The 228,702-nt window shown below is 39.7% G+C and overlaps 17 protein-coding genes, 4 long non-coding RNA genes and 2 pseudogenes across 26 annotated transcripts; 10 read left to right on the forward strand and 13 right to left on the reverse strand.

Moving 5' to 3' along the window:
- Positions 1–32,892: 32,892 nt before the first annotated feature.
- Positions 32,893–35,082, reverse strand: LOC112167564. The gene is made up of 4 exons (XR_002923838.2): positions 34,712–35,082; positions 34,585–34,626; positions 33,740–33,802; positions 32,893–33,625 (listed from the first exon to the last, which is right to left on the reverse strand). It is a non-coding gene; the product is annotated as an uncharacterized LOC112167564 (long non-coding RNA).
- Positions 35,083–39,279: 4,197 nt separating this feature from the next.
- On the forward strand, positions 39,280–41,646 carry LOC112203342 (kinesin-related protein 4-like). The gene is made up of 4 exons (XM_024344325.2): positions 39,280–39,352; positions 39,965–41,281; positions 41,373–41,553; positions 41,640–41,646. The coding sequence occupies exons 1-4, from the start codon at positions 39,280–39,282 to the stop codon at positions 41,644–41,646; spliced, it is 1,578 nt and encodes a 525-aa protein (XP_024200093.1).
- Positions 41,647–41,695: 49 nt separating this feature from the next.
- Positions 41,696–43,692, forward strand: LOC112202188. Of its 2 annotated transcripts, none has more exons than XM_024343119.2 (4): positions 41,696–42,080; positions 42,168–42,961; positions 43,038–43,118; positions 43,211–43,692. In XM_024343119.2, exons 1-4 carry the CDS (start codon positions 41,756–41,758, stop codon positions 43,403–43,405), a joined length of 1,395 nt encoding a protein of 464 aa, XP_024198887.1. In that variant the 5' UTR covers positions 41,696–41,755; the 3' UTR covers positions 43,406–43,692. The 2 variants fall into 2 exon arrangements, with proteins under 2 accessions (XP_024198887.1, XP_024198888.1); XM_024343120.2 differs by having other exon boundaries at positions 43,041–43,118.
- Positions 43,693–44,597: 905 nt separating this feature from the next.
- On the reverse strand, positions 44,598–49,222 carry LOC112202189. Of its 2 annotated transcripts, XR_002937141.2 has the most exons (7): positions 49,188–49,203; positions 48,724–48,787; positions 46,668–46,701; positions 45,720–45,873; positions 45,393–45,512; positions 44,993–45,091; positions 44,598–44,693 (listed from the first exon to the last, which is right to left on the reverse strand). It is a non-coding gene; the product is annotated as an uncharacterized LOC112202189 (long non-coding RNA). The 2 variants fall into 2 exon arrangements; XR_002937140.2 differs by lacking the exon at positions 46,668–46,701 and having other exon boundaries at positions 49,188–49,222.
- Positions 49,223–51,974: 2,752 nt separating this feature from the next.
- LOC112203343 lies at positions 51,975–59,625 on the reverse strand (annotated as a pseudogene).
- Positions 59,626–71,897: 12,272 nt separating this feature from the next.
- LOC112166362 (thiosulfate/3-mercaptopyruvate sulfurtransferase 1, mitochondrial) lies at positions 71,898–84,643 on the reverse strand. The gene is given in 10 exon segments (XM_040506417.1): positions 71,898–72,520; positions 74,605–74,667; positions 81,087–81,146; positions 81,630–81,764; positions 81,766–81,793; positions 81,888–82,012; positions 82,694–82,756; positions 82,919–82,978; positions 83,336–83,521; positions 84,393–84,643. Coding segments are annotated over 10 exon segments (906 nt in total). The 5' UTR covers positions 84,498–84,643; the 3' UTR covers positions 71,898–72,439.
- Positions 84,644–88,780: 4,137 nt separating this feature from the next.
- LOC121049607 lies at positions 88,781–90,981 on the forward strand. 2 transcript variants are annotated; one of them, XM_040507416.1, is made up of 2 exons: positions 88,781–89,153; positions 89,819–90,981. In XM_040507416.1, the coding sequence occupies exon 2, from the start codon at positions 90,008–90,010 to the stop codon at positions 90,548–90,550; it is 543 nt and encodes a 180-aa protein (XP_040363350.1). In that variant the 5' UTR covers positions 88,781–89,153; positions 89,819–90,007; the 3' UTR covers positions 90,551–90,981. The 2 variants fall into 2 exon arrangements, with proteins under 2 accessions (XP_040363350.1, XP_040363351.1); XM_040507417.1 differs by having other exon boundaries at positions 89,868–90,981.
- An 18,010-nt stretch (positions 90,982–108,991) lies between these two features.
- On the forward strand, positions 108,992–114,396 carry LOC112168349. Its single transcript, XR_002924195.2, has 4 exons — positions 108,992–109,217; positions 110,855–110,926; positions 111,067–111,159; positions 113,919–114,396. It is a non-coding gene; the product is annotated as an uncharacterized LOC112168349 (long non-coding RNA).
- Positions 114,397–117,321: 2,925 nt separating this feature from the next.
- On the forward strand, positions 117,322–120,759 carry LOC112203346. The gene is made up of 5 exons (XM_024344329.1): positions 117,322–118,861; positions 118,981–119,054; positions 119,246–119,796; positions 119,899–120,004; positions 120,193–120,759. The coding sequence occupies exons 1-5, from the start codon at positions 117,322–117,324 to the stop codon at positions 120,757–120,759; spliced, it is 2,838 nt and encodes a 945-aa protein (XP_024200097.1).
- Positions 120,760–122,472: 1,713 nt separating this feature from the next.
- Positions 122,473–122,944, reverse strand: LOC121049160. The gene is made up of 2 exons (XM_040505749.1): positions 122,571–122,944; positions 122,473–122,499 (listed from the first exon to the last, which is right to left on the reverse strand). The coding sequence occupies exons 1-2, from the start codon at positions 122,942–122,944 to the stop codon at positions 122,484–122,486; spliced, it is 390 nt and encodes a 129-aa protein (XP_040361683.1). The 3' UTR covers positions 122,473–122,483.
- A 1,235-nt stretch (positions 122,945–124,179) lies between these two features.
- Positions 124,180–126,518, reverse strand: LOC121049103. Its single transcript, XR_005799324.1, has 3 exons — positions 125,934–126,518; positions 125,546–125,607; positions 124,180–124,395 (listed from the first exon to the last, which is right to left on the reverse strand). It is a non-coding gene; the product is annotated as an uncharacterized LOC121049103 (long non-coding RNA).
- A 572-nt stretch (positions 126,519–127,090) lies between these two features.
- LOC121049161 lies at positions 127,091–129,898 on the reverse strand. The gene is made up of 9 exons (XM_040505750.1): positions 129,741–129,898; positions 128,968–129,466; positions 128,566–128,843; positions 128,318–128,491; positions 128,085–128,192; positions 127,874–127,943; positions 127,683–127,781; positions 127,530–127,597; positions 127,091–127,185 (listed from the first exon to the last, which is right to left on the reverse strand). Exons 2-9 carry the CDS (start codon positions 129,127–129,129, stop codon positions 127,170–127,172), a joined length of 975 nt encoding a protein of 324 aa, XP_040361684.1. The 5' UTR covers positions 129,130–129,466; positions 129,741–129,898; the 3' UTR covers positions 127,091–127,169.
- A 2,652-nt stretch (positions 129,899–132,550) lies between these two features.
- On the reverse strand, positions 132,551–136,123 carry LOC112165857 (beta-amyrin 28-monooxygenase). Its single transcript, XM_024302556.2, has 3 exons — positions 135,028–136,123; positions 134,237–134,424; positions 132,551–133,138 (listed from the first exon to the last, which is right to left on the reverse strand). The coding sequence occupies exons 1-3, from the start codon at positions 136,079–136,081 to the stop codon at positions 132,830–132,832; spliced, it is 1,551 nt and encodes a 516-aa protein (XP_024158324.2). The 5' UTR covers positions 136,082–136,123; the 3' UTR covers positions 132,551–132,829.
- An 8,163-nt stretch (positions 136,124–144,286) lies between these two features.
- Positions 144,287–146,123, reverse strand: LOC112166443 (transcription termination factor MTERF9, chloroplastic). The gene has a single exon (XM_024303287.2). The coding sequence runs from the start codon at positions 145,587–145,589 to the stop codon at positions 144,447–144,449; it is 1,143 nt and encodes a 380-aa protein (XP_024159055.1). The 5' UTR covers positions 145,590–146,123; the 3' UTR covers positions 144,287–144,446.
- Positions 146,124–146,751: 628 nt separating this feature from the next.
- Positions 146,752–147,786, reverse strand: LOC112203347. The gene has a single exon (XM_024344330.1). It carries the CDS (start codon positions 147,784–147,786, stop codon positions 146,752–146,754), a length of 1,035 nt encoding a protein of 344 aa, XP_024200098.1.
- A 414-nt stretch (positions 147,787–148,200) lies between these two features.
- LOC112164853 (pentatricopeptide repeat-containing protein At3g20730) lies at positions 148,201–151,515 on the reverse strand. The gene is made up of 4 exons (XM_024301172.2): positions 150,684–151,515; positions 149,301–150,581; positions 148,966–149,165; positions 148,201–148,837 (listed from the first exon to the last, which is right to left on the reverse strand). The coding sequence occupies exons 1-2, from the start codon at positions 151,366–151,368 to the stop codon at positions 149,488–149,490; spliced, it is 1,779 nt and encodes a 592-aa protein (XP_024156940.2). The 5' UTR covers positions 151,369–151,515; the 3' UTR covers positions 148,201–148,837; positions 148,966–149,165; positions 149,301–149,487.
- A 4,505-nt stretch (positions 151,516–156,020) lies between these two features.
- Positions 156,021–161,719, forward strand: LOC112203348 (G-type lectin S-receptor-like serine/threonine-protein kinase CES101). The gene is made up of 7 exons (XM_024301177.2): positions 156,021–156,721; positions 160,001–160,105; positions 160,232–160,398; positions 160,508–160,718; positions 160,826–161,063; positions 161,162–161,312; positions 161,408–161,719. Exons 1-7 carry the CDS (start codon positions 156,064–156,066, stop codon positions 161,717–161,719), a joined length of 1,842 nt encoding a protein of 613 aa, XP_024156945.2. The 5' UTR covers positions 156,021–156,063.
- A 2,426-nt stretch (positions 161,720–164,145) lies between these two features.
- Positions 164,146–167,036, reverse strand: LOC112164855 (pentatricopeptide repeat-containing protein At3g20730). The gene is made up of 4 exons (XM_024301176.2): positions 166,214–167,036; positions 164,860–166,112; positions 164,528–164,693; positions 164,146–164,427 (listed from the first exon to the last, which is right to left on the reverse strand). Exons 1-2 carry the CDS (start codon positions 166,896–166,898, stop codon positions 164,920–164,922), a joined length of 1,878 nt encoding a protein of 625 aa, XP_024156944.1. The 5' UTR covers positions 166,899–167,036; the 3' UTR covers positions 164,146–164,427; positions 164,528–164,693; positions 164,860–164,919.
- Positions 167,037–167,047: 11 nt separating this feature from the next.
- On the forward strand, positions 167,048–171,332 carry LOC112164854 (G-type lectin S-receptor-like serine/threonine-protein kinase CES101). Of its 3 annotated transcripts, none has more exons than XM_024301174.2 (8): positions 167,048–167,181; positions 167,762–168,882; positions 169,242–169,340; positions 169,430–169,635; positions 169,743–169,953; positions 170,042–170,279; positions 170,393–170,543; positions 170,633–171,332. In XM_024301174.2, exons 2-8 carry the CDS (start codon positions 167,787–167,789, stop codon positions 170,939–170,941), a joined length of 2,310 nt encoding a protein of 769 aa, XP_024156942.1. In that variant the 5' UTR covers positions 167,048–167,181; positions 167,762–167,786; the 3' UTR covers positions 170,942–171,332. The 3 variants fall into 3 exon arrangements, with proteins under 3 accessions (XP_024156942.1, XP_024156943.1, XP_024156941.1); XM_024301175.2 differs by lacking the exon at positions 167,048–167,181 and having other exon boundaries at positions 167,633–168,192; positions 168,274–168,882; XM_024301173.2 differs by lacking the exon at positions 167,048–167,181 and having other exon boundaries at positions 167,633–168,882.
- A 25,492-nt stretch (positions 171,333–196,824) lies between these two features.
- Positions 196,825–197,532, reverse strand: LOC112203350. Its single transcript, XM_024344332.1, has one exon. The coding sequence runs from the start codon at positions 197,530–197,532 to the stop codon at positions 196,825–196,827; it is 708 nt and encodes a 235-aa protein (XP_024200100.1).
- Positions 197,533–199,642: 2,110 nt separating this feature from the next.
- Positions 199,643–199,755, forward strand: LOC112168516 (annotated as a pseudogene).
- A 16,136-nt stretch (positions 199,756–215,891) lies between these two features.
- Positions 215,892–219,715, forward strand: LOC112164763 (G-type lectin S-receptor-like serine/threonine-protein kinase CES101). The gene is made up of 7 exons (XM_024301060.2): positions 215,892–217,643; positions 217,803–217,907; positions 218,017–218,213; positions 218,323–218,533; positions 218,642–218,879; positions 218,979–219,129; positions 219,225–219,715. The coding sequence occupies exons 1-7, from the start codon at positions 216,476–216,478 to the stop codon at positions 219,534–219,536; spliced, it is 2,382 nt and encodes a 793-aa protein (XP_024156828.1). The 5' UTR covers positions 215,892–216,475; the 3' UTR covers positions 219,537–219,715.
- A 6,263-nt stretch (positions 219,716–225,978) lies between these two features.
- Positions 225,979–226,311, forward strand: LOC121049162 (peroxidase 72-like). The gene has a single exon (XM_040505751.1). The coding sequence runs from the start codon at positions 225,979–225,981 to the stop codon at positions 226,309–226,311; it is 333 nt and encodes a 110-aa protein (XP_040361685.1).
- Positions 226,312–228,702: the final 2,391 nt, after the last annotated feature.

Raw genomic sequence — 228,702 nt, forward strand, 5'->3', positions numbered from 1 at the left:
TGCAAACAACATCCAATGGTTCATTTTAAAAAAATCCATTTCGTCCCCCATTTTGCTCATGGAGGGTAACAAGCCTAATAAACTAGTTATACTACATTACAAGACATATAAGCATTATGTGCGATCCAAAAATTTTGAAATGAAAATCGATCAATCGGAAAATTCTTATATGTTTATACAATAGTGATAGGTATTGTGTAAAGAAATTAGGCCGATCTGCCGTGAATAAGCCACCTAACGGAGCGGTCAACGCTTTGCACAAGCAAACTTCCCTAAGGGGAGCGGCACCATGCGCGGACAAACGTTGCGGAATTTTGACATCCGTAAGTAGACCCCCTACCCATGAGAGTGTGGGAGCTGAAAGATCGAAAAAAAGTGAATTGCCAAGGACCGATTAAGAGCATATTTGTTTTATGTTCTATTTAGGGTGTTGAGTTGACCGGGTAGATCGAGGTCCAACCGAATGCAGAAATTGCTGAAATTTCTACCACTAACATATATTCATATGAAAACAACATCCAGCGGTTCATTTTAAAAAATTCCATTTCGTCCCCATTTTGCTCATGGAGGGTAACAAGTCTAATAAACTAGTTATACTACATTACAAGACATATAAGAATTATGTGCGATCCAAAAATTTTGAAATGAAAATCGATCAATCGGAAAATTCTTATATGTTTATACAATAGTGATAGGTATTGTGTAAAGAAATTAGGCCAATCCGCCGTGAATAAGCCACCTAACGGAGCGGTCAACACTTTGCACGAGCAAACTTCCCTAAGGGGAGCGGCACCATGCGCGGACAAACGTTGCGGAATTTTGACATCCGTAAGTAGACCCCCTACCCATGAGAGTGTGGGAGATGAAAGATCGAAAAAAGTGAATTGCCAAGGACCGGTTAAGAGCATATTTGTTTTATGTTCTATTTAGGGTATTGAGTTGACCGGGTAGATCAAGGTCCAAAAGAAGGAGGAAATTGCTGAAATTTCTACCACTAACATATATTCATATGCAAATAACATCCAGCGGTGTATTTTAAAAAATTTCATTTCGTCCTCCATTTTGCTCATTAAGAAGTTAACATTACATTGGTAAAAAGGTTTCAACTCGACCAATTGATTATTTTTAGTTATGTTGATTACTTGATTTATTTCAAAATTGGTATTACATGAATATATTGTCCAATTTGAAATAATAGCTTTGTAATTATTACAATTAATTAGTTAACAGTAATTATTGGTAAATATTAAAATACCCATAAGATTATATTAAAACGGCGCCATTTTTGCCGAATTAACGGTTAATTCTTTTAAAAAAATTATTTTTTCTTCTTCTCAAAATATGGCTCAATTTAAAAGACTCATTTCCTAATATGGCAGATTGAAATAATTTTCTACACTTCCATAGTTTTATACATATAACACATGTAATAGAAAATAACAAAAATAAAATATAAATTTTAGGGCCGGGCTTTAAGGGCCGGGCCGGGCCTAGCCCTTATGGGCTCAATCGGGCCGGGCCGTAGGGTAGGGCCGGGCTTTATTTGTGTCACCCATACCCTACCCTAAATAAAAAAGGGTCGGGCCGGCCCTACTGGCCAGGCGGGCTTAGGGCCCAAGGGCCATATGATGAGGCCTAGGGGAATCTAACTTCAGACAACAGCATTTAGGGTGCATTGTCTGATGATAATGTGACAACAGATGAATAAAAACAGTTGTGTGAAACCAAATCAGACAATATCTTTTTAGCAAGTATTGACTTAAAAGTTATTGCACAATAGACAATGAATAACAGTTGTGTGATTGACCAATCAGACAACATCAAAAATCAACCATTGTCTGAATAAACCTTGGACAACATTGAAATAATAACTATTGTCTGAATTGACCATTCAGACAACATCAAAAATCAACCATTGTGTGAATAAACCTTGGACAACATTGAAATAATAACTGTTGTCTGAATTGATCCATTCAGACAACATCAAAAATCAACCATTGTCTGAATAAACCTTGGACAACATTGAAATAATAACTGTTGTCTGAATTGATCCATTCAGACAACATCTATTATATCAACCATTGTCTGAAAAGTAATTGCACAAGAGCCAAGTAATGACTGTCGTTGGATTCGAAAATTCAGACGACATATATTTTTTTGCTGTTGTCTGATTATTTCAGACGACAGTTAAAATGTTTGCTGTCGTCTGATATGTGTTGTCTGATTGAAAAATTGGTGTAGTGCGCGGTCTCCGGTGACCGGAGTCCGGCGTCTAGTGACCGGAATCCGACAACCAGTCACCAGAATCCCGAATCCGACTGCTTGACTGGTAACCGGATTCTGGCGTCTGATTTTATTACCCCCTCCCCCCCCCCCCAAATAATCATATTAACCCCCCAATAAACCTAATTATTTTGGTTAATGAATCTAGCAGCATTTTGTTGAAATGACCTGTAATAAATGAACCATAGTTAAGACATTATTGCAGGGCAATAATCTGTCTATTGCCTCCCAATAGACCACCCCAAAAATCACCAGTTTCTATCATTGACAGATTATTGTACTTTAATAAACTCAAAACAACATAAGACTTATCAAAACTTTAATTTCAATGATTAATTAACCACAATTAAGAAATTATTGAGGGGCAATAATCTATCTATTGCCCCCAATAGACCACAGTTTTGACGTCGTCTGAGACCTGCAAACGAAGCCCAGACCCGATTCCGGCGTGGAGAGCTTCCCGGACATCTGACGAACAAAACCGGCGAAGCCCAGAGGGGTTGGGATCGTGGAGTTGGATGGCGTCATCCTCTGGTGGTCCGACGGTGGGACAGAGCGGCGGTAGTGGAGGCCATCATCGATGGTGGAGTGGTGGGCGTGGTGGCTTAGAGAGAGAGAGAAAGAGAAAGAGAGCCTGAGACAAGGTTAGAGAAAGAGAGAGAGAGTGAGAGAGAGAGAAATCGATGAGGGGGACAAGAGAGAGATATGAGTGTAATTTGTTAATTAAAATGAGGGCAATACTGTCAAACACTGTTAGATTGGGTAAATGGGGTTAAAAAACTCTTGGTGAAGTAAGTGAGCAATTTTTGGGCTAAAATTGGGTAAGTGGTCACGACCCCTACAATCAATGGTGCGACCGAACTCATTTGATCCGATATCAATCTTTTTCGTTATACTAGCATTTCTCTACACATGCTTTATATAAGTAAGTTATTTTTTTTTTTTCAGAAAATAAAAAAGAAAAGAGTTAGTTATTGCAAAGAAAAGAAAATGGGAGAGAGAAAAATGAGTTGTGGGTACTTTTTTTATAAAAAAAAAAATTATAATAAAAATATATTTTGTAAATGTCTTAATTATCTTTATGATTTAATTAATTCTCAAAGTTTATTAATCTTCTAGGGTCAATTCTGTCAAAATTTTAGATTTTGGCTAACAAACAAGGCCTCTAAGAGAATAATTTTAATATATATATATATATATATATATATATAGGATGCTGCTATTCACACACCTCTTTTCTCTATTCACACACCCCCTCTATTTTTCTATTACTTTAATTCAATTTTTTTCACAAATAACCCTAACTACCCTCCTTTGTAATTTTGTTTCTTTTTCTTTTTCTTTTTTATATCTGCCAAGTCAATCATGAATTATATGATAAATTAATTTTTTTACCTATAAATGAAGGAAAAATAATACATTCATTAAGTGGAAAAATAATATGTTCATTAAGTGGAATGAACTGTATTATTAGACAAGGAATATGCTTCCCATGTAATTACGTTCAACCAAATGAATCCAAATTGCAAAGATCTTCCAAGTAACACTAATTTTCTACAGTAAATATGGTTTTCCTCTCCACACTTTGATTGTTAAGTAGAAAGGTACCTAACTTAATTCAACATTGTGAAGAGAATGCCAATCCAATAGCTAGTTGGTTATTTAGAGTAGTAGTTACAGTTACTGAACTGAAATGTATAAATGGTTGGTTAGAGGGGTAGCAGTTACAAAACCATAATATATCAAATTGAATGGAATCTTGTGCAATATTTTATCCTTATCTTGTGAATGTCATTGTTGATTAAGAAGAAGAAGGAAAAAAAAAACTGATTGGTAAGACAAAATGCTATCTGTCAAAAGTCCAGCACTTAGTGTGGCAAAGTTTAGAGCTCAAATCCATGTGACTGAATTTTGGAATTCAGATATGTCATGACTGCTTTACAAAATTGAAGAAAGGTATAAGCATATCACCTAAACTAAAGGAGATCCAAAACCTCTCACATCTGCTTCAGCAACGTTGATTCAAGATACCATTCCCAGTGTTTTAGCTATTGTTCCATTGGTGGAATAAAGCATTCTATAGAGTGATGATATGACTAATTTGTTCAACCCTTAATTTAATCTATGTTTGGTGTAGCGAAAATAGAAAATTAAGAATGTATTATGCAAGGCTAGAATAATCAAAATATGATCGAACATACAATTGTCAACATTAAGATTTGAGAATAATTGACTTGCCAAATAGAAAAAAGAAAAAAAGAAAAAAAATTGCAATAGAGGGTAGTCAGGGTAATTTGTTAAAAAAAATTGAATTAAAGTAATAGATAAATAGAAGGGGTGTATGAATAACACCACCCTATATATATATAGGAATTTTCTCAGGTGCGGACGTCCGTACCGAAAATACAAGGAATTTTCTAAGGTGCGGACGTCCGTACAGAATTTTCGGTACGGATTTCCTGTTTTCGACCACTTTTCGGCCACATTTTTACATCTTAACCGTCCAGTTTTTAGGTCCTAGTGTATAGATCAGCTCTACAAAATTTCAGCCAATTTGGTGATCGTTAAGGCATCCAAAACTGCATTTTACACAAACGGACCGAATCTGTTGAACCGGAACCGTTCGTATTTATAATGGTAAATTGCAGTTTTGGATGCCTTAATGATCACCAAATTGGCTGAAATTTTGTAGAGGTGATCTATACACTAGGACCTAAAAACTGAACGGTTAAGATGTAAAAATGTGGCCAGAAAGTGGTCGAAAACAGGAAATCCGTATCGTCCGCTCGGTACGGACGTCCGTACCTGAGACGGACTGTGTGTATATATATATATCAAAAATCCTTGGTTTCATAACCAAAAAAACCCTAGAGAGCGAAAAGAAAAAAGGAGCGACCTCCGGCGGCACGCCCTTGTGGCGACGTCGTCAGACGGGATGAGAGTGGACCTAGTGTCCGATGTAGAGTGTTCTTGGAATAATCTTAGTCAGAGGGGTAGCCGCTTGGTGGTTTCGCTGTCCAAAAGGAGAGGAGGCTTTGCCGAGGCAGATCGGAGCAGATTCGGTGGTTGGTGGTGGGGTGGGGATCGATCTCTCAGCACGCGGTTAGCGGGCAGCCGGAGGTGACAGAGGGATCCAGATCAGATCGGGGTGACCCGAGTTGGTTGGGGGGTGGCGGCGATGCATGCCAGCATGTTGGGGAGTGCGGCGAGCTGGGGGGATGGCCGGAGGCTGCTCGGTGCGGTGGGTTGTCCGCTTTGTCTTGCAGATCGGTGGCGAGGTGACGGGGCCTAGGTTTTGCCGGTCGGTGTACCAAAAAAAAAGGATTAGTTGAGTTTGGCTTGGGTTTATTTGTGTTAGGTTTAGCTGTTGGGTCGGGCGCACTGCAGGTTGTGGCAGAGACACTATTCTCTTTGGCCGGCTAGAGGGTTGTACCTGTTCTGAAGTTGGGTCAGTAGTGATGGTGAAAAAGTCTGGCTGCACAGACAATCATCCTTGGCCTTCTTGTGGGTCGTTCTCGTCTGGATTCGGGTCGAAGGCGATTTGGAGCAGTAGTGGATTGACGGTGTTGACAGTAGGGTCGTGACGGTGTTGGGTTTACTTTAGTCCCAGGTCCATTCGGCCCAGCAATTCTCTGTGATCGGGTTCGAAGTCACAACAAGTGTAGGCTTGGTCGATCAAAGGCAAAGTCAAGTGGATTTTGGGTGGTGAGTTAGTGTTGACAAAGTTGAGTGTCAAGGAGTTACGTTGTTCCTGCGCAGTTTGTCTTTGCCATATAGTTGTTGTGCGAGTTTTTTAGTTTTTTAAGTCTGTAGTTGTCATTTTGTGAAACGTGATGGCGCTAAGTTTGCTCACTCTTTGGCAAAATGGTTTTTTTGGAGTCAGGGCCTTTTGGCTCCTTCAGTCAGTCTTTATTGAATATTAGAGTTCCAGTGTGAAGTCTAGTGGCCGTTTCTGTGTAAGAGATGTTGCCCAAAACTCGTTGTAACCAGTTCATTATTAATGAAGTTTTTCCTTGATAAAAAAAAAAAAAAAAATCCGTGGTTTGGATGGAAAGTGATTACAGTCGTAAGGTAAGAGAAGGTTGAAAACACACCTACTCATCTTCAATTTCTTAAGGTTTGTTGTTACATTTCTATAATGACAAGTGCCAATCTTTGGCATCGAAATTAATCAATATGTAAACTAATGGAGAATCATATTTGATTAATTTCACTTTTAAAGTATAATTTTATCAGTTTATACCTGCTTATATATAGTTGGTGAGATGTTGGACTATCATTTTTCTCTATTATTCTGACCGCGTTGATTGGTTATTTCCATGGAGATTGCATTATGTAAATTCTGGTTCCGTTTTTTTTTTTTTTTTTGAGAATAAAATTCTGGTTCCGTTCAGATGTCAACTTCAACAAGAAACCAAAATGTCCACTTGATTGCCACTTGGCACCCATACATGGATACTATTGAAAAATTCTTGGGCATATTTGACCCACCAAATAAGAATTATTCTCAACTGGCGTAATTAAACCAAATGGAGATTCTCGATCTGATGATTGCTAGCTTTAAGCTTTAATGGAATATTTCGAATTGATAGGTTTTTTTAAACTAGTAGTTTGCCAATTCGGATACGACCTAGCAGAGCTCTGCTAGGGTTTGTGAGAGGCCGCCCATGGGTTGGCGTTTCTATACCTTCCTCCATCTCTGATGGAGCAAATTTCCGGCCATAGTGTCGCAGTTGGCGTGTACGGTCGAGGCCATACCCTCCTTTTTTCCTTTTATCTCCAAGACATCGATATTCACCGTCCGGGTTGAGCTGGCGGCCTTCTCTCTTCCTCTGATTTCCACGTGCAGGGGATTGAGATTGTCCTCGACTCGATGCTCTATTAGATCAGTGGCTGTGGGTGACTGGGGGGTTTAGGATCCAGGGATTCTGCAGGCGTCATGGTGCCGGGCAAGGCTAAAATTGGATGTGCTAGATAGATCGGGTCTGGGGGCGGTGCAGCTAGGTAAGAGGCTTACGTCTGGCCGTTGCTTGATCATGATTACTGGTGGTGGGAGGATGGCAGATCGGCGGCCGGAATCTGGGGTTGGTTTTGGTGTTCGCTGCCCTGTAGATTTGATCAGAGGGGGTTGGGTCGGGCTAAGAATCCACCTTCCTCTGGTTCTTCGTGGGAACCGCCCCAAGTTTGGTGGGGTAGGCGGCGGCGCACTGAATCGAGTGGCTGGAACTGGGGACGGGTTTATCCTGCAAGGGATGGCGGAACAAGGGAGGTCAGGGCAGGTTCGGGTACCCATAGAGGTTTTGGGTACCCAACTGTGGATCTGGGCTTCTTTTTGTTTGGGCCATTCAAGATGGGCCTTTGTTTGGGCCTTGTCTTCTGTTTGGATCTGCATTTGGGATCCAGGAGACTTTTTCGGGACTCTGTTTTCTGCTACACTTTGGAAATGGAATTGCAGCAATTTAGGTAGAAGATTGCTCTCTACTCGACGTATTATTTTGCATGGGGTGGGAAGATCGGTCACACTACCGGCGGTTACCTGGATAGAAGGTTATCCTCTATTCGACTTATATCTTTGCATGGATGTATGGTCGACCATACTGTTGGTACCGTCTTACATAGCCCGGACTCTGTCTGGTGCTTCATCAAATGCTTAATTGCATCCCTTCGTATCCTTACTAGGTTTTATTTCCGATGCTTTGTTGCATCTAGTATTTCTCTTGTTATTTTATATTTTGATGTAGTTTTTACATCTATAAGTTGTAATTTTTCTTATGTTTATTATTAATAAAATGGTTAACTGTTACTATAAAAAAAAAAAAAAAAAACTAGTAGTTTGCCCGGAATCCGGGATAGTCTATAGTGCTCCCGGCGCCCTGTTGCTCCGTACCCCTAGTTAGGAGTCGACATTAACGAAATTGATTAACAGCCTAAATTTCTAGAGGAAACACAAGTGCACATCAAGGAACTTTCAGTATTTTGTTGCCGCGCCGGAACTCCTCCATGCATTCGTCACCATGGAAATAGAATCATGTCCAATTAATTCTCATCATTAGCAATGAGCCGATGACTGCCGGTGAACGCGTAAGGGGAAGCTGGCAGCTTCAATTTATTTAATACTTGCTTTGGATTAATGCATCAAAATACTAATGGAGTATGTAGTTGATTCTAATGATTAAGCTAAAAGTATCAACGGATTGAACTAGATATGAATCGGAAATTTGGATAAAACTATATATATATATATATATATATTTTTTGAATAGGGATAAAGTATTTCTTTTTCTTATAGAAATTTATAAGAAATTGTTTAATTTACGATAGCATTATTACAAAGTCAATTGCTTGCATGGAAGTCAAATATTGAACAAAATGTACAATAGTGATCGCGAAAAAACAAAGTAGGGATGATGAATATAGCCACGCAGGTAGTCATATATACCGGCCGAGATGATGATAGTAGATTTAGTGATGACAGAGGTATTAAATTATTGGATGGGGTGGTAGCGGTGTTGCTGGCGAAGACAATGACGGTGATCATATTGAGTGCGATGGCGGTTTTAGCAAAGGTAATTGATGCTGTGTTGTGTTAGTAATGGAGGCAATAGTCGCGGTGTTGAATCCGGGACCAAACTGGTTATCATAGCTTTTTTTTTTGAGTTGAAAAGGTTATCCATTATGCAATTTAGCAAGTAGTACAATAATGACTTGTCCGTTAGGACTGTCAGAAAAAGTCATTATATATAGAACACACTATATTAGCACACCCCTCACACAAAACATATTACTCAGCACACCCACCTTTTTTGGTTAAGCGCAAAAACAAGAAAACATAGCTACCCCAAGAACAAATAAAATTAAACAAGAAGCAGCCTATTTCTTGTCGATCTTCCCGACTCAGAAAAGGAAAACTGACCTAGGCTCCTTTTGTAAAAAACGAAGACAGGCTCAAAGCTAAAACAAAAAAATAAAAGACTAAAACCTAAAAAAGCCCAAAGCCACACCCAGAGGCCCAAACCCCAAACTGTGGCCCAGCATCCCCAACTCAGGAGCCTAGCAAGCATAACAGCCCCTGCAGAGTCGCCGCCATTGGCCATGCTTCAGCCGTCAATACCAGCATGGTGATCCAAGTCCTAGCCCACGTCGTCAAAAACAACGATGGCCGGATTACCAAGGCCATCACGAGGAGACGACCCCAGCCACCATACAACTTAATTTGGTACCGGCGCAAAGCATGCAGGTCCAACAGCACCTCCCTCGATAGCCAGTCCAGAGATCAACCCACCAACGTCTGCAACAAGTTTGCCACCGTCACCACCACAAAGCGATAGATCAATCGCAGAGCCGGCCACCATCAACACCACCAGTGGCATCAACAAATTCACAAACAAAGGATTCACCACCAAAAACATTCTTCACCACAAGAAAACTCACAGCAAAGGAAGAGGAGCCACGGGGAAACAATCCACCACCACTCAAAAGACGACCAGAAACGAGGGCAAGCCAGCCTGTCCGATAGTAGATATAACGCCGCCACTAGGTTTGCTTGCTACTGAGCGAGAAACCTCTCGTGAGAGAGTCAGAGAAGAAAACACATTTTAAAAAGGTTATCATAGTTAATTAGGTTAACCAACAGGATATACTAAAGAGAGAATTCCATAAATGGTCACTCAACTATGACCCATTCGACACTTTGGTCACTCAACTTTCAAATATATCACTTTGGTCACTCAATTATTACTATGTCAATCACTTTAGTCACTCAAGGGGCATTTTATCTCACTTTAATCACTTCTCCCAATCATTCTAATATAGATTTCTCAATTTTTCACAATTGGTTGGACGAAAATATTATTAATATTGTGACAAATATTTTTTTTTAATGAAAAAAAATTAACAAAGTAACTAAAGTGATTGACAGAGTAATAGTTGAGTGACCAAAGTGATATATTTAAAAGGTGAGTGACCAAAGTGTCGAATAGGTAAAAGTTGAGTGACCATTTATGATATTCTCCCTATACTAAATAATTTAGTACAGTATTGTCATATGAAAATTTCTTTATCAACTGTGTTAGTTCGATTAATTAATTAGTCAGTAGATCACAACTCATCGACAATTTTTTCATATGAAAATTCCTTTGATCAGGCCACTTAATATTATCAAACAAAGATGATGTTTATTCTAGAAAATAATATAATTAAATTTACCACACATGAAGCGGAAATACAACAATATTAAATGAACTCCCTAAAGTACGTATTAAATGACATTTATTAATCTTTGTTGAGAAATGAAACACACACAGAAGATACCACATCTCTGAAACACAACTTATTACAACACCCGGCCCGAACTGTGGCATTAATTCATTCACATAATGGTACACGCAGCAACCAAATTTCCAATACCAACTGCGGTTTCTAACGTACGAAATGCTCTACGCATCAATTTTCTCTGCAAGACATAATTGAACATTTTCTTTAAGGAAGGAATTAGAAGAGATGCCTGGATTATATATAAACTGACATGAATTTTCTTCGGAAAACAAATTATAGATAAAGACACTTTTGATGGTCTTGTTATTTTATATTAAGTCACTATATATTTTTATTCCTCATTAATAAATAGATAATAGAAGAAAAGGCAGAAAATACCCTTGTAGATACAGGAGCCTGAGCAGTTCGTTGTGCTGGAACTAATGCCTGCATAAATAAGGATTTGTTTGTATTAATAAAACTATACATATTAAACATAAGACATCAAGCTTTAATTATGCCAAAAGTCCGAGATAATTTTTTTTTGGTGGCATCGAAGCAAGATCCTAGTTTTAATCATGTTCCCCTTATCCCCTATACCCTCCGTCACCACTTGAGCTACTCTAAAGACTAGAGATAAAAAGAATTATGCACCCTAATTTTCTTCTACTGCTGTATTATATATCATCGATATTAGTTAAGCAAACAATGTTTATGGGGTTAAATTTTTAAACTTCCATATTGCGCTTTGTTAGACTCTTAAGAACAAGAACCATGAACATGGGTGGAAAACCCAAATCCATATCCATAACGTACCAAGACCAACCTGAAACCCGTATCCATGTATAAAAACAACTCGAATCAAGAACCGGGAACCGAACTTCACCTCACAAGGAGACTCTTGGCAGCGCTCCCGCTGCCCCCCACACCAAAAACCAATGGCATAAGCTCTAACCCTATCCTCCAATGAGAAGCCCAAGCAAAAGCAAAGCCTCACTGCCAGGCAACCTTTTGTCACCAAATCTAATCAAGAGTCATCTAGTAGCCACACCACCCAAAGCAAGCAGACAAACCAAAGAGCAGCTGCTGCCAACCAAGTATGGTTCGATATGCATACCGAGCTGCCAAAAGGACGCCTAACGTTAAACAACCAGATCCACCACACTGAACAAGAAGGGCGCCTCTTCAGCTGCCCTCTTGAAGGCCGCACCCTCCTACCAAAGCAGAGACCTGTTATTGGACTCATTCGATCAGATCTACGCTCTTTCTTCACTTGCAAACAGGGAAGTCCAAGGGTAAGGAAGGCCAGACAACATCCGATGAGACGCCACATAGAAGGCTAGCGCAACATGATTGGTCAAATTAAGTGAACAAGAAGGGTTGAGTAGTAGCCTAAGCCATGCTCATGGTGCTCGATGCCAAAGGAGGCGTTGCTAGGGTTTTCAAAGGTGAGAACCATACTTAGTTCATTGCATGTGGTGAATGCATGAATTGTTTGTATAATATATAACTTATGCTACAGTTTATTTCTGAGGCTAGAGAGGACATCTTCAATTTGAGGATCCTCAAAATTTCGAATTTGAAGATTTTTACAATTTCTCACTATCATACAACCTAGTTCAATAATTTCAATAGTTACTTCTTTGAATTCATATGCAATAATTGTATATAGAAAAGACAAGCCAAATACATGCATGATCATTTGTTTATTGAAAATGTGTCAACAAATGTAGTTCGTTAGATAAAATTGAAACGAATATGATATATGATGTTAATCAAATAGTTAAACATTTTTTATTAAACTAATTTATTGTATATGTAACTAGAGAATGAGTGGTTCAAATTATTAAACTTTATGCCAAAAATATGAGGGTCCTCAAATATCAAGTTTGAGGAGGACCTCTCTAAAACATTTATCTATGTTTAAGTCACTATTATTTAACACTATGAACACCAGTAATCCTCTATTTTGTTAAAGAAAATAATAAATCTACATTTACTTTAACATTTTCGTTAATGGCGGAATAAAAGAAGTCCATGGATTATTAAAAGTTGGCAACAAATAAATAGATAAGATCAAAGAAAAGGTAGAAACGTTACAAACGTATACACGTACCATACTTGTAGATGCTGGTGAAGGTGCTGGAGCTATTGCCTGTATAATGATTTGATTTCATTAAAAATTATACAAATTAGTCATAATATATGCCAAAAATCCGAGATGTAGAAAATTATAAACATGTCGATCCAATTTGTATACTATATTTCACATAAAAAGAAAAAGAAATTTATACTAATTATTCATCTATTGCAGATAATTAATGTAGTTTTTTTTTTTTTTGGGGGGGGGGGGAAGTAAATAGGGTGTCAATCCATAAAAAGATTGTGAAAAACAAAGTTGTATAGCCGGTTAGGGAAATTCTATAATGTGTTAACGTATAACATCCATACATTGCTTTAAAGTGGTAAAATGAGTAATCAAAATAGTAAAATTAGTCCTCAAACTGGTAACTTGAGTCCTTAAAGTGGTAACTAAGAAAGTGGTAAATTTTCTTAGTTACTACATGAGTCCTCAAGTAGGAAAATGAGTCCTTAAAGTAGTAAAATGAGTTCTTAAAGTTGTAAAAATAGTTGATGTATGAGAAATATTAACATACCATAGCCTTACCCAGTGAGTTAGTGATCCACCTGCTATGGTTATTCACAATTGAACAAATATAAATGTGGCCGATAATTAGTATAATTCTTGTATATAGAACGACCTTGTTTTATTGAACATAGAACGACCTTAAAATATATACTTGTATTATTTGAATAATGTATAGTATTATTAAGAGAAGAGACTTTGTTAGCTAAAATTGAAAAATTGTACCAAAATAGCCCTAAAATACTTTAATGCTAATAAAATATATAGGATAATATAGTCAAATTACAAAAGAAACAGAAAAATAAGAAAAGAAAAAAAAAGAAAAAGGAAAACTATGGAAAAACTACCGACTCCATGAATAACTACCCACTGAATCTATTTCTTCCGTAGACAACAACCCACTATCTGCAAATCAATTTCTACTTTTTTTTTTTTCACAATGAAAAATTTTCTTGTACATGCCAAGCATGTGGTTGCAGACTAGTTTTATTTAAATTATGCTAAAGATCAGAGTTAAGCTATTGTTTTCCTAAACTAATCAAACCGTAACTTTTTACCACTTTTCTTATTTCTAATTCCTAGCTAGCTTTCTCAATTTTTTTTTTCCTTTTTTTTGGTTTAACCGATAAGCGGTTTGGCTACTCATCCGTAGGCGTAGCTAGCTCCCTCATGTGCATGTACCATTTTAACCCAAAATAAAAGAAAAACATAGCACTGAAAAACCTAATAAAGTTTGGGAAATGAAATTTACACTCTTAATTTTATAATCTACACCCCATGTTTCCTTTTTTGTATCTTATATCACATGTTTTACAATTCATAATATAAAAAGACAAAACTTAAAATACTAAAAAATGAAACATGAAGTGCGGACTGTAAAATGGGGAGTGAAGGACTGTAAAATGGGGAAGTGTGGATTTCACTCCCCTAAAATTTTGTCTGACACATCATCTAAAAATGAAATGAATGTGCCTATATTGGCCAGAAATTTCAAACAAACTGTTCAGTTACCTAATTTATGGTGGGATTCTCTCCCCCTTCTCGATCATTGTTTCTTGTGTAATGAAGAAGACCCAAGCTCAATTTCGTTTTCATTAAGTTGTTTTATGATTTGGTTTCTTAGGGAGGTTTTGGTTGGGTCCTCATCCCTTGTACTCTTTTCTTCGATCTTTTATTCAATGGAGCGGTAGATAAGCCACTGCCCTGTTCCGTTAAAAAAAGAAAAAGAAAAAGAATAAGCAATACCTGATTCAGGTTATGACTACCACGAGCTTGTCTTCTTTTTGCTATGAGCAGCATATGATTATCCAAGAAGAGAGTGTGGCTGTGACGAAACTGCCTGGCCGAATAGCAGATGGAGCACAGATCATAGGTATCGCCGGCTCTGTCAAAGCACTCAACACACGTGAAATACAGCCCCAAGAGGCGTACTCCGCAGTCAGCACAATGATACAACCTGGTTTTGATGATGTAGTACAGTGTGAGAACTTCCCAAAAGTCCAGGTAACCGTCGCCGTTTCGATCGAGCGCGTTGAAGATGTAGGGGTTGATATTGTACCCGCTTTGCTGTAGAAATCGGACGAACTCCGACCGGCTTACTCGACGGTCACGGTTGGTGTCCATGCTCTTGAAGAAGTTGGATGCTAGTTCCCGGAGATTATTCGAACCATTGTTGTAGTATGCTACTGCTGCCTGGAGTAATTCCTCCATGAATAATTTCAGGTCCTCAGTACGTAGTCCTTGAGCAAATTTTTTGGGATTTTGTGTGTGGTTTTGTCGATGTGTATAGGAGACCGGTGTTTGTTTGCTACCTGCAGTATGTTCTTCTGCTACATATGCATATATATAGTAATATAGAGGTCGTCTTTTTCATACCGTTTGCTCAAGGGTGACTCTGGTGACGTCATTACATCGACCGTACTAGAGAAAACTCCCTAACAGAAATTCATTAATTAATTAATATTATTTGGATGACTTGGTTTAGTCCCATGAATTATTTCTGAAAAAAAAATTAAAAGAACTGAACATATTGATCGGTTGCTGCGTTTTATAGGTTGAAGTGAAAATCGATTAGCGAAGAACATGAAATACATGTTGCTTGGGCTGTATATGGTTTGGTTAATTAATGTCGGCCTTGCTGTTTGATGGATTGGCTTTTGCTGTGGGTTCTATGGTTAGGACATTGTTCGTCATAGTAGCGATTATGATATTCGACCCTGATTGCGGCGAACTACCTTATGGCCCTATGAGTTCCGACGATTAATTCTTCAGACTTACATGAAGGGTCAAGCTGACTATTCTGGGTCAAAGTCTTGGGGTCGGACTCTAATTATCTGTACAGCCATTAGGGTCACCGTTACTGGCAATTCTGCAGCGGCATGGCTCCCCTAGCAGTACAAGTTGTTTGAATCTAGATTCTAGTTGGGAGAATTTTAGCTCATCTTATGTTGAAAGCTAAAGTGGGGGCATGAGAATTTGTGTTATCCCTTGTTTTCTGTCTAGTTCCAGGATGTATGATTTTCTGTAAATATGTTATACTAAAAAATAATTGAAATTAGTTAAGTGATAACTCATTCTATCACATATAATCTTTGCCCTCTTATTATATTATTGTTTTCTTTTGAAAGAAAAAAAAAAAAAAAAAACTTTCGCATTTCCTTTTGAAAGCAATAATAATATTACTGATCGAACTCAAATCCTAATCAACTACTAGCTTGAACTCTTCAAATGCTTCTAGTTGTCCATATTGGATTAATTTTATTTTTAGTACTTCCACATTCATTGACAGCTAAATAATTCTGTTTCGATGTGGACTCTAGAGTTGGAATTTCTACATACCAAGAGAATCCATTTAGGGGGGTGTATTGTATATGGAATTACTGGCACTTTTAAAGAAATCCATGGAATTTAAAAGTCTGGGTGTATTCAATAGAGACTTTTAACAGTCCATAAAAGTCTGGGTGTATTCAATTAGGATTTTAAAAAATCTTTATGAATTCCACCAAAGTCTAGGGGTATTCAATTAGGACTTTTAAAAATGAATAGAAGTTTAGGGGTATTCAAAATATCATTCATACATACGGAATTAGAAAATCATGGAAAATCATGGACTTTGTAGTGTTAAGTATAAATACCAAATTCCAATATTTTTCCAGCCACCAGAGCAAAGATTTTGAGCGTGGAAAAGTCTGTCAAAGTTCTTCTCTCTGCGCGTTCAAGGTTGGTCCTCCATCATCTCTCTTTCATGATTTCTTTTTTCTTTTCTCTATTATTTTGTGATATCAACCTCTAATACCTAACATGTTCATTGTTGTTGTTGAATTTGATTTTTTTTTTTTTTTTCAATTGTGATGCTTGGAACCCTCATATTATCATCAACTCCTAAAACAAAGCCAAATAATGTATATGCCTAATGCTTTTACGGTTCGATCATAGTCCTGCATACTATTGCGGTTATTGCTATTGTCGTCGCTTGTTTGCTGCGTATGTTTCTTCTTCTTTGTTTTTCTCGCTAGGTTTTCTGTTTCTTTTGTATTTGTTGTTGTCCTATATGGCATGGTTCTCTTTTTTTTTTGCTACTGCTTTGCCCTTGTGGCTCTTAAGTTCGGGTAGATTAGCCAAACGGTGGGTGGTTTTTTTTTTTTTTTCCTTCATGCCAGAACTTCTTTTCTATACCTAATAGTGTGTGTGATTTTACCCTGCATTGAGATGGGACTTATGTTGACAATCTCATGTCAACTTTCTTAAAATGATAGTAATGTCAGAGGTGCGATTTGGTTCAAGCTTTGGGTGAATCTATACAGAGTTATTAATTTTCATTCAAATTTTGCTTTAACCCTTCAATTTGAAGCCAATGTTGGCCACCACTAAAGTCGGCAATGGCTGATAAAATTATGTCAGGTTATTTATTTTCTTTTTCTAAAATTTTAGTGTTCTTTTTTATGCTTTGAGAATATTATGTGTATGTTGAGCAGAGCTTTAATGTTAAAAATTTTACTTTGGGATTACAGAGTAGTAGGTTGAGTAAATAGGATCACTGAATCTTCAAAGAGTTAATTCAGCTAAGTTTGTAGTCAGCTGAGAGATAGGAATATTGTTCTGGAGTTTTGATTCATGTTGGTTGGGCAAATTGCCATGATGACAGTTGTCTGGTACCTTGATTCAGTTTTGTCATCTTTATGGACCTCAATTTCTTTAGGATTCAGATTCTTTTTATTTTCTCCTTCAAATTCCCATGGAAACAGATCATGATCAAGTTTTGGGGTTATGAGAGTCTGATTTGTGCAATTTATGAGTACAGTTTATAATCATATTGTATGGCATGCTATAAAAAACAAACAAGTGTGGATCAAAATGTAATTGAATGAATTATGAAACAAAGAAAAATTAATCAAAGAGAAGTTGGCTAGGTAATAATCAATATGAACAATGTATCAAAATTTGCTATTTTTGTCTCTGCACCCAATTGTCTGAGTTGGTTCCTTTTGTATGCTTAATGCATGTTTAAAGAAAAGAAGAAAAAAAAAAAAACCTTGCATACGTTTTGAAGTAATGCTTCTTACCAGAATGATTCCTTATCCCTAGTAGCCAAAATCATTGCTCTTAATATGAATAGATTCAAGCTGATGAAGGATACCAGCAACTCTTCTTTACTTTATTATTTTGTTGTGTCAGAAAGCAATTTAGGAGAGTATGAAAACAGGATAGTGGTGCATGTTTATATTGATATACACACCTGATAGTTGTGCGTCTTGATAACAGAAGGGTTGTCATTTGGGGTCTAATATCTTTCTTGTTTCTTTGTGGAGCCATGTACCTTGGACTTCTAATTTTTTTTTTCTTCCAGTCTATACTTCCCTTATGTTTATATTGTTCTGAATTATAATGTTTTGATTGATAAAAGTTGCATGTATGATTACTTTTACGCAATCGTATAGATGGGAGATTCACAAGGGAATGGGACTGCGGATTCCCAAATCGACGTCGGTTCCTAGCTCCATTTCGAGGTACTCGATATCACCTCAAAGATTTTGGTGGTGAAGGAAATCATCCTGTCAATGCAATTGAGTTATTCAATCTTCGCCATGCTTCCTTGAGGAACGTAATTGAGAGAATATTTGGAATATTTAAGTCGCGTTTCACAATCTTCAAATCAGCACCACCATTTTTATATAAGACACAAGCAGAACTAGTTTTGGCTTGTGCAGGACTGCACAATTTTCTTCGACAGGAATGTCGTTCAGATGAATTTCCTCCTGAACCAGAAGAAGATCCGATAGACAATCACGAAGATAATTTTGAATGAGAGGATTTTCAAACCCAAGATCAGCAAAGAGAGAATGCTAATGAATGGAGAATGAGTATTGCTACTCATATGTGGACAGATGCCCAACCAAATGCCAACAATGAAAACAATGACAATCAAGAAAGTGAAAATGAGGGAGAAGAATAAATCATATCATTATTTCAAAGACGTCTGCTTATTTGGCATGAAACTTCATCAATGTGTTTTTTTTTTTCCTTCTCTTTTTTGGATATCTTTTGGTTTGGTTGATTATATTTGGAGGCTTTTCCTTTATTTTCTTATATGTTTGTTTCATGACATTATTTGAGCTTCTCTGATTCCTACGCTAATGGTCATTAGTTAACATAGCTATGGCATCGTATTTTATTCTCTGACTAATAAACTAGCTTGGTTTTTCTTTTTTATAAGTATTGTGAAATCTACATAAGTCATTCATATAAAGTCTGTAGATTTTTACAAATCAGTAAAAATCTGTGCTAAAAATCAGTAAAAGTCAATGGTTTTTAAAAAATCAATAAAAGTCTATGAACTTTTTATAGAATCCATGGACTTTTGAAAAAGTCTATCATTTAAAAAAACTCCACACAAATCCAAATACAATACACCCCCCTTAGATGTCAACTTAAGAGTTGAAGAGTTCTACATGTCAAGGAGCATTATTGTCCGGTCTGAAACTCTGGCAACCTACCCAAAATGGATCAATCGTCCACTGCGCTTGAACCTCTTTGACCCAAAAAACCAAGTGGGAATTCCTAAATCTTTATCAACTTAATTAGATGTAAACAGTCCCAAGTAGGCAATTAATTACTTACCTAACCATTTCTTTAAACTATATAAGCGGTTGAATTAATTAAACTTTGTGATCTAGTCAAAGTAAGTAGAAGACTTTTAAGCCAGTAGGTAGCGACCTGTACTTGAATCCACGCACATCGTCATCTTTTGTAGACTACTAAATGGTGGCGTAGTAAGGTTTGTTTATCCCACAATATTGGGGAGGTTGAGAGTTGAAACGTCTGTGTAAGGTACATGTCTAGTTGGTGTTCCTTTAGCGGCTATGCCTCTTGTACGCCAACCTCACAGGATTTCTCTGCGTATCAGATTGTTTACATGTCTTACACCTTTTCCTGGTAATGGTAGAGTAAGACTACTCTATAAGTTCGAGTTGTGCTATGAAATATGATTCGAGGAAATGTTGTGGTTATTTCTTCCTTGATGCCAACAAGTTTGTTGGGGCAGGGTTTAAGGTGCGAGATCGGAGTTCGATTTCAAGCTTGGTTGTCTAAGACGAGCGACCATATATATATATATATATATACATATATATATATATATATATATATATATATATATATTTGGGCTGTCTTTGGATACTATAATTATTTCGGGGTCTAGATTGTTGGGGGAAACAGAACTTATGGTTATGGTGGTTCTGACTTTGAACCGAGTTTCGGGAAATGTGTTACATGACATGATCGCTCTTGTAAGCGGCATGTGGAACATTACTGAAAGTCGTTGGAGATTCTTTGGGAATCTTAGTGTTGGAAACCACTTGCAGAGAGTCCAAAATGGAATTTCTCCTACTGAACACTTTTTAGCGGCATCGTGTACGAATTTCCCTCCTGTAGATAACTCGTCCTTAATTTCGAATCGTTTGACTGTGAAGAGCGGAGAAAGATTGAAGCAAATGAAATCCTTATTTGTCACGGTTAGTTTCCGTGTTTTCCTGTGACTCCGGTCACCAATGGTAGTAGGTGAAAAGTGGAAGTGATAACGGTAAGTGAGAATTGTAAGTTGAATGAGTCATCTTGGGTCGTTAAACTGAATGAGTCATTTGGGCGTAGTTTCGTTCGGAATAAAAGGAAATGATTCTAGGTACATTGACTTATAAATTGTCTTCTTAAGTTCTGGATTGTAATGTGTAGGAAGACAGACAAAGAGTGGGCTTTTAAAGTTGATATGTGGTTGAAGTTCAGGGAATCGGATGGATGCTTAAAGTTTTACAGTGGAGTTAACGACCTTGGTTGGTAAATAATTGGGAGAATTGAAATTGACTCTTCGTACGTGATATTGTGCAAGTGTGTGTCTTTGGTTTTTCGTTTTCGGTAAAGTGGTTAAACGTAATTTCAGGGATTGTCGATTATGACATCGTTGGGTATCCACAGTAGTTTAAGAGGAATTACTTTGTGATACGGAGTATGATTTGAGTTCTGAATCGTGGAGTCTTGAAGATTGAATTGTGATAGGTTACTGGTGGAGCTTTTACTTGATGGTGCATACAATGGTGGCAATGGTATAAGCTAGGCAGCTTGGGTTTTTTTTATTAGAGATGAAACTGGATTGTTCTTAGGGGTAGTAGAGAGTTTTATTGTTTTTGTTCATTCAGCAGAACAAGCAGAGTTGGAGGCATGCAAGCAACAGTTGATTATGTCCTGGCTAATTCTCTACATCCCTATCTTCGAAACAGATTGTTTGGTATTGAAGCAGCAACTTGGTCATGGTAGGGTGTAGAACACTTCTAATATTCTGGGTAGAGACTATATGATGATATTAATACGGATTTGGAACTTCTTCCCAATTCTCGCTTGGTTCATACTAGGAGAGAGGCCAATAAGGCAACTCACCTATTGGCAGCCTATGTTTATGCTAATGAGTAGAACTTCTTTTGATCCAATATTCCTTTTCTTATACAAGATGTAATAGATGCTGAAAAGCTTGTACCTTAAAAGGTTCTCTTGATCATTAATAAAGTCTAACCTCATTCAACTCAAAAAAAAAAAAAAAGTTAATTTAAAGTTAAATTTAACTTAGTTATAGCTAGTCTGTTAGAGTTGAACTTTGCTTCAAAAAAAATAAAATAAAAATAAAAATAAAAATAAAAATAATATATATATATATATATATATATAAAAGTTTGCTTAGGTGCGGATATCCGCACTGAAGAAAAAGGTGCGGATTTCCAGTTTTGACCCACTTTCCGATCACATTTTTACATCTTAGCCGTTCAGTTTTTAGATCCTGATGTATAGATCATCTCTGCAAAATTTCAGCCAATTTGATGATCGTTAAGGCATCCAAAATTGCAATTTACACGAACGGACAGAATCTGTCGAACCGGAACCGTTCGTATTTATAATGGTAAATTGCAGTTTTGGATGCCTTAACGATCACCAAATTGGCTGAAATTTTGTAGAGGTGATCTATACATTATGACCTAAAAACTGAACGGCTAAGATGTGAAAATGTGATCGGAAAGTGGGTCAAAACCGGAAATCTGCACCTAAGCAAAAAGTGCGGACGTCCGCACCGGAGAAGCGCTGTGTATATATATATATATATATAGCTGAAAATCGAATTTAGCTCTTCTGTTGGAGATGCCCTAAGGTACATGTATCTTGCCTTAACATATGTACATGTATCCTAAGCAGCCAAGTACATGAAGTTCAGGGAATGACAATGGAAAAGAAGAAGAAGAAGAAGAGTTGTGTAGCAGAGACGATATTAAAGATGAAGGTACGTGGTCGATCTGCTTGTTGATGCATAGGCCTGTAGCTTCGGGGAGGAGTTGCTCAACAGCTCTACTATTAAGAAAATTAGAGCTATTAACTGAATTGTATGGGATTGGAATTTCACTGAATCACTGAAGACTGAAATGAAAATGTCGCAGATTAAATTGAGACACAGTTGCAATAATAGCTAGAGAGGCCAACATGCATGCATTCCTTTTGGTCTGTGATGGATCATGAGGATGATGATTGATGAGGAAAAAGGCGAATAGGCCGGAAGTCCTTTTGTAGGAACAAGAATCGGGTCCATGATCATTTTCTCGTCTGGAAAAACCATCTCCCATTTAAATCTAGTGACAACATTATGCATGAAAACCAATATCTTGAACCGAGCATATTCTTTTTCTGGACACATTCGAGGTCCTCCTCCAAAAGGAACATATGAATAAGGAGCTGGTCCTTGTCCGTGGAACCTTGACGGGTCAACCTTCTCTGGATCCTGGAAGTATTCCGGGTTTTTATATGTGGCATACATATTCCAGTGTATCTGCATGCACTGTATATATGTGCATCATTAATTTTTCATGACCGATCAAATTAACATGCAAAAGAAAAAACGTTATATATATGAGTTTTGCTTTAGTGATCGAACAAAATAAAAATAAAATAAATAGTTGCTATATATAAGACACAAATAACGTTAGGTGAATAACATTTTTGAATACTATCTCCATCAGACCTAGCCAACATTACTAGTGAGGCACTGATTGAGGAGGATGCGTAGTACGATCCTCAATTTCCTTCTTGATTTGCTTGGATGCTCTAATGGCTCGGTTGAATTTTGTGCCTGGCAAATCTATTGGCAGCGAAATGAAGCCCGAAGATATATGCTGAATTGGCTCCTCTAGTTTGGCAACTAGCGTTAGATCCTCAATGTTTAAGAAGAGTCTACATGCTAAAGTGAAGGTGTGCTTCTTGGCTAATGGGTGGACTTTGATGATCACTTTCTGATCCTATTCTTTTACATAATCAAGCGACGAGGACGAGGAGGATAACCAATACATGTCCAGATGCTTTTTGGTGACCTCGTCCATGACCCCTATGTAACTTTGGAGACCATCAGGCTTGAGAAACGGAGACAAGACTTTGCACATCCGAATTGCATGACTCTTGGGTGGGGTTTGTTTTCTCAGAGTTGGCAAAGATCTTGTCAAAGTTTGCAGGCTACCAAGTCTTGACCAGTCTGTTCTCGTTCGAAAACAGAAATTGGTTCCCCGTAGCAGTGCACAGCATGGCCATTGATTCGCGTAGCAAAGAGGTCTTGAAAACCTTGCATGATGATAGTGATGACAAGTGCTTGTTTCTCCTGTCTGCTATGAACTTTTCAGGGACACCCTGTGAAAGCTAGAGAAGCAAAGCAAAGATAGAGAGAAAATGTGAAACGAAGAAACTGATCTATTGCCTTGAATGAAGAAGTTAGGTACAGTATAGCTTTATATAGTTGCTGAGGGATCACAGATGAGAGACATGTGTACAATATCGATAGCTCACATTAGGACAGCTCATGCAAGCTAATAACAGAATTAGTAACTAATTAACCCTAATTAGCTAACAATTCAACTAACTAACATTTATAAACCTAACTAACTAATACATATAAACCTAACACCCCTCCTCAGCTTGATGGAAGGTTAAAAGCATCAAGCTGTAGCAAAGGTAAGAGTGTTGAGGTGAGCATAGTCCTTTAGTGAAGAAATTAGCCAACTGGTTTCTGGATGTGATCACAAATTGGAGCTTGAGGGAGCTAGCCTTGACTTGATTTCTAGTAAAATGCACGTCCACCTCAATGTGCTTAAGCTTAGAGTGATAGACAGGATTTGTGGCTAAGGCAAGGGCAGATATATTGTCACAATGAAGCACTGGAACATCAGCAAGTAGGACATGTAAATCATGAAGTAGATGCATTAACCACATGACTTCTGATGTAGTGTCTGCCATACTCCTGTACTCAGCTTCAGTAGAGGACCTAGAAACAGCAATTTGTTTCTTACTACACTAAGATATTGGTGAATTATGAAGTAAAATCACAAATCCTGTGGTAGATTTCCTGTCATTTGGGTCACTAGCCCAATCTGCATCACAGTATGCTTGAAGTTGAAGTGCAGTGTCTTTATGAATGTTGTGTCCCTTCTTGAACAAAATGCCTTGGTCCATAGTACCTTTGATGTATCTGAGAATCCTTTGTGCAGTAGACATGTGTTCATCTGTGGGATTGTGTAGGAATTGGCAAACTGAGTTGACTGCATAGGAGATATCTGGCCTTGTAAAAGTTAGATATTGAAGGCATCCTACCAGACTTTGAAATTGAATGATATCATGAGATTGTAAAGGAATGTCTGTATCCTTGAATAGCTTTAAACCAAATATGCAGGGTGTAGTGTGAGTGTGATAGTCATCCAAGCCAGATTTGTGCAACAAGTCTTTAGCATATTTCTTCTGTGAAACAAATAAGCCATTTGACATATACTGAATCTCAAGGCCAAGGAAATAATGAAGTTTTCCCAGATCTGTCATATCAAACTCTTGTTGTAAAGCAGTTTTAACAGAAGCAATTAAAGTCTCACAAGAACCAGTAATGATTATATCATCCACATAAAGAAGTAGAAAGACATAATCAGAATGGCTTTGTTTGATGAACAAATTAGGGTCTGCATAGGAGGAAGAGAAGCCAATATTTGGGAGAAAATTAGTGAACCTCTCATTCCAAGCTCTAAGGGCCTGGTTGAGGCCATAGAGTGACTTATTCAGTTTGCAGACATAGTGGGGAGTGTGAGGATCAACAAAGCCACCAGACTGTGTCATGTACACTTCCTCAATTAGAAGACCATGCAAAAAAGTATTTTTAACATCCAACTGATGGAGACCCCAGTTATGATAAACAACCAAGCAAAGAACTAATCTCACTGTTGTATGCCTGACCACAGGGGAAAAGGTTTCATCATAATCCACTCCATATTCCTGACTAAACCCTCTGGCAACAAGTCTTGCTTTATGACGAGCTATAGTGCCATTTGCATTTCTTTTGACTTTGAACAACCATTTGCAGGAGACAAGATTTTTGTTAGGAGGAAGAGGTACCAGAGTCCATGTATTTTGATGCATAAGAGCATTGTACTCCTCAAGCACTGTATTCTTCCATTCTGGTGTTTTGAGTGCAGCTTTGTAGTTTGGAGGTTCTGTGGCACTAGGATCAAGACAGTCATGAGATAATAAAGACGTACACAAAACATTTCTTCTTATGAATACCTCTTTTGGCCCTTGTAAGTATCAGATGATCATTGAATGGATTGAGAGCAATGCCTTCAACAGGATGAAGAATATTAGCTTATGAAATTTGACTGGAAGGAGCACGAGCAGTATCACAATTAAGAACAATAGAAATTGTCCCGGTTCCAGGTTGAGAAGACAAAGAGAGAGTGCCATCATTTTCAACAAATTGTATAACTGTGTCAGCTTGGGGAGCAAAAATATTACTTGAAGAGGGAGATATCAGAATCTCAGGATCATTATTCATAAAATTGCAATTATTGGTGACATGAAGAGGCTCTGAGTATATATCATCACCATCAGATGAAGCATGAGCATTGGATGTGGGACTATCACATATAGCAGTATCAGATACCTCAGTATTAGAAACAGGATGATCATCATGCAAGGGATTAGGAGATAACTGACCTGAAGAGATGAGTGATCATGAGGTGACAGCTGCAGCCAAGTGACTTTGTGTGTGGGACTGAGTTTGAGCAAAGCAAGGCACAGTGGTTTAAGCTTGAATAGATGACAGATAAGGAAGTCTTGTAGGAGATGTTGTCTTCACAGTGCTCACAGCATAAGGAAAAGTGGTTTCCTCAAAGAAAACATGCCTTGAAATGATATATTTCCTGTTAGAGGGACTGTAACAGATATAGCCTTTATAACCAGCAGCGAATCCAATAAAGACATACTTGGTAGTCTTAGGTTGTAATTTATTTGATCTATATGGTGTCAACAAAGGATAACAAGTACAACCAAACACCTTGAGCATATCCACCTTTGGAATAGACTGATATAGCATTTAATATGGAGATTTCATGAGCAGCACCTAAGTAGGCATTCTGTTAATCAAGAAAGCTGCAGTAGCATATGCATGATTCCATAACTGATTAGGAAGAGAGGCATTTTGTAGAAGAGTCACAGCTGTTTCTCTTATATGTCTGTTCTTTCTCTTTGAGATCCCATTCTGTTGGGGAGTGTAGGGGCAAGATACTTGATGAACAATTCCATTGTTATTAAAGAACTCTTTAAATTTTGCATTAATATATTCACCTCCTCCATCACTTCTAAAAGTTTTAATAGTAGTAGAGAATTGAGTAGAGATGTATGCACACAGTGATTTGAAGTAAGAAAGAACTTCACTTTTATTTTTCATTGGAAATATCCAAGTGAATCTTCTACAATCATCAATGAAGAGAACAAAGTATCTGTATCCATCTATGGAGAGAGAGGGGAAGGACCCCACACATCAGAATGTACAAGTTCAAATGGTGTAGCACATGCACATCCAGTGTTCTAAAACTCGGCAGCCCAGGCCGCCTAGGCGCTGGGCGGCGGCTCTCCGATTCTCTTAATGCCAAATCGGAGCTGTTGGGCGAACTGGGATTAGGCGGCCCCCTAGGCTGCCTAGGCGGGTGACTAAGTGCCTGGGCGGGGTTGGCTGGGCGCTAGGGGGGATGGTTGGGCGCTAGGCGGATTTACAACCTGCTTCATGGAGTTTGACGGCTTAAAGAGAGAGAAAAAGTGGAGGAGTCGACTCTGATCGGAGTAGTATAAAAACCACAAAGTTAAAATATCGATCGACATCGCGACCTTCGTTCTTGTTTCTGATTGTTTTGGGTGGTTATTGATTGAACGATAAATAAATTGAAGAAATATCAATGAAGAGAGATGCGAGAGAATGTGGAGGTGGTGGCTACTGGTTTTGTGAATGAGAGGACGAGGAAGAGAAAGGAATGAACTTTATTGTTTGAGAGAGAGAGAGAGAGAGTGTGTGTGTGTGTGTTTATTAGAATAAAAAAAACTTCGTGGCTGCTGTTAGCTGGGAGAGGGAGAAAAGATAGGATGCTAAGGCCAACAAGAAGCATAATTGAATGTTGCTTCTTCTCTTTTTGTTGGATAATTGAATACTTTTTATTTTTTTGAAAATGGTCTCAGACATATTAATGGATAATTGAATACTAGTTCAAAGCTATCTCTATTTAATTAAAAATAGTTAATTATATATATATATATATAGTTAATTGTTATAAAAATTAAAATATAAATTAAAAATATACAAAACCGCCTAGGCGTCTAGGCGATAGTCTCCTATCCACCGCCCGACTACCGCCTAGCGTTTTTTCGAACCTTGTGCACATCTAGACTGAGAACTAGGAAATGAAAGTTTGTGAAATTTTCCTAACAAACATGACTCACAGACACTTTTCTCACTATCAGTTGCTTGAACTAGCTTGTGTTTTCCCAGCATTACTCTAATCACCTCATTTGATGGATGTCCAAACCTCTGATGCCAAAGAGAATGCTGAACTTTTTGACCAAGAAAAGCTGAATTAATGTGGAGTAGATGTTGTTTTCTGAATACTTGAAGTGGAGTCTGTTGCAGATGCTTTATGGAACATAGGTAAATCAAATGGTATGGGGTAAAGGCATTGCTTACTCAGTCCCTGGTATAGTATCTTGCCCTACACCTTGTCCTGTATCACACATATATATGCATCAAACCAGATAAAGCAGTTATTTTGTTTGCACAGTTGGTAAATGGAGAGCAAGTGTGCTGCAAGATCTGGAATTAACAGAATATTATCCATTTTAAGCAATCCCAACATTGCATTACCAATGTGAGTGATTGTGAGTTGATTACCATTATCAATCTATACACCATCTGTGTTTGGATATGGAACAACATTGTTGAGTAGTTGCAAATTGTTGGTCATATGATTGGTGGCACCTATGTCAGCCAACCAAAATTGTGGAGCAAGATTTGTAGCAGCAGCAACCATGGCAGTAGCATTAGAATCCTCAGAGTCATTTTGTTGTCTAGGAAATCCAATGATGAAGTAGCATCTATCTGCAGTGTGTCCAGGTTTCCCACAATACTGGCAGCCACCTTGATTTGAGTTATTATTGCCTTGTTGAGTCAGAGGAAGAGACTTGCAAGTTTTGGCACTATGACCAACCTTATTACACCATTGACATGTAATAGGATTACCACCTCCAGCATTGTTATTGCCAGTATTCCTGAAGCCACCATCTGATTGCCAGCAATAGTAAAGTTCATTCCATTTCCTCTCCCACCAAAGTTGTTGCCTATTCCAGCATTGTTGTGGAATCTGCTAGTTCCTCTCCCATCATAAAAGCCTGTCATGCCATTGTTGGAGTTGAACAGAGGAAATGAAGGCATAGGTGTGAATCCAAAAGGCATGGCTGGAATATGAACATATGGAGTTTGAGCAAACACTGGAAAGGAAGGTATATAGTCCCTGAGGCATTACACCAGGAGATGCAAGACCTTGAGTTGTGAATCTAGGTGGTGTAGAAGCCTTGGAAGTTGAGGCTTGAGATGTAAAATGCATGGCTTGAGTTTGAGGTAATTGTGATTGCTGAGACACATGTGATGATGTGGAAGTGGCACAAGTGGTTGCAGATGGTGATGACTGAATTTGTGGAATGATTTTTGCAAGCATAGCAGTAAGCAAACTCTGGAGACCCTGTGCTTCATTCCCAGTATCCATTTTAGCAGCTTTAAGCAGGGTTTTGAGTTGACTGAGTGATGCACAAGTAAATTGAGCTCGTATAATAGTCTTTATTGCAGCAAACTCTGAAGGTAGACCATTGAGAATAGTAACCACATTATCTTCATCATCAATAGACACTCCTACAGTTTCAAGGGCATTCTTTGCAGCGTTGATTTTATCAAGATAAGTCTCAATGTCATCATTCCCTTTCTTCACATTTTGAAGATTTGATTTTAACTGCATAATGTTTTGCTTGTTAGCATTAGCAAATTTTAGCTTAAGTCTAGTCCATAAGTCTCGAGCATATTTGCTCCCAACAGCACATGTCATAGCCACAACACTTAGGGTTTGTCCTATCATGTTGACTATGCTTTGATCTTGAGTATTCCAGGAGATGTAATCAACAAATATTGTGTTGGTAGTGCCATCAGAGGCAAGTACAAATTGTGGAGGGCAAGGAGTTGAACCATCAACAAAGCCAAATAGGTTTTGGCCTCTAAGGAAAGACTCCATCTGGAACAACCAGGTAGGGTAATTTGTGTCATCAAGAAGGATATTAGGGAGGTAAACAGTAGTTTGAGTGGTGGTTTGATGTGTAGAGACAGTCACGTTTGCAGGTATGAGATACTGAAAGATGAGGCTAGGGTTTGAATAGAAAAATTGAAGGAACTGAGTGAGGATTAGAGCAAGTTCACTATATGAATCTAAGGAACAAGTCAGGTATATAACAACAAGAAACAGAGATGAGATTGCAAAAGCTAGGGTTTTGAGATTTCAGATCTAGATGATTTCAACAGATTTCTAAGTATGATTGTGATAACAGGAAGCAAAGAACACAAAATTGCACGTATCAAGTATCAATTTGCAATAGAATCACAATGATTTCTTCAAGAACAAGAACTAGAAATTTCTTCAAGATCGATGATTAAAGTCTTATCTGAGCTTCAATCTGAGCTAGTATGAACAAGAACACAAAGATTTGCAATTGATGTGCATGATTTTCAGTACTCCAAGGTCGCAGCCTGAGTTCCTGATACCATGAAAGCTAGAGAAGCAAAGCAAAGATAGAGAGAAAATGTGAAACGAAGAAACTGATCTATTGCTTTGAATGAAGAAGTTAGGTACAGTACAGCCTTATATAGTTGCTGAGGGATCACAGATGAGAGACACATGTACATTATCGATAGCTCACATTAGAACAGCTCATGCAAGCTAATAACGTAATTAGTAACTAATTATTAACCCTAATTAGCTAACAATTAAACTAACTAACATTTATAAACCTAACTAACTAATACTTATAAACCTAACACCCTATTTGGCTGTGCGTAGATACTCGAGGGTTTCGCCGATGATCGGCCAACCGGTGGTTCCTGGTGGCAGCTCAAGCCCTAGTTGTTCACTTTTGGTGCCACTGTCACGCTTAAGCCTGGGATTAATATTAATATTCAACAAACGAAAAAGATAGTAAAGAGAAAAAAAGACGAGCACAGCAAGGATTAAAGACTCCAACTCCATGCTCTCCCCCTCTTCTCTTGTTTTTCTTCGCTGTTGGCTGCGCGCACGCGCGCCCATATACGATTAATTTGACCCATTAAATAATAAATTCAGAGCGTGGATATTTTTTAATCAATGAAAGAGTTGACAAATCATTATACTACTAAAAAACAGTGCATCCCAGAAGGATCAGGACTTTCCACATATGTTAATGTAGATCTACATCAATTCCCTCATATACTTAATTTGTTGGATAACATGGCCACTCAATACACACACACACACACAAAGTAGGGGATTAAAAGCTTATTGTAGTTTAGGGGTGCGCAAGTTTGGTTTGGAACCTTGGACAGGGGGCTAGCGGGAGCAAAGCTGCCTTGCTCGTAGCTCCCTAAATGATAAGAAACGGGATGAGAGGGGTGAAAGAAAAAGATATAAAGTAGTATTAATCGTTGACGAGGTACGTGCACACATGTTCAATATTACATCTACTCAATTTCGTCGGAGAAAGAAAGGATAATGTTGCCCATGAAATTGCTCGTTTTGTTGCTCAGAAGTGAGATCGATCGTTTATTCAGTTGGGGCCTGATTGGCTCATCCGCTCATATATATAGTCATACATAGAATATCAAATAATTTTATTGTATCCTTTGATTCATGGGTAACGAACATGTTATCTTGTGAACAAGCAATAGTCCGGATGAGCAAGCAAAAAATAGTGAGTTACAGTAATCTTTTCAAGACAGAACAGAAGAAAGTAGAAACAAGAGCCAATACTTTTGAGATCCAGTAGAAGCAAACCTTGCTTCTAATCATGAATCATCGTAATCAATACCCTTAAGCAGAAGCAGATTCAAAAATTTTAGTCAGATTGGGAAAAATTAAGACAATTTTTTTTTTTTTCACATAAATTTATTGATGGTAATCAAAATCATACATAAGCCTCTTCTCCTTATTGAATATTATGAGTTTTAGGGGAAATATCTCTTTACCCCAATTCTAGGGACATTAACCCCTCTATACCTTGGCTAATTATTAGTTTTCTCCACCACCCTTAACATGCCTCATTTTGCTCTCATCCCTTTGTCACACAGAGAGCAAAACTGGAAGAGAGAGAAGTCAAAAGAAACTTCGCCGGAGGTCGGACTTTGTCGGAAACCTCATCGGAGGTTGTCGGACTTCATCGGAGTGGTTGTCGGAGGTCCCTAAAGAGGTCGTCAGTGATCTCATAGGTCACCGTAGAGATCACCAGAGTCTTCTATTCACCCCCTCCTCAAAATAAAAAGTTTATTTCCCCCAATAAAAGTTCATTGGGAGGCATAAAACCAATAAAATTTGGGCATCGGGAATGAGGACTAATCTCCTTAAAATTAAACCAATAAAACTTTGATTGAGGTAGAAGATGAGGATATTACATCAATTCAAAACCTTTTATTGAGGGGAAATAAAAATTTTATTTGTGGGAATGAGGACTAATCTCCCTAAATTTAGACAAATAAAAATTTTATTCTTTCTTATAAGTTTGTCAATGTCTGGTTGACATCCAAGTAAGAGTCGTAAGCGTAGACCAGTTTGTATACTCTCTACATCTCCTCCAAGTGGTCATTATCTTCATAACTCCAGCGGATATATTGGTGTCAAAGTGCTTCTAGTTAACTCATCACTTGGATTGCGTTATATCGAGGGTGTTCAACATGTTGTACCTCTATTGTTAGCTACAAAGGTGAACCCAGGAGGATAAATTTTACCAGCTTGATGTTATCCCGGGAAAGACTCTCGTTACCCTATTGATCTCATTGGTGGTGATTCGGAAATAAAGTCTCGTAATTCACATACCTACAAATTGAAACACCAGAAGCCGATTCATCTCGTCCAAACTCTACTATTATTATTATTGACTCATTTGATAAAGATTGAGAATGTATAAGTTGATGCCATCTAATAATAACTGCGCATTCTATTTTCTTTTAGTGCCTTATGGTAATTCTCTGAAAATTGGGTAGATTTGTACTACATTTTGCTTCCATGTATTGATGCCTTTAATTTATTGTCTTTACTTTAGGGCATGTTTTGTTTTTGGAAATTAGAGAGCCTATTCCACCCGAAGTTTCGTAAGACTTGTGATACCTCAACATGTTATATACAACTCTTCTTTTTTTTTTTTTTTCCTCAGAAGGTGAATGTGTGGTCTGAGCTAAATCCTATATTTTCCGATGACTTTCCAATGAGATAAAATCTTATCGAAAAATGACCAATTATTTTCCGAGATGTCAAACATAGTCATAGAAATAATTAGTGGGAACTTTAGCAGCCAAATTATAATTATTTCCAACCCCAATCTATACTTTTTCCGAGAGATTGTTTGCTGCCAGAAATAATGGTCACCCCAAAAATCTATTTCTGATGGGAAAATATTTTTGGTTTGAAATAATGTTACTTCCGACCAAAAATGGATTTAGTCAGAAAAAGTCAGAAAATGACTTTTTTTTAGTGATATATGGGTGTTGAAACAAAAAAAAAGCAATAAAAAAAATAAAAGAAGCAACCAGGAAAAAAAAAAAGACAGAAAGTCTGTGAAAGCCAAAGGCCCACGTCATATTTGCTCACAAGCTTATCAAATACTAGAGTTTGAGTGCAACCCGTACGGGGGAGCTTCCATGATAAAGATTACAGCTATCTTTTAGTGTTTCAATGCATATCAAATACAAGAGTCTCTCTAAAACTCAATTATACCATCAGTGCATTATATAAAAAGCCAAGAGGGCTGTGCCCAAAAAAAGGAAGAAAAACAGAAGCAGAAAGAGAAAGAAAGCAAAGGAGACAGAGGAGAAGCCGCAGCGTGTTCCACAGGAATCAAAGGTGGGGAGTACGTCTGCAACGCTTTATGGTTTTACCATTTTCAAAGCTCCGGTGGCGGTGCCTTACGGTGCCAATACTGTTTTCAGAACTTTGAAACGGCGTGCCTTAGGGTGCCTATATCATCCTCAAGTTTCGGCAATTTAATAAACCAGAACTGACAGAGGATACTTTGTGGATCACCATCCAGACCTTGCTTCCATATAGGGTCGTGATTCAACATAAAAATGATAACAAGAACTCTGTCAACTTCACTTAAACACCACATATAATTACCCCCTGCATTCTTTCAAAACACCATAGCCAAAAAGAGCGAGTCCCGATCTCCATTCTAAAACGCCTATTCTCAAAATAGCCAGTGGGTAAATAAAAGAAGGCCTCACCCTTGAGTTTAAATCCTGGAGTTCTGATACTTGGCTACAGTATAGTCGCTGTTCTTATCTCCGGCCACCTGTATAGCCAATGACAGAAGTTGTCAAAATGAATCCAATTCTGCAGCAGACTGTAAACTTAATGCCTACAAACAAGTTGATATCAAAACTAATACTTTAAAGAAGAAGCTTACCTTAGAGAAAAATAAGCTTCGAGAGACCTTTGAGGCTTTGATAATTGCCGCTTTTCTTTACACCTGCACGTTAAGCTATTTTGTCAGACCAAATACAAGTTATGCTCAGAAAGAAGCTATTCCTGTCCAAAGTTTAAAACCAAAGGTCGACAGCTGTGTACTTCTAGGAGCCACAGGTCAAGGTGCACAACATAGAAAAAGTTGAAAGCCTGGCGGTGGAATGGCAAAATAACAGCTTGTAACACTAATTAAGTGCACGAAACAGAGATGTGTTGAAATGCAAGGCATATGTTAGAGCCAATTTCAACTTATTCCAAGAGATTGCAGCAAGTGTTGATGCAAGAAATTGAAGCGATGCTGACATGAAAATTAAAGAAGAAAAGTCTCTGGCAATGGCATCCATGTGTAAAGGAGTTTTAACCCAAGTTTTGGTCAATGTCAACAAGGCAATCCCAGAAATCCATAAAAGCACAAAGCAATATATAAAACAAAGAATGAGTGCTATGGTGATGTGCAGGCCACGAGATTGATTAATTAAGTTATGCATAAGACAAAAGGGCTTAATTAACAAAGTTTCCAACACAATTGTAGAAGATGACAAAGTGCAAAGCAAAAGCAAAAGAAGAAGAAAAAAAATAAATGGTGGCGTTGCAGACCACCAATTCATGCACAAGACAAAAGCTTAAGCAACATATTCAAAGAAAAAGAGCTTGGCGGTGGTCTTCTAGTCAAGTTTGAAAATTCAATGAATGCTTGGCGGTGGTATGCTTTCCAATCAAATTTGTAAGTTCAATTAAGGTGAACAATACAAAAGAACAAGTTTGGTTAGAGTGCAGAAAGCTTACCTCAATAACAGCACCCACCCGGTGAGGTTTCCCCTGTAGTACCTGCAGTAAAGGAAAATGAGTTAATTACAGGGACTTAGCGGTGGAATCAAAGAATGCCCTCTTCAAAATAGGCTCATATACGCACCGGAAGACCCTTGCCTTGTTCGAACTCACAAAGCCAGAAAACAACATTCAAAGCCCAGAGTCGCCGATGAAGAAGACCAAGAAGAAGGTTTCATTTTTGTTGTACACAAATCAAACGAAGGAGTGAATTAAAGAGTGAAATCTCACCCAATTTGTGTACAGAAATCTCAATTGCAGGCCCGTGAAATCCTTTTGGGCAAGAATATGGTTGCGACTCCGTCCTCAATACCATCTCTAAATCGATTTCGGTCTCCAAACCCATCTATGATTCGACTTGGCAAAAATGATATGCCAAGCTCGTGTTCACCTTGGTTCTGGGGCAGTGGAAATTGAAAGAAGGCACGCGTGAGGAATGCAGCTGGGTGCCCTTTATCAGTTTTGGGCCTCCAAGAAAGTTTGGACCTCTGAGAAGCCTTTTTGATGCCTAAAATAAAACTTGATGCATGTACCCGAATTCTACGAGAAATTTGGGACTCAGAGTTCACTCGATACACCGAAGGTTCCTGTATTAAATTTGGGGGCCGTGAAAGCTTCATGGATTGAGAAATATGACTCGCGAGGATACAAAAGAAGCCCATGTCCAAATTTGGGCCCATTTGAAGAATTCGGCAAAGCATGACGCTACGGGTGTCCATTGCAAAACACCTGGGCTTTGGATTTCGTTAAAAAAATACTGCGAAACCTAAAAAATATCCTTTTGGTACAAAACCAAGAAAAATCCCATTTAAATCCCAAAATCTATGAACTACAATGGTTTGATCCCTTCACAGGGTATGTAGGCAATCTAGCAAGCCACTAGATACAACCACAAATTCAAATCGAATCCCTGACTCCACCAGTCAAATTCAACCAATCCGAATCTCTGACTCTACCAGTCAAATTCACCCAAACACCAGAAAAATCAAATCATTCCCAAATTGCCCAAAAGCAAATTCAAGGGCTCCAAACCTCACAAATATCTCAAACACAAATCCAAAAATAAATGGGTCATCTACCCATTTAAATCCCAAATGCTGGAACTACATGTGGTTTGATCCCGCAAGGGTATGTAGGCAATCTGGAATCAAATAATCTAGATGCAACCGCATCCTAAACACTATTCCTATTCCAAAAATCCAAGCCCTCCAATGGGTCATTCACTCATTGGAACTTTTGAACTACGAGTGGCTTGATCCCTTCCCGGGTACGTAGGCAACCCATTCCAAAATTTGGGTGCAGCTGCAAAAACAAACAAACACACATTGGTTTCTTTATAAATGGAATCAAAGTGTGTTCCCTTGTAACAAGGGATTGTAATTAAGAGACACATTTTGTCTTGAATGGGTCGAACCCGAAATAATTAAAACTCTATTCTATTAATGAATACGAGTGAAATTACGTTGGGTGACATTTTACACTTTGTGCACTTTTTTAACTCAACAATGGGAGAAGCTCTAATCTAATCAATGGTTGTGAGACCAAGTTTTTGATTATATTTTGGCAAATCAACCATTAGACATTTAGGTATGCATGAGTAGATTACTTCTCAAAATTTTCTTCCAAATTGCTAATCGTTAAGGTACCGAGCCAGATTAAATCAGTGGATGAATCAAATATGTCAAACCTGAATCTTTTATATTTATAAATGATGATTATGAATGTCTTAACAATTTTCAATTTGGTTGAAATTTTACAGAAATGATCTACTCACGAATATCTAAATATCTAGTGGTTGATTTACCAAAATGTGATCGAAAAGTGGGTCTCACAACTGTTGATTAAAAAGTTGGATTAAATTCAGTTTACTCCCCTGAACTTTAGACCTAAAATCAGATTGGTCTCTCTTTCTGAAAATAGATTATGATGGTCCCTATACTCTCAAATGATATCATCCGAGTCCAAAATATGAATTTAGCTCGAAACATGACGTCAGTTGCTGAGTTGGACCCGACATGGGGGCCCACTTTTCAGTTTTTCATCCCACAAGAAGGGCAAAATGGACATTTTCACAATAAAATGATTTAAAAAGAAGAAGAAGAAGAAGAAGAAGATGTCTTCGTTTTCTTCTGAACCTTCATTGCCCTTTCCTCCTCCTTCTCCTCCTTCTTCCAAACCCATCAAAAACCAACCATCGTCAAAGAAGTCCTATCAATTCCCATAACTGTATTACTCAATTTCCACATCTAAACACAACATTAATATCATATTACAAAGAAAAGCAAATGTCACAAAGTGATCACCTGCCTAGTAGCATTACAAACCCATAATCACAATCCATATAAGCTCCAATGCACATCTTCAAACACAAATTGAAGTTCGAAACCCATAATCACAATTCACAACATCTTCCACTGTACCCCAACCAGCAATTCGAGGATCATATGCTGCTTTCCTAAAATTCTCACAAATTTGAGGCAGCGATAATCCACTAGAGAATCGACTCTTTAACTGATCAGCTATCTGGAAAACGAAAAATCACAGCTCTTTCAAATTCAACACCAAACACTGTAAATACACAAAATCAAAAGCAAAATGTGAGAATGGATCAAAACCTCGCCGCGCAATGTCATGGTCAAGACACTTCCTTTCTTGACCCGCTCCCAAGGATAAGTAATGAGCATCCGAAGCTTGTCCACGAAGCTCTTCCAGAGGCTCACCTCTTGAAACTGAAACTCACTGCTCGGATAGTTTTTGTCTGTCGTAGCTTTGCACTTTCGGCATCAATTTTAGCCTCGAGGGCTGAAATGCTGCCATTTTCGATCAATTCGTCTGGTTTGGTCACAAACGATGCGTGTCAAAGGCGTGGACGGAGAGGCGGCGGCGGAGAAAGAGAGGAGGAGGAGAGTGAGAGAAGACAGAGGAATTGCTTAAGGGGTTCTTGGAAGACGGAGGTGTCGGTGAAGGGGGTGGCGGACATGGAGGTGTCGGGGGAGACGACGTCGTTGCCATCAGAAGAATAGATGGTCTGGATCTTTTCCGGTTTGACTCAGAGCTAGTGAGGAAGTTGTTGATGACCCGACATAAGCGGGTGCTCTGGAGCTGGATCTGGGATTGGCTGTTGGTGCGGATGCCTAGAGGTCGCTTGGAAGCTCTATTTGCTTCCATTGCCGCTTCACAGAGGGAGAAACAGAGAGAGAGCAGATCGGGGAGAGAGAAGGGAGAGAGAGAGAGAGAGAGAGAGAGAGAGAGAGAGAGAGAGAGAGAGAGAGAGAGAGAGAGAGAGGAAAAAATTTAAAAAAAGAGAGAAAAAATTAGAAAAATTTGAAATGTCCATTTTGCCCTCATTGTGGGCCCCCATGTCTGCTCCAACTCAGCAGCTGACGTCATGTTTCGAGCCAAATTCAAATTTTGGACTTGGGTGATGTCAATTAAGAGTATAGAGACCATCATAATCGATTTTCAGAAAGAGGGACCAATCTGATTTTAGGCCTAAAGTTCAGGGGAGTAAACTGAATTTAATCTTAAAAAGTTCTCATGAAATTCTTATTCTAGTGGTTCTCATTAGATCCCCACCTTATATATATTTTTGTGTGTGAACAAATCAATCACTTTTTTTTTCCTCCTACTTTTTATTTCAACCGCGTTAATTACTTTTTAGAGTCCATGTGTAAAATCCCTCTAGCAAGCAGCAACCCAAGGTTGATTGAAAATATACCCAATGCGGGTTGCTGGGGCCATGGATACATGTACGTTAAATACATGTACGTTAAGGCAAGATATATGTACGTAGAAATCTCTATCCAATAGTAGAAGTTACCTTTTAGTCTAATTTAGCTAAAGTTGTGAAATATAGCTATTAATTTAATAATGTTGGTCCAGCAATGGTAACTACTAGAAATTTTGCCCGCGCTTTGCTGCGGGATTCACCGTTATCAATAAGTAATGAATTAGAAGTATATATATGTAATGGGAAATAGAAATTATTACACATGATTGGAATAACTGAAGATTATTCATCTAGTAATTGTTTTTATACCGTTATCAATGAATTAGAAGTATGTAATGGGAAATAGAAATTATTACATCTGATTGGAATAACTGAAGTTTATTCATCTAGTAATTGTTTTTAGGAAAAAATTCTGTTTACTACCCTGTACTTTTAGGGGTTCGTCAGTTTAGTCCCTGCACTTCTAATTTAATCAGAAAAGTCCTCAAACTCTCCAATTTGATCAAATCGAGCCATTTCCTCACAATTCCGTCAATTTTCACTGTTTAGGTTGCTGACGTGGAACATTGCCGTCTGATATGTCAGATTTGTGGGACCTTCCCACGTGCAAAATTCCCAAAGTACCCCTCTCATATATCTCCCTTCCTTTCCCACTCGAGTAGCCTAATTCCTCAGAACGCCGTTTTCAATCGCTGAAGAACCCAAAATTAGAACCCTAATAGAAACCGTCATCCCAAATTAGGACACCGTAATAGGGGTTCTGTGAAGCGCAAATTTGATTCCCGTTTCCAATCTCGCAGCGAAGAACCCTAGAATCCTAAATCTCTCAAACTCAGAAGCACGAAACCGGGAAACCCAAAGCTGAATCCTCTTCCATTTGAGTCGAAGTTTCGAATCGAAGCTTCGATTGAAGACGTGGCCACATGGTAGGCAACGACCTTGACCTATGGATTCCAAGGGGAGCCGATATCGAAGCAGATGAGGTTCCCGATTATGGTGAGTTCTTTTTTAGGGTTTCAAAGCTTCACGGGTTTATGTGAACGGGGGGAAGGTATTTAAGCTTTCACGAGTTCGGGATCTACGGTTTCCATAAAAATTTGGGTTATGGGTAAGGTTTTTCGATTTTGGGTTTAGGGCTTTGAAAATATAGCTCAGGTGTTTCCTTGTTTATATGGTTTCATGCTTTTGAAATTGCTGAACTGTATGTGCTCTCAGTTGGGGACAGATAAATAAATAAGTTTGGCGCCATGTACAAGGTGGTAGTAAAGAAATAGGGTTGGTCTGCCATGTGCTTTCAAATTTGACATTACTTTCTGTGTTGTGGTCCTAATGGGACCTAATATGCAAAGGAGGATGACTGTTTTGGCTTTATTCTGTTAACTTTGGTTGTTGTAGAGTTTATGGCGATACAATGGTTGGTTAGCTTGTGTTTCTTTTTTTTTTTTTCTTTTTTTTTTTTTCTGTAAAGGGACCTTTGCAGAGGAAATTGGTTGTTGTAGACTTTATGGTGATTACGTTGTAGACTTTTATGGTGCTTACTAGTTGGTGTAATGCTTTTGTAAAGGGATGTTTGAAGCTAAATTGTTTTGCTCCTTGACTTTTTTGCAGGGCAGCCGGATTATTTTACAATAAAGGTGTTTCATGGGAGCTGTATAAGGGATAACAAGTATGTGGGAGGAAATGTGAATTTTTTTGACTATGTGGATAAGGACAAGATGTCCCTCGTAGAGATAGACAATATGGTGAGGCAATTGGATCCAACATATGAAGGGCAGAGAATAGATTATTGGTATAGGATTGGTTCCGAGGATGAAGCATTGACGAAGCTAAGTACTGATTTGGATGCCATAACAATGTGTTGCTGTGTACCTTCAATTAGGTTGGTGTTACTGTATTTAGATCATATAGAGCTACATGGTGTGTATGGGGACAGCTTGGATGAAGTGTATGAAATAGAGGACATCTTTTTTAGCCAAGCAAAATCTGGTGGGGTAGTTATAGAGGAACTGCCAGATAGCCCAAGAAAAATAGCAAAGAGAAACGCTGGGATAGTTATAAGAGAAGTCCAGGATATTGTGCCATTTCAACAGATGAAGGCTGCTAGTATTGGTCCAAATGACAAGGGTAAAGAAAAGGTTGATGAAAGGAGCAACCAAAACTCTAGCGGTATCGACTTTGATGATCTGCACGATATAGACATCCTAGATTTCATGCAAAGTTATGGTGGACAAGGGTTTGAAGATAATGAAGAGGATGAAGAAGATGATGGATCTGATGGGAATAATGATGATGATTACAACCCTGAGGTGGATGATGAAGATTATGACCCTTATGGTATAGATGATGATGATGATGATGATGATGATGATGTAGAGGGTATGGAAGGAAGTCAAGGAGCAGATGGTGGAAAGCAAACTGAAGATGGTGTAGGAACAAGCAGTCAAGGATCTGTATTGGGGAGCATAGATGCATATGCTGATTTGGAGGACAATGAGGACATGTTTGCTAATGTGGATTCGGATGAAGAGAGAATGGGACCTGCCGTAAACTCTGATGGGGAGCCTGAAGATGAATTCCCAGAATTTAACCCGAACACAGACATGAAGAAACCTGAGTTCTGCAAAGGGATGATATTTGCTAATGTAAGGATATTAAGAGCTGCATTGAGGGAGAAAGCAATTCAAGGTGGCTGGGAATACGTGTACCTCAAAAATGACAAGCAAAGATTAAGAGTGATATGCAAGGAGGATGACTGCCCCTTCGAGCTTTATGCATCAAAAATGCAACATGAGAACACACTAATGATCAAGACATATGAAAGTGAGCACAAGTGCACAAGAAAGTGGAACAACACAATGGTAAGGTCTAGATACTTGACTGCAAAATTCAAGGACAAGATTCAGCTTAATGAAAACTGGAACACAGGTGAATATATACTTGTTTTTGAATTTGAATTGTAATGGTTCAATTGTGTACCAAACTTACTTCAATTATGTTTGGTGTGTTTGATATGCAGGTTCTCTTGCCCAAACCATGTCTACGAAGATCAAGGCAAGGGTATCAAAGCAAATGGCCTATCGGGCTAAAAGGGCAGCTTTGTTGGAATTGGAGGGCTCTATTAGGGAACAATTTGCAAGGCTGGCAGACTATGGCAAAGAGCTGCAGCGGGTTGACCCAGCAACCACGATAGATATCAAGTGTGATTTCCCACACTCAAGCAGCCAGCCCATTTTCAAGAGAATGTACATATGTCTGGGGGCCCTTAAGAATGGATTCAAGGCAGGTTGTAGGGCTGTTATAGGATTAGATGGTGCTCATCTAAAGAGTGCTTTTGGAGGGCAACTCTTGACAACCGTTGGGATCGATGCCAACAACACCACATGGGTCATAGCATATGCAATGGTGGAGAATGAGACTAAAGATTCGTGGATTTGGTTTCTGCAGTTATTGGGAAAAGATTTGGATATCAATGATGGTGGAGCCGGGTGGACATTTATAAGTGACAAACAGAAGGGATTGATGCCTGCTTTTGATGACGTGGTCCCCTTAGCACATATCAGATTCTGTGCGAGACATATGTGGACTAACTTCACAAAGTTATTTCCGGGGAAACAGATGAAGGACCAGATGTGGAAGTGTGCTAAAGCAACCACAATTCCTTTCTATTTAAAAGAAATGGAAGATATGAAACAGTTGAATGAGAAGGCATATGATTGGATGAAAGGTATATGTAGTTTTGGCTTCTTATTTGTATTCAGCTTATGTATGCATGAATGTTTATTGACACAATGACTTGCTAACTGTTTTGCAGAACCTGAAAGGCCCCCAAAACATTGGTGCAGGGCTTTCTTTAACACTGCACAGCAGTGTGACATTCTAATCAATAACTTGTGCGAGAGTTTTAATGGATGGATAAGAGACGCTAGGGGTAAGCCACCTCTATCCATGTTTGAAGAAATCCGAGTGAAGCTAATGACAAGGATTCAGCTTAGAAGGGCAAAAATGCAAGCTTACCATGGTAACATTTGCCCCAAAGCAAGGAAAACACTTGAAAAGAATAAGTTGAAGGCCGCTACAAACTGTATTTCTACCTTCAATGGAGGTCACCAAGCTGAAGTTGAGAACTTTGGTGGCTCTAAGAATACTGTGGACCTGAATCTAAGGACATGCTCTTGTCGAAGGTGGGACTTGTCGGGAATTCCTTGCAAACATGCAGTCTCGGCTATTTTCCAGAAGAGGGAGGACCCGGATGATTACGTTGCTGAATGCTACCTCAAGAAGACCTATATGGCAATATACAGCAACCTCATAATGCCTGTTAATGGTATGGATCTTTGGTTAAGAGGTGAAGGACCAGCAATGTTACCTCCCCAATATACAAGACAGCCGGGACGACCAAAAACTGTGAGGATTAAAGACTCTTCAGAGAAAGCTAAGGGATCTGGTACTAAACTAGGAAGAGTACAGAAATCACTCAAGTGTGGCAATTGTGGGGTCCTAGGTCACAATATGAAGACATGCCATCGACATCTGCCACCAAAGGAGAAAAGTTCTGCCCTTAATAAAAGGAGGAAGCTAAACAACGGGGAGGGTTCTGAAACTCAGGTAATTGTATAACCTAAATGTTGTTTTCGATGATTTTTAAGTGTGAGATTGTGCAAACCCTTATTGTTACTTTCAGCAGATCAAGAAGGGGAAAAAAACAACCTTGACAAAGAATGAATTGAGGAAGAAAGCCAAAGAAACAGCCGAGTATCAAAGGGTATGATTAGCTCATTTTTTTCACTGTGTTTGTGTGTACTCGACTCATTTTAGCTTAACTCAATTTCTTGCAATGAATTACCACATGTGTAGAAGAAGATGGCTTCCATGAAGGCCTCAAGAGCAGCAAGAACCAAATCTGCTCCAATCGGCTCAAGGAGTGTACCACCACCAACTGCCAGTTCAAGGCCTGTACAAAGTTCTCAAGCATCCAGCACCAAGGCTGCAAACCCAACTAGAACCTCGCAAAGAATTAGACAAAACTCAGGTACAGGAGGTGGGAAATAGTTGAACTCCAATTTCACATTAGCAAGCCCTGCAATTCTATTTTGTAAACCCTTTTCGTGCAATCTGTTGGTATTTGCAAACTCATGACATTTTTTTTGTTAGATATGGTGTTTAATTGAACAGATTATTGGGATATATTGTTGTAAGGCTCTATGTTTTTTTGCTTTTGTCAAGTTAGAGCTGCATTGTAGTGTTGTGTTCATGGGTTTGCTATTAGATGAAATTGGATGGAGGACTTGGATGTATCTTTTGGTTATTATGAACATCAGTGGATGCATTTGAATCTATGAATCTATGAATTTATGTTTTTTTTTTTTTTTTTTCTTTTGGATGCCAAAATTTATGTTGTTATGACTTTATGTTATGAACCCGTGCTTTGGTCAGTTGGTTCTATTTGATGAAGGGGTGGAGATATATGAGAGGGGTACTTTGGGAATTTTGCACGTGGGAAGGTCCCACAAATCTGACATATCAGACGGCAATGTTCCACGTCAGCAACCTAAACAGTGAAAATTGACGGAATTGTGAGGAAATGGCTCGATTTGATCAAATTGGAGAGTTTGAGGACTTTTCTGATTAAATTAGAAGTGCAGGGACTAAACTGACGAACCCCTAAAAGTACAGGGTAGTAAACAGAATTTTTTCCTTGTTTTTATATCGTTGAAGACTAATTGTTTTCGTCAAAACGTATAGATGTGGTTTGATTTGAACTTTTTGACTCTGGTGGAGAAATTTGGCTTGGTGTGTGAGAAGTTTTTGATGGATGTTGGCTTGAATACAGTTCGCTGATGAAAAAGTAATTGTCCCTTCAGAAACAACTTTAACTCGATTGCTAGATGTGGCTTGAACACAGTCCAACTGTTTGTCCAGAAAAACAATTTCACTGTAATTTGACAGAAAATTAACTGAATCAATGAAACTGGAGAAGGCATTAGTACTGTTATCATTAGAGGTTCATGCAAAATGAGAATAAAGTTGAACATAATATGATTATAGATAGCAAATATGATAATGAATGTTGATACGCGAAATATGGTTCATTTTTCAAGTTCAGTGCTTGAATTCAAAGGAAAAAAAAAAAGTGTAGTGAATTGAGTATATACAGTGAGAAAAGAATGAAGCTTGAAAGGAATAAACTAAATTAACTAATTCAAGAATATGAGATTGTTTAGTAGAATGTAGCAGACAAATAGCACGCCTGCAGATTTTGGAGCTATGATGCTATGGTGTTCCAAGCTTGACAATTCTACATATTTTGGAGCTATATATGATGTTCCAAGGACCACACCTGCAGATCAAGATCAAAGGAAGGAATAAGAGATCAAGAGTAACTAAACTAAAACAGATTTAGTCATTATAGCAAGATTTTCTTTATGTCTCTTCTGATATGTTTTTACCTGAATGATATATATTAATTCTTGTTTGCTTTGTACTTCTCCATATGTAGATTATAATATTTATACAATCAAACTACGTAATAGAAATAACTGTATCAAACTAACGAACGATGCATTAAGATGTCAATGTCTAGTAATGAATGTGTTGAATGGAATCAGGAGGGGAATTAAGTCTATCCATATAACATACCTTTTCATACTGTCAAGCCAGTCACCATGATGCTATGGTGTTCCAAGCTTGACAATTCTACATATTTTGGAGCTATATATGATGTTCCAAGGACCACACCTGCAGATCAAGATCAAAGGAAGGAATAAGAGATCAAGAGTAACTAAACTAAAACAGATTTAGTCATTATAGCAAGATTTTCTTTATGTCTCTTCTGATATTGTTTGACGTGAATGATATATATATTAATTCTTGTTTGCTTTGTACTTCTCCATCTGTAGATTATAATATTCATACAATCAAACTACGTAATAGAAATAAATGTATCAAACTAACGAATGATGCATTAAGATGTCAATGTCTAGTAATGAATGTGTTGAATGGAATCAGGAGGGGAATTAAGTCTATCCATATAACATACCTTTTCATACTATCAAGCCAGTCCTGGGTGAATTATTATGACCTGAGAGGGAAATAATGTGTTGTTGTTTCAAAGGGGGACTTCGATTCAGCGTTTCCATTGGGCTGACTGTCATTTTTCCTGCGAATATGATAATTATAACAAATACATTAATTAGTAAGCTTCAGAACAGAAAATATCATACTTTTCAATATGTATAGAAAAGAATAAGAAAATTGTGTAAATAGAAAGAACTAAACTCTAACAAATGTTCAAGTTGAAGTAAGCAAGGCAAGGAAACATCGGACCAGAAGAAATGCATACTGATTGTGCGTTTGAAATGCATACCAAGCAAGCAAAGAGAGGCGAATGGATGCGGGTGGGCCTGTGCATAAAACTGGTAAGCTTAGACCGTGAGGGAATGAGGATAGAGTGTAAACAAAGACGAAGAGCAGTTAACCGACTTTCTTTATTTGGAGTGCATGGAGTCATGTGTGCAGTCCTGCAAAACATTTAAAGAATTAGAAAGAATTGCATTATTACATTAGAGGTTAACTTTTATTAATCATAGAAACATAATAGTTTGAGGAAACTCACTAAGGGAGACATGAATAGAATGACTGATGGGAAGTTTGGAAGTTCAGATTTTTTTGCTGTTTGGTTAATATCCTGATTATCTATTTTCACCATAATCCACTTTGTTGTCCCAGTCAAGGACTCAACCAAAGATAATACTGATGGTTAGCCTTTGACTCCAGAATCTGGTTTATATATTTTAGGAAATTTTTATTCTAATTAAGAACTCAGAAACCAATTAACTTAGAACTACATGAACTTAATGTTGGATGGTGATAGGTGGCTTACTCAAATCAACTTCTATGTGCTGACATTAATGGTTCATCTAATGAGTTCATGTATTATTAACTGCATAAATTAATGTTGGGTCCGTGCAAACCCACAGGTTTGACATAATGTTCCAAAATTATTCCCTTATCATTCTGACCATAAAGAAAACCCTTCAAGAGGTTTTAAGCACCTGCTTTTGTTTATTTTTTGTTCTCCTGCGGAATAAAACTGCCAGCAGATCAATTCTAAAGCAAGAGATATGGTATAGCCTAGTTGGATTTGTTAACTCATTCCAAGAGAAACAGAAATTTTGTTTGCTTTTGCAGTGCGAAATACAGACATTAACCTCTTTATTGTTAACAGGTATACAAAGAATCATAATGTGACTATAAGCTGTTCTATTATATCAGTGGAAGTATTGGAATAATACTGATAAATCAATTTCCAAACCTTACAGCTGAGTTTCCCAATTTCTTTATCGCAACTGATTGAAGAGAAAACAAATAGTAAACAAAGTAACAAAGTAGTATTTCCGGAATTCTGTTTCGTGATATAAGGATGCAGACTCTAGTAATATATATGTAATGTCATCAAACTGATTCAGTTATTATTCAATGGGGAAAAATTCACCAACGGTGTCTGCACACTTAGGGGACTTTCAGAATGATACCTGAACTTACAAAGTTATCAATGTGATACCTGGACTCATTTTTTCATATCAACGTCATACCTACGACCAATTTCCGTCACAGAGCCATTAAATTTTGCACGTGCAATGCACGCGAGTCACTTAATGAAGACAAAAAGACCGATTTACCCTCGAGAAAAATTCACCAACGGTGTCTGGACACTTAGGGGACATTCAGAATGATACCTGAACTTACAAAGTTATCAATGTGATACCTGGACTCATTTTTTCATATCAACGTTGTACCTACGACCAATTTCGGTCACGGAGCCATTAAATTTTGCACGTGCGATGCACATGAGTCACTTAATAAAGACAAAAAAACTGATTTACCCTCAAAAGTTTTTTTTTATCCTTTTCTTTTCTTTCTTTCTTTCTTTCTTTATTCTTCTTCTTCTTCTTTTTTGGTTTCTTTATTCTCTCCTTCTCTCCTTGCCAACACCACCGCTTTCGGAGAACCCACCATGGAATATGTAGGAAGAAAAATAGGGGAGAGCCACAACAACCTCCACCATCGCGCAATGACGTCGTCCTCCGCTGCTTCTCGATTGGGTATAAGGACTGCTTCTTCCTCCATCGCCAGCGAAATCGTGGAGGCTCGAGGCCACATTCTAAGGGCCACCGACCGGAAGGACAACCACAGCAAGGTCTACACCGCCAAAGGCCCCAGGGACCACGGCGTCCGGCTCGCCGCCCACACCGCTATTCAATTCTACGACGTGCAAGACCGGCTCAGATACGACCGGCCCAGCAAGGCTGTTGATTGGGTCATCAAGAAAGCCAAGGCCGCAATCGACGAGCTGCTGCCGTGGAACTCGAACTCAATTTATGTTCAGATAACATCTTCTCCGACGGTGCTGATATCCGCCGCGCAGGACACGCAGAACGCAAGCCTCCATTTCTCGATGGTGGAGGCTCCGAGTTCTTTGTCTGCTAATCGGCAAGGCACAATGGTGGGTAGCAGCGGAGTGGCGGAGCTGGTGAATCAGAACAGCTCGAATTTTCTGCAGGTAAGGATGGTGTGGAGGCCGAAGTTGTTAATCTTTGGCTGCCTACAATTGCTTAGAGACCGAAGTTGTCTGCTAGACCGATGAAGTTGCTGGTGAGGATGGTGTGGAGGTGGTGTTGCATGTCCGGAACGACGGAGAGGATGGCAGGGTGGCATTGGAGCTGTGATTTGAGAGTGGAGGGCTGGCAGGGTCTGAGTTTCTGATCAATGGTGTATAAAAGGGGGTCGGAGGAGAGAACGAGAATGGTGGTGGCTAAGTCGTCAACGGCGGCGGCGGGGATGAACTCGGAGTGAGCGGCGAAGCCTCAGTGCAATTTCAATTTGTTGTAGGATTTGAAGTGGGGGGAACCATAAACATTTGCGGTGCATGAAGGTGGATTGAGACACAGCGGCGGTGTTTGATCGGCAATCGGCGGTGGGAATCGGACGAGCAAGATGATTTAAATCTTGATTATTCAAATCAGGGGAAGAAGAAACCTAAAAAGAAGAAGAAGAGAGAAAGAAAGAAGAATAAAGAAAGAAAGAAAGAAAGAAAGAAAGAAAAGGAAAAAAAAAAAAACTTTTGAGGGTAAATCGATCCTTTTGTCTTCATTAAGTTACTCATGTGCAAAATTTAACGGCTCCGTGATGGAAATTGGTCGTAGGTACGACGTTGATACGAAAAAATGAGTTCAGGTATCACATTGATAGTTTTGTAAGTTCAGGTATCATTCTGAAAGTCCCCTAAGTGTCCAGACACCATTGGTGAATTTTTTGGCATATAAATTTAAGTACAAACCAAATGAAGTAATATTGAATGTTTTAATTACCTGGTTGAAGCTCAAGCTTCAATCCAATTTGAAACTGTGGTTGGCAAATTGATACACGACAATTCTGAACATGTGAAAAGAACTTATCAATTAAACCACAGACAATAACGAAATATGTGTAGATTTAGTGTATCTCAGAAAAACAAAGCAAAGATTCAAACGTGATTGAGAACAGATGTTACAAATGTAATACAAATAGAAATATGATATAAGAACCAAACAATGATTGGAAAGAGCCATAATCCGAAGAGTGGATAATGATTGTCAACAACTGTGAAACTACTTGCAGTTTTATAGGTTCAAATCTTTCCAATTAATCAGTCAGATTTCAAAGTGGAAAAGAAACAAAATTTGTGAAAGATAAAAACCCATATCAATTCGAAATCAACAACAACAAAAAACCCAATCAAAAGGCAAAGTAGATGAAAAGTAACAAAAACGATAGAAGAGAAAAAGTTTGAAACCTCGAATCTTCACCCATACGAAACAAACTAAAAGCACAGATTAGTGATGTGGTAACAATCCAGCAAAAAAAAGAGTTAAAAGACTTGAATCAAAGAATTTGAATCTAGTAAATGTAAAATCTTTCCAAGCTTTTAGCGATGTTGATGTTGATGGGCGATTTCGATGTCGGCCAAGAGGAAAGAATGATGTTGATGGAGGCTTCTGGAAATCAAAAGGCAGGAGAGACTTTGATCCTAAGCTAAAGTTAATCCCTTTTGAGCACATGACGTGCAGTCCTAGAAAGACGGTCAATAACTATTAGCTCTGCGAAGTAGTTGAAGAAGGTGGCATTTGAGGAAGAGCCGCAGATGAAGATGTAGTCGTCTGTGGGAGTGAAGGAGATTTCTAGATAGAGGCTTCCAGATTTGTAGATAGGTCGGTGACTCGGTGTATATAGAAATCGGCTCGGCTCCAGCCTACACACCAAAACAGCTCACAAACAGTAAACCCAGAAAAAGTAATGAGTAATTGTGAATAAAGATATTATTACACAGCATCCAAACCCAGAAGCTACGAACACCAAGGCTACCTCAACAAATGAAGAACAAATTCAACAAAAATTACATGCAACCAAAGACCAAAAAAGAAAAATTCACCGATTTCTATAAACTGTCCAAGGAAAAACTCACCTGATACTTTCGGCTAGTGAGTGGTTGTAATTCAATCCATGAGCATCCATTTATCATAGGACCAAGCACAGGATATTGAGTTAAAGCCGGTTGGGAAGCTTCTAATCCTGATTGATGAGCCAAGATGAGCCTTTCTGTCTTCCCATCATCAAGAAGCACCTGCAATCAATGATGAAATAAATACAATCACACTATTTCTTCACAACAGAAATCTGAAACTTGAATTTAGAGATAGCGACTATTTCTCCTCGTCCCTCTATTCTTCCTCCGTCTCAACCAAGCTTCTGATGAATATGTTTGTTTTTCAAGTTTCTAAGCAAGCAGATCGACAAGGAAACTTTAAGATCGGGATTACCTCTTAAAACCCAGAAGCCAAAAACTTAAAAAGATGAAAACTTTTAACATCGGGATTACCTTTTAAATGCTATAGTACGGATCGTCAGATTAGAGACCTCCATCGTCAAATCAAGAGAACAAATAGACTGCAGGTGAGTTTCACTTGAGCTATTGGAGTGTTGTGGTTAAAGAAAAATAGCCTCTTCGCTCTCAGAGTCTCTTTCGATCTCTATCACAGTCCCTTTCCTTCTTATCCGCAGCAAACTCTCTCCTCTCACCACTTACACTTATGGAAGTCAATCTTGGTTATACGGTCGTAGAAGAAAGAAGAAACCGATGGAAGCATCTAGTACCTAGGTCAATGGCAGCCGGAGATTGTGGGGGAAAAGCAAGGGCAAAACCGTCCTTTAGACACCCAATGAACAGGTGTGAATAGTAAACCGACGTTTCGTATATTAAGTAATTTGTATGTAACATACTATGTTTTATCGAATTGTAAACTGACATGTGGACAAAAGGAGAGAGAGAAATATAACTTTTTCTTTAGTTATGCATGATTCACTAGCTAAATATAGCTAGCCATTTTAGCTAAGGTCAATTTAGGAGAGTGAAATCCACACTCCCTCTTTTATTCTTTTGTTAAAATTCTCATAAGAAGACAAAATTTAAGTTACTAAAAAAGGAAACATGGAGTGTGGATTGTAAAATGTGAAGTGTGAATATCACTTCCCTTAATTTAACTTAGCTATATATAGCTAGTCAGTTGGAGTTGAATTATATATATATATATATATATATATATATATATAAGGCCGGATCAGAGGCGGACGTCCGCAAAGATGCAAAAGTGCTGAAGTCGCTCAGAACAGCTCCGGGCAGTGCGGATGGTGGCGCTGATCTTGCCGGTGCCTAACCAAGCCTCCATCTTGAGATTCTTCTTGCCATTGGACTCCTCCGTGACGAGTTTGAAGTCGAAATCAGTTTGCTCGGAGTTTCTGGTGAACTTCTGGCACAGACCTGCGACTTCGATCACGTTGGCCTTCAACTTGATGGCGACGCCGTCCAGGGTGTCCCTGGTCTTCGAGGACAGAACCAGAGCCGCCATCCGCGACCCCTCAAGCCTCCATGAGCCGCGTCTGCACTTTTGCATCAAGTGCGAACATCTGCTTCTGATCCATACACACACACACACAGATATATATATATATATATATATATATATATATATATATAGAGCTAAAAATTGAATTTAACTATTCTATTGGATTTGCCCTAAAGTACATGTATCTTGCCTTAACGTATATGTATCCATGGCTCCAGCTAGCTAGAGATTTCTTCTTCATTATGAGAAACAGTGGACAGAATTTCTTTATGAGAAAATATATATTACAAGCCTAGTACCACATGATAGTACGTGGCACGCGAAAAAGAGTACGTATTTGGTGAAACCCAAAAGGACATACCAGGACAATGCCTAAGCAGCTAATTAAATGAAGTTTAGGGAATTGAATGACAATACCAAAAAAAAAAAAAGAAGAGACAAGCAAACAGAAGTAGCTGCAGAGAAATTAAAGATGAACGTGGTCTGCTTGTTGATGCCTAGGCCTGTAGCTTCGGGGAGGAGCTGCTCAGCAGCTCCATTATTAATAAAACTAGAGCTATTAACTGAATTGTATGGGATCGGAATTTCACTTGACTGAACTGAAAATATCGCAGAGTATTGAGACACAGTTGCAGTAATAGCTAGAGAGGCCAACATGACTCCTTTTGGTCTGTGATGAATCATGAGGATGATGATTGATGAGGAAAAAGGCGAATATGAAGTCCTTTTGTAGCAATAAGAACGGGGTCCATGATCATTTTTTCGTCTGGAAAAACCATCTCCCATTTAAATCTAGTGACAACATTATGCATGAAAACCAATATCTTGAACCGAGCATATTCTTTTTCTGGACACATTCGAGGTCCTCCTCCAAAAGGAACGTATGAATAAGGAGCTGGTCCTTGTCCTTGGAACCTCGACTTATCGAACTTCTCTGGATCTGGGAAGTATTCCGGGTTTTTAATTTTTATGTGTGGCATACATATTCCAGTGTAACTGCATGCAGCGTACGTATATATATGCATCATTAAATTTTCATAATCGATCAACAAGTTACACATGTTCCATGGAAAAGAAAAAAAGAAAAAAAGAAAAAAGAAAAAACCAAAAAAAGAAAAAAAAAAAAAAAAAAAAAAAAATATATATATATATATATATATATATATATATATATAAACTTGCTAAGGGACAGGTCCGTTCCTTAGCTAAGGAACAGATTTCCATTTTTTCACCACTTTTTGATCACATATTCACATCTTATCCGTGCAGTTTTTAAGTCCTAATGTATAGATCACTTCTGCAAATTTTCAGCCAAATTGATGATCGTTAAAGCATCTAAAACTGCAATTTACACGAACGGACGGAATTTGTCGAACCGGAACCATTCGTGTTTATAATGGTAAATTCCAGGTTTGGATACCTTAACGATCATCAAATTGGCTGAAAATTTGCAGAAGTGATCTATACATTAGGACCTAAAAATAGAACGGTTAAGATGTGAAAATGTGATCGAAAAGTAGGTCAAATATGGAAATCTGTTCCTTAGCTAAGGAACGGACGTCCGTTCCTTAAACAGACTGTATATATATATAATTCTTTGAGTTTTGCTTTAGTGATGGATCAAAATAAAAATAAAATAATAGTTATTATATATGAGGCACAAATAATGGTAGGTGAACGATATTTATAGGCAATTTTTGTTCAATAACAAAAAAATAATGATAGGTGAATCACTTTTTTGGGTATCACATTTATCCCACTTTTTGTGACGGCTGATATAGGACAAAGTCCATTTAAATCAATAATAAAAAATTATTAAATGATGTGGTTGTATCACATCAGATGCCACCAAAGATGGAATCTAAAAATGTGGTTCACGTAGCATTAATTACTCGCGAGGCATTGATTGAGGAGGATGCATGGTACGTACCTTCATTCCTTTTGGAATCATGTATCCTTCGTACGCAAAGTTGGTAATGGCCTCTCTAAAAGTTCCGAGAATTGGTGGCAACAATCTTAACGCTTCACATGCCACGCTCCATGAATATTTCATCTTCTGCAAGTCATCCCAGCTTAGTAACTCCCATTCTGCTTTTGATTCTGCAATCTCCATTTGCTCTGTCCAGCCAATTCTTAATTCATCAATTACCAGTTCAGCACGCATCAAATTACTTAAATAAATGAGACGTTGAAGGCTAATTAATTATATACCTAGATACGTACCTTTAAGGACCGCATCATAAACATGTTAATGTCATAATTTGGTTCGACAAATACTTTTGACTTTTCAACCCATTCCACGTGGTACGCGTTGAAATGTCAAAGAGTCCACGTAGGACTCTGACCTTTCGACGCACTTAAACCTTTCATCGAGAAAGAAAAGATAACCCTAAGATGGAAATAATCATGACTAGTGAGATGCCTCACTAGTGAGATGCCTCACTTTGTTACTCTAAGTCTTCAATTTTGGATTTCCACCTCTTGAGTCTTGCATGGTCACCATGTGATTGACTCACCATCTTGGATGGCAAGCCAAAAGCATATCACGACCTCACTACTAGAATATCACAGTCCAAAGGAACAAAGAGTCTCAATCCCCAAGACCAAGAGTTCGACCCCCAAGCCTAGAAGCCTCAACCTCTAAGGATCATGACCAGGAGCTCCAAGGCTAAAGCCTCGACCTTCAAGCTCACGCACATGTAATCATCATGATGAGACATGGAGCACCAATCAAAGCAAAATCTCACCAACCATGCCACGTGTCAAGTTCCGACATAAGGCATGGCCTAAGAGTAATTCCAGGAAAAGGGAAGCTTGGATAGGCGACACCTGTCCCTGACCCTTCACCAACCATATCGGACCACATGGTGGTGACATCTGTCACGTACCAACTCTGTCAGCCCATCCCGGAGTGTCAGTAGGCAGAGAGTGGGAGGCTGACACCCTGATTTTATGGGATTGAGCCATGCCTTTCCCTTTCCACGTCAACTCTCTTCTCCTATAAATACCCAGACTTCACAAGGCTGAGGGGGGGACTTCAACTTTCTCTTCTCTCCGAAAGTTATGCCAAAATGCATAGTCCTTTCCATAGAGCTCCGCCAACTCGAGGTGGTGGAAGCCCAACATCAGGTGGAGGAAGCCCGACGTGAGGCCATCAGTTCCACCCAAGAAAGGAGCTTGGAAGCCCAACATTAGGTGAAGGAAGTCCGAGATGAGACTATCAGTTTCACCCAACAAGGAGCTTGGAAGCCCAACATCAGGTGGAGGAAGCCCGACGTGAGGCCATCAGTTCCACCCAAGAAAGGAGCTTGGAAGCCCAACATTAGGTGAAGGAAGTCCGAGACGAGACTATCAGTTTCACCCAACAAGGAGCTTGGAAGCCCAACATCAGGTGGAGGAAGCCCGACGTGAGGCCATCAGTTCCACCCAAGAAAGGAGCTTGGAAGCCCAACATTAGGTGGAGGAAGCCCAACATCAGGTGAAGGAAGTCCGAGACGAGACTATCAGTTTCACCAAACAAGGTAGCTTGGAGGCCCAGCATCAGGTGAAGGAAGCCCGAGGCCATACCTTCAGTCACAAGAGGTGAACGACCAAGGCTAGGCACAGGACCACCAGGGCATACCTTCAGTCACAAGTGGACGACCAGGGCTACTCACGTAGTCAAACTAATCGAAGGAAAAGATAGGCCCACTTGAAGAAAACAACCCCACCACTTTACACTTGGATTTCAACGGAACTTCCTTTGACTCGTTGATGCCGAAATTGGCACCAACAAATAGCCCCCAGTTCCCTGGCCAAGCAAGGCTTATGTTGGGTAGGGAACTCAATATGAGTGAGAATTTGGTGAATCTAGGCTTGAGTAGGTGGTTCTTAGTGAAAGACCAAGAGTGGATGTAAAAAGTTAACCTCATTGTGTGGGGTGAGTTTCTATGTGTGATAGGCCATCACTATGGTAGTTTGAAGGTCGAACTATGGAGGTCCTATGTGGATGAAAATGACATCCTCGACTAGGGATGATGACAACCTTGAATGTCGAAGGTCCACGGTAGGAGACAGAACTCATTGTGACTGATCTCCAATAGAGAGAAGGGTAACATCCTTGACACGGGTGAGGATAGGTTACATGACCTCCTTTTGTTTCCCTTTGAGCTTTAACTATTGGCTCTAATTTAGCACATAACTACATTGTCCCTACTTTTGCCATAACTAAACTATTAGCATAATTTATAAGGGAGTGTAAGACCTCTAACTATTGTTCGGTCTAAAAGTCTCACAACTGGTGGTCGCGGTGGTTGAGAGTCAACCAACCTCAAGTGTTCGTTGCTAGTTTCGGCCATTAAGACTCTCTCACCTGGCGACTCAAGTGAGTTGGACCTCGAGTGCACTATGTGTGTTAGTCTCAGTTGTTAAGACTTGCTCACCTGTGACTCAAGTGAGCTGGACCTTGAGGGCACTCTGTGAATTGGTCTCGGCTAGCGAGACTCTTTCATCGGTGGCTCAAGTGGGTTAGACCTCGAAGGCACTCTGTGAATTGGTCTCGTCTAGCGAGACTCTTTCATCACGTGGCTCAAATCCTTGGGGTGTTGGAATACCAAGGATGTCTATTATACAAACTACTACTATATTTATCTTAGATGGACTTCTATTGAGATAGCTATACCTTTGTGTTCCAATAAACTTCTAGGAGTTTATATATAGATAGATTTGTGGAACTGGTACCCCACTTGGTCCGCGTTTGGGCATTGACACAGGTCCATCAGTAATGAGCTGATGTAACTAGAGTTAATTAGTCATATGCTTAGCACGGGGGTCTTTGCCGAATTGTTGAATAGATGGATATATTTTCAAGCTAATTCATTTGTGCAAATTCCGATCTCAACATGATTTATAGCATGCAAATAGTATAGAGATACATATAGTAGATACATAGAACGCCATATAAGATGTAAAAATCAATACATAATAGAATTGAGCCCCCGGCTCTCTAGGGCTAACATATGATTCCTATTGATGTTCGAAGATTCATCACTCTTGGCATATCAAGGAAATCTTTAAAGAGGATATAATGGTGCATGTGATCATACTTTATGATAAGGCAAATAAGTAACTTAGAGTAGGGTGTACCGTTTGAGGTGTAGCTTGCTCCTTTGAATGTGACTTGTTCCGGACGGTGTCTCCATGTGGGCATTTTCTTGATGCAGGCCTTTGGCAACAAAAGGGTTGAGTAGTGGCACGTCGAGACCTTTTCGATAGGAGTACAGGTCTAAGGCAATAAGATGGTGGGTTGAAAGCTCTTCCTTCTTCTGGGGTTGGCTCTCCTAGCCAATTTTTCGCCATATTGGTGAATGGGTATTGTCGCCATGCATGCAAGACTCCTAAACCCGTCTATGAATTCGACTCATGCGGCGGTACTCCAGCAACTCCAAATTTCAAGATTATCCGAGCATTGAAACATGATCAGTCGGTGGATGATGAGTTGCCAATGAAGGTGGAGGGTAAGGCCAAATCACATCTGTTCTTAAGTGTCAATTGAATCTCCATGGCATGCGAGCATCATGGTTCATCCTTTAGCTACATGTTACAACTGTGAGCTAAAGTTTCTCCCACCTTCGTATGATGGTGGCGATTGGCGATGGAGCTCCAAGCTTGTTGAATACCAACGTCAATCAGAGTAGTGGATTGTGGATAGCGAGACGTCGCCTATCATGCATCTCGATACTTCTTATGACAGCAACGGTGAATGACTTCTAGCATGAGTCGATTTGAGTCCTTCGTCTTTGATGGACAAGTGGTCTTGTCGTCAGGCATTTGGCAGTAACTTTTTCGCTCTTCCTAACGACTCCAAAGCTTTTACAACTCTCTCCTATTACGCCAGTGTCCTGGGCTGCCAGGCGTTGGAGGTTCGAGGCCTCTAGTTCGATCCAAGGCTGCTACTTCATCGAGTGGTGGTCGCACAATGTCACGAGAATTGAAGTTGCTCGTCATTGACTATGCGTCGGAGGTTCCTACGCGTCCTTGTGAGCTATCATCTAATGACCTGGATGTTGAAGGTAGGGCCATTGCTGGATTTCTAGTAGAAAGATTCTCCGTGTCAGGTAGCGTGCGTGATCTTTTTGTGAATCTCCCGACTACACCATTCATCAAATCTACAGACTTTGTCTGATCATCAGTTCCCGACTTGAATTCTAGTGATGGCGCTCCAACGATGATAATCCGCTTGTCACCATCCAGTGATAATAATGATTAGCAGGGGTGATATGGGGATCAATTGTGTTCATCAGCCTTGCGTGGTGATGGTTGCCTCGTGTTCGCCAAACCATCAAAGTGTTTGTCTTTGCGACGTTGGTCACCCTTGGTCTCCTCATCAGTGGCATGTTGGGGGGGGGGGGGGTACACATACGACAACATCATGCTCAGGAGTGGGCTATCTTTCATGAAATGGAGACATGTGGACAAAGATTTATAGATATGAACATTGAGTGTCCAACCTCCGGTTGGTGTAGAAGGTGGAAGCCGAGGTTTTTAGTGGCGAGGGTTGGCGGACTTCTCCTCTATTCCTTGCAAGCATGGTATACTCGACCTTATGCTCCTCCTCGTAGGTGGATGTCCACCCTTACCCAATTTGTCATTGTTTCATCTTTCATTCGTAGTTGTAGGTAAGGCTCTGGACATTGAAGGTCTTTCCGGTATACTACGCGCTTCCTTCTTAACTAAACCAGTGAACATGCGCCAAGCGTTCAAGGTTCCCACAGACGGTGCCATTTGTTGGTGCCAATTTCGGCATCAACGAGTCAACGGAAGTTTCGTTCAAATCCAAGTGTAAAGTGGTGGGGTTGTTTTCTTCAAGTGGGCCTATCTTTTCCTTCGATTAGTTTGACTACGTGAGTAGCCCTGGTCGTCCACTTGTGACTGAAGGTATGCCCTGGTGGTCTTGTGCCTAGCCTTGGTTGTTCACCTCTTGTGACTGAAGGTATGGCCTCGGGCTTCCTTCACATGATGCTGGGCCTCCAAGCTACCTTGTTTGGTGAAACTAATAGTCTCGTCTCGGACTTCCTTCAATTGATTTTGGGCTTCCTCCACCTAATGTTGGGCTTCCAAGCTCCTTTCTTGGGTGGAACTGATGGCCTCACGTCGGGCTTCCTCCACCTGATGTTGGGCTTCCAAGCTCCTTGTTGGGTGAAACTGATAGTCTCGTCTCGGACTTCCTTCACCTGATGTTGGGCTTCCTACAACTGATGTTGGGCTTCCTCCACCTGATGTTGGGCTTCTAAGCTCCTTTCTTGGGTGGAACTGATGGCCTCACGTCGGGCTTCCTCTACCTAATGTTAGGCTTCCACCACCTCGAGTTAGGGGAGCTCTATGGAAAGGACTATGCATTTTGGCATAGCTTTCGGAGATAAGAGAAAGTTGAAGTCCCCCCCCCAGCCTTGTGAAGCCTGGGTATTTCTAGGAGAAGAGAGTTGATGTGGAAAGGGAAAGGCATGGCTCAATCCCAAAAAATCGGGGTGTCAGCCTTCCTCTCTCTGCCTACTGACACTTCGGGATGGGCTGACAGAGTTGGTACGTGACAGATGTCACCACCATGTGGTCCGATATGGTTGGTGAAGGGTCAGGGACAGGTGTCGCCTATCCAAGCTTCCCTTTTCCTGGAATTACTCTTAGGCCATGCCTTATGTCGGAACTTGACACGTGGCATGGTTGGTGAGATTTTGCTTTGATTGGTGCTCCATGTCTCATCATGATGATTACATGTGCGTGAGCTTGGAGGTCGAGGCTTTAGCCTTGGAGCTTGTGGTCATGATCCTTAGAGGTCGAGGCTTCTAGGCTTGGGGGTCGAACTCTTGGTCTTGGGGATTGAGACTCTTGGTTCCTTTGGACTGTGCTATTCTAGTAGTGAGGTCGTGATATGCTTTTGCCTTGCCATCCAAGATGGTGAGTCAATCACATGGTGACCGTCCAAGACTCAAGAGGTGGAGATCCAAGGTTGAAGACTTAGAGTTCCAAAGTAAGGCATCTCACTAGTCATGATTATTTCCATCTTAGGGTTATCTTTTCTTTCTGGATGAAAGGTTTAAGTGCGTCGAAAGGTCAGAGTCCTACGTGGACTCTTTGACAGTTCAACGCGTACCACGTGGAATGGGTTGAAAAGTCAAAAGTATTTGTCGAACCAAATTATGACATCAACAAAACATGAGGAAGCTGCGATAAAAACATGATAATCGAAACCAAGGTGGTACTTATATTGTCATAAGCACTGACTATTAGACCATACAACTTGTTGGCAATGTCTGATTCCTTCATCAGCTCTTTCCGATCGCTATATGTCTCCATGAGCAACCTAGACAATGGCAACTAGCTTTGGATCCTTAATGTTTAAGAAGAGTCTACATGCTAAAGTGAAGGTGTACTTCTTTGCTAATAGGTGGACTTTGATAATCACTTTCTGATCCTCTTCTTTTACATAATCAACTGATGAGGACGAGGAGGATGACCAATACATGTCCAGATGTTGTTTGGTGACCTCGTCCATGACCCTTATGTACCTGTGAAGAGCATCAGGCTTGAGAAACAGAGACAAGACTTTGCGCAACCTAATGGACTCTTGGGTGGTGTCTGTTTTCTCAGAGTTGGCAAAGATCTTCTCAAAGTTCGCAGGCCACCAAGATTTGACTAGTTTGTTCTCGTTCGAAAACAGAAATTTATTCCCCGCAGCAGTGTACAGCACGGCCATAGATTCGCGTAGCAAAGAGGTCTTGAAAACCTTGCATGATAATGATGACGAGTGCTTGTTTCTCTTGTCTGCTATGAACTTTTCAGGGACACCCTGTTTGGCTGTGCGTAGATACTCGAGGGTTTCGCCAATGATCGGCCAACCGGTGCTTCCTGGTGGTAGCTCAAGCCCTAGTTGCTCACTTTTGGTGCCACTGTCACGCTTAAGCCTGGGATTAATATTTACAAACAAAGACGAGCACAGCAAGGATTAACGACGACTCCATCTCCATGCTCTCCCCTCTTCTAGCTTGTTTTTCTTTGTTGTGGGCTGCACCCACATACGTACATATATTTAGATTCATCTCGGGGTCCATGAGATATTCACCCTTTATTAAGATTATTTATAATTTATTAATCTAATCATTCATGTTGCATAACATTATGCAAGGACTAGCTTTGTAAAAAATCAATCAAATTGAAGACCTTTTAGTTGTTCATTTCTATGAATTACATGGACGGTTTATCATAATTAGAATTGTCAATTTGATTGATTTAGTTAGATAATTAAACGATTTTTGATTCAATTAATTTTTTACAGAGATGATCTCTAAAGGTTAATCTAAGATATGGACCGTTGGATGATAAATTTATTAAGTAAAAGTATGTTAATCAACAATAGAGGTGAATATACTCGTTCACCCAAGGTCCAAGGACACCTAAGAATTAATTGTCCATACATATATGAGTAATTTTGTTTACACAATTCAATTTGTTTAATACATATATCTCATTTTTTTTGTAAAATTTTAAATTTCTCCTGTATCCTTATCCTTTCTCATCTAATATAAAAAATAAAAAATAAAACTCATGCAAATCGACGGAAGGATATCAACAGATTAAACCGTTAAAAAAAAAAATTATTCATGATCTTCTCTGCGAAGTTCCCCTCTTGACTCTATTAATTTGCATATATCATACAATTTTAATACTCTTTTTTCCCATATACCTACACAGAATGACGAGTTTGACTCTAAACTAATAATTATGATCAATTCGCATAATAAGAGATCTTTTTGTCAAGTATGGTCTGCCAATATCCTTTAGGGCAATGATATAGGGCCTCAATGAGGCCTAAGATTTGTGGCCTCAATCCTAGGTGTCAAGTCATGTCACCTATACACCTCACTAATTTGTCAAATCATGTCATGTCATTCTTGAATAAAAAGACTATCTTATCATTTCAAAATTTAATGGCTCTAAATTATTTTAGCTTTATTCTAGAAAAGATACATTATTTTATTTTTTTTTCTTTTTCTTTTTTTATTATATATATATATATATATATATATAATTCGTCTAAATTTTTTAAGTGTGAATATGCCATTAGGTAAAGGTCTCCAGTGAACTCTACTAGCTCATCATTGGCTACTTAATACTTGCTTGTTCGTGCAAGACATGTTAGTTCTTTCAGTTTCAGTAGATGATGGCTTCTATTTAAGTGTGAATATGCCATTAGGTAAAGGTCTCCAGTGAACTCTACTGGCTCGTCATTGGCTACTTAGTAATTATTTGTTACTGTAAGACATGTTAGCTGACTTTAAATTTCAGTGTGGATGATGATTTCTATTTCAGTGTAAATATGCCATTAGGGAAAAATCCCTAGTAAACTTTACTGGCTCATTATTAGCTATTTATTACTTATTTGTTCGTGTAAGACATGTTAGCTACTTTAATGTTAATGTGGACGATGACTTCTATTTTACACCTTCCTTAATTGTACTTTTTCTTTGATTATTGCTGTATTATTCACCTATTGTTCATTGAATTTCTACATAGTATTAATAACATTATGATTGTTTTTTCATGTAAAAATAAACGAACAGTTGTATTAATGAAGTCTCACTTGACCTGTAAGGAACACTTCCTAATGTTGCGTTTGGATGAGACAATATTAAATTATCGAGAAATTTTGAAATGATAGAATCTAGAATTTTATCAATTCAATTTATTAATGATATTTTCTTACCTCTTCAGTTACCAGATTTCATAGGTTTTAATTACAATTTCAATACATTTTTTTTCCATTTTTGTGGATCCAATTTAATTTTTTACTTTTCTAATTAACTTGTTAGCGTAAGGTAAAGTAAACTAATCTTCCATTAATTTTATTAAATTCATTTATTAAAAGAGTTTAATATTACTTCAATTTACCAAATTGATGGGTTATAATTAAGATATTAATATATTTTCTTTCCATTTTTGTGGAATCAATTTTAAATTTGACTTTTTTTTAATCAAATTTTTTTTTAAAATTTTGCTGGTTAGAATTATGACATTAATATATATATATATATATATATTTATACCATATTAATTCTACATCGAATATACATATATAAATTTCTGTACGAATTATATATATATATATATATTTATAAACACAAACACATTTGGATATAATTTTTTTTTGGCGAATTATATATATATAACGAAAAAAGAAAAAGAAAAAAAATCAAAATAATATATTTTATTTTTAGATGAAAACCAAAATAATTTAGAGCCATTAGATTTTGGAATGATAAGATAGTCTTTTTACTCAAGAATTACATGGCATGATTTGGCAAATAAGTTATGTGTGTAGGTGACATGGCATGACACTTAGGATTGAGGCCACAAATCTTAGGCCTCATTGAGGCCACAAATCATTTTCCTATCCTTTAATTCTGACTTATGGAGGTTAAAAAAATACTCTATATGTGATCATATGCCTAACATATATATCCTTTAATTCTTACTTAGTGATCATATGCCTAACATATCCTTTAATTCTTACTTAGTGATCATATGCCTAACATATCCTTCAATTCTCACTTAGTGATCATATGCCTAACATCCTTTGATTTTCAGATTTAGGGATTTAATTTTTCATAACAGATTTTTGTTTGAAACCAGGGGCGGATTCAAAGCAAGGATAGGTTGGGCTCAAGCCCTACTGAGAATTTTGGGAAAAAAATTTCCTACATATACTATACACGAAATTACTTCGTTTCGTTGTTGAAGCCCACCCAGAACTGGAGATCGGTCTTTACTCCCTTCGGCTACTCCGTCATACTCTCCACGACTCCACTCTCATCTATTAGTGAGTGCAGGAATGCAGCATATTCGGTCTCTCCACGACTCCACTCTTCCCCAACTCTCCGTCATACTGTCTAAGAGCCCACTCTTCTCTAATCGGTCTTTAAAACTTCTTCTCTATGTCACTCAAGCTTTGATGTAATTCTTGATTAAAGCTTTGGGTTGTTGCCATTCGTTTATGACCCAGTTTTATTTTTCTGTGTTCCTTCAATTTCTGAAAGTTAATGGTATGCAGGAAATTTGCTCTTATTTGCTGATATCAAAATCAAGCTTGAAGCTCTTTTAAAATAATAATAATAATAATAATAATAATAATAATAATAATAATAATTATTATTATTATTATTATTATTATTTTTTTTTTATATTTATTTATTTATTTATTTATTTTTGTCTAAGGAAGCTTTGTTAAAAGTATAACACCAGTCAATTATAATTCCAATTCCGAATTGAGAATGGAGTTGGATAGAATTAGCAACTTGCCATGTAATGTTATAGAACTAGTTTTAATTAATATGTTTATCAATTAAAGAGCTAGTAAGGTGTTAGCATTAAAGCCACGAGGATTGGTAAGGATGCAAGTTATAGAATAGGGGATTAATTAAGTAAGGATGTCGAACCCACGAGGATTGGTAAATCCTTTCCTAGCTAGGGAAAACCTAAGGAAAAACTAGAAGAATATGCAAATGTACAATCACAAACAAAGGCTCACAAGTGAACCAAAGTTCATGGTGAGTATGTGCAATATGGTGTGTAGAGATTTGATTTTGATTTTGAGATTGGTTTCCATTTAAATTGAAACAATGAAAGCAAGTAATATAAACTAAGCTAAACAAAACAATTTGTTATCAAATGGATGGGAGTTAGGGCATCGGGTTTCACCTTTTGCCTCCCTTGCAAGCATTAAAGCAATTGAATATGAATGATGCAAAGCTAATTGTCCAACTACCCTCTTAGCATTCGGATAGGACTACTAAGGCTTAAACCCCTTTCATTTTATTAACTCTAACCGGATAAGTCTAGAGCTAACTACCTAGAGACAAATCCAATTACCGGATAGGTCTCAATCATTTGCCCCTAAATGCATAAAGCTTAGAGTTTAGGTAACCAAGCAAGCAAACCAATCCTATCTCTAGGTGATTTTAGCTCACTACCCTCAAATGCACACATGGTGTGCTTGCATGCTCCCTTTTTTCCTAAAGGTAATCAATCAATCTCTAGGAAAAACTTCATGTCATAGCAAACACATAACTCAAATTGATTAGGTCTAAGTAATGCATTCAACTATTGACTTAGCATGTGAGAATGACAACATGAATTTGCATCAATTTATAAACAAAAGCATCAATACAAGCAAGTTTGGCTAGGGCTTTCAACCCTAGCCCCAACTAGTTCACTACTCACACATAGCTAGATACACAAGCTTCAATATTCTATTAAACATCAAATACATAAAGAGATAGGGAGTAAAGGGTGACTATTGATGATGCCGGAAGAGGTGGTGGAGATGGGTCTCCAAGAACATGATGTGGTGGTAGTCACCTCCTTCTCCTTGCTCGAAGCTCTTGATATTGTTAAGAATGATGAAATTTGGAATCTCTAAGGTGAGTTGCGGTGTTGAGTGGTGGAGGAAATGGAGGTTGTAGTGGTGGAAATGGAGGTTTTAGAGGTGGAGATGGTGGTTTTAGTGGTGGAAATGGTGGTGTCTTCTCTGGAGAGAAAATGGATCTTGGATAGGATGAAGATGATTGAATGGAGTCAAGAATGCTGAATAATTAGTCTTTGGCCTCTCTTTGATCAGCTATATGTGTCCTCTATAGTCCCAAAGTGTGCAAGATATGCTCTTACACCATTGTCCCCCAAATAGTCCCAAATTGGCAAGGTGACAAAATGACAAGGTGTAGGGAGATATTTGAATTTCAAGTGATGGGAGATTCTCACCACCATGGTCCTCCTTTGCTGGAGAAAAGACCCTCCACGAGTGGCGGCTCGCCGGAAAAGTTTGCCGGAAAAGTCGCCGAAAAAGACGATTTGCAATTTTCTTCCAATCTCCGTGTCTTCTTCCCCTAGAGTCAAATCTCCGTATTTCAAGCCTCAAATAGTCATTTCATTCTCAATGCAAGGTTTCCTACAAATAAAAGGAAATGGATTAAAAAGGGCAAAATAGCATGGAAGACAAATCAATTTTCATAATTATGGGACACAATTGCATAAGTAATTTGTGACTCAACATAAGGACAAACATTTTATCGTGCCAGTGGACATACAGTGCAGCTTTGCTTCCACAACTTGTGTTTGATTATAAATGTGTGTGTTTTGTTTGTATGTTAGTGATCAATAAAAACTGAATCCTTTGCAGTAGCTTTAGATCAAAGGAACAAAATTGAGTTTTTTGTTTGTATGGTAATCAATATAGGGCATGTTTTCCTGACCTAGCCGTCTCTCTGCTAGGGTTTGAGAAATATCTCCTTTACGGCGGCGACTTCTCTGACTTCCTCTATTGCTTGCCAATGGAGGCCATGGCCGTTCTCTGGCTGCTTCTTCTCTCATTCGTTGCTTTGAGTGACGATGTTTCTGTTGTAGGTTCGAGTTTTAGTGGTGATAGTGGTGTCGGAATCGATAATTTTTCTTGGTGGGTCGACCGGATGCTGATTGGGTTAAGATGGAGGGCCACGTATGTGGTGCTGTCTCGATCGGACCCGAACGACAGTGGTGAGGATTGGGTTTTTCAACCTAATCTCATTGAAAGTTTGCTGGCAAAGGATGGCCGGTGTGTAGCGATTTGAGTGACTAGGTCTGCGGCTCTCGACGGTGGTGCAATGGCAGGAGCTACTGGTTGTTTTGGTTGGACCCGAACTCCTACGTTTTACTCAGGTTATAGTGCTTCGATGGCACTGGTGATGGTGGATGGCTCTCGCTCATCGGAGGAGCTGATCTGCTGGCGCCGGCGTGGGGATAGAAGATGGGGTTGGCCATGTTGCCACAGCTGGACGGAGGAAGATGTTGCACTCCAATCTATGGGATGGGCCAGATTTCTGGCATTTTGGGCTGGCTCAAGGCCCGCTGGTCCAGGGTGGGCTATCCTTACTCATCCCAAAGACTAGAATGGTTGGGCCTTTGGGGCCTTAAACTGGGTTATGGGGCTCCCGTTTGGGCTCTTGCTTTGGTCTAACTCTTTGGTGTGGGGCTGGCTAGATTGGGGCTCTAGGGCCCATAGTACTATTTAAATTTTGTTTGGGTCGCAAGGATCAATTCCTCTGAGGATTTATTTTACTATTTTGCTTCGGAGGTTTATGATCTTTGTTTGGAATAATGGTGCGTAATTTTCCTTAAAAGGTGGGTGTACTAGGGGTTTCCTGGGTCTTCTTCTTGTTTTAGAATAGATTTTTAGTGTTCCCTAAGGAATGATTCTTTCTGTCGACCCTATAAGGGTGTTTCATTTTTGTACTGCTTGCTGAATTAATATAATGGGCTTAGGCCGTGTTTTCCTTCTATACTCGTGCTTCTGTTTTCTTTTTTCTCTTATTCATGCTTGGGCTCTTATACATGAAGTCTATGGTCTGTTGCGACTTGCAAGAGTTCTTTGTAGTCATAGTGTTAATCAATTAATCAACTTCTATCGCCAATATATTTTTTTTGTTAAGAAGTTCTAGCCCCACCAGGTTTTCATTCCTGGATCCACCCCTGATTGAAACCTGAATCTAAATGTGCATAAATCATAGAGGTTTAATTTTTCTTAGGGAAGAAAGAGAGAGACAGAGAGACAGAGAGAGAAACTTGACATAAACAAAGAGGATGGAGTTGGGCGCAACTGGGCTGATGCTCATGTGGGCTCTAAGCCTTCTTTAATTTGGCGTAGGCTTGTTTGGGGTAAGGAGTTACTATGTTCGAGGATTCGTTGGAGAATCGGCAATAGAGAGACAACGAGAATCTGGGAAGACAAGTGGCTACCATCACCATTGACGTTCCGGGTAGTGACTCCAAGATTTATGGCTAAGAATGCGGCAGTGAATCAGCTAATGGAACGTCCAGGTTCATGGAATATTAGCTTTATTAAAGAAATTTTTTTTCCTGTTGATGTGGAAAAGATTCTCTCTGTTCCTCTTTGTGAAAATAGTGGTGGGGATGTAGCTATTTGTCACTCAACGGAGGACGGATATTATACAACAAAGTCGAGTTACTGGCTTGGAATGGAATTGCAGCAGGTTGGGGTGAGAGCAGAGTATAGCGGCAAGAGTGATGATTCAAACTCCAAAAATGTATGGAGTATCATTTGGGGTCTCGGAATCCCTAACAAAGTCAAGCTTTTTTTGTGGAGAGCTTGCCATTCATTCATGCCTTGTGTTGAGCATTTGTTTAAACGCAAGATTTGCTCTTATGATGGTTGTGGTAGATGTGGAAGGTCGTGTGAAACTGTTTTACACAGTCTTTGGGAGTGTCCGAAAGCATAGGAGGTATGGAAGTGTTCTTGGTTAAGGGGTTTTGTTAAACATTGGAATGAACTTTCTTTTATTGATTTACTGCTACATGTGGCTGCTGTGGGATTTAGGAGTGATTTGGAGTTGTTTGGTTTAATCAGTTGGTGGATATGGAAGAGTAGGAATGATGTATTGCATGGGAAAGCAGAAATGGAAGCCAAGCAGGTTGTTTTAAGGTGTGAGGAATGACATTCTGAATTTGCTCAAGCGCAGCAAGGCAGTAGCTTATTATCTGGGGCAAGGCAGCGGGAGGAGTGTAATACTCACCAGGAAACAAGTATGACAGAGGCCAAAATGTTTGCAGTGGATGTGAAGAGAGATTGTGTTGGGTTTGGTGCTGTTATGGTGAATAATGCAGGTAACCTGGTTGGTGCTTTATCTATTCCATTACAAGTCGCTATCAAACCTGCGGTAACCGAGGCCTTGGCTTTGTGGCATGGGTTAAGGTACTACCAGGAGTTGGGGTTGAGTAGAGTGGCAATACAAGGTGATGCACTCAATGTGCTTAGAGGCCTGAATTGTCCGAAGTGGGATTTAAGTGACATCGGTGGAGTCTTAGATGCAATTCGTTTGATGATGTGCGAGTTTGAAATGATCTCTTGGAAACATGTGAAAAAGCGTTCCAATGGGGTGGCTCATAAGTTGGCGAGATCGGCCTTGTCCTTGACTCAAGCTATGTTTTGCAAGGATGTCGGACCTCCTTGGCTCCATGAGTTAATTTATGTCAGTTTAGCATGTTAGTTCTGTGGGAGTTCTCGTTAGAGAATAGCTTTTCCTATATTAATGTAATCTGTTGAGTTAATAAAATTTTCTTTCAATCAAAAAAAAAAAAAAAAAAAAAAGAGGATGGAAAAGATTCAATAACTATAAAAAAAGCCTTTGCTTTAACAATTCAACTCCGTGTTATTTTCTATTATACCAAGCATTTTATAATTCCGCGATTTTATATTTCAAAGAGTTTGAAGTTTGAACTATTAATTTATTCTAATGAGCTAATAGTTGAAGATTGCAAACAGAGTTGGAGTGGAAACACATACCCATGTTATTGTTGGGTGTGTTTCGAAACTTTTTAAAGTTAGCGGTATATTTGAAAAATAAAGGATATTATTCTAAATGCTAAATTCATTTAGAATTTTGCTGGATTTATTTGGTAAGACTCTCTCCTAAAGTTATTACTTTTTATTGAATTCTAAAAAGAATATAATAAAAAACCCTTATGCTCTCTACGCTATCTCTATGCTGCAATGCTGCTGACAGGACCTACCCTGAATTTCACTATGAAATTCAAGGTGGCCCTGAGGCGCCCAATTTAAGAATAACTCTATTGAAAAATTGACAGAGTCACCAATAATCATGGGCTACACAAACACTTGTAGAAAAACAATACACTTCCAAAATCAAACACCATCCTCCACTCCTAGAGCCACCCTGCTTCCCAATTCACAACAAACTCCACAACACAACACATGTCTCAACTTAAGAACATTTAGCCACTTGGTTGTCAGAGCAATCTATTAATACACCAGGTATACAAGAAAATAAAATAGAAAGGTGAAGGATCGATAAGTCCTACAATGTGGAAGCAGTGACAGTTATGCCTCAACTCCATGTACGTCCGACCTCAACTAATCTAGCCTGCAAACTGGGCATTTGAAACCGAAGGGCTCAGTGGAAAAACATTTAAAAACCGTTAGAGTGAGTGAACGAAAAATAAGTAATCTCGAAGGAAAACAAATATGAAATTTAATACTTTCCCAAATTATTCTCTTAAAAACCAAGCATGCAGTAAGGTCTCGTGAAAATCACTTAATCCTCTTCTGCACTGAAATCTCAAACTCGTATTGTAAAACATCTCGAAATCTCTTTAAAATCTCATATGATAAGTACCCCAAAATCATTCAGAAACCTTGGAAATCTCGTAGTTTCATAAATCTCATTAAAATACTCATATCTCAAAATAGGCGATGTGTCACGCCCCGAATTTTGAATAACAAATTCAAATCCGAAACATGAATAATAACCAATACAAATAACGTCCTGAATTTTTTTCTTAATCAGCGTCTCACAAAACATAAACAAACCTCGCAGCAAACTATCTCTCGAGTCAAATAATACAAAACCACCATAAATAAAAGTTACGCACAAAAGAGTCTATAAAACACACCAAAATAGACCAAGTGCCGATGTCAACCCCGCTGCCCTACACAGCTCGCTCTCGACCCTGATTATCCTGACCTGTAGGATTATCCGCTACACCGTTTGAATAGTGTACCGGGATTGCAACAACACAAAACCCGGTAAGCTTTTTGCAAAGCTCGTGAGTAAATAAGAAATGAACGATTGATTTAATAAAACACAATTCTTTTAAATCAAGTAAATCAATCCAACAATCCGAAAACACACAACAATTCCAACAATTTAATCACCAACCCAACTCACGTGGCACAAAGTACTCACAATGCAATAACCTAGTTACCACCATGACCGTACTCCCACAACAGACTAGAGCTCTAACTGCATCGTAACCTGTCACCTCGGCCGAGGTTCAGCCTTACGATTCAGTACATCCAGGTTACCATTGTAACCTTCGGACTTCAGACCATTCGGCCCTCAGAACAAACCCAGGTTACCACTGTAACCTTCGAACTCACAATTGTCACATCACAACTCACAATCATTCTTTCAACAATATAAATCATCAAAAACCACATATTTCAATGTCACACCATTCCGTATAAAATCATGTAAATATATATATACGTAATCATCCACTCAGGAATGACCACTAATACCAACTATAGTTCACACGTAGTAAAACCAAGAAATTCATTTTCTTATATACTTTAAATCTCATTTTCTTAAAACCATTTTCTCACACATAACAATTAATTGTGCAATAAGGAAATTCGGTTCGTAAATAAACCATGTGAGATTTACTCACCTCCAATCCCGCTGCGTCTTCTCAACAGCTTAAAATACGGTTTCCAATCGTCCACCAACTCAAACCGTCAATCACCTGAATACAGTCCGGTTTGGCCGGAAATTCTCCAGAAACCGATGATGCTCCGACGAACGAGAAAACCTTCACTTCAGGTGCTGTCCTTCTTGGAGCTTGATCAGGAGGTTGAGGCGAGTTCAACAAGCCAAGAAACTCAAGTTTTGGTGGCCGGTACAAGGAGAAATCAACGTCGAACTCAAAACGGGCTCAAACCGAAACCGTGCTCCCGCCGCTGCTACAGGCCACGAGGAGGCGCAAGGCTGCCACCGGCAGCTGCACAAGGTCCAGGCGAAGCTAAGGGAAGAAGTTTGGTGTGGTTTGGTGGCTGGAGGAGGAAGAAAAGAGCCGGAGAAGAAATGCTCTGTTTCGGCTCGGGGAGAGGAGAGAGAGAGGTCGGCTGCCCAAAATGGATAGCCTAAATTTGGAAACTTTCCATTTATATATATATACCCAATTTGGCAACTTTTCCAAATGCTATCAACTTCTTCATACGAACTCCGATTCTTGCGTTCCGCATATGCACCAACTCGTATCGACGGGCTCTACAACTTTCGTGAAGGAAGTTTTCCCAAATTCCATACGTATAAAAAGTCGATTTTCACGACCCCCTAAATAACGTTTGTTTCAAAAATAAACTCATTCGAAACCAAATTTCTCATACAACGACATCCGAATCATGCCCAAAATTCATATATCATATAATTGAACAAATATCAAATTACGAAATATTAACTGAGAATTTCGGGTCTTCACACGATGATTAGAGGGAACCGCCGACTAGTCATCTCATGCCACCTAGAGGGTAGTACCGACCGGAAGAGGAGGTGATGTTTAGAGGATACTGCCGACTAACCATAGATAGTTAGAGGGTTTGCCAACTAACTATCTCATGCCATCTGGAGGGTACTGCCAGCCAGATGACGCATCGGAAGGTACTGCTGACCAGAATATTATCTGGAAGGGACTGCCGACCAGGTTATGCATGCATGCGCTAACATATTTACCTTCCCGAATAAATTGAAATCAAACTCGTTAATAAATGCCTTGAATAATTGAAATCAATCTCATTAATAAACGCTTTCGGAAAATAAACTCAATATTAACACAATACTGTTGTTGCATGATTGCAATTGCTGATTCCCCTGGTCCTACTTTCCATGTTTATTTCAGGAAGAAACCTTCAGCTAAATCTTTTTCTCTAAACATATCAAATCGTCAAAAGAACAACAATTACAAATTACTACTACCAGTAATATCCTATGATAACTGGATACTTAGTCATGATAGGAACACATTCACCATCGCAGTAACTACACAGAGCACATGTTTTCTTGTGAATGAGCAATAGTCCAGATGAGCAAGCACAATATTGCGAGTTACAGTAATCTTTTGGACTAATTTCAGTTTAACCTTGAGGTTTGGGGTCGACATCATGTTAGTCCCTATAGTTTCAATTTAAACAGTAACACCCTCATACTTTTCAATTTCATCACCCGTGTCCAATTTCTTGAGTTCCGTCCAAATTGGACGTTATATCTGACGTTGGGGGCCCACTATAAGGGCTAAAATGGTAATTTCAAGACAAAAAAATCAGAACAAAAAAAAGTCATTTTAAGGGCTAATCCAACGTCATTTGGCCTGTGCTCCACCATCGCCATCCTCCTCTTCTAAGCCCCTACTTTCTCCATCATCGCCATCCTCCTCTTCTCAGCCTCTACTCCACAAAAAAAACCTTGGCCTCGCTTCTTCAAGCCCAGAACATCGACACCTTGAAAAGGTAGCCTTCCAAAGGTCGATGTTTGATAAGATGATTCCCGAAGGATTATAGGAGATGCAGGTTTTGGAACTTTTGGTGCAAGCAGCCGCTCTTTGAGGTCATCCATCTTCTATGAGCTCCAAAATCCTGCAACGCATACAAAAGTTATTCACATACACCTACAATTTCTCTACTCTTGTATGTATTTGGTTACTATATTTCGCAGTGAATGTATGCCTGAACATGATGAATTACATACTAAAATATGATATAATTCATAAGAATTCGCAAAATATAAAAACAAAGAAAATGACGCTACTTAAAGAATCCATACTAAAGCATAAGCTATCAGGTGCAGAAACACAAGAACCTAACCAATGCGAGACGAACATCTACTTCTACATAAACAGCTACTGGAAGCTTAAGCTTTAACTATTAATTAAGTGGAGATACAGATGAGTATATATGGCTTTAACAGACACTTCGCCTAACCAATGTAGAACCAGTGCTTAACCTGTTAAGCAAAATTACACAAGCAATGCAACTTACACTAACGCAGTCCGAAACGCAATCATAAGTTGCAATTCTAGAGCAAATTCACATAAACAAACATAAAATCGAAGCATTCAACTCAAGAATTTCATCTAGCTCAAATCCAGTTTCCAAACCATACAAACATACATATCCAGATATGCGTATAACCATTTGAACACATAAAAGGAGCAGAAGATGAAGATTAATTACCTGAAGAATGAGAAAGAACACCAGAGTCGCTCATAGTTGGTACGACTGATCTTCTACCCAAACTAAAATTGAAGGATTATAAAGAAGAGAATCGACAATGAATTTCGTGGGGATAAGAAGCCCTCAATTTCAGAATCAGAGAGCGAGATATCGGAGGAAGAAGGGGCCGAGAAGGACGAGGGGAAGAGGTCGATTTCGGGGAGAGGAGTGAACAAGGGGTCGATGGAGTCTTTTTTCGGGAGGAGATTGGATGGCTCGGATTGGACGATCGGGGGTGGTTGCGGTGGTCCAGATCATGGTTATGGAGGTGGTGGAAGATGCCTTCCTCTGTTTTTTGGGGATTCATTAGATTGAGGAAGAAGTAGATATAAGGTGTGTGATTTCTCTTTTGTCTTATCCGATTCAAATTCGGAAGATAGTGCAATGCTCCGACTGGGGTCGAGAATGCCATGCTCTACTCCTTTGGAAACGACTCGTCGTCTGCCATGCTCCGGTTGAATTCTTCTGGTCTGTAATTGTTCAGAGGAGGATGGCGATGGTGGAGCAGAGGCCAAACAAGGTCGGATCTAAAAATGGGTATTTTTTGTTCTAATTTTTTGTGTCTTGAAATGACCATTTTAACCCTTATAGTGGGTGATAAAGTAATCTGGGGTTCACATCCAAAACCAATTGGCAATGGATGGAATGGCCCAAACCCTTATAAACTCATAGGCAAGGTCTCATTTTTCCCATGTGGGATGTATATATTCTCAACACGCCCCCGCACGTGTGGCAAATTTTCAAGCAATACACGTGGACAATTTTTGGGTGACGTGGAGCCCGTGTGGCCATTAGGCATGCACACGTGGATAACCCGCTCTGATACCATGATAAAGTAATTTGGGGTTCACATCCAAAACCAATTGACAATGGATGGAGTGGCCCAAACCCTTATAAACCCATAGGCAAGGTCCCATTTTTCCCATGTGGGATGTATATATTCTCAACAGTGGGCTCCCAACGTCAGATATAACGTCCAATTTAGACAGAACTCAAGAAATTGGACACTGGTGATGAAATTGAAAAGTATGAGGGTATTACTGATTAAATTGAAACTGCAGGGACTAACATGATGTTGACCCCAAACCTCAGGGGGGGGGTAAACTGAAATTAGTCCTAATCTTTTCAACACAGAACACAAGAAACAAGCGCCAAATTCTTTTGAGATCCAATAGAAGGAGACCTTGCTTCTGGTCATGAATCATCGTAATCAATACCCTGAGACTAGAAGTATGATGCTCAAGTCAACTATTTTATGAATCCGACATTCCTGTGATTGTGGGGAAATACAGCTAATATAATAAGAACAACAACTACTGAATGAGATCAGGCATCATAGCAAAAATAATAAAGCAAAGAGCCTTTCAAAGAAAAATTTAAGCATCTGAGACTCATCTAAAAATCCATTAATGCTTGGAATCAATTGTAGGATGTATGTTTATAGTTACCAGATGATTCAAGTTCCTACAGGCTTTACAGCTCGACATAAGCTCTCCAAGTTCACATGAAGTCTGGAACACAAAATATTAGAAACGTACAAAGAGGCTAAAACATACATGATAGGATTTAGAAACTAATAGATATAGAGATAATATATATACTACCCAGAATTAGCGTCATTATCTGAGTGACATACCAGTTGATATTTATGAAACCAGATTGCTTGCAAAACAACATCATATAGGACAAAACATACATCCCTAGAAAACTCAAGAAACTAATTTTCAATATAAAAATTTTCAATTATTATTATTTGTCTATCGTGTTCTCTCTACTGCAGTGTTCATCTGGCAACAAAAGCAAGGTTCGCACCCAAGAATGTAGTAGCAACAGTTATGACCCTAAACAATCAGCAACAACGCCGGCGTTAGGCAAAAAGATAGGTATTCCCTAAGAAAATGTAATTCTAACAAGTGGAAAGCTAAAGGACATGTAACTTGAACTTTGTGTAATTAGCTGATTGTAGCACATGAGCCAGGGAGAGAAAGATAAAGATCATGCCTCATAAAGAATAAACTAAACTCCATAATAAAATTAAGGATTACAGAGAATGACAATTCCGCTTAAGCAAAATGCTCAGGAAATGTATAACAATGATATACACAAGTAAAATAACGAATAAGACATCTTTGAGGTCAAAAGAAGAAAACCTGATAGCCAAAATTTTAGTAAGGAAAGCCTTCATACAATTTCTTCTTTGAGGCTTCTGCCAATCGCTTCACACCCTTTGCTTTTGTACAGTACTCCATCAATTCATCAGCAACATCCTTTGGGTGACAATTAACGAATGCCTTCACAAATCTTTTCTCTGTCATTCTCAATGCCGTCAGCAACTTGGGTCCTTTAATTTGCACATCAAGATCCATATCCTTAATATTTCCTGCAAGACATACTCGCAGCTTCAAAGCAGCCTCCAGATTCATGTACAGCAAAAATGGGTGCTCAAGAATCACTGTAGCAGGAAGTTTCATTTGTCCTAAAATGAAAGTCATGTTCCTCTGGACCTTATCCACTGAAAGAGTAAACACTATGGGAAAATCTCATCTTCTGAGAAACCAAACTTTTCAAAATTTGCCACTTTCTCACTGATAATTTCAAGGCGTGAAATGCCAATGAGTGTCACAACATACTTATACATCCGGGACTCATTTGACAGTCAAGTTTTCCGTATATACTCCATCTTCTCGTAGTTAAATGTAGTTCTTGGGATCAATGTCGGCCGTGATATTAGCATTGGGACTAACTCCTCCCGACTAAGACCCATTCCCTCATATAGAGCAATGGTCGGCTTGACTTTATTATGGAAGTCATAGATCAAGAGAGACAGGTTCCTTACAATGGCTTTGACAAGCAGTTCCCTTGACCCAAACAATTTCATAAGAACTCATACCGCTCATCAAAGCAATGATCGATCCGAACACTGAGCAACCGGGGGCGACAATTGATCATCTTCAAAAGCTCAGGTGCAGTAATACCCAATCTACTCAGAAGGTTTAACTTGAACTGAAGCCGGTTAAGGTCAGCATTCCTTAAAGTAGGCCGCCGCCTGAGCAGCTGCGATATGTCAGCATCGCTACAACCCCATTTCTCCAGAACTTCTGCAGAGGTCTTTGGTTGGTCAAAAATGTCTTCCACTACACTCCTCCTGAGTGAGGCAAACTGTCGAATAGGTGGTGTGCACGAAACTTAAACAAGTTGGGAGAACAGTTCTGGGGAAAGGAGAGTGATTTCGAGCGGCAGGGAACACCATGCAGAGCTTGAATACATAATCAAATCTAGATTTCATATCAACATTCTTACAACTATGGATTTCACTGATACTGCATTTTATTGACTTGTGCCAAAACTATGAACTTGGGTTCAAATGTCCAAAATGGAGAAGTGGGTATTGATTATCAGTCAATTTATTGGTTAAGCATTACTGGGAAATTGTAATGCAATAAGGAATCACTATAAAAGTAGTAAACTTGATCCGAAAAACTGAAGCTCAAAACTTTATTGCATCAACACCAAAAAATTCTGATGATATTGAACAAGGAAAAGTGTAGTTCTGTAATGTTTACCAGCACCATGGACTCTTGTTGCTATTTACCATTGACTCATAGCCCCCACCTTCGAAAAGGTTTTAACTAACTCACTGAGGTTTAAGGGGTTTACCCCTTCAGGCACAACTGAGAGTCTGAGCCAAGGCAGCTTTAAACACCAACTGGCGCTTTGGGTCATTTGTTTTTTTGGGTCAAAAGCTTCGGTAATTCTCGTCGTACCCACGAATTTGCTTTTTGTGCTATAGAGCTCCTTAAACCCTAAACCCAAAAATCACTACATATTGAATCAAAATTGTGATGGCGTCCATAAGTCAAGTCTTTCACCTAGTCAACTAATGGAATAAAGTCCGGGCAAAGAGAAGAGTACCTCCGCCGATAACCTTACATCTGATATCCTTAATTCAATATTCTCACAAATAAGAGAAGAAAATTACGGAGGAGCTTTCACCACTACGTGGTGGACATTTGGATAATAGCAACAAAACACTCTCCTGTGTGTCTCATGAGAAGCTACCTAATCCCCATTATAAGTTTGAAAGTTGTACTTTTCTTCACATGATACTCACTAGGAATAGAGTGCAGGACCCATTCTAGCCCAACTTCCAAACAAGTGAACTTTTGAAGAATATATGCTGCAAGTTTATGATACCTTAAATAGTGCAAGTGCAAAACAGATTCTCTAGGATTTCTAAAAAAAGTAGAATAATTAGAGAATGGCTTCGCTAGGGCTTGCTTGTGGCAGCACCAAGTTTCTGTCCTAGGTAGATGGCTTCTCAGCTCTCTCCGGTCAACCTGGGAAGGATGGAGGCGGAGTTCCTCTTCGTCAACGTGCTTTTGAGCCTATCGAACTCTGGTTTCGACTTCTGTACCTGGTTATGTTGATCTGCGGATCTGCTATGGCTATGGGCTCCGATCTAGTGGCGGTGGCTACTGGTGGTTTTGGTTTTTGGGATGCCGACTGGACCCTCTCTCGGGTTTTTGAGGCGGATTCGGTACGGGGATTGGAAGTGGGTACAAGAGCGGGCGGTGCTAGATCTCCATCGGAGGAGCTCGTAAAGCCTCGACTTTGGGCAGACTGGTTTGACGGTGGTCGGAGCAAATTTTCTTCTTTTAAGTGTTGGTTGTTATGATGGATTTCATATGACACTTGGTTGCGATGCTGGCAGAGGTGTGACTACTACAATGGGCTGGTTGAGGGCGGCTTCCGTGGGGCAAAGCCGGAGGTTGTGCTCGTAACGGTGGCATGGTGGTCGGCGGAACAGAGGACTGCAGGGATGCTAGGGATTCTCAGGTTTCCTACTCGGTGGATGGTTTGGAGAATTTGGGTCAATTGGGCCTCAAACTGGATGGTGCGCCTCATCCTTGGGCTTGGTCTGGGGTTATGCAAGGCTTGGACTACCTCTTTGCTAGGGGGTTGGATGGGTTGGGTCTCTATGGCCCAAAGTGCTGTTTAAATTTTTTTAGGTCGCAAAAACTAGTTGCTCTGAGGATCATTTTAATTTACTCGCTTCGGAGTTTCTAGATTTTTGTTTGAAATAATAGTGCGTGGATTTCCTAAAAGGTTGGTGTACTAGGGGTTTCCTGGGTCTTATTCTTGTTCTAGAATAGATTTAGGGTTCCCTAAGGAACGATTCTTCCTGTCGACCCCATAAGGGTGTTTCGTTTTTATACTGCTTACTGAATAAATATAATGGGTTGACCTCTTTTCGTCGAAAAAAAGATTCTCTGGAAACATACAATGTAGAATTAGAACATATTGCAGCAGTTTCCTAACAATCAGAAACAGAAGCACCCTTAAAGAAATGGAATCCCAATCTTTTGTATTGCACAAAGCAATGGATCAGTGTTAGCTAATTGTAGTACCAATAAAAAAAAAAACTGCATCCAAATCGAAGAATAATTGAAAAAGGGATTAAAGAGAATGATTATGAGAATGTGTAAAACTGCTCCTAGTTCATGTACCAAAATAATTATCAAGAGAGAACTGTGATTAAATTACTCTTAAAAGTTGAAAATCAGATGGAAAACATTCAGAAAGGAAACCCATAATTCAAGTTCTTCTTCGAGGCTTCTGCCAATCGCTTCACACCCTTCACATTTTCGTAGTACTCCATCAATTCATCAGCAACCTCCATCGGTTGATGACTAACAAATGCCTTCAGAAATCTCTTCTCATTCATCCTCATTACAGTCAAGATCATAGGACCTGTAATCTGCAGTTCAAGTCCCATTTCGTGCATCTTCGCTGCGAGAAGTGCTCGTGGCTTCATCACATTCTCCATATTCAAGTATAGCAAACTTGGGCAATCAAGAACTATTTTAGCAGGAAGCTTCAATTGTGATAAGATGAAAGTCATGTTTCTCAGAACCTTATCAATTGACAGTGACATAACATAGGGAGACCTCCCAAAAAGACAGAAAATCTCTTCTTCTGACATACCAAACTTCTCAAAGTTTGCTATCTTCTGACAGATAGTTTCGAGGTGCGAAACGCCAATGAGTGTGACTACATACTTAAACATTGTGGAAGTCTTTGACACCCCGGTCTTGCGGATAAACTCCATCTTCTCTTCACTAAATAAAGTTTTTGTGATCAATGTCGGCCGCGCTAGAAGCATTTGGATCAAGTCCTCCTCAAGACCAATTACTCTATACATCTCAATTGTGGGTTTGATTGTCTTGTGAAGGTCATAGGTCAGGAGAGGGGCTCCTCAAAATGGCTCTGACAAGCAACTCCCTTGAACCAAACAATTCATTAAAGTACTTAAGCTGCTCAGCAAAGCAGGTGTGTCGAGAATCCGAGGCCGACCACTGACTATCTTCACCAGCTCAGGTGTAGTAAGTCCCAACCCAGTTAGGAGTTCGAGTTTCCAGTTAAGCTGGTCTATGTCAGAGTTCTTTAGAGCAGATGCCTTTGTGAAAATCCTGGTTATGTCAGCATCGCTACAGCCCAATCTCTTCAGGACTCGCACAGAGTCCTCCAATTCGTCGCTAGCTATGAAGCACGGATACGGCATTTTGACCCCGTATCCCGTACCGATCAGAGATACGGGTACGACACGGCTAGGATACGCTCGGATACACGTGGATACGCAGATCCTGATTTGGATACGGTATGGATACGTCATATCTGAATAGGATACAAATTTTTGTAATATTGGATACGCGGGGGTACAACTGACATTTTCCTTAAAAAATATATATATAAAAAAAATAAAATAAAATAAAAAAACATAAAAGATAAAGACCTACCCAAGGCTATTTGTTTAGACTATCTGCAGCAGCCGCTTCTCTTCGATCAGACCTCAAGATACAGACTTTCTTCAATTAGACTTTGAAAAACAGCTGAAGCTTCCGGTACGTTCTTCTCCTCTCTTCTCTTCTCTTCTCTTCTCTTCTTCTCCTCCTTCGTTTGGAGCTTCTTTTCCTCTTCTTGGAGAGGGAGAGAAAGAGCCTGGTCGTCAAAGACCTTGAGGAATCCATGATTGCAGACTTGCAGTATTGCAAAAGAGAACGGGACAAAGGCCAAATCTACTTTCTCAGAGGCTATCATCTCATCCCGTATCGGTGCTATTTAGGCCACTAGTATCTTCTCCTACACCTTGTTGGGTCAGGCAAATCGTCAAATAGGTGGTGGGCATTAAGATGCAGGACTTTGGTGGGGGTAGACATTTGGGCAAAGGGATCAAATGTGGCGAAGCTGGCAGTAAATTTCCGAGCTTTAGTAAAGATTGGAATCTGGATTTCATGTCAATGGGTGGTGTAATTCATGGCAGGAAGTAAGGAAGAGGGTTTGATTGTAGCCGCCGGCAGAGAATGGCAAGCTTTAGATTGGGAATAGAATGTGAGAATTTCGGGTGACAGGTTCATAAAGTTGTGATCTTGATGTCTCTATTGTAAATGAGCAATGGCTATGTAGTAATAAATAACAAGGACACAGCAAGCCAGGAATGACTTGACTATATCCGGGTGTAAGGTGGCACAGGCTACACAGAGGAAGAAAAGTCATTATGCCATCATGACAAGGATCCCTATTTTGGTTGCATTCACCATATCAGAAAGCATTAGGATAGCATCATCAGAGAGAGAGACCACAATATTTGTTGTCACTACATCTGAAATGATGTTTTTGGTGTAACAAATAACAACAGGTTCTGGAATGGGAGTGAACACTCAGAACTAAATGCAAAGAAATTTCCATTGTAATGAAAAAGAAACTAATTCACTAATAAGTATCAAGAATACAATGGCTTTTAGAATGAAGTAGATAAAACATCAAAGAGTTGGATATAAAGCTGGAAAGCAAACCTAGCATTAGCGTGCACTGATACAAGGGTGGAGGTATGACATGCAGCTTAATATATTTAAGATAAGAGAAAACAAACCTGCTCAAGATTCCAGGCAAGATGTGGCTGAAATTTAGTCTGAAATGTGGTTGGACCAACCTGCAGAACAAAATTGCATTTGTCTGAAATCAGAAAACACGACTTTACAAGTCAAAGTTTAAAAGTAATACTACTTAAATAGCAAAAAGAAGACCAGGTAGACTCAATTTAGTGGACTTAAGTAGCTCATATGTTTCTGCCAAAAAGAATGTTAAAGTTTCAAAAGAAGCAACAGACTGGCCACCCCGCAACCCTAAAAAAGACATAAAGTTTTGAACTCTAGACCAACACTCCAGTCACTAGCATTAAACAATAAGAATTGCACAAAGCTACGAATTTCCAACATTTCAAGAAAAGGTGTTGATGCCAGGAAATACAACATACATGGCATTATTACAAAAGAAAGAAATCAGCACCAAGCATTTCCAAAAATAATTCAGAGACAACGAGAACATTTAGACAAATTAGTAGGCTAAACTATGGCACCATGGCAGGTATACTTGAAAAAAAAATGTCAAAAATTAGGTATTATTGGGAACTTACTGGCTGTCCCTTATATACTTTCTCCATTGCCTCACTGGCAGCACTAGCTTTCAAAATCGCATTGCCAGAAGCACTAGATTCAACGTCATATCCAGATGCACGCCATCTTGGCAAGCCTCCATCTAAAACCCAGACTCTTATTATGGCCAAACACTCAGAACATCCTTTTATTTTACAATGAATTGAAGCATCAGTTGATGCCACATGGAGTGGGAAACACATTGTTTAGTAGCATTTCTGATGAGCTACATAACTTACCACCACACACAAGCTGCACTAAAAAGCCCTTTCCCATCATACACAACTAGATCGTCTTTGTTCTCAATGCCAAGAGCAGAAACAGCAGCAGCAAAGGTCTCCTCAGATGGTAACATAAGTGGTAACTGAAAAAATCATCAAGAGATGACAAAAGGAGACTGCAAGATTGATAGCAAAGTAACATATGCCTGCAGATGATGGCACACATAGACCTAGAACTTCCAACGTCAAGAATTATTCACCAGATTAATATTAATCATACTCATCACTTCATAAAGAAGATTGTATTACTACATGAATGAATAATTTACCGATATCGAGACTGGGGTTACATAGTTCATAAATGCACATTACTGGAAAACATAAGAATATTTTATATTGTAACCATCAGGGGAAAGCTTTCCAGATATTAAGATGAATGTAGTATAATAGAGTAACCTCATTCACTCACTTTGCTCCAGTGTAAATTCATGAAACCTATCTCCAAAGGTACAGAAAGTATGCAATTTTGCGGGGCAAAGCAGAATTTTGCATCTTGTACTCTTAACTTTGGTTTGTCTGAGTATATGTGTGCACGTGCACGTGAGAAACAGAGTGAGCTGTGAAGCATGCACATTTGGTAGGTTTATTTTATCAACGTAAAGCAGATGTATTAATCATATAATCGACAAGAGAAACCTTGGATTACTAATGCTATACATTCAAAAGTGTAACCCAGTAAATGTATGTTTAGAGAAAACCAAATACGAAACAAAAAGATGTCAGATGGGATAATGGCAAATGAAAAGAAAGAGAAACCATCTCACTTTTGTTGTGCGATCCGATATTCCATCTACGTCAAAGAAAAGGGCACCAGGAATATGAGCAACCTGTTATCAGAAAGAATCAGGATCTACATCCATTATGAAATCAATGACTAAGAAGGAACTAAGGAGAATTACTAATAAGGACCAGATAACAGCATTTGCGGAGAATAAGAAAAATAAGAATTTAAAAATATGATGGGAGAAAACAGAAAGCGAAGTGAACACCTGATACTCTTGAATCGGATTCCTTTGCTCATCAGGCATGTACCAAGACGCATCCACAACCTAAATTCAACAATTAACTAAAGATTACCAACGCTTAAAGGACTAAAGGATGCATCTAAGGGGGAAAATAGGTAATTGTTTCAAGTCAAAAGAGTTTCATTGTGATACAAAAGACAATCATTTGATAGGCATAATATAGACAGAAAAATAAAAAGAGAAACAGTGATTATGATGACAACAACGAGATCGGGGAAAAAAAAAAGCAAAAACAAATCTGCACTATAGAAGGTGAAATTACACTGAGCACCAGGCATTAAATGCAAATATCTTCAAAATATTTCCAGACTACACTGGAGGTGGAAAAATGGGGGTTGATGAAAGAAAGAAGCAAAGTACAAACAAGCCAACGCCAGTTACCTTAAGGTCAGGCTCCTTGAGATTAGCATGGAGCCAATCAACAGAAACAACAGGCTCATTTGTAGATGCCGAGGTTAAAAAATCTGCTGTTGCCCCAGCTACTGATGAAGCCATAGCACGAGGTATTAAACCAGATACTCTATATTTTGTATAGGAAGAGTCAGCTCGCAAGAGATCTGATCTTTTCTGCATTGGTGGGAAAAATACATTTGATTAGATCTTGCCACAACAGATAAGGTTATGTGCAGTGAAAAGCTTCATCCACTAGCTTAAATCAATAAGGTCATTATTAAGTTGGTTACTTCACGTTCACCATACAGGGTAGCAGATGCAAACCCAGATAAATATAAGCAACCCCGCGATCATCAATATCCAGGAAAAAGAAAATTTCAAAAATGAAACTTGACCTTTCAGTTGTAGAGAATGAGCAACCCAAGATAAGTAGTGATTTTGAATGATTTCACAAAGTCAATCTTTAAATGCAGCCTTTGATCCCAAGACATGCAGGACTGTCGATGATAATCTTGTAAATAAGACAGAGACAACTAAACCAACCAATCTCCTAGCACTATATGATTTTCAAATTAACGGACAGCCAATAACTCACAGCACAGAACTATGCATTTGCATAGTTAACCAACTCAAATACTTTTAAGTCACAACGATAATCAAACAAGAATCTAGGATACAAACAAGAAATCTCCAAGAAAACCAAGTTTAGGGGTCAATGAACATAGTCAGGAACTGAGTGCATGTACAGAACAACTACACTAAACACCTTCGTACACTCTACATACTACAAGTCACTAACTGATTAAACAATGAGAACCAATGTTAGTGAACCACTACAAAACGCTCCAAACCAAAGACTTTGCATCTCAAATCCACTGATACTAAAACCCAGATAAAAAAACCGATCAAACAAGCAAAAGATCAAAACTTTACAGAGATGGATTCATAACATCATCAAAAGCAACAAACTTTACAAACAGAATTGAAGATTAAGCAGAAACCCAATAGAAGATTACTCAGAAAAAGAGAGGGAAAAGAGATTTACATTGAGCAGGGAAGTGAGGATTTGGGGCTTTGGAGAGAGAGAGTGTGCAGAAGAGTGAAAAAGGCGATGACCCAAAAGAGTCCTTGCAAAAAGAGCTGAAGCCATTCACTCAGAAGACCATAGAATTAAAGGGTTTTGGCTTTTCAGAACTCTATCGAGGATCAAAGTGAGAGTGAAAAAATGCCAAAAGGGGTTATCCTGCGTCGTCTGCTGTGGAGTCGAGTAGTTTGGGTTTTATCTCCAGCTGCTTATGGGATGGAGACAGCACCTTTGTTTATGGTCATTTACCTCGGAAAATTTGAGGGCCTGTTTGGACGATATTACATTGAAAGTCATAGCCAGTAAATAAAATTTAAGTTTTTTATTTTATTTAAGATTTAACGATATTAATTCCTCCGTGAAATTAATTCTTTTTCTCTTATTTCAAAAATTACTTCCCCTGAAGGGAGGTTTGTTAAGATTGTAAATACTAAATAAGAATTATTGGGTGTGATGGTCGAGCCTCATGTTTATCAAATTATCACCATCTACACCCCAACGATATAGTCATTTGCCTTTACTCCACTTACCTCGTCCAAGGGAACTCCTTCTATAAGACAAGGAAGCTCGTTTAAAAAATAAATGTGTATAGATGATAAGGTTGCGAAGAGAGTTAGAGTGATTAAAGAATAGAGTAATCTTACCAAAATTGAATTTTCTTTTCATACCATATGTGCTTAGACTTGGCTTTATACCCTTTTATTTCCAGTCAAATATTTTTTTTTTCCCCTTAAAATCCTTTGCAGAGATCCCCATGAGCGCCCCTAGCCTTTTTACTCGAAATCAAATTAGCAATTGCATCAGCATTAGCTTAGCTTGCTGCACTGCGAAGTTGATCTTCAGTTAGCTAGAAGATAGCATGCATTCTTATGCAAGAGCTGAGTTGCAAGACCAACAACTGGACTCATGATCCATTGTGATTACCTAAGGACACAATAGCATTAAGGATCACTCCATTTGCTTTTGCACTAATACCACTTGAAAGTTGTGTTAGAGTGACGCCTTACGCCCTTACAGTGTAGTGTTACAATATTTTTTCAGATTATGATCTCACTAGACTAAATTATAATTTGAGTTTACTCTTTTAGTCTAGAAAATGTCAGGATACGCCAAGAAGTACTTTAGGAAACATATCTCATTTTATCTAAAGAAGAGGAATGCACAAATGTAGAATATGGTTTTATTTATGGCTCCATATAGACAATTCATCCAAATTTTTTTTCGGAGTCAGTTGGGATCGATTTTCTTAAATTGTTAGGATAAGCCAAGAAGTACTTTAGGAAACATATCTCATTTTATGAACCAACCAAGGAAGATGCATAAATGTAAAATCTGGTCTTATGCTTCCTGTTTGGCTCTACATTGATGACTTAATTTCAGTATAAATAACAGTTTTGTGTCCATGTCTTCTCAGGTGTTTTTCTCGTTTCTCCCCATATGCACTTGCAATTTGTTTTGCCATTTCGTTTCAAATATTGCATTCTCATCCTTCCATGTTTTACATTTGAAAGATGAGACACAAGCACGCCATATTGGTCCACAGGGAGAGAATGCAAGCAATGCAAAATAATTTTGAAGGTTAATTTCTACATTATTGAGTCATCAATTTACCAAATTAAGTGAGCCTTTATTAATAAGGTCATGACCACTGTGAGTCGGCCAGGATCCCTGAAATGTTCTTTCACAACGGTGGTGACCATGATTAAGATCAAGACAGAAGATGCTACCCACTACGAACGATGGGGCACACTTTGTTTGCGTACCATCAACCCAATTCAAGAGTTCCATCAAAGTCGATTTTTTGTGTGCTATTTTTTTTTTTTTTTTAGAATGATTTTTTGTGTCCTATTGCATTAAGGATCACAACAGTCTGTGTGACTATCCGTTTGGCGTGAGTTTACCTACCTAACTAATTTGGTTGTACAAGAATACATCATGCATATACTTTGTATCCTATTAAATATAGGTTATGTACACGTAAACTTGTAAGACTACAGTACCTCTTTTTGCACATTTTAAAACATTTCATTTCATTTACGGTGTATGCTGCACCAGAAGCTCCTAGTCTTGATGATATTTTTTGATTTGTCAATCACACGGTGTCCTCAAAGGCTTCCTAGGCCCAGAGACTAATCCGTGCTCGGGGATCTTGTCAGAACGTTTCCTCCCCCCTGGCCACCAAGAATATATTGGGATTTAACTCCAATAAGCGTCGGCAGGATTCGAACCCGGATGTGGGGATTCCACACCTGGAGGCTCTTACCAACTCGACCACCTGTGGTGGTTCTAGTCTTGATGATATAGTATATCACATAATTTTCTATCTTGGCATGGATAGAAAATTGCGGTGTATGTATTAACTATAAAGAAGTTGTTAATTAATTTGCTAGACGAAATAAATATGCAGCGCTGTGTATTTCATTTAATATCAAGGTCTTAGTTTTGATGCGTTGACCTTAATTACATGTGGAGTGCCTTCTTTCTGATCAGTGTGCTAGCTAGGTCAAGTGTGTCTAGTGAGATATTGCCTGTTATTCAATATGTGTAGTTGTATTTGGGGAAGGAATATTCGATCTATGTTAGTGTTTTTTTTTTTTGTGTCAATATTGTACCGGGACGGTGGATAACACCACCTATGGTTTAGAGTAACAAGGAAGTACAAAAGATCTTGAAAATGAAATTAACTCCTCAAGAATTCATAAGGTCTCAAGTTTGAGCCTGACGGATCGACTTATGATGACTCAAATCCGTTATTCCGTTACGGATCTCAAGAGATAAGTGAGGCCGATATGCCAACTGATTTAATATGAGAAGGCTCCTAGAAATCTTTATCTATAATTAGTACGATGAGCAAGTAACATAATCTTTTAATATTTATGTCTACTTAACCTTCCAAAATTTCGAATCAACACGACTTAAGAGCTCACCTTTCAAGGACTGTAAACTACTCTATTCTAAGAAGATATATCATAAAACCCTGTTCTAAGCCTAACTAGCTGCTTATCAAATTGTGTTGCTGACTTGATCTTCTTAGAATATCATAAAACCCTGCTCTAAGCCTAACTAGCTGCTTATCAAATTGTGTTGCTGACTTGATCTATTAATCGACACCACACCGGTGCCCTCAACCTCTGGGTATATTCCTTATCTGACTGCAGTTATTGTACTGTAGTGGGGAAAATGATGATGCAACAAATATCATGGTTATGATTGAAATTACTCTATTTATGTTTGAAATTTATTTGACACTTAAAATGTTTAACCCTAACACGAAAATTACTACATTACAATCAATGGTGCGACCGAACTCATTTGATCCGATATCAATCTTTTTTGTTATATATATATGTGTGTGTATATCGCAATGTATTTGAACTTCTTTTTCAAAAATCCATGTTTTGGATGGACAGTGATTACAGCTGTTAAGAGAAGGTTGAACCGCACCTACTCATCTCCAATTTATTAAGGTTTGTTATTACATTTCTATAATGACAAGTGCCAATCTTTGGCATCGTGACTAATCAAGCAAAATAGATAAATGTAAACTAATCGAAAATCATATTTGATTAATTTCACTTTTAAAGTATAATTTTATCAGTTTATACCTGCTTATATATAGTTGGTGAGATGTTGGACTATCATTTTTCTGTATTATTCTGACCGCGTTAATTGATTGGTTATCTCCATGGAGATTGCATTATGTAAATTCTGATGCTGTTCAGATGTCAACTTCAACAAGAAACCAAAATGTCCACTTGATTACCACTCTGGCACCCCTACATGGATACTATTGAAAAATTCTTGGGCATATTGGACCTACCAAGTAGGAATTATTCTCAACTGGCTTAATTAAACCAAATGGAGATTCTCGATCTGATGATTGCTAGCTTTAATTAGCTTCAATGGAATATTTCAAACTGGTAGGGTTTTTAAACCAGTAGTTTGCCGGGATAGTCTATAGTGCTCCGGACACCCAGTTAGGATTCGACATTAACGGAATTGGTTAACAGCCAAAATTTCTAGAGGAAACAAAAGTGCACATCAAAGAACTTCCAGTATCACTACTAGAAAAAGGCCCTAAGGGCACACATAAAATAAGGACAAATGAAAGATGTGTGCCTTTAAGTGAGCATTAGGCACATAAGAAGAAGATATGTGTGCCTTTTGTTAGAAAAGGAACACATGAAGTGTCCCCATTTGATAAAAATACCACATACACATTGCAAAAATGTAATTTTAATCTCCACATTCTCTCTCCTTTGTGAAAAGGGACAGAAGAAGTGTCCCTATATGATACAAATACCACATATCCATTCAAATACCTATTTTATCTCAATCTCTCTCCCCTTCCATTGTGTATTGCGTCAAGCCTCAGAAGATAGAAAAGGGAGCGTGTATTGACCCGAACTCTCTCCACTTCTTCACAACCTTTGGTGCCAACACACACATGTCTTCCGTCCATTTCTCTCTCATTCTTACCCAAATCTATTTCTCTCTCATTCTTCTCCCTCCACCCAAATTGTTCTTCTTAATCAATAATCAATGTTTTACTCATCGCAACCAGCACCATGTGTCCTTGTTTCTAGTATTCTATCAAGTTCCCAGGTTATCTGAGTCTCCGGAATCGATCCTGTTCCAAACTGCCATCTCACCAATTTGTTCGTGGGTATGCAAAGAGCACCAAGCCTCACTTCCGTGGCCTCTTCTTCTATGCGTTCAAAGGTGCTTCTTATTCCTCAATGATATCGTCAGTTTGAAAGTAGGAAAATTGATTCTCATGCTTAATGGGTTTATTGGGTTTCAGTTATTGATGAAAATTAGTAATTAAATTTCAGAGTTTGGGACATCTCAGAGCAAAATTTTTCTTCAGTTCTTCCAAAGCTTGATATCTCTTCTTTGTGCCCACCAACTCTATATTTAAGTTTATCAATGTTTCTTTGACGTTGTGCAGTGAAAGTAATAGTTCCTTTGTTCATTTATAATTGTACTTGTAATCTGAGTGGAATACTTATTTTAGCTCAAAATTTGGGTTCCTATTCTCAATTGTCAATTCATACATTGTTCCCTCTAAAGTTTGAAAATTGTTTTGGAAGGATATTTGTGTTTTTCAATACTATTGTGAATTTGAAATTTTAGTTCAGTACAATGAAATTTGAATGTTGAATAAAGTTATGGTAATGTGATTTATGATTTACGTTATTAGGTTGTCAACAAGTTTCTCCGTCCTAAGTTTGAAAGGCATTTCAGTTGTTGAAATTTGTGTTCTTTTCTCATATGTGTTTCTGATTTGATTAGATTCATATTCTGTAATGCTTCTCATTGATATGTTGAAATTTCTTCCACTTATGCCACTGTGGAAATTGTTTGAAAGTTTTGCTTTTCTATAGGTTATAGATTTGTGGGTTGATTGGCAACTTTGTCTCTATATAATTCAAGGTCTCAGGCTTCTCAAGAGTGGATGTCATTGACACTGCACATTAGAGCTGTGACAGCGAGGGTATTGCACAATCATTCTTACTGAAAACCATTGCAGCTGAAAGGTGCCATTTTTCTTATGCTGCCTCATTTTCAGTATTATGGATAAAGAATGGGTATTTTTGCACCGGCGTAGTGATGAATATTTGCTTGGCCTACAAGCTTTCATCTCCCATGCAGTAGCTGTTGCTGGGATTGATGGAAACATCAAGTGTCCGTGTAAAGTTTGTGGTAATAGACATCAGAGATCAGCTACAGATGTTGAAGATCATCTACAGATAAGTGGAATGGATGATATTTATGCTAATGGAATCTGGGACAAGCATGGTGAAACAGTGCCTAATGTAACTGATGAAATTCACCATATGTTTCAGAATGAGGATATGTCCAGCTTGTTGGCTGATGCCTTTGGGATGCATGATTATATGGCTGAACCTGATGTTGTTGATGAACAGTCTTCTCCTCCACAAGGGCCAACTCCCTATGCTGCCAAGTTCTTCAAAATGGTCGAGGAGGCCCAAACAGAATTGTATCCAGGTTGTGGGAAGTCAAAACTATTATTTTTGGTGTGTTTGTACCAGGTTAAAACTATGTTTGGTATGACTGATTCATGCTTGAATGCAATGTTGACCCTCATAAAATAGTGGTTCCCAAATGTGGATTTGCCTGAATCCTTTTACAAGGTGAAGAAGTTCATTACTGACTTAGGTTTGATATATGAAAAAACTGATGCTTGCCCGAACGATTGTATGTTGTACTACAAAGAACATGCCAATGATATGTCCTGCCATGTCTGTGGATCTTCTCGTTACAAGAGAGTTGCAGATTCTGAGAATCCAAGTCATTCTCGAGTTCCTCAAAAGGTATTACGGTACTTCCCATTGGGCCCAAGACTTCAATGGCTTTACCTGTCATGATATACAGCTGAGTCCATGATTTGGCATGTTGAACATAGACCGAAAAATGATGTTTTGAGACAACCGGCAGATTCCAAGGCATGGGAGCAACTTGATAGTCACTATTCCAAAAAGGCCTTCAGACGACGGAATTGTTCTGTCGTCTGAATGAACAAAAATATGTCGTCTAGTACGGTGTCGTCTCTTGGGGGCATCAGACGACAAAAGGGTTCTATCGTCTGAAAAATCAGACGACTAAAAAAATAAAAGTCTTGTGTTGTCTGATGAGTTTTGCATTTTGGGAACATTGTGATCTGTATCTTTAAAAGCATTCAAACAACAGTTTTGTATTGTCTGATAAACAAAACAACCACAGTATTTTTTAAATACTATTGTGTGAAGCATATTTGCAAGACTTATTTGTGTGGTCTGAATGCCCTTAAATAAGAAATATGAAGACTCGTATGTAGTGTCTTCTCTCATACAACGACAATTAAAGGTTGTGCTAATTTACTTTAAACGACAATTATATGTGGTAGTAAAGAGCATTAGAGGACAATTAAGTGTCGTTCTAGGGTAGGTTTGTATGACATTTAAGTGTTGTGTGAAAGGTTTTGAAATTATACATATGTGATGTTGGGAAATGGTTTAGACAATAGCTATCATATTCTTTCTGTTATGTCAGTCTCATTACGACGACAATTTACTGTCGTTTGAGATTATTTAGACGACAAATATTTGTGGTCTGAATATAAAAAGGACCACTAATAGTATGTGTTTTATATTGTCTGTAATCACGTCCAATCACACTTATTTGTTGTTGTTATACACTTTAGCCAATACTTTCATCTAACTTATGTTGTTGTTTTGCCTTTTATACTACAATTATATGTTGTCCCAATGCCAAAAAGACAATAGACTTCTAATTGATTTTTGTTTTGTTTTTGTGCAGCTGCAACCACACGTTTTGGTGTGCTTTTGTTGTAGCTTGCAATTTGAGATAACACATATTACTAGTCCCCTGTTACAATTGGAATGCATGCATTCTGGAAATTAAAATTGCTCATTCATGAAACCATAATATCCACATCCAAAATCATTCATTGCAATTTTCATGAATCCACCATTGTCTCATGTACACAAACCTATTCATGAGCATAAGTTCAAAATGGCCCATATCTATTAATCTGGGCAGCCAACAAAATATATATATGCATGAATCAAGCTTTCATACATTGAGTTATAGGGCACCCAAAAAATTTGACTAGGCTTTCCTCTTTAATAAGAAGCTGACAAAGAACGAGCTCGTTTAGTCAGATTTCCACAGCTAATTACATCAGTTTGAGCAGGGTCTACGAAGCCAATCATGTCAAGCATATTCGATTTGTTCAACACTTGATAAAGGAAGCTGTAAAACCACAAGTCCCAAAATATCATTACAACAGTATTGAATATCACACAATGTACAACATAACTAAAATTGCAAAAGTAAATAGAGATGTGCCAATTTTTCCATTATGTAACCATTCATTTAAATATATAGAAGGTTACATTAGAACTTAGAATGCAAGTCAGGTGTACAACTACGCACCTTCTTGTTCCTTGACAAAATTGATGATAATAGTGGCAACCAATAACTAAGTAGCAAAACAAGCAGAACCAAGAATATTTATCAGAATAAGACCCCAAAAGAAAGAAGTCGCGATTCGACAGAGAGAGCAAAAGATCACATTTTGATAGATTTAAGGATCTGACAAACTTAGGCTATTTAATTTGGATTGTAGAGCAAAAGAGTTTGGATCATTTTCATAAAAATTGAGACATTGGAGAGCATGACAAATGCTCAAAAATAGGTAAGTTTATAATAAATAAAACAAGAAGGTGGCTACACTCAGAAAGTGGTTGCCTTCATTTACGAAGATATCCTCCATGTGAATGAGCGATCTCCACTGACTTGAGAGATCAGATTCAAGTTTTGAAGTGTTGTTTGCATACTGTGGTCCCTTAGGATCACTCTCCTTTCACTTGAAACAATGACACGTAGATAAAAAGAACTAAGGTCACCAAACCATATGTAGATATCAAACCATGATGGGCACCGAGAATTTGACTCTCACAATAGCACCATGCCTTAATCAGTATGATACTACGTTTAAAGAGATGATGTTTGCCAATGAGGCGATCAATCTGTATGGTAACAGCACCAAGAAGATGATCAAGAATATAAAAAAAAATCCAAAATCACAAACGAGCAAAGAGCACCAAAGTCCAATATTTTTACTTGCTATAATAGACTTGAAAAAAAAAAATTTAATAATAATAATAATTGCATCTAATAAACCAGAACTTCCTAGGAAAGCATCCTTTACATGAACCAAATCTGGTGACTCATTCAATCATATGTAGCAAAACTGGACTAATAAAACTCAGCTTTAGTGGAAGACTACCTGCTCAAGAAAGCATAACGTACATAGCCCTCCTAACTGATTAATTGAAGGATATATCAACCACAATATTTTTCACAAGGCACTTTACAAGCTTAACCTACCACCAAAAAACACAACAATCTTTACCGAGGACAACTAAAATTAAGTGAATCTGAATACACTACTACAATATTAAGCAACAGCAACGGTTTGATGGGCACGATTGCAAACAAGCGTGGGTACTTTCACTGTTTGAGTGGAATCGGTGAGATAATGTCCACGATTGTTTGTAAGTAAAGTTTTTTATTATTTTTCACATTTTCGTTTTGTACTCAAACAGTCAAACCTACTAATGGCCATTAATATACTTATTATATTTGTAGCTATCGACCTCTGTTTCTCTGCTCTCCTCCCTTCTCTCTTCTCCCTCGTCAGTCCATCACTTGCATCTGCTTCTCTTCTCCTTGTACTCAATTGAAACCATCATCCAATGAATCAATCCTTCAAATTGTTAAGCCTCAGCGCCTTGTCTTAGTTCTCAGTGGATCTACCAATTTTGTATGAGTTTATGCTTCTAATCGAAGATCCCCAATTATTTCATTCAAAACCCTAATCTCTCCCAATCTCCCTTCATCAGCAATGGCCGCCGAATTTACAGAGAGAGAGAGAGCAATAGCAATGGGTAAAGAGGAAGAAAAGGAGATCGAGACGTAATAGGTAAGAGACATGACTGCGAGACTAGTGTGCAGCTGCCGATATAAGTTAGACTTTGATTGCCTCTCACCTCCTCTCTCAACATAAGGTGTGGTCACAATTATGAATTGAGTTTTTCATTGTGAGCTAGACACTTGTGGGTTTATTTACTGTTGTTTATGAACAAATTTTAATGCTTTAGATTGAATTGGATTTGGATTTTTCTCCAATATCTTGTTTGATTAATTGTTCACGGTCAGTGATCTGAACCACAATTGTTCACGGTCAGTGATCTGAACCACAATTGTTTGATTAATTATCCTTACTTTATTGAAGGAGAAACACACCACAATTTTTGTACATGGCCGGCCACTATGAACACCCAACAATAGTGGTTCTTGAGGAGAAGTTCAGGTTCAGTATCCTTTTCATTTTAGCATTCCAAAGCCTGCTTGTGGTTGGGGTATGCTTATATGTTGAATGTTTACTAAGGCTGAGCTTTGTTTTTGACGGTCTATTGTTGATGGCGTTGGTTTCAGGTGGTGGCCATTGTGACAACAACAGATTGCTATAGGAAGGCTCGATATTTACTGCGACCATCCTTCCCAAAATGGGGATCAAGGTATGGTTTACTGCTATTACTTTTAGAATGATGAGTCATCCTGAATTTTTAGTAATAAGATAGTTTTTGTTACTTTTCAATTTGATGCTAATGCTTTTGTTAGTGATTATACTTGTTACCCTCAGATAGTCCTTTATATGAATTGATTACAAAGAAATGGATCAATGAGTGACAATTTCATTTCCTTGTGTTGTGTTGTTCTGCACATTGCAAGTATTTAATAGGCTACGCTCTTGGCATTGTAGTCAAGATTGATGACTAGCATTCGGGCTTTGAAAAGGTTCATCATTTGTGAACTGATGCATAATGAATCTCTGGAAACTCAATTACACGGTAAAATTGTTATTTTGTTCTTTGGTTTTACGCTAAAATGTGCACCCATCTCTTAAGTCCATTTTCTATTCAAGTGTTGATATTTCAATGGACTATAGACATAAGATCGATGTTTTAACATGGAATTCTGCATATTGGTTGTGGATATTTGCCACTCATCTTATATGCCTTATAGTAATAGTATGCCATTCATTTTCTCTTGAATCTATTTCGTGTGTCTTACTTAGACATAACATATGCTCTTTTTAATACTTGTTTTTTTGTGACACAACAGATGCTGCACTTAATTTTTTGGTAGCTGTTGGTAATTTTAAATGTTCGTAAAGATTTTTTAAAAGGTCGAGTAAGGTATGTTAATACTAGCAGTTGCTTCGAATTTAGCTATTTGTTCGGATTCATGCCTCTCGGTTACTATCACTTGTGCTTAATGTGTGTATGTTTTTGGTGTTTAACCCCTGATCTCTTGTGTTTATTTGGTGATAGCTACTCGATCATCATGCAAGTTCACAGTTGAAAATTTCAGAGAAGATTTTGTGAAGTTTGAATTAGGTGCAGTGTTTTGTATAGACATTAGATTGTTGTATGTACTCTTAAGGTATTAAACCTCACTGGGGTTGACAGCTTGTAATAGCTACGATTGAACAATGTAGTGTTTCCAGAACTCTCTAATTCCAGAAGCTGAATTTTATATCATGGATTATAAAAGGATTATTAAACATTTTCGCTTTTTATGTTTGAAAGCTGAAGTCAATACCAATTCAACCCACCATTGGATTGGTGGTCCCCACAATATTAGAATTGTAAAGAAGCCACGAACAAATGAATATGAGGCAGAAAAGTCGAAAGCAACCGGCCCACAGCGCACTGACCCTGATAACAGTGGCTGCAGCGTTGCTATGATAGCTGGACACGCTTATATGTGTCTTTTGAGGGTATTTTATCACGAATGGTGTATGTGGCCTTTGCCCATGATTGTAGTAGTGATAGAAACAAAGAATAATCTCATAAACACACGTGCATTTCCTAAAGGTTTTTAGGAAAAGCAAATTAAAGGACATACTAGCGGTGAAACAGAAATTTTTTATGGACATGATGGTGCGACTGTAATGCCCCGAAAGGGTTGACGTCACAGCGCCGTGAATCTTACGAAGCTTAAGTATTGACAAAGTAATACTCAAACTTCTTAAGATGCGCAAGGCTAAAGATAACGAAACTAATCAAGTGAAGTTTGATGACTAACTAAGTTTTTTTTCTTTTTTTCTTTTGGGCAGCTGCAAAACTCGATATTGGGAATCAATGTATCTCAACCTTTGGGGATGAAAAAACTACATAAATTCAAGTGAAATCTGATGTTAAATAAACTCGAGATAGTCAAACTAAATAGACTACAAAGAGGTTTGAAATCTGAGGCTTCAGACTACAATAGGTGGAAAAATTTCAAGCAATGACAACAGCAATTAGGATTTATCCAACTGAAGTAACAAGCTCAGCAAGAGTAGACAGAAATTTAAAAATAGGAAATAGAAGGATACATATGCATAATGGGGTACCCACTTTCCTAAAAACCGATGACCATTCTTAATGCCAATTACTTACTTGCCAATGTAAGTACACAAATAGCCCGCAAGAAGTAATAAGATTGGCCGTTTACGCCATACCACCTAGGAGTGACGCCACACCTCAAAGGATGTTAGACATCCTCCAGTCTGTATAGCCCCTCCGGAGGTTTAGGGGATCGAAACCCAAGGTAGTCGTTTTGCTCCCTTCACTCTCAGGTCACCACTTAACAATAATGCAATGTGTATGCATAAAAGCATAGAAATCTTTTTGAGAAAAGCTCTAACTAGTGAAGACCCCCTACCTGGAATCCTTGATGTGCAACTCCCAGCAAGTACCAAAGGACCAATCTTCAGTCCACTTGAGCCCTTGATCCTATTATGAACAAGTAAACCATCATCGGTCTCAATGTTCTTTCTCCCTTAAGATGAAGCCAAACTTTTATAGACTTATTTTAAAAAGAAGACACTGATCAGAATGCACTAATCAGAATACACAGAAAACAGAGCTTTGTAGTTACTTTTGAACATGGATGAAACCTTTCTAACTGAAATTTAAGACTCAAGGAATGCTTTGCATGTTTAGTCCAATGTACTAAAGATTGAGGACTGACAAGAGAGTAAAAGTTTCTCAAATCATTAATCTTGTACCAAAAGCTGCAAGTTGAAAAGTTCTCAGAAAACTGGCAACAAGAAAGAAAAATTCACCAACAATCATCCTTTCAATGATTTTAATCACAACTCTCCAGATTTAAAGCAAAATTTCATGTTATTCGCAGTTCAAATGAATGGTCAAACAAGAATCTGAAATGACAGGAACGCTGAATTCTGCAGAATTCCTGAAACAGTGCAGTAACTTCAAAATAGCATAAGTATCTCATTTTAACTCCGTTTTTCATGAAACCAAGTTCAAAATGATTATTGAATAGTCTATTTTAAGCTGTCAAATACTGAGAGTGAAACAAGGAGTATAGGTTTTTCGAAAATCATGGAATAGCCCACTGGTTCAGCTTGGGTGTTGTCTTTGAGGCATAACTTCAAACACATGGTGTGCATTAATTCAATTCCAGTCTTAATCATCCTAATGGAGTCACCATAGCTAGATAATAATCAAAAGTGTATTCCACAACAACCTTGAATAGATTTAAGAACAGAGATTTAACAGAAAGTAGGTGTTCTTACCAAAAGAAAGTTTATGATACTGATCAAAATAGAGAGGTTAGTGGTTTGAAATCTCAGAGTCCCCCATTTGTTCTGTCATAGTGTAATACGTAAATTAGAAGAGGTTTATATGTCACCTGGAGATACGAAAATTGAAAAAGTGCAGAAGGTGATTTTAACAATGCATAGCTTCATACCTCCTAACATGATGAGAAGCAAGGCGTAGACATAAAGTAGCTACTGATTTTCGACCTTAGATGAAAGTGAAGTAAGCAGATTCAAGTGTTTTGGAGCTTAAGAGAAGAGTGGGAGCGGAATGGAAAGAGAAGAGAAGTAGCTTGTTTTGTCAACTGAGTGTTTGGTTGTAAGAGGGTCTAGGTAATGAATATAAAGGTTCAACCAATGATATCTCATATGATATAGGGTACGTAAAACCTACAAACCTTTGCCCGAATTAACTGCACGTCCTTCACCATAAACTCAGCAGCCATATTGTGATCTTCCCTTTCAAGAATAGCACTCCATCCGGCAGATATGTCTTCAAAGGTACTGATCCAAACGGGAACACCTGAAATAAAACCCAACGTGAAATCAATACCCCCCACCTAGTTACCACCCCTTTGCTTTCTTAACTCTTACATCTCAGAATTTGCAATCAAAAACCATAATGTGGAACAAGAACAAACCTACAAGCACATTAATCTCTCAAACAGATTACTCCCTAAGTTGGTTGCGTAATCACACAGTTACTCTATCAATTCAAAGTAAAACGTAACTAAATGTACTCATGAGCTGCAAACTGATTGCAATTCATACAACTGGACACACACTCAAAATCAAAGTCCAAGCCTTTGGGAGCGAAAAAGCTATACTTATAGCCAAAATTCAAGCACATTTTCATCATCACACGAAAACTGAGTTCTTCAATTCACATAAAAACATAGGGCTTTTCACTAAATTCAAGTTTAAATTTAGATATAGGGGAATGGTATGTATAGGCATGAATGCTGACCTAATACAAGCTCCAATGATCCTCTGAACGTAATCAATGGCGGCTTTCCTTCTCCGCTTGGAGACGTGAGTACGTTGGATCTGAGCTATAACCCCCTGCATTGCCTCTTCCACCAGTACTCGGCGGAAACGTCCCTCTGATTTGTTGAAATTGAAAACACGGATGAAGAAGATGAGGTCGGCCTCTCTTCCAAAACGGCGCTGTTTGGCTCAGGCGACCAAGGCCTAAGATCGCCCATCAAAGTTTTAGAATTTCTCACAACGTCTCACAGAACACACATGATCCTCGCAACAAAAAGCATAACATAATTAGAAGGTGTCACTACAATCAAATTCATTATACAGAAGCTCCCAAAAAAAAAAAAATTCATAGTTCCAAGTTGAATTGAGTGACCACAGTCGTTTGTAAAATCAATCTAAAAAAACAAACTGATCACAGAATCCATTCAAAAGGTGAGAATTATAGACATCATAGAGAGAGGAAAAAAAAACAGGAGGATTGCATACCTATATTATCAACTCATCACGTTTAACACTTACGGGCTCAGTCATAAACTTGCTAGTTTCATGGGGAAGTATAGCAGAAATCAAGCAACCTATATTATCACAATTTATTTTAGACCAACAATCTAATTTTGACAAGAGCAACACGGCAAGATTAGAGCTTAATCTAATTAGAAACCATATGTACAGAGGGATATAAAATGCAGATTTAAACATGGAGGTCAGGTGGAAGATATCTGGACTAAATTCAGTGTATGCTACAATATATCGGTATGGATCCTAAATTCCAATCGTGTATAACATTACATTTGATTCAAAAGAAGCAGAATAAAGTCCACAGCACTTAATTGCTGATTATTAATAACATGTCCCCAAATTACCTAGATTGATGTTGAACTCTTCAAACTCGTCATCGTCCTCGAACATATCCACCTTGGGGTCTTCAGATGCTACCTTCTGATCCTTCTCCATTGGAACAATGCCTGCGAATTTGCAATCAATGAATCAATTAACTCACTCAGATTTAGACCCAATTACCAAAAATCATTCAAAAGGTGATTGGCATTATCAAAATCAAATCTTGAATCTTTGTACCTAGAAACAAGAAGATTGAATCAGATAACCCCAAATGAATTGCGAATCACCGTTCCTAAATCAGAAGGTACAGAGTTTTGAGAGAGAGGGATAGAGAGAAACTTACTATTAAATAAAGTGGAGGACTATGATTCTAGGGCTTTTGTTGTTCCTTTGACCAATCTTGATTGTGAGCTTTGGATAGTAAGGTTCTTCTACTTATGTGTTTGCGAGTGATGGAGGCCCTGACTCGGTACAATGGTTGAACTTTTAAATTTGTTCAAATGACTGAGTGGTATAGGAATTAAGGTCACATACTTCGATTGGGCAAATCCCAGAACTCGATAAATCACTCAATTAGAGACTAGGCAATAGCTAGAGCTTCACCATATGTGGGCTTATTCTCAGAAGAAAACATTGATCAAAATGTTCTGATCAGAATGCATAGAAAACACTGGTTTGTAGTCACTTTCGGACAAAGACAAAACTTTTTTCTAAGCCTTTCGAACTGAAGTTAAGTTTCAAGGCATGCTTTGCATCTCTAATCTAACTTACTGAAGAACGAGGATAGAAAACAAGTGTAAAGATTCTCAAATCAATTGTTTGTAACAATAAGCTGCAAGTTTGAGAAAATTTCAGAAAACTGGTAACAAGCAAGAAAATTTCACCAACAATTAGTCTTTTAGTGATTTCAAGCAAAACTTTCCAGATTTGAAGTAAACATGCAAAGCTACTATTTTGCAAAGTTTCATGCTAATCAAAGTTCAAATGGAGGGTCAAACAAGAATCTAAAATTGACAGAAACGCTGATTCTGCAGAAATCCTGAAACAGTGCAGTAACTTCAAAATAGCACAAGTATCTCAGTTTAACTCCGTTTTTCTTGAAACCAAGCTCAAAATGATCACTGAAGAGTCTACTTTAAGCTATCAAAAACTGAGAGTAAAACAAGAAGTATAGGTTTTTCGAAAATCATGGAATAGCCCACTGGTTCAGCTTGGTGTTGTCTTTGAGGCATAACATCAAACACTTGGAGTGCAGTAATTGAACTTTGGTCTTTTCTAGTCCTATCCATCCTCATGGGTTTACCAAAACATAATAATCAAAAGTGCATTCCATTACAACCTTGAATAGCTTTAAGAACTGGAATTTAACAGAAAGTAGAAGTTCTTACCGAAAGGAAAGAAAATTTCTGGTATTGAAGCAAAATAGAGAGAAGCTCAGTGGTTTGAAATCTCAAAGTTCTCCATTTGTTCTGTCATAGTGAAATAAGTGAATTAGAGGAGGTTTACAAGACATGCAAGGCAAGAGAAGACCTGGAGCTGCGAAATTGGAAATGTGCAGAAGGAGGTTTGATCAATCCTATCTTCATACCTGTTAACATGATGAGAAGCAAGGCATAGAGGTAAAGTAGCTACTGATTTTCAACCTTAGATGAAAATGAAGTGAGAAGATTCAAGTATTTAAGAGCTTAGGAGAGAAGTGGGAGCGGAATGGAAAGAGAACAGAGATAGCTTGGTTTTTGTTAACTGAGTGTTTGGCTGTCAAAGAGTCTAGGTAATGAATTAACAAGACCCATAAATTGATTGGGGAAAAAGACTCCCCATAAATTTAGACAAACAAGCCTTCTGTTTTTCTGCACTACACTACGAGCAGTGAGCCTTCCCAGCAAATCCTTTTGTAGCACCAAGTTTCCCTAACAAGACCAACAAAACAGAAGAAACGTGTTACAAAATTGAAGAACTATACCCAAACTCGAAACCCCAAAACACAAATCAGCTTTAATTGAAAGAAGAAAGAGTTCTTGTTTGACAACATGGAAGAACCCAGTCGAAAAAACCCCAAAACACAAATCATTTGCAGGAAAAAAAAACCTAAAATCAATTGAAGATTCAACCCAGTTGAAACCCTAAACTACAAAATGATTGAAACCCTAAATTGCTTACCAATATCCGATTTGAAAACAGCTCTTGCTGGAGAGCTCCATTAATACGAACATGAAAGATGATGTAGAGACTAAGAAGAAGAATAGAGAGAGTGAGAAGATGAAGGAGAGAGTGAGAATCGAGATCTGAGAGAGCACAGTGAGAAGGAGAGAGGCTGGTGTTTGAGTTTTCTAGTTTCGCGGGTTCTAGGTCAAGTTGAGAGAGCTGAGTGAGAAGGAGAGAGCGCGCGGGGTGGTGTTTGAGTGTTTAGTCGTGGTCGAACTGAGTGAGAAGGACAGAAAGTGACTTAATTGCAAGGGACTGTTGAGTGTCAAATAGCACAAGTCAAAATAACTTGGGAAATTTTAAAACAACCCCCCACATTCAGACAATATTTAAATGTTGTCTGAATGTCACAACATTTTCCAGTCAACTAGAGCGTGGGCTCTTTGAGAGGGAAAAGACTCAATCAACTTTTGGATATCCCTTCAAATTTGAGATAGAAAATCACCACCTTCTACAACTACACAAATGTGTTGTCTGAATGCTCACCATTTATCCAAATTTGAGATAGGAAATCACCACCTTCTACAACTACACAAATGTGTTGTCTGAAAAACTCAGACAACATAAAACAAAACTTAGGTCATCTGAAGTGTGTCGTCTGAAGGCCTTTTTGGCATAGTGAGTATTGACCCAACATTTGGAAGTGAAGTACACAATGTTCGCCTTGGTTTGGCTAGTGTTGATTTTAATCCATTTGGCATAATAAGTCAATCTCACAGTACTTGGCCAGTTGTAATGTCAGTATACAACCTTCCACCTTGGCTCTGCATGAAGAAACCATACCTTATGTTGTCTTTGCTTATTCCTAGCCCTACAAGCCCTGGTAATAATATAGATATCTACCTTCGGCCTTTGGTGGATGAGTTGAAAATTCTATGGGAAGAAGGGATACCAACCTATGATGCATTTAAGAAGGAAGAATTCAACATGCAGGCTGCCGTTATGTGGACCATTAATGACTTCCCAGCGTACGTTATGCTTTCCGGTTGGAGTACTAAGGGAAGGGATATAAAGCATGCCCTCATTGTGGCCATAGTACCAAGTCTTATTGGTTACCTAATAGTCAAAAATGTTGCTACCTAGGACATCGAAGATGGATTCCAATTCTGCATAGATTTCGGAGATGGACAGTAGCATTCGACGGCCACCAAGAACATCAATTACCCCCCCCCCCCCCAATTACCATGACAGGTGCACAATGTTTGCAAGAATTAAGCAGTTTGAGATTTCAGTTTGGCAAAAACAAAAAACAATTAGAGAAAAACCCAAAGCGGAAGCGATCAGCTGTGGAAAAGCCCTATGATGGACCATGGAAAAAGCAAAGTATATTTTATGAGCTGCCATACTGGAAAGATCTACTATTGAGACACAATCTTGATGTGATGCACATCGAGAAAAATGTCACAGACAGTGTGTTGGGGACCTTGTTGGCTATTGATGGAAAGAGCAAGGATACATATAATGCTCGTATGGATTGTGTGAATCTTGGGATTAAAAAAAAATTGCATCCAGACAGTGAAGGGGCTAGACCTTCAAAGGCAGCCTTCAACATGAAGACTGAGAACATGACCATGATTTGTGAAGTATTGGCTGCAAGTAAGCTTCCTGATGGAATGGCCTCTAACATTGCTAGATGTGTTAGAGTTGGAGTGAGAAAGTTAATAGGCCTTAAAAGCCATGATAGCCATATTATAATGCAGTATTAGCTTCCCCTGGCTATTCGGTATGCTCTCCCTAAATATGTTGCAAGGATCTTTATAGAGTTAAGCTCATTTTTTCGCAACTTGTGTACTAAGGTGGGAACTGTTGGTACTTTCAATTCTTTGTCAAAACGGATTGTAATAGTCTTGTGTTTGTTAGAGCATTTAATGCCTCCAGCCTTCTTTGACGTCATGGTTCACTTGCCAATCCACCTAGCTGATGAAGCTGCCATTGCTGGTCTAGTACATTTCAGATGGATGTTCCCAATTGAGAGGTGATCTATTATGCTACTTTCAGCTTAGCTTTATATTTGCATTAAATTAATTTGCAAGTATAGTTCACTTGTTTTAGACTTACACAACTTATTGTTTGAATCGGAGTTAAATGCCTCTTGCCATTTTGGTTTTCCTAGAACTGCAAATCAGTCGATGCTTTATGGTAGAAGATAAAGAATGTAGATAAATATGTTTATCTCATTAGGTATTCTGTTATGACATGTAATGCCTCTGGTGATTATTCAAAACTATAGTAAAGCACACAGAAAATGCAAGCTTGCTGTTTGCATGAATTAGCTGCAAAGATATTCCTTATTCATATCTCAGAAACATTGTTTCATCTTTTCTATGCCTTCCAAGGAATTTGTAAATTTCCTTTGGGCTATCCCAAGACCCTCATATTAATAATTGGTTTCTCATTAACTCGTCTCACCATAATATATTGATGTAATATTACAATGCAGATTTTTAGGAACACTGAAGAAATATGTTCTAAACAAAGCTAGGCCTGAGGGCAGCATTGCAGAAGGCTACATTGTGGAAGAATGCCTATCATTTTGCGGCATGTATCTTGGTGATACCACAGTGGGAGGTATAAATCGGCCGGGGCGGAATGCTGATTCAACTGACAGTGGAAAACGTGTTGGGCTATCTGTGTTTGCAAATCCTGGCAGATCACTTGGTAACTTTAAATTATTCCAGCTAGATGATGCGGAAATGAATAGGGCACATCGTCATGTCTTGGACAATACACCTGAAGTTTGGCCATATAAACGGTGAGATTAATGTATTTGATATATCTGAATTAGATATTTTATAGTTTTGTTATGTGGAAGTTCAATTTGGTATAGTCCAGTGAATTTTCAAAATGAATTTTAAATTAGATAATTATCAAATGATGTCCAGTGATAGATAATTATCTAAAGTAGAATTCCAAGTCTTATACATGCATATGAATGATACTTTTGTTATAGGACCATGTACCTTCCTTAATGTACTTTTTGAATAGGGTTGTTCTTTCCTGGCTTATTTAGTTTCCATATTATGAACACTTTCCTTTATATCTCAGTTCCTAAAAACAATACTTTGGAGTTGCTAGGGAGTATGTTGAACGTGAGACAAGCAATATAGGCCCACGTGTGAGTGCAATGGTTGCGGCTAATCACGCAAATTGCTCTTTCCCTGCATATTTTTGCGACTTGGTAAGTGATTTTCACATATAGCACGAGTTAATTGTTAGTTGACATCATCCCTCATTAGGTCTTGTATCACATAGTAATATTGGAGTATTTATTAACACAGATTGATGACAATTACATGAATGGAGTTGGTGATATTAGTGAGGATTTTTTTAGCCCTAGCTAGAGGTCCTACCCGGTGGGCTAGGCGTTGGACCAAGTATATTATGAATGGATATAGGTTTCATGTTAAATATGTTGACGATGGTAAAACACAGAATAGTGGTGTGTTTGTCGAAATGGAGACAGATAATTATGCTACTGTCAATGATCCTAATCCTAAGTCTGATATGGTGGAATACTATAGCATATTAAAAGATATAATAGAACTGAACTATCGGAATGGTCGTAAAGTAGTGTTATTTGATTGTGATTGGGTGAACGGAAGGCTTCGTCGAAGTGGAATTAAGAAGGATGATTTTGGATTCACCATGGTAAACTTTGAACGGTTGCTACCACCTCCGGACACTTTGGTTTTTGGTGGACAAGCACAGCAGGTGTTTTATGTGCAAGATCCAATTGAGAAAGAGTGGCATATTGCAGTGAATACAACGCCTAGAGATTACTTTGCTATGGGGATGACCACAAATCATGACCTAGTACCGCCACAAGAGTTGGACAATTCAATGATGGAGGATGATGAAGTAGAGGGAAGATGGGATATGACAGACATTCCGACAGCCGAAGAGCAGATGTGGTCTGAAGGTGAACCATGAATTTCCAGTTTCTAGGTGCTTATGTCTTGTAAAATTATGTCTCATTTTGTGTGTATTGAATGAGCCTGATTCAATTTGTAGACATCAATTAGTTTCACCTTATATCAGTGGGTTGATCAAGCTGGTGCAATGTGTACAATGTGTAATGTAATGAAGCCTTTTGGTACGTTTACCAAATCTAGTTTTTATAATAGACATTTCGGTTTTTTTTTTTTTTTGTATGAGTTATTCCAAATAAGGATGATAGACTCTTTTGCAAGTTATTAAGTGTCGATTGATGAAGGAGGATCCTAAGAGCAGTAGATTCATGATGCCAAAGGAAATGTAGTCACAACATGATTTTTTTTTTTTTTTTTTTTTTTTTTTTAAATATTCACAACATGATTTAGACTACCCCCAACGTTACGAACCAAAAAAAGTAAGAAAAAAAATTTGGCATACACTACCCTAAGTGAAAAGGTGAACATAAACTGACATTATTTCTAAAATACGTTAAACGACTCTTACTTTACATGTGTCCACCACGACCAACCATCTTCTTCATACCGATCTCTTTCACTAACTTCTTCTTTAACCTTACCTTCATTGATTGTAGTTCCAACCTTCTTAGATGTCATGCTACAGACTTCTCCCTCACTTTCAGCATATTGATCTCCATGATAATGAGCAGTACTAATAATCTCAGTTTCACCACTATTTGAATCCGTTTTCGGTTGTAGGCATGCAGATGGAGTTAAATGAGGGCCGGTGCGTGGAATATTTGAAGCCGCACGCGGTGGCGTTCCAAATTGAAACACACCGTCATTTGGTCGAGGCCTTGCATGTTGTCTACGAGCAACATCGATAGCTTGTTGGATACGCTCTTGTGATGTTGGTAGTGTGGGGACTAAGATTCTTAACATATCTCGTGCATCGATGTGTGGCGGATCAGGAAGGGCCGCACTGGACGAGTTTGCAGGAGAGTGTTCACATTGATTTCTCTCATTCGATGCATCATCATAATATAGACGGCGAGATGATTTAGCACCGCGCTTCATTATTTCACTATATTAATAAAACGAAAAGAAAAAAAAAGTTAAGTTCAAATTTAGAAGAGATTTCTAAATGAAAAGTATATATTAAAAAAATTAGTAGTATTATCAAAATCATGATGAAGACTTCGGAAATAAATTTAAAGCCTTAATACATCCACTAGTAACTAGTTACTACTAACCTTCAAAGAAATTGTTGATGCCCTCGATCCAAAGATTGATTTCTACTGTGTGGAATTTGTTGTGGGTTGGGACTTGGCAATGTTATTTATAGATACATTGGCCACAGTTACTTGGGCTAGAAAAAATAAAAGATAATTTAATAATTTTTATGTTCATCGTATAACAATTATAAATATAAGGAATGAGGCTGATTGGAATCTCTTTTTAATAAAGAGATGAGAATATTGCAGCCTTACAGTATCACAAGCCAAACAGTTCCAATGCTAGGTCTTTTCATTGTTTGCGATAAGGGCGGGATAGTGCAAGATTCCGCCACAAATTTTGGCTTCCCGCATATAATTTTCGCTTCAAAAATGAAAAGATGGACACGCGTCACTATGCCAAAAAGCCTTCAGACGACACACTTCAGACGACATAAGTTTTGTTTTATGTCGTCTGAGTTTTTTAGATGACATAATTTTTTTTTCTGTCATTTGAATATACACTAAAACCATACTGGTTTAATTTGGAAAAATGGTGAGCATTTAGATAACACATTTGTGTAGTTGTAGAAGGTGGTGATTTCCTATCTCAAATTTGGATAAATGGTGAGCATTCAGACAACATATTTATGTAGTTGTAGAAGGTGGTGATTTCCTATCTCAAATTTGGATAAATGGTGAGCATTCAGACAACACATTTATGTAGTTGTAGAAAGTGGTGATTTCCTATCTCAAATTTGGAGGGATATCCAAAAGTTGATGAATTCTTTTCCCTCTCAAATAGCCATATGCCCTAGTTGACTGGAATATGTTGTGACATTCAGACAACATTTAAATGTTGTCTCAATGTGGGGGATGTGGGGGTTGTTTTAAAATTTCCCAAGTAATTTTGACTTGTGCTATTTGACATATATCCCTCGCAATTAAGTCGCTTTCTGTCCTTCTCACTCGATCAATCAGCTCTGTCATCTCGACCTAGCTAGCTAGAACCCGCGAAAACTAAAACACCAGCCTCACTCTCTCCTTTTCACTTAGCTCTCTCAGCTCTCTCCGATCTCGGTTCTCTCTCAGCTAATTTCGATTCGGTTCTTTTCTATTTGGGGATGGGGTGCCTTTCATCCTCGTCAAAATAACAAATACCGTTCAGTGTTCTGGTTACTTAAAACCCAGACCTCTCTCTCTCTCAACCTCCTTGATAGACGACGGCGGCGAAACGGCGGCATTCAATGACTTTGCTTAGTGTCTTCTTGAATCCGAAGTCAATCACTCAGTGAGTCGTCGTCTTCTCTCTCTCAATCTCTCATGGACGGTCGCCGGTACTAGCCCTCTCCCTTTGTCCTCGAAGCTCGACTGCACCATTGAAGCTTTGTTTTGAGAAAGGTGTTGGCTTTAGTCAATTTTTCTGGGATTTATATGATCTGGGTTTCATTCAATTTCGTTTTTATTGGGTTTTTAATGCATGTGTTTTGTTTCTCAATAGATGAAATTGGTAAGTTTAATTAAAACACGGTTGTTTTGCAGATCTATACCTTCAGATTCTTCACCCTGAAGCAATCAAGAGCCAACACAAGAGTTCCCTGCAAGAAAGATTAGTTTGCTATATCGACCATTGGGGCTTGGTTGCTGTGATTGTAGCAAGGTTAGTCCTTTGTAGACTTTTGAACTGATTTTGTTAATAGGAAAGTGTGAATGGGGAGGACACCGTCTCGATAAGCATGGTTGATTTTTTGAAGAACCAAAAACTGAATTGAGTTTGGTGATTCAAATAATTTTATGGTCTATTTTGTTGCCCAATGAATTGAATTAGTGCAGCAGTGGAATGGTATTTGTGTATCTCAGTAATGTAGTGATAGTTTCCTTCTGAGAAGAAAGAAAATTGGGTTATGGTCCTATTTAGATTGTTGTTTATCAGTGTAAGTGTGATATCCTGCACCTTCAAAGTGTTTTTGCTTTTGGGTTAGTTTCTTTTTAAATTTCTTATTATTTTGTTACTTTCTTTAGTTAAAACTTTCTGTTATATATATATATATATATTATGTAATGTATTAATTAATTGTTTTATTTATTTATTTATTTTTGCTTGATAATTGTTAAAGTGACAAGAAGGTTTGGTTTGGTTGGGGGGGGGGGGGGGGGAGTGGGTGACAGAAAAGAAAGAGAGTTAGAAATCAGATGAAAGGGAAGAAGACGGGAAAACAAAAGAGAGAAGAGGGAGATGAAAAGAGGAATAAAAGAAGAAGAAAGAAAACATAAGGGAGGGGATCGATTGAGTGTTAGAAGAAAAAGGAGGATGAACAAATGAGAATGGGAGTTTGATTTTGCTGCTTTTGAAACTGAACTGTGAGAAGGCAAAGGGAGGAAGTTTTCAGAAGTGATGGGTTTCCGTTCGGGTTGTTTAGTATCTATGGTTGTCTTGCTTTAGGTGGTTGACTCCTCTGTTTTATAATTTTCCTTGAATTTCTTTATTGCTCTGTTGATGCTTGGTCAAGATTCATGGCTTTGTGAATTTGTTATGTGTTAGTTATTACTTTTCAAATCAAGTACGTAATTCATTTGTGAAAATTGAGTTGAGGATTTGGTGGTCTGATTATTCTATTGCCTTGAGCATATGAACTGATTGTGGGATTGGTGTGCTTGGATGGTTTGATTATTCTCGGTTTGTTTTGAGTTGGGGGAGTGGCTTTTCTTTTATTCTGTTTTTCAATAATAACCTGTTTCCAATTTATGTGATTTCAATTCTGTTTTACCTTTTAGCCTTTTAGAATTCTATTAATTTTGGTACTCTGGGGTTTCAACATCCTTGTTCTAATTTGACTTAGAGAAAAGGTTGTTGTCCAATAGCTCTAATCTTTCTTAAGATAGGATGTTGCTTCAACAATTGCTTGGTTTCTTGAGTTTGTATTTCAAGAACAGATAACTTTCTTTTTAAGAAACAATAGCAGTTTTGTTCAATTGCTAGTATTGGGATTGCATTCGAAGTTTATGTTATTCTACTTTGTCTTTTGAACCCAACTTCGGGAAAGCAATTTCATCTTGGCTTATCTATAATATGTGATAAATTTTATTATGGTTTTTCTGCTTGATCAATACCTTGGCTCTCAAAAAAAAAAAAAAAAAAGGTTGTTGTCCAATAGAATATTACTTCTAGTTAGGACTGAAGATTATTAGTTGTTGTTACTTTGATTTAATGGCATGCACAATCTTCTGAATCTTCTTTGTGATTATGTTGAGTTTATTTCTACGAATAGTATTGTGCCTGTTTTAGCAATCTGACAAGTCAAAAAAAAAAAAAAATTATATGACTTATTTTTCTTCTCCCTACTTGAGTTTTATGTACTGGTCAGTGTATTCAAGTTAGAATTGGATTCGACTTTATGAGATTGCTGCTTTTGTTTAATTGTGTAGTGGTGCAAGTGGCTTCTACTTTCTGATTTTGTGTTTCTTTTCTTGATAATTATGTTTTATTGATTATACTTTACAGCTGTGCATATACTTCTACTTTGTAATTACTATATGGAGTACTTTCTGTGGTTTGGTCGGTAATCTTGTTACCGTAAACTTCTTACTTGCTTTATTAGTAGTTAACGATGTTTTTCAGAAGAAGTTTTGAGCTGGGTCTTTACAGTAAGGCATTTGGATGATTTTCTTTAATAAATGTAGTGATAGTTTGCTAATTCTCTTTTTACTATAGCTCTCAGAATTACATTCCATTGGGTTGGGGTTAAATTGAAAAGAACAAAATGAGAAAAATGGAATTTGGAGAATAATAAGGTTGCTCTTTTAAGAGCTGAAATGTTCCAGGACCCTTTGCATATGCATTGCTAAGACTACCATATATCATTTTTTTTAAAAGTAAACTCTTAAGGATTGAATAATTCTATTGTTCACTTTAGTGATGTGTTTAGAGGCTAAATTCTCTGAGATCAGATTGTAACCCCTTTGTACCCTCTTTAAACTTGTTTTGTAACTTCTTCGTACTCCATGATGGGTGGTCAAGCAGGCATTTTTTTTTATGCAAGCCTTTGTTGTACTAACACAAGAATATATCAAATGCACCAGGAGGGCGAGATTGGCACACAGGGGAGACGCTTTGAACACAAAGTAACAATGTTGTAAATTTTTATTCCCAAAGTGAGTCGGCAATTTCTATGACACTAGGATCCTTTATAATATTTTTGATATTTTGATTTTCTTTGTCTTTTTTTCTTGTTTTGAGTTTGAATAATAGTTCTTTTTCTAACATGTTCCTTCTGTTTTGTTGACCTTGATAGGGAAACTTGATGGTACAAAAGGATTTGTGAAGGAAGACTCACTGCTAGTAGTGTAGTGGAGAAAAACAGAAGGCTTTTTTGTAAAAATTTATGGTGAGTCTTCAGTGTTTGTGATTTATACATATATGAGTCAACAAGTAGCTAATTATCCTTTTGCTGATGTCTTTGCCTACACATAATGATTATACGTTTACTGCTAGCTAGTTGAGTATAATCATAAGTTCATTTTTTATTCCATGATAGAGTATTGTATTATTTTGTATATATAATAGAAGTATCAGCATGGTATGCAATTTGAACATTAGAATTGTCATGGATCGATGTAATTGTTGCAGCTATATGTGGATGAATTTGTATGTGTTAAGACCACTCTTACCAGTACTAGTCTTAACGAATATATTGTATATTAAAAGTATGAGCATGTTAAGCAATGTTACTGTTAATGCTTGGATCCGTTGGGGATCTAATTAACGATAAGTGAGAGAGAGAGAGAGAGAGAGAGAGAGAGAGAGAGAGAGAGAGAGAGAGAGAGAGAGAGTGGTTCGCTTCCCACCTTAGCGGGAAACTACGTCCACTTGAATGTGTACTAGTGTGTCGAGCCTTGCGGCCTAACAAGATTACAAGAGATGTAATGGTCTTGGGATGGAATGAATGAATGGTGTTTAAGTGGGAGGAGAGTTCCTTTTATAGGTGAAGGAATGCTTCTCCTTTACATTGTTTTCGATGTGGGACAAGCAACCACCATTTCTAGTCTAGAAAGCCTATTTGTGAGGGCATGTTGGCAAGGCCGGAAAGGTGGCTTCCCGGCGACGGATTTGCGACTTCCGGATACCGTAGCGTAGCTTGAACATAGGGCTACAAGATGCAAGTAGAGGTTGGGCCTTACCATGGCTTGTGGGTGTCCCAAAGAGGGTGTTACTTATGCTTGGTGATGTAGTAAATACTCCATATTGTTGGAGGTATGTACAAGTCCCCGAAGTCCCCAAGTAAGAGGACCTTCTTGGTTGGGGAGTTATAATCATGAAGTTACCAAGCATAAGTAAGCGGGCGGTACGGAGCCCCTACAAGTCCCCGAACTCGATAAGCAAGAAGGGACTCGTTAACCTGCACAACAAAGACAAAAAAACAGGCATACGTAGAATGCTCGTTGCATTGGGCAACAAATGTGAGTTGTATGGATATGTGTTGGCATATATGAACGTATGGGGTGCGTGATACATGTTGATGCATATACGCGAATGGTGCCGAGTACGATCGATTATGACGTACAAACTCGAGAACGCGTATGGTTGTGTGAGCGTATGGATTGCATATGATAAATGTAAGTTGCATGAGCGGTGCGAAGGTGAGCGTTTGTAATTTGTGAATGATGAATACGTGAACGCTTGTGTCTGTTTGGTTTTCGCTCGTATTAATGGAACGCGAAAAGAATTTGATTTGTCGCGGTCGGTAAACGACAAATGGTAGAAAATTCAATGTTCCATTAACGTGTGGTGTGTCGAGTAAACATGAGCGTAAAGCTCGATGATTGCCGGGAAGGCATGAGCGGAAAGCTCGTGAGCGGGAAACTCGGGGTTGCCGGGAAGGCATGAGCGGGGAGCTCGTGGGTTGCCGGGAAGGCATGAGCAGAAGCTCGGGGTGCCGGGAAGGCATGAGCGGGAAGCTCGTGGGTTGCCGGGAAGGTATGAGTGGGAAGCTCAAGGGTTGTCGGGAAGGCTTGAGCGGGAAGCTCAAGGGTTGCCGGGAAGGCATGAGTGGGAAGCTCGGGGTGCCGGGAAGGCATGAGCGGGAAGCTCAAGGGTTGCCGGGAAGGCATGAGCGGGAAGCTCAAGGGTTGCCGGGAAGGCATGAGCGGAAGCTCGGGGTACCGGGAAGGCATGAGCGGGAAGCTCGTGGGTTGCCGGGAAGGCATGAGCAGGAAGCTCAAGGGTTGCCGGGAAGGCATGAGCGGGAAGCTCAAGGGTTGCCGGGAAGGCATGAGCGGAAGCTCGGGGTGCCGGGAAGGCATGAGCGGGAAGCTCGTGGGTTGTCGGGAAGTCATGAGCGGAAGCTCAAGGGTGCCGCGAAGGCATAAGCGGTAGCTCGGGGTGCCGCGAAGGCATGAGCGGGGAGCTCGTGGGCGGAAGCTCGTGGTGCCGGGAATGCACGAGGCTGAAAGTCGGTGGTGCCGCTGAGGCACGAGGGCGAAAAAAACTCGGCGGCGCATTAACGGGTAGCTTGAGGTGATGCCCTGAGGCATGAGCGTGACCGTTGCTAATTATGCTGGGCTGTATGTACAAGTCCCCGAAGTCCCCAGTCAAGGAGGGTGTTCTTGCGGGTTGATACCAAAGCGTAGCTTTGTGCCGTATATCAAGCATAATTAGTGCGAGTGCGTTGTCCATCTAGAATTGGTTGGAGCGAACGCTTTTGCCCTTTCGGGTGGGCCCCTGCCAGGCCCTGCGAGGAGTCCCCCACTCCTGGCTATAGACCTCCGGATGGTCGGAACATTGTTTGATGAGGGGAGCTGCGCGGAGCAGAGGGTGTTGGGTAGCGAGCCCAATCTTTGGTACCCAAGCGTCGGGGTTAACTGCCGGATCAATGGCTGCCGTGGGCTGTGTTAACTAGTCCCTTTGCTATTTCTCGGAGGAGAAACTTGACTGCAATGCCGCGTAGCGGTCATTGTCATTATGAGGCGTTGCCTTACCGCTTGGCGGTTGAATGAAAAATGATAAACACATAGAGCAAGTAATAATATTTGTTCGAGTGTCCCATGTTTATTTAATTGAGTTGCAATTAAAAAATAGAAGCATGGCATATGTGTATAGCATGTACTTATAATGTGGATGCTAATATCATTTTTGCATTTTTTGTAGATATGCTAAAGGATCATTGAGATCGGTATGTGAAGCATGGCATATCTAGTATGTGAGATCTAGAAAGTGTTGCCAAATCTACGAGATGTTGTAGGCATGCTTAAAAGTTATGGAAGCATGTAAAGATATATCAAGTGTGATATTCTATAAGCATGCTTAAAAGTAGTGAAAGCATGTAACGGCTCTAATTGCGAAAGCGTAAGAGATAAGACATAGTAACTTATCTTATGCCGATTTGGAGGCTAGCGGAGTTGGCCGAGCATGGCGGTCCATTGCTTGTGGCAGATAAAGTATTCCGATAATGTACGTCAACTCGTAGTTGAGATCGAATGCTCCATAGAAATAATTGAATTTCCTTGAAACAAAATAGATGATTAATATGTAGATTTGTAAAATCAACATCAATAATTTGCATATGTACTTTGATAAAATTATAAGCAAAGTGTATATGCAAAACTTTAGTTGGCAACAAATGATATATTTGATTGTGTGCCTCTAGTGTAGATTTCAAAGTGATAATGAAAATGTTAAAGAAGCATTTTCAATTTTGTAGTCAAGATATGCAATTCTATTAGGATGTAGAGCCATGGGAGTACATGCAAGGCTGAGGCAATGTAGGCATAATACCCATGTGTGGGCTTTAGGATAGAGTCATTAATTGAAGATAGGTATTGCAATATAACGCACCAGTTGAAAATTTTTGACCAAGCCAAATATGCACAGTTGACCTTTATAGGTAGCCCACATGTACACATGGTCTGTTAATCAAATTGGATCACAACATATACATATATGTCCAGTTCCCACGTGGCCACGTCTCTGCCACATGCAAAATTGAGTTGGCATGCAAGTATGGCAGATCTCTAAGTATGAGATTTATAAGCATGTGAAAATTGACTGAAATAGTACTTTGAACCATTTTAAATAATGGGATGCCAATAGGTTGTGTACGCCTATCTAGATGACACATATCAGATGCTTGTAATATCATATAGCGCACACATGGGCTAGTATTTGGCATATAGAAAAATCAGCTCATGATAAGGACACATGCCTGTGCTTCAAGGCTTTGAGAAGGACAGAGTATGTGTGTGGTCATTGTAAGCGCATAAGCTTGCAGACATATTCGAAGAGCAATAATTGGGGATATGCAAAGTACTGAGCTTTTATTAACCGGAGCTAGATGTCAGGTAGAACTTATCTGGATTTTGAGATTGCTTGGTGGGTATCGTCTGGGCTCCTTGATCTCAGCAAGGTAGCGAGCAACTTGATGAGTTTCAGCTGGTGATGGTTGGTGATAGTTCCAGATCAAGTAGAGGCTGTCCAGCGGTGATTCCTTCCGACGGTGAAGTTATACGGCAGTGATGCTATCGAGTGGTGGAGTTTGTTCAGCAGGTTTGCCAGCGGAGAGCCTTAGCGGAGGATGCTTGGCAAAGGTGCTAGTAGTCAGCGGTCAGTGGGGCTCAATCGGTGGCTGGGATTGGTCAGCGGATGATTTGACCAGCAGAGGGCGTTCGGCGGTGACTGGCTTTGTATCCGGAGGATCATGATCAACAGTGTGATATCAGCGGTGATGCCCAGAGGAGAAGCTCGGCGGAGGTTGCCCGGAGGTAATAGCTCGGGACCGCGGAGGCAGGCTAGCGGAGGTAGTCCAGCGGAGTGGTGGCTAGTGGAGTTTTGCTCGGCGGAGCGGAGACAGTCCGGCGGAGCGTCGTTTTTTGCCAGCGGTGGTGGTCAACGGAGGAAACCTTGGTGCTTGGAGCTCAGCAGAGGCTTTGATGATGATTTAAGTTAGGCGGAGCGGAGCTATGCTAGCGGTTGAAAGTGGCGGTGTACAGTGTGGCGGTGCAGACCAGCGGTGATGTGGCCAAGCGGAGGAGGGTGCAGTTGAGGCTGCCCAGCAGTGGTGGAGCTGGAGGAGGGCTCCTTGGTGGTCAGCGGAGCCTTTTGCCGGCGGACTGCGACCAGCGATGGTTGGCGGAGAAAGCTCTACCGGCGGTAGCTATGGCCAACAGAGGTGGTGTGCCTAGCAATCGTGGCCGGCGGAGTTTGGCTTGGCTGGGAGCTTTGGCGGAGATGGTTCTCTGGCGGAGAACTCTCGGCAGAGGAAACTGTGGTCAGCGGGGGCGCTGATGATTGAAGCTTGCTTCCTAGAGGAGCTTTGGCCGCTGAAGAAGTGTGGCGGATACTTGCCGCTTGTTAGCGGTGTACAGTGTGGCGGAACCTGCAGTGGGTGGAGAGCGCAACAGTGAGCTAGTGGAGTCGTGCCGGAAGAGTTCGGCGGAGGTGCTGGTGGAGCAGAGCTGGCTAGCGGAGGGAGCAGTAGTTGGGTCCGGCGGAGCTGCAAAGTAGAGCTGAGGCTCCGAGCTCGAGTTCAGCGGAGATGCTCGGCGGAAGAACTCTGCGGTGACCTGGGGGTTGGCGGAGGATCCTGGCGGAGGAAGAGTTCGGCGGTGCCGCTGACTAAGTTCGGCGGAGCGGAGCCTGATGGAGACCACGAGTTCCAGGTCGAAGGTGGACGGAGCTGCAATTGGTAGTGACTGGCGGGAAATTTGAAAATTGGAGGGGTGCCCAGAGAATTTTTTTTTTTTTTTTTTTTTTTGAAGGTTCAGCGTTGACCGGACCCTATGGGCGTTGACCGACCCCGCCAGGCGTTGACCGGCTCCGCCGGGCGTTGATTTGATGTTGAACGAGCGTTGACTCGACACTTTCGGGTCAAAGTTCGTGGTAGGTGACGAAGCCTTTATGTTGGCTTCCCACAGACGGCGCCAATGTTAATGCTTGGATCCGTTGGGGATCTAATTAACGATAAGTGAGAGAGAGAGAGAGAGAGAGAGAGAGAGAGAGAGAGAGAGAGAGAGAGAGAGAGAGAGAGAGAGAGAGAGAGATTGACACAAAATTTATAGTGGTTCGCTTCCCGCCTTAGCGGGAAACTACGTCCACTTGAATGTGTACTAGTGTGTCGAGCCTTGCGGCCTAACAAGATTACAAGAGATGTAATGGTCTTGGGATGGAATGAATGAATGGTGTTTAAGTGGGAGGAGAGTTCCTTTTATAGGTGAAGGAATGCTTCTCCTTTACATTGTTTTCGATGTGGGACAAGCAACCACCATTTCTAGTCTAGAAAGCCTATTTGTGAGGGCATGTTGGCAAGTCCGGAAAGGTGGCTTCCCGGCGACGGATTTGCGACTTCCGGATACCGTAGCGTAGCTTGAACATAGGGCTACAAGATGCAAGTAGCGGTTGGGCCTTACCATGGCTTGTGGGTGTCCCAAAGAGGGTGTTACTTATGCTTGGTGATGTAGTAAATACTCCATATTGTTGGAGGTATGTACAGTTACTTTTAGAATTAGCATTTATTTGAGTATGTTTTGTTATATATGAAGGAACCTATATATTTAAGATGGATAAGTCATGGATGCATGCTGATAGAAGATCAAAGAAGTTTGAGCTAGGACTAGCAGAGTTTCTCAAGTTTGCCGAGTCTAATGCCAATAACAAAAACAAGATTTCTTGTCCTTGCTTGAAATGTAGTAACACGGAGGGATTTTCTGTTGGAGTTATTAAGGATCATATATTTTGGAATGGTATTAACGAGAGTTATAAGCATTGGAGGTGGCATGGGGAACCTACTACATCTGCTATGAATGACAATAGAGTTGAATCTGAAACTGTAGATTGGGAACCTGGGATGGGGGAGAATGATTGGGGCTTTGGAGAAAGTGAGGATGAGCAGATTTCCGAAGACTCTAATGAGTTTTTGAAGTATGTAGAGGATGGGGATCAACCTTTGTACCTAGGTTGTACGAAGACAACCAAGCTGAATGGTCTGATTCAGAACTTCAATTTGAAAGCAAAGCATGGAATGACCGATGCTTGCTATTCAGATATGCTTATCATGATTGGGGGTCTGCTTCCTGAAGGGAATCAGGTTCCTTTGTCTTTGTATGAAGCGAAAAAGACACTTAGTGCTTTAGGGATGGAGTATGAAAAAATTCATGCTTGTCCTAATGACTGCATCTTATATAGACAGCAACATGCAGATGCTCTTATCTGCCCTAACTGTGGTGTTCCAAGGTGGAAATTGGGTAGGGATAAAACTGTGAAAGAAGGGATACCTGCGAAGGTTTTATGGTACTTTCCATTAATCCCAAGGTTCAAACGAATGTATCAATCGACCAACACAGCTAAGAATCTTACTTGGCATGAGTTTGGTAGAAAGAAAGATGGAATGATGCGACACCCAGCTGATTCTCCTACTTGGGAATTACTTGACAAACAATATCCACAATTCAGTAGCGACCCTAGAAACCTCAGACTAGTCCTATCTTCTGATGGATTTAACCCGCATAGTTCTCTAAGTAGCAAGTATTCTTGTTGGCCAGTTATACTGGTCACATATAATCTCCCTCCATGGCTTTGTATGAAGAGGAAGTTTATGATGTTGACATTGTTAATATCAGGACCGAAGCAACCTGGTAACGATATCGACGTCTATTTGCAACCATTAATAGATGATCTGAAAGTATTGTGGGATGGAGTTGAGGGAGTATACGATGCACTAAGAGGGGACTACTTCAAATTGAAAGAGGTGCTGATGTGTACTATTAATGACTTTCCCGCATACGGGAACTTGTCTGGTAGCATTGTTAAAGGATACAATGCTTGTCCAATATGCCTTGACAAGACTCGACCTTATAGGTTAAAGAGAGGTAAGAAAATGGCATTCATGAGGCATCGCAGGTTCCTACCTAGACATCATCCGTATAGGAAACAGGCTGCTGCTTTTGACAACACCGTAGTGGAGGACCTACCTCCTCTACCATTAACCGGAGAGGAGGTGTTTGCTAGAGTAGAGGGTCTGAATTGTGTGTATGAGAAAAGAAACGCTCTCCTCCTGCCAAGGGTGTTGAAGACCAAGGCAGACCTTGCTGGAAGAAGAAGTCTGTCTTCTTTGAACTAGAGTACTGGAAATATATTCTGGTACGACATAATCTCGATGTCTTGCACATCGAGAAGAACTGCTGTGATGCCATCATTGGTACGCTGCTGAACATTCCAGGGAAGACAAAGGACGGGGTTGCAGCGCGTTTGGACATGGTGGAGATGGGTATTGGGGCTGGTTTGAACCCAAAAGTTGGTGCCAAAAGGGATAAATTACCTCTGGCTAGTTGGAACTTGATGCTTGCTGAAAAAAAAATAGTTTGTGGCTCTTTTTTGAAATGACGATTCCTATTAGGTTTTCGTCAAATGTAAGGAATCTTGTCTCTATGGAGGATTTAAAACTTGCCGGTCTAAAATTGCATGACTGTCACACTATCATGCAGATTCTTCTTCCTGTTGCTTTACGTTCTGTTCTTGAGAAGCCGGTTAGGTATGCGATCATCCGCTTCTGCCTTTTCTTCAAGTCAATATGTGCTAAAGTGATCGATGTTTCGAAGCTGGAAAAAATGCAAGCAGATTTGGTTGTTACTGTTTGCTTATTGGAGAAGTACTTCCCGCCTTCATTTTTTGACATTATGATCCATCTAACTGTGCATCTCGTAAAAGAAGTTCAGTTTTGTGGTTCGGTATTTTTTCGGTGGCTGTACCCCTTCGAGAGGTACATGAAAGTCTTTAAAGGGTGGGTTAGATGTCGAACGCATCCTGAGGGATGCATAGCAGAGTCTTATATTGTCGAAGAGGCTGTTGAGTTTTGCACTGAACGTATGCTTAGTGATGCTTCTACTGCTGGAATCCCTGAAAGTTCCAAACCACGAGCCTGTAATGCATCCAAACCGCTATCAGACGCTACCATGATTTCTGTCAATGGCAAGGAGATGCATCAAGCACATCTGTGTATATTGCAGAATACCGAGGATGCAAGTCCTTATTTCATGTAAGTCATAAACTTTTAATTATCATCAGTTTTCCTACAGTCCATGAATTGATTAAATATTTTGTTACTTAAATCATTGGGTTTTGTGTGTTTGATATTCAGTGAACATCTGGAATTGTTGAAGCTTCTCAATCCAAGGTTTTCTAAAAATGAAAAGTGGCTTAAGGATAAACAAAACCAGACCTTTGCTGTCTGGTTAAAGGAGAGGGTATGCGATCATATACTTGATTCTTAGTGATTAACAAAAAATAAGATTTCAACATTACGCTAATGTAATCTATTATTGATTTGAAGGTTTCAAATGAACTGCAGTTTCCGGACAATAATGTTTCGGAAACAATGAGGTGGATGTCAAGTGGACCGAATCATGTAGTGCCGACCTTTAGTGGATACTAGGTTAATGGTGTTGATTTCAACACTAAGGAGCGGGACAATGTGCGATCAGTGAAAAACAGTGGGGTTTTTTTGGTGGCTGATGCAATGCAAGTTTCTAGTGCAAAGGATAAAAATCCCAAAACTGATGATATGGACTTCTATGGTGTCATACAACAAATATGGGAGGTGGACTACTACAAGTTTAGGGTACCGTTGTTTAAATGTGATTGGGTTGAGAATGTTAGGGGCATTAAAGTAGATGAACTAGGGTTCACATTGGTAAATCTGAATAGGAAAGGTCATCTTAATGATGCTTTTGTCTTAGCTAGCCATGTTAAGCAAATATTTTACATTAAGGATCCCTTCGATGCTCAATGGTCAGTGGTAGTAAGGGTCCTAGATAGAGACTATCAAGGGGCTGATTCGGATGAGGAGTTAGAAGATATTGAAGTAGAACAACATCCATTTGAAGCAACAATGCCATCCATCGAGACTTTTGATAATATAGATGGTGATCAGCATAGCAATTATATGCGTCCTAGAGATGAAGCAATATGGATGGAAAATGACTGCAATCAACGTGGCTGAGGGCAAAAAAAAAAACACTTAGTTAAAGTTGTTTGTTCGTGATTGATTTGTACGTTTTAGAATGCCTATATATATGTACTGATGTGTTTGATGAAACATGTATATTAACACTCCCAATTATGTTAGTTATTTCATTGTCTTCTGTGTTGTTTAATTTTGAGTTGTGTTAGTAATTTCTTTGCTTTTATGTGTTAGTTATTTCATTGTTTTATGTGTTTTTGTTTCATATGTTTATTGACATTAATTGTTAACATATATTATGGGGCTAACTGTGTTTATTATGTATTGCAGGTCATGGCTCCATCTGCAAGCACATCGAAAGTTGCTAGATTTGTAGCCTTAACGATAAAGGTGGTGTAGATGAAACGTAGTAGAAAAACCGTCTCTGAACCACCTATTACTTCTCCAAATAGTAAACCTGCTACCCCCAAGAAGGCTGAAGCAAGACTGACAGAAGCCAACTAGGCTACCTTCCCTAGGAGAAGTCCGCGAAAACATAAAGCTACTCAGTCCAGCAAGGATGAGTCCTCCAGGAGAAGTATGCCACCGCCTAAAGCAGGAAATTCCAAGAAGGCTGTGGCAACAAAGAAGTCGTCGTCCAGTCGTAAGTCTGCAAAGAGCAAGTCATCCGAGGATTCTGATGATGATGACAACATCACTAGTGGATTGAGGTTGCTTAAGCGAGGGATGGTAACCATGAATAAAATTACCAGGCTACTGATTCGAGCAAAGAAGCTAAAGGTGAATTCTAATGCTGATGGGGAGCCAATTGGGAAGGCAGCTAAGGAGATGTAGTCATACATTGGGGTGTTGGCACGCACCAAGATCCCAATATCTATAAATGATTGGAGAAATGTCCCTTTGGATGAAAAAGACAAGATTTGGAATAGTATTCTGGTAAACAATCAGTCTATATATAAGTTGTTGCTAGCTGTTCACTGATTTACATTTCATTATTCTTATTTTTTTTTTCAAAAAACGGTAATTAAACCTATGATACTTTGTATTCATTAATGTGTAGGATGCTTATGTGGTGCCAAAAGAATGGAAAAAATTGGTGATTACATCAGCCGGCCACAAATGGAGAGAGTTCAAGAGCAAATTAAACAACTGGTACATTATTCCCTATTTGGATTCTCCTGAACTTTTACAGTTCCCTCCAGATGATTATCGATCCATTGAGGTAGATGAATGGAATACGTTCGTGGCTGATAGAACTTCACGACAATTTCAGGTTTGTCTAATACCATACCTGGACATGCAGTTGTGGAACAGTTTATGCATTATTAGTTAGTGTTTAAGCAGATACTAAAATATAATGCATAATTCTATATATGCTTTATAGATACTCCGTGAAAAGCAGAGAATAAAGAGGAAGTAGAATAAGTATCCTCATCAAATGTCACGGAAAGGATATGCTAACTTCCAAGAAGAACTGGTCAGTATTCGTCTTACAAATCTACACTGATAAACTTCTATTCTTCTTGGTAGTCACTGATTTTTTCTATTGTTTTCAAACCACCACATTCACTTTTAGTTGTCATTATCTTTATAAGCTGAAAACTATAGAGATCAAAACTCAAATATGGCTATCATGGTTATGGGGAAAACTGTACCTCACCAAATTTGTCCCAATGAAGTACCAATTCACACCATTGTAGTTGATTCACATCCCCATCTGGACATTCAAATCTTTCAGCATCTTTATTTCTGCCCATGCACTTTCAACCCTTCCGGTCCCTTTAAAATTCCTGAAGTCAGGTACATTGATTGGAAACATAGAAGGTTCTCTTGCAAGTGATCCTACATACCTTGAGAACCTTGCAACAGTTTCAGCTAGTGCAACCGGCTGCCCAAACTTGTTAAACAGCATCTTCTCAGGGCCATAAGGAGCAAAGTTAACCTTATTTTTACCCCTCTTTTTCTTGATTTTTCCAGCCCTCTTCCTGGTCCCATGTCCAGTTTTTGATCTCATATCTCCGATATTTCTATTAACAGATCCTCTAGATGCATTCATCTCATTCACCGCGCAATCAGCATGGTTTGGTGTCATGTTATAATCTCCCCTAATCATCCTCATAAGAATTTCTTCACCTTTATCATCATTTTGTGTGTGTTGGCCTACATCTTGGCTATCATTGACTTCAGATACATTGCCTATGAATTGCAAGTTATAATCACTCATCTGCACATAACAATTAATCAGATTACTCAAACCTGCAATCGTTATGTGCATATATTCATATATGGTTCCAGATGAATTAGTAAACCCTATAGCCATATGATTCAAAAGTAACCAACAGCAACACACCAAATAAAGATTACTTAACTATTAAGACATCATGTCCTGTTATTCAACTATTCCACCAACAATCATCAAGATTCTCAGTCCACAACGTCCATTACATCTAACCCATTAACTCCATAAAGATCTAATTGCACAAGTTAATTAAGAGTTTAGGCAGATAGATCAGACAAACCATATATAAAGAGGTAAAACTAAAATATATGTAAAAGGTACCTCTACCAGCCGACACCTTTGAAGATAAGCACGATTGTAGATGCTTTTTCCAGCTTTTCAATTTGCCTATTGCCTTCCAAGATTGACGACTTGATGAAGATTAATTTTCTGAAAAAGTGGTTTCGCCCAAAACAAAGAAACCCATCCTTGTGTGCAAATGACGAAGGTCCACCTTTTGTTTGATTGACAGAGTGATAAGCAATTAAGCACGCACTATGCCAAAAAGGCCTTCAGACGACAGAACTGTTTTGTCGTTTGAACGAACAAAAATGTGTCGTCTAGTACGGTGTCGTCTCTTGGGGGCATCATATGACATAAAAAAATAAAAATCTTTTGTTCTCTGATGAGTTTTGCATTTTGGGAACATTGTAATCTGTATCTTTAAAAGCATTCAAACAACAGTTTTGTATTGTCTTATAGACAAAACAACCACAGTATTTTTTAAATGCTATTGTGTGAAGTATATTTGCAAGACTTATTTGTGTGGTCTGAATGCCCTTAAATAAGAAATATGAAACCTCGTATGTAGTGTCTTATCTCATACAACAACAATTAAAGGTTGTGCTAATTTACTTTAAACGATAATTATATGTGGTTGTAAAGACCATCAGAGGACAATTAAGTGTCGTTTTAGGATAGGTTTGTATGACATTTAAGTGTTGTGTGAAAGGTTTTGAAATTATACATATGTGATGTTGGGAAATGGTTTAGACAATATGACAGGACCCGCCCCGGATTTCACCCTGAAATCCGAAGAGGCCCTGCGGGGCACACCTGAGAAGAAATTCTACCAAAAATTTGGCGGAAGTCTCTCTAAAAGTGGACTACCCAAAAACCTGTAGAAAGACATTTACACTTCTAAAATAATCCATCCATATTCTCCTAGAGCCACCCTGCTCCCTATATCACAACATCTCCAATTTCACAAACAATTCTGAACTTAAGAATATTAATATCTTGGGTTATCAGAGCAATCTAGTGTACAGGCGTACAAGATGATAAACTATAAGATAAAGGACTGATACTTTTATAATGCTGAAGCTATGACAGCTATGCCTCAACCCCAAGTACGCTCGACCTCAAGCTAAACTGGCCTGCAAACTGGGCATTTAAAACTTAAGGGCCCAGGGAAAAACATTTAAAAACCGTTAGAGTGAGTGGACAAAAAAATAAGTACTTTCGAATGTATAAGTAAAACTTAATACTTTCCCAAGTTATTCTCTAAAATCTCGCATGCAGTAACAATCTTGGAAATATTTTTAATCATTATCTTTACTGAAATCTTAAAATCTCATCCTCAATCCTTTTTAAAACATCCTTTTCAAGAGGTTCGTTTGATGACTAGAAAGGACTGCTGTCTAGTCATCTCATGCCATCTGGGAGGGACTGCCACCCAGAAGACGCATCGGAAGGGACTGCCAACCGGAACAGGAGGCGGTGGATAGAAGGGACTGCCAACTAACCACATGTAGTTAGAAGGGACTGCCAACTAACTACCTCATGTCATTTGGAAGGGACTGCCAACCAGATGACGCATCAGATGAGACTGCCAACCGGGCTGTAGTCTGGAAGGGATTGCCAACCGGACTGTAGTCTGGAAGGGACTGCCAACCAGACTATTACCTAGAAGGGACTGCCAACTAGGTAATGCATGCATGCGCTGACTGATAGCCTCCTCAATAAACTGGAAACAACCTCTTTCAATTACTTGCTTTCGGAAAGAAACTCGCTATTACTTCAATAAAACATATAAAATTCACCGAAAGCATAACTCACGATTATCTCGCTAAATCAAACCTCAATAAATCCTCGAAAGCATAAATCAAATACTCTGTAAATCAATAAATGCTTTCGGAAAGAAAACTCAATCTAACTTCAAGGCTGATAAGTACGGAGCTCAAAGCTCAATAAATCTCGATAATTCAATCATGCTCAAATATTCGATGAAACATTCGTACTCGTGAATCCTCATAAAAACCGATATTCGAAATCCATAATTTTCATAATATTTTTTGAATCAGTCACTTCCCAAAAAAAACATTTCTCAACTCAATAACTTCTGAATAACTATCTCAAAAATCTACTAAAAGCCCTCGGGAAGGAATTTCAATACTAAAAATCCCGTGACTCATAAAGCATAATAAATCTCAAGAAATCAAGCTCATAAACTCATAATACTCAATAATTCAAATAATAAATTAAACCTCAATCGGAAATTAATAATATACTGCATGCACATTTAATTTAAAATAAATGTCCACTCACAGTACTATTGAGGCGATCACGCATACAAGTTCTTTCGTCGACCAATAACTCGGTATATCGCCCTGTACACAATTATAATTCGTGAATAACAATCCGGAATAAAATACGATTCCAATGTCCTATTCTCATAAATCAACATTTTCATTTCTTCTCCAATTTAATCCAAACTTCACCATTAACACCAATTCCTCGATTTATATATTCCACAACGAAAACGAGGGAAATCCGACTGCCGGATTTCCCACAATTCAATCACAAAAGTCCAAACTTTGGAAAATCACAAACAATTCCAAATTCCTCCAAAATTCACCAAACTTCACATACAAGCTCTACAACATTTAAGAAATTAATCTAGCTAAAAACAAACATTAAGTCACTGTTCACGCACCGCAATCACTGTTCCACCGCACTGTTCACACACCGGCAACCTCCTCCTCCGGCCACCAAATTTTGGCAGCAGCTTCGTCTCAACCATCCAAACATCTTTCTCAACTACCACAAAGTCAGAAAACACATGAAAATACCCGAAACTAAGCTCAAACAGTAAAACCCGATATTCCAAATAGTACCCAGAAATTCAAACCTTCGATTCGTCAATTTCACTTTGATTTGTGGAAAAAAGCTTGGAGGGATATCATCCATGTCTCGAGGCGCATCGATCAAGCTCAAAAATGCTGCCGGAGATGGCCGGAATCTGGAAAATTTTTCCAGAAAACCCGAGCTGCTACAGTGAACTTGTTGGCTTCGATTCGTCGTCTATGGTGAATGATAGGGTGCAAGGCATATATAGATAGAAACCTTGTTTCAAGACGAAGAGATGGACACCAATTTCATGGCCGTAGGTGGCCGGACGAGGCGGCAGCGACGTCGGAAAGTTATGTCCGCGAGAGAAAGAAAACTGGAAATTTTCGGGGCTTTCCCGAAATGGAAAGTCCAGATTTCTATTTATAGACATGAATTTCACAAAATTACAAAACTGCCACTAACTTAAAACCCTTATAACTTCTTCGTTACAACTCCGATTTTAGCGTACCACATGTCTCCGAACTCGGTTTAATGTCCTCTACAACTTTCATCAAGAAAAATTTCTCAAATTTTGACCCGAACAAAAAGTCAACTATTTGGGCCCCCTAATAGTACTGAAACTTATGTAAAACGTGAGCGATTGTCGTTTATCGTCCAATAACTAGTGAATGAGTGAACGTCTAAGGTTCGGGACGTTACACAATAGATATCATATTCTTTCTGTTATGTCGGTCTCATTACGACAACAATTTACTGTCGTTTGAGATTATTTAGATGACAAATATTTGTGGTCTGAATATAAAAATGACCACTAATAGTATATGTTTTATATTGTCTGTAATCACATCCAATCACACTTATTTGTTGTTGTTATACACTTTAGCCAATACTTTCAACTAACTTATGTTGTTATTTTGCCTTTCAGACTACAATTTTATGTTGTCCCATTATCAAAAAGACAATAGACTTCTTATTGGTTTTTGTGTTGTGTCTATGCAGCTGCAACTACACGTTTTGGTGTGCTTTTGTTATAGCTTGCAGTTTGTGACGACACATTTTAGTAGTCCCCTGTACAATTGGTATGCATGCATTCTGGAAATTAAAATTGGCTATTCCTGAAATCATAAAATCCACATCCAAAATCATATTGCAATTTCCATTAATCCACCATTGTCTCATGTACACAAACCTAATCATCAGCATCAGTTCTAAATGGCCCATATCTACTAATCTGGGTAGCCAGCAAAATATATGCATGCAGTACTGCTTGCTAATAAACCAGAAGCACTACACAATGTGGGCAACCAACTAAACAACATAGCAAAATAGCTAGCAGTACTGCAATCAAAATTTGGCCTATATATATATCAACTATGCATGTCCAAAAGTTGATGCTACATATCTTCAACTACTAGTTAACCTACACATGCACTAGTTATCTTTGAACTTCATAACATACTTTGCCCACTCTGCCCGGACAGCATCAACATTCTCCATTGTGTAATAGTGATTTGCTTTTCTTTCCCACTGCAAGGACAGAAGCTTAGTTATGCATCACAATGGATTAATCCAATAAATCACTAGTACAATAGATATATTAGTTACTGATTACCTTAGCACTCCACTCTTGGTTTTTGTCCTCCACTATATCCCTCATGTAATGCATAATCCAATATCCACAAGTCTTATCACCCATCTGCTCCGGAATGCCCTGAAAGAAATAAATATTTTCAGTACCTAATAAACCTTACCTGAACTGGAAAAATGCAAATATAAATAGTTAGCTAGATGGGGAACACATACTGCACAGTTTTTCCATTGAACTGTCTTTCGGCCTTTCCTATGTTTTTGTACATTGAATATTTTGATGGAGCTTCAACAACAACACAATACACAAAATTATGATGAAACTAACAACTTATAAATTGAGAATCGATATCTCCAAAAAAAAAAGAGGACTAAACCGTTTTGTACATAATACCAACAAAAAACCCATCTAGCTAGCTGCACTTACTTGTCCACAATAGTTCTCCATTCACCGGTGATGAGTCGCCTCTTTAGCGGATCCATGAAATACACAACTTCTTCAGTGAGGTTCGCCACCGTCAACATCCAATGACAGCTGGCATTCAAATTTATGATAATCAATACCAACACGAATCTGATTTAGGTACTTGCATTGCTATATTTATGAGATCAGAAGTCAATATTTACAAAAAAAAAAATGCATGAATGAAGCTTTCGTACCCTGAATTATAGGGGACCAAAAAAATCTGACCACGCTTCCCTCTTTCATAAGAAACTGACAAAGAACGAGCCCGTTCAGTTGGATTTCCACAGCCAATGACACCAGTATTAGCAAGATCTACGAAGCCAATCATATCAAACATCTTCGATTTCTTCAACACTTGATAAAGGAAGCTGTAAAACCATAAGTCTCAAAATATCATTCAGTAACACTGAATTAACAGCTTCATTTAAAATGCATTACAGACCTCCTATACATCACAATGCAGCCGGCAGAAACCTCTTTCATGTTGGTCATGGCATACACATCCCTTCTGAAGATGGCGACCTTTTTTAGATATCCAAATAATTCCTCTCCTAAGGTTATGTGGATGGTGATCCCATCCTTCAAGTTATCATTAGCCCATGTGGCCAACGTCTTAAGTGGTGGAGGCAAATTGGGTGGCAGCTTGTCCAAATCATCATGATCAAAATCCTCATCATATATATCCTTCTTTTTCCTCCTCACAATTTTATGCTTTTGCTGCTGCAATTGATATAACAAATAACATTGCATGATTAGTATTTCTATATCATGTAATATAGCAGCTCACATGGGAGTTTTGGTAAGAATAAAAAGGTTAAAAATGAATTTAAGCAAACTACATTACCTTTGCATCAGCTCTAGTAGGTATAACCCAGTCTCTAGGCCAAGCAATGCATGTACCAATTGCATCGCGGACAAACAGAATCTCATCATTAATAGGAATTGGTAGCAAAGCATTAGCAACAATAGATTTGGTGATCGATACTCGGACATTTTCCTCAGCCATTGGAACACCATGGATAGTTTGCTTGCAGGACTCAACATCCACTTGAATGATCGTTCCTTCAGCCACTATGTTGTCCAATGAATCTATCGCAAGTTTACACCCTGACTGGACAATATTGGTGGACTGAACCTGCTAATTCAAACAAAAAAATGTGAGATGCCATACAATTGCAGCTGGATTCGTACATAGCTGAGAGGCCAATCAACAGCAAAGAAGCTCAAGCTCCTCACACAACACTCAAGAGCCCAAAACCATCACATCCCCAAGTTTACTGCACTTGACAAGCCTCAATTTCCAACTTCGTGATCAAAAATTCCAACTCTAATCCACCTAGTAGCTAACATTCAAGGAAGCACAACCAAATCTACTGAGAATGATCAACTCCCAGAACTAAAATCTATGCAGAATCCTAGCATGCAGTAGCAACAAGATCCATAACCCAGAACAAAAGAGACCCAAAAATGGAAGAATTAATTGATTTTAGTTCACTAAAACAAGCAATTGGGGAAAAAGCCCCCAACTTTGAATCCCAAAAAACTTGAAATTGAGAAAACAAGAGAGACCCAGATCAGAAAACGTGGGGAAATCAAGAAAGCAGAGAGAAAACTCACTGACCCAGAAGATTGAAGAACAGAAAAAATTGAAAGAGACCCAGATGAGGAAATTGAGGAACTTGAACAACCCAGAAGAGAATGGCGACGAAGAATCACAAATAAAGCACATGATAGACGAGTTAAAGGTATGAAAAGAGAACACTAGGCCCGTAAAATCCAAATCCCAAAAAGAAATTCCTATAAAAACCTCTGGTTGATGTACTCGTTGTCGCCGTAGTAGCGGTTGCCGGGCATGCTCTCAGATCGACGGAGAGGGTGACGGCCGCTTGGATTATGGTCGGTGATGGCCTTGAGGAGATAGTGAGGGCCGCGAGAACATCCTCTTCCATGATGCCTTTCGCTTCAACATTTTCCTGTTGAGATTGAAAAAACCCTAGAAAATTGGGGATTTCGAATTCAGCAGAGTGTAATTGGAGAGTGAGGCGTGAGCGAAGAGCTAGGGTTTGGGAGAGTGAGGTTTTGGCTTTAGGTTTTGTCAAGAGAGTGACAAGCTATCGAGAGTGAGGATTCTGGTTTTAGGTCTGTGTCGAGAGAGAGTGAGGTGCTGTCAAGAGAGGGTTTTGGTTTTGGGTCCTGTCTTGTTATTTTTTTGCTCAAGTGTTAATGTTTCAAGCCTGGCCCTACCAATTGGGACAAGCCTGGTCAATTTAGATAAATACTCACATAACAGAATTTTATAAAATTGTGGTCTGAATGCAGCCATTTGAATTTGGGGTTTGTCTCCTATCAATTTGATTTCCCTCTCTCGGGAGTTAGAGAAAAATAGTAGTGGGAAATCTCCCTCCTTTATTAATCAGACCATAGTTTTATTATTTCTTGTTGTATGTCCAATACATGTTGGGGAAAAATTGGGGTTTCATTTGGGATTTGGCACTACTAACATGGTGAGAAACCTGGCGTTCAATTTTTTTTAGCGTCACACAACAGTTTTTGTCTTAAACGTCTTCTGAACTAATTTCTAAGTCCCTATCAGACAACGGCTCTTACAAAAATGACGTCTGAAAAAAAAAAAAAATTCAATCACATGATGGGCAATTGCATATTGTCGTTTGAAATGTGTCGTCTGATTCAATTTCTGTAGTAGTGAGCCTCTATTCTATAATATTATTAAGAGAAGAGATGTTGTTAGCTTAAACTGATTTCTTTTACCCTTACATAATGGATGGAACTGAAAAATAAGAATAAATTAAAGGAGGAAGAAGATGAACGATAAAGGGGAGAGAAGATGGTAACTGGGTCATCTGTGAGTTCCAAGGGAGATTAAAATAAAGGAATTAAACTGATTTTCTTTCTTATTAATTTCCAATGCTCTAACTAATTTACAGAGAAGAAGAAAGAAAAACGGAAGGGAGGAAAAGATTGATGACGACAAAATCACGGTTAAATGACCCACTGTTATCAGTATTAATTAAGCCAATAAGGCTTAAGGTTAAATTTTCAATAATCCTACAATTGCCCTTGATTAATTAAAACTCTAAGACTATAAACTTTAATAGATAATGGATAAAACAGTAAATTAAAAATAGGAAAAAGAAAAACAGGAAAAGAGAAAAAGAAAAGAAGAGAGAGAAGAAACTGTTAATCTCAATGTGGGAGGGCTTTTACTAGACGTGTGAGCAATGAATCACCAATTGTTATTTACCACAAGTCCAGAAACTGTATTATTCCTTATTTTTTATTGCAGTTTGATAAAGAAATAAATTATGTAAAACCAATTTTTTGGTACAAAAAAACAGTAAGAAAAAGCCAATTGACACACGCGTAAGCGTGTATTAAGAGGCTAGTATAAAATAAAATAAAAATAAAAATAAAAGTGGTTTTATTTCCTTTACCAAACACTGATTTTCAAAGCGTTAGAAATAAGTAATTTTTGGCCAATATCATACAAACCTTAATATAATAGAATAGATAAGCGGTTGAATTAATTAAGCTTTGTGATCTAGTCAAAATAAGTAGAAGACTTTTAAGCGTACTTGAAGTCTTGAATCCTCGCATATCGTCATATTTTCTAAAATATATTAAAAATGTTGACTACTAAACTTGGTGGCGTAGTAGGGTTTGTTTATCCCACAATATATATTGGGGACGTGGAGACTGGAGAGTACGTTGAAACGTCTGATGTCAAGTACTTGTATATTTAGGGTTAGGGTGACACTCATATATCTATCTATCTATATATCTATAATTATTAATTATAAAGAAAAGCTTAATTTGCTTTGTTTGATCTGAATGAAGAATTTCATTAATAAGGAACTAGTACAATTAAATATAGAGGCATAATATAGTCTCATTAAAAAAACCCTGCCAAACAAGTAAATAAATAAGAGTACCACACAACATATCCTCTATATACAAGAACTGCATCGAGCCAAGGAGTCCCAACTTCTTTCCAAAATCTGCTACGTACCCAACTCATTCAATCCTTCTCTAGCCATTCTATGATCGAGTTGCATGTTGCAACACCGAGGCACTTTCTTCCAAGACACTGCTTCAAACTCTGTTTTCAAACATAGGATCTCATCAGATGTCGGTCTCTCCATGGGAAGGTCAAGAACTGAGCTGTTATCCCGGTACAAGCCTAGTACTATCACATGAAAGTACATGCATGGCTCCAGCTAGCTAGAGATTTCTTCTTCGTTATGAGAAACAGTGGACAGAATTTCATTATGAGAGAAAATATATATTACAGGCCTAGTACCACGTGATAGTGGCTAGCGAAAAAGAGTATTAAAACAGTGAAACCCAGAAGGACGTACCAGGACGATGCCTAAGCAGCTAAGTACATGAAGTTAGGGAATGAGTGAGAATGCCAAAACAAAAAAAAAGTTAGAAGAGACAAGCATACAGAAGTAGCAGATATATTAAAGATGAACGTGGTCTGCTTGTTGATGCCCAGGCCTGTTGCTTCCGGGAGGAGTTGCTCAACAGCTCCATTATTAATAAAACTATAGCTATTAACTGAAATACTGAATTGTATGGGATCGGATTTTCACTGAAGACTGAACTGAAAATATCCCAGATTATTGAGACACAGTTACAATAATAGCTAGAGAGGCCAACATGCTCTCCTTCTGGTCTGTGATGGATCATGAGGATGATGATTGATGAGGAAAAAGGCGAATAGGAAGTCCTTTTGTAGGAATAAGAACCGGGTCCATGATCATTTTTTCGTCTGGAAAAACCATCTCCCATTTAAATCTAGTGACAACATTATGCATGAAAACCAATATCTTGAACCGAGCATATTCTTTTCCTGGACACATTCGAGGTCCTCCTCCAAAAGGAACATATGAATAAGGAGCTGGTCCTTGTCCTTGGAACCTTGACGGGTCGAACTTCTCTGGATCTGGGAAGTATTCCGGGTTTTTATGTGTGGCATACATATTCCAGTGTAACTGCATGCAGCGTGTATATATATGCATCAATTAGATTTTCATGATCGATCAACAAGTTACACATGTTTCATGGAAAAGAAAAAACAGTTATATATATATATATATATATATATATATATATATATATATATATATATATATATATACAGGACCCTTCCAAAAAAAGGGATCCCTTAGTGGAAGCCCTCTATATATCAGGACCCTTCTAGTGAGGGATCCCTATTTTTGGTATTTTATAGGGATAGGTATTATACCAATTTTTAGATCATATTTTCACATCTTAACCGTTCAGTTTTTAGGTCCTAATGTATAGATCACTTATGCAAATTTTCAGCCAATTTGATGATCGTTAAGGCATCCAAAACTGCAATTTACCATTATAAACACGAACGGTTCCGGTTCGACAGATTCGGTCCGTTCGTGTAAATTGCAGTTTTGGATACCTTAACAATCACCAATTTGGCTGAAAATTTGCAGAAGTGATCTATACATTAGGACCTAAAAACTGAACGGAAAAACTGAATGGTTAAGATGTGAAAATATGATCTAAAAGTTGGTATAATGCCTATCCCTATAAAAAACCAAAAAATGGAATCCCTTAGTGGAAGCCCTCTACATATATATATATATATATATCTCTCTCTCTCTCTCTCTCTCTCTCTCTCTCTCTCTCTCTCTCTCTCTCTCTCTCTCTCTCTCTCTCTCTCTCTCTCTCTCTCTCTCTCTCTCTCTCTCTCTCTCTCTCTCTCTCTCTCTCTCTCTAAGTTTTGCTTTAGCGATGGATGAAAATAAAAATAAAATAATGATTATTATATGTAAGGCACGAATAATTGTAGGTGAGTCATATTTATATGCAATTTTTTTAATAACAAAAATTAATGATAGGTTAATCATTTTTTTGTATATCACCTTCATCCAATTATATGTAACAGCTGATATAGTATAAAGTCCAACCAACCAGAGAAATTATTAAATGACGTGGTTATATCACATCAGATGCCACTAAGATGGGATGAATGTGATATCTAAAAATGTGGTGCACTTAGCATTACTCGTGAGGCATTGATTGAGCCATTCAGGAGGATGTTTGATACCTACCTTCATTCCTTTTGGAATCATGTATCCTTCGTACGCAAAGTCGGTAATGGCCTCTCTAAAAGTTCCGAGAATTGGTGGCAACAATCTCAATGCTTCACATGCCACGCTCCATGAATATTTCATCTTCTGCAAGTCATCCCAGTTCAGCAACTCCCCTTCTGCCTTTGATTCTGCAATCTCCATTTGCTCTGTCCAGCCAATTCTTAATTCATCAATTACTAATTATAAGCACATATCTAACATCAGCAGTTCAGCACAGGCACGGAACCAGGAATTAAATTTGAGGTGGGCTAAATTTTTAGGTATTAATAGATTTAATTACTTACATCAAGAAATCGATAAATACTCAAATTCTAACATAAATTACATTTTAATTTCGTCAAAAATTTCATTATAGAAGAGAAGTTAAAGCGTAATTCCTTCGCAAGGTTGAGAGAATGAGAATGAGTGCAGGAAAGAAGAGAGACCGACCCCTATAATAATGGTGTGCAAAGAGAAGCAGAGAGGTGAGAGTTGAGTATGAGAAATGCAAAACCGGGTAGAGAGAGGAGGAGACAAAAAACTGAAAAAAAGGAGAGAGAGGAGAAAAATTTTCTTTCTCTAGTTGTCTACTTGTTATTTGCAGACTACAATATATCTTAATCATACATATATATATAATAATTTTTTCCCCCCAAAATGTTGGGGTGTGCTGCAACACACCTCAGCCCACCCCTACATCCGTGCCTGGTTCAGCACGTACCAAATTAATTAAATAAATGAGAAGTAGAAGGCTAATTAATTACGTATACCTTTAAGGACGGCATCATAAACATGAGGAAGCTGCGACAGAAACATGATAATCGACACCAAGGTGGTACTTATATTGTCGTAAGCACCGACTATTAGACCATACAACTTGTTGGCAATGTCTGATTCCTTCATCAGCTCTTTCCCATCGCTATATGTCTCCATGAGCAACCTAGACAACAAATCTTGATGATGGTTACTACTAGTCTCCAAAAGATGAAGATGTAGATCTGTCCTCCTCTGCTTAACCATCTCCTCAATTTCCTTCTTGATTTGCTTGGATGCTCGAATGGCTCGGTTGAATTTCGTGCCTGGCAAATCTATTGGTAGCGAAATGAAGCCCGAAGATATATGCCGAATTGACTCCTCTAGTTTGGCAACTAGCTTTGGATCCTCAATGTTTAAGAAGAGTCTACATGCTAAAGTGAAGGTGTACTTCTTGGCTAATGGGTAGACTATGATAATCACTTTCTGATCCTTTTCTTTTACATAATCAACCGACGAGGAAGAGGAGGATGACCAATACAAGTCCAGATGTTGTTTGGTGACCTCGTCCATGACCCCTATGTACCTGTGAAGAGCATCAGGCTTGAGAAATGGGGACAAGACTTTGCGCAACCGAATCGACTCTTGGGTGGTGTCTGTTTTCTCAGTGTTGGCAAAGATCTTCTCAAAGTTTGCAGGCCACCAAGACTTGACCAGTTTGTTCTCGTTCGAAAACAGAAATTTGTTCCCTGCAGCAGTGCACAGCACGGCCATAGATTCGCGTAGCAAAGAGGTCTTGAAAACCTTGCATGATAATGATGACGAGTGCTTGTTTCTCCTGTCTGCTATGAACTTTTCAGGGACACCCTGTTTTGCTGTGCGTAGATACTCGAGGGTTTCGCCGATGATCGGCCAACCGGTGCTTCCTGGTGGTAGCTCAAGCCCTAGTAGTTCACTTTTGGTGCCACTGTCGCGCTTAAGCCTGGATTTAATATTAACATTCAACAAACGAAAAAGATAGTAAAGAGAAACAAAGACGAGCACAGCAAGGATTAAGTAGTCCAGCTCCATGCTCTCTGGCCTCTCTTCTCTTGTTTTCCTTGGTTGTGGGCTGCCCACACACAATTGTTTTATACACATCCCCCCTGTTTTTTGAAAATATTTAAATTCCTTCTATACCATTTTCCATCTAAAAAACAAACAAACCAAAAAAAACAAAACTCCTGCAAATCAACGTAAGGATATCAACAAACTATTCCACTTTACTAAATAATTTAACAAACACATGAACCTACTTAATTACACTCCCAATATTACAAATATATGTTTAATTTGACCAATTCAGTAAATTCAGCGCATGAATTTTTTTCAATCAATAAAACGCTTGACAAATCAGATCAAATTCATCAATAAAGACGTTAATACACTTATTCTTGGAGAATAGTCATCGAGAAAAATTTCAAATTTCGGTGGAGTGTTACATGAGACAAATTAATGAAGACAATATTAGAAATGATATGGGGCGGAAGCGCTAATGGGTTACACGGCTAAACGAATCCAACATGGCAGCCTTTAGAGCAAGTTCACCGGTGTAGTTTTGACCGGGCACCAGTAAGGATTGATGATGTGTTGACCGAGCAAGGGGAAAATCATCCCTCCACCGGCCCAATCTTGCCCAGCCAAGGTTTGGCTTTCCTTGACCGAGGCCAAGAAAAAAGGCAAAGCCTTGACATATTTCCTGACCAGGCTCGCCGGCTGCCAGCTCGGCAGGTACCTATCGTGGCTGACTTCAGCGTGTTGTGTGGAGAGAGAGAGACGCGACGAAGGATGATGATCGGATTGGGTTTGATTTACTCCGCCTGGGGTTGATTCTATCTCGGCCTAGCGGCAGCGGCTGGGAGAGGCGAGGCAACCTCGGGGCGCCGGGACCATGGCCAGAAGATGCCGGAGGAGGGAGAAAAATCTGGGTCGGGTCGAACGAGCCGAGTCTGGGGGAGCGCGCGAGAGAGAATCGAGGGGGGGGGGAATGAAAAAAAGAAAAAATTTCGTCCTTTGAAACAAAAGGGAATTTTTTTTTTGCTATTTATAGAAAATTTCTAGATTTCAAAAAATCATAATAAATTCATACGAACTCCGAATATTGCGTTCCATATATACACAAGATCGTATCGATGAGTTCTACAACTTTCGTGAATGAAGTTTTCCCAAATTCTGAACGTATAAAAAGTCAATTTTCACGACCCCCTAAATAACATTTGTTTCGAAAATAAAAATCGATTAGAAACCGAATTTCTCGTACAACAACTAAATAACATTGTATTGTACTTATTCCTAATTTTTCATTTATGTAAGAAAAAAATCGATGAACAGTTAATAAACAGTCTTGACTGGTCTAGAAAAACAACGGGTGGAAACCCATATTCAGTGGCAGTGAACAGTTACTTGAATGATCGACGCCTTGACTTTTCAACTTTGACATTTATTGACTACGGGTGGACTTGCTCTTAGCCAGATTTTTGACAAAAGATCTCTACCATAGGGAGTGGTAGTGTGGTACCACTCTTTGTAAAGGACCAAATTACCCGTTTTAGTTTTCCAATGTAAAGGTTTCCCCTCTTCACTCTCTTAATTAATTTGCATCTAATCGTTCAATTCTATGACTGTGCAGTCCACACACCGAACGGCGATTTTGACTCTGAACTAATAATTAATAGTATAAATTCGGATATGCAAGAAATCTTTTTAAATCGACTTTTAGGAACTAATAATTCCGTATAGAAACACGAGGAATGCCAGAAACACGAGGAATGCCATTGTTTAATTAATTGATTACAAACTTTGACAAGCAATTTGCCAATTGCCCATATAATATTAATAATTAAGCGACAGCTGTTGCCCCGATTAACTGAATGAATAATATAACTAGACTAAAATACTGAATTCTAAGAGGATCATTAGTTTACGTAATGTATTTCAATTATATTAATATAAAAGATTTATTTTGATCAAGATTATACGGTTCTTCAAAGATTTTAAAGATGAGTTAACTATTCATATATTATCACTGTTCATTCATGAGCAGAGAGATGACTTTGCCCTCATTTGAGTTTTTTTTTTTTATGGCTGTGCCACTAACCTATTTTTTTCCTTTCTGTTCCTCCTCCTTGCTGCCTCCCAGACCGAGTTTTTTGCTTTCTCTTTTCTTCCTTCTGCCTCCTAAACCGCCTCTTTCACTCCCTTGGACAACATGCCTCATCAACTGTGGCTCTTCTTCCAACGCCACTCTTTTCAACCACATCTTCATCGGAGATTCCAATTTCGGGTTGGGTTTTGTCTCCACTGGCCGGTCTATTTCAGTCACCAATAGGGCTGTACCAATGGTAAGTGAGGCCTAAGGCGAAAATCATAACCTGTTTTTTTATTTTTCTGTATTTTTAGCATATTCTTGCTACTTTACAAACAAAGTATTTGGTATAAGAATTTTGGGTCTCTACTATGAAAATAAGAATAACATAACCTATAAATGGAGCCTAATTTCAATTAGTTAACTACTTAAGTTCAAACAAATCAAGTATGCATTAGCTAAAGATAGACAAGTACAAAATATACAAGAAAGTTTGTAGTAGAAAGAGAGAAAAAAATTGACGCAAAGGTACGAGGCCTAGTTCTACAAGATCTAGATAAGTTCAACTGACTTGGTAATATGTTGGGTAATTTAGAAATTGTAATTAATTTTTGTTGGTCTTTAAATAGTATAAAGTACAAAATCGTGTTTCAAAGTGAGGCCTAAGGCAGTTGCCTTGTCTGCCTTGGGCTAGGACCGGCCCTGGTCACCAACAACAAAAGCTAGCCACCTCCAAACTAACCCTCTCCTTACAAGACAGCAAGATCTTCAGCATCAAGAAAATCGGAACTCACCTGGTACGTTTTCATTTCTCACCATTTTTGGCTCAGGGTTTTGATTTGATTGAAAACCCTTTGTTTTTTTGGAGAAAAACATTGTGGGTTTTTGTTTTCTTGGCTATTGCTTATGCATGTGTGTGAAAGTTTGAATCTTTGGTGGGTTTTGATAGAGATGAGCTCGAAGTTTGATTGAGATTGAAGATGGATGAGTTCGAGATGCAAAACCCAAAGCAAAGCACTCTGTTTTTTTTTTTTTTGTGTGGTTGCTTTATATAGTTGAAATAATTATAATACTGGGTTAATGGTGGAGGCTTTATTGGAAAATGAAGGAAACAGTTTAGACATGGGTTTTTGCTTTTTAAGCTTCTTCTGCTTTGTTTTCTTGAGTTTTGGTTTACGGGCAATTGATTTGACGGTGAAACTAAAAAACTTCAGAAATCAATTGATCCTCTTGACTGATCTCCATCTCCCACTACTCCCTTAATTTTCATAAACAAATTAAGAGAAGCAACAGCACACCAGAAATAGAGCAGAACATACGACGATGATGACGAAGGTCCCGACATCTATATGGTTGGAATCTTGAGAGAGTGTGAGGGCTAGCAACGTACAAGATATCGAGATCGAAGTTGGCTTTAGATAGAAGATTATTTTGCAGTAGTCACCAAAGTTGTAATAGAACCCTGACGTAAAGCTATGATATGTTAACATTTTTCATACATAAACTATTTTTACCACTTTGAGGACTCATTTTATCACTTTAAGGACTCATTTTACCACTTGAGGACTCATGTGGTAACTAAGAAAATTTATAACTTTAAGGACTCATGTTACCACTTTGAGGACTAAAATTACTATTTTGAGGACTCATTTTACCACTTTAAGACAGTTATATGCATGTCATACGTTAACACATTATAGAATTTCTCGATGACTAATGCTCATTTTCAAAGGGTGATAACAAAGTCGCATTGATATAATTGGCTTACATTAATTTCTGTGTGTGTGTGTGTGTATATATATATATATATATAAATAAACCAGCTGTGTCACATGAAAGGATATATATATATATATATATATATATATATATATATATATATTCTTGAAGCACAGAGATACAGATCAGCAACTTGGAAGCTTTGCGAAGTCTACGCAGGGTAATCCCATTCAATACAAGCTCAAGCTGCGCAGAGATGAATTTGAGAAAAGTCGCCACAGACGCAGCCGCCACAAAACAAATTCTCATTGATCACATAATCACAAAATTTATTTGGATTCACCTTCTATGGTTCAATGTATATTAATTGGCATGCAATTAACTTGTTCATTACATTGTGACATTGCAAATTTTCTCCATACTTATTTATCAACTGACTTTTCTGGATTCAGATTCATATTTGTATCAAGTTATATATCCTTAGACCTTAGTTTAGACTTGGAATAAAATTATCTTTAGGAAAGGTGTTCTTGCTCTTTAAGCGACAACTGTATGTTGCCCCAATCAGTTGAAGTGATAATATAACTGAACTAAAACACTGAATCCCAAAAGGATCACGACTTTCTATATACGTAAATGTAGATCTACATCAATCCCTCACTTATGACAGGGGTATATTTAAATCTTTTCAAGTATACCCCTATTTTTCAACGCATGCCTATCATCCTTTAGTTCTCACTTATGCCTAACATATCCTTTAATTCTCACTTAGTGATCATATGCCTAACATCCTATAATTTTCAGATTTAGAACATCCTTTAATTCTCACTTATGGAGGTTAAAAAATGACTTTGTAAGTGATCATATGCCTAACATCCTTTAATTCTCACTTAGTGATCATATCCTAACATCCTTTAATCTTCAGATTTAGGGATTTAATTTTTTGTAACAGATTTTCGATTAATTCATCGATATGAGTTTATTTTTATTTTTTTATAGTAATTATAGAGAAATCATTCATTCAAATGCCAGAACGACACTTAGAATGATCTTGTCTACTCAATTTCAAGTAAGTTAGGAAAGATTAGTACCATCCACTATTAAAATGAAGCTCACTTATTCAGCAAGCCTACCAATACTATGTTATCATTCTAACACAAAATCAAATTTAAATGATCGAGGTTCCCTTTGTCAATGCACTCAATTGTGATACTTCAAACCTCTTCAATCAAGTGTAAAACACACGTACAGGTGAGCAACGATATAGACTTCGAAGAAATAATTAAAGAACCCAAAAGGACCAAATTGTCCATCAGGATCCCAAATATGGAACCCAAAAAATAGTGACCTGTTAGGTCATTCCAATGTTGGACCCAAACTGTTTAGGGCAGCTTTGTAACTTTGGGCATCCAATTTGCTTTGAGCACCCAAGATCCGGTCACCCAAGGAATAATGCCTCCACCTCTGTCTACCATAACTGTAGCACTGTGTGCAAGATCACTGTCCTTCGGCGCCATGCATGCAAGATCACCGTCCTTCGGCACCATGCTCTGAGCATTAAGTGCTTTGCCATGCTGTGCGCAGAAAGCCAACAAATGGGGTGCTGAGTAAAATTTTCAATCGACCACTCCTCCAACAAGCTCTACGAATATAATTCTTAGTCTTAATTTTTGTTACTTAATTTTCAGGACTAAATTCAGTTTATTACGCTGAAATTCACACTGAAAATCATGTAAGTCCCTGATATTTTAATTTCATCAGCAACACCATTATGTTTATCAGTTTGATCAGTTTATTCCAATCCATCCATTTTGACCATTAAGTGTTAACATGGCTCAAATATGACACATAGTTTTGATAATGTAGCGATGTAGAATTTAATAATGACAACTGGATATGAAAACAAATCCAAAACCCTCTAATTTGGCGACGATCCAATTTAGGCGTCCTAAGTCATCAACACTTAGAGCCACATCAACACTTAATGGTCAAAGTTGACGGATTGGACTAGATTGATCAAATTGGTAAGCATAGGGATGTTGATAATGAAATTAAAATGTTAGGGATTATCATGATTTTTCAATGTAAATTTCATGGTAGTAGACTGAATTTGGTCATAATTCTACATGTTTTTTTACAAACTAATTATGTGAGGTGATTCCAACATAATAGTGATGTTCACTCTTGGTCAAAAACTGGCTGAAAAAATTATGCTCGGCCACTCTTAGATGTAAATTCAATTGTGGAAATAATTATTTTTAAGTTGAGTTAGTTTGTTTTTCACCGTTAAATGTACATTTAAGGTGGTTAATTATAATTTTCTTGAAGAGAACATTGCTTTGTCTACAACGAAATAAACCGGCTTTATTATAAATACCCACTTTCTCACAACCTTTAATCCTAGATGTGGTATGAATACGTCGGTTCTATTTGGATAGGGTGATTTGGAGCTGATAATTTGGATTTCAGCCTCCCAAATCAAAATCATCCCGTTTGACTGTCTTTTTTAGTGGGTATTTGGATTTCTCCAAAATCAGCCCAGACATTTCAGATAGCAAAAGTTGATGATATCAAATAACTAGGGGATCTAGTTATTTCAAATCCTCACGTCTTCGACTCCAGTGAAACAGATCATCTCTCTCTTCTAATTCTCTCTCTCCTCTTTTCTCTTCTCTCTCTCTCTCTCTCTCTCTCCAAGGTTTCTCTCACATCTTTCAATCTACTCTCTCTCTCTACAAATCTAAATCTTCTTCAAGCCGTAGTTGTAAATACTGGGGAGGAGATCGTCCTTGATCCCTATATGGTCAAAGCTCATGATGGACTCTATGCGGTATGATGTGACGAACTCGAGCTTGTCCTCGTTGACCATGCTGCCAACCCGTTTGGTTCGGCTCAGGGGCACCACGCTCAATGTCACGATGGCTGGAACCAAATATATGGTTGGATTGGGAAGAGGATTTCCCAATTAGGGTTTGGAAAGGGGTTTTCGTTGAGAATGAGGGCTCATCTTGTTTCTTTATAGATGCAAAATCTAAATCTTCAATTGTTCTTTTTTTGAAGGAGGGAAGGCGCAACTGCCTTTAAGCATTGATTAATGAAACCGTAGTATACATATTGGGGGTTTTAGGAAGGGGGGGGGGGGGGGGGTGTAGAGCCTAAACCCTATACTACGATAAGTAATGTGTTCTAACATGCACTAGTTAGCAAAGAGTGCATAATCGGCTACTCTATTTGCTTTGATAAAGCGGTGACATAACGTAAAGATAACCGCCGGAGGGGGGGGGGGTGTAGAGCCTAAACCCTATACTACGAGAAGTAATGTGTTCTAACATGCACTAGTTAGCAAAGAGTGCATAATCGGCTACTCTATTTGCTTTGATAAAGCGGTGACATAACGAAAAGATAACTCTACTAAAGAGAAGCATCATAACCAATAGCGCAACTTCTGTTTCATCCTGCCACTAAAAGGTTGTTTCCATTTTAAAATAGATAGCCGTCTCACTAGAGGGGACAAGGTACACTGTGTGCAGACCGGGTAAAGCTCACTGTAGCCTACCACACAAGAAACAAGCGCCAAATTCTTTTGAGATCCAATAGAAGGAGACCTTGCTTCTGGTCATGAATCATCGTAATCAATACCCTGAGACTAGAAGTCTGATGCTCAAGTCAACTATTCTATGAGTCCGACATTGCTGTGATTATGGGGAAATACAGCCAATATAATAACAAGAACAACAACTACTGAATGAGATCGGGCATCATAGCAAAAATAATAAAGCAGAGAGCCTTTCAAAGAAAAATTTAGGCATCTGAGACTCATCTAAAAGTCCATTAATGCTTGGAATCACTTGTAGGATGTAAGTTTAAACTTACAGATGATTCAAGTTCCTACAGGCTTTACAGCACGACATAAGCTCTCCAAGTTCACATGAAGTCTGGAACACAAAATATTAGAAACGTAAAAAGAGACTAAAACATACATGATAGGATTTAGAAACTAATAGATATAGATATAATATATACTACCCAGAATTAGCGTCATTATCTGAGTGACATACCAATTGACATTTATGAAACCAGATTGCTTGCAAAACAACATCATATAGGACAAAACATACATCCCTAGAAAACTCAAAGAAACTAATTTTCAATATAACAGGCAGTTTTCAATTATTATTATTTGTCTATCGTGTTCTCTCTACTGCAGTGTTCATCTGGCAACTAAAGCAAGGTTCTGCACCCAAGAACGTAGTAGAAACAGTTATGACCCTAAACAATCAGCAACAACACCAGCATTAGGCTAAAGGACAGGTATTCCCTAAGAAAATGTAATTCTAACAAGTGGAAAGCTAAAGGACATGTAACTTGAACTTCGTGAAATTAGCTGATTGTAGCGCATGAGACGGAGAGAAAAAGATAAAGATCATGCCTCATAAAGAATAAACCAAACTCCATAATAAAATTAAGGATTACAGAAAATGACAATTCTGCTTAACCAAAATGCTTAGGAAATGTATAACAATGATATACACAAGTAAAATAACGAATAAGACATCTTTGAGGTCAAAAGAAGAAAACCTGATAGCCAAAATTTTAGTAAGGAAAGCCTTCATACAATTTCTTCTTTGAGGCTTCTGCCAATCGCTTCACACCCTTTGCTTTTGTATAGTACTCCATCAATTCATCAGCAACATCCTTTGGGTGACAATTAACAAATGCCTTCACAAATCTTTTCTCTGTCATTCTCAATGCCGTCAGCAACTTAGGTCCTTTAATTTGCACATCAAGATCCATATCCTCAATTTTTCCTGCAAGACATACTCGCGGCTTCAAAGCAGCCTCCAGATTCATGTACAGCAAAAATGGGTGCTCAAGAATCACTGTAGCAGGAAGTTTCATTTGTCCTAAAATGAAAGTCATGTTCCTCTGGACCTTATCCACTGAAAGAGTAAACACTATGGGAGACCTTCCCAAAAGGCCGAAAATCTCATCTTCTGAGAAACCAAACTTTTCAAAATTTGCCACTTTCTCACTGATAGTTTCAAGGCGTGAAATGCCAATGAGTGTCACAACATACTTATACATCCTGGACTCATTTGACAGTCCAGTTTTCCGTATATACTCCATCTTCTCGTAGTTAAATGTAGTTCTTGGGATCAATGTCGGCCGTGATATTAGCATTGGGACTAACTCCTCCCGACTAAGACCCATTCCCTCATATAGAGCAATGGTCGGCTTGACTTTATTATGGAAGTCATAGATCAAGAGAGACGGGTTCCTTACAATGGCTTTGACAAGCAGTTCCCTTGACCCAAACAATTTCATAAAGAACTCATGCCGCTCATCAAAGCAATGATCAATCCGAACACTGAGCAACCGGGGGCGACAATTGATCATCTTCAAAAGCTCAGGTGCAGTAATACCCAATCCACTCAAAAGGTTTAACTTGAACTGAAGCTGGTTAAGGTCAGCATTCCTTAAAGTAGGCCGGCGCCTGAACAGCTTCGATATGTCAGCATCACTACAACCCCATTTCTCCAGAACTTCTGCAGAGGTCTTTGGTTGGTCAAAAATGTCTTCCACTACACTTTCTTCCTGGGTGAGGCAAACTGCCGAATAGGTGATGTGCACGAAACTTAAACAAGTTGGGAGAACAGTTCTGGGGAAAGGAGAGTGATTTCGACCGGCAGGGAACACTATGCAGAGCTTGAATACAGAATCAAATCTAGATTTCATATCAACAATCTTACAACTATGGAATTCACTGATACTGCATTTTATTGTCTTGTGCCAAAACTATGAACTTGGGTTCAAATGTCCACAAAATGGAGAAGTGGGTATTGATTATCAGTCAATTTATTGGTTAAGCATTACTGGGAAATTGTAATGCAATAATGAATCAGTATAAAGCAGTAAACTTCATGCAAAAAATTGAAGCTCAAAACTTTATTGCATGAACACAAAAAAGTTCTGATGATATTGAACAAGGACAAGTATAGTTTTCTGTAATGTTACCAGCACCATGGACTCTTCTTGCTATTTACCATTGCCTCATAGCCCCACCTTCGAAAGGGTTTTAGCTGACTCACTGAGGTTTAAGGGGTTTACCCCTTTAGGCACAACTGAGACAAGGCGGCTTTAAACACTAATGTTTTTGTATTGAGGGGCGCTTTGGGTCATTTGAGTTTTTGGGTCAAAAGGTGATTCTCGTCGTACCCACGAATTTTATTTTTGTGCCAAAGAGCTCCTTGCCCTAAACCCAAAAATCAGTACATATTGAATCAAAATTGTGGTGGCGTCCATAAGTTAGGTCTTTCACCTAGTCAACTAACGGAAGAAATTCTGGGCGAAGAGAAGAGTAACTCCGCCGGTAACCTTACATATGATGAATTAAGGATTATTCAATATTCTCACTAATAAGAGAAGAAAACTACGGAGGAGCTTCCGCCACTACGTGGTGGACATTTGGATAAAAACAACAAAACACACTTTTGTGTCTCATGAGAAGCTAACTAATCCCCTTTGTATGTTTGGAAGTTGTACTAGAAATAGTGTGCATCACCCATACAGTGCATGTTCAAAACAAATTCTTGGAAACATACAATGTAGGATTAAAACATGTTCAGCAGTTTCCTAAATCAGAAACAGAAGCAGCCTTAAAGAAATGGAATCCGAATCTTTTGTACAAAGCAATGGATCAGTGTCAGCTAACTGCATGCAGTACAAAATAAATAAAAATAAATAAACAGCATCCAAATCGAAGAATAATTGAAAAAGGGATTAAAGAGAATGATTATGAGAAAGTGTGAAACTGCTCCTAGTTCATGTACCAAAATAATTATAGAGAGAGAACTGTGATTAAATTACACTTAAAAGTTGAAAATCAGATGGAAAACATTCAGAAAGGAAATCCATAATTACAGTTCTTCTTCGAGGCTTCTGCCAATCGCTTCACACCCTTCACATTTTCGTAGTACTCCATCAATTCATCAGCAACCTCCATCGGTTGATGACTAACAAATGCCTTCAGAAATCTCTTCTCATTCATCCTCATTACAGTCAAGATCATAGGACCTGTAATCTGCGGTTCAAGTCCCATTTCGTGCATCTTCCCTGCGAGAAGTGCTCGTGGCTTCATCACATTCTCCAGATTCAAGTATAGCAAACTTGGGCGATCAAGAACTATTTTAGCAGGAAGCTTCAATTGTGACAAGATGAAAGTCATGTTCCTCTGAACCTTATCGATTGACAGTGACATAACATAGGGAGATTTCCCAAAAAGACAGAAAATCTCTTCTTCTGACATACCAAACTTCTCAAAGTTTGCTATCTTCTGACGGATAGTTTCAAGGCGCGAAACGCCAATGAGTGTGACTACATACTTATACATTGTGGCAGTTTTTGACACCCCGGTCTTGCGGATAAACTCCATCTTCTCTTCACTAAATGAAGTTCTTGAGATCAATGTCGGCCGCGCTAGAATCATTTGGATCAAGTCCTTCATATCAAGACCAACTACTCTATACATCTCAATGGTGGGTTTGATTGTCTTGTGAAGGTCATAGGTCAGGAGAGACGGGTTCCTCAAAATGGCTCTGACAAGCAACTCCCTTGAACCAAACAATTCATTGAAGTACTTAAGCTGCTCAGCAAAGCAGGTGAGTCGAGAAACGAGAATCCGGGGCCGGCCACAGACTATCTTCACCATCTCAGGTGCGGTAAGTCCCAACCCAGTTAGGAGTTCGAGTTTCCAGTTAAGCTGGTCTATGTCAGCGTGCTTTAGAGCAGATGCCTTTGTGAAAATCTTGGCTATGTCAGCATCGCTACAGCCCAATCTCTTCAGGACTGGCACAGAGTCCTCGGGTTGGTCGCTAGTGTCTTTTCCTACACCTTCTTGTTGGGTCAGGCAAATCGTCGAATACGTGGTGGGCATGAAAATGCAGGACTTGGGTGAGGAGAAGCATTTGGGCAAAGGGATCAGATATGGCGAAGCTGGAAGTAAATTACGGAGCTTTAGTAAAGATTGGAGTCTGGATTTCATGTCAATGGGTGGTGTGATTCATTGAAGGATTGAGGGTTTGATTGTAGCTGCCGGCAGAGAATGGCAAGCTTTAGATTGGGAATAGAATGTGTATTGAGAATTTCGGGTGACAACTTCATAAAGTTGTGATCTTGATGTCTCTATTGTAAATGAGCAACGGCTACGTAGTAAAAAAACACTGGGGCAAAACCGTCTTATACTTTTGAGTCACTTCATGAAAATTGGACATTATAGATATCATGATCCAAAAAGATTGAAACTTTAACATTATTTAATAATTGGGGTCGTCACTTGGACATTGCAATCACATATTCTTGTTTTTAATTTCGACTAACTAGTGTATTAAGTTACCCAATTTGAATTTCGTAGGCAAGTTCTGTTTGTTGCTAACATGAACATAGTAGAGTCCCATAATTTCTCCCAGGAGGCACAAGCACAAGAGCAGAGACACAAAACAGATGGGAATGAACTTGTATTCTATTTTCAAGTCTAGAAAGCACAGCACATAAATTTGGGGGGTTCATATATTACTAGAACAGTTGATCACGGATCTCGTATTCTCAATCTGTTTTCCAAAAACCTTTCTCTGATAATCAACAAACAAAGTCAATCAGACGGCAGCTTCCATATTCTTTGCTGAAACTGAATACAAAAGAAATGAGGGTTTCTTGAGCAAGGTAGCAACAGTATATTTCTGGTCAGACTATTTTGTAAATGTGGCAGCCTAGATCATTCCAGCAGCTGATAGAGTTTGGGAACTCATTACCATGCAGCATAGTGAGAATCTGAACCTCTTCGGTGCTAACACTGACGTACATTTTCAGTACAGGGACTAGGTTGGAAAGCTACAATCTGAAATTCCAAGACACTCTTCTAGTGATTGAAATGCTTCTACCATAACAAATTTATCTCTTCTTGTCTCTCAGTCCTGATAACTGTTTGCCTGCAAGATAAACTCTTCCTTATAAGCTCAGTTCTACACATAAGTGGATGAGTGTCTCCTGCTGGTTCAAAATTACAAACAATATAAACACATGAAGGAAGAGAAGCTAAGAGAGTGAGAATGTTTACCAGGAGGATGTATAATAAGATCAATTCACTGCACAGCACACGGAAAAAGAAATCCAATTGGCCATATTCACATTGACTTGGGGAGGGCTCGTATCCGGTTATCAGCACTCTGATGCTTTCCAGCATTACCTTGATTTCGCTTTATCATGCTTTGGTGGTTTAAAAATTAAGATCAATATCAACGGTCTCCTCTTCCACGCCTGCCCAAAGTTTCCAAACACAAAGTTACACTTAATAGCATAACATATACTTGTTATATATCAAATTTCAGTACTCTTATATGAAGCAGACTGACACAAATATAAAAGTGCACATTCTTGAGGAAGGACAAATACCTGAGCGCCACAAGCAATATGTGAAACAGGTACACGTAGCTCCCTTGTTGGACAACAACGCTATCCCAAAAGTAAAACGAGATAAATGGACTCTTGGAGCATAAGCAAAAGATCCACATGATCAGTGTGATAATAAATCCTTGCTCCTCTCCACAGATGAATAACAAAGTTAGCTAGTTTTACCGTCTTAAGGTGGCTGCAAAAATAATATGTTGCTTGTTCTGGAATGTAAAAGGCTGTGCGCTGGTTCTTTTTTCAAACTTCTCTTCTCTAACAAATCTCGTGTTTCCAAAGCATTGTCCCATGCACCAGATGCAGCATAGATGCTTCCAAGAACAACATAGTTAACTGAATTCTCAGGATCAATATCACAAAGATGCATTGATGCCACTTCTCCAAGTGACTTATTACCATAGGTGCTACATCCCCCAAGAACAGCTCCCCAAAGTGAGGGATCAGGCTTAATGTTCATGTCACATATCAACTTATGCACATCTTCCAGCAAACCTGCACGTGCATAAAGATCTACTAAGCAAGAAAAATGCTCAGACCGAGGCAAGATGTTGTATTTGCCAAGCATAGTATTGAAGCATTCCCATCCTTCACTAGTCAATCCAGTATGGCTACAAGCAAAGAGAAGAGATAAGAATGTGATATCATTAGGTTTCAATCCCTCTAGTTCCATCCTTTTATACAATGCAATTGCTTTATCTCCATGGCCATTCCTTCCATATCCAGAAATCAGAGACGTCCATGAAATTACATTCTTTTCCTCCATCTCCTCAAAAGCATGGTTAGCATCTTCAATTTCTCCGCATTTTGCATACATATCAACAAGAGCATTTCCCATGGCCACATCAAGACAAGGTTGGTGCTTCAACATAAGTGCATGGATTTGTCTTCCCATTATCAATGAAGCAACATTTGCACATATATTAAGCATGGAGCACAATATGACACCATCCAGTCTCATGTTCATAACAGTTATCTCTTTGAAGAGATCTAGCACATCTCTGCTGTAGTTACCTTCTCGTGCATACCCAGTAATTAGTGCAGTGCAAGATATAATGTCCTTTTCTATCATACTTCTGTATATCTTATGGGCAAACTCTGCCTTCCCACATTTTGCATATGCATTGATTAGCGATCCACTCAAACTTTTGTGTGATCCAAAACCCAGATGCATTATCAATCCATGCATTTCACTGACCTTCACCAAACCACCATCTCCGGCCAAGCCTCTCAAAACACTCCCGAAGGTGAAGCAATCAGGAACCATGCCTAAGGTAACACAAACGAAAATCAAACATCAAACAAACACAAAGGAGCACAACAACAAGACTACCAAACACTGAAAATTTAACCAAAAGCATAAACATTCACCTTCCCTCATCATTGACCGAAACATTCGCAACGAGTCGTCACTAAAACCCTGAACAGCATACCCTCCAATGATTGCATTCCAAGAAACCAAGTCCCTTTCCGACATTGCCTCGAAAACACAGCAAGCATCCTCTATCTTTCCACACTTGGCATGAAAATCAACTAGTGCACTCAGCACAAACAAGTTCTCAGCAAACCTTCCTTTCACAAGACACCCCTGTATCTGCATTCCTACTTCCAAAGACCTCAAACCAGTGCATGCCCTCAATGCACTCCCATACCCAAACTGATTAGCTCTGAAACCCGCCCGACGCATTTCCAAAAACACCCCCAAAGCTTTCTCATAGCTTCCACTTTGAGCATACCCAGAAGCCATAGAGGTCCAAGACACAACATTTCTCTCAGGCATTTTATCGAACACCTTGCGAGCACTAACCACGCGGCCAAATTTGCAGTAAAAGTTGATCAATTTGGTGTTCAAATTCAAATTTGAAGCATACCCATTTGTGATCACATGGGTGTGAGCCAAAAGACCGGGTCTTTCTACTCGTTGATCGATGCAGAGTTGCAGAATCTTCATATACAAGCAATAGTAATTGTCTAAGTGAGTTGGGTTAGACTGAGCAAGTCTCTGAGCTTCTTGAAGGTGACTCCTTTTCCACAATGCTTGCATTATGTTTGGCATAATGTTATTGGGTATATGCCATCAATGGGTTTTAATTTGGGTTTATGACATCTCTCTTTTTGGTTGCTTTTTTTTTTTTGGTTACAAACAGGGCCTAGTAGGCCCAAACAAAAAAAGCAAGAAGACTAAGAATTGGAGTAAGTACTCCTTCTAGCTCTACACAGAGAGGCTATGTCATCCAGGTATGATTAAGCAGCATGAATGGGAGTGTTATCAAGAGTAATGAAACCAAGCTCATGGTTAATACTATCCTTGGCCATGGCATCTGCAGTCCTGTTGCATTCCCTGAAAATATGCCTAATATGAGCATTCCCCATGCTGTTCATGAGATTGAGACAACCAGTCAGAAGAGAACTAAGAGGATGATTGTCAAGGTCAGCACTTTGTATCAGCTGCACCAACACTGCAGAATCAGACTCAAACTCAAGTTGAGAGATGTGCAAGTTAGCAGCCATTTTAAGCCCAAAATAAAGTCCCCAAGCCTCAGCATCAAGGATGTCCCCAACACCTAAATTCACTTGAAATCCACAAATCCAGTTGCCAAAGTGGTCTCTGATCACACCCCCACCACCAATCTTACAAGAAGAAGAGCTCCTAGTACCATCCACATTCAACTTGTAAAAATTGTCAGCAGGTTTTTGCCAGGCCAAATAAACATTGCAATAAACAGAATCAACATTTTTCCTTAGGTTGGCCTCAGTCCACTCATCAGCATAATTCCAAATAACTTTCAAAGGGCAAGCAGGCATAGCGAAATTAGGATAAAAAACAACCTTATTCCTCCATTTCCAAATGAACCAACAAATGAAAACAAAGAGGCTGCACCATTTAACATTTTTCTGAATGATAATTTGACAATGAATTTGAGCAGCAATCCAGCCATTCCAATCAAGAAAGAAAGAGTTAGAAATGCTACCAGGTTTGAGAAAATATTTCCAAATGGCAGAGGCTCTAGGACAATCTCTAAACATGTGCAAAAGAGTTTCATCAGCAGCATGGCAAATAGGGCATGAAGTATTCTAAGTGAAGCCTCTTCTGGCTCTTTGGACATTAGTCAGCAGCTTTCCATGCATAACCACCCAGAGAAAAGACTTGAGTTTTGGGGGGATATTGATTTTCCAAATAGTGTTCCAATGAGAGCTGTGAGGCCTACTCAAATCAAACTTGGAGTTATAAGCAGACTTGACAGAAAATTTACCATTGGAGGTAAGGCCCCAGATGAGAGAATCACAGCCACAATTCTCAAAACCAGTAGGAACATTAACAATTAGACTCACAATGTGGTTTGGCACCAAAGTAGTGAGAAGATCCAGGTTCCAGCCAGTCTCATTCCAGAACTCACAAATGACAGCATTAATATTAATAGTGGCTGAAGGAAGAGCCAAACTAATAAAGGGAGTGGGAATGAGCCAGTGGTCCGTCCAAAACTTAATACATCTACCATTACCAACTCTCTATTTCAAACACTTTCTAAGAAACTCAACTCCATAAGAGATACTTCTCCAAGTACTAGAACAATCCGGAGGAGGCTTATAATCCCTATCAGTAAGAAGGTTTTTAGTGAGATACTTAGCCTTGTAAATAGAAGCCCATAAACCATTATCATTTTGAAAGATTCTCCAACTTGCCTTGGAAAACATTGCCTGGTTCATGTCAGCAGTCATTCTAATTCCCAACCCACCCAACAGCTTAGGTTGGCAAACCAAGTCCCAGTTGACAAGGTGGATTTTCTTTTGACACTCAGTATCTCCCCAAATAAAATCCCTATTCAGCTTGTCAATTTTGTCACAGAGGCTAACAGGCAGCTTGGCAGTTTGCATTGCATAAATAGGAATGGAAGAAGTAACAGATTGGACTAAAGTAAGCCTACCAGCCATGCTAAGCACCTTAGTTTTGGTTTTTCTGTTCTGTCACCATGTCATTAAATAAGGGATCATCTATTATTTTTGGTCATGTGCCAAAAGGCAAAACGCCCAAAATATGAAGGTTTTTGCTTCTTTCTTATTGAGACTGCTCGGTACCAACCAGAGACTCTTTTGCAATTTGAAGAGGTTCAAGTCTTCAAGAAGAGAGATCATAGGTTTGATCTCAACCCAAGTTCTCTATTTGGTTAGATTTTCTCGAGTTTTGTCATATTTTTCAATTTGGGTCAATGGGGTTTATGGTTTTTTTTTTTTAAAGAAAGAAAAGTAGTTGATATGTGTTTGATGAAATACTCACTGAACCAATACAATGCTTCTGTTTGCCTTGACTAATTGGGCCTGATGTAGTTTCACTTCTGAGCATAAAAAAGAAGGAAAAGAATGAACTCATGAATCAGCTGAAAAGAATGGTCTAATTGTTAATCTCCTTTTCAATGTCTGGGACTTCAAGCCTGTCCCTTTCATAAATTAATTCATGAGCTGGCTACAGATGACCATTTTTCAGTGCTACAGTAGAACCACGTGGCAACCTGACATGGTGTGACGTCCCTATCCTATTTTGACACGTCTTCTTCTTAAAATAATTTGGAATCCCACTAAGAGAAAATACATTTTTGGGTTTTCTTCCTTCTTCATAGCCATAGGCTCTTCCTCCATGGCTCCATGAGACTCTTCCTTAATACAATTGAAAGTCTAATTATCCCAATTCTTTGGGCCAAAAATATTATCCTACTTCCAATCGATCATCCAAATAAACAACATGTCTTGAATAAGGTTGGTAGACATGAAACCTTGATCAAGGATGCGAAACTTGAAGGTGTCTATCCAAAATTCCAGATTCATCCATGATAGGAAAAATTAATAAAGATAAATTTGAGAAGCTTTGTTCAACTTCAACTGTGATTGGTTGGGTTTTCTTAATAAGTTTCACTTCCTGATTCCAAAATTCATGAATTTAATCAATCAATAGGATTATAAATTTCAATTTCCAAGAACCCAAATTGAATTTGTGAGATTCAATTACTTACTGGAGGCTTTGGAGGACGAGCTCGGTCTCCTGATGACGAACAATGGAGCTATGAGCAAGGAAAGGAAAATGGAGGCGGTCGATTTCACGGCGACTCCTCTGGCAGCTGCATTGGGAGGGAATGCTTGGCAACTTCCAATTTCAGAATTGATGGATCTTTTGAAAAGTTACTCAAAGATACAACAAAATTAGACTTATTATCCTAGGAGTTGTCCCACTCGCAGGAAACATAATTGATGAATATGCAAGAAGATGAACATGCTTCAGAGCTCAGAGGCCATAGAATGAAGACCCAAAAAGGTCTTTTCTGAAAAAATAGACATAATTGAGTTTGTATTATATTTATTGGAAACTAGCTGTCATATTATTATAGGGACGCCATACCACATCAGATTGCCACATGGTTCTACTGCAGCACAGAAAAATTTCTCCTTTCTTTGATCACTAAACTAGAAAAATATAAATATCTCTTTTGGTAATTTAACTTACCCATAAAATATGATGTTGGGTGCATGAAAAAAGGGATGTATATTTAGTATTTAGAGGTGTGTGAATAAAATTTCTCCAAACAAAAATCTGATTAAATAAAGAAAAAAACTTAATTTTTTGATGCTATGTCCTGCTGGGTGCGGTTGACCATTGACATTTTAGGGTGAGGTTAATTTTGAGTGTTAAATTCTCTTTCAATTATTCCAGCAAAAAAAATAGGGTCTCTAGAATATTTTTTTTTGCAGTTGACCATTGACTTTTTAGGGTGAGGTTAATTTTGAGTGTTAAATTCTCTTTCAATTATTCCAGCAAAAAAAAAAGGGTCTCTAGAAAAAAAAAATTTCTTTTTTTGACTGTACAGCCCGGCAAAAAAAAAAAATTCAGCATAGATTTTATCATTTGGATTTTGGAGAACTCGTGGTGATTTAGCATTTATGGTTGGCGGTGCCGATTTGATTTGCTTGATGTTTATGTGGAGCTTGTGGAGTACTTGTGATGGTGCAACAAACACACTGAAACCAGGCGGAAGTCTAGATTCTTCAAGCTTGTTAGTTTCTGCTAATGGGAAGTTCACTTTGAATTTTCGAGTTTATAAGCAAGATGCAAACTTCAGCTGCTTAGTTATAAAGTGTGAAAAATGTGAAAAATGGGAAGTTGATATCTTGTGAAAAATGTGCATGAATAAGTCCAACTTCTGTGTACAGCCGAGTGGCGTCGTCTTAGTTTTGAGACTAGTTCCGATCGAAATCCTGGGCCCTTCTAGCCACGTGGTGCTGCTAGTTGGTCTCCAAGACTCCTTTATTACATCCCAAACGTGCAGGTTCTTGTCATCTTCATGGTGTGGCTGGGCTATTTTGAAGATGTCATGTCAACACATCCAAGTGGATAACATAATCCAAGCAGATTTCAGTCTCTGTCAACAAACATTCCTGCTTCTAAAAACTTTTTCCAAAACAATTGCTACCTCTAAATGCATTTGTAATCATACACAGAGGTACAGGAACATCCTTACATTGTTTGCCTTGACATTGCCTTGACATTGACTTGTTTTCAAATCCTACATTACCCTCCTCAATATCAAAGCTACCCCATTCGCATTCTCATTCTCTTTGACACGAAATTTCAATTGGTTTTGAGTGTTAAACTCTCTTCAATTATTGCAGCACAAAAAAGGGATCTCTTCAATTATTTCCGCATTGATTTTATCATTTGGATTTCGGAGGAGTAGTACTTTGGGGTTGTGGTGATTAATCATTTATGGCTGGCGGTGTCGATTTGATTTGCTTGGTGTTTATGTGGAGCTTGTGGAGTGCTGCTTATAATGGTGCAACAAACACACTGAAACCAGGTGAAAGTCTAAATTCTTCAAGCTTGTTAGTTTCTGCAAATGGGAAGTTCACTATGAATTTTCGTGTTTATGAACTTGATCCAAACCATAGCTACTTAGTTATAAAGTGGAATGCGAGTCATAACTATGCGTGGGTTGCGAATAGAGAAACACCCATTTTGTACCCTTTCGGAGTTCTTACATTGGACAGGAACTACACATTGAAGATTACTCACAGAGATGGGGATGCTGTGGTGCTTTACTCTGCTGATTCGGAGACTATCAGTGGTGATGCTGTGGCTACTCTTATGGATGATGGGAATTTTGTGCTGCAAGAAGTGAGCGATGATGGATCGGTGAAGAGGGATTTGTGGCAGAGTTTTGATTATCCTGGGGATGTGCTTCTGCCAGGTATGAAATTAGGGGTTAACCGTAGTAATGGGCATAATTGGTCACTTTCGTGCTGGTTAACTGAGAAAAGTGCAGTGCCAGGACCTTTCACTCTTGATTGGGACCCTGATGGACACGAATTGAAAATTAAGCGGCATGGGGTGGTGTATTGGAGTAGTGGAGTGTTTCGAGATGGGAGTTTTGAAAATATTAAGCAGAAGAGGTATAATTTTCAATGTTTTAAAACGCTGAGGCGTAGGCCGAGACGTTTTTCTGTGAGCCTCAAGAAAGCGTTTGCCTTGAGGCGTAAGGCGTAAGCCTTACGTATAAAATACCTATATTCATGTAATTATTACTCTTATATATACCACACTAAGAGTAACAAAAAAAACATTATTAATTGTCATTCACTTATAATAAATAAAGTACTAGAACCATATGATTCAACAAAATCACCAACACAAAATAAAATCAAAGATCTAAAGTTCGGGCAGCATATCAATTAACACTCAATTACTGTGGAATATGGTACTGGTATTATAAAAAAGAGAACAAAGGCAATTCTGATGCATTACCATACACATGGAGCTCCTAATGGAAATGCATCATCCGGTGAAAAACCCAATAAGAGTTGCTTCCTGATGCAAGAGAACAGATATAAAAAAGATCAAATACAAAATAGAAAAGCTAGGGTGTGAATATGCAATCGTGGATAAACATTATATGTAATATATCTTACAGATAGATATAAAAGTTTAAAACTCCTTTGCCAGAACTTCTACTTCAAAGCCATTAACAATTAAAAAGCCAAGATATGATTATAAATAGGGGCCGTGACCACTTACCCAATTTTAACCTAAAAATTGCCCACTTGCTCCACTAAGAGTTTTTTGACCCCATTTACCCAATCTAACTTCTACTGACATAATTACCCTCATTTTAATCTCTCTCTCTCTCCCTCTCCCCCCTCACCGATTCTCTCTCTCTCTCTCTCTCTCCCCTTCCCCCCCAGCCGGACTGCCAGATGCCGAGCCACGACGCCTTCAGCACCATCTTCTCCGAGATCGGTGCCGGCAAGCATGTCCCAGGCGTAATCTTCGCCGAACTCGAGCCCACCGTCAAAGCCCACCATCTTATCCTCCGAGATCGGTGCCAGCAAGCATGTCCTAGGCGTAATCTTCGCCGACCTTGAGCCCACCGTCAAAGCCCATCGTCCCAGTCGCTGCTGCTCGTGCTGGAAGCACCCGGAGGCGCTGGTCCTGATGTGGGAATTCGGGTCGGGTTTGTTTGATGGTCTACTGGGGGGCAGTAGACACATTATTGGTCCCCAGTAGACTTTGATACGAGGGACAGGGATCACTATAGTGTGGTGTTTTGATAAGTTACATGTTGTTTTAGGACATTGGACTTTGTATTGGGAGGCAGTAATATGATTACTGGGGGGCAGTAGAGACATTGGACTTTGTATTGGAAGGCAGTAATATGATTACTGGGGGCAGTAGAGACATTGGACTTTGTATTGGGAGGCAGTAATATGATTATAAATTGATCAATTGTACCTGTAGTGTATTCATTTGGTTTTGGGAGTTCATACAATTCACTGGACGGCAAATAATATGATTATTGGGAGGCAATAATATGATTATTGGGGGGCAGTAATATGATTACTGGGGGGCAATAATAGCCGGATTCCGAATTCCGGTCATCGGTCGTGGGATTTCGAATAGCCGGATTCCGGTCATCGGTCGCCGGAATCCGGTCACCGGTCGCCGGAGTCCGGTCACCGTTCGCCGGTCACCGGTCACCGGTCGCCGGTCACCGGAGCACAGCAAGGTGGAGGGTGACTTCTCTCTCTAAGTGAGAAAGAAGGAGAGGGCAAAAAAGTCTCAAAAAAAAAAGAAAAAGAATTAATTGGGTAAAGGGGAAATAATCCCTTAGAGTGTTTTGGGTAAATGGGGTTAAAAAACAGTTGGTGGAGCAAGTGGGCAATTTTTAGCCTAAAATTGGGTAAATGATCATTTTCCCTTATAAATATCTAGTCAAAGCCTGATATACCTTAGCCTTAACCAAATGGATCGAGTTTCTGTATATAGTACTTTTGTTAATAAAAAGTCAAATAACTCCAAACGTCGTATGGAGGAAACCGCCCAGTTCCGCCATTTTTACATATTGAATGGATTTCACAGCCATAAACTTTCTAACTATCTCAAAAATTCGAGTTTGGGCAACTGCACAAACTCGCCACCACCTGAATCCGCCACGGGAACAACTCAAACCCAGATACATATATTCTTGACATTACCAAACATTCAAATATATTCTTGAGTTCTTGACATAATGACATTACCCTGATCAATATAACCTGGTTCAAAGTTTCAAACACTATTTTCATGATTTATAATGGAATCAATTGGAATCATACCTTCAAATGGACTGCTGTGAATCGAACTCCAATTCCTTGAAATGGCCGGCTACGAATCGAACTCCAATAATACCTTCAAATTGACTGCTGCGAATCAAAATCGTAATCCTAAATCAAACTCTGGGTTAGGGATCGAACTTACTGCCTCTTGTAAGAGAGGAGGCTGAAATCGGCTCTCCAATACTCACAGCAGAACAGTCGCGACCTAAAGGCTTTAAACACGATCTGTTTCAAAACGACGTCATTTTTCTTTTGTTGCTGGGCGTGCGCCTTTGACGCCTTGGGCGTCGCTTTTCACGCCTTGGTCGACGCCTCAGCCGCCTCGTCGCCTAACCTTCAAAACACACTCAATTTCAGGCATGATTTCTGCTTTTTGAGCCTCAGGCGCGCCTGAAGGCGCGCTTTTTAATTCATTGATAATTTTAGCATTGTTTCAAAGAAGAATGAAGACTATTTTAGTTACACTACTTTAGATGAAAATGCTGTATCAGAGTGGCTGCTAACCACAATAGGGAGACTAAAAGACTTTGATGAATCAATTGATATTGCAAAAGCAGATTCCTGTTATGGGTATAACACTGACGGTGGATGCCATATTTGGGACCAGCCAACCAAGTGTGGGCGTTCTGGTGATGTATTTGAGCAAGTAAATGGTTACTTTAATCCAACAGATGCTAGCGGCTCTACTGTATCATCAAGAAGTGATTCAAATACAAGTCTCAGTATTAGTGATTGTAAGGATGCTTGTTGGGCAGATTGTAACTGTCGTGGATTCATCTTTCTGTTTCCTAATCAGACTGGATGCCATTATTGGACTGGAAACTTGAAATTCATTGCAGACAGCGCAGGTTATAGTTCAACTGTTGTATATTTTTTAACAACAAAGTCAGACGGCAGCTGTAAGTATAGTCATCCTTAGCTTGTTTTATAATGAGCATGTTTGTCAAAACTATATTGTACCAGGACTAATAAACACTACAAAGCTATCTCCCAGAAATGATGGTAAGTCTACTTAACCACAAAGCATAATGATGCATAATAGTTACTCTATGCAGATGCATCGCATAAGTGGATATGGATTGGTATTGCACTAGTCGCTGTTCTTCTGGCAATGGTGTTTTGTAGCATGTGCTACCTACTACGAAGAAGAAAACTTGCAGGTATATAATTTCTTTAAACATTGATATGTACACTTACCTGTTATAAAGAACTTCACATTTTGACATTGCTTTTGCAAATTGAAATGATAAATTATCTGCATTAAACTTAATAGGTGAGAACCAAAGAAATGTCCAGGATATGCTGCATGATGAATTCTAATAGACCTACTAAAGCTAATGGACTTCAAAATGATGATTTAAGGGTATTTAAGTATGCATCTATCATAGCCGCCACCTGCAACTTCTCTGATGAAAATAAGCTAGGAGAAGGCGGTTTTGGACCTGTTTATAAGGTAAGGCATTGAATAATGCAAGTGAATCTTATATAGTACATTATTAATCTTTTTCTTGTGCACAACTGAGAATATATAAAAAATTACTTGGGTGACATGTATTATTCAGGGGAAATTGGTGACCGGACAAGAAGTGGCAGTGAAGAGGCTTTCAAAACGTTCAGGACAGGGTATATCGGAGTTTAAGAATGAGTTGATACTTATATATGAACTCCAGCATACAAACCTTGTTCAGCTCTTCGGATTTTGCATTCATGGTGAAGAGAGAATGTTGATATACGAGTACATGCCAAACAAAAGCTTGGACTACGTTTTATTTGGTTGTTACTTTAATCTAACTACTTGCTTAATTCCATATATGTATTTGTTATAGAAATGTGTATATCTATTTGTTTTTAGATTTGATCCGATTATACCGATTGTACAGATTCAACTAGATGCCAGCAGCTAGATTGGAACAAACGTTTCAACATAATTGAAGGAATTGCTCAAGGATTGGTTTACTTGCACAAATATTCCAGAATGAGAGTAATTCATAGAGATTTAAAAGCAAGTAATGTTCTGCTTGATGAAAGGATGAATCCCAAAATTTCAGACTTTGGAATGGCTAGGATTTTCATGAATGATGAACAAGAAGCAAATACAATGAAGATAGTGGGGACACTGTAAGCAAACATGCAGTTATGTATTTTGCTTTCGGTTGTTAAGCATGAGTTTGTGAATGTAGTTGCACTAACGAATTTTTCATCTCCATTTGGTGCAGTGGTTATATGCCCCCTGAGTATGTTATGGGGGGAAATTTTTCCATAAAATCGGATGTCTATAGTTTCGGAGTGTTAATGCTTGAAATCCTAAGTGGTAGGAAAAACAACAGCTTCTACAATGATGGCCGCGCCTTCAACTTAGTTGGCTATGTATGTCAAGTGTCAACAACTCTTTGTTTTTCTTGTAAGGGTGGGCGGGTTCAGTGATTCTAAAATTCTAAATGAATAATGTAATATTGTTTCAGGCCTGGGCGTTATGGAAAGAAGGTGCAGGACTAGGACTAATGGATCCAACACTTGACGATTCATGTGATAAAGATCAATTGTTGAGGTGCGTCCATGTTGGTCTGCTCTGCGTGGAGGAAAATGCAGCCAGTCGACCCACGATGTTAGATGTGATACTTATGCTGACCAATGAAAGCATGTCTTTACCAGTTCCTACAAAACCAGCATTCTGTACAGAAAGAAATGTGATCACAGATGCTATAGGTGGAAACAGACCGGAAATGGTTGCATCTGTAAATGGTATCTCCAATTCTGGTTTTGATGGGCGTTAAAGTCACTGCCAAGTTGATCAGCACACTTTCCCCTTGAGAATACAGGTGGTTATGAGATTTGGGGTTTGATTTTCTGTCAAAAAGCATAAGTAATTGGTTCTATTTTCTTCTCTTTACAAAATGTAATCATGCGTGTGATTGGCTATATTTATGGCTAAATGATTTATAATTTATCATCTGTCTACTCCTGATATTGAGTTGATTATGGTCATTTGGTTTCTAACGGTCAATGATGGTAGTGTTATAACATAATCAGTATGACATACTGTGAAACTCTTTCAAAATGTATTCAAATTTTTTTTTTTTAACCACATGAGAACAAATTTTCTGTTCTTGATTTTGATTCAATGACAAAAATGAGGTGTAACAATTTTAAATTTACACCTCCATAATTAAATATGATCACTCTAATGCGTTGTTATTATTGTCTCACTCCGTGTGCAAAGTAGTTTCCGGTTCAATTACGTTTTCTTAAAAACCATCACAGGTGATCGAGTTGGTAAGAGTTTCTAGGTGTGGAACCCCTACACTAGGGTTCGGATCTCATAGATGTTGATTGGAGTTTAAATCTCAATATATTCTTGGTGGCTAGGAGAAATGAAGCATTTTGACATGACCCCTTGGCCTGGAGTAGTCTTTGAGCTTAGAAAGCTTTTGACGTACCGTGTGATTGCGATAAAAAAATAAAATAAAAAATGGGTCTTTCTAAATGTACCCAGCAAATTTCTTAGTGTGTTTGGATAGAGTAATTTAACAAATCTCATTTTTGTACCCAGCAAATCTGGGAAAAACCTATCTGACAAACATCAATTTAGCATCAATCTTATAATTGTGGTATATCCAGGACAATTGGTTGGGTGAATTTACGATTAATTATAGTGATTCTTTCTTTGATCTAACATTTTTAGTTAGGTGACTAAGAATATTTTAAAAAAAAAAATCGACGCTTAGAGGCAAATGTTTATTGAAATTAATTATAGAATAGTTGTGCTGCTGAGTTTGCATGCTAATAATGATTTTCTTTTGGTTGATCAAAACCTTTGCTATTCATCCTCCACAACAGATGAATTCTAGATGGTTCTTTAAACATAAGAGCAAGACTGAAGGGTCCATAATTACATGAATTTTTCATGAATCCATTGAATTTGTGAGTCCTATTTCAATTTGTTGAATACTGATCAAAATGAAGTTTGACCCAGAGGCTTGGCGGGATTGGATTCGCAAAGATCAGAAGTTTGGATTTTTATTGCTGGGTAGTGAAGACATGGATATTTTGGGGAAGTTAATTAATATATTTAAAATAAACTAATTGCTGGGTGTATTAAGAAATTTACTGGGTACATTTAGAATGACCCTAAAAAATCCATACATTTCCTTATAGGAGAATTCACAAAGCCGAGAGACGTGATTCTAGATTTCCATTTCTAAAGATGAAGCGACGTCGTTTAGATGATAATTGGGCCGTTAGACTATTAATTACACCCAGGCATAAATATAAAAATAAGCCCAATCGGAATCCAGCCACGTAATAAGACCCGAGCCGAAAACGCAACGGAGAAAGACGGAGAGAGAAACCAACATGCTTCTCCAGATAAAGAGACAAAGAGTCACAGAGAGAGCAATCGTAGAAGAACCCCCACGGTGGCGTTGATCGGACGGTCCAGATTCCCCAGCTTCTGGATCTGACGACGACACAGCACCATGGCTTCCAAAGGTCAAAGGCCGAAGCTCGATCGTGAAACCAGACCTAAGCGCCACAAGGTTGGCTTCCCGCGATTATGTTCTGCGTTTTTTCTCTGAATTTTGAGCATTACTAAGCTAAGAGCAACGTTAAAACCTCCGCTTTTTTGCTTACTGGAGAGGAAAATTGGAGCCTTCCAGTTTTTGCTTCATTAATGTGCCTACTGGACTTGTGGATATTTAGGTTAGAATTTGTTTTATGTTATTTTCTCATTTCCTGAACTTATATCGCAGCACAGTGATTTCAAATTGTATATTTCTATAGGATTTTTAACCAGAAATTTTTTTTTTTGAGGAAAACACGAACATTTTTCGTGCTGTTTGGTAAACAAAGTTCAGAGTGCTTTGTGAGAAGTCAGGGCCGAGTCGTGTTCGTGTCATGTCCTCTGCTTCATTGTCATGCTAGCTTGAGTCGTGTTCGTGTCATGTCCTCTGCTTCATTGTCATGCTAGCTTGACCATTTGACACTCGAATGGCTCTCCCAATTTTGAAAGGAAAATTAGGTAGCCTTGGATGTGTCCAGAGAAATTCTGCTATCCTAATAGAAAGCACAGCACATAAATTTGGGGTTCATATGTGACTAGAACAGTTGATCACGGATCTGGTATTCTCAATCTGTTTTCCAAAAACCTTTCTCTGCTGTCAGATAATCAACAAACAAAATCAATAAGACGGCAGCTTCCATATCTTAGAACCACATATTCTTTGCTGAAACTGAATACAAAAGAAATGAACGTTTCTTAAGTAAGCCAGCAATACAATATATTTCTGGTCAGACTATTTTGTAAATGTGGCAGCCTAGATCATTCCAGCAGCTGATAGAGTTTCGGAACTCATTACCATGCAGCATACTGAGAATATGAACCTGTTCCGTGCTAACACTGACGTCCAAGACACTTCTAGTGGTTGAAATGCTTCTACCATAACAAATTTATCTCTTCTTGTCTCTTAATCCTGATACTGTTTGCCTGCAAGATAAACTCTTCGATGAGTGTCTCCTGCTGGTTCAAAATTACAAACAATATAAACACATGAAGGAAGAGAAGCTAAGAGAGTGAGAATGTTTACCAGGAGGATGTATAAAATATGGACATATTCACATTGACTTAGGGAGGGCTCCTATCCGGTTATCAGCACTCTGATCCTTTCCAGCATTACCTTGATTTCGCTTTCGCTTTATCATGGTTTGGTGGTTTAAAAATTAAGATTAATCTCAATGACTCGTCTTCCACGCCTGCCAAAAGTTTTCAAAGACAAAGTTACACTTAATTGCATAACATGTACTTCTTTTTTTTGGGTCGAAATAACATATACTTGTTAATATATCAAATTTCAGTAGACTTATATGAAGCAGACTGACACAAATATAAAAGTGCACATTCTTGAGGAAGGATATATACCTGAGTGTCACAAGCAATATGTAAAACAGGTCCACGTAACTCCCTTGTTGGACAACAACGCTATCCCAAAAGTAAAACGAGATAAATGGACTCTTGGAGCATAAGCAAGAGATCCACATGATCAGTGTGATAATTAGCTAGTTTTACTGTTTTACTGTCTTGAGGTGGCTGCAAAAGCAACATTTTATTTGTTGTGAACTGTAAAAGGCTGTGCGCTGGTTCTTTTTTCAAACCTCCCTTCTCTAACAAATCTCGTGTTTCCAAAGCACTGTCCCATGCACCAGATGCAGCATAGATGCTTCCAAGAACAACATAGTTAACTGAATACTCAAGATCAATATTACAAAGATGCATTGATGCCACTTCTCCAAGTGACCTATTACCATAGGTGCTACATCCCCCAAGAACAGCTCCCCAAAGTGAGGGATTCGACTTAATGTTCATGTCACATATCAACTTATGCACATCTTCCAGCAAACCTGCACGTGCATAAAGATCTAGCAAGCAAGAAAAATGCTCAGCCCGAGGCAAGATGTTGTATTTGCTAAGCATAGTATTGAAGCATTCCCATCCTTCACTTGTCAATCCAGTATGGCTACAAGCAAAGAGAAGAGACAAGAATGTGATATCATTAGGTTTCAATCCCTCAAGTTCCATCCTTTTATACAATGCAATTGCTTTATCTCCATGGCCATTCCTTCCATATCCAGAAATCAGAGACGTCCATGAAATTACATTCTTTTCCTCCATCTCCTCAAAAGCACGGTTAGCATCTTCAATTTCTCCACATTTTGCATACATATCAACGAGAGCATTTCCCATGGCCACATCAAGACAAGGTTGGTGCTTCAACATAAGTGCATGGATTTGTCTTCCCAAGATCAATGAAGCAACATTTGCACATATATTAAGCATGGAGCACAATATGACACCATCCAGTCTCATGCTCATAACTGTTATCTCTTTGAAGAGATCTAGCACATCTCTGCTGTAGTTACCTTCTCGTGCATACCCAGCAATGAGTGCAGTGCAGGATATAATGTCCTTTTCTATCATACTTCTGTATATCTTATGGGCAAACACTACCTTGCCACATTTTGCATATGCATTGATTAGCGATCCACTCAAACTTTTGTGTGATCCAAAACCCAGACGCATTGTCAATCCATGCATTTGACTAACCTTCACCAAACCACTATCTCCGGCCAAGCCTCTCAAAACACTCCCGAAGGTGAAGCAATCAGGAACCATGCCTAAGGTAACACAAACGAAAATCAAACATCAAACAAACACAAAGAAGAGCACAACAAGACTACCAAACACTGAAAATTTAACCAAAAGCATAAACGTTCACCTTCCCTCATCATTGACCGAAACATTCGCAACGAGTCCTCTCTAAAACCCTGAACAGCATACCCTCCAATGATTGCATTCCAAGAAACCAAGTCCCTTTCCGACATTGCCTCGAAAACACAACAAGCATCCTCTATCTTTCCACACTTGGCATGAAAATCAACTAATGCACTCAGCACAAACAAATTCTCAGCAAACCTTCCTTTCACAACACACCCCTGTATCTGCATCCCCACTTCCAAAGACCTCAAACCAGTGCATGCCCTCAATGCACTCCCATACCCAAACTGATTAGCTCTGAAACCCGCCCGACGCATTTCCAAAAACACCCCCAAAGCTTTCTCATAGCTTCCACTTTGAGCATACCCAGAAACCATAGAGGTCCAAGACACAACATTTCTCTCGGGCATTTTATCGAACACCTTGCGAGCACCAACCACGCGGCCAAACTTGCAATAAAAGTTGATCAATTTGGTGTTCAAATTCAGATTTGAAGCAAACCCATTGGTGATCACATGGGTGTGAGCCAAAAGACCGGGTCTTTCTACTCGTTGATCGATGCAGAGTTGCAGAATCTTCATATACAAGCAATAGTAATGGTCCAAGTGAGTTGGGTTAGACTGAACAAGTCTCGGAGCTTCTTGAAGGTGACGCCTTTTCCACAATGCTTGCATTATGTGTGACATTATGTAATTGGGTATATGCCATCAATGGCTTTTACATTGGGACTGGTGTTTATGACTGATGCTATATCTGACCATCTCTCTTTTTTGATTTTTCTGTTCTGTCACCATGTCATTAAATAAGGGATCGTCTATTATTTCTAGTCACGTGCCAAAAGGCAAAAGGCAAAAGGCAAACACCTCCCAAAATCTGAAGGTTTTTGCTTCTTGCTTAATGGGACTGCTCAGTACCAACCACAGGCTCTTTTGCAATTTGAATACTCCTTTTCAAGAAGAGAAATGATAGGTTTGATCTCAACCCAAGTTCTTTATTTGGTTAGAGTTTCTTGAGATTGTCATATTTTTCAATTTGGGTCAATGGGGTTTACGGTTTTTTTTTGGAGGAAGGTAGTTGATATGTGTTTGATGAAATACTCACCCGACCAATACCATGCTTCTGTTTACTTTGAGTCTTTGACTCTCTGGCTTGATGAATTTTCAATTCTGAGCATTAAAAACTAATAGAAGAATGTACTCGTGTATCAGCTGAAAAGAAAGCTCTAATTGTTAATCTCCTTGTCAATGTCTGGTTCTGCAAGCCTGTCCCTTTCATAAATTAAACTAGAAGAAAGAATATAGAGTAAAGCTTAATTTTCTGATCCTTGTTGGCGGGCCGTTTACTTTTGAATATAATATTTTCTGGTCAATTTTGGATGTTTTAATAGTTGGATTCCCTCTACAATTAAGGCTCTTAAGAGTGTTCCCTTTGCTTTGTTTAGAGCCAGATCCAAAAGATTTCAGCCAAGTTTATCATTTGGAGAAACCTTAAGCTTGTGGTCATTCATGGCTTGCAGTATTAACTCGATTTTGTTTCTCTTTTTGTTAAGCTTGTGGAGTACTTGCAATGGTGCAATGAACACACTGGAACCAGGCGACACTCTCGATTCTTCTAGCTTCTTAGTTTCTGCAAATGGGAAGTTCACCCTGAATTTTCGTAAATATGATGATGCTTTAAGCTTGAGCTACCTGGTTATAAAGTGGAATGGAAGTCATAATTATGCCTGGGTTGCAAATCCGTACACACCTGTTTTATACCCTTTTGGAGTTCTTACGTTGGACAGGAACAACACATTGAAAATCACTCAGAAAGATGGTGATCCAGTGGTGCTTTACTCAGCTTCAGAGACCGCCAATAGCAGTGTGTTAGCTACCCTTTTGGATTCTGGCAACTTTGTCCTAGAAGAGGTGAGCTCTGATGGATCAGTGAAAAGGGTTTTGTGGCAAAGTTTTGATTATCCAGGAGATGTGCTTCTGCCAGGTATGAAATTAGGGATTAATCATAGTAATGGCCACAACTGGTCACTTTCATCGTGGTTTACTGAGAAAAGTGCAATGCCAGGATCTTTCACACTTGATTGGGACCCTGAGGGACATGAATTGAAAATTAGGCGACGGGGGGTAGTTTATTGGAGTAGTGGAATCTTTAGAGATGGGAGTTTTGAAAATATTAAGCAGAAGAGGTATACTTTTAGCATTGTTTCAAATCAGAATGAAGATTATTTCAGTTACTCTGTTGTAGATCAAAATGCTAAACCACAATGGCTCCTAACCACAATAGGGAGACTATATGACTTTGATGGATCACTGGATATTGCAACAGCGGATTCCTGTTATGGGTATAACACTGATGGAGGATGCCAGATTTGGGACCAACCAACTGAGTGCAGGCATTTTGGTGATGTATTTGAGCAAGGAAATGGGTACTTTAATCCGACAGGTCCTAGTGGTTCAAATGTAAAATCTACCAGTGATTCAAACACAAGTCTCAGCATAACTGATTGTAAGGCTGCTTGTTGGGAAAATTGTGACTGTCACGGGTTCATGTTTCTGTTTGCTAATCAGACTGGATGTCGATTTTGGACTGGAAACTTGAAGTTCATTGCAGACAGCGCAGGCTATAGTTCAAGTGTTGTTTATTTTTTAACAAAAAAGTCAGCCAGCAGCCGCTGTAAGTATACCAATCTTTAGAGCTAATATTGTTCCACAAGTTTTCCATTTCCTTTGACCTCACATAATTCCACATCAAAGAACAAACAATTAGTTTTGGGGTTAGAAAGTAAACAATATATGCATACACAACAAGCAATGGATTTGGCATACATAGAAACTAGAAAGTAATAGAATTGATGATGAGTATATTCGCATTTTTCACACATCTATTGCCAGTGTAATATTACTCAATATACTAGCTATATTAGAGGTTTCTGGAGCCATGCATGGTTTTTTCCAGAAGCGTATATTGTAATTATATATATATATATATATATATATATCTGACACGGCTCTATTGGTAATGGTGCTTTGCAGCACATAAGTGGATATGGATTGGTGTTGCTACTGGCACGGCTCTATTGGTAATGGTGCTTTGCATAGTATGCTGTCTATTACGAAGAAGAAACTTGTCCGGTAATTCTTTCACCATAATGAATTAATTTGTGGACACAATTTTGCAGATTTGAAAAATGAAAATTTTCTAATTTATATATGACTCTTAGGAGGGGAGAACAAAAAAAAGATTGATGAGAAAAAATTGCTTCCCTTAAGGGGATCTGATATATCAACTGATGTCCATGGGATTCAAAATGATGGATCCATGGGACATGATTTAAGAGCATTTAGCTATGAATCTGTCATGACTGCTACAGACTACCTCTCCTTACAAAACAAGCTAGGAGAAGGGGGCTTTGGACCTGTTTATAAGGTAAGTTTGAGGTAAGCGGAAGTAAGTTTCTATGTACTTGCTAAATAAGTTTCTATGTACTTGCTAATGAAACTAATCATATGGCCTATCACGGACCATCGATTCAGGGAAAATTGTCGTCAGGGCGAGAAGTAGCTGTAAAGAGGCTTTCAAGTTGTTCCGGGCAAGGAGAAGTACAGTTTAAGAATGAATTGATTCTCATATCTGAACTCCAACATACTAATCTTGTTCAGCTTTTCGGATTTTGCATTCATGGTGAAGAGAGGATGCTAATATACGAGTATATGCCAAACAAAGATCTGGACTACATATTATTTGGTAATTAGACTATCACTTGCTTGTTTCATTTGATTTTTAGTTATGAATAGCCTTTACTTACTGAACAGACTCTGTATGTATTGGCCAGATTCAACCAGAAGCATGCTACTGGATTGGAAGAAACGTTTCAATATAATTGAAGGAATCGCCCAAGGATTGCTTTACTTGCACAAGTACTCTAGATTAAAAGTAATTCATAGAGATCTTAAAGCTAGTAACATACTACTAGATGAAAATATGAACCCCAAAATTTCTGATTTTGGAACGGCAAGGAGTTTCATGCTTAATGAAGTTGAAGCAAGTACTGGACGGATTGTTGGGACACAGTAAGTCATTTACTGTATAAACATATCTTCCTATCGTGTCTGTCACTTGTGGTTGCTATTCATTCGTTCATGTAATGAATGTACTAAAATTATGTTCTCTTTCAATTGTACAGTGGTTACATGTCTCCCGAGTATGCTATGCAGGGAATTTTTTCTGGAAAATCTGATGTCTTCAGTTTTGGAGTGTTGATGCTCGAAATCATAAGTGGTAGGAAAAACAACAGGTTTCACAGTGCTCATCGCGCGCTCAACTTAGTAGGATATGTATGTCATTCAATTCTTAGTTGTAATGAATCTCTTTTTCTTTGAGGTGTGAATTTCTGATATCCTAAATGAGTACAATCTTGTTTCAGGCGTGGGAATTATGGCAAGAAGGTGCAGGACTAGAACTGATGGACACAACACTAGGTGATTCGTGTGTGGAAAATCAATTTTTAAGATGCACCCATGTTGGTCTACTATGTGTCGAAGAAGATGCAGAACTTCGGCCTACCATGTCAGATGCCATATCTATGTTGACAAATGAAAGCTTGCCTTTACCTATACCAATAAGACCAGTATGTTTTCCAGTAAGGCATTCGGCTGGAGTTGACATAAGAGGAAACAAATCCGAAATTATATCAGCAAATGGCCTGTCCAGCACCCTTGTTATAGGACGATGAAGGTACTACGTACTGACATGTTCCTCGTTCCTCAGTTGTACTTTCCCTTGGTGTAACGATACTTTGTTTAGAAAATGAACTTTGCTAGACAGCTTAAGGAAGATCACTTCAGCTGGCACTTCATAGATGCTAAGGAAGAAGGTTGCTAGCCCACCAATCTGTCCTTTTAGAGTTACATCACACGTAATTAGTAGAGGCTTCTTTGTGATATCAGTGTGTCCTATATACTAATAGAGTAATCTATTATAGATATCTCCTCTGGATTTTATTTGTAATTATGTAATAGGTAATTAAAGTGTACAGAGTGACAGTGTTAATGTCTAAAAGTCTAGCGGTAGCTGGACCTTGGTTAACGCTGATCCGGCAGGCGGATCGCTACCTTTGTTGTGAATGGTTCCCGTTACCTGTCAAATAAAATACAACGGGCGTCAGAGGGAGACCGCGCCGGGCGGTCTTCAACTCTCCGATGCCTAAGTTAGTCAATGTATTTATGTTGACAAAGTAACAGTAGGTAAGTATTGAATGCGTAATAAATGAGGAGAGAGGAGAGGACCTTTTATAGGTGAGGAAGAGGATGATCTTCTCCTTGTTTTCGATGTGGGACTGATGGTGCTTCAGTTCCCAGTTTCAGTAGCTTCTGATGCCATCTTGACACGGCGCGTGGCGGCGCGTCGGCGGTGCTTTGGGGTTGATCCGGGGCTCAGGCGGTAACCCGGCTAACTGTCTTTACGTCAGTCACTCATATGGTGGGCGTTGGTACCCCCGGTGGTACCATGAGCGTGGCTCATTATAGCTAATTATGCTTGCAAATGGACATGCATGTACAAGTCCCCCAAATCCCCAGTCAAGGAGGGCAATCTTGGTTGGGGAGTTGATCGGCGGTTTGAAGCGTTTCTCCCGCTAGACTTTGCAGAAGCATAATTAGCGTCAGTGCGTTGTCAACCATGGATTTATTGAGCAAACGCTTTGTGCCCTTTCGGGTGGGCCCCTGCTAGGCCCCCAGGGAGTCCCCCACTCCCCGGCTAAGATGGACCTCCGGATGGTCGTTGTTATTGTTTGTTGAGGGGGAGCTGCACGGAGCAGCGCTGCACGGAGCAGAGGGTGTTGGGTTGCGAGCCCAATCTTAGCACCCAGGTGACGGGGGTCAACGTACCTGATCAGGGCTGTCGTAGACTGTTGACTAGTCCCCGTGTCCCGTAGGGACATTCTGACCGTAACTCCGCGTGGCGGCGTTGTCAGAGAGGCGTGGCCTCGGGATCCGCCGCTGGCGGAAGTCCCCCCGCTAGATGTAGCAGGAAGCAGCGTCAAGTAGACGTGCTTGGTATTTTATTGAGCGGTGTTGCGCTGAATAAAGTACGCAGCTTGTCAGATGAGAAATGGGGTCAGCCAGCGGTGCGCTGTGTCGCGGAGGACGCCCCGTTTACCAAATGAGGAGAGAAGCTCCGCCGGCGGGGTTTCGCTCAGCGGAGACTCCGTCACTTGGGAGATGCAAGTGAGGATCCGCTGGCGGGGTTTCGCTCAGCGGAGACTCCGTCACTTGGGAGATGCAAGTGAGGATCCGCTGACGGGGTTTCGCTCAGCGGAGACTCCGTCACTTGGGAGATGCAAGTGAGGATCCGCTGACGGGGTTTCGCTCAGCGGAGACTCCGTCACTTGGGAGATGACAAGTGAGGATCCGCTGGCGGGGTTTTCGCTCAGCGGAGACTTGCCATGGTTGGGGGGTTTACTTGTCAGGTGGTGACTTCCCTTGGAAGCCAAAGAATGATGACGGTGGACACGTGGCTAACTCTGAGAGGGTTAGCGTCTGGAGGCTTGCCTCCTAAGCCTAGCCGTCTTCTCGTCATTAATGCGAGTAATGATGGATCTCGTAACCGAGGCGACGCCTCGGTTAATCCAGGGAGTTAATGAAGACGTGGGACACGTGTACGGTTGGTACGTGATGTAGTTTTGTAGCGGACGGCTCAGGATTATTTGATGTTGACATAAAAAAGGGGGGAACTGAGCGAGTTTCGACATTTCTGGAAAATCTTCAAATCTGAGTTGCCTGCTTCGAACCTTGTTCGCCTGCGAATTGCGAAGGAGATCTCCGGGCCTGCGTGGAGTAGTCGGACTGGAGAGGACGAACACTGTTAGTGAAGACGAACTGCACTCCAAAGTCTTCGACGTGAGGTTGGTATTTCGGATCCTCTTCCTGTTTCATTGAATCTGCAATGGTGGTTTCTGGGTTTTGGTATTTCTGTTAATGGTATGATACTGCCTCTGTGCTGTTTTCGGAGGGTGTAGGGAGAGATTTGAGGGAGGTTATGGTGTTTGACAGAAAGTTGGGGTTTTGGGTTTTGCTAGACGGTCTAATCTGGGTTGAGCGTGCGGTTGTTTTTGTTTTGGTATTTTTGTGGGTAGTTGTTCTTGGCATCTTTGGCTGTATCTGATGTGAGAGTAGGTTAGATCTGTATTTGTGCTAACTGATGTGGGTTTTAGGGTTTGGGATGGCCAACGTCATAGATATTTCGAGCAGTGAGGATTCCGGGTCTGACGTGTCGTTCAGCGTGGCGGATATGACCTTTATTGACTCGTTGCGTCCGTCTGCCCATGCAGGAACCTCACTGCCAGAACCGCTTGAAGTTGAGCCACTTCGGACCATCCCCTGGGAAATAGCTATGGATCGTGGCTCGCGACCAGAGAGCTCTAGGGCGGGTGAGTTGGCTAGGCGTGACGAGCGCTTGGCGAGCAATAGCGCTGCTAGCGGCTCCGCTGGCGAAGGGGAAGCGCCGGGCCAAAATGTCGAGTCGGCGTGGTACCTCTCAGATGGCACCGCCGTCGACGAGGCAGGTGGGCGGATGGATGCCGCCGCTGTTAACCGGATGAAGCGGACGTTCCGGTTGCCGGGCTCAGTGAAGCTGCGCCCCCCGACAGCGGATGAGAAGGCCTCGATGCTCCCAGCGGGATGTGCTGCCGTGCACGAGGCCATATTCCGCCAAGGAGTGACATTCCCGCTAGTGCCCAATCTCCAAATTCTTGTGTGCGAGTTTGGGCTTGCCTTTGGGCAGATCTGTCCCAACATGTGGCGGTTGCTGTTGGCGATGAACTCCCTGTGGCGCTTGTCGGGGTGCGAGGGGCCTACCGTGGCGGAAGTGCTTCACTTCTACGAGCTAGTGTATGTGAAGCGCCGAGGTTGCAGAGGGTGCGTGAACCTAAGCCGCCGCCAGGGAGCGCCCAAGTTGATTGAGAATTTAAGGGACTCAATGTCCTACTGGCGGGGGACTTTCTGCGTCGCCACAGATGGCTGGGAGTACCATACTAGGTCGAATGTGGAGGGGCCGACGTTTAAGACTAAGTCGGAATTCCAGCCCATCCGAGGTTGGCAACTGGTTTCCGCTAAAACTAACTGGCGGTTTCAAACTTTTGCAAACCTGCGGTTTTTGCTAATGATTATTGTGTTTGTGCAGCGGGACTAAGGTATATTCTGACGCGCGAAGAGGAGTGTCGCGTGGCGAGGATCCGCGGCTGCTGGCGGAACCGCAATTTGCTTGACTTCCGTCTTCTGACCGGTTGGGAATTGCTGGTCGACCTGGGGCTAACTCGCTCTATTGGTGAGAGCCACTCCGCCACACCTCATCATTTTTTTTTTTTTTTTTTTTTTTTTAATCCGGACTGACGGGTGTTTGTGTTTTTCTTTTCAGAAACCCCGCCCGGTAACAAATCCAGTCGCGACGCTTTCGAAAAAGCAATGGATCGCGCCGAGATAGAAAATTTTCTGGAGGCTATGTATGCCGAGGGGTTGGCGGCCCAGCAGACGGTGGTGAACCCGGAGACGCTGGTGCTGAGCCAGTCTGAGGTTGCGGTGGAGCTGCCGATGCCGCACCACTCCCACCTGGGTGAGGATGGCCTGCCGGTAGTGCAGGCGGACACTCAAGTGGGTGGCGGGGAGAGGGGGAATGTTGGTACAAGGCCGCGGGAGCGGATGCCTACCACCCGGCGCGGTCCTCAAAAGAAGACGGTGCAGCCGACGGTGACTGCCACCGAGTCCCGGGGTGAGCCGCCGGTGCGGGTGACGAGGACCGCTGCTGGGACACAACGGGCGTTGGAGAGAAAACGCCGGCAGCCTGACTCCCCCGTCGAGGAAGAGGAAGAAGAGGTGGTGATCGGAGTCCGCCAACAAAAGAAGGCTCGAGAAGCTGCGTCGAAGGGTGCAGTGGCGGAGGGGGAGGCAGCAGCCGTCAGTGATCTGGACTCCTTTGCCGAGTATGCGCCATTCATGACAGAAGGGGAGCGGGCGTTCCTTTTCCATTTGTGCGAGCGGCTGGGGTTCGGGGGTCTGGCGGGCATATCGCGCCCGACGGCAATTGACCAATCGCCCTTCAGCTCGGCGTTTGGTCAAATATCTGCGGGGTTACATGATATGTTCGAGGCGGCGTCTAAGCAGCCCCGGATTGAGGAAGAGCTCAGGGGGGAGATCGGAGGTCTCCAGAGGGAGCTGGCGGAGGCCAAGGAGAGATTGGTGGAGGCCGAGCAGGGGCTGGCCAAGGCGGAGTGTGACTATGCGGACGCCCGCGGCAAGCTTAATGCGGCCATAAGGCGGGACCTGGAGAGGAATGAACGCGTCTCCCAGTTGGAGCAGGAGATCGCATTGCTGCAGGAGCGGATAGCCGCTAAAGATAAGAAGCTCATCATTGTGCAGCGGGAGTCTGCCGCCAGACTGGGTGAGATGCAGCGGCTGGACGGGGAGGTCAACCGCCTGAAAAATGAACAGAGTTCTTCTGCAGCCGCCGCCGTTGAAGCGTTCAAGATGTCGGCGGAGTATAAAAAGACATTGACCGAAGCGGCGAAGTCTGGGGCCCGGGCAAATATAGACATGTTGACGCGGAAGGGCGCCATTGACTTTGTAAAGGCGTCACAGCCCGACGTGCCGGTGGTCGAGGGTGTCCCGCCGGAGACAGAAGTCGTGCCTCCCACTGCGGCAGGTACTCATTCGGGCAGCGGGGAAAGTGGCTCCCATCCGCCGGAAAGGTCCCAGCAGACTCCCCAGCAGACCCCGTCGGAGGTGTCACGTGCCGGATTTCTGGAGGCACACACCCGGGCGGATGGTACAATGGAGACTCCCAGTCCGACAGCTCGAGGGTCCGATCAGGCGAGCCGATCGGTCGTGCCGCCGCCAGTTGAAGCCGGAGAAGCCGAAGACAACCGCTGAAGCCAGCTGAGACTTCCATAGGGTTTTTTTTTTTTTCACTGTAATAACGAACTATTTTGGGTGGGGAGTCCCAGCCCTGAAATGAAATTTCAGAGTTTGACGTTTGTCATGATGTGTTTGTACCGCTAGAGTTTTGACGTAGAGATTTTTCTTTTGCCAAGCAATGAAACATTAAAGGAATTAAAATTGGTCCAAGTGCACCACGTAGCGGACGTGGTCCGCTGACGATTCCTGGCGTTGCCAGTTGCCCTCAGTGCTAGACTTGGTAACAATGGTTTGAATAATTCCTCGTTTCATTGATAGCTGACTGATCAGCGTTTACAAAAGAGGGGTAGTACCCGTTGGGTAGCTTCCCTTAGCTAAATATTGAACAAAAATTTAGCTAAGTCAAGATGCTCTTGGGTAGCGGCATGACTATTTGTAATAATACCGAAGGTGTTCGGTATTCCAAGGGTGGGTCGTTGTGACGCCATCCTTGTCCATTAAGTAGAAGGTGCCTGGGCTAACGACTTCCACAATTTTGTACGGACCTTCCCAAGTTGGGCGAAGCTTTGTTGGCGGTGGAATGACTTCCTTCATTACCCAGTCCCCCAGTTGGAGGTTCCGGGCCTTGACTCTGGCGTTGTAGAAACGCGATACCCGCTGCTTGTTTTGCAGGTTGCATAGGTGGGCCCTGTGTCGCCTTTCCTCCAGGAGGTCCTTGTCCAGGTTGATGCCGTCAGTGTTGGTCTCTGGGCGGTAGCCCTCGACTCTGGCGGTAGGTTGAGAGACCTCAATGGGCAGGACAGCCTCCGTTCCGAACATCATGCAGAAGGGAGTTTCACCTGTTGCGGAAGTTGGGGTTGTTCTGATGGCCCATAGAACTTCCGGGAGTTTCTCCGCCCATAGACCCTTTGCTTTGTCGAGTTTTTTCTTCAGCAGCCTTTTGATTATCTTGTTTGCTGCTTCGACCTGACCGTTGGTCTGGGGGTGGGCGACAGATGCAAAACTCATCTTAGTACCCAAGTTGGCGGTGAAAGAGATGAGCTCCTTGTTGTTGAATTGTGTGCCATTGTCGGTGATTATCGTGTGTGGGACACCGTAACGGCAGTAGATGTTCTTCCAGAGGAAGTGAATTACCTTGGCGGTAGTTATTGCTGTTAGTGGTTCCGCCTCTATCCACTTGCTGTCGTAGTCGATAGCCACTATAATGTACTTGAACTGGCCCTTGGCGGTTTGAAATTTTCCCATCAGATCCAGGCCCCAAGTTGAGTGGATCCATGGGGCGACGATGACCGATAGTGGTTCCGCCGGTGCATGCGGGATGTCAGCAAATTGTTGGCACTTGTGGCATGATCTTGCTACCTGGCGGGCATCGTCGCCGAGAGTAGGCCAAAAATAGCCTTGTCGCATTGTGCGATTGGCTAAGGATCTGGCGCCTGAATGGTTTCCGCATTCTCCGCTATGAATTGCTGCCAGAACGACCTTTCCCTCCTCTGGGGTTAGGCAGCGGAGGTTGGGATGGGTGAATCCCTGGCGGTACAGCTTGCCGTTCTGGATGTTGTAGCGGGTTGCCCTCCGCTGGAGTTGTCGCGCCTTAACCTTGTCGTCCGGCAATGTGCCGTTGCGCTTGTACTCGATGACTTCGTCCATCCAGCTGGTATTGACCTCAATGTTGAAGATCTCCGCCAGGGTTTTTGTGATACTTGGCTTGTCAAGACATTCCACTCTTGTGTCCGCTGGACTCTGATGTGGCTGGGCGGTTGCTAGCCTTGCCAGTGAATCAGCCTTGGCGTTCTTTTCCCTGGGGATTTGTGTGATGTTATGAAATTTGAATTTCTTGAGGAGTGTCTTAACGTACCCCAAGTATGCCGCTAACTGTTGGTCCTTGGCCTGGAAGCTGTCATTGACCTGATTAACGACCAACTGGGAATCACTAAAGATGTTGACGCTGTCAGCCCCTGAATCGATGGCGAGGAGTAGGCCGGCAATGAGTGCTTCGTATTCCGCCATGTTGTTGGAGGCTTTGAAGTTGAATTTTAGTGCGTATTCCACATTCAGCCCCCCAGGGCCCGTGAGGATGACTCCTGCGCCGCTGGCCTTGGCGCTGGCGGAGCCGTCCACATGCAGGTTCCAATCTGATTGTAGGGGAGCTGGCTCCTTAGCGGTGACCATTTCCGTCCCGGGCTCATTCTCCGTGCTGGGACTGGGCTGGCGCTCAGTGAGCTCGGCGATGAAGTCCGCTACCGCCTGACCCTTCATGGCGGTTCTTGGCTTGTAGTCTATGTCAAATTCACTGAGCTCGATGGCCCACTTGCTGAGGCGCCCTGAATGTTCAGGGTTCTGCATTACCTGTCTCAGTGGTTGATTGGTCAGCACGTGGATTGTGTGCGCTTGAAAATACTGGCGGAGGCGCCTGGCGGCAACGATGAGTGCAAGAGCTAGCTGTTCTAAGGGTGGATACCTTGTTTCTGCCCCGTTCATGCCCCTGCCGGCGTAGAAAACTGGGAGCTCGTCCTGTCCCTCCCGCCGGACAATGGCGCAACTCACCGCTGATACCGATACCGCTAGGTATATGAACAGTGTCTCTCCTTGCACAGGGATAGAGAGTAGTGGGACTGCCGCCAGGTAATCCTTCAAGCCCTGAAACGCCGCCTGACATTCTGGGTTCCAGTTGATGACTTTCTTGTGAGTTGTTTTGAGTAGTTTGAAAAATGGGGCACACCTGTCAGTGAGCCTGGAGATGAATCGAGAGAGGGCGGTTAACTTGCCTTGGAGGCATTGGACGTGTACCTTATACTCAGGGTCTGCCAGGTCGAGTATGGCCTGCACCTTGTCCGGGTTAGCCTCGATGCCTCGTTCACTGACGATATAACCCAGAAATTTGCTGGCGGTGACGCCAAAGAAGCATTTTTCTGGGTTGAGGCGCATGCCATAGGCCAGGAGGATGGTAACTATGATCTTGAGGTTTGCCACGTGTCCGCTGGCTTTTATACTCTTGACCAACATGTCGTCCACGTAGACCTCGATTATCTTGCCCAAATGCTCAGCGAACATAGCATTCATCAGCCGTTGATAAGTTGCTCCGGCGTTCTTCAGACCGAAAGGCATAACATTGTAGCAATAGAGGCCCTTGTCGGTGGTGAAGGTGGTACACTCCTGATCGCTGGGATGCATCTTGATCTGATTGTAACCGGAGAAAGCGTCCATCATGCTGAGGAGTTCATGCCCGGCGGTTGCGTCAACCAGCTGATCAATGCGTGGGAGAGGGAAACTGTCCTTTGGGCACGCCTTGTTGAGATTTTTGAAGTCGACACACATCCGCCACTTGCCGCTAGGCTTCTTGACCATGACCAGGTTGGAGATCCATTGGGGATAGATTACCTGGCGGATGAATCCAATGCCCTGGAGTTTGGCGACCTCTTCTCCTATGGCGCGGTATTTTTCCTCGTCGAAGGCCCTTCGCCTCTGCTTGATGGGATGGAAGGATGGCTTAATGGTTAGTTTGTGTGTGATGATTTCGGGAGAGATACCTGGCATGTCCGCATATGACCATGCGAAAACGGCGGCGTTGTCCCGCAGGAATTGAGTAAGTTCTGCGGCTACCTCTGGGTCTAGCTGAGCTCCTATGCGGACTGTCCGCTCTGGGTGCTCGTCAGAGATGCTGATGACCTTCAACGATGTTTCAGGATTGACCGGTTCCTTCCTTACGTATTTCTCCTCCTCATCCCTAGGATCCTCGAAGATATCCGGTGGCGGTGCCTGATTTCCTACCGTTAGGATTTCGTGGCGGCGGGTTGACCGCGCAATGGTGGTAGAGTAGCATTCTCGTGCCAGTTGCTGACTTCCCCTGACACAGCCTGTGCCGTTGGGTGTGGGGAACTTCATGAGAAGCATGTATCCGGCGATGATGCATTTGAGCTTGTTGAGTGCCGGCCGTCCTATGATGGCGTTATACGAACTGAAACAGTCCACAATTATAAATTCGGTATGTGCCTCCGCCATACATGGACTGGAGCCGATGGTTAACCGCATGTAGTCAGAGCCCAGCGGTTGAGTGATATCGCCGGAGAAGCTAAGCAACGGCTCATGGTCTTGTAGTAGTTTCTTGTTCCGCTTAAGGTTGTTGTAACAACCGCTGAATATGACATTGACAGCAGATCCGCTATCCACCAAGATTCTTCCTACTGACCATCTGTCGAGAATGGCATCGATCAGGAATGGGTCGTCATGGGGTAGATGCACTCCTCGCTCCTCCTCCTCTGAGAAGGTGATGGGCTCCCAACCAGACTTTGGGAGTTTGGTGGATCTCTCGTAGCGGATGTTACAGACTTCCTTTGGGTGATTGGCGCGTGCGTAACGCTTTCTTGCCCTGTGAGACATGTTGGTGATTGGAGCCCCGCCGTCGATGGTGTTGATGCGGCCCAGTGGCTCAATGTTGGCAATCACAGGTGGCGGTTGGCGCACCTTGAATTGATCCATCTTGCCGTCCCGGTATAGGGTCTCAATGGTTGTTTTGAGAGCGTTGCAACTGTTGGTATTGTGACCGCTGTCCTCGTGGTACTTGCACCACATGCCGGTGTTTCTTGGCTTACCCTTTTTGGGGAATCTCGGCGAGGGTGGCGGTGGTATCTGATCCTTGCACTGATTGTAAATCTCCTCGTACGAGGCTGTGAGGACGGTGAACACTGCATACCGCTGAGAGGATTCCGTCTGCTTGTTGCGATTGTCCCCCTGGGATTGGCGGTTGCCCTTGTAGTGGTTGTCTTTCTGCCTCTTGCTTTGGTAACCGCCCTGCTGCCACTCCCTCTTCTTGTCAGCTGGCGGTGCAGTGGGGGCTTTGCTGGCGGTCTCTTGATGGCTGGAGGAGGGTTGAGATGACTTTGTTGGTGTTGCTGGTGGCGGTGGGGTTTCTCCATATGTGATAAACTCTGCCTGGGCATGAATGACCGCCTCACTCATAAGGTGATCATACGCCGCATTTGGATGATTGTAGTTGAGGTGATATAGGAATGGTCCCTTGAGGAGTCCCTGCTTGAAAGCCGCCGAAGCCATTGTTTTATCGAGATCGCGGCACTGAGATGCTGCCGCTCGCCATCTTGTGACGAATGCCTTCAATGATTCGTCCCCTCCCTGTCTGACGCCAAACAACTGGCTCGTGTTGTGATGACCGGCGGACAACAAGATGAATCGAGAGAGGAAAGCATGAGATAATGCGTGGAATGAGTCGATGGACCCCGGCGGACACTCGAAAAACCAACTCATTGCCTCACTATCCAGCGTTTCGCTGAACAAGTGGCACAGGGTGGCGTCATCAAATCCCTTGTTGTTGGTGACCTTCTTGAACGTGTCCATGTGGACGAAGGGATCGGTCTTACCGCTATAATGTGACATTTTTGGGGTCTTTGCAAATGCTGGTCTGACGGCTTGCAAAATTGTGGCGGTGAATGGGCCTGGCCTGGACGCGAAGAGTGGGTTTGGGGCTGGCGCCGGGGTGCCTGCCTCCGCCAGGATTAATCTCCGTTCTAACTGCTGCATCCTCTCCAAAATTTGGGTGGTTGCGTCGCCCGCGGGGCCCGCTCGGGCGTTCCGCGGATCGAACCCCCGACCGGGAATGGGTAGATTACCCTCAGTCCTTGTTCTAGTCCTCGAGTGGTGGGTGCGCAGCGATGACTCCGCCTCCTGCTCCGGCAGGTGTGGGATAGGGGGTGGTCCCATTCCTGCCAGCTCAGGTGGGCTTAGCGGTACCTGCATTTGCACGATGGGTCCTATACCAGCGGTAGGCCGGCTGTGTCTGGTGCTGTGTGACTGCTCACTTCGTGCAGGGTTGGCGTTTGCGTCCAGCGTTCGCCTTAGCTCGTCGAAACGTGTCATCAGCGTGGCCACTTGGTTTTGGGCCTCCGCCTTCTCCTTGCGTTCCTGCTCGCGCTCTCTGTTTGCTTTGTGGAGGTCCGCCAGCGCCAATTCATACAAGGCGGTGAGGTCCTGACCTGGGGGACGGCTGCTGCTTGGATTTGTTTCACCGCCTGGGTTGACCGGGGTGTTGAATAGTGCACTGTTGATGCTTACCGCTGGGCGGGCGGGTTGGGGAACGGCGGACTGGTCTGCCTGCTCCCCGATATTTCCCCCGCTACCGTTAGTCATGGTAACTGTGATGGGATGACCTTCTGTTCAAGGATTCCCACAGACGGCGCCAATGTTAATGTCTAAAAGTCTAGCGGTAGCTGGACCTTGGTTAACGCTGATCCGGCAGGCGGATCGCTACCTTTGTTGTGAATGGTTCCCGTTACCTGTCAAATAAAATACAACGGGCGTCAGAGGGAGACCGCGCCGGGCGGTCTTCAACTCTCCGATGCCTAAGTTAGTCAATGTATTTATGTTGACAAAGTAACAGTAGGTAAGTATTGAATGCGTAATAAATGAGGAGAGAGGAGAGGACCTTTTATAGGTGAGGAAGAGGATGATCTTCTCCTTGTTTTCGATGTGGGACTGATGGTGCTTCAGTTCCCAGTTTCAGTAGCTTCTGATGCCATCTTGACACGGCGCGTGGCGGCGCGTCGGCGGTGCTTTGGGGTTGATCCGGGGCTCAGGCGGTAACCCGGCTAACTGTCTTTACGTCAGTCACTCATATGGTGGGCGTTGGTACCCCCGGTGGTACCATGAGCGTGGCTCATTATAGCTAATTATGCTTGCAAATGGACATGCATGTACAGACAGTGTAGTCAGTAATTCAGTATGTATTCTATATTTGACATATGTTAATTGATCTTTATAATATGTAACAAAAGTTTCCTATAATCTTCAGCACCCAACTTTAAATTCAACTTTTAGGTGATTGAGGTTGAATTTGGCATTGCTTAATTTATTTAAAAGCTGCTTATTGTTTAAAGCCTGCTTTAGTTTATTATGCAACAACAACTTCAGGTGATTGAGGTTGAGTTTGGCATTGCTTAATATATATAAAAGCTGCTTATATTTAAGCAACTTAAGATATGATTTCTAGTCATGTTCCAAAAGGCAAAAGGCCTGTTTAAGATTGATGAGAGAATTGTGTGTTATATTATTGATAATAGAAGCCCTATATATAGGGATCACAAAGTACATTGTTTCTAGAACTTTCACTCCTATTACAACTATAGAACTAAACCTAATTTGACTTGCACACCAATAGTCGATATTCTTCAACACTCCCCCTTGTACCCGCTCAAACTTAGTGATGACGCTTCAATCGTTGCCTTGTTAAGAACCTTGCTCGAGTAATAAAAACCATGTGGGACAAAAACAACCTCGAGGAGGAGAAAAATAGTACAACATGTCCTTCACTCTTCGAGATAGAATATGTAGAAATCATGCCTCCCCCTGATGTCAACATCTCCCCCTGATTAGGGAGTTCAGATAACTTTCTCAATCCGATGCTCTTCACATGTTTCTTGAAGGTGGATTTAGGTGTTAGGATCCCCGGGATCCAACCAATGGTATGACATTGTGAAAGGAAACAGAGAGAAATTCTAGAGAAAACTAAGAAAATAGAAATGCAGATTTTCATTCATAGATCTGTTCTACAAGAAAGCTAGTAGATATAGAACTGTTTAGGACACGTGTCGACCAACCAGTGATGACCCCTACCTAACATACTCCCAGCACAAGGACTAAACGGTGCACACCAATTAAACAAAACGCTGCGTTTCAATTGTAAATAAAATGACTTATAACATTTCTTCTCCCTTAAACAGAAACTTGACCTCAAGTTTCACTTTTAGAACCAACTTCTAACATGCTACAGCTTGTCCTCAGCTTTCGAGTCCTCTTTAACACCCTTAATCAAATGCCAAGTAACCAAAACAGTAAATCCAATCACCACAGATGCCACAACCTTCAAGTAATTGACGCTATTGTTGTAGGAGAATTGGAATTGTCTGTTTATTATTGATAATAGGAGCCCTTATATAGGGAGTTACAAGGTACACAATAGGTAATAGAATCCGAATACAATTGAATACCTAGAACACTTTCCTATTACAACTCTAAACCCTAGTTTGTAGAGGCACACATTATGTCGACATCCTTCGACACTCCCCCTTGTGCCGCTCAAACTTGGTGATGACGCTTTGATTGTTGCCTCATTAAAAACCTTGCCAGGTAACAAAAACCCTGTGGGACAAAAATAACCCTGGTCGAAGGACAAAAAGAGCACAACACGTCCTTCACTCTTCGAGATCGAACATGTAGACATCATGCCTCCCCTGATGTCAATATCTCCCCCTGACTGCTACAATCATGGGAGTTCGGATAACTTTCTCAATCCGATGCTCTTCACATGTTTCTCGAAGGTGGATTTTGGTAACGACTTAGTAAATAAGTCCGCTACATTATCCTCTGATCGGATTTGGTTCACTTCAATATTTAGAAGTGGTTGTTGTCATTTTGATGGAGGGGAGGAGGAGCACGGAAGGTGGCATTTTGCCTTGTGGGGTCCGATCCCACACTTCCGTCATTTCTTTTCTCTCTTTAGGGATAGAACAAGCCCATATCTATCGTACATTTTAAGTAACGAAAGACTGTCTTTATAGTTTATACTAGTCCAATGATGTTGCGTTGGCGCGGGGCTATATCTAGCCAACAAGTTCGTAACAATTGAGGCGTCCGGTCTTGTATTGTGATAAGTACAATAATGCGCCTATTGTACTCAGGTAAGTACTTTTGCTATTAACACGTTTTCGTCATCATCCCTGGGAAGAAACGGATCCCACTTAGGATCAAGACTACGGACGACCATGGGAGTGCATCTTTGACTTTATCAAAATGCAAAGCATTTATTGACACGGTTACAAGTTCTAAATCTAGACAAAACCGTGTTCTCCCAAGGTCCTTCATCTCAAACTTGGATTTCAGGTGTTCAGCGGTTTCGCTTAACTCTCAAGGGTTCCAATCATGTTTATCAACATAAACCGTAACAATTGCAAATCCAGTACTTGTCATGAAAACGCAGGGGCATAGTTCATCATATCCCTTCCCAATCAAGTAGTCACTTTAGTGAGCGTTTCACCCTCATTGCAAACGCGCTCCGTGGTCAAGAGCCACTTGATTTGGGTAAATGAAGTCCACAAGAACCTTCATTATATTCCGTATCTAGATCCCCATAGAGATACGTAGTGACCACATTCGTAAGCTGCATGTTCAGTTATTTGGAAACTACCAAACTGACAAGGTAGTGGAGTGTAATGACATCCATTACGAGAGAATATGTCTTCTCGTAGTCGATTCCAGGGCGTTTTTGTGAGAAGCCTTGCGCCATAAGGCGAGATTATCATCTCTTTTTCTCATCACGCTATCTAACGAAGACCTATTAATGTCAACAGGTTTTATGTTAGGAGGTGTTGGCATCTTAGGCCCGAAATCCTTCCTCTTCGTTAGTGAATCCAATTCAACCTGGATCGATCGCATCTTTCCATTTAGGCCAATTTTCTCTACGTTGGCATTCTTCAACGGAGTAAGGTTTGATGTCATTGGTCTCAACAATTCCACGTCCTCATGTACACTAGTGTAGTTCGTAGAGATCTCTATATTCTCAGGAATTGGTTCTAACATTGAGGCATCCCCCAACGATGTCTCTTGGACATAACCACAATCCAAAATATTCTCATGAGACAGATTTTGAGTATCAATGATCAATGGATCAAGTTGTGCCAAATTCGCTCTCTTCTTAGGGCGAGAATCCATCGAACCTATAGGTCTCCTACTCTCTCTAGCGGAACCCATGGCCTATGATGCCATTATGCCACCTTTGTGCCGTCACCATACCACCATCCATGGTGGTGTTGCCGTACCCATCTTCTCTGGGTGGCACCATGTCCTCTTGTGGGGACATCAATCCTTGCAGGCATGTTTGCAGCAGGTATATGTGATCTCGTCACTTTTAGGGGATCAAGATGAGACATAGTGGGGACAGACCACGACAATTCCTGTCGTTCCTGTTGAACATTGACGTTCTAATCTCCCCTAACGACGGGAAGACTGTCTCATCAAAGTGACAATTCGCAAATCCAGCGAAATAGAGATCGCCTGTCAAGGGTTTTACGTAGCGGACTTATAGTTGGAGGCCTATGGCCAACACAAAAATATATATGCATTCATTGCAATGACTCATGTTGATGCACTGTGGTGGCGCAATTGGCACATAAACCACGCACTCAAATATGCATAAGTACGAGATATTGAGACTCGAACCCAGTCACTAGCTGTAACGCAAATAAAAGTTGAGTGGATGCTATGAGTCGTAGACGAATGAGCATAGCTGCATGCGATATTGCATAACCCAAGCGGAAATATTGGTGCGCATTACCAAAGTCCGGGCTACCATCGTAGTCTTTTAATGGTGGCTTTTCAGCCAGACCAATTGGGTGTGTACATGGGAATATGATACTTGATATCAATACCCAATGATATGTAATAGTCATCGAAAATTTTCGATGTAAAATCTCTAGCATTATCAAGTCAAATTGACTGAATAGGATGATCTGGGTAGTGAGCCCATAGCCATATGTTATGTGCTAGGAGTGTAGTATAAGCAGCATTACGAGTGGACGATAGTGCGACACATGACCAGCGTATCCGCATATCAACCAACAGCATAAAACATCTACGCAGTCCTCAAGTTGGTTGTGTCGATCCACAGAATCCCTTTAGATTCTCTGAGAACACATGTGTCCTTTGCATAGGATGGTCTCGATCCTTAAAGAGCAGGCTTTGGGAAACGAGCGATGGGCCTTAGAAGCAACCAATGAAGATTTTGGTTGAGCCACAAAATCACAATTGACTTGAGAAGTGGAGAAAGGTGGCACATTGCCACTCTTGGCGTCAATGCCAAGCTCTTGCCGTAGGGGGTGATGGCATGACCCTTCTCCTTGAATCAACTTTTGATTCATACTTCTTTTCACTCGAAAGAATGGATGTCCGTGTGAAGTCTTTAATAAACGGATCATCATATCATGACCTGGATGTCCCAATTGATCATGCCAAAGCCTATATGTGTCGATGTCCCAAAAATCATCTGTTATGACGTATTGGACTCAATTACTCGAATAGTGGTTACATATAACTCACTAGAGCAACACATGAGCTTCTCTAATACTCGTAGTCATTAGAGATAATGCAAAGGAACTTATGTTCATTCTCGCCATGTGTTTCCACATGAAAACCGTTGGCTCTAATTTCTTGAAAACTCAAAAGGGGGACCTCCGGCCCTAGGAGCGTAGAGAGCTTCAGTGACATAAATCAATATGCCATTTGGCAATGAGCTGGTCCTTGACCATGAATCAATCGTGATGGCCTTACCATCGTAATCACAGAAGATTGAGTAGGCATCATCCAAGGAATAATTGCCTATGTCAAGGTATGATGTGCATAGCAGCACTATCCGCGAGGCATTCTAGCTCTCTACATACCTAAGTAAATAAAGCTCGAAATTAAAAGAATCCACACTTTATTAATAATAGCCAACGATTACATCAAAGTTTCTTGATCAAATCTAATCCAAATAAAATGAAATGTAGACAAATTGTAGTCACTCAATCTTTTTGGTAATTCCAATCAAATATGACCAGGGAAGTAGAGAGAGATGTCGGTGGAGCGAGGCTCTCTTAAGTACCACTAATCTCAATTACTTTCCTAGACATCATATTTAATTAAGTACGCCTAGTGAGAAAGAGTTAAAACTAAATGTCATTTATTCATTAAGGCACAATTGCCATAACATAATTCTTGGAAAATGAAAGACTATTTAATCAAAATCTGCGGCATCAACATTGTTGTTTTCCTCGCCAGATTTGAAGTCCGTAATGATGAGATTGACGTTTATTGTCATCTCCATCATCTCCTTCAGCTATGAGATGAGCCTCATGCTCTCTCATATCTTTATACACTTGTATTGTGCAGCTTTGTTTTTCCACTCTCATTCTAGCGCTTAAACCAATGCTCTTAAGATCCACATCCATAGTATTACCTCACCCATTAATTGAGATGCACCTTGTGCATTTGGACATCTTCCATGGACGTTGGTGGCGACACCACCACTACCGACAGCGCCTGTTTTGTCTCTCCCACGTTGGCCAATGTTGCCACGTGTCCGCGTATCTCACAGTTTTCCTTCCTTTGTAGGGCGGTTGTATGGACCCACACATCCATTTTGTTATCCCCTAACTTTTAGGGTTCCGCTCCTTGCGCCCTTCTTTCGGTGCGCTATTATAATTCGCCTCGTGAACGCTCTTAGTTCCAACGGGTCTTTGAATTATGGTTTTTCACGAGTATGTTGTCAACTTACTCAGTAATTGACATAAGTTGATGAAACCTCGTAATCCATCTAGCATTGCACACAAGCCTATATTGCTTGGCAATCATTAGCGCTGAGACGGGGAAGGTTGAGAGGATTTTCTCAATTAATTCATATTCTGTGAGCTCTACTCCACAGAATCTCATTAGTAGTGAGGTGATTCTTGACGTTATTCACCCATCGGTGATAACAAAAGTCATTTGAATCTGGTTTTGTGAAGTCAGGTTTTTGCATGTTTGCATTCGACATTCAAAGATGAAGCTGAATAGATTAGTTTCGGAGTAAAAACTTCCACGACAACTAATATAAGGTTTCTGAGCCTTAATGCTACCAAGAAACTGATTTCCAAGAATATTTGGATTAGACCGAAACAATGATGTTGATATGGTCAAATTCTCATGCTCACGGACGCTCTTAGTCCGTAGCTTACGAACGCTCTTAGTCCGTAATATTTTTATGCTCATGAACGCTCTTAGTTCGTGGTTTATTATGAATACTCTTAGTTCATTGATTACGAACGCTCTTAGTTCGTTAAGCGTGAATCCCCACAATTCTGCTTATTAAATAATCGAACCATGTTCGTATTATACAAATCCTGCAGCAAAATAAAGGAATTTAAAAGACAAGAAAGCAGGAACTTTAATCGTAAAAACTTACTTGGTAATTTGAAGCTTTGCTTCACGATTCTTTATACACGCGCGTGTTGATGCAGGCGTGTAGCTAAATTAGGATTGCTAGAATCTGGTCGGAAATTGGCAGTTGGTGGGCTGCCCTTCTCCCTTCCTTTTTTTTCTCTCTCTCTTTTTTTTCGCGGCCCAGGCCTGCTTCCCTTTTTTTTTCGGCCAGGCTTGCATTCCTTTTCTGGGCACGTGGGCATGAGCCTGTTTTTTTTTCTTTTCTTTTTCGCATCTTCTTTCTTCCTTCTGGTTCTCTCTTCTCCTTCCTTCTGGATTGCAGATGGGTGTCTGCAGCAAGGTTGGGTCGGGTCTGTGCGTCGAGGTCGGTCTGGCAGGCTGTGGGATTCGCACTGGCTGCAGTGAGCTGTGTCTGCGATGGCACGCACTGGAGGCCGGTAGGGAGCAGCGCTGTTGCAGGAACAGGGCGAGGGTGAGCGCAGCAATGCATTGGGCTAGAGGCTGGCAGGAAGGAGGCCCGTGTGGAGAGGTTGATTGGGTTCCGGCCTCAGGTCTGATGCAAAGCCGATCTAGAGACTGCAGATAATTTTTATTTTTTTGGGCTGCGCTCGGTGACGCAGGCGGTGGATGCTGGGTGGACTGCGCAGGCACGGTGTCGATCTGCAAGGGTTCTCCGGTGTCGATCTGCAAGGATCAGAGATCGTGGACTGAGGCCGGTGAGGTGAGGTGAGGACGGGGAAGAAAGAAATTTTTTTTTTTTTTTTTTGTTTAGGGCTGCAGAAAAGAAGAAAAAAAGTTTCTTCTAGAAAACTAGGATTTTTTTTTCTTGGTTAGGGTTAAAGCTCGTGCTGATAACGTGTTGTAGGAGAATTGGAATTGTCTGTTTATTATTGATAATAGGAGCCCTTAGATAGGGAGTTACAAGGTACACAATAGGTAATAGAATCCGAATACAATTGAATACCTAGAACACTTTCCTATTACAACTCTAAACCCTAGTTTTTAGAGGCACACTGATTATACGCATTTATATGTGTGTAATTATATCTAAAACAAAAAAATAAGTTAATCCTCAAGTCAATTATTATGTAATTAATCCATTTTTATTTATTTTGTAGAAAATAAAAAGAATTGCGGAAACCGAGAAAAAAAAGTGCGAAATTGAAGCAAATTCGAAAAGTCAACGGGTTGACCTAGGTCAACGTAGGTCACCAAGATTGAAGCCCATGTGTTGGTGGAAAAGAAGAAATAAAAAAGAAAAGAAAAAAAAAGGAAAATGAAAGAAGAAATCAAGGAGACCTGCACGTGTTCATCTTTCAATTAATTAAGCAAGGAGTATGCTTAATTATACTTGCTGACTAATCAATTAGTCTCTTCTTTCTCTTCAACACGTGTAGCTACTAGCAGCCCATCACGTTCTTTTTCCTCTCATCACCACCACACACGTACCACATCCTATTCTCTCCACTCTTGCAATCACCGAGACCACATATATATATGGACCAACCCTACAGTAGCGGCACACGCCAATTCTCTCTTCCTTCTCCAACAGTGCCGAACCCACCTTCTCTCTCTCTCTCTCTCCCCTCCATTTTTAAATCTCTTACCATTTTCTGTCACCCATCACCTCACACTCTCTCCTCTTCCCTTCGTCATTTGTTAATTCCAATCTTTTGGGATTGGACACTCAAGGCTTCAAGGGAATCATCATCAAGAGTACCACACCTTAATTTGGGTGGTTGGGTGAAGAAATTGCTTGATTCATACTAGCTCATAGCTAGAAGTGACCAAGCTAACTCTCCTCTCTCTTCCTTATTATCTATTTCATAATTTTTATATACTTTTGTTGATGGATTCTTGTATGGGTTGGGAGTAGTTCAATTTTGGGAGTTAGGGTTGTGAAGCCCTAACTCATCTTGTATAAATATTGATGCTTTAATTTTAATAAATGCAATTTCCATTGTGTATGCTTTAAATCCGAATTTATTGGTCCTTAGAAGCATGTTTCTAGGCTTTGTCACCCTCTGAAATTATGTTGTGGACAATTGTGATGAATAGATTGATAAATTGACAACTTATTGGTCTTGTTGCATCTAGGATTTAAGTGTGGTGACCATTAGCTAGCTTAATTGTAGCTAAGCTTGCTTGGGTCTCTATTATCTTGCTCTCTAAGCCTCTAATTTTGGATATTGCGGCCTTGACCGGTGTAATGCCCAAATTAGAGAGTTGATTGTGGCCCTAACCGGCATAATCAATACACCGAAAGGATAATTGGTTTAGTAGCCTTAACCGGTACTAGATACGGGACTCAACATATATAGGAAATGCATGCATTTGTGAAATTGGTATCGATATTTGCAAGAGAGTTAGTGTGAATCACCCGACACTCCCATGTTCCCATTAATTTGAAAACCCGAAGTTAATTTCTTGCTTGATAATTAGTTGTTTGCTTTTATTTTAGTTTGCATTTAATTTAGTTAATTCTCTATTCAAAACTCCCAAACAAAATTCTACCTTCCATTGTGCATAACTCATTTGGGCTACAAGTTAGTGGCTTTAATTAGGCTTAGTGTGAGCTAAGCCGAGCATTGCCGAGGCTTGGTGCCTGGTGAATATTTTATTTTATTTTTATTTTTCATTGTATGCTTTTAAGTTACTCCAGCGTCAATTACCTCGGTTAGGTCCAACGCTTAATCCCTGAGGTACGATAATCAAGGTTTTAATACTTCCCTTACTTGACAACAATTCGTACGCTTGCGAGAGCATATGCATCAAGTTAATGGCGCCGTTGCCGGGGATCGAACCCGGGTCACCCGCGTGACAGGCGGGAATACTTACCACTATACTACAACCTTGCAAGCGTACGAATCGTTGTCAAGTAAGGGAAGTATTAAAACCTTGATTATCGTACCTCGGGGATTAGGTGTTGGACCTAACCAAGGTAATTGGCGCTAGAATAACTTACAAGCATACAATGAAAAAGTAAAAAGTAAAAGTAAAAAGTAAAATAAAATAAAATATTCACTAGGCACCAAGCCTCGGCAATGCTCGGCTTAGCTCACACTAAGCCTAATCAAAGCCACTAACTTGTAGCCCAAATGAGTTATGCACAATGGAAGTTAGAATTTTGTTTGGGAGTTTTGAATAGAGAATTAACTAAATTAAATGCAAACTAAAATAAAAGCAAACAACTAATTATCAAGCAAGAAATTAAATTCGGGTTTCCAAATTAATGGGAACATGGGAGTGTCGGGTGATTCACACTAACTCTCTTGCAAATATCGATACCAATTTCACAAATGCATGCATTTCCTATATGTGTTGAGTCCCGTATCTAGTACCGGTTAAGGCTACTAAACCAATTATCCTTTCGGTGTATCGATTATGCCGGTTAGGGCCACAATCAACTCTCTAATTTGGTCATTACACCGGTCAAGGCCGCAATATCCAAAATTAGAGGCTTAGAGAGCAAGATAATAGAGACCCAAGCAAGCTTAGCTACAATTAAGCTAGCTAATGGTCACCACACTTAAATCCTAGATGCAACAAGACCAATAAGTTGTCAATTTATCAATCTATTCATCACAATTGTCCACAACATAATTTTAAAGGGTGACAAAGCCTAGAAACATGCTTCTAAGGACCAATAAATTCGGATTTAAAGCATACACAATGGAAATTGCATTTATTAAAATTAAAGCATCAATATTTATACAAGATGAGTTAGGGCTTCACAACCCTAACTCCCAAAATTGAACTACTCACAACCCATACAAGAATCTATCAACAAAAGTATATAAAAATTATGAAATAGATAATAAGGAAGAGAGGGGAGAGTTAGCTTGGTCACTTCTAGCTATGAGCTAGTATGAATCAAGCAATTTCTTCACCCAACTACCCAAATTAAGGTGTGGTACTCTTGATGATGATTCCCTTGAGGCCTTGAGTGTCCAATCCCAAAAGATTGGAATTAACAAATGAAGAAGGGAAGAGGAGAGAGTGTGAGGTGATGGGTGAGAGAAAATGGTAAGAGATTTAAAAATGGAGGGGAGAGAGAGAGAGAGAGAAGGTGGGTTCGGCACTGTTGGAGAAGGAAGAGAGAATTGGCGTGTGCCGCTACTGTAGGGTTGGTCCATATATATATGTGGTCTCGGTGATTGCAAGAGTGGAGAGAATAGGATATGGTACGTGTGTGGTGGTGATGAGAGGAAAAAGAACGTGATGGGCTGCTAGTAGCTACACGTGTTGAAGAGAAAGAAGAGACTAATTGATTAGTCAGCAAGTATAATTAAGCATACTCCTTGCTTAATTAATTGAAAGATGAACACGTGCAGGTCTCCTTGATTTCTTCTTTCATTTTCTTATTTTTTTTTCTTTTCTTTTCTATTTCTTCTTTTCCACCAACACATGGGCTTCAATCTTGGTGACCTACGTTGACCTAGGTCAACCCGTTGACCGACTGTTGACTTTTCGAATTTGCTTCAATTTCACACTCTTTTTTCTTGATTTCCGCAATTCCATTTATTTTCTACAAAATAAATAAAAATGGATTAATTACATAATAATTGACTTGAGGATTAACTTATTTTTGTGTTTTAGATATAATTACACACATATAAATGCGTATAATCACACCCCCACACTTGAACTTTGCTTGTCCTCAAGCAAACTAAATGAAATATAATCTCAAAATCTAATAACTTACAAACATGAAGATAGTGTAGTTTTAGCCTTTCCAACCATAATCCTCAGAGAACTAAATATGTATATGACCATGAGGTTGACAAAGCACTACATAGAAACTATAAATTTGTAAGGCAATTAAGAAGCACATGTGAAAAATGCTCAAGTATATGCATGTGTGACCATGTGTCAAATCAATCCACCACAATCAAATAGGCATATAGAAGACCCGACATAACCCACTAAACTCACATAGGTTCACTAAATATTACCGCTCAAGGGTTTAGAGGCTATATGTGTTTCACTCAAAAGCAATTTCACAACACGCGCCGCCATATGCTTGCTCTTCGATCTCATCTCCGCTAGGTAGCCCACAACTTTCAAGATCAAGAGGTCTTTTATTTGGTTGTAATGGGGCTAAGGGTAAGTGGCTAATAGAAATGAAGGATAAGGAAAGACAAAGTCCATAGAAATCGGTGAAGCAGCTCTCTCTTGTAGAGATTTAAGGCTTTTGCTTTCGAATGCTAAGTCACTCACTCTAAAACCCAATATACAACCCACACTAAACTATATACAATACTTTACTTTCTTTCTCTCCTTTTTCTTCTCTTTTCTTCACACAACTTACTTTTTATATTTATATTTATATTTTTTTTCTTCTACTTTTCTTTTCCTTGAACTTTCTTTCTATTTTCACAAACTTTCTTCTTTCTTTCTTTTTCCTTTTTTTTTTTTTTTTTTTTTTTTGAGAACTTTCTTTTCTATACAAATCACTCACCCCCACACTTATTCTTTTGTAACTTCACACTTTTGACTTTTTCTTTCTTTTGAAGCACTCAAACATAAAGTCATTCTCTCGAATCGCTTCACCAACTACCATGGAATGGTAGGATAAAAGTGTATAGGCTAGGTAGGAATTTGTGGTGCGAATGAACAAAAAGGCTAAATATATTAATAGGCTCAAAGTGGCAATCTAGTGGTAAATATCTTTGGGCACATGCTTCTTTGGCCATGGTGGTATTAAGCCTAATTGACTCAGTCCTTTCTATCCCGTCGCAAGCTAAAAGTAGTCTCGAGAGGTCTCAAGCAAGTTCTAGATACGCAATCTCATGAAATTGTACACACATGAAAGAAAAAGTGAATGAACGATGCATACACTATAGATATAGGCACAAAAGCTCACAAATAAGGGCATGCAAGTCAATTAAATCATCTATATGCTTCTCTAATTATGATGAACCAACCTAACCATAGGCTATGTGCACACATATAGTCAAGCATAGATCACATATACACTTAATCACAAAACAAATTCAAAGTCCTAGATCATGCTCAATCTATTCACAATCATAACAAGCTAAGTCCATGTCTCGTCATTGGGGTTGGAAAGGCATTAACCACTAAAATATAATTACAAAAAGCTAATCTAAATTTTTTTTTTTATAGGCGCCCGAGTCCTCACCCCCACACTTAAAACCAACATTGTCCTCAATGTTGTAAAGTGAGCTCGAAAGCTAAATCCGTGTCGGAGTTAGGCATGAGAGTGAAGTCCGGGCGAAAGCACAAAAATTAACTACGAAAATAAAAATCTAAATGCGGAGTAAAGTTACTGAAAACCCCCTTTCTTGACCCTCCATTGCTCACAACCCTTGGAGAAGACAAATATGAGACACCAACCTCAAGGCACAAGGCCTTGACTTCCTTAACGTATGCTCCAAGTTAGCTCTAGGTGCTCATGAAATGATCAACGCCATTGAGATATGTGTAGTGTCCAAGAGCAATGCATCACAAATAGGCTACCAAAGAATAAGGACAAGGTCCTCCATTAAGATCATAGGCTTTGCCACCTCCAACATAACTCACAGCTGCCGATAATAACCTCCATTGAAGAATTGAAGTGTAAGAAGTCCAACCGACCCAAGTGAACAAAAACTAGTGAGTGCAGAAAATTTCCAGCAATGACCCTTCCGTATTTTAATGCCCATATCTCATACTCAAAAAGTGATAAGTAAGTGAGACACCTTGAATTGGAAAGTAGACTCAGAGAGATTTCTATCCATATAAAGTGATCCACCTATCTCCAATTGAGATGAAAACTATAGCTGATCAAATCTGCCAACTTGTAATGAAGTCTGCTGCTGACCCTCAGTCACCAATACTGTAATATCTGAAGCTTCAGAGGTGCAAAGAGGGTGAAACCAACGGAATATGAAACTAGACTCATAAGGCTACCTGATGGTAAAATTTCACTGAAATATAAATTCTGAGTCAAAAATCGTTGGCCTCCAAACTCACTGTTATGTTCTGCAGTTTTTGCTGTGCCCTGTTTCTGACCTCTGTCACTTGGAACACTATATCTGAAGCTAGGAAGGTTCAAATTAATTTTTTTTTTACCAGCATATATAAGACATGTGAAGATAGATCTCTGAAAAATTTTAGCTCCAAATTGCTGTATATTGAGAGGGTGTAGCTTCTCAAAGTCACTCTATAGTAGCTGTCTCTGTTCTGACCTTCATGCATTGACCATTGAATAAGTGGAGTTCCAGAGACTCAAAGGGGCTGAAATTTTGGCACAAGACAGTAGACACACAGTGGAATGTCTACAGAAAAATTCAGCTCAGAATAACATGTAAATGGGAAACTTTAGTTACCCAAAATGAACTGAAATTTCTGGACAGAAACTGCTCTCTATCACATTCATTCTTTCTTCACACTTTCAACTCCATACACCTCCCATCCTCCCAAAAAGTTGGCTAAATAGCCTTATTAATGCAAAATGAACAAGTAAATTTCAAAACCACCTAGGGTTGCCTCCCTAGAAGCGCTTGTTTTTAAAGACCCCAAGCCGGTCTATGAAACTTGGTCTCTTCAAGGTGGCTCTTTCTTTCCACCACCACCCACACAGGCCTTAGTTGAACTAGAACCTCCACAAGATGGTGCAAGAAATTTGAGGTTCACCGGAGTGTTCCACTCAAGATATCCTTCTTCTTCTTTTTCAACCCACAAATCTCCTTTATTGTCTTGATTTGATTCTTTTGCTCCTCACTCAATGCTAGATCCTCATTCACATTTATCTCATCAAGAGTAGAAATTGCAAACACTTGGCAAGGAGAGAATTAGAAACTAATGGCTCTTGGTTGTAGTGTGGGACTTGGTTCAATGGGCCAAAAATTCTATCTCTCTTTGCTTCATTGCCCTTGACCAAGTTAATAGAAAACACACTTTTTACCACATCCGGAGGGTAAATGGGTTCAAGCCTCTTGAGTAATACTTTTTCGCCCAATACCTTCATTTTGATAGTGCCGTTTTGAACATTAATTTTTATCCCCGCAGTCGCCATAAAAGGTCTACCAAGAATGATAGGTATGTCCTTGTCACAATGAGGCTCATCATCCATATCTAATACCACCAAATCCGCCGGTAAGTAGAACTTGTCAACTTTGATCAATACATCTTCAACAACACCCATGGCTCTAATGATGCTCCGGTCCGCAAGTTGCAAATATATAGGAGTGGCTTTAATAGGCCCAAGGTCAAGTTTCCGAAAAGTCTCAAAAGAAATAATGTTAACACTTGAACCAAGGTCCATCAAAGCTCTATCAAAGACTTTCTCTCCAATAGTGCAAGAGATATTGAAGCTCCCCAGATCCTTGAGTTTTGGGGGAATCCGTCTTTGCAAGATAGCACTAACCTCCTCACAAATTTCAAACCGCTCATCATTCTTTATCTTCCTCTTATGGGTGCACAAGTCCTTTAGAAATTTTGCATAAACCAGCATTTATCGAATGAGCTCAATTAAAGGTATATTGACATTGACCTTCTTCAAAATACCATGCACTTCGGACATCAAGCCAAATTTCTTCTTTTTCCCACCCTTCTTCACATTTTCCTTTCTTGGCACATTAGGGTAAGGAAGTTGAGGCTCCGGTATACTCAAATCAAGAGGTGGATCAAAGGTGAGGCTCCCGGTGGTGCCCTTAAGGGTAGTCACGGTCCCACTAGGGTTCTTAGCCCTCAAGGCCTCGCCTAGTGATGAGTAGACCGGACCACTCCTATCCCTAGAGCTACCATGCACATGTAGGTCGTCCTCCTTATTTCTCCCCTCTTTTTCTGTAGAAGTAGACGGCTCAAAATCATGAGTGGGTCTAATGTCATCAAGAACCTTCCTAAAGGTGTCATCGGCCTTAGATGGGTCCCTAGCCTTCATGGCCTCACCATCTAATCTTGAGGCCGAGATATCCTCATCCCTAGAAGTGTTCTTTCTCAATAGAGCTCTTTCCTTGCCACTATCAATCAAACCATATTTTCTCGTATCATTCTCAAATGACAAGAAACCATAACCACTATCAAGAATAGCTCATTCGGAAGGTACATTTTCTTCCCGTCCGGCTACCTTATCCACCCCCTTGTTTCTTCCTTTTGCATTCAAAGTCACATCACCCACTCCATATTTACCAGAAGGTACATTTTCTTCCCTTCTGGGCTCATCCTCCTTATAATAAAAAGAATCATGATGTGTATGCAATTGATCATCAACAACATGGCCAAGAGGTACATTTTCTTCTCTCTTGGCCCCATATGAGTGCAAATCATCATCATGCACAAATAAAGGATTTGAATGGAAACTAGAAGATGAGGGCATGTATACATGATTATCATATACCTTTCCCGAACGTAAAGTGGTGACGGCATTGCATTCATGGACTTTTCCTCTTGGATTTGGCTCCGGTTGTGAAGGTAGGGCTCCTTGTGGACGTGCTCCAAGCTCTTTTGCCATTTGACCCAATTGAACCTCCAACTTTCCCACACATTGTGCAAGTGAACTTTGACCTTGAGCGAGAATACTAAGAGTTTGATCGGTCTTTGCTTGGCTTTGTGTAAGAGAAGTATGACTTTGAGCTAGGGTGGCCAATATATCATCCATATGAGACTTCTTTGGTTCCGGTTGTGGTGCTTGCCTATTTTGAAATCCGGGAGGAGTATTTTGTGTAGGATTGGCACCTCCAAATGATTGAGAACTTTGACCAAACCCTTGAGTATCATGTGGGGCTCCTCCATAAGCATGTGTAGCACCAAAAGATGGCCCTTGGCCTTGAGAATTGTAACTAGATGCTTGCTGCCCATAATGATTTTGTCCACTAAATTGTGTGTTTCCATGACCGTGAGGACCAAAAGATGAAGAATTAAGGCCTTGATTCGCTCCATATGAATGAGAACCACCTTGGTGTGCATTAGAGGACCCTCCATCATCTTTCCATGAGAAATTTGGGTGGTCACGCCAACCCGGATTATATGTAGTAGAATAAGGATCATTTCTTGGTGGCTTTTGATAAGAATTAATAACTCTAACTTGCTCCTCAACAAATTCCGGAAATTGTGAAGCCAAGTGACAATCATGAGTAGAATGATTAGGGGACTCACAAATCAAGCAAAGATGTGAAGAAGTAACACTCTTGACATGTGAAGAAGACGAACCACTACCCTTTTGAGCTTGAAGAAGTATCTCAAATTTCTTGTCAATCTTTGTTTCGAGCCTCTCAAGTTTAGAACTCATAACTCCATCATCTCTAGAAATATGAGAAACATCATATAAACCTCTACCACGAGGCTCCTTATCAACTTGGCCTCTAGACTCCATAGGATCATCACGGCCTCTAGTACCATATGCATGTGAATCTCGACCTCTAGATATGGTGTGGTCATCTCTACCTCCTCTTCTCCTTTGATGATTATCCCATTGACCGGATTGGGTAGCCACTTCCTCACAAATATCCCACGCGGCATTAGGACCTTTCTTAAGAAAATTTCCACCCGATGCATTGTCCAATCTCCTTCTATCATCAATAATCAACCCATTGTAGAAAGATTCACAAAGAAGCCACTTGGTGAGTCCATGATGAGGGCAACCTAACTCAATATCCTTAAAGCGCTCCCATGCATCATAACAAGTCTCATTATCCTCTTGAAAGAACTTGGTCAAGCTATCCCGCATATAAGTAGTCCGATGATGTGGATAATAAGCATTCAAGAAGACCTTTTGCATATCGGCCCAAGAGAGAATGGATCTTGGCTTGAGCTTATGAAACCATGTGCGTGCTTGATCTTTCAAAGAAAATGGGAATAATCGAAGCTTCAAACCCTCCAAGGTTAATCCTCCCAAGTGCATAGTGGAACATATGGCATCAAACTCAATTATATGATCATAGGGCCTCTCACTAGCCATGCCATGGAAAGTAGGTAGAATAGATAACATGTTAGGCTTGACCTCAAAGTTGGCATTTGTCGAAGGAAGCACAATGCAAGATGGAGCATTTACAATGCTAGGACATGAATAATGGCTCAATGGAATCTCCTCCTCATCTTGTAGTTCTTGACGCTCGTTGGCCATATCTACTACTCGAATAGGAGACCTAGAAGGTGCTTGTGAGCGATGTCTTGGTCTCCTAACTCTCCTTGTTGGTCTTCCTCTAGGTAGTCTTTGCAAAGCACGACCACTTCTCAAATTGATAGGTAGTAGAGTGTCGCTCATATACCTACGGAAAACCAATAAGAAATCAAGTATCTCAATGACAAAAATATAAGCAAGATAAGCACCAATTCAACTCACAAAAAATTGACAAGTAATTGGAGGGGTGAAGAGAAATTAAACACAAGTAGTACTAAATTTGACTACACTAACCAAAGAAATGAAAAATCAAAATAAAAAAAATAACAACTAAACAAAGAAACAAGAGATAAAAATAAAAATAAAAATAGAAGTATGCTAAGAGTGACCCAAAATGCCAATTACCAAGGGATTAAGATCCGTAGACCCTAATCCCTGGCAACGGCGCCATTGACTTGGTACATAAACTCTCGCAAGCGTACGAATCGTTGTCAAGTAAGGGAAGTATTAAAACCTTGATTATCGTACCTCGGGGATTAGGTGTTGGACCTAACCGAGGTAATTGGCGCTAGAATAACTTAAAAGCATACAATGAAAAAGTAAAAAGTAAAAGTAAAAAGTAAAAATAAAATAAAATATTCACTAGGCACCAAGCCTCGGCAATGCTCGGCTTCGCTCACACTAAGCCTAATCAAAGCCACTAACTTGTAGCCCAAAAGCAGCCTCATCATACCCGGACAAGGGTAAGTATGTGTCTCCACTTTTGCTGTCAACAGAGTTTACCTCCACTTCCTGGCCATTTGCCACCATAGCCCTGCTGGCTAAAACAAGATGCTCAAGAGCAGCTTCAAAGATTTGATTACATGAGCAGGACGTATCAATGTTTGCCACTATTCCCAAGAATTTGTCGCCAACTGTATATGTTATCCAAATCGTAATCAATTCAAGCAAAAATAGTATCGCACCTTCTTTGAAACCTGGCAATGCCGTAATGATCCAAATAGAAAAGATAGCTATCTCATTATGTGGCATGCAAGGGAACTCCATTCTGTGCTTCAAGCGACATATATAACTTTGGCTTTGGTCTCCACTATAGTACAATGATTGTTGAGCATAATGAATAAGCCAATTAGGAACCTCCTGCTTTGATTCCTTTATCAACTCTACTACCATACCAGTAGGACCGATCTTGTGAACATAATCATCTATGATTTTTGAAAAGTCAAAATTGATGACATGTGCAACATCAAACATTACGGCAGTACCATGATATACTTCTTTGACAGCCAACAAGGCAAACAACCCATTTGTTACATCACCAAGCTGAACAATTGCACTCTTCAACTTCTCAAACCACCACTGCAGAAGATTCCCCTTTGGATCCTCCCTTGCCATCCTTCCAACCATAACAGTATCATGACCATAAGCCTTTGATTGAGCATACATTGCACCCAAAATAGCGTCCATCAGAGCAGTGCCATCAACACTCTTTGTCAAGAAATGCCTAACAACATCAACACCCGGAGCTTCTGTGGCAGATTTTTTCACACCTTGAACCTTTTTCTGGCTACCCAAGAACTGAATTTGCTTCTTCGCTTACCGTATCTGGATAACCAACTAACCACATTTGCAGTGCTGAGGAGTTGAGTGTAATTACATCACAAGAATCCCACAACTCAAGCTTGAAAGAACTTCTAAATTTAATCTTCATGGAGGTCAATCCAATCTCTTCCATATCATCTTCTTCATCCATGTTCCAGTAAAGAACAACTACGTGTCCATCAATTTTACTAATCACGAAACTATTACATTCAATGCCACTAGAGACACGCCCATGATCATTGTGGAAATCGAAGCATCCATTTCTAAGACTAATCACTGATGCCATTGTCCCTTCAAAGTACTCCATAAAAAGTTCATCTGTTAAGAGAGTACTACCTTTATCACGAACCTTCTTATCAAATCCAAAGAAGCATAGTTGCAGTACGTGGTAGCTAATCTTCTTTGAACCCTCAATGTAATGCTTAAGCCTTACACACAATGCATTAAAAACATTCACCACAGAACCTATACCAATATCCTTTTCATACCTACAACACTTAGGTAAGGCAAAGTTGATTAGCACTGATGAAATCGGCTGAAAATTAGGGTTAACAAAATTAGCATGCATCTGACGAATAACATAAGGGACAAGTGGTGGTACTTGATTCTCCATTTTTTTACCATCTAATACAGCGGCACTGATTGTTGCTACTTTCAGAAGAGCTGCCAATGCAACAGAATCAAATAACTCTTTTACCTTGATTTTAGCTTCAAAGAATTCCAAATTTTGATTCTTGGAGTTGGCTGCCAAAACTACGATGTCGTCATCATCCTCCGAGGACGAATAAGAACCTGAGTGTTTGTCTACCTTCAGATCCTCATACCGGCAAGCGTATTCTTCATTGGTGTTCAGATTCGGAGCAATACTCTCTTTGGTTTCAGAGTCGCTGTCGCCGTCGAAGTCGATTGACGAAGGCAAAGATGAACCATTAGGGGCTTATGTGGGAGTGTAGTGGGCCGCAGGGCTAAGTGATGACGAAGACGCTGTTGTAGCTGGAATTAATTTGGGTGTTGATGACGGTGGAGAGCCAAGCTTCAGTGGAGTATCAACTCGGCTCGCCGGAGATTTCGACGAACCCCTTAACAACCGTAGCTCTTCCTTGAATTCAGATATGAAGGTATCCATCGAACTCTTCAAATATTTTTGCAACTCACAGAGCTTAGCATCTGTGTGTTCTTTGTGAACTTGTAATTCGCCGGAGCCTCGTGGTGGTGACGGTGGTTTCTCAGCCCCCTTAAGTTTGACCGTAGTCTCAGTTGTGAAAGGGGAGTAGTCTGAATCAACAATTAGGACATCCCAATCACGAACCCGGTCAGGTTCCATTGGAATTGGACGAATCTGAAGGTTAGTTTCCACTTGCTTTAGATCTGAAATAGGACGTGGTTGCTCATGAGTGGAAGGTGGAGGAACAAACTAGTTTGTGGGGATGCAATAAGGCTGGGTAGGTGGGTAATGGTGATAGACCTCACCTGGAGTTGGAGGATGTTGACATGGTGAATGGAAATTTCTCAGATGTTGCAGAGGCTGAGAAGTGGTGTAAAAGAGGTGATTAGGGGTTTGTGGTAGTGAATAAACGGAATGGGTCATATGAGAATGGATTGGGGAAAAGGAGTGGGTAGAATCGACCATACTACTAATCTGAGTGTGAAATTGAGGATTTTGGGTGAATGATTGTGATGGCGGTGATGGTGGGTAGTATTGCTGTGGTGGAATCTGTGGTGTATACGAATGCGAATAGAGAGAGAAACCAGTGTATGTACCAATAGTTTGAGCATAACTACCGTCCAACACCGCCGTTCTAGTTGGAGCAAAACCAGGTGAAACCCGATATTGCGTCGCCTCAACAGACGGCTCCGGTGGCCCTTGCCCCATCGGCCCAATCGATGGGCTCTGATACCAATTGTTAGGATCCCCGGGATCCAACCAATGGTATGACATTGTGAAAAGAAACAGAGAGAAATTCTAGAGAAAACTAAGAAAATAGAAATGCAGATTTTCATTCATAGATCTGTTCTACAAGAAAGCTAGTAGATATAGAACTGTTTAGGACACGTGTCGACCAACCAGTGATGACCCCTACCTAACATACTCCAAGCACAAGGACTAAACGGTGCACACCAATTAAACAAAACGCTGTGTTTCAATTGTAAATAAAATGACTCATAACATTAGGTAACGACTTAGTAAATAAGTCTGCTACATTATCCTCTGATCGGATTTAATTCACCTCAATCTTTAGAAATGACTGTTATTGCTGATTATAAAAGAAATTGGGCGATATATGCTTGGTGTTGTCGCCCTTGATGAAACCTAACTTCATTTGTTCAACGCATGCTACATTATCCTCATAAATGCATGTAGGTTCATCTGTGGTAGACTTCAAACCACAAGTTTCTCGAATATGTCTAATTACAAACCTTAGCCATATGCATTCATGCACAGCTTCATGTAGAGCAATAATCTCTGCATGATTCGAGGAAGTAGCAACAATGGTCTGTTTTGTAGACTTCCAAGATATCGCAGTGCTTCCCATGGTAAAGACATAACCCGTTTGGGAGTGACATTTGTGAGGGTCAGAGAGGTACCCTGCATCAGCAAAACCCATCAAAACATCACTGTCATTTTGATGAAGGGGAGGAGGAGGACGTCGGCCACCATGGGCGGCAGTGACATGGCTGGCGGCTATATCATAGACAGCGGCGTTTTGCCTTATGGGGTCCAATCCCAAACTTCCGTCATTTCTTTTCTCTCTGTAGGGATAAAATAAGCTTATATCAATCGTACCCTTTAAGTATCGAAAGATTGTCCTTACACTAGTCCAATGGCGGCCTGTTGGCGCAGAGCTATGTTTAGCTAACAAGTTCACTGCAAATGAGATGTTCGGTCTTGTGCATTGAGCTAAGTATAATAATGCGCCTATTGCACTTAGGTAGGGCACTTCGGCCTATAACAAGTTTTCGTCCTTATCATTTGGACGAAATGGATCTTTTTCGGGCTCAAGACTACGGCCAATCATGGGAGTACTCACAGGCTTTGCTTTATCTTCATTAAAGCGCCTTAGTAATTTCTTAGTATATGTTGACTGATGGATCAAAATCTCATCACTACGGTGCTCGAGTTCTAATCTGAGACAAAATCGTGTTTTCCTAAGATTTTTCATCTCAAATTCGGATTTCAAATATTTAGCAATTTCCTTTAACTCCTCTAGAGTTCCAATTAGGTTCATGTCATCAACATAAACTGTTACAATTGCAAATCCGGAACTTGTCATTTTAATAAACACGCATGGGCATATTTCGTTATTGATATATCCCTTCCCAATCAAGTACGTAGTCACTAAGACGGTTATAAATTAGTCTTTATCAATGGCGGAGTTAGGATTCTAAAATGCAGTGGGGTGAAAAAATGTTTAGTAATTTTTTTTTTTTAAGTTTTACAAACCACATCTTAAATTAAACACATATCAAACAATCAAATAGCTAGCTAATTAAAAAAAAATTAACATTATAACGTTTGATAGAAGTTTGATATAAAAGTATAAGACAAAATAACATACCTACTCAAATTGCACCCTACGCTCTTGAATAGAAGCAGAATCTTTAATTACTGACTCTGTATCATAATTCTCGGCCAACTCTTTTTCATTGTGGACAATCATGTTATCAACTAAAAAGTCATTCTTTTGATATGTTCAAACAAAGTCAGCAAGCTAAATTAGTATATTACTAAAGTAGCAACAGTGCGATGGGACTCAAATGGATTTGATTAAGCAATTGTGAACTAAAATTAAAAAAACATATTAATTAAAAGCTGAAGAGCTGCAAAAGATCATATACCCAAGATGAATAGAGGATAAACTTGTACCTAAAGAGTGAAGAGGGAAAACAGCAGTCGGTAGAAGAACCACAACTTTTCATCTGGAGCTGATTGATTTAGGAGAAACAACGAGAGAAAAAAAGAGAAAAACATTGACCTAATTTACTAAAAAAAGTGAGCTTTTTATGTGACTATGTCTCTTAAAGCAGAACAGAAAATAAAATAAAATAAAAAACTTTAAGAAAAGAAATAATATACATCTTACCAAAAAAGAAAAAAGTGTTAAAGTAAAATTGAGATTGGAATTGGTCTACTCATTTCATTTCATAGTCCCTTTATATAGGGAGAGAATTACAACGGAAATATCAATTACAATGATGACATTAACTACTAATTGGTCCTTGATCCATGTTGATTGATGGTGATTGCTAATTACTTGATTCCCTCTCCGTCAATCACTTTGACGAAGACACATAATGTGTTTTTCCTTTAACACTCCCCCTTGTGCCAAGTCAAAGATGAAATGGTGCATGAGTTGTTGCCTCACTAAAAACCTTGCCAAGTAACAATAGAAACCCTGTGGGACAAAAAATACACCTTGGTCGAAGGAAAAGAGCATAACGCACCTTTTACATTTGAGGATGACATGTGTGTGTTAGACTCTCCCTGACGTCTACACCTCCCCCTGATCTTTACATTAATCAAGGGAGCTTGGAAAGTCTTCGCATTCCTATGCTTTTCACATGTTTCTCAAATGTTGCACTAGGCAATGATTTGATGAACAAATCTGCTACATTCTCCTCATACCTTACTTGATTCACTTGAATCTTGAGGAGGGTCTGTTGTTGCTGATTGTAGGAAAACTTTGGAGATATGTGTTTTGTATTATCACCCTTGATATATTCTAGCTTCATCTATTTGATGCAAGCTACATTATCTTCATAAATGCAAGTAGGTTCTTCAGTGGTAGAACTCAAACCACTAGTCCCTCGAATATGTGTAATGATAGCTCTTAACCATATACACTCACGAACCGCCTCATGTAGGGCAATGATTTCTGAGTGGTTCGGGGAGGTAGCCACAAGGGTTTGCTTGGTTGATCTCCAAGATATCGATGTGTTCCCAATGGTAAATACATAACCAGTTTGGGAACGACCTTTATGTGGGTCAGAGAGGTACCCAGCATCAGCAAAACCGACTAAAACGTCATTTGGAGTTTTTGTGTAGTGAGTGGCGTTTTCGCCATCAACATTTCCTTCAGGGATTGCAGTTCCATCTGCGGTCCCTCTTGTCTCTCTTTAGGGAAAGAACAGTCCCAAGTCAATGGTTCCTTTTAGGTATCGGAAAATGTTCTTGATACCATTCCAGTGACGCTGCGTTGCCGCTGAGCTAAATCTAGCTAACAAGTTCACTGAGAATGCAATGTCTGGTCGAGTACATTGGGCTAAGTACAATAATGCGCCTATTGCACTTAAATAGGGAATTTCAGCTCGTAACACCTCTTCGTCATCTTCCTTTGGATGAAATGGATCTTTTCTTGCATCCAAACTTCGACCGATCATGGGAGTGCTAGCAGGATGCGCTTTGTCCATGTTAAATCGCCTGACTTTTGGACATACGCAGACTGGTGGATTAATATTCCACAACCTCGGTGTTCTAGTTCAAGGTCTAGACAGAATCGAGTTTTCCCAAGATCCTTTATCTCAAATTCGGATTTCAAGTAGCTCGCGGTTTCTCTTATTTCATCAAGAGTACCTATTATGTTCATATCATTGACATATACAACTACAATTGTAAATCCGGAACTTGTTTTCTTTATGAATACGCAGGGGCATACTTCATCGTTCTTATATACCTTCCCAATCAAGTAGTCACTTAGATAGGTATACCACATCCATCCGGATTGTTTCAATCTATAAAGTGAGCGTTTCAACTTAATTGCAAACGCACTCCGTGGTTTAGAGTCACTTGACTTGGGTAATGTAAGGCCATCAGGCACTTTCATATATATCTCTGAATCTAGATCCCCATAGAGATATGCAATAACCACATCCATGAGCTGCATTTCCAGTCCTTCGGAAACTACCAAGCTAACTAAATAGCGGAACGTTATAACGTCCATTACGGGAGAGTAAGTCTCCTCGTAGTCAATTCCAGGGCGTTGTGAGAAACCTTGCTCCACAAGGCGAGCCTTATATCTCAGGACTTCATTCTTCTCATTACGCTTTATGACAAAGACCCATTTATGTCCTACAGGCTTTACACTTGGTGGGGTTAGCACTACCGGACCAAATACCTGTCTCTTTGTCAGAGAATCTAATTCTGCCTGGATTGCTTCTTTCTATTTTGGCCAATCTGCTCTTTGTTGACATTTTGCAACAGAGCGTGGTTCGATATCATCGTGCTCTATGATTCCTTGAGCAACAGTATATATCATCAATGTGTATGGAAGATCTTTCTATCAACGCATACGCACTCTCATAATCCTTTGAGATTTCTTTGTTCTCTGGAATCATTTTAAACATCGGAGCGTCCTCCAGTATTGATTCATGGACATAACTATAATCAGAGACAATCTCATGAGAGGGATTCTATATATTGATGATTGGTTTGTGCCTTACTCGCCCTCTTCTTCCTTGGGTGAGTGTCAATCGAACCAAGTGGCCTCCCCCACTTCCTTTAGGGAGTCACGGCCTCAACAACACCTCCACTAAGTGTGGTTGCAGTGCCTCTATCTAAGGCACCGTGCCCCTTGTTGGGGACTTCTAACCTTGCAGGCACATTTGCAGCTGGTATATGTGATCTCATCACTTTTACGATATTAGTAAACGCATCAGGCATCGAATCTGCTACTTCTGAAGATCGATTATTCTTTTCACTTCACTTTCACTTTGTGAAGTGCGGGGATCAAAATGAGACAGAGTGGGAACAAATCACGACAATTCCTGTCGTTCCCTTGGAAAATCCTTTTTCCTATCTCCCCCTAATGATGGGAAGACTGTCTCATCAAAGTGACAATCCGCAAATCTAGCGGTAGAGAGATCGTCTGTCAAGAGTTCCAAATAGCGGATAATTGTTGGGGATTCATATCCAACATAAATACTTAATCGTCTTTGAAGACCCATTTTGGTGCGCTGTGGGGGCGCAATAGGCACATATACTGCGCAACCAAATATGCGTAGGTGTGAAATGTCAGGCTTATATCCAGTTACCAACTGGTACGCAGAAAATGGTTGGCCAGTAGTGGGTCTAAAACGAATAAGTAAAGCTGCGTGCAATATTGCATAACCCCATGCAGATATAGGCAGGTTGGTGCGCATAACCAATGCCCTAGCCACCATCTGTAGCCTTTTGATGGTGGCTTTTGCGAAACCATTTTGTGTATGCACATGGGGTACAGGATGCTCTACATCGATCCCAATAGACATGCAATAATCATCAAATGCTTTTGATGTAAACTCTCCAGCGTTATCAAGCCTTATAGACTTGATAGGGTGATTAGGGTGGTGAGCCCTTAAATGTATAATCTGTGCTAGGAGTTTTGCAGCATTTCTTGTGGACAATAAAGCGACATGTGACCAGTGTGTCGAAGCATCCACCAAAACCATAAAGTACTTGAATGGTCCGCATTCTGGATGGATAGGTCCACAAATATCTCTTTTTATTCTTTGTAAGAATGGAATGTTTTGTTTTGTATCTTTAGCATAGGAAGGTCTCGATCCTGTTTTTGCAAAAGAGCAGGCTTTACAAAACGAGTGATTTGCCTTTGAAATAGTCAATGAGGCATAATGGGAGGGAGGTAGTGCTTCTGGTACTTCAGAAGGCAATGACTGCATTTAAGCAGTACTAGGACCGACACCTTGCAGTGTGACGGATTTTTGTCCCATTTTATTTTTCACTCGAAAGAAGGGATGTCCATATGAGGTCTTTAAAATACGGATCATCATGTCACGACCGGGGTGCCCTATGCGGTCATGCCAAAGCCTGTATGAGTCAGTGTCCCACATTTCATTGTTGGTGACAACATAAGATTCAATGATCTGAATCGTAGTTTGGTATAGTCCACTAGATCGACTCATAAGTTTCTCTAAAATGCATTTCCTTCCACATTTATTAGAGGTAATATAAATGTATTCAAGTCCATTCTCACAGTATGTTTTTACATGATAACCGTTGGCACGAATATCTTTAAAACTTTAACAAGGTTCGATTAGCTCTTGGTGCATATAGAGCGTCTGTGACTTTAAATATATCTCATATTCTTTAGAGTATTTCTATTTTAGTAGAATGATAATCTTTTCATTCTAATAATTTTTTCTCTAGATGTATTGCTTTACATCTTTATAGTGCAATTTTGAACCATGTAAATATGTGTAGTAAATAAATTTGAATAAATTCAGTCCTTCATAATAAAATTCAAAATTTATTAATAAGCCAACGATAATCAAATCAAGGTCTTTGTTCAGAAATCTAATTCATCAAACCATTCTTTAAGACCAAATAATAGTCTAATTAAAAATGAGGCATTATGCCTTCACATCTGTCTTTGGAAAATAAATAGATAAAGCAGATCGGTCAAAATCTAGTCCATTCATTGACTGAGCAAGTTCCGTGTTGCCATTGAAGTCTGCAATTATGAGGTTGACATCTGGGTCATGACATCCTTCTTCCATATAGTGAGCCTCTTGTTCTTTAGACTCCCTATACCTCTTGTAAGTGGCTGCAACTATGTTGCTTGCTTGGCAGTTCTTGTACCAATGCCCAATGACTCCACACCTATAGCATGGTTTATTGCTTACTCTTTCCTGTTTGACTGAAGGGTTCTTAGGTGCCCTTTGCACCTTGTTTCCATGACCACTATGACCAGCACCACCATCTCTGCTCCATACATTGGGAGGGCCTCCACGGCCCATACCACGACCCCCCATGTCCCTTGCCACATGGTGTGTTGTTGCCACGTGGGTAAGGATCAGTACGTCTAAACCCCTTTACATTGGAGTTCTTTCCACCTTTCATTTTTCCATAATTAGCCTCGAAAATTTTCTTTGTCCCAGTGGGCTTGGCATTATTGTTCAAGAGAACCTCATTATGCCTCTCAGCCACTTGCAGTAGGTTGATTAGCTTATTGAAGATAGTGATTCTTTTGTTGTTATACTCCAACGTATACTGGTTCGCTAGTATAAGTGCTGAAGCAGGAAAAATGGAAAGAGTCATTTGGATCATATCATTTTCTGTGAGTTTCCTTCCACAGAAATTGGGACGTGCCTTGAGGCTCAACATGTCTTTGTTGATGTCATTTACCCTTTTGTAGTCAAGTACGCGAATTTCATTCCACTGAACGGTCAGTTCTGGGAGTAAAGTTTCATGAATATTCCCAAAACGTCCCTTAAGGGCATTCCACAATTCTTTGGGTGTCTTCAGCTGTAGGTATTCCCAGCATAGGCTAGTATCAATATGCTGCCTCAGAAATATTAAGTCATTTGCTTTCATCTTATTAGATAGTTTATCATCTTTGGGGTCGGTAATGGTGGCAGTATAGTCTTTTGCCACAAAGGCAGTTTCTACATCAGAAACCCAACGGTGGTACTCAAGTCCGTCTGAGTCCAAAATGTCAAATTCAGGTCGAGTTGGATCAGCCATCTACATAAACAAGAGGGAAGATATAAATTACGCAGTCATAAAGACATCTACATAAATTATTTTCCAAAAATGTGAATTAGATTTCAAGACCAAGATTCGTAATGGTCACATTTTTTTCGATGCTATGTGAAAATACTTTATCACGGTAATGTTGTGTGTATAATGCGCATGAATTTTCATTATCATGGATTCTAAAATGGAATATATATGTTGCATTCTAAAATTAAGCATAACACATGTAATAATAAATAAAACATAGCATATATAAAAATAAAGTACATGGCATGCTCAAAATTTCATAAATAATATATAATAGAATAAAATATAAATCATGCTTAAAGATAGTAAACATAAATAAAATTCACATGCTGTAGATTCCATGAATATATATAACATATAAAATAAGCAATAATATAGCATGCTCAAATTTCGACGAATACTAAAATGTATATAAAATAACAAGACTTGCTTTAAAAATAAATCAATATTATCTAACTAAACATGCTCAAAAGTTCTAATTATAAACAATTAAATATACCATAGTATGAAAAAAAATAAAAGAGAACATACTTGGTTTCGAGAAAATAAAACAATCCTAGCGCACGCGCGTGTTGATGCAGGCGTGCGTAGCAATGTTTTTAAGCTTGAGAAAAACTGGGCTGCTTCCTCTTGCAGAGTTGCAGGGGTCACAAAACCTTGTTGTTTTTTTTTTCTTTGCTTTTCTTTGTTTTCTGTTATTTTTCTTGGCTGGGCCGCAGAGGCCTGCTTTTTGTTTCTTTCGTGCCGGATCTTTACTTTGGCCCGGGTCAAGTTTTTTTTTTTTTTTTTGTGTCTGGGCCGCAGGGCTTTCTTTTTCCTTTTGGGCTGGCTCTTTACTTTGGGCCAGATCACCACTGGCTCTTTTTCTCTCTGTTTTTTTTTATTTTTTTTTTTCGCGTCTTATACTTGTTTGCAGATGCGTCTTCTTCTGGGTGCAGCAGCAGGTGACCGGTGATTGGGGCTGCTGGGATCTGGGCAGAGGCTGGAGGGGTGATCGAACCACGGGGCCGAGGCAGGAGGGAGCGCGCTGGGCAGAGGCAGCAGCGACGAGATCGAGATCGAGGCTGTGCAGGCGCGGGTGGGCGGGGCTATGCGTCTGAGGCGTACTGCTGGGATCGATGCTCCGTGCTATTCAGGTGGGCTGTGCGTGCAAGGCAGAGGTGCTACTTGGTGAGAGCAGCTGGGATAGAGGCCGATCGACTGCAAGGGAGGTCGATCTGCTTCTGGAGAGAGATTTTTTTTTTTTGGTAGCGGCAAAAAATAAGAAATACTTTTTCTTCTTAGGGTTTTGGTTTTTTTTTTTTTTTAGACAGAAAGAAATTTCTTGGCTATTGGCTCTGAGCGTGCTGATAACGTGTTAAAGTAAAATTGAGATTGGAATTGGTCTACTCATTTCATTTCATAGTCCCTTTATATAGGGAGAGAATTACAATGGAAATATCAATACAATGATGACATTAACTACTGATTGGTCCTTGATCCATGCTGATTGATGGTGATTGCTAATTATTTGATTCCCTCTCCGTCAATCACTTTGACGAAGGCACATAATGTGTTTTACCTTTAACAAAAAGATAATATATGGACTAAGTTTAATAACATATGAACTAAGTTTAGAAATTTGAGGTGGGCTAATTTTTAATATTTAATTTTGGGTCCTTGACCAGAAGCCCCAAAATGAGCCAAAGTTATCCCACTTACCCCAGCAACAGATTTTTATTCCCACTAACACAATTTAAAATAAAAGTACTATTCTGCCCTCAATTTAATTAATAAATTACATGCCACTCTCTCTCTCTCTCTCTCTCTTCATAAACTGGGTCTACATCAATCTCCGATTGGCGACGTACTGGCTTACTAGCCGTCGTCATCATCCTCAAGGATTATAGATCGGAGTTCGTCCCCACCGCCGGAAATCTATTCCTTGAAGCTCTTTATAACTGAGTTGAGGTTCTTAGTCATTGGAACGGGATCAGTCTCTCCGACCCGGCGTTCTCTACTTCTCGTTCCGGCGATTCTGATGGTGGTAAGGCAAAGTACAAGCTTGTATCCTAGGCCATGGTGCACGTTAGCCAACGGCCCTACGACGGCGATGGCGTATGTATGCTCTGCAAGGCGAAGCCATCCGACGAGGAGGAGCTGACCCTCAAGACCTGGGATTTCATCAATTTGATTTATCAGTTAAGTCTTGTTGTTAGTTTTATCGCTAAGCTTGTTCATATTTTACTGGGTTCTCCTTGTTGGGGGTTTATTAGTTTTGTAGGGAGTATACTGTTAGCATCTATGTTGGGTTTTATTAGAAATTCAAATTTCTGGACTTGAGTTTGTAGACATGAATGATTTGTTGTTGTTGTTGTTGTTGTTGTTTTTTTTTTTTTTTTTTTTTTTTTTTTTTTTTTTTATGGGAGGAGTGGTATGGACCAGTATTGTATTTTCTTAAAGGTGTTTAAAAACCCCATAATCATCCAACCCAGATGCAATCCTGTGAGGTTTAAATCAAAGTTTTTTTTTCTTCGTTCTATTTAAGTGAGTCTGGGGCCAAAGCCACTTCTCTAGTGTTCTAATATAAATTAGTTTGCATTACCTGGTTGTTTCCACCTTCCAAGATCGATTGTTAGTCTCATTATTACCCACTGGACATTTAATATCCAGCTTTTGACATGGGTGTTCAAGTCAGTTTTTTTTTTTTTTTTTTTTTAGTGTGAAAGGAAAGAAAGATAAAAAATATATTCTATTAGGGGACAATAGAAGTCTATTGGGGAGCAATAGAAGTTTGAATTTATGTAATCTTATCGTTTTTTTCTTTAATTAAAGTTTTATTTGTCTAAATTTAGGGAGATTAGTTTTAATTTCGGCGATTGAAAGTTCTATTGGAGGGCAATAGACGTCTATTGGGGGGAAATACATAGCTGATAGATGTCTATTGGGGGGCAATAGACTGAAATTTCTATTGGAAGGCAATATACGTCTATTGGGGGGCAATATACGCCTATTAGGGCAATAGACGTCTATTGGGGGGAAATAGATGTCTATTGGGGGCAATAGAGGTTTTTAGAAAAATCCGGTGGGCGGTGGCCGGTGACCGGAATTCGGTTAAAGTTGGCCGGATTCCGACGGCTGGTGACCGGGCTCCGGCGAAGTCCCCTATGGTTTCTCTCTCTCTCTAAGTAATAAAGGTGAGGGTAAAATGGTATTAAAAAAAAAATCTTAGTGGGGTATAAGGGAAGACCTCCTTAGAGTGTTTTGGGTAAGAGAGAATTAAAAAAACTTAATGGGGTAAGTGGGAAAAAAATCTCTAGAAATGGGGTAAATGGACAAAAACCCTTGAATTTTTTAAACTGAAATTAAGCTACAAAGTCATGTTTTTTAAAAATTTGAGGAGTGCTGTAGCCTATCGGAACCCGTGTATAACTACGTCTTTGGTCCTTATAATATCACGTCTTAAATTATTTCTATCGATTTAAATAATATAAGTTGTAGAAGGGCTGGGATGTAAATTACAAGTATTGTACTATAAAGGCATGAACTAGAAAAATTGTAATATTGGATATGCATCGTCCCATAGGAATTTGGGAAGGGACCCAAGCTTTGACACATTTTCCACACAAGTGGATGAGCAGGTAGAGAAAATGGGAAGTTGATATCTTATTTTCTTAGTGGAAAATGCGCATGAACAAGTCCCAACTTCTGTGTACAGCCAAGTGGAGTCGTCTTTAGACTAGTTCTGAAGGAGTCGTCTTAGTTTTGAGACTCGTTCCGATCGAAATCCTGGGCCCTTCTAGCTATGTGGTGTTGCTAGTTGGTTTCCAAGACTCCTTACATCCCAAACGTGTACAGATATCAAGTTCTTGTCATCGTACTTTCCAAGTGGATTGCATAATCCAAGCAGATTGTAACAAGATTTAATCTCTGTCAACGAAACTACGAAAAAATCACATAATGTCTTTAATTTTGATAATCTTGTTGTGGGAAAAAAAAAAACCATGAAAGAAGTCAAGAACCAGCTTTCAGAGTAGGATTGGGCTTGCGCTAGGAGTTTGGATGAGGCTTGAAAATTTTGTGTTCCCTGAACTGGCTCAGGCTAGCTACCCCTCGGTCATCAATGCATAAGCTTAGGCTGAAATAAGGCCTTTATGTTTCTGGTTTGATGAAGGCGAAGCAACTCTGGAACACAATAATTTTTTAAAGTCTTTTCCAAAGTCTCAAGATAAAAAATTGAAGACCAAAAGAGATTCACGAGACTCTTATCCTACACGCAATCGGACGCTCCTTGTGTGTCTTGATCTTTGATTCAAGCGGCTCTGCTTAATTTTGCATATATTTTGGTTGCCTTTTTATTTTGTTGTTTCTTCTAAGGGGTCTTAATCGACTTCATGTCCCCGTCTTAGGTGCTATCTTTTTTATTTAATAAATTTCTTCTATTGCCAAACACCAATTTAGTCCTTATAATATCGCGACTTAAATTATTTCCATCAATTTAAATAATAAGAATTAGGATGTAAATTACAAATATTGTACTATAAAGGCTGAAATTGTAAAATTGAAAACATGTGTATAGTCCAATGGGAATTTAGGAAGGGACCCAAGCTTCGACGCATTTTCCACACAAGTGGATGAGAGAGTTGATATCTTGTTTTCTTAGTGGAAAATGTGCATGGACAAGTCCAACTTCTGTGTACAGCCAAGTGGGGTCGTCTTAGTTTTGAGAAGTTCCGATCGAAATCCGGGGCCCTTCTAGCTACGTGGTGCTGCTAGTTGGTTTCCAAGACTCCTTACATCCCAAACGTGTACAGAGGGCAGATTCTTGTCATCTTCATGGTGTGGCTGAGCTATTTTGAAGATGTCATGGCAACTACAAGTCTATAACCACACATTACTTTCCAAGCAGATTTCAGTCTCTGTCAACAAACAATCCTGCTTCTGAAAACTTTTTCCAAAACAATTACTACCCCTAAATGCATCTCTAATCATACACATAGAGGTACAGGAACATCCTTACATTGTTTGCCTTGACATTGCCAAGAAAATTCCAGCACAACCCGGCAGAGCCCACTTGTTTTCAGCTCCTACATTACCCTCCTCAATATCAGAGCTACCCCATTCGCATTCTCGTTCTCTTTACCTCGAAATTTCAGTTGGAAAAAGGGACCTGTACAGCGCAGCAAGAAATAATTTCAGCATAGATTTTATCATTTGGATTTTGGAGGAGTACTCTGTGGTTTTGGTGATTTAGCATTTATGGCTGGCGGTGTCGATTTGATTTGCTTGGTGTTTATGTGGAGCTTGTGGAGTGCTGCTTCTAATGGTGCAACAAACACACTGAAAACCGGTGAAAGTCTAAATTCTTCAAGCTTGTTAGTTTCTGCAAATGGGAAGTTCACTTTGAATTTTCGTGCTCATGAGCTTGATCCAAACCATAGCTACTTAGTTATATCGTGGAATGGGAGTCATAACTATGCGTGGGTTGCGAATAGAGAAGCATCCATTTTGTACCCTTCTGGAGCTCTTACATTGGACAGGAACAACACATTGAAGGTTACTCACACAGATGGGGATGCTCTGGTACTTTACTCTGCTGATTCGGAGACTATCAGTGGTGATGCTGTGGCTACTCTTATGGATGATGGGAATTTTGTGCTGCAAGAAGTGAGCTCTGATGGATCGGAGAAGAGGGTTTTGTGGCAGAGTTTTGATTATCCTGGGGATGTCCTTCTGCCAGGTATGAAATTGGGGGTTAACCGTAGTAATGGCCGCAATTGGTCACTGTCGTGCTGGTTTACTGAGAGAAGTGCGGTGCCAGGACCTTTCACTCTTGAATGGGACCCTGAGGGACACGACTTGAAAATTAAGCGGCGTGGGGTGGTGTATTGGAGTAGTGGAGTGTTTCGAGATGGGAGTTTTGAAAATATTAAGGAGAAGAGGTATAAGTTTAGCATTGTTTCAAAGAAGAATGAAGACTATTTCAGTTACACTACTTTAGATGAAAATGCTGTATCAGAGTGGCTGCTAACCACAATAGGGCGACTAAAAGACTTTGATGAATCAATTGATATTGCAAAAGCAGATTCCTGTTATGGGTATAACACTGAGGGTGGATGCCAGATTTGGGACCAGCCAAAGTGTCGGCGTTCTAGTGATGAATTTGAGCAACAAAATGGTTACTTTAATCCAACAGGTGCTAGCGGCACTACTGCAACATCAACAAGTGATTCAAATACAAGTCTCAGTATTAGTGACTGTAAGGCTGCTTGTTGGGCAGATTGTAACTGTATTGGATTCCTCTTTCTGTTTCCTAATCAGACTGGATGTCAGTATTGGACTGGAAACTTGAAGTTCATTGCAGACAGCATAAATTATGATTCAAATGTTGTATATGTTTTAACAACAAAGTCAGTCGACAGCAGCGGTAAGTATCCGCATCCTTAGCTGGTTTATAATTAGCATGTTTGTCAAAACTATATTGTACCAGGACTAATAAACACCACAAAGCTATCTCCCAGAAATGATGGTAATTAAGTCTACTTAACCACAAAGCATAATGATGCATAATAGTTACTCTATGTAGATGCATCGCATAAGTGGATATGGATTGGTATTGCAATTGTCGCTGTTCTTCTGGCAATGGTGCTTTGTAGCATGTGCTACCTACTACGAAGAAGAAAACTTGCAGGTATATAGTTTCTTTAAACATTGCTATGTACACTTGTTATAAAGAACTTCACATTTTGACATTGCTTTTGCAAATTGAAATGATAAATTATCTGCATTAATCTTAATAGGTGAGAACCAAAGAAATGTCCAGGATATGCTGAACATGATGAATTCTACTAGAACTACTAATGCTAATGGACTTCAAAATGATGGAAACGGGGGACATGATTTAAGGGTATTTAAGTATGCGTCTATCATAGCCGCCACCTGCAACTTCTCTGATGAAAATAAGCTAGGAGAAGGTGGTTTTGGACCTGTTTATAAGGTAAGGCTTTGAATAATGCAAGTGAATCTTATACAGTACATTATTAATTTTTTTCTTGTGCACTACTGAGAATATATAAAATATTAATTGGGTGACATGTATTATTCAGGGGAAATTGTTGACCGGACAAGAAGTAGCAGTGAAGAGGCTTTCAAAACGTTCAGGACAGGGAATATCGGAGTTTAAGAATGAGTTGATACTTATACATGAACTCCAGCATACAAACCTTGTTAAGCTCTTCGGATTTTGCATTCATGGTGAAGAGAGGATGTTGATATACGAGTACATGACAAACAAAAGCTTGGCATACTTTTTATTTGGTTGTTACTTTAATCTAACTACTTGCGTAATTCGATATATCTATTTGTTATAGAAATGTACATACCTATTTGTCATTAGATTTGATCCAGATTGTACCGATTGTACAGATTCAACTAGATCTCAGCAGTTAGATTGGAACAAACGTTTCAACATAATTGACGGAATTGCTCAAGGTTTGGTTTACTTGCACAAATATTCCAGAATGAGAGTAATTCATAGAGATTTGAAAGCAAGTAATGTTCTGCTTGATGAAAGGATGAATCCCAAAATTTCCGACTTTGGAATGGCTAGGATTTTCATGAATGATGAACAAGAAGCAAATACTATGAAGATTGTTGGGACACGGTAAGCAAACATGCAGTTCTGATATTTTGCTTTTACTTGTTAAGCATGCATTTGTGAATGTAGTTGCACTAACGAATCTTTCATCTCCATTTGGTGCAGTGGTTATATGTCCCCCGAGTATGTTATGGGGGGAAATTTTTCCATAAAATCGGATGTCTATAGTTTCGGAGTGTTAATGCTTGAAATCCTAAGTGGTAGGAGAAACAACAGCTTCTACAATGACGATCGTGCCTTCAACTTAGTTGACTATGTATGTCAAAGTGTCAAAAAAAATCTTTGTTTTTCTTGTAGGGGTTGGCGGGTTCAGTGATTCTAAAATTCTAAATGAATGTGATATTGTTTCAGGCATGGGCGTTATGGAAAGAAGGTGCAGGACTAGGACTAATGGATCCGACACTTGGCAATTCATGTGATGAACATCAATTCTTGAGGTGCATCCATGTTGGTCTGCTCTGCGTGGAGGAAGATGCAGCTAGTCGACCCACGATGTTAGATGTGATACCTATGCTGACCAACGAAAGCATGTCTTTACCAGTTCCTACAAAACCAGCATTCTGTACAGAAAGAAATGTGATCACAGATGCTATAGGTGGAAGCGGACCGGAAACGGTTTCATCTATAAATGCTATCTCCGATTCTGGTTTTGAGGGGCGTTAAAGTCACACCCTTTCCCCTTGAGAATGTAGGTGGTTATGAGATTTGAAGTTTGATTTTCTGTCAAAAAGCATACGAGTTCTATTTTCTTCTATTTATAAAATGTTATCATGTATGTTATGTATGTTATTGAGTTGATTATGGTCATTTGGTTTCTAATGGTAAATAATGGTAGTGTTATAACATAATCAGTGTGACATACTATGAAACTCTTTCAAAAAGTATTCAAAAAAAATTTAGTTTAACAGCTCGAGAATAAGTTATCTGTTCTTGATTTTGATTCAATGACAAAAATGAGGTGTAACCGTTTTAAATTAACACCTCCAGAATTAAATATGATTACTCTAATGTGTTGTTATTATTGTCTCACTCCATGCGCAAAGTAGTATGCTCTTCAATTACATTTTCTAAAAAACCATCATAGGTAATCGGGTCGGTAAGAACCTCCAGTTGTGGAACCCCCACACTAGGAATTGAATCCCACCGACGTTGATTGAAGTTCAAATCTCAATCTATTCTTGGTGGCTAGAGGAGATGAACCATTTTGACATGATCCCTCGATCCGGATTAGTCTCTGAACCTAAAAATGATTTGAGGATACCGTGTGATTGCGATAGAAAAAAAAAATTACGTCTCCCAAAAGGAGAATTTGCTAAGCCGAGAGACGTGGTTTAGATGGTAATTGGGCCATTAGATTGTCTCTTACACCCAGGCCCAAATATAAAAATAAGCCCAATTGGAATCCGGCCATGTGATCACTACCGAACTGAAAATGCAACGCCGCAAAGAAATTTCAGAGGCTTTGAGAGAGACGGAGTCCTCAGATATAGAACATACCAAACGAACTCCTCCCAAAAAAAAAAAAATAAAAAATAAAAAAAAAAAATAGAGGCACTAAGCTAAGAGCAACATTAAAACCTCCGCTTTTTTGCTTTCTAGAGAAGAAAATTGGAGCTTTCCAGTTTTTGCTTCACTAATGTGCCCCACCGAACTTGTAGATAGTTAGGTTAGAATTAGTTCTATGTTATTTTCTCATTTCCCAAACTTATATTGCAGCACAGTAATTTCAAATTGAAAATTATTATAGGATTTTTTAAAAAATTTTGGAGGAAAAAACAAAGATTTTTGGTGCTGTTTGGTAAAAAAAGTTCAAAGTGCTTTGTGAGAAGTGCTGTTTGGTAAATAATTTTTTTATTTTTATTTATTTATTATTATTATTATTTTTTGTATGTGCAAGTAGCTAGAGGCCTAGAGCTACGAAGGGTTATTGTGATTTTATGATTGGATTTCCTCGAAATGAAAAAAAGAAAAGGGACCACGAAGTTTCTTGTGGGCTTTGGAGTAATATATCAGCAGGCCCACAAATCACAATACCCACAAAACAAGAAAAAAGGGAGCATGAAGTTTCTTGTGCACCCCATTCAGCATATAACCAACTTAGGCTGCGTTTGGGGGGGCTTTTTTGCTCCCCCGCTTATAAGCGCCTCGACCAAGGTCTAAAAATTTGATAAAATCGGCGAAATATCGTCGAAAATATCATTTTTTTGAACCTGCGATATTTTCTCCACATACCATGATTATTTCGTCTGAAAATTTCAAAATATCTCTATATTTCGCAATATATTAGATTTTATAGAAAGTATCGTGATATTTTGAAATTTTCATGAATTGTTCTCAAACAAAAAATTCTCAACAATTATGTAGATGATGGTTTCGAACCTCTGCCCTCTTGGAAGAGAGCCAGCACCAAGACCAATTCTGCTGGGATGCTCTTGTCCTTATTTATAACATCTTTTTATTAATATAGTCTGTTCTGGACATATAAAATTGATGAATTATCCTTCTTCTTTTTTTTGTTATAAAACAAGAACAAAGCACAATACCAAGAGTTGCAAATTTTTAATTCAACTATCAAAATTCACTTTACTTCACTCCAATATTTTTCAACTAACCTTTTGAAATTCTAACTCTATAAGTATAAAAATTTTCAACATATTCATGTCACTCTTTCTATTTCTACTTCCTCAGTCACATTTTTTTGTTTTCGAATAAAAAATTAGTTACTCAAGGTGACTAAGTATTTACTTTTTATAATTTATTTTCATAATTAATAATAAGGGGAAATGATCATTTACCCAATTTTAGGCACCAAATTGCCCACTTGCTCCACTAACAGTTTTTTAACCCCATTTACCCAAAACACTCTAAGGGATTATTTCCCTAATACCCAATTAATTCTTTTTTTTATTTTTTTTTGGGACTTTTTTGCCCTCTCTCTCTCTCTCTCTCTCTCTCTCTCTCTCTCTCTCTCTCTCTCTCTCTCTCTCTCTCTCTCTCTCTCTCTCTCTCTCTCTCTCTCTCTCTCTCTCTCTCTCTCTCTCTCTCTCCCTCCCTCCCTCCCTCCATCCCTCCAGCAGGTCGCCCACGACGCCGGCTCTCACCATCGCCACGCCGAAATTTCTTGTCGTACTCTCCTCGGCCAGGCTCGACTCCAAGCCGACGGTCCTCGTCGCTGAGAAGCTCGGCGAGGCCGGGTTGGACATTCTGAAGGAATCGACGACCGCCAGTAGAATCGGGTACGTCTTTGATTTGCTTCTGTCTCTCTCACCGGCGACTAATCATCACGGAAATCGCAACTTGATTGTATCTCCGGTCCCGGGCTGCAACTAGAGTCGTTGCAATCGGAGTCAAATCAGTGTGAAGGCAAACGGTCAACCGGAATTGTTGCAAAACGACTGGACTTGTGGGCAAAATCGTCAACTGGAGTTGAGATTATTGGGGGGCAATAATCTTCCTATTGGGGGCAATAATGTGTCTTAATTGTTATAAAGTCTCTATAATTTTGTTCAGTGATATTTTCCTTTGTGTTAAAGACTGCTTCTAATGTGTTTTGGTATTTCTGATATATTATTGGGCCGCAATAATCTGTTTATTGCGGGGCAATAATATATTTGTTTTGTTATTTTTTGCATAAATATGGGTGATCGTTTTGTTGTTAGGTGCATTTATTCTTGTTAAGAGGCCACCCGGGAGGCCTACGGTGAAGCGGTTCAAGTGAAGTGGAGAGTGTGAAAAAAACCAATTCGTTGTGGACTTAAATTCACCAAGTATTGAATTTGAATACATGTACTTTTGTAAACTAATTCAAAACCAAACTGAGTTACTTCTGACCATCTATAAAAAAATTATTGGGGGGCTATAAACTTTTTATGACCCCCCAATAAATCTAATTATGTTGGTTAATGAATCTAGCAGCATTTTGTTGAAATGACCTGTAATAAATGAACCACAGTTAAGACATTATTTTAGGGCAATAATCTGTCTATTGCCTCCCAATAGACCACCCGAAAAATCACCAGTTTCTATCATTGACAGATTATTGTACTTTAATGAACTCAAAACAACATAAGACTTATCATAACTCTAATTTCAGTGATTAATTAATCACAGTTAAAAAATTATTAGGGGCCAATAATCTGTCTATTGCCCCCCAATAGGACAAAATTTTGACGTCGTCCGAGACCTGCAAGCGAAGCCTAGACTCGATTCCGGCTTAGAGCTTCGGAGCTTTCCGAACATCTGACAAACAAAACTGGCGAAGCCCAGACCCGATTCCGGCGTGGAGAGTTTTTCGGACATCTGACGAACAAAACCGCCGAAGCCCAAAGGGGTTGGGATCGTGGAGTTGGATGGCGTCATCCTCTGGTGGTTCAACGGTGGGACAGAGCGGCGGCGGTGGAGGCCGACATCGACGGTGGAGTGGTCGGCGTGGAGGCTTAGAGAGAGAGAGAGAGAAAGAGAGCCTGAGACGAGGTTAGAGAGAGAGAGAGAGATATGAGTGTAATTTGTTAATTAAAATGAGGGCAATACTGTCAAACACTGTTAGATTGGGTAAATGAGGTTAAAAAACTCTTGGTGGAGTAAGTGGGCAATTTTTGGGCTAAAATTGGGTAAGTGGTCACGGCCCCTAATAATAAATATTTAGGATGTATTAAGTCAAATTCTATAATTGTTGTTTGACAGTGATCCTATATATACCAATTCAACCCTTAATCACTACAAGTCACTATGAAATGAAGCTTGTTCAATATATTCTTTTCAAATAGAGTAGATAATATAGTTGAATAAACATGTCTTAAAGTTTCACTTAAATTTTTCATGTTTTTCTTCAAATTTCCATCATTTTTCTTAATTATTTCCCGAAATCGATATATCCTCGATATTTCCGTCGAAATTTCCGTTTCAGGGACCATCGAAATTTCCTCGAAACTCAATATTTTGGTCCTTGGCCTCGACCTCTCACGTTTGGTAAACCAGCTTTTTCCAGAAGCCAGAGCTTTTTCGACGGAAAAGCCAGAGCCGCCAGTGCCCTGCTTTTAGAAGCAGGAGATGGCTTTTGTCACTGTAGCGATGTTACTGAAGTTTAATGAACTTTCAGAAATACCGATTTCCATCCTCTCTTCGTTTCGGCAATTACACAATGCCATAAAAATTTTCTCTTCCGTGTTCACCTCTCTTCATTTCAGAAATACCGTCTGCATGACTGTGGTTTGATCTCTCTCTCTGACTACCTTCATCTAATCTCTCATCCGTGTTCGAAATCGATGCCTCAATCCTTGATGGCTGGCTTCTTGGCAATTTGATTCAGGGTTAGTCTTGTATCTATTTCAGTTTTAATTTCTTTGAATTTGATGAATGTTTGAGATAATATTGTTGTGGGTTTGACAGATATGAGATCAATTATGCTTGAGTATAGTTCGTTTAGATCAATTATGCTTGGGTAATGAATCAACGTGGGATTAGGTTGATTTGGGAAAATGGGAAACAAATCGAGCAGTTTTCTTCCAGTAGCTTCAATTTCTTCTTCCTCTTCCTCTCTTTGTTCACTCAATTCAAACATACCCGACTCTCCCAGAAGTGGAGGATATATGGGAATTGGAGATGTGATCTCAATTGAAGCTGCTGAGAGAAGTGGAGGATATTATGAATGGGTGGACATCTATTGGAATTTAGACTCATGAACTCTGTGTGTGGTTCAATTTTGGTGCTGACATTTATTAACTACTTCAAATGTTGTATATGCAGTATTGAACTGGAATTCCGAATATGTTGCCTATGATCAGCTTGGCAAGGTACGTATTTTTGATTTAGTTCAAACCAAGCTTGTTTGTGTGTCATGCTATTATATGTTGGCATGTTTTGACGATGAAATTTTGGTGGGTGTTTTGATTATAATAATGTTGGCAGATATCTCAAACTGATGCTTGAGGGTAAGCATGTTGAAATAGCAAATCAAAGAAATAAGGGAACTATTGGTTTGGTGGGTATCTAGATGATTACCCCGTTTTTCATCTTTTACTGCCTATTGTGGGCTATGCATATAGCTAGCCGTGTTGCAAACTATGATTTTTCATTGCATATATACTGCATTCTCATATGTAGATCGTATTGGTCAAGATTCAATGCTTGTCTGATAGTTGTGTTGTACGAATCCCTAAATGAGGGATCAAGTAGTACGTTGCAGATCAATTAATAAACTACCATATAAAGACTAAAATTTTGACAGATTTTGTGGTACAATTAAAATGATCTGCATAGTTGTGTTGTCTTGATCCCTATATGAGGGATCAATTAAACTACCATATGAAGACTAAAATTTTGACAGATTTTGTGGTACAGATTAAGTGGTTCCATGTTAGTCTATATGATGATACTCATAGAATCCATCATAGCATGTTTGCTTCTTTTAGCAGATTTTCCATTATTGTCGATTTCATTCCCAAGTTCAATTGTCTCAGATGATTTAGTGGATGTTATACAGTATGCAAAAAGCTTCATTTTCTGGGTTTGAAACTTTGAACACATTTTATTTGTTAGGAAGCAGATCCAGAGGTTTTAAGGGAATGTCACAAATGGATGATTGCATTGTTCCATGAGCAAGTGTTTTTCAGTTTGATTGAATCACTTCTGAAGTTAATTTATTACATTTTATAGCTGCTTGCTTGTCAGCTATACTTGGCTATCATTTTTTATTTAATAAATGTTATGACTTATTTCAAACTTTGAGTTTAGATATAGATTTCTTAGCTACAGTTCATTTCAGTTCCTATCCTTATGCAGCCATCTTGTGTGCATGCCCACGCTTTTAAGTATTTAATTATGAAACTGCATAAAACTCTGCAGATACGGAGTACATGTTATATGCATGAGCTGGTAGTATCAAACCTAGATCATTTGAGGTCATATTCATCACTGCATCATATATACTTCTTGAGTATAGCTGATTGTTCTTGTACTGCTGATCTGCTTCTTCAAGTTGATGTTTGCAGCACAATAAATATCAATAGATATCATGTTAGTAGCAAAACATAGATGGGAAAAGCGTGCAAAGCAGGACTAGTTTATTGCCATTGGTTGGCATATTTCAAAAACATTAGCTAAGATCATGAACCATCTTCCAAATGCTGCCAGTTTGAGGAATAATTGCCCAAGATCTGGTGGAGACCAAAACCTGTTCTTCCTGGACTTTGTGAGCCCAACAAAGTTTGACAACAGCTACTTCAAGAACTTATTGGCTAACAAGGGTCTGCTTAACTCTGACCAAGTTCTTGTTACAAAGAGTGAAGTAGCCAAGCAAGTGGTTCAGCAATATGCAGTGAAAAACGAGCTTTTCCTTGAGCAATTTGCCAAGTCCATGGTTAAGATGGGGAATCTTTCACCAATTACAGGTTCAAGGGGAGAGATCAGAAAGAATTGCAGGAAGGTCAACTACTCTTGATTGGACTGTGATTTCTAGGTCACTAGAAGTTGACATGTAGTACATGATGATCATCATGGAGTGTTCTATTACCTTCCCTATGTTTTTGAAGTTCTTGTTTCCAGTATTTAGCTTTTATATCAGTCAGAGATGTACTCTTCTTTGGTTATTCTCATTAATAAAAGTATCGTCAATTTTTGAAAAGAAAAACTTGCTCTTTGGTATCTTTTGAGTCATCAATTTTAGGTTCATGATGTTGGAGAAATGAGAATAAACGCCCATTGAAAAATCTAAGCTGTTACTAATATATTTGTACATGTTTAAAAATTATACAATATTAATCATATGGTCACCATGATTTATAAAAATTGAAAGTTAACAAAAATTTATAAGGATATAATATAACAAGAGCATTTGAATAACATTGTATTACCAAACAATTAAGGCAAAATAATATTTCATGTCCAAATTGGTCATTCCACAAACAAAAAGCACAAGCTAGTTTTGATTTACCAAACACTTTGCCACTGCTTTTGCCACTGACAGCATTTATAAAAAGCCAATTTACCAAACACTCAGCTGCTTTACTTTTCAGCCACTTATTCTCATAAATAAGCAGAAGCCAGCTTTTCTGAAAAGTACAGTCATACCAAACATAGCCTTATATTGCTGGCTTGCTGTGATGACTTTGTTTCTCAAACCCCATATAGCAATATCTCTTTGTTGATTCGTCCAGCATCTATGATAACGAAATTCATATGGAATTTTATTTAGCTTATTGTCTGATTGTGACTAAGGTTGATTAATTTGTTTTTTATTTATTTATTTTTTTTACTGTTTTTCTTCTCCTCTGTTCTTCTATATTTCCTATTGAGAACAGTGTGAATTGAATTCATGATTTTGTTCTACTGGTAGGATTATGATGTATAGATGTTCTATCATGTATTCATGTTAAATTTTTTGGCCCCCGTACATATATATTTCTCCCTCCGCCACTGTATACATGCATACAACAATATATCTACTGTATTATACTTGTAATTATGTAATGGATAATTACGTGTATAATAAGGGGTCATTGTAATATATGTCTTATTATTAATTAGCATATTCCAAAGTATTAAAGAAAAAAATTCCACCACTTTACAATATTTTATTATATAAGTTTCAACAATTTTAAGATGATCTATAAAAGATAGTGAGAGACAGTTTTTATAAGCTAAAAACAGAATGGCTTATTGTTTAAGCACCTCGGTCTTCAACTCGACTTTCTTGATTACAAGATCCATTGAAGTTGACTTCGCAATTGCATCATGTGAGATTTTCTGCTATCGCCCTGGCCATTATTCCAAGGTTGATTTTTGTGTACCAACGCCATTGACGGCTTTCAAGTCGGTTGGGTTTGGGTAATAATGCTATTGGGACCAGACGACCCCCTCTCTCTTTCTTTTTTTTTGGCGGCTTGTACTAAATGAGATCTGATACCGTTCTCTATTGTACCAACTATTTTAACTATGTGTCGAAAACCCCAAAACGTAGACGTGTATACTTCTTCCTAAATTGTGAAGATTGCCAGAGACCAAAGACAGCGATAGCCGCTCCTTCACTACCAACAACCCAAAGTTCAAGTCTTGAAGAAGAGAAATCATAGGTTTGACCTCCACCCAAGTTCTCTATTTGATTTCAGGTTGAATTTTTTTACCATCCTTCAGCTTTTGGTCAATTGAGTTTCATGGTCTTTGGGAGAAAGGTTGGTGAATTGGGTTGAAGGTGTTTACTGAAAGTCCTCACTGAGAATGAAAGGTCATTTCTTTAATGCTCAAAATAGCTGTAAGTGGAAGAAAGCTACATGCTTATCACTCCCCTCTCTATCAATCAAACAAAAATCTGATTAAATAAAGCAAAAAACTTGATTTCTGTGATGCCCAGTCCCGCTGCTGCAGTTGACCATTGACTTTTTAGGGTGAGATTGATTTTGAGTGTTAAATTCTCTTTCAATTATTCCAGCAAAAAAACAAAAAGGTCTCTAGAATATTTTTTTTTTTGGCTGTACACCGCCATTTATGGTTGGCGGTGTCGATTTGATTAGCTTGATGTTTATATGGAGCTTGTGGAGTACTCAAAGTGAACTTCCCATTAGCAGAATCTAGACTTTCACCTGCTTTCAGTGTGTTTGTTGCACCATCACAAGACTTCTGAAACCAGGTGAAAGTCTAGATTCTGCTAATGGGAAGTTCACTTTGAATTTTCGTGTTTATAAGCATGATGCAAACTTGAGCTACCTAGTTATAAAGTGGTTGATATTTGGCTGCTGTTTCTATCTAGCTAATGTGGATGTGACAAATAAGTGCATTCATACTTGATGATTGTATTCTAGCCAAAACTAGTTAGCAATATATGTCACCAAAACTT

The sequence above is a fragment of the Rosa chinensis genome, chromosome 5 (genome assembly GCF_002994745.2).
Source record: "Rosa chinensis cultivar Old Blush chromosome 5, RchiOBHm-V2, whole genome shotgun sequence".
NCBI classification, from domain to species: Eukaryota; Viridiplantae; Streptophyta; class Magnoliopsida; order Rosales; family Rosaceae; genus Rosa; species Rosa chinensis.

Excerpts from the sequence above, each read along its gene's own strand:
- LOC112203342 (XM_024344325.2), top strand. The coding sequence starts at position 39,280 with ATGGTAGGCAACGACCTTGACCTATGGATTCCAAGGGGAGCCGATATC. Across the intron at positions 39,353-39,964 it reads AGATGAGGTTCCCGATTATG|GGCAGCCGGATTATTTTACA; the intron begins GTGAGTTCTTTT and ends ACTTTTTTGCAG. Across the intron at positions 41,282-41,372 it reads TAATGAAAACTGGAACACAG|GTTCTCTTGCCCAAACCATG; the intron begins GTGAATATATAC and ends TTTGATATGCAG.
- LOC112202188 (XM_024343119.2), top strand. The coding sequence starts at position 41,756 with ATGGTGGAGAATGAGACTAAAGATTCGTGGATTTGGTTTCTGCAGTTA. Across the intron at positions 42,081-42,167 it reads GGCATATGATTGGATGAAAG|AACCTGAAAGGCCCCCAAAA; the intron begins GTATATGTAGTT and ends ACTGTTTTGCAG. Across the intron at positions 43,119-43,210 it reads AAACAGCCGAGTATCAAAGG|AAGAAGATGGCTTCCATGAA; the intron begins GTATGATTAGCT and ends CCACATGTGTAG.
- LOC121049607 (XM_040507416.1), top strand. The coding sequence starts at position 90,008 with ATGGATAAAGAATGGGTATTTTTGCACCGGCGTAGTGATGAATATTTG.
- LOC112203346 (XM_024344329.1), top strand. The coding sequence starts at position 117,322 with ATGGATAAGTCATGGATGCATGCTGATAGAAGATCAAAGAAGTTTGAG. Across the intron at positions 119,055-119,245 it reads GGGCTGGTTTGAACCCAAAA|ATTCTTCTTCCTGTTGCTTT; the intron begins GTTGGTGCCAAA and ends ACTATCATGCAG. Across the intron at positions 119,797-119,898 it reads GATGCAAGTCCTTATTTCAT|TGAACATCTGGAATTGTTGA; the intron begins GTAAGTCATAAA and ends TTTGATATTCAG.
- LOC121049160 (XM_040505749.1), bottom strand. The coding sequence starts at position 122,944 with ATGAGTGATTATAACTTGCAATTCATAGGCAATGTATCTGAAGTCAAT.
- LOC121049161 (XM_040505750.1), bottom strand. The coding sequence starts at position 129,129 with ATGGCTGAGGAAAATGTCCGAGTATCGATCACCAAATCTATTGTTGCT. Across the intron at positions 127,944-128,084 it reads TGGAGAACTATTGTGGACAA|CTCCATCAAAATATTCAATG; the intron begins GTAAGTGCAGCT and ends TTGTTGTTGAAG. Across the intron at positions 127,598-127,682 it reads ACCAAGAGTGGAGTGCTAAG|TGGGAAAGAAAAGCAAATCA; the intron begins GTAATCAGTAAC and ends CTGTCCTTGCAG.
- LOC112165857 (XM_024302556.2), bottom strand. The coding sequence starts at position 136,081 with ATGGAGCTGGACTACTTAATCCTTGCTGTGCTCGTCTTTGTTTCTCTT. Across the intron at positions 134,425-135,027 it reads TTATGATGCCGTCCTTAAAG|AGCAAATGGAGATTGCAGAA; the intron begins GTATACGTAATT and ends TTGGCTGGACAG. Across the intron at positions 133,139-134,236 it reads TGATTCCAAAAGGAATGAAG|TTACACTGGAATATGTATGC; the intron begins GTAGGTATCAAA and ends CGCTGCATGCAG.
- LOC112166443 (XM_024303287.2), bottom strand. The coding sequence starts at position 145,589 with ATGAAATCTAGATTTGATTCTGTATTCAAGCTCTGCATAGTGTTCCCT.
- LOC112203347 (XM_024344330.1), bottom strand. The coding sequence starts at position 147,786 with ATGCCCACCACGTATTCGACGATTTGCCTGACCCAACAAGAAGGTGTA.
- LOC112164853 (XM_024301172.2), bottom strand. The coding sequence starts at position 151,368 with ATGCCAAACATAATGCAAGCATTGTGGAAAAGGAGTCACCTTCAAGAA. Across the intron at positions 150,582-150,683 it reads TCGGTCAATGATGAGGGAAG|GCATGGTTCCTGATTGCTTC; the intron begins GTGAATGTTTAT and ends GTGTTACCTTAG.
- LOC112203348 (XM_024301177.2), top strand. The coding sequence starts at position 156,064 with ATGGCTGGCGGTGTCGATTTGATTTGCTTGGTGTTTATGTGGAGCTTG. Across the intron at positions 161,064-161,161 it reads ATGAAGATAGTGGGGACACT|TGGTTATATGCCCCCTGAGT; the intron begins GTAAGCAAACAT and ends CATTTGGTGCAG. Across the intron at positions 161,313-161,407 it reads CCTTCAACTTAGTTGGCTAT|GCCTGGGCGTTATGGAAAGA; the intron begins GTATGTCAAGTG and ends ATATTGTTTCAG.
- LOC112164855 (XM_024301176.2), bottom strand. The coding sequence starts at position 166,898 with ATGTCACACATAATGCAAGCATTGTGGAAAAGGCGTCACCTTCAAGAA. Across the intron at positions 166,113-166,213 it reads TCGGTCAATGATGAGGGAAG|GCATGGTTCCTGATTGCTTC; the intron begins GTGAACGTTTAT and ends GTGTTACCTTAG.
- LOC112164854 (XM_024301173.2), top strand. The coding sequence starts at position 167,718 with ATGGCTTGCAGTATTAACTCGATTTTGTTTCTCTTTTTGTTAAGCTTG. Across the intron at positions 169,341-169,429 it reads ACGAAGAAGAAACTTGTCCG|GAGGGGAGAACAAAAAAAAG; the intron begins GTAATTCTTTCA and ends TATGACTCTTAG. Across the intron at positions 170,544-170,632 it reads CGCTCAACTTAGTAGGATAT|GCGTGGGAATTATGGCAAGA; the intron begins GTATGTCATTCA and ends ATCTTGTTTCAG.
- LOC112203350 (XM_024344332.1), bottom strand. The coding sequence starts at position 197,532 with ATGCTGGTTTATGCAAAATTTCTAAAGGACTTGTGCACCCATAAGAGG.
- LOC112164763 (XM_024301060.2), top strand. The coding sequence starts at position 216,476 with ATGGCTGGCGGTGTCGATTTGATTTGCTTGGTGTTTATGTGGAGCTTG. Across the intron at positions 217,644-217,802 it reads AAAGTCAGTCGACAGCAGCG|ATGCATCGCATAAGTGGATA; the intron begins GTAAGTATCCGC and ends TACTCTATGTAG. Across the intron at positions 217,908-218,016 it reads ACGAAGAAGAAAACTTGCAG|GTGAGAACCAAAGAAATGTC; the intron begins GTATATAGTTTC and ends TAATCTTAATAG.
- LOC121049162 (XM_040505751.1), top strand. The coding sequence starts at position 225,979 with ATGAACCATCTTCCAAATGCTGCCAGTTTGAGGAATAATTGCCCAAGA.